We start from the raw sequence: 288358 nt of genomic DNA, 5'->3' as shown, positions 1-288358 counted from the left end.
ATTTGTTAAGTTTTATTTGAAGTTTTATTAATTTACAGTCAATTTGTTTATGTTTTTAATCAAAAGAGTACACAGGCACATATAGGAGGTGGTTCGGCCTGCCTGCCTGCCTCTCTTCCGCGGCCACGTTCGCACCTGGGTGGCCCTGGAGATGGAGCACGCGGTATGCGCCGGCACACTTGAGGCCTTCCGCGACCACGTTCGCACCCGGGTGGCCCTGGAGATGGAGTACGCGGTGTCCGCCGGCACACTCGAGGCCTTCCGCGACCGGTGGGCTTCGCGGGGACTGGAGTGCATTATCACCACTGACAATCACATTTTAATTTAAGTTGTTAAATTTCCTTTAATGTTTTATTAGTTACAGTATTTTTTGTTTATCGTAAGCACAAGAAGAGTACAGAGGCACATAATGAGGACTGGAGCATGGGGAATGCGGAAATAGAATTTGAGGAGATTGCAGAGAGGGCGGGGTGGAGTCGCAGAGGGATATATAGACGAGGATAAAGATTTTTAAATTTAAAGCATTAGGAGATACAGAACCAAAATAAGTCATTAAGGACAGGAGTGAGGGGCAGATCTTAGTGCAGAACAAAATACAGGCTCATTTTTGGACAAGTTGCAGTTTATGGAGGGGGAGGCCAGCAAAGAGAGCTTTGGAGCAAGAGATAAAAACAGAAAATGCTGGAAATACTCAGCTAAGTATTTTGTTTTGTTTTTATTTCAGATTTCCAGCTTCCGCAGTATTTTGTTTTTGTATTGGAGCAAGAGAGTCTGGAGTTGGCAGAAACATGGATGGGGTTTCAGCAACAGAGGTGGGCAATGTTGCAGAGTTGAAAATAAGTGGTCTTGTTGATGGATAGAATGTAGGTCTTTAGCTCCACTTAGTGTAAGATGGAATGTCAGTGGTTTACAGGGTCTCGTTCAACCTGAACGACTGACCAGGGAGGTATTAAGTACCATGAACTGCACATAATTTCCATCCTTATTCATCCGTTAGCTTGTAATTTCGGCCAGACATTGCTGGTCAGTGCATCATTGTCCCATTATATAATGCGGTTAAATATGAACACAACTTTTTAAAGTATGACGAATTGCTTACATGTATTTTTGTGTATTTTATTAATGTTGTGTCTGTTTTGCTACCACAGGTTGCTCGATTAAGGAGAGCAAGCTGTCCCTGGATCCACTGTCAATGATGCTCAGAGTGGCACCAATCAGCCTCAAAAATCTCAACTCAACAAGCTCACACAACACAGTCCGGAGGCTCAGTTCAACTACCGAACTACTACCCCAGCTAACAGTTTAAATTATGTTTATTTATTACAGAGTCCCACAAGTTCTAGTACTGGGCCCCTCCTACACATTCATTCCCGGCCCCGCTCAAAGATGACGCCCGCTTCGGTTCTCTTTCACGTCCGCGTCGCCGACCATTTCCGCTGCGGAGCGGAAGTTGAGAGCGCCGGGTGGAGGTGCGAGCGGAGGAGCGATGGCTGGCGCCGCGGTGGGACTCACACTGATGCACGGTAATGGCCGGCAAATCGCTGTCTGCTGTTTTCATCAGATGGGGAGGAATAGCGACTGTGCCCGGGCTCCTGGTAGCTCGCGCCGGGCGTTTGCTCTGATCCTTAATTCGAGCGGAACATGGAAGTCCTCGGCATTCAGCTCAAGGAGCAGGGAGGCGGCGCGACCCCCGCCCGTCGGTACACAGCGCGGGCACGGTCTGTGTTTGCTACAAAATGCGGTGGGGGGAGTTAGTTGGATTCAATCCTTTTGCAGCCGAGCCCAGCCGGTGCAATACAATAAATCTGCGTTTGCAGCGATCGAGGGGCAGAGTAACCTTTGATTAATCTTTTCACGGACAGTAAGGTCTGTAGGAGATATTAATGAAAACTGTGAATAAAGTTGTGAATTTCATATAGTTGATAAGTAATTGTGGCTTAAGAATATAGGGACGTTAAAATATAGAGAAAAAGCAATCTGAATCAACAGAAGAGTTAAATCTCATTGTGTATGATGTGTGTAATACAACTGAATACAAATTATATGAACAGGGAGTATGCTCATCTGCTCACTACGGTGATTATAGTACTGCAGTTTTCCTTTTCAAAAATCAGTGCAATGTAATATGAACAGGCGATAACGATGTTTACTGATGTGGATTTGTATTTCATTCTTAGGCAGTTCAAAACACAAGATTGAAATTTCATCAGAACAGGAAGGCTGTGAGCCTACATTACAGGACATGGCAACAGTCATTGCTCAAGTCACTGGGGTACCCCAGCAACTGCAGAAACTAATCTTTAAAGGTATACATTCTACTGGTAGAATGGGTAATGTACAAAATAATTTGCCCTAATCCTTATTGTGGCTATATATTGTCCTGTGTACTCAAGAGTTGGACTCAACTGAAACGTAATGATATAAGCTTGTCTGACCATAACTGTCAAAGTATTGTCATGGGTACTTCGACCATTTGAGAATGAAATAACATTTCCGTGCTTAAATATAAAATAGTTTTGTAGTTTATTGGACAAAACACACATTCACAACCCTTCTGTTGGCAAACTGGATGTTGTGGGTTAGCAAAATATTCTTTCATAATCAGGACCAGAATTTGAATGCAGACTCACTGACTGGATGAAATTCTCTTAATGTCTTTCTTGGTTCTGAGGCTCCGACATGGTTTGAGTTCAAGCAGTCTTGATATAGCTTCTAGTGGTTATGTGGTTTAGTATATCGCTACCCATGACAATACTTTGGCAGTTCTGTTCAGACAAGTTAGTAATATGGTAGTGGGGAGAATTGGACCAGTGCGTGAAGACACTGAATGCCAAAAAGTGGAAAATAAGTTCCGTTCAGTTGCACTCTCATCTCTGAAAACAAAAATTCCACAAACTTAAGATTGTCTGTGAATTTCTTGCATTACTGTAACTGTTGTATAACAACACAGTTGAAAGTTTTTACTATTTTATTGGGTATTCTTGAATTCTCATAACATTAACAGATCCATAATGTCTGGGACTGTATAGAGCAGAACACATACTGAGATTAAAAACTTATAACTAATACATTAAATTACAGGATGGATAGGGATGTGCAAGGCCATTGGACACATCCTAGCTTATTTATCCAGGAGGAACTTATAGTCATCCATCACTGCATTCAGTTGATGATTGTGGATTCCTTTGCTTCCACTATGCTACCTTCACACTTTGTGAACAACCTCTTGACTTCAGTAATAAGTTTGTCTTTTGTTAGTTTGTGTTCTCTTGCCTTACTTTCATGGTTTAACATAAAAAATGTACTGGATTTACTTTTTTGATACCATTTAGTATCATAATCTATATGAGGCTTGCTCTTAGTTGCCTCATATCAAGGCTGAAAGGCCCAAGTTTTTTCACTTTCCTCATAACTCAGTTCATCTACTCTAGGGAATAATTTCATGGTTCTTCTGTGCACTGCCAACAGAATTTGAATGTCTGTGATCCAGCAGTAGACACAGTCTTTAATAGTTTAGCTTGGGTACACTCAAGGTGCAGACCGTCCAGAGCACTAGTTTTAACCTTGACTTCATCGAGTTGTAGTGTACTGTTTTAGCTATACAATTCAGCATTCTATTTATTTTGTTGAGTGCTTTGAAATGACTAGTCGTATTAACCGCCATCTATTAATATAGCCTTAAATCTCATTCAACTTCATCTGTGGCTGTTTCAGTATTATTCATGGAGTATGAGATTTTCTGTTCCTATGTGAACTACTTTACAATTATATCTATTAAATTTAACCTCCCACTGCACTGCCCACTTACATCTTTTATCTAATTCCTTTAGTAGGTCCTTGGCTGCCTCTTCTAATGCGATTGTCCCTCCAGTTTGGTTTTGCCAGTGAATTTGACCAATTTGCATTCAGTTTCTGAATTCTAGTTCTTTGTGTAAATTAGAAACTGTTGCAGTCCTAACATAGATCTCTGGGACACCTCACTCCATTCTCGCACCTTTCTATCACTACCCAAACAATTGCCTTTGCTTTGCACCCTTCAGGCATTTTATTTATTCATTCTCGAGTATTACCTTGAATCCCCACCACTTCAATTTTAAATAACAGCTGAATTAATATATTATAATGCATAAGTATTTTTTAAAAACTCCAATTATTCTATATGATAACCTCTCAAACTTAAATGTGGCTACTGGTTTGCCAGGAACAGTATGATTTAGAATTGCTATTAGTTTTGTAATTAAATGGGTTAAAGATGGTTCAGTGAAATCTTCTGACACTGGCTGCCTAGCAGTCACTAAATTATGGTTTGTAATTTTGTATTTAAGAACAATTTTTTCAGAATTTATTAGGAAAAGAAAGCTTGTATCATAAAGGTAACTAATTAATTAATAAATTTGGAATTGTAGGGGGAAGAGGGAACAAGAATACAATTAGAAACTTAAGTGTAAAAATAGTCATAGGGAATTATTTGGATGGACAAAGTGAATTATCCATCCAGTTCTGTACTCGATGGAGGAGGAGACTTTAACCTCATTAACTCAGTTTGAGGTCTACTCTCTGTCTGAAAGCAACAGTACATTCAGGCACTCACAGCTTGTATGCAAGCTCCATCTTGCCGACAGACTCACTCGCTTCTGATTTAACTAGTTGTTTAATTGAAACACTAATATTTAAAGGAGCATCTCTAAATGCTCCTGCTCAACCTGATGTATCATGGTGCACAAGAGGGGCCCAGTGACTCTCCTTCCACCATTTTAATGGAGGAGAGAAGAATTCCAAGTTTACACTTTGTACCTGTCCCCCGCAGCATAGTTGAGGCCAAGAACTAGCTGCGCCTCTAGCCAAGCTGGTCTAGTACAGCTACAACACTGGCATCTATCCGACAATGTGGAAAACTGCCCAGGTATGTCCTGTCCACAAAAAAGTAGGAAAATCCAACCCGGCCAATTACTGCCCATCAGTCTACTCTCAATCATCAGTAAAGTGGTGGAAGGTGCCATCGACAGTGTTATCAAGCGGCACTTACTCACCAATAACCTGCTCACTGATGCCCAGTTTGGGTTCTGCCAGTTTGGGTTCTGCCAAGACCACTCTGCTCCCAACCTCATTACAGTCTTGGTCCAAACATGGACAAAGGAGCTGAATTCCAGGGGTGAGGTGAGAGTGACTGCCGTTGACATCAAGGCAGCATTTGACCGAGTGGTATCAAGAAACCCCAGTAAAACTGAAATCAATGGAAATCGGGGGGGGGGGGAAGAGAGAGTCATACCTAGCATAAAGGAAGATGATTGTGGCATCACAGCTCTAAGACATCGCTGCAGGAGTTCCTCAGGGCAGTGTCCTAGGTCCAACCATCTTCAGCTGCTTCATCAATTACCTTCCCTCTAACATAAGGTCAGAAATGGAGATGTTTGCTGATGTGTTCAGCGCCATTCACAACTCCTCAGAAAATGAAGCAGTCCATGCCTGCAGGCAACAAGACCTGGACAACGCTCAGGCTTGGGCTGATAAGTGGCAGGTAACATTAGTGCCAGACAATGACTATCTCCAACAAGCGAGAGTCTAACCACCTCCCCATGACATTCAAAGGCATTACCATCGCCGAATCCCTCATCAGCATCATCCTGGGGGGGTCACCATTGACCAGAAACTTAACTGGACCAGCCATACCAGACACAGGTGGCTCACCACCACCTTCTCGAGGGCAATTAGGGATGGGCAATAAATGCTGGCCTTGCCAGCGACGCCCACATCCCATAAAACAAATAAAAAATAAGAGATCACTGTGTGGGATGTACTTAGTGCGACCCTGCAACCCGTGGAGCAACACTCCTTTACAGTTCAAAAATATAGGGCCAGATTTTGCGGTGGGTAATGACGGTGAACTATCAGCGTTCGCTGCCTTACCCCTTTGAAACTGACCGCAACTTCAGGATTTAGCGCATGTGCATCTGAACACGGATATCCTGAAATTGTGGTCAGTCATTCCCTGCTCCGACACGAGCTGCGCTGTGGAACCCCTACTGCGCCGTCCGCCCTCTTTCCCCCTGGCCATAGTCGGTAATCAGTGAAACTGACGAAAACTTGGGCTTTTCCATGCTAATGTCGCTGTTAAATACCCCATTAAATGTTAAACCTTGTTGGACTAGGTGTAACTGGGGTTTTAACAGCATATTGACCGCTAAACAAATGTTCTGGCCCTGAAAAATGAATTTTTATATTTGTGGAGTGTAAAACGTCTCCGTTATGATAAAAATAGCAATTTTTAACAAACTTAAAAAAATATTAATGTTTGTTCATGATATTTCAGCTTTTACCTTATCCCCATATGAAAGTCCCAGTCTTTGTTTCACACTCTGTTACATTTTTTAAAAAGTCCAGATAAAAGCTGCTTTTCATTTCCTGTTTGGCTGTCTGTGAAAATTCTTCAGTGTGATTTGCTGCTTAAGACCGCTTGTTGACGTCGCTGCAGCTCTTCGCTGGGAATTCCCATTACACAGCGCTACAATGAATTGCACATTGGGAAAGGGAAACGTCTCACCATAGAGATGGCAAGATCTCTGCGCAGCTTTCTTCGGGGCGAGTGCCTTTGCTTCGCCGCTGACTACAAATTGCAGGCCATACTGTCTGAGGTACTCAACGTGCAAGGATTTTAAGCTGAGATCTATGAAATCTTTTCACACTTGGTTTTTTATTTGTTTGTGGGATTTTGGTAACACTGGCAGGCCAGCATTTATTGTCCATCCCTAATTGGCCTGAGAGCATTAAGAATCACCCATGTAGTGTGGGACTGGAGTCACATGTAGGCCAGACCATGTAGGGACAGCAGGTTCCCTTCTCTGAAACACATTAGTGAACTAACTGGGTTTTTATAATGGCTTTCATTTTCTGGTGCTAGCCCACAAATAGGCAGATTTTTTTGAATTCAGTTTTATAACTTGCCACGGTGGGATTTGAACGTACAACCAGAGTTGCTAGTGCAGTATCATAACCGGCAGGCTACCAAAAACCATTAGACACTTCAGACACTGCATGCGTCTGATCAATAATATTGCTTCCCAAAAAGTGTCAAAGAAACTAACAACATTTTAATGTTTTCTATTTTCTGTGTCATGTAGGTAAATCACTTAAAGAGATGGAACAGCCCTTGTCCGTTCTTGGTGTTAAAAATGGCTGTAAAATAATGATGATTGGTAAAAAGGTAAAATTCTATTTATTTCCATTTCAAAGAAATTTTCCAACTAAATCTTGTAAGGTTTTGCATTTTGAGCTTTCCCAGTAGAATTTATATATTCTCTTTTTAAATGTATAACTGTATTTCTGTTTTATCCTTCCTTCACCTGGGTTTTCCTTGGCCTTGCACCATTTCCTCTACCAGCAAAGCAAACATACCTGCTCCAAGGCTTCTGTCACTCCATGAGGGTATTCTTGGGTGACTTGGCCAGTGATATTTTCCCTTCTACTGTAAGGAAATGCCCAGCCTCTGGTCTGTATTTTGACAAATTAAGTAATGTCCCGTTCAATCCACGTATCTGTTCCTTATATATAATTACTGCAAGAATCACTTAATGGTTGATGCCAACTGGTACAATAGGCATAATACATTTATATAATCAGAAAGATGTCTCTGAATTTTATAATTTTAACATGGTTGATTTTTTTTGGTAATCCATCAGGATGTTAAATAATTGGCATTCTTTCAAATAATATGTTTTGGTCAAAGAACTAATATCACAAAAAAAATTATATTAAAACCATGGAATTTTTATCATAATGGAGACATTTGACATTCCACAAATATAAAATTAGTTTTTCAGGGCCAGAACGGTTGTTCAGCAGTAATTATGACTCAGTACGCCATTTAAAAACCCAGTTACACCTCATTCATCAAGGCTTAACTTTTGGTTTTTTTAAGTGATATTCCAGCGTAAAAAGGGAAGTTTTTGTCAGTTCAATAATTTCAATTGGGCGTTCAACAGTCATTAGAGAAGCAGGGAATGACTGACAGCAACTTCTAGATTTTGGCATTTAACTGCACGTGTGCATACTACAGAAGTTGTTGTCTGTTTCACAGTTGTAATGACAGCAAACACTGACAATTTTGTTGTCCTCAACAGTCGGCACCAATATCCTCGCGGGGAGGTTTGCTATTGCTGTTGGGGAGGGTTTAAACTAAGTTGGCAAGGGTGTGGGCACCAGGATTAGAAAGGAGAAACAATGGGCACAAAGGATTGGGAGAGACAGATGGCACTAAAGTAAGAACATAAGAAATAGGAGCAGGAGTAGGCCATTTGGCCCCTCGAACCTGCTCCGCCATTTAATGAGATCATGGCTGATCTAAGAAATAGATTTTTGAATAATCGATAGATTTTTGAATATTAAGGGATATGGGGATAGTCCAGGAATGTGGAGATGAGGTAGAAGATCAGCCATGATCTTATTGAATGGCAGAGCAGGCTCAAAGGGCCAAATGGCCTACTCCTCCTATTTCTTATGTTCTTGGTCTGACCCCACCTAATACCTTACTAAGAGAGAACACAGGATGGTCTAAGATAAGTTTACAGTGTATGTATGTGAATGCATGAAACATAGTAAACAAGGTTGGTGAGCTGCAGGAGCAAATAGCCACATGGGAATATGATGTAGTGGCAATGACTGAGACCTGGCTCAAAAAAGGGCAGGATTGAGTATTACATATTCCTGGATATAGGGTGTTCAGAAAAGATAGGATTTGGTGTGGCAGTATTGGTTAAGGAGAATGTTACAGTGCTGGAGAGGGAGGATGGCCTGGAGGGGTTAAGGACAGAATCTATACGGCTAGAGTTAAGAAATAATAGAGGTGCCATTAGGTATATTCTATAGGCTACCAACTAGTGGGGAAAATATGGAGGACCAAATTTGCAGAGAAATTAGAGAGATGCAAGAACTATAGAGTAGTGTTAATGGGGGACTTCAATGACCCTAATATAGACAGGGATAGTAATAGTGTAAAAGGAGGGGGAAGAATTTCTGAAGTGTGTTCAGGAGAACTTTCTTGATCAATATGTTTCCGGCCCAACGAGGAAGGAGGCATTGTTGGATCTGGTTCTGGGTAATCAGGTAGGTCAAGTGGAGCAAGTGTCAGTAGGGGAACATTTAGGGAACAGTGATCATAGTATCATAAGGTTTAGATTAGCTATGGAAAAGAACAGGGAGCAATCTAGAGTAACAATACTTAATTGGAGGAAGGCCAATTTCAGTGGGATGAGAATGGATCTGGCCTGGGTAAATTGGAATCAAAGATCAGCAGGCAAAACTGTAATTGAACAATGGGTTGCCTTTAAAGAGGAAATAGTTCAGGTATAGTTGAACTACATTCCCAGTAGGGGGAAAGGTAGGGCAACTAAAGTCAGAGCTCCCTGGATGACGAAGGAGATAGAAGTAAGATGAAGCAGAAAAAGAGTGCGTATGACGGATGTCAGGTCGAGAATGCATCTGAGAATTCGGTTAAATATAGAAAGTTCAGAGGAGAAGTGAAAAAGAAAATAAGATGGGCAAAGAGAGGGTATGAGAATAGAATGGCAGCTAACATAAAAGGTAATCCAAAAGTCTTCTATAGGCATATAAATAGCAAACGGGTAGTAAGAGGAGAGGTGGGCCTACTGGGGACCAAAAAGGAGACCTACGCATGGAGGCAGAGTATGGCTGAGGTACTAAATGAGTACTTTGCACCTGTCTTTACCAAGGAAGAAGATGCTGCCATAGACATAGTGAAGGAGGAGGTAGAAGAGATACTGGATGGGATAAAAATTGATAAAGACGAGGTACTAGAAAGGCTGGCTGTACTTAAAGTAGATAAGTCACCAGGACCAGATGGGATGCATCCTAGGACGTTGAGGAAAGTGAAGGAAGAAATCGAGAAGGTACTGGCCATAATCATCCAATCCTCCTTAGAAACGGGGGTGATGCCAGAGGATTGGAGAATTGCAAATGTTACACCCTTGTTCAAAAAAGGGTGTAAAGATAAACCCAGCAACTACAGGCCAGTCAGTTTAACCTCAGTAGTGGGGAAGCTTTTAGAAACAATAATCAGGGACAAGATTAACACTTGGACAAGTGTGTATTAATTAACGAAAGTCAGCACGGATTTGTAAAAGGCAAATCGTGTTTAACCAACTTGATCGAGTTTTTTGATGAGATAACAGAGGGGTGATGAGGGCAATGTGGTTGACGTGTACATGGATTTCCAAAAGGCGTTCGACAAAGTGCTACATAATAGGCTTGCCAGCAAAATTGGAACCCATGGATTAAAAGGACAGTGGCTGCATGGATTTGAAATTGGCTAAGTGACAGGAAACAGAGTAGTGGTGAATGGTTTTTAGGACTGGAGGAAGGTCTACAGTGGTATTCCCCAGGAGTTGGTTCTAGGACCACTGCTTTTCTTGATATATATTAATGACTTGGATGTGGGTGTACAGGGCACAATTTCAAAATTTGCAGATGGCACAAAACTTGGAAGTATCGTGAACAGTGAGGAGAAGCATAATAGACTTCAAGAGGATGTAGACGGGCTGGTGGAAATGTGGCAGATGAAATTTAACGCAGAAAAATGTAAAGTGATAAATTTTGGTAGAAAGAATGAGGAGAGGAAATAAAAACTAATGGGTACAATCCTAAAAGGGGTGCATGAACAGAGAGACCTGGGGGTATATGTGCACAAATTGTTGAAGGTGGCAGGGCAGGTTGAGAAAGCAGTTTTAAAAAAAAAAAGCTTATGTGATCCTGGGCTTCATGAATAGAGGTATAGAATACAAAAGCATGGAAATGATGATGAACCTGTATAAAACACTGGTTCGGCCTCAACTGGAGTGTTGTGTCCAATTCTGTGCACCGCACTTTAGGAAAGATGTGAAGGCCTTGGAGAGGGTGCAAAAAAGATTTACGAGAATGATTCCAGGGATGAAGGACTTCAGTTACGTGGATAGACTGAAGAAGCTGGGGTTGTTCTCCTTAGAGCAGAGAAGACTGAGAGGAGATTTGATAGAATACGACATAAGAATAAACTTTTTTATTCAGAGAGTGGTTAGGATCTGGAATGCACTGCCTGAAAGGATGGTGCAGGCAGACTCAATCACGGCTTTCAAAAGGGAGTTGGATAAGTACCTGAAAGAAAAAATTTTGCAGAGCTACGGGGAAAGAGCGAGGGAGTGGGACTAGCTGACGTGCTCTTGCAGAGAGCTGGCACGGGCTCAACGGACCGAATGGCTGCCTTCCGTGTTGTAACCATTCTATGATTCTAACTGCAAATTCCAGGCCATAGTAGCAGGCTGGTTCAGTTGGTAGCATTTGCAGTGTTTTGCTTTTTGTTTATTTTGTAGCACTCTTGCCTTTGAGTCAGAAGTTTGTGTGTTGAGACCAGGATTTGAGCACGTTATCTGGACTGACACTTGGAGTGTTACATTGTTGTCATCCTTCAAATGAGATGTTAAGCTGAGGCCCTATTGCCTGTTCTACTAGTTCAATGGAACTTTAAGGATACACTGTTACATTAGAAGAGCAGGGAATTCTCTTGGTAGTGTCCTGGCTAACATTCCTACTTTAACCATTATTACCAAAAAATAGATGTACTGGTTGTTCATTTTATTGCTGTTTTTGGGATCTTGCTGTGTGCAAAGTGGCTGCCACATTTGCCTACATAACAACAGAGAAGTTAAAGATAGTATTAGATTAAAGGAAGAGACTTCTAATGTTGCCAAAAAGAGTAGTAAGCCTGAGAATTGGGAGAATTTTAGAATTCAGCAAAGGATGACCAAGAAATTGATAAAGAAAGAGAAAAGAGAATGAGAGTAAACTAGCAAGAGACATAAAAACAGATTGTAAAAGCTTCTATAGATATGTAAAAAGGAAGAGATTAATGAAAGTAAATGTGAGTCCCTTAGAGGCAGAGACAGGAGAAATTATAATGGGGAATAAGGAAATGGCTGAGAAATTTAACATATTTTGTATCTCTCTTCACGGTAGAAGACACAAAAAACATTCCAGAAATAGTGGAGAACCATAGCGTGAACGAGGAAAGTAAAGAAATTAGTATTAGTAAAGAAATAGTACTGGAGAAACTAATGGGACTAAAAGTTGACAAATCCCTGGACCTGATGGCCTACATCCTCGGGGTTTTAAAAGTGGTGGAGGATTCATTGGTTTTGATCTTCCAGAATTCCCTAGATTCTAGAATGGTCCCCATGGATTGGAAGGTAGCAAACGTGACCCCACTATTCAAGAAAGGAGGGAGAGAGAAAACAGGGAACTATAGGCCAGTTAGCCTGACATCAGTAGTAGGGAAAATGCTAGAATCTGGGGACGTGGTAACAGGACACTTAGGAAATCATATGATTGGGCAGAGTCAACACGGATTTCTGAAAAGGAAATAGTGTTTGACAAATCTGTTTGTTTTTTGAGGTTGTAACTAGCAGGGTATTAAAGGGGGAACCAGTGGATGTAGTGTATTTGGATTTTCAGAAAGCATTTGATAAGGTGCCACACAAGAGATTATTACACAAAATTAGAGCTCATAGGATTGGGGGTAATATAGTAGTATGGATTGAGGATTGGTTAATGGACAGAAAATAGTAGGAATAAACGGGTCATTTTCAGGTTGGCAGGATGTAACGCGCGGGGTACCGCAAGGATCAGTGCTTGGGCCTCAGTTATTTTCAATCTATATTAATGACTTCGATAAGGGGACCAAGTGTAATGTATCTAAGTTTGCTGCTGATAGTTAGGTGGGAAAGTAAGCTGTGAGGAGGACTCAAAAGAGGCTGCAAAGGGATATAGACAGGTTAAGTGAGTGGGCAAGAACATGGCAGATAGAATATAATGTGAAGTTATCCACTTTGGTAGGGAAAAATAGAAAAGTAGAATATTTTTTAAAATAGAGACTGGGAAATGATGGTATTCAGCGGGACCTGGGTGTCCTTGTACACGAATCACAGAAAGTGATTAGGAAAGCAAATGGTATGTTGGCCTTTATTACAAAGGGATTGGAGTATAAGAGTAAAGAAGTCTTACTACAGTTATCTAGGGGCTTGGTGAGACTACAGTTGGAATACTGTGTACAGTCTTGGTCTCCTTACCTAATGAAGGATATACTTGTCTTAAAGGAAGTGCAACGAAGATTCACCAGACTGATTCCTGGGATGAGGGGATTGTCCTATGAGGAGAGATTGAGTAGACTAGACCTATATTCCCTAGAGTTTAGAAGAATGCGAGGTGATCTCATTGAAACATACAAAATTCTTAAGGGGCTTGACAAAGTAGATGCTGGGAGGATGATTCCCCTAGCTAGGAAGTCTACAATTAGGAGTCACAGTCTCAGATTAAGGGGTCAGCCATTTAGGACAGAGATGAGGAAAAATGCCTTCACTGAAAGGGTTGTGAATCTTTGGAAATCTCTACCCCAGAGAGTTGTGGATGCTCAGTCGTTGAGTATATTTAAGACAGAGAGCGATTAGATTTTAGGATAATAAGGGACTTGAGGGATATGGGGTTAGTGCAGGAACATGGAGATGAGGTAGAAGATCAGCCATGATCTTATTGAATGGCGGAGCAGGCTCAAAGGGCTGAATGGCCTACTCCTGCTCCTGTTATGTTATTTCAAAAGTAATTTGTTTTATATGTAGTGCTTTGAGAAGTGTGATAAAGCAAGTTTTTTTCCCTAAGCCTTTATGAACCAATTTATCCTGATTTGGTTGTTTTCTCTCAACTCACAGAACAGTCCTGAGGAGGAAGCTGAATTAAAGAAGTTAAAGGAGATGGAAAAATCCACAGAACAGTTATCACATAAACTGGAAGAAATTAATGCAGAGCTGACAGGCATTCAAAATGTGAGTTCTTTTTTATTTGCCTTTAAAATCCTTTTTCCTTTTGCTATCCCACCCCCAAAGAAAATAGCTACAATGCTATACTGGGATTGATTGTGGTGATATCCAATCACCCTGCAAACACTGTTGCTCCCATATTTTGGCTCGCTGGCAGTCCTAGGTTGAATCCTTTTAAGTTGGGCTAGTGAACCTCAACCTTGATGTTGGTGGCATTGCACTTGGCCTCAATCCCTAGCCTCAGGAGAGGAAAGACCAGCCAGGTATCACCCTTATTGGGTCAATGTATGAGTGTAGATGAGAGTAGGATTGGACTCAGCTGTTATGCCTCCATGGTCAAATAACATGCCAACATTTACTATCAAAACTCATGAAGAATGACCTCTTGGATAAGGTGCCTACCCCAATATAAATGGATGGGGGGGAGGGGGAAATTGCAAGGGGGCTTGGGGTGGTGGTGGTAGGGAGAGGAAACTTCAGCATAAATAAAGTGACTAGTTTTGTTTAAAGTACTAGAGGAAGAAAATAAAATGTGGAGGATATGGTATTTTCATTTGAAGGGATTTGGTGAGGTTGACTATAATTCATTGTTTAAAGTTATGAATTAACTATATAGGTACCATAACGAGTTCAATAAAACCACAATCTTTCTGCATGATTATATTTTAAATGTTTTAGGGGGTCAAGAATTTTGATGAAGTATTACAGATTTGTAAAAGTTCTGAGTAGCTTTTTGTGAAAATTCCAACGGTTTAGACAATAGTGCTCATTCCACTGTTAAGCTTTATACATAATTAACAAAATGGCATTGAAAAAAGCTTCTCTGGATACTTTGCAGATAAGGCCATGTAGTCTAGTGATTGATATTTGCTGTGCAGGATGAGACCCTTGTGTTTCTATTTATTAGGCATGCATGGAAATGGATTGCTAGTAAATGTGCAGTGCACCTTACACAGTTTCCCCGCCCCACCGCCAACTTCTCTTATAGGTTTCCTTGCACACTTTCCCAATGGAGAGGGTAGAGAGGCAATGCCTTACAAAGGCTTTGTAACCATTACCAAAGAGAAGTGGGAGAGCAACCGGGGGTGTGGATGAAATGCCTAATTACTGCCTCCCTCTTGTATCACAGCTGAACAGGAGGTCTCTCCATGGGAATTAACTGCTGTCATACCACACCGTGGCATTGCATGCTCGTGCCCCAATGTGTTCTGCCACTCCACTAGCCTAAATAACATTTTTTGGTAGTTTCCTGAAATGGTGAGTGTTTTTATTTAACTTGCAATATCAGATATGTGAAACATGATGTTCTTGGGTAAAAGAATTTTGAGCTGAGATTTTGTTTCTTTCATCGCCCAGGGGTTCCTAGCCCGGGATCTTCAATCTGCTGCATTAAGCAAATTAGAGAAGAAAGTGAAGAGCACATCTGAACAGTGTATGAAGTTCCTTGAACAGATTGATGCTATGGTGGGTAAGAGAGAAAATGACCGACATCCACAACTGCTTAGAAATGGAATATCCATAGAATAATTGCTGGTTTTTGGGGATTAGTTAAAAAATTGAGTTTTTTTTCTCATTAGTTTCCATTGACAGTTTAAATTTTAATGTTTTCTATTTCTGTAAGAAATTTAGGTCACAACTTTTTGATAACACCTTATTTCAACATCCTGTTTTTTCAAAAAAATGGTCAATCCAGAACTTCCGTATAATTATTTTTGAAGCTCTTGCATGTTGATAGTTAAACTTTCTTAAATGAAATGGGTCAGCTATGAACACACGCCAGCAAATTTTAATCCAAGACGAGATACATTTGTGAAAATTTAAATTATGTAGCTTGATAAAACAGCTAATGTATTTAAACTAGTAGTGCTTTAATCAGCTGTTTATGCACTCCAGTTTTCTGGAATTTATTTTTGCAATATACATCAACTTCCTGTTTCTCCTATGTTCAAAATACAATAAAGTAAAATGAGGATTCCACAAGAATGTAAATGAGTGCAGGTCTAATCCTTGTTAAATGTGTCTAGTTAAGTAGCATTTTTCTATGTTTAAATATGGTTCATATGACTACAATGTCACCATTTTTTTTTATTTCAATGGAGATAACTGGCCAGAAATTGCTGAACGGGGCTTGCAGCCCCGTTTTTGCACTTACCCCGCGCTCCTGCCGATCAGCTCCAGGGACGCCTGCACTTGCTGAAACAGAAAGAAGAATCCCGGGCAGCGTATGACATCACGCCGCCCAGGAGTGCAGCCAGCGTGAAGCCAGGAGCGTGCAGTGCAAGTGAGACACGCCCCTTGAGGTCTCAGTTTCACTGGACACGCCCCCAATGTTTCTGTCAAGCTGCTAAGCATTTTTACATGCAAAGCAGCAGTTTAAATAGGTTTTTGGAAGTTTTTTGAAGATTTTGGTAACTTTTATAAACTTTTTAAAATGTTTACATTATTTTGAGTAATCTGAAGTAGTTTTAAAGAGAATTAAAGCAATTTAAAGACTTTTAAAAGCCCTAAAAGAATTTTTTTTATTCCATTTATTTATTTAGCAATGCCGTCGTCATACATGTCACACGGTTTGAAACCCTACCCTGATCTGGCCCAGCGGCGGGGATCCTACTGCTATGACAAAGGCCCAATCCGATTAGCAACGTGAAATGGCAGCATAGGGCTCCAGTCACGGGGAGGGAAAAGGCGCAGGAAACGTATGGGTGTCACCTTTTGTGCGGAGTGGGCCTTTTGCGCAGCAGTAAGCATCCCCGCCGCTGGGCCAGAAGGAGTAGGGTTTTGAACCCCACTCCAGACAGTCCCGGCAAGTGGAGTTGGAGCTCCAACTTTAAATTCTGGGTGGACATCCAGCGGGATACTTGCGTCCGTGGGTGTTGGTGGCCCCCCCCCCTCAGATGGGTTGTGGGAGCCCGTAAAACCCTCCCGCCATAGGACTAACCGCCCTAATGGCTGGTTCAAAGATGGTTATGGTCACGGAATGAGCATTAATCACGGCCATAAATCCTTCCACCACTTCATACAGTTCCCCAAAGGGAACAGTGTGAGGATACGTACGATGATGACCTCTTGCGCAATGCACCTCCTTGGACCCTCAATCGCAGATGCGAGGGGGCAAGTCGTGCAATTGTTAAATTTTTCATTTTATTGACATGTAAAATGTTGGCCCAGTAATTCCCTTCCAAATGCGCGAGTACGGTCGGGGTACTTGCGCATCTGGCTGGATGAAATGCCGGTTTTCAGCATGCACAGTGCATGTGGGGAAAACCGGCATTTCCTGTCCTCTGAACGAAGGGGTTCAGAGGCAGAACGCGTGCGACTGCACAGGCAGCGCGTGCGCAGTATAATTCGCCGCTTTCATTAATGCTTTCAGTGAGGTCCAGTCATTACAACTTACACATGAAAAAAGCATGGGTACAGTTGCTCCAGAGGCTGCGGAGGAAGATATTTATTATCGTGGAGCTTCTGAAAGTATGTATGTCTGTATATATTCCTTTGCGTGTTATGTATATATTCCTTTACTTATGTGTATGAATGTATTATTTAATTATGACTTTCAGAGAAAGTAACTTATTGGAAAATCATAATTAAAAACATACATTCATACACATTAGTAAAGGAATATTAAACATACATACATATATGTAAAGGAATATATGTGGACATACATACATAACTCATTCTCACATTCCATTCACACAGCCACAATTGCTCCTTCTACCTACTGTTCTGAAAACCCTTTTTTAAAAAAAAAAAAAATTTAAACTTTAAAACTTACTTAAAATTTCTTAAAATAACTTCCCTCCCTTTCCCAAACAAAAATATTGCATTTCAGAAGCTCCACGATAAAATATATCTTCCTCCGCAGCCAATGAACAACTTTACACTTGCTTTTTTCAAGTGTAACTTCTAAGGACTTACCCTCACTGAATCCATCATTGAAATCCACAAAGTTCACTGCGCAAGCGCTGCCTGTGCAGTCGCACGCGCTGTGAATAGACCTCGGGTCTGGAAATGCCGGCGTTCCCCGCATGCGCTGTTCCTGCTGAACGCCGGCATTTCCAACGGCCAGATGCGTGAGTACCCTGACCGTACTCACGCTTCTGGCCGCGAATTTCTGGCCCAACATGACAATTAAAAACATACGGCATGTGAGGGAAGCACAGGAACCACTCAATCCATGTATCAGTTTAATTGTGGAGGTGCATGTGAAAATTTTAATTGTGTAGTACAAACCTGGTTTGGATCTGTGGAGACACAATAAGTTGTGTAGATGGGAGTAGGAAGTTACAAAGGGACATGGACAAAGTGCATGGGCAAAACTAGCAGATGTAGTGCAATGTGTAAGGTCATCTATTTGGGATCCATGGAGGACATTTAATAATATTTTCTTAATGGTGAGAGGCTAGGAGCTGTAGAGGAGCAAAGGGATTTGGGTGTAAATGTACACCGATCACTAAAAGCTAATGTACGAATACAAAAAGTAATCAAAAAGGCTAATGGAACGTTGGCCTTTATCTCGAGGGGGCTGGAATTCCAAAATTAGGAAGTGGTGCTTCAGTTGCACAGAGCCTTGGTTAGACTCCATCTGGAGTACTGTTGTTTTGGGCACCACTCCTCGGATATATTGGCCTTGAGGGTGTACAACGCAGATTCATCTGAATTTTACCGGGGCTTAAAGGGTTAAATTATGAGGGCAGGTTGCATGAACTTGCCTTATATTCCCCCGAGTTTAGAAGGTTGAGGGGAGATCACACAAAAGATTGTGGAAATCTGGACCTTTTTCCCCCCCAAAAGGATGTGGGCTAAATGAAATTTTCAAGACACAGATCAATATATTTTTTAGGTAAAAATATCTAGGGATATGGAGCAAAAGCATGTAAATGGATTTGAGGTACAGATCATCCATGATCTAGTAGAATGATAAAACAGGCTCAAGGGGTTGAATGACTGACTCGTGTCCTATGATTGATGTCTCCATTGCAGAATTGCCCATAATTCATAAAGAACAAGTTATAGCAAAGCATTATCCAGTCAACTTGTGTGTGGGATATAAGTTTTATTATGTGAATCCAGGAAAGTGATTGAGATAATGAAACAATGTTCTAATCCTCAACTCAGTAAATCAATAAATCATGCATTGTACTTCATTTTCAGAGGATTCCTCTACTATTAAATCAGTGTTTTTAATCTGATTATTTTTCACTAAAAATGTAGTGCTTTTTAAAATGTACTATTTTGTGACTTTGATGATGAAAAAATCGTCCTTCTGGATACTTCTTGCAACCAAGACATCTAACAAAGTGATTGCAATGAATCCTGCCATTTAACTTTAGTTGACTGATGTAGAAATGTTAGATTGAGTTTATACACCAATACAGAAGTTACATAATTTGCCTCACCCGTATATTCAGCAGGGTAGATGTTTTTACTTACTAATTGTGATTTCAGATTGATATAATAGTATTTTTTTTGTTTACATTTAAACTAAACAGAGCATGCTTGTTACTCAACAAACTCGAAATTGTGGAATTTTCTTGGAAAATATGAAACTGATGGGTTAAAAACTACTCATCGTATTTGATGAACACATTGAGAAAAGGATCTTCGTTTTTTGAAGCACGTTGGGTAGAGGTCTTCAGTTTTATACTTCCAGATGCAATCAATGCTAGCTTGGCTCCTGGCACAGCTAGTATTGTGTGAAAACCTAGTCTGAAGGAACATGCGTTTGAAAAGTCCTGGAACATAATCTTCAGCAAATATGATGAGAAGACCACCTGCCATACTGGATTATCCCCTCTGTTTCAGGAAATTCCAAACTTAAGTTTGATTTTAAACAGCACTATAGTTCAGATTTGTGCAGTTTGTACCATTTATTCCTTACAAATAACACATTTAAATTTATTTTCAGAGTTTGCCTGACGACTTTAGTGACTGCAGACATAGGAGGAAAGGTCTAGTAAAGAACGTACAGGTGGGTCTCTTTCTTCTTGCATATTGGAGATTTAAGGGATATCTTTCTCCAGCAATAGGTGATTGTTACTCGGTTGTGCTGCACGTTGCTTTGTTCAGAAATTGCTACTCTAAATTCACAATTTCATGTGTAAGTGATACGTATATACAGATTGGAAATATCCAAAGGAGCATTTTCTGTGTTTATTTCCAGCATCCACAGTATTTTACTTTTGTATATACAGACTGTTGTACAGTCATACAGGATGTCCAGTCAATGCAGAGCAGCTATCAACAAAACCAATAAAATGTTGAGCTACATAGTAGAGGGAGTAGTGATTAAACTATGCAGTGCTATGGTCAGCCCATAACCAACCTTGAGTACTGTGTTCAGTTTTGGTCGCTGATAAACAAAGGAGACAATCGGGTGCTGGAGTCCATGTGGAGAAGAGTCGTGAAGCTGATCCTAGTGTCAGGTCCAAGGTACGAGGTAAGACTGGAGAAGTTTGGATTTTTCAGTCCGTAAAAGAGGCACCCGAGTCCGAGCTTCAAATACTGAGACACATCAGGGAGGGGGAGAGTTACCTGGACACTCTATCACGAGGTAGTCACACCAATTAGATTAATTAATGCAGATGTAGTCCGTGGCCAGGGTCAGGATGGTGTGACTAGAAGTGAGGCAGGTACGGGGATCCAGGAGGTAGTGTTGGAGGAGCCGCAGCCCTTGCACTTGTCCAACAGGTTCGAGGCTCTTACTCCCTGTGGGGACAGGAGCAGGGACTGCAGGGAGGATGAGCAACCTGGCCACAGCACCGTGGAGCAGGGGGCCATTCAAGTGGGGGGGGGGGGGGGGGAGTTAAAAGAAATGTTGTAGTGGTAGGGGATAGTATCGTTGGGGGGATAGATAGAGTTCTTTGCAGCCGAGAGCGAGAGTCCCGAAGGCTGTGTTGCCTACCCGGTGCCAGGGTTAAGGACATCTCCTCTGGGCTGGAGAGAAACTTGGAGGGGGAGGATCCAGTTGTCGTGGTCCATGTTGGTACCAACGACATAGATAGGACAAGGAAGGAGGTTCTGCTGAGGGAGTTTGAGCAGCTAGGGGCCAAATTAAAAAGCAGAACCACAAGGGTAATACCTGAGCCACGAGCGAATTTGGCTAGGACAAATAAAATTAGAGCGTTAAATGCGTGGCTCAAAGACTGGTGTGGGAGAAATGGGTTTTGCTTCCTGGGACACTGGCACCAGTACTGGGGCAGGAGGGAGCTGTTCCGTCGGGACGGGCTTCACTTGGCCAGTGCTGGGACTAGAGTCCTGGCGGATCATATAACTAGGGCTGTAGAGAGGGCTTTAAACTAACTAGTGGGGGGGAGGTTCCTAGAGAGCAAATAATAAAAATGACAACAGAGAAGGTCATAGACTTAGGTAGCAGTGGGGAAATTAAAAACCAGAGCGTGTCAGGAAGGGGCAGAAGGTATGGAGTAAAAGGTAAAGTAATAAAAAGGGCAAAAGCAGGAACTAAGTGTCACAAAACATCTTTGAAAGCTCTCTATCTGAATGCACGTAGCATTCGTAACAAAATAGACGAGTTAATGGCACAAATAACTACATATGGGTATGATCTTGTGGCCATTACAGAAACATGGCTGCAGGGTGACAATGCCTGGGAATTAAACATACCAGGTTATTTAACGATCAGGAAGGACAGGCAGGAAGGAAGGGGAGGTGGGGTGGCTATGTTAATAAAGGAAGGAATCACTGTAATACAGAGAAATGATATTGGGTCAAAAGACCTGGATAATGAAACAGTTTGGGTGGAGGTAAGGAATAATAAGGGGAAAAAAACACTAGTGGGCGTAGTCTATAGGCCTCTGAACAGTGGCAACTCTGTTGGACTGAGTATCAATCAGGAAATAGTTGAGGCTTGTAATAAGGGAACATCTATAATTATGAGGGATTTTAACTATCATATTAATTGGACAAATCAAATTGGGCAGGGCTGCCTTGAGGATGAGTTCATTGAGTGTATTAGGGATGGGTTTCTTGAGCAGTATGTAACTGAACCAACCAGGGGGCAAGCAACCTTAGATCTGGTCCTGTGGAACGAGACAGGATTAATTAAAAATGTCCTAGTAAAGGATCCCCTTGGAATGAGTGACCATAACATGGTTGAATTCCATATTCAATTAGAGGGTGAGAAGGTTGGATCTCAAACAAGCGTGCTAAGCTTGAATAAAGGAGACTATGAAGGTATGAGAGCGGAATTGAGTAGAGTGGATTGGGAAAATAGATTAAAGGGTAAGACGATACATGATCAGTGGTGTACATTTAAGGAGTTATTTTACAACTTCCAAAAAATATATATTCCACTGAGAAGAAAAGGGTGTAAAAGAAAAGACAGCCATCCGTGGCTAAGTAAAGAAATTAAGGATAGTATTCGACTAAAAACAAGGGCATATAAGGTAGCCAAATCTAGTGGGAGGATAGAGGATTGGGAAAACTTTAAAAGACAGCAAAAAATAACATAGATTGATTAAGAAAGGGAAGATAATGAAAGTAAATTAGCAAAAAATATAAAAACAGATAGTAAGAGTTTTTATAGTTATATAAAAAGAAAAAGAGTGGCTAAAGTAAATGTTGGTCCCTTAGAGGATGAGACCGGGAAATTAATGGTGGGAAATATGGAGATGGCAAAAACACTGAATATTTTACATCAGTCTTTACAGTAGAAGACACTAAGAATATCCCAACACTGGACAAACAGGGGGCTAAAGGGGGGGAGGAGCTAAACACGATCAAAATCACTAAGGAAGTGGTACTCGGTAAAATAATGGGACTCAAGGCGGATAAATCACCTGGACCTGATGGCTTACATCCTAGGGTCTTGAGGGAAGTAGCGGTAGGGATTGTGGATGCATTGGTAATAATTTTCCAAAACTCCCTGGACTCGGCAAAGGTCCCGGCAGACTGGAAAACTGCAAATGTAACACCCTTATTTAAAAAGGGCAGTAGACAGAAGGCTGGAAACTATAGACCGGTTAGCCTAACATCTGTGGTAGGTAAAATTTTGGAGTCCATTATTAAGGAGACAGTAACAGGACATTTGGATAATCATAATTTAATAGGACAAAGTCAGCATGGTTTTATGAAGGGGAAGTCATGTTTGACAAATTTGCTGGAGTTCTTTGAGGAAGTAACGTATAGGGTGGATAAAGGGGAACCAGTGGACGTAGTGTATTTAGACTTCCAAAAGGCATTTGACAAGGTGCCACACAAGATTATTGCTTAAGATAAAAAATCACGGGATTGGGGGTAATATTCTGGCATGGATAGAGGATTGGCTATCTAACAGAAGGCAGAGAGTTGGGATAAATGGTTCATTCTCAGACTGGCAATCAGTAACTAGTGGTGTTCCGCAGGGGTCAGTGCTGGGTCCCCAACACTTTACAATCTATATTAACGATTTGGAGGAGGGGACCAAGTGTAACATATCAAAGTTTGCAGATGATACTAAGATGGGAGGGAAAGTAGTGAGTGAGGAGGACATAAAAAACCTGCAAGGGGACATAGGCTAAGTAAGTGGGCTGAGATTTGGCAGATGGAATACAATACTGGAAAGTGTGAGGTTATGCACTTTGGCAGGAAAAATCGTAGAGCAAGTTATTATCTTAATGGCAAGAAACTGGAAAGTACTGAAGTACAAAGGGATCTGGGGGTCCTGGTGCACGAAACTCAAAAGGTTAGTATGCAGGTGCAGCAAGTGATTAAGAAGGCCAATGGAATGTTGGCTTTCCTTGCTAGGGGGATAGAATATAAAAATAGGGAGGTATTGCTTCAGTTGTACAAGGTATTGGTGAGACCGCACCTGGAATACTGCGTACAGTTTTGGTGTCCATACTTAAGAAAGGACATACTTGCTCTCGAGTCAGTACAAAGAAGGTTCACTTGGTTAATCCCGGGGATGGACATATGAGGAGAGGTTGAGTAGATTGGGACTCTACTCATTGGAGTTCAAAGAATGAGAGGCGATCTTATTGAAACATATAAGATTGTGAAGGGGTTGGATGCGGGGAAGATGTTCCCGATGATGGGTGAAACTAGAACTAGGGGGCATAGTCTTGGAATAAGGGGCTGCTCTTTCAAAACTGAGATGAGGAGGAACTACTTCACTCGGAGGGTGGCAGGTCCATGGAATATGCTGCCCCAAAAAGCTGTAGAAGCTACATCATTACATAAATTTAAAACAGAAATAGACAGTTTCCTAGAAGTAAAGGGAATTCAGGGTTACGGGGAGCGGGCAGGAATTTGGACATGAGTCTAGGTTCGGATCGGTCATGGCCCTGTGGGTAGCGGAGCGGGCCCAGGGGCCGTGTAGCCTGATCCTGCTCCTATTTCGTGTGTCTAATTCTGTTAGATTCAGGAGATGGTTCTGTGATAGTGGATTGGCGGTTAGGATCAGATCAGCCATGATCTTATTGAATGGTGGAGCAGGCTCGAGGGGCCGATTGGCCTACTCCTGCTCCTATTTCTTATGTTCTTATGAGAGGTGATCTTGGAGGTAGATAAGATAGTTAAGGGAATGGAAAAGGAAAGTCTGGAATATTACTTCAAATTGCAAGAGTAGAAAAAGGGAAAACTGGTCCAAACTTTTAAAAGGTAAATTTAGGACAGATATCAGTAAGTTCTTCAGCGTTTTTAACACATGGAATGCACTTATAGTAGGAGGTGAAAAACTTGGAATAATTTAAACAATTAGATACTGAAATGGTCAGACTATAGTGGTGTTCTGGTTGAATGAACTACGATGGGCCAAATGGCCTTGTGATTTTTGAAAGTCCGACCCAAAGCCATCCTATCTATTTCCAAGTGTAGTTGGCATCTTGTTTGTGATAGCAGAATCTTCAAGTTATCTTGGATTGTAACCTCAGTTTTCATCCTACAGATACTGCTAGCTAAATCTCCTGTAGTCAGTATCATTGAAAAATTTGATAGGACAATGTTCCCTGTAATTTTTTTTTGGGTGCGTGGCCCCTTCACAGGTTCGTGTATGTGCAAACTTTAACATAGGAAAAGCCGGTCCCAGGCTGCGCGCGACCGGCGGAGACTGCGCAGCTTATAGGGAATCTTGCTGATAGGACAAAACTGCCTTGAGTGTTTGAACACTTAATAAACTTTATGGAAATATTTTTAGTAGCATGTAATAAGTTTCATAAATAGCTAATACTAGGTTTATGTCAGTTGTATTTTGAAACAAACATTTACAATTCAGACTATGAACAATGAATGTTTCACTTCAATTCAGTCACCTGGAAGCAGGTGTGTAAATGGTTTAGATGTAAATTCCCAATCAACCCAACATGCATAACCAAATAGTCCAAGTGTTGGGATATTTTGAATTTGATGCTGCATTTACCAATCTGAGACTGGTAGCTGCAGTATTGGGTCTGGCAAGGCAATACCTAGTTTACATTTCCTGGCTGGAATTTTCAACTCGTATAGCACGAGAGAGTTCTGCATAAACGTGTAATCACCGTGGTTAAACTAAATATTTAGAGCGTGCGGGCAGCAGCGTCCATACTGTTGGCTGCGGGCAAGTTTAAAAAGTGCCCATGAGGACCGAGGGACGTTCTAAACCAAATTTGATAGTGCACTGGAAGTACATTTCATGTGATGCCACAATAAGCAGAACCTATTTCTGCCCCTTTGTGTCCCGTCTGAGATTGCGATGGGGGGGCAGGTACTTCTTTTAACCATGACCCTTCTGTCAGGATATTTCATTGAGACAGGACACCAGGCTCACCCAGATATGCCACCAGTTCTGCCCAGTGTATAGCAAATGGTAAGTACGGCTGTAACCAGATGGCAATCTATCTCCAATAGGGATGTGGCAAGTTAGCAATGGAGAAGCCAGCAGCTAAAATTCATTCACTGGTCACTTAGACCAGACTTGGCAGCATCTTCCTCCCTGTGTGCAGTTTTGGTCGCCTTATCTGAGGAAGGATATTCAGCGAAGATTCACCAGGCTGATAACTGGGATGGCAGGAATGACGTATGAGGAGAGATTGGGTCGATTGGGCTTGTACTCGCTGGAGTTTAGAAGAATGAGAGGGGATCTCATTGAAACTTATAAAATTCTGGCAGGACTGGACAGACTAGATGCAGGGAGGATGTTCCCGATGGTCGGGGAATCCAGAACCAGGGGTCACAGTCTAAGGATAGGGGGTAGGCCTTTTAGGACAGAAATGAGGAGTAATTTCTTTACCCAGAGAGTGGTGAACCTGTGGAATTCTCTACCACCGAAGGCAGTAGAGGCCAATTCATTAAATATATTCAAGAAGGAGTTGGATATATTTCTTAAGGCTAAAGGGATCAAGGGGTATGGGGAGAAAGCAGGTACCGGGTACTGAACTTGGATGATCAGCCATGATCGCATTGAATAGCGGAGCAGGCTCGAGGGGCCAAATGGCTTACTCCTGCTCCTATTTTCTATGTCTATGGCAGGCCAGAGACCCACCCTCCTGCACTTCTATTGGCAGACTGAGGCTCGGAATTTCTAGGCTCATGCATTTATCAACTAATTGGGGAAAAAGTGGTTTTACCTGAACTGACATTCCTAGCATCTGGAAAAGAGAGTCAGTAATACTGAAGTTGTCTGACCTCATATTTCTGGTAATCAGGGCACAAACTGATTAGTTTGACATTTTTTGTCTTCATTTAAAAAAAAATAGAAAGCAATATCCTGCAAAACATGTAGAATGATCCAAATGGTCTCCATTAAATGTATATGAAAAGCTTCTACATTTTATAGTGAAGCTTGAAATTTCTCCTTTTTTGGCTGCAGACTTACTTGGCTCAGTGTGATGTCATTGAAACAAATATCTCACAGGAACTAGAGAAACTTCAATCAAAGAACCTCGCTCTTGCTGACTGATTTTACAGAAATAACGGAGGATTATAATAGTAAGGAACCACCCTCTCCAGTTTTTACTATTTAATCTAGAGAACTTTTAAATTATTTACGAACTGGTGTAAATAATGATTTGGAGAGCACAAAACTTTGTAATAAACGTAACCAACTACCTTCTAGGACAGTAATGTGTGTTTATTCTGATAATTCTCTTCAATTGTCACTCCAGAAGGTTCCCCCAGTTACTACAAAGACACTGGGTTGTTTTAAAACACTTAATGATCATAAGTTCAAGTATTATTGGACATAGTTGGCACTGAAGTAAATATACACAACTTTGCTTTTTTGTATTCTAGCAGTATGTTGTACTGCTTGCATGTGGTACTTACTCAAAATGCAATCTGCATTTCCTTAATAAATTACTTAATTCCATTCATTTGATATGTCTAATTTATTTCACATTCTTTGGTGATTTTCATGATTTAACAAAAAATGGTTATTCTACATAATTGAAAACATACAGAATTGTAGAGGTGGTCTCAGCTGCAGGTAGGTGCTTATTCACCCTATAGAGTTGATGCTAGGCCATTGTAACACACATCCTAGCAGCTATCTTGCAGTTGCAGAGGTCTGGGCAAGTCGGCTCCCATTCTATCTTGACTCGGGAGGTATGTAACCCAATGAGAGGGAGAAAATTATTTCAAACCATTGTGGGGGAAAAATAAACTGATAGCATTGGTTGTCTTAACCCTAAGCTGAAGGGCACAAAATACCATGACAAGCATATAGCTAATGAAGGGTTGGTGTAATAAGGGCATAAAGTTCAATCAATGAGAGGCATTAATATTTCAAACAAATTTCAATCACTCACTGAAATACGCAACTGCATTTGTGTATATGGTGTAGCTAATCCGAGGTCCATCCAGGAGTCAAAGCTGCTATATCTTGGTTTCAGTAATCAACCCTTTACCACCTCTTAACTTATATTGTGCCAAATTTATGCTGCCCAAAACTTTAATTTCATGGGTTTTGGGGCATTAAAAGGTGAATCAAATTAATCTGTGGATACAAGAATAATGTACTTCCCTACAACTAAGTGCATTTAGTACTGGATTGATTTTTTTCAGTACCCTTAATGGCATTTATAAAATGAATGTTATGCTTGCAGTGCCATTCAGTCTCCTGCATTTCCATTAGTTTCAGTAATAGTTGTATTAAGAAATGAAAAATGGTAACTATTGCAGTAGGACATTATTGTCTACTGCTGGCAATGTGGGTTTCTCAGACTGGAAGTTAAGTGGCACTTTGTTTTATTTTCTTCACCAAGCAAGTCTGTAGCTGTGTGGAAAGATTTTCTTGTGGAGGTATTCTACCATTTTCTCACGGCTCTGCAGTTTGTCAAACTCGTAAAATGGAATCTGGATAAAACAAATTACAGGTTTTCACATTATGCTTAAGGATGCTTAAGTAATAGTTTAATAAAAACAGACATGCCTGAATTCATGTGCAGACACTAATTGTAATCACAGGCCATCTATGATGGGTTGTAATTACTGCCAACAAAGCATTTTATAGCCAAATATTCAAGTATGTGTCTCCAGATATTTTTCATGTGATGAGGTATTTATAATTCTCAAGTTGTAGCATCCAATTAGTGTGCCCACCTGTACAACATCGTAGCCCAGCAGCCGCAGTTGCCTCTGTTTGATAGTTTCTTTTCCAAGCAGGTTGTGACTGTTTACCGAGAACCTTCTCTGGTCATCAATGCATAGTGCTATTCTGAAAAAGATGACTAGTACACATAACATGGTTTCAATAACAACTTTAATGTGCCTTTAACATAAAACTTTTCCACATCTGGGTTTTAAGGTTTTTAAAGGTGAAGTGAGGTCAAGGGATTTAGGGAGGGAGTTCCACAGAACAGGACTAAGGTGGTTGAAGATGGGGCATAGAGTAGGGTAAAACAAAACCAGAGTCAGAAGTGGGGCATGTAGGAAGGAGTGTAGGGCTGGGGGATATGGCGGAGATCTTTACAAGTACTGCATGTGTGGCGAGCAAAAATCTACAATAAAAAAAAACTTCCAGATCTACAGTTAAAATCCCTGCCTGTATTTTAAGCTTTAATATGTGACTTAGGTGATCTTAGAGTTATGCAGTGACTACCAGCTCACAAAGCTAATGGGCATCACACGATAGTGACTGCATTATCACATCTGACTTGTTATTTTGGGATGAACTATACATTAGTTTAGGCAGACCTTCCTAGAAATTGGTGATGTCCTTAAAGAAAAAACACTACCTGTACAGAATCTTAACATTTCTGTATAAACTAAATATAAAAATAGGCAGTATTTCTAAAGCTGAACACCAAAAAACTGAATTTGTACAAAATACTCAAATGGGATAGAGGAAATATAAAACTTGCTGTTAACATTACTGCTTTAATAATTGATATAGAAGAAAAACAGGAGGAGGCCATTCAGCCCCTTGAGTGTTCTGCCATTCAATTAGATCATGGCTGACCTGTAAAGACATTGGGCCAGAAATTCGTGAACGGGGCTTGCCGCGCGTGCAAGCCCCGTATATGCACTTACCCTGCGCTCCTGCCGATCAGCTCCAGGGACGCCTGGAATTGGTGTTTCAAACAGAAGAATCCCGGGCAGCGTATAACGTCACGCCGCCCAGGAGTGCAGCCAGCGCGAAGCCTGGAGCGTGCAGTGCAAGTGAGACACGCCCCCAATGTTTCTGTCAAGCTGCTAAGCATTTTTACATGCAAAGCAGCAGTTTAAATAGGTTTTTGGAAGTTTTTTGAAGATTTTGGTAACTTTTATAAACTTTTTAAAATGTTTACATTATTTTGAAGAATCTGAAGTAGTTTTAAACAGATTAAAGCAATTTAAAGACTTTTAAAAGCCCTAAAAGAATTTTTTAAATTCCATTTATTTATTTAGCAATGTCGTCATCATGCGTGTCTTCACACTGTTCCCTTTGGGGAACTGTATGAAGCGGTGGAAGGATTTATGGCCATGATTAACGCTCATTCCGTGACCGTAACCATCTTTGAACCAGCCATTAGGGCGGTTAGTCCTATGGCGGGAGGGTTTTACGGGCTCCCACAAGCTATACAAGGAGGGGGGGCCACCCACACCCACGGACGCAAATATCCCACTGGATGTCAACCCAGAATTTAGAGCCCGAGCTCTGACTCCACTTGCCGGGACTGTCTGGAGCGGGGTTCGAAACCCTACCCTGATCTGGCCCAGCGGCGGGGATCCTACCGCTATGCCAAAGGCCCAATCCGATTAGCAACGTGAAATGGCTGGAATGAGCACACTTCACGGCATTAAAAGAACTCACAATTGAACTGATGATGACCTCAGCAATCTCCTCAAGGAGGTGGAGGCGCAGCGCCTGCTCATCATTGGTAATGAGAAGTCAAAGGTGCCGCAAAAAGGGCAGATGATAGCTTGGTCTTTCAAGTGGCAGCATAGGGCTCCAGTCACGGGGAGGGAGAAGGCGCAGGAAACGTATGGGTGTCACCTTTTGTGCGGAGTGGGCCTTTTGCGTAGCAGTAAGCATCCCCGCCGCTGGGCCAGAAGGAGTAGGGTTTCGAACCCCACTCCAGACAGTCCCGGCAAGTGGAGTCGGAGCTCCAACTATAAATTCTGGGTGGACATCCAGCGGGATACTTGCGTCCGTGGGTGTGGGTGGCCCCCCCCCTCAGATGGGTTGTGGGAGCCCGTAAAACCCTCACGCCATAGGACTAACCGCCCTAATGGCTGGTTCAAAGATGGTTACGGTCACGGAATGAGCGTTAATCACGGCCATAAATCCTTCCACCACTTCATACAGTTCCCGAAAGGGAACAGTGTGAGGATACGTACGACGATGACCTCTTGCGCAATGCACCTCCTTGGACCCTCAGTCGCAGATGCGAGGGGGCAAATCGTGCAATTGTTAAATTTTTCATTTTATTGACATGTGAAATGTTGGACCAGTAATTCCCTTCCAAATGCGCGAGTACGGTCGGGGTACTTACGCGTCTGGCCGGAGGAAATGCCGGTTTTCAGCATGCACAGTGCATGTGGGGAAAACCGGCATTTCCTGTCCTCTGAACGAAGGGGTTCAGAGGCAGAACGCGTGCGACTGCACAGGCAGCGCGTGTGCAGTAAAATTCGCCGCTTTCATTCATTACAAGTCATTACAACTTACACATGAAAAAAGCATAGGTACAGTTGCTCCAGAGGCTGCGGAGGAAGATATTTCTTATCGTGGAGCTTCTGAAAGTATGTATGTCTGTATATATTCCTTTGCGTGTTATGTATATATTCCTTTACTTATGTGTATGAATGTATTATTTAATTATGACTTTCAGAGAAAGTAACTTATTGGAAAATCATAATTAAAAACATACATTCATACACATTAGTAAAGGAATATAAAACATACATACATATACGTAAAGGAATATATGTGGACATACATACATAACTCATTCTCACATTCCATTCACACAGCCACAATTGCTCCTTCTACCTACCGTTCTGAAAACCCTTTTTTTTTTTTTAAATTTAAACTTTAAAACTTACTTAAAATTTCTTAGAATAACTTCCCTCCCTTTCCCAAACAAAAATATTGCATTTCAGAAGCTCCACGATAAAATATATCTTCCTCCGCAGCCTTGGAACAACTTTACACCTGCTTTTTTCAAGTGTAACTTGTAAGGACTTACCCTCACTGAATCCATGAATGAAATCTACAAAGTTCACTGCGCAAGCGCAGCCTGTGCAGTCGCACGCGCTGTGCCTAGACCTCGGGTCTGGAAATGCCGGCGTTCCCCGCATGCGCTGTGCATGCTGAACGCCGGCATTTCCAACGGCCAGATGCGTGAGTACCCCGACCGTACTCACGCCTTTGGCCACGAATTTCTGGCCCATTCAGTAATGTGTAAATGCAGAGTACAGAAAAACAAATATATTTTTATAAGCAGTTGCTAAAGTGGACAGTGAATTAGTCTGCAGAATCTTTTTCAAAACCACACAAGTGCCATCTAGTGGTATAACTTGGTTTTACACTGATCTCCAAACTATTTCCACACACAGTGGTACACCAAACCTAGCTACTGTCTACACATCTACCACAGGGATGTAAAGCTTACTCAGAATATGACATTGGGCCATAATTTGCAGATGCTGTTAGAGTTGCCCTTGCCGTTTAGGTTTTTACGTGGCAAGTTGTTGAAAGTGTGAGCTGATAATGGCACAGCAAGGGAAACGGTATCTGGGACGGAGTGAACAGGGCAAGCAACTGTATATCTCCTTAACCAATCAGATTGAAGGATTGTGAAATAAACAGCACAAGGACTGAAGGAAGTGTATATTAAAGTGGGTGACTTCAATGTCAAATCGGGTACAGAAGAAAAGAAAGATTGGATTGAGACAATTTAAAAGAAAAATTTTAACTTGTACATTTTTTAAATCAACACAATACCTGAAGGAATGAGACTTCATATTTGTAATAGTTAAATTTCAGTGCCAGAGGTTGATTAGCAGTAATTAACACATCACATCGTTATAAAAAAGACGTGAGTTTAGTTCGGATCTACTGTGCAAATACAGCAACTTCACGCCTTTCACTGGTGAGGCAGACAGCGAGATGCTTTCTGGAATTCCAGGCTTACTACATCATAGAGCTTTGAAAATAGGTACCACATTGGCTTATTGCCAGTTCAGTATTTGGTGACTCATAAAGACTGCCAGCACTTTGTAGATTTTGGGGACATTTTTCTTATCACCTGGGCTTAGCTCAGGAAAATCAGGATTGCACACATGTAACAGAGCCTACCTAACTTTTCACCCATTTAAATTAATGGGTTGCATTTCAATATGCAATCGTCCCATCCAATTTTCTCTCTGTACTGTGCCCATCCTTTACACCCATGCGTATTGAGGCGAATCTGCCCTTTCATCTCCAATCTCGCTTGGCATCTTTGGGTATATACTGTCTGTCCCTTGGGATTTATTGATTTTCAGCACTATTAGTCTGTTTAAGACCTCCCTTCAAGTGATGTCAGTCATTAAATTTAGTTGCAGACACTCCAATGATTGGTGGCATGATGCTAGTAGTTTCTTTAGTGAATATTTCCAGTAGGTAACCATCTTGTATTTTAAGGCCATCCTCAGTTTTGAACCTGCTTACACCCTTAAAGGATCCCAATTCTTCTTTGACAACCCTCATTATTATCTGGAAGAATTTCTTACTGTTGTATTTGGCTTCTACAGCTCTGCTTATTTCTAGTTCCCCCTTTGCTCCTCTGACTTTTAAAACATTTTTTGTTGAAATTTCTATATTTTCCCCAGTGGTTTCCCTCACCTTTCTCCTTACAGGCTTTGTAGAGTTTGCTTTACTTCCATTGGGTCACTTGCCATTACCAAGTTGAGATCTGACTTGCATTTTGTGGTATGCCCAACAAAATAAGTCTGAAAACACTACATTACATTTACCAGCTCACATTCTAGACGAGCTGGGTATTTCAGTTTATATTAGGTTGGTTGAAATCCACCTTGAGTATGATCTTTCAACCCCTCCCCCTCCCACCACTAGTTTAAATCCTCATCCACTGTCCTTTTTATCCTTCTCTGGAATGGAAGGACATTTGTACCAATCATCATCGACAACCTGACATTTCCGTTTGAAATGCCATTATTGCTGATGACACCATCCTCTACAGAGTTAACTCCACAGCTGAAAGATGAGCAGCAATCAATAATTGCAGACCAATACAGACAGAACTGGACATGAGGACAAACAGTGTATTCTCTTCAACAATGAAAGGAACAAGTCTATAACGCCATTGAGCAAGATCAACTGATACTGTCTACATATCTTTGCTATGGAATGCAAACCCATTTGACTTGCATTCAGCCTGTTAGCTTGGTAACGATAATTGTGATTCAAGCTGATGCAAACAAATAGCAACACTGCCTGGAAAAGCTAGTGGAAAAATGGCAATCTAATAACCTAAATTTTCTAAATCGCATGGATGAAATGCTGCGGTCCTGGTAAACAGATTACACAGAAAGCCCATCTCTTGGACATCAATAGATCAGTGCAATCCAAATACCTGCAGACCAGTGAACTTGGTGAGTATAGCCTACTCAGATACACCTAGATTTTCAGAGGTTATAAGCACAAGAGATGCTAATACTTAAGCCAGTCGCCCAGGTTTATACCAAGACCACAAGAGCTACTCTAGTTGCATTGCAACACTATGGGGTAGAATTTTTGCAGGGGCTCTGCTTATCAGCCATAACTTTGACAGAGACCCTGAAGGAATGGAGTAAATGGCCATTTATGGTGTTTCTGCCAATTTTCCAGTGGAAATTCCAGGCATTTGTCAACCTACAAGTTGTGCATACCAGCAGCAAAACTTCATATGTCCATCTGTCATTATCACTGCTGGCATTTCAGTAATAGAAACTCAAACAGACTAAATAGGTCTTGAAAAGAAAAAGAAAAAGAGACCATAGCAGGGTAAACCTACCTGAGTTCACTTCTCTCCTGCCTGTATTAACTCTGCCAGAGTGTGTAATCAGCTGGAACATTGTCCCTTGTATGCAGAAAATGAAACATAGGACAAAATATGGTTGCTGGAGCACACATTAGGCTATAGGAAATCTACAACATTTCAGTTCCATCCCAGTACAATTTCCATCTCCCATTAATCATCATCAGGGATAATTTTAGGACAGGGCCTGGTCCTTTTTGCAGTTTTCCCCATTTGCACCCTATTGTTATGCCACCTACATCACTCCCTTGCTATGCTGCATTCTGACTGCTAAATAAATAAAAAAAATTCCCTGATGGACAACAGCCTCATCATTCATTCTAATTAACGTTCTCACCTCCTGAATACTTCTTCACGCCGGGAGGCAGGAAGCACATATCCTTCTTCATCCAGTTTTATCTCAGCATCTGATGAAGTGGAATAGATTTATTTTTCCCCCTGAAAAGTAAAACTAAACCAAGCTGTAAGCTTGTTCTTTCGAGCTGGTCAATACAATATTAAGAAGCAATGTAGTGGTGTAATATATTAGAGCTGCATAGCATATGGGAACATGTTGCTGAGCTCCCATATAGTTAGTAATAAAGGACAGCCACTGAGCAGAGGCTAAACACGTTCCTAAAGCAAGGAAAAGGGGGGTGCGGGATGCAGGGAGTGGTAATCACCACATTCTTCGAAATCTCTTTCTAACTGGTTACAGAGCAGTATTGGCAGAGGCCTGGGAGCAGGTCACCTGCCCATCCCCTCAGCTTGTATACAATTATGGGTGCAGCACAAACTAAAAGACAGGATAGAGAGAAAACATCCTGTATTTTTATTTCAAGAACACTGTACTGCTTACCAATAAAAAGTTAACATTACTGAAGGCCATATCTTAATACTGAAAGTAAATTTATTTCACCAGAAAAAAAACATTTTTTCAGACAAAAATGGGGGTAGCTGACCTTCGGTTTCATTATCTTTTTTCTGATATTTGTACACAAGAAAATTATTCAATTTTTTCAGACAAGTAGGAGGGGGTAGCAGACAACTTTTCTCAAATATATTTGTACTAGGGTATGATTTATAAGTGCTGGAAACGCAGAAAGCAGAAGCCTACACAAATGTATCAATAACACACAGTTCTACGCTGAACATCTATGCCCGTATTTTGCGATCCCTACGGGTGAGTACGAGCTGTGTACACACCCGTAGGGACATTGGAAATTCCGGTTTCAGGCATGCGTAGCGCATGCGCTGAAAACTGGCATTTCTGATCTGTCAAGAATCCTCTTGACATCGGACGCCTGCTCTGGAGAAGGGCCTCTGCGGGGGGGAGAGTTCCGTTTTCTGCAGAACCTCCGCCCGCTGAAAACACTTAAAAATCTTACGCCTGGTGAAAGCAGGTGTAAGGCCCGCTTTTACAAGCATAAGAGTTTAAAAAAGTAAAAAAAAAATGTTTTCACTCATTTATAATTTTTAAATACTTTTTAAAAAAGCTAAGTTTATTTTTAGCCCCGTAAAAACTTTAATTATTTTTTTCAAAAAATTAAAACTTTGTTTTAAAATATTTAATTTAATGTAATTTTAACTCATTTTAAAAACGTGATGGTTTTTTAAAATTTATTTAATGTTTTGATGTGTTTTTGGGGTGATCTCCATTCATATATTTGACAGGTCCATCTGTCAAAAGTATGAAGGGAGATCCCCTTCTCCTATTGGCTTGCCTGGCCCACGTGATCCCAGGGACACTTGTGAACTGCCTGCGCCCCTGGGATACGTGGGCTGTGGAGAGGCCCAGTATCCGAAGTTTCCGGACCTCGGGAGCCCTCAGGTAATAGCGTAGATTTTTTCCCGATATGAGGCATCCACACGCAGAAAGCCTCCTATCGGAAATTACAGGCCTAATTAGTTTCCAAAAAATTGGCAAACACTTGCAGTACCTAATGTATAGCCATATGGTGTCAGCACACGGGAGGCAAAGTAATTCCTCGCTCCAAGAAGATCAGTCAGGGCATTCTTAACTTTGCTGTACAGATGTTCATCCACCAGGCTTTCCACCGAGCGTCCTGGTGTGAGAAATGATTTCACCCGATACTTTGGAGGAAGGTTGGGACCCTGTTGAGAAACAGAACTAGTTCACTTCTATACCAAAAAAAATGTCTGAGTCACACAAAGTATTAGTTCATGTCAACCGAGGACAATCCTCTTCCTACTAGATACTCAAATGTTCTCTATCGCTTTAGGTCACAATTTTATCAACAATATAATCTTATACTGATCAAGGTTTTCCACAGTATCTCTAAAACATGTGGAAACTTATACAGAAGGTTTTTATGGTAAGTAACATAGGTTCACAATAAGCTTAAAAATCAAGAATGTGGGGCGCTGCAGGGCTAAGTAACTTCTACACTGGAAAGACGTGTCACTACAGGCTATGAAAAATATTTACAAGATCAGTAGTTGGACTTAAATATGTCACATTTCTTAACAATATGATATAAAAATTCCCATGTAGCAACATTACAGTTTAACTTAATAGCAAAATACTACGGATGCTGGAAATCTGAAATAACAACAGAAAATGCTGGAAATACTCAGCAGGCCAGGCAGCATCCGTGGAGAGAGAAACAGAGTTAACGTTTCAGGTCTGGGACCCTTCATCAGAACTGGAAAAAGCTGGAGATGTAACAGATATTAAGCAGGTGCAGAGACGGGGGGTGGGGGGGGGGGGTGGTTTAGGAGGGGAAGAAGGAATTGAAAGAACATACTGTGAAAATGTTACAATTTAACAATTATCTTGACACTGGGAATTGGAGTACATGAGAACGGTGTTCGAGGATGAATTGTACATGGCAGTAACCACCCTCACTCATCAAATTTTTACCTTCACTGCTTTGTCATCACAATTGAACAACAAAGAATCTCAGAAGATTTGTATTGGCAGTGTACAACCTTACAGAATATCACATTGTGAATGGGACCGCAGAATATTACAACGGAATTCACTACACATGCACAAGGACAGTATTGAAAACCACCACTCTATTGATAGCTCTATGCTGAACACCAACTTTCCATCCATTTTGCTAAATACTTGCAGTACCTAGTTTATAGCCATACAGCGCCAATAAATGGTGGGGTGGAAGGAACAGCCAAGAGATACATAAGTTTATATTTTTGAGCCTTTTTTGTCAGGTTGAGTGGGTAGGGGGGAGGGAAGGGATTCCTGAAGGTAGAAAAATATCAGGTTTGGAGAACAAAACACTTTTGCACTTTGAAGAACTGGGCTGAGGTTTTCTGCTTCTGTGCTTGCCAGCCTGGGATTTTCCATCCCATCATTTTAATGGGTGAAAAATTGCAGGCTGACAGGGGCACTAATAAGTGGAAAACTCAAGCACCAGTGTCAGCATCAAGTACTTCCAGGGCAGGTATGCCACAGCCAGATGAAAAGTAAAACTCCCTCTAAACTGCCCAACCTATCTTAGCTCTAACCCCGGAAGAGCATCCCTACTGTACCATTGTGAATTTTCCATTTCCTACAGTGGTCATCCTGAATGAGACTGCCAAACAGTGCCAATACATGCTGAATCATGGCCAGTTTTGCACAGTAGATGTACTGATTAGAAACTGGGTTCAGATTATCTGGTTTCAGCAAACACATTTATACATCTCACTCTCAACTCAGGACTTGCTCCCTTTTTTCAGTGGTAAGTCACAAAATAATGACGTAGTAATTCTGGCACTTCCCTGACCTCAGACACCACCTCCATACTGCCACTGATAAACGGTCCAACAATCATCTTCATTCTTCTCTTGCTCCTAATATACTTAAAGAATGCTTCATTATTGTCCTTTATATTTTCTGTCGTATTTGACTTATGTTCCTTCTTCATGCCTCTGATCAGTTTCTTGTCATTCCGTTATTTGATTTTGTAGCTCTCCCTATCCTGCTCCGTCCACATTTCTGTACCTAATATCTTCCTTTTTTATCCAAGTTGGTTTTACTCTCCTATTTTATCCATGACTCATTTCTGGGCCTCTATAATGTAAAAAAAAAAAATCTCCTTACATCACTCCCACTTTTTCTCCCCATCCTTCCCTTGAAATGGTTCTTCCAATTTTATTCCCTTCATGCATTATTTCATCTCTTCAAAGTCTGCTCTCCTGAAATACAACTTAAACTGTTCTCTTCTCATTTCAACCTTAAAATTAACAACTTTATGATCATAGACCTCAATGTCCGCTTACTTCAACTTGGCCTATTATTCCCTCTTCATTATTTAGGAGAAAATCTAATACTGCCTCCGCTTTGTGGGTTTCCTCACCTTCTGACCAAGAAATGATTTGTGAAGCACTTCAATAAACTCCCTTACACATGCAGATTGTCCCCATTATAATCCCAGTCTGCGTTAGCAAGATTAAAATCCTCCATCATTACAACTGAGGCCTTAGCATTAATCTTTTTATGAACTCCCGCAACAGTATACCTTCCTTCTCGTTTTGTGGCAACTTGTAACATTGGGAAAGATTGAACAGGTTGGGGTTTTTTTCTTTAGAAAAGAAAAGACTTAGAGGTGGCCTGATATAGGTCTTTAAGATTATGAATGGGTTGGACAGGGTAGATGTGGAGAGAATGTTTCCACTTGTGGGAGAATCTAAAACTAGGAGCCGTAAATACAAGATAGTTACTAATAAATCCAATAGGAAAATAAGGAGAAATTTCTTTATACAGAGAGAGTGGTTAGAATGTGGAACTTGCTACCACAGGAATTGAGGCAAACAGCTTAGATGCTTTCAAAAGATATACTAAAAGACTGAGATGCGGTAGATAGAATGGGAGGAGATTCGTGTGGGTATAAAAACCAGCACAGACTATTTGGGCCGAAAAATAATGGAATCCCTCCTAAAGGAGAAAATAGAAAAACATCTTGGAAACCAAAAATATAATGATGAATAGTCAAACATGGATTTCAAAAGGGAAAGTCTTGCTTGACTAACCTCACTGAATTCTTTGAAGAGGTAACAGAGTGAGTAGACAAGGGTAATGCAATAAATGTAATTTATCTAGATTTCCAAAATGCCTTCGCTAAGGTGCCACATAATAGACTAATGAATAAGTCTATGTGCATGAGCATGTGGAGTCAGGGGACAAGTAGCAGAATGGATAACTAGCTGGCTGCAAGACAGAAAGCAGAGGGTCGGGGTAAAGAGTAGCTATTCAGAGTGGCAGAAGGTGGAAAGTGGGGTCCCACAAGGATCAGTGCTGGGACCAGTGTTGTTCACAATTTAGACTTTGGAATCAAAAACACAATTTCTAAATTTGCGGAAGACACCAGATTAAGGGGGGGGGGGGGAAATAGTCAATACTTGCCTGGATGACTGTAGCTCCAACAACACTCAAGAAGCTCAACACCATCCAAGACAAAGCAGCCCGCTTGATTAGCACCCCATCCATCACCATAAACATTCACTCCCTCCACCACCGGCATACCGTGGCTGCAGCGTGTACCATCTACAAGATGCACTGCAGCAATTCACCAAGGCTTCTTCGGCAGCACCTCCCAAACCCGCGACCTCTACCACCTAGAATGACAAGGGCAGCAGGCGCATGGGAACGGCACCACCAGCTCCAAGTTCCCCTCCAAGTCACACATCATCCTGTCTTGGAAGTATATCGCCGATCCTTCATCGTCACTGGGTCAAAGTCCTGGACCTCCCTCCCTAACAGCACTGTGGGAGTACTTTCACCACACAGACTGCAGCGGTTCAAGAAGGCGGCTCACCACCACCTTCTCAAGGGCAACTAGGGATGGGCAATAAATGCTGGCCTTGTCAGCGACGCCCACATCCCATGAATGAATTTTTTTTTAATACTGAGGAGGGCTGCAACAAATTACAAGACGACATTAATAAACCTGCAGAATGGGCATATAATTGGCAAATTAATTTCAACACAGAGAAGTGTGCATTATTACATTTTGCTAAGAAAAATAAGGAGGTCGCCTATTACTTGGAAAATAAAAATCTAAAATGGGGTAGAGGAGCAAAGGGATCTAGGAGTACAAATGGACAAATCACTAACAGAGATGACGCAGGTTAATAAGGCCATAAAAAAAGCAAACCAAGCACTAGGGTTTATTTCTAGAGGAACAGAATTGAAAAGTAGAGAAGTTATGCTAAACTTGTATCGAACCTTAGTTAGGCCACACTTGGGAGTACTGTGTACAGTTCTGGTCGCCATATTATAAAAAGGATATAGAGGCCATGGAGAGGGTGCAAAAAAGATTCACAAGGATGATACCAGAAATGCAAGGTTATGATGATCAGGAAAGGATGAACAGCCTGGTTTGAAAAGAGATGGCTGAGGGATGACCTAACAGAGGTCTTTAAAATTACGAAAGGTTTTGATAGAGTAGATACAGAGAGACACTCTCTCTGTGCCTACTCTATCAAACCCTTTCATAATTTTAAAGACCTCGATTATCAAAACCTTTCAAAGAGCAAAACTAGAGGCCATCAATATAAGTTAGCCACCAAGAAATCAAATAGGGAATTCAGAAGAAACTTCTGTACCCAGAAAGTGAAAGTGGTGAGAATGTGGAACTTGCTACCACAGGGAGTGGTTGAGGCGAATAGTATAGATGCATTTAAGGGGAGGCTAGATAAACATATGAGGGAAAAGGGAATAGAGGGTTAAGAACATAAGAAATAGGAGCAGGAGTAGGCCATTTGGCCCTTTGAGCCTGCTCCACCATTCAATAAGATCATGGCTGATCTTCTACCTCAACTCACTTTCCTGCACTATCCCCAATTCCCTTGATTCACTTAATATCCAAAAATATATCACTCTCTGTCTTCAATATACTCAACGACTGAGCCTCCACAGCCCTCTGGGGTAGAGAATTCCAAAGATTCACCACCCTCTGAGTGATGAAATTTCTCCTCATCTCAGTTCTAAATGGCCGACCCCTTATTCTGAGACTGTGACCCCTGGTTCTAGACTCCCCAGCCAGGGGAAACATCCTCCCTGCATCTACCCTGTCAAGCCCTGTAAGAATTTTGTATGTTTCAATAAGATCACCTCTCATTCTTCTAAACTCTAGGGAATACAGGCCTAGTCTGCGCAATCTCTCCTCATAGGACAATCCCCCCATCCCAGGAATCAGTCTGGTGAACCTCCGTTGCACTCCCTCTATGGCAAGTATATCCTTCCTCAGGTAAGGAGACCAAAACTGTACACAATACTCCAGGTGTGGTCTCATCAGGGCCCTATATAATTGCAGTAAGACATCTTTACTCTTATACTCAAATCCTCTTGTAATAAAGGCCAACATACCATTTGCTTTCCTAATTGCTTGCTGTACCTGCTTGTTAACTTTCAGTGATTCGTGTACAAGGACACCCAGGTCTCTCCGAACACCAACATTTCCCAATCTCTCACCATTTAAGTGCAGGAAAGTGGAGATGAAAAGATCAGCCACGATCTTATTGAATGGCAGAGCAAGCTCGAAGGGCCAAATGGCCTACTCCCGCTCCTATTTCTTATGTTCTTAAGTTCGTTGACCTCCCCACATTGTTATCAACTTGCACTTCCAGCAATTTGCGGCACAACATTTTTTCAGGCTGAAGGGTGAGGAAATCAGCTCATGCGAGATGCTTTGCTCCAGCAAATTCTGACCCAATGTCATTCCTCAATTCAGGTGAAGACCGTCCCTTCCTCCAGAAGTGATCCGAGTGGGCCAAAAATTTGAACTCTTCAGAATGTATGACTTTAAAATGGAGAGTGAACTGTGTTTGCATGCCCTGATCCAATTAATCTTCTCCCTCTAACCCTGCTTCACCTGAAGACTACACTAGGTCTTGACTCTCCGTGTGCAATACACAAGAAAAATATTTGTTTTGCAATGAGCCAAAGCGAATAGTTAAAAATATCTTACATACCTCATAAATTCGGCACTCCAGTTTCATAGTCATGAACAGCTGAGTCAGCTGGGCAAGGACAAACTTGTCTAAACCAGTTCCTTGTGCTATTAGAATATACAAACAAAAATATGTAAATTAAAATCGCCTATGCCAATTGAAGAATTAGCTATCACCATCAGTACTGCTTTATAAAACACAAATAGCTTTACAGACAGGTACCAGTTTGACACCAAGTTAGCTAATGTGAGAGGGAGGGGCAACTTTCAAAGTTCCCTGCTTCCAACTGGACGTGTCTGCATTGCCTGTGCAAGGACTTCAGGTGGGAACAGAATCTGACCTGTTAGTGATGCCGCTCCCCACCGAGTTTCGGTTTACACATGAAGAGTGGCTACTTAGAAACATAGAAGATAGCAGGAGTAGGCCATTCGGCCCCTCGAGCCTGCTCCGCCATTTAATGAGATCATGGCTGATCATCCAAATTCAGTACCCTGTCCCTGCTTTCTCCCTATATCCCTTGAGCCTTAAGAAATATATCTAACTTCTTGAATATATTTAATGAATTGGCCTCAACTGCCTTCTGTGTTAGAGAATTCCACAGGTTCACCACTCTCTGGGTGAAGAAATTCCTTCTCATCTCTGTCCTAAATGGCTTACCCCTTATCTTTAGACAGTGACCCCTGATTCTGGACTCCCCCGCCATCGGGAACATCCTTCCTTCATCTAGTCTGTCTAGTCCTGTTAGAATTTTATATGTTTCAATGAGATCCCCTCTCATTCTTCTAAACTCCAGCAGATATAAGCCCAATCGACCCAATCTCTCCTCATACTTCATTCCTGCCATCCCAGGTATCAGTCTGGTGAATCTTCGCTGCACTCCCTCCATGGCAAGAACATCCTTCCTCAGATAAGGCGACCAAAACTGCACACAATACTCAAGGCGTGGTCTCACTAAGGCCCTGTACAACTGCAGCAAGACATCCTTGCTCCTGTACTCGAATCCTCTCACTCTGAAGGCCAACATACCATTTGCCTTCTTAATCGCCTGCTGCACCTGCATGCTGACCTTCAGCGACTGGTGCACAAGGACACCCAGGTCTCGTTGCACTTCCCCTTCTCCCAATCTATTGCCGTTCAGATAATAATCTGCCTTCCTGTTTTTGCCACCAAAGTGGATAACCTCGCATTTATCCACATTATACTGCATCTGCCATGCATCTGCCCAATCACCCAACCTGTCCAAATCGTGCTGGAGTTTCTCGGCATCCTCTTCACAGCACACACGCCCACCCAGCTTTGTGTCATCTGCAAATTTGGAGATATTACATCTAGTTCCCTCATCTAGATCATTAATATATATTGTGAATAACTGGGGTCCTAGCACCGATCCCTGCGGTACCCCACTTGTCACTGCCTGCCACTCGGAAAAAGACCCGTTTATTCCAACTCTTTGCTTCCAGTCTGCCAACCATTCTCTATCCAAGTCATTACCTTACCCCCAATCCCATGTGCTTTAACTTTGCACACTAATCTCTTATACGGGACCTTATCGAAAGCCTTCTGAAACTCCAAATATACCACATCCACTGGTTTTCCCTTATCTATTCTACCAGTTACATCCTCAAAAAATTCCAGTAGATTAGTCAAGCATGATTTACCTTTTGTAAATCCATGTTGACTTTGTCCAATCCTGTCACTGTTTTCCAAGTGCTCTGCCATTACATCTTTTATAATGGACTCTAGCATTTTCCCCACTACCGATGTCCGGTTTACCGGTCTGTAAATCCCCATTTTCTCTACCACCTTTTTTGAATAGTGGGGTTACATTAGCTACCCTCCAATCCATGGGAACTGTGCCAGAGTCTATAGAATTTTGGAAGATGACCAGCAATGCATCTACTATTTCTAGGGCCACTTCCTTAAGTACCCTAGGATGTAGATTATCAGGCCCTGGGGATTTATCGGCATTCAATCCCATCAATTTCCCTAACACCATTTCCCCACAAATACTGATTTCTTTCAGTTCCTCCCTCTCATTAGACCCTATGTTCCCCGACATCTCTGGGAGCTTATTTGTGTCCTCCTTTGTGAAGACAGAACCAAAGTATGTATTTAATTGGTCAGCCATTTCTTTGTTTCCCATTATAAATTCCCCTGATTCTGACTGCAAGGGACCTACGCTTGACTTCACCAATCTTTCTCTCTTCACATATCTATAGAAGCTTTTACAGTCAGTTTTTATGTTCCCTGAAAGCTTACTCTCATATTCTATTTTCCCCTCTTAATTAATCCTTTTGTCCTCCTTTGCTGGGTCATAAACTGTTCCCAATCCTCAGGTTTGCTGCTTTTTCTGGCCAATTTATATGTCCTCTCCTTGGATCTTATGCTATCCCTAATTTCCCTTCTTAGCCACGATTGCACCACCTTTTTTGTTTTATTTTTATGCCAGACAGTGATGAACAAATTCTGTAGTTCATCCATGCGATCTTTAAATGTTTGCCATTGCCTATCCACCGTCAACCCTTTAAGTAATGTTCCCAAATCCATCCTAGCCAACTCGCGCCTCATACCATCGTAGTTTCCTTTATTTAAATTCATTCCGGGGGCCTGCTTGTGCCTGCGAGACCATACCCCAGGATAAGTCAGGCCTCAGGAGGGAAGTGTTTTGAATTGGAAGGCAAGTCATCCCAATCCTGCTGTTGCTGGTAGATGCTGGAGACCAGGTCCAAGGCTTGCCTTTTACAGGGCTGTAGACACATTGGATCGCTGGCGCAATCGACATTGGGTGACAGGTGGAAGCACAGATTGGAGACAGGGGTGGGGGTGGGGGGGGGTGGAGAAAGAGTGAGATTGGTGAGAGGCAGAGAAGGTTATTAGGATGGAGAGAAATGTGAGGGCCACATATACACACATTGAGAGAGAGGCAGAGAGACAGAAACTGGTGGGAGAGACAAAGAGACACATTTAGGGACATAGAAAGAGATTGGGCAGAGAGAGACATGGGAGGCACCGAGACTATTAGGTGAGCAGAGGACTCACCCTGAGCAATGCCCTGGGAGATCTACTAGTTATGTTAAAAATACTGAGTGGGTTGAAACATTCTGTTTCATAATACATTGAAAACTCCTATGTCAGGCTCTGTGTAGGAAAAATTCATTTTAAACACATCGGTGGTGTTAAATGCCTGTCACGGTAACGTTAGGTACATAGCTCTTCATTCTTCACTAGGTTTTTTTTGTCTTATAATACTCCTGTGCAGCGCCTTGGGACGTTTTACTACGTTAAAGGCACTATATAAATACAAGTTGTTGTTGTTGGTAGAGTCACACAGCCTTCGTGTGAACGCGACTTGTCTGCTATACGCGGTGGCCGGTGTAAGCAGGAAATTCACATCGGTCACCCATGAAACTGTTCAATGAAATTCTTTAGAGTCATACAGCACAGAAAGAGGCCCTTCGGCCCATCATGTCCACGCCGGCCATCAAGCCCTGTCTATTCTAATCCCATTTTCTAGCACTTGGTCCGTAGCCTTGTATGCTATGGCGTTTCAAGTGCTCATCCAAATGCTTCTTGAATGTTGTGAGGGTTCCTGCCTCTACCACCCTTTCAGGCAGTGAGTTCCAGATTCCAACCACCCTCTGGGTGAAAAAGTTTTTCCTCAAATCCCCTCTAAACCTCTTGCCCCTTACCTTGAAATTATGGCCCCTGGTTATTGACCCCTCTACTAAGGGGAAAAGTTCCTTTCTATCTACCCTATCTATGTCCCTCATAATTTTGTACACCTCAATCAGGTCCCCCCTCAGCCTTCTCTGCTCTAAGGAAAAGAACCTCAGCCTGTTCCGTCTTTCTTCATAGCTGAAGCGCTCCAGCCCAGGTAACATCCTGGTGAATCTCCTCTGCACCCTCTCCAATGCAATCACATCCTTCCTATAGTGTGGTGACCAGAACTGCACACAGTACTCCAGCTGTGGCCTAACCAGCGTTTTGTACAGCTCCATCCCTGCTCTTATATTCTATGCCTCGGTTAATGAAATAAAAACAGAAAATGCTGGAGAAACTCAGCAGGTCAGGCAGCATCTCTGAAGAAAGAAACAGAGTTAACGTTTCAAGTTGATGACCTTTCGTCAGAACTGGAAAAAAGCAGGAAATGGAACAGATTTTTAAACAAGTGAAGAGGCTGGGAAAGGGGGGAGGGGATGAAAGAACAAAAGGGAAGGTCTGTGATAGGATGGAAGGTGGAAGAGATTAAGAGACTTTAAGAGATATTCAAGGCAAAAGGAGATGGTAATGGAACAAAGGATGGCTCTAGATAAAGTGTAAATTGTGCTGGCAGAATGAAAGACAGCTGCCATGTGGGGGAGAAGAAAAAGAGACAGACAAAAAGTGTGGATATATATAAATAGGGGCCGAGGTTGTGATCTGAAATTGTTGAACTCTATTTTGAGGTTGGGGTGGGGGAGGGGAAATGAAGAGACATCAGAGGCATTTGGTAGAGTGATTGAGGTAAGTAACTTACCTCGGTTAATGAAGGCAAGTATCCCATATGCCTTTTTAACCACCTTAGCTACCTGTCCTGCTGCCTTCAGGGGTCTATGTACATGCACACCAAGGTCCCTCTGATCCTCTGTCCTTCCTAGGGTCCTACCATTCATTGTGTATTCCCTTGCCTTGTTAGTCCTCCTAAAATGCATCACCTCACACTTTTCAGGGTTAAATTCCAATTGCCACTGTTCTGCCCATCTAACCAACCCATCTATATCGTCCTGTAGCCTGAGGCTTCCCTCCTCGCTATTTACCACTCCACCAATTCTCGTGTCATCTGCGAACTTACTGATCATACCTCCTACATTCATATCTAAATCATTAATGTACACTACAAACAGCAAAGGACCCAGCACCGATCCCTGCGGTACACCACTGGACACAGGCTTCCAGTCACAAAAACAACCTTCGACCATCACCCTCTGCCTCCTGCCACTAAGTTCTCTGAGTGGGTTCATGGAGACCTGCTACATTCATTCATATTCAGATCAATGTCATATTTTAAAATTGCAACGGTGTTTCAGAATTTGATTTGCTGTTTTAAATGTTGTATCCTGCAGAGTTTATGGGAAACAAAGTGTATAACTGTAACTAAGTACTGAAGCTGTTTGATAAACTGTATAGCGCTGTCTCCTTGTACACCGCACACATAAATAAAAGTATAGTACTGTATATAGTGCACGGATGAAATCTGCCCCCACTGAGGGAATCTTCATTCTTCATCTCTCCACTGCTCTTGCAGCCGTTAAAAATGGGTTTGTTTCAAAAGGTTGCAGCCTCTAAGTAGGATTGAATTTAGCTGTTAGATGAACCACAGTGGTATCAGCATATTCTATATTCCTAAATAACAACAGAAAACGCTGGAAAAACTCAGCAGGCCAGGCAACATCCGTGGAGAGAGAAACAGAGTTAACGTTTCAGGTTGAAGACCCTTCGTCAGAACTGAGAAAAAAGCAGGAAATGAAACGGATGAAAAAGCAAGTTTGGGGGCTGGGAAATGGGGGAGGGGATAAAAGAACAAAAGGGAAGGTCTGTGAGAGGTGAAGAGACATTAAGAGATATTCAAGGCGAGACGAGATGGTAATAGGACAGGTTAAGAAACAAAAGATGGCTCTAGATGAAGTGTGAAATGCGTTGGCAGAATGAGAGACAGCTGCCATGTGGGAGAGAAAACAAAGGAAAAGGCACAAACCAAAAGTGTGGATAAAAAATATATAAAATATGATAGGGGCCGAGGTTATGATCTGAAATTGTTGAACTCGATATTGAGTCCGGAAGGCTGTAAAGTGCCTAATCGGAAGATGAGGTGCTGTTCCTCGAGCTTACACTGAGCTTCCGTGGAACAATGCAAGAGGCCGAGTACAGTGAGGTCTGAGTGGGAATGGAGCGGTGAATTGAAATGACAGGCGACCGGAAGCTCGGGGTCACCCTTACGGACTGAACAGAGGTGTTCCGCAAAGCAGTCACCCAATCTGCGTTTGGTCTCCCCAATGTAGAGGAGACCGCATCGTGAGCAACGAATACAGTATACTAGATTGCAAGAAGTACAAGTAAATCGTTGTTTCACCTGGAAGGGGTGTTTGGGGCCCTGGACAGTGGGAAGGGGGGAGGTATAAGGGCAGGTGTTGCATCTCCTGCGCTTGCACGGGAAGGTGCCGCGTGAAGGGGAAGGGGTGCGGGGGGTGATAGAGGAGTGGACTAGGGTGTCTCGGAGGGAGCGGTCCCTACAGAATGCTGAAAGGGGAGGGGAGGGGAAGATGCGTTTGGTGGTGGGATCACATTGGAGGTGGCGGAAATGGCGGAGGATGATCCGTTGAATGTGGAGGCTGGTGGGGTGAAAGGTGAGGACAAGGGGAACCCTAGTGTGGTTCCGGGAGGGAGGGGTAGGGGTGAGGGTAGAAGTGCGGGAGATAGAATGGACACAGTCAAGGGCCATGTCAACCACAGTTGAGGGGAATCCTCGGTTGAGGAAAAAGGAAGACATGTCGGAAGCACTGGTGTGGAAGGAGGCATCGATTTGCTATCGTATTCTATATTCGATAAGGTCCCGCATAAGAGATTGGCGTGCAAAGTTAAAGCACATGGGATTGGGAGTAAGGTACTGACTTGGATAGAGAACTGGCTGGCAGACAGGAAGCAAAGAGTTGGAATAAACGGGTCTTTTTCCGAATGGCAGGCAGTGACTAGTGGGGTACCGCAGGGATCGGTGCTAGGACCCCAGCTATTCACAATATATATTAATGATCTAGACGAGGGAACTGAACTGGATGTAATATCTCCAAGTTTGCAGATGACACAAAGCTGGGTGGGCGTGTGTGCTGTGAGGAGGATGCAAAGGAACTCCAGTATGATTTGGACAGGTTGGGTGATTGGGCAGATGCATGGCAGATGCAGTATAATGTGGATAAATGTGAGGTTATCCACTTTGGTGGCAAAAACAGGACGACAGATTATTATCTGAACGGCAATAGATTGGGAAAAGGGGAAGTGCAACGAGACCTGGGTGTCCTTGTGCACCAGTCGCTAAAGGTAAGCATGCAGGTGCAGCAGGCGGTTAAGAAGGCAAATGGTATGTTGGCCTTCATAGCGAGAAGATTCGAGTACAGGAGCAAGGATGTCTTGCTGCAGTTGTACAAGGCCTTGGTGAGACCACACCTTGAGTATTGTGTGCAGTTTTGGTCGCCTTATCTGAGGAAGGATGTTCTTGCCATGGAGGGAGTGCAGCGAAGATTCACCAGGCTGATACCTGGGATGGCAGGAATGACATACGAGGAGAGATTGGGTCAATTAGGCTTTTATTCGCTAGAGTTTAGAAGAATGAGAGGGGATCTCATTGAAACTTATAAAATTCTAACAGGACTAGACAGACTAGATGCAGGAAGGATGTTCTGGATGGCGGGGGAGTCCAGATCCAGGGGTCACAGTCTAAGGATAAGGGGTAAGCCATTTAGGACAGAGATGAGGAGGAATTTCTTCACCCAGAGAGTGGTGAACCTGTGGAATTCTCTACCACAGAAGGCAGTTGAGGCCAATTCATTAAGTATATTCAAGAAGGAGTTAGATATATTTCTTAAGGCTAAAGGGATCAAGGGATATGGGGAGAAGGCAGGGACAGGGTACTGAATTTGGATGATCAGCCATGATCTCATTGAATGGCGGAGCAGGCTCGAGGGGCCGAATGGCCTACTCCTGCTCCTATCTACTGTTTCTATGTTGAATCGGACAAGTGTTCAGTCCAGCCATTCTTTATGGGAGTCTGTCGTCGCTTTAAATTGGCTACTGCACAGCTTACAATGCTGCAAGAAAGTGGTCTGTAATGAACAAGCAATTAATCAATTAGGGATTGTTTGATCTAGCTGAACGGGGCTGAAGTACTGGTCTGGTCAGTTTCACCTTTGCTCTTTCACTTTTGTAACCAGCAATCACAGGCCACGCGGGGGCGGGAGGGGGGCAATGGGGGTGAGTGACTGAGCGGGCAGGGCATCCTGAAAGGATTTAATGACAGGTAATCGCACTTTAATGAGGTGCGAACAGCTGCATGACCAGCCCAAAATGGTCAGCGCCCTTAATAGGGTTTAAGCAGTGACTTTGTAATTGACAGCAAATGGTTAGCGCCATTTGCCCGATATAAGCGGCTGTCCAGGATAAGCGGGCCAATGTAAGTGGTGGGCACTGTGCTGTGTTTTGACCAAGAGACTCAGTGTGATGTTCCCATACATGGCAGCACATGAATGTGTGAGCAGTTCTCACAGGATCACAATCTGTGGATGAAAAGTCATACTTTTGTACTGAAAAGCATTTGAGCAAAACATACTAAAAGTAACTTATTTTTAAAAATCAAACGTAAAACACGCTTTTGACTGAAACTAATTTGCACTTGCGCTCCTAAGAGAGGCCCAGCCCGCAAGACTCACCCTCCCAGCTCAATTCCCCCTCTCAAATTCAGGCTTAGTCGCGCCCAGAGAATCTTCAACAACCTCTCCCAAGCGGAGAGAGAAATATAACCCCACAAGTTCCAGAATTTCTTCCACTCCCTGGCTGCTGCAGCTTTCTGAAAACCAGTGAAATATTATTGCGACCCCCCATCCTATTTGCTGACCAGACCTTTTTCTCCATTGACATTCCCATTCCTCACCCTACAGCACTCCACTGTACTCCGAACCCTTGCTTAGGCTGCATCTGCTGATCCCAGAGCAGCACAATACACCCATTCTAGACAATCTGAAGCGATCGAGGTTCATGGGTGATTGAACCGGTTGCCCCCCACCACCTTGTGAAGCTATAAGAACGGAACTATCTCTTCATAAAATATCCAGCAATTTCACCCCTCTCCTCCCCATTGAAAAACTGTATCTTAATTAGTCATAGAGTCATAGAGTTTTACAGCACAGAAAGAGGCCCTTCGGCCCATCGTGTCTGCGCCGCCCATCCATCCCTGTCCAGTCTAATCCCATTTTCCAGCATTTGGTCCATAGCCTTGTATGCAATGGCATTTCAAGTGCTCATCCAAATGCTTCTTGAATGTTGTGAGGGTTCCTGCCTCCACCACCCTTTCAGGCATTGAGTTCCACATTCCAACCACCCTCTGGGTGAAAAAGTTCCTCCTCAAATCCCCTCTAAATCTCCTGCCCCTTACCCTGAATCTATGCCCCCTTGTTATTGACCCCCCCACTAAGGGGAAAAGTTCCTCTTTATCTACCCTATCTATGCCCCTCATTATTTTGTACACCTCAATCAGGTCCCCCCTCAGCCTTCTCTGCTCCAAGGAAAACAACTCCAGCCTGTCCAGCCTCTCTTCATAGCTGAGGCGCTCCATCCCAGGTAACATCCTGGTGAATCTTCTCTGCACCCTCTCCAAAGCAATCACATCCTTCCTATAGTGAGGCGACCAGAACTGCACACAGTACTCCAGCTGTGGCCTCACCAGCGTTTTGTACAGCTCCATCATAACCTCCCTGCTCTTATATTCTATGCCTCGGCTAATGAAGGCAAGTATCCCATATGCCTTTTTAACCACCTTATCTACCTGCTCCGCTGCCTTCAGGGATCTATGTACATGTACACCAAGGTCCCTCTGACCCTCTGTACTTCCTAGGGTCCTACCACTCATTGTGTATTCCCTTGCCTTATTTGTCCGTCCAAAATGCATCACCTCGCACTTTTCAGGGTTAAATTCCATTTGCCACTTTTCCGCCCATCTGACCAACCCGTTTATATCGTCCTGTAGCCGGAGGCTTTCCTCCTCGCAATTTACCACCCCACCAATTTTCGTGTCATCTGCGAACTTACTGATCATACCTTTTACATTTTCATCCAAATCATTTATGTAGATCACAAACAATAAGGGACCCAGCACCGATCCCTGAGGTACCCCACTGGACACAGGCTTCCAGTCACAAAAGCAACCTTCGACCATCACCCTCTGCCTCCTGCCACTCAGCCAGTTTAGGATCCAACGCGCCAAGGCACCCTGGATCCCATGGGCTCTTACCTTCTTGACCAGTCTCCTATGCGGGACTTTGTCAAAAGCTTTACTGAAGTCCATGTACACCACATCCACAGCATTTCCCTCATCCACCCCACTAGTCACCCCCTCGAAAAATTCGATCAGATTTGTTAGACATGATTTACCCTTGACAAAGCCATGCTGACTATCCCCGATTAATCCTTGCCTCTCCAAGTGGAGATTAATTTTGTCCCTCAGAATTTTTTCCAATAATTTCCCCACCACAGATGTTAGACTCACTGGCCTGTAATTCCCTGGTTTATCCCTGCTACCCTTCTTGAATAATGGTACTACGTTAGCTGTTCTCCAGTCCTCTGGTACATCCCCTGTGGCCAGAGAGGTTCTGAAAATTAGTGTCAGGGCCCCTGCAATCTCCTCCCTTGCCTCCCACAGCAGCCTGGGATACATCTCGTCCGGGCCTGGGGATTTATCCACTTTTTGGCCCGCTAAAACCGCTAGCACCTCCTCCCTCTCGATGCTAATATGTTCAAGTATGTCACAGTCCCCTTGCCCGATTTCTATGTCTGCATCGTCTTTCTCCATAGTGAACACAGATGCAAAAAATTCATTTAAAACCCCGCCTACATCCTCTGGCTCTACACACAGATTGCCACTTTGGTCCCTAATGGGCCCTACCCTTTCCCTGGTTATCCTCTTGCCCTTAATATACTTATAAAACATCTTAGGATTTTCCTTTATTTTGCTCGCCAGTGTTATTTCATGGCCCCTCCTCGCCCTCCTAATTTCTTTTTTAAGTATGCCCCTGCACTTTTTATACTCCTCTAGGGCTTCTTCTGTCTTTAGTCTTTTGTAACTGCCAAAAGCCCCCCTCTTATTTCTAATGCATTTCTGTATATCCCTTGTCATCCAAGGTTCCCTTTGCTTGTTGGTCCCACCCTTGACCTTTACAGGAACATGTTGGCGTTGTACTCTCTCTATTTCCCTTCTGAAAGTCTCCCACTGTTTTGATGTGGATTTTCCTATAAGCAGCTGCTCCCAGTCCACTTTGGCCAGATCCTGCCTCATCATATTAAAATCGGCCTTCCCCCAATTTAGAACCCTTATTTCCGGGCCGTCTTTGTCTTTTTCCATGACCACCTTAAATCTCACCGAATTATGGTCACTGTCGCCAAAATGCTCTCCTATTGACACTTCCACCACTTGCCCGGCTACATTCCCCAGAATTAGGTCCAGTACCGCCCCCTCTCTTGTAGGACTTTCTACATGTTGGCTCAAAAAGCTCTCCTGGATGCACTTTAAGAATTCTGCACCCTCTAAGCCTTTCACACTCTGACTGTCCCAATTTATATTGGGGAAGTTGAAATCCCCCACTATTATTACCCTATTATTTTCGCACTTCTCGGAGATTTGCCTACATATCTGTTCCTCTATCTCCCCCTGACTGTTTGGGGGCCTATAGTACACTCCCAGCAAAGTGCTTGCCCCCTTTTTGTTTTTAAGTTCTACCCATATGGCCTCATTAGAGGAACCCGCTAATATATCATCCCTCCTTACAGCAGTAATTGACTCCTTAATTAATATTGCAACACCCCCTCCCCTTTTACACCCCCCTCTGTCTCGCCTGAAGATTCTATACCCCGGAATATTGAGCTGCCAGTCCTGACCCTCCCTCAACCATGTCTCCGTGATAGCAACAATATCGTACTCCCATGTGTTCAACAACAACTTCAGTTCATCCACCTTATTTGCAAGACTCCTTGCATTAAAATAAATGCCTTCCAGCCCTGCCATATTCTCTTTTGCCTTCACATATTTGCTCTGCCTTCCCAGCTGACTTGTTTTTCCCTCTGTATTTGGCCGTAAATCACCCCCTACTATAGCTCCACTCTGTACCCCAACCCCCTGCCAAGTTAGTTTAAACCCTCCCCAGCAGTGCTAGCAAACCTCCCCGCAAGGATATTGGTTCCCCCCTGGTTCAGGTGTAAACCGTCCGACTTGTACAAGTCCCACCTTTCCCAGAAGCAGACCCAGTGATCCAGGAAACTAAAGCCCTCCCCCTTGCACCATCCCTTTAGCCACGCATTCATCTGTTCTATCTTCCTATTCCTATACTTACTAGCACGTGGCACCGGGAGTAATCCAGAGATTACAACCTTTGAGGTCCTGCTCCTTAATCCTTCACCTAGCTCCCTAAATTCTTGCTGCAGGACCTCATCCCTCTTTTTACCTATGTCGTTGGTACCAATGTGGACCACGACCACTGGCTGTTCTCCCTCCCCCTCCAGAATGCCCTGCAGCCGCTCAGTGACATCCTTGACCCTGGCACCAGGGAGGCAACAAACCATCCTGGATTCACGTCTACGGCCACAGAAACGCCTATCTGTTCCCCTTACTATAGAATCCCCTACCACTATTGCTCTCCCACTCTTTTTCCCCCCTTCCTGGGCAGCAGGAGCACCCCCAGTGCCAGGAAGTTGGCCGCTGCTGCCTTCCCCTGGTGAGTCATCCCCCTCAACAGTATCCAAAGCGGTATACTTGTTTGAAAGGGGGATGTCCGCAGGGGTTCCCTGCACTACCTGCCTGCCTTTGTTGCTCCGCCTGATGGTCACCCCCTGTGCTGCCCTACCCTGAGGCGTGCACAACTCGCTAAACGTGTTATCCACGAGCCTTTCAGCATCGCGCATGCTCCAAAATTCATCCACCCGCAGCTCGAGCGCCGCAATGCGGTCTACAAGTAGCTGCAGCTGGATGCATTTCCTGCACACATGGTCATCAGGGACACTGGCAGCATCCCTGACTTCCCACATAGAGCAGGAGGAGCAGAGCACGGGTCTGAACTCTCCTGCCATGACTTACCCCTTTAATTTCTTTAAAAATTTATTCAATACCCCAGTTACAGGTATGCTCTAGGGCGCTTTATTTACCAACTATCCCCACTACACCACAGAAATTTAACACCACAGAATTCAAGCTTGTATTGAAAAAAGAGAAATACTCACCAACCAATCACTTGGCCTCCTCTCTTGAATATTGGAACACACAAGACTCCCCCTTCAATAAACAAACAGTAATATCAGACCCCCACCTCCCCCCCTCCAGAACAGCAACATTAAACCTCCCTCCAGTAGTAACCCCACCTACTGAGCATCATTATTGGAACACCCAGGGTAGGGTGGTGGCATACTTGGAGGCTCAAGAAACAATGCCATGAAATGGAGAAACACCCTGCTGAATCCCTGATCGCAGACACATTGCTGTGGGGTAGGGATAAAAAAAGATAGGGAGTTATCAAAGAAAGCTGTTCTGATCAACTCAAGAGCAGCAATGATAAGTGCTGGTTACCGGCACTATCAGTTTGTGACCCTATCAGGAAAGATTGAACAGCTTGGGCTCTTTTCTCTAGACCTGATTGAGGTCTTTAAGATTATGAAAGGGTTTGATAGGGTAGACATAGAGAAGATGTTTCCACTTCTGGGGGAGACCAGAACTGGGGCCATAAATACAAGATAGTCACTAATAAATTCAATAGGGAATTCAGGAGAAACTTCTTTACCCAGAGAATGATTAGAATATGTAACTTGCTATCACATGGAGTATTTGAGGCGAATAGTATAGATGCATTTAAGGGGAAGCTAGATAAACACATGAGGGAGAAAGAAATAGAAGGTTATGCTGATAGGGTTAGATGAAGAGCGGTGGGAGGAGACTTGTGTGGAGCATAAACACTGGCATAGACCTGTTGGGCTGAATGGCTAGTTTCTGTGCTGTACATTCTATGTATGCAGGGGAGAAAGGGAGGAAGACTGGAGTTCCTAACATAGAAGATAGGAGCAGGAGTAGGCCATTCGGCCCCTCGAGCCTGCTCCATCATTTAATGAGATCATGGCTGATCATCCAAATTCAGTACCCGGTCCCTGCCTTCTCCCCATATCCCTTGATCCCTTTAGCCTTAAGAAAAAGATCCAACTCCTTCTTGAATATATTTAATGAATTGGCCTCTACTGCCTTCTTTGGCAGAGAATTCCACAGGTTCACCACTCTCTGGGTGAAGAAATTCCTCCTCATCTCTGTCCTAAATGGCTTACCCCTTATCCTTAGACTGTGACCCCTGGTTCTGGACTCCCCGACCATCGGGAACATCCTTCCAGCATCTAGCCTGTCTAGTCCTGTTAGAATTTTATAAGTTTCGATGAGATCCCCTCTCATTCTTCTAAACTCCTCTTTTTCTCCCCTCCCTTGCTGAAGGCGTTGACTATTTGCTGGGGGTATAGTTTCACAGATGCCCTCTTGCCAAAATGGTCATTATTTATATGCAAGCTGAGGGAGTGAACTTCAGCCAACTGCAGCACCCAAACTATCGCCCTAACTCAGCACAGACTAAGGACTAATCCATGGGGCCTTACTGGTTTATATGGCTTAGCAATTCACTGAACAAAGTCACTGAGCTATTATCAATAATCGCATATTCCTCTTGTTGTTTTAATCACGCTCAGAAAGACTCAATTAGTTCCTATTCCATCTCTTCCCTCTATACTTTTAAGAGTTTCAACCCACCATGGTCATGTTGCAGATTGGTAGTTCCCATTGTAAAGCATTTAGTCTTCACTATATACCACTACCAGTCCTAGTGTGTTGCACTTAATAAATTGACAATACTGCAGGCCTGCTTTGAGAACAGACAGAAAAATTGAACTAAGATTATTTTTAAATGCCACCTGTAGTTTTGATGTTTATGGCACCATCTGAACCCTACAATTAGATACTGCAACATAATCACTCACAAGCATCGATTGCTCTCTATCAATTTACTTTCTTAAACATCTTTAAAAAGATGACTAATTTTCATCAATCTACTTGTAGGGGAGGAAAGAACAAAAGGGAAGGTCTGTGGTAGGATGGAAGGCAGGAGTGATTACAAGACAAAAGCGGTGATGGTGCAAGGCAAAAGGAGATGGTAATGGGACAAGTTAAGAAACAAAAGATGACTAGATGAGGAGTAAATGGCAATGGCAGAATCATCAACAGCTGCCACGCGAGAGAAAAAAAAAGAAAAAAATAGGGGCAGAGGTTATGGTCTGAAATTCACAGAATCACAGAAACCCCACAGTGCAGATAGAGGCCATTTCGGCCCATCGAGCCTGCACCGACACATATCCCACCCGATCCCTGTATTTAATCCCCCTAACACTAAGGGTCAATTTATCATAGCCAATCAACCTAACCTGCACATCTTTGGACTGTGGGAGGAAACCGGAGCACCCGGAGAAAACCCACGCAAACACAGGGAGAATGTGCAAACTCCACACAGACAGTCACCCGAAGCCGGATTCGAACCCAGGTCCCTGGCGCTGTGAGGCAACAGTGCTAACCGCTATGCCACCGTGCTGCCCAAATTGTTGAACTCGATGTTGAGTCCAGAAGGCTGTAAAGTGCCTAATCGAAAGATGAGGTGCTGTTCCTCGAGCTTACATTGAGCTTCATTGGAACAGCGTAAGAGGCCGAGGGCGGAGAGGTCAGAGTGGGAGTGGAGCGGAGAATTAAAGTGACAGGTGACCGGAAGCTCGGGGTCACGCTTAAAAGAGCACTTTGCTTCCACCTCACAAGAATGGGATATATGGTATGATCAGTATAATTAAACAGGTCAGCTCACCTTCCAGCTCTTGCAGAAAATAGGGACTAAAGATTTTGGCTACAAAATTCACAGGAAAGCGTTCTATTAATATACACGAATGAAGGAGGTTCAGTAGGGTACGTGGTTGAAATTGTGAAAATCGGCTCCTTAATAAGTTTTCAATCTTTCGAAAGAGCTGACCTGCATTTGGAGGCAAATAATTTAGCTTGCCAAAGGGCATAATTTGTAAGGCAATTTCTTTCGTTGTAAAATTGTCTGAATTGTAAACAAAACTCTCAGCGACCGCATCAAACATGGGTGGTGACAAGATCCGTCGCTGGCTGCAATACTGCATCACTTTGCTGATTGCTTCTGGCTGCATGACAAAGGCTTTTTTGGGGACATTTCGCTCCAGAGCATCAGTGAAAAACTTGTCACTGTGTCCAAAGTACATTAGAGCATTCAGTACTGGTATGAGCTCCTGGTCTGAGAAATGAGGAATGTGTCTCACTGAATGTTTACACAGATTAATCACCAAAGGAATTGCTTGGGTTTGCTTGAGGACAACCATTGCATTAAGTATGTCACTTTTGGCTTTACAACCCAGCCTGGAAGCTAAATGAAGGGTATGGATATTCATTTTGTTCAGTAGCTGCTGGTAATTTCCCCCTTCGCCCACACCAGCCACCAGCAAGTTATAAACCATTGCTATCTCTTCAGGTGTCCAGTCATCCATTTTCTGTCCTTGAACTTGCTCCATTATTTGCTTAAGTATTTCACATCCTGGGCCCTCCAAGTCCAGCAAGGCCTTGCCCAGCAAACACAAGTCTTTAATGAACATCTGACCTTTGTTGAGCCGCTCCCGACTTTCTGACAGTAGCCGCACCATGAGAGTGCTCTGTGGGTCCACGTACAATTGCACGCACGCATACAGTGCAGTCACCAGCCCTGCATTGCTCAGCCTGAGAGACTCGTGCTCAAACTGGAAGCACAATGCCTTGAATGTCTCATTCTCCAGCAGTATTGCAGGGCTCCTCAGTCCATTCCCATCTTTTTCAACCTGTGATATTCGAAGCAAGGCGGCAGCTGCCATTGTATCGGTGATGGACACTGAAGAGTTCAGCAGTTTAAAGATCGGTTTGGCAGTTTTACAGTTGTTCAAATGTTTCAAAAAGTTCTGTTCATTGGAGGTTGTGTGCTGCTTGCCGTCCAACTTAAAGCTGTCCCCAGCATCCCCATGGAGGCACACTGTCCCCGAGGTGCAGCAAGGCTGGTCTCTGCCCACACTGTGGTATTCTTTATGAGGGGCCCATGGATGCCAGGCCTTTAGAGGTCCTGTTAACAAAATTCTGTATCCACGATGTAGCCATATTTTGTCAAGGTTTTTGCAGGGGTACAATTGCCGCTTCACAATTTGTAAAAAGTCGTATGTTTGTAACTCAGATGAAATAAAATGAAACGCTCTTCGAAGATTTAATGCCATAGCAGCTTCAGGAATTTTATTTCAGTCACCTGATACAAAAAAAAATTGTTAGGTCAGGAATAGCCACAAGTCTCCGATATTATAGTGCACTAATAATGTTAAGCTACTTTTAAGAAAATTAAAAACCTGATAAATTGCACTCATCATTTACAATAAAATGAAAAATATTCCAAATTTGCCAGCGCAGACACGATGGGCCAAATGGCCTCGTTCTGTGCCATAAATTTCTACGATTCTAAATTTCTATAAATATTTTAAATCTTTCTGTAAAATATTTCTCCCACAACCTAGGATTCCATTAATAAGCAATGACCCAAATTAAATCATTTTCTCACATGACCACAGCTAGTTATGGAACACACTTTACTGGTATTAAATGTTGCCGATTTGGATTGTGACACCCAATGGTACAGAATCAAGAAATTGGCCTTTTCCCCAATTGTCCTATTCTCATCATAGGGTGCTGAGTCTTCCAAGAATACAACTGTGTGCGTGCACGTTATTGCTCCTTTACCCAGGTCGCCATCTCTCTTATGTAACCCCAGAAAAAGACACTAAGGTATTCAGCCACAGAGAACATCACAGCCCAATCTAATCTTTATGCAGCACATGCTTTCCTGCAAATGTTACTCAATAACAACCAGGAACAGTGGGTGATTTCTTCCCTCATTCTGTCTCACGAACATTAAGGCTAATTATAGGAGCTCAATTACTGCCTTGGCTGGGGTCAGCTTAAACTGACCAGCCATCAGTCTGGGGGCCTCACTGGCTCCCCACTGCACTGACCATGGCCCGTATTTTCCGACCAGAGGCCTGCGATCTGGAAAAATCTGCGCCCTTACCCGAGGGCTCCCGGGACGCACACGCTTCCGCTCCTGGGCCTCACTAAACTTGAAGTGCGCAAGGCCCATGTACCCCAGGGGCGCATGTAGTTCGCAGTGTCCCCGGGATCACGTGGGCCATGGGGAGCCAATCACAGAAGGGAATCTCCCTTCATACATTTGACAGGAAGACCAGTCAAATATATGAATGAAGATCAATGAAAAAGTAGTAAAACTTTAAATACTTTTTTTTTTAAATCACATTTTTAAAATGACTTGAAATTACAATAAATTACATATTTTAAACAAAAATTAAATTTTTTGAAAAAAATTAAAGTTTTTTACGGGGCTAAAAATAAACACTTTAAAAAAAAAAGTATTTTTAAATGATAAATCAATGAAAAAAAATTTAAAAAACTTTTTTCAACTCTTATCCTGGTAAAAGCAGGTCTTACGCCTGCTTTTACCAGGCGTAAGAATTGTAAGGGTTTTCTGTGGGCGAAGGGTCTCCAAAAAACAGAACTCTCCACCTGCAGAGGTCCTTCTCCTGGACAGCCAGAGGATCTGTCAAGACCATTCTTGACAGATCGGAAATGCCGGTTTTCAGCGCATGTGCTGCGTATGCCTGAAACCGGCATTTCCGATGTCCCTACAGGTGGGTACACAGCGCGTACCCATCAGTAGGGATCGGAATATCTGGGCCCGTGTGTACAATCACCCAATGGGCATGACAAGCAGCGAGGAAGAAAGAAAACATTCATCCAGCTCCCGCAAAATCAGGCCCCTCATCCCGCAACCCCCCAAAATCAGGCCCCCTCACCCCGCAACCCCCCAAAATCAGGCCCCTCACCCCGCAACCCCCCAAAATCAGGCCCCTCACCCCGCAACCCCCCAAAATCAGGCCCCCGCAACCCCCCAAAATCAGGCCCCCTCACCCCGCAAAATCAGGCCCCTAACCCCGCAACCCCCCAAAATCAGGCCCCCTCACCTCGCAAAATCAGGCCCCTCACCCCGCAACCCCCCAAAATCAGGCCCCCGCAACCCCCCCAAAATCAGGCCCCCTCACCCCGCAAAATCAGGCCCCTCACCCCGCAACCCCCCAAAATCAGGCCCCGCAACCCCCCAAAATCAGGCCCCCTCACCTCGCAAAATCAGGCCCCTCACCCCCCCCCAAAATCAGGCCCCCTCACCCCGCAAAATCAGGCCCCTCACCCTGCAACCCCCCAAAATCAGGCCCCGCAACCCCCCAAAAACAGGACTCCTCACCCGCAATCCCCCTAATTCAGGCCCCCTCACCCAAATAATTGGAGCAGGAGTAGTGATAAAGGCGGAAGTTACAGCGAGTGGCAGGGGAGGGGGCTGCCGGTGCAGGCCGGGGTGACGGGCCACTCGCGGCAGTGAAAAAGGTCGCGACTCCTTATTGACCTTCGCCGAAAACACCCGGCAGAGACCCGCCGCCCACGAGAGCCTTTGAACCGGTTCTCCGTCACTCAGAGCTCCGCCCTCTGGCCCGGCTTCTTTCCTCCGTTTCTCACCGCTTCCTCTGCACGGAGTCCCCAGCAGACGCTGAGTGACTCGCCGCCACCGGCCGACTGAGTGCTTTCCCGGAGTTTCAGCCTCTGCACTCCAAACTCCCGCCGACAGTCAGACAGCTGCTGCAGCGAAAGGCCTTCGTCACTGGCACCAAGCACATAATCGGCTGGGCTTCTCTTAGACTCACACCTTTATTATAGGTTATTGCAGTTCCCATTAACAAGAGTAACATCCTGTAAAACCTATGTCAGTTAAGTCAAAGCATTATATAGATATTTCTAAGTATTGTATTAATATACAACTAGTCAATCTCCTGTGGTGTTGCACATAGGGAATCAAGACTAAACCGGGTCTTTAGATGACGGGAGGTGAGAGGACAGGGAATAAATGAACCAGGGTGACAGAAGTATTTCAGTCGTCACTTTAAGGTTATGCATTCTGTCCTTGTCAGAATGATACAGCACAGAAGGAGGCCATTCGGCCTATCATGCCTGTGCCGACTCTGGTAGAGCTGTCCAATTAATCCCACTATCCTGCTCTTTCCCCATAGCCCTGCAATTTCTTTCCCTTCAAGTATTTATTCAATTCTCTTTTGAATCCTTTAAAGCAGTGCATTCCAGATCACAACAACTTGCTCTGTAAAACAAAAATGTTTCCTCGTGTCACCTCTGGTTCCTTTGCCAATCACCTTAAATCTGTGCCTGCTGGTTACCGACCCTTCTTGTTGTGTATGTACCTTTAAGGGAATAACTGTCTTAGATTGCAGTACCGGCAGTGACCACCCCTGTATAAAAGGCCCTAGGTATGTTCAGTCTGACGCTGCCTCCTGTTCAGTAAAGTACCTGTTAAACTGTTCTCCCGAAGTCCGTGTATTATTGAGGCGCGGACTTTACAGTGGCGACGAGTAAGTTCGAACTCACCTGCAGTGTGGCATCATCTCACGGGGATCTCGCCTGAAAGGAAGGTCCTGGAAGGCCGTAGTCTGAGCAACGGGCGTCGACCGAGGGCAACCGCCCAAAGAATCCATCGGTGATCGGAGAATTGCGGGAGAGACTGTGGTTCCAGCGAATCGTGCTGGTAGCAGGTAGCGCGCTGACCCTTCCGGACTGCGGCGGGCTCAAGCTCGATCGAGCGGCTCTACAAAACGGGCTGCGCAGCGTCGCCGGGAAAAGAAAACAAGAGAGAGAGGGTGGCGCGCACAGGGCGCGGTCAGTGCGCAAGAACAGGACAGCGGAGAGAAACTAAATGGGGGGGGAAGGAAAGCGAGACGCGCCGAAGCTGCGGGTCACCGCCATTACCCCGTAGAACGCTAGGAGCAGCGTGGCAGTAAGGGGAAGAAGCAAAAGCGCGGGAGGTGCCATTTTATCCCGTTGGGGAAGAAGCAAAAGCGCGGGAGGCGCCATTTTATTCCATTGGGGAAGAAGCAAAAGCGCGGGAGGCGCCATTTTAAATCGCCCAAGATGCCGAAAAGTGGCAGTATCACTGCTTTCGACAACGAGGTAGAAGACTGGACCACGTATGTGGAAAGAATTGAACTGTACTGCAAGGCAAATGAGGTGGCCGATGGAAAGAGGATGTCGGTATTATTAAATCTGATGGGCGCGGGAACGTACGGCCTATTGCGGAATTTAATTACCCCAGCTAAACCAATGGAGAAAAGTTTTGAGGAGATTGTTCATATCTTACAGGAACACCTAAGCCCTACACCACTGCTGATAGCAGAAAGATTCAAGTTCCATAAAAGAAATCAGCACAAAGATGAGAGCAATGCTGACTATCTTACGGAACTACACAAGTTATCGAAGCACTGCCAGTTCGGAGCAGGACTGGCAGACACCTTACGGGATAAGTTTGTCTGCGGGCTCCAGAGTGAAGGAACCCAGAAACGACTACTTTCAAAAAAGGACCTGACGCTAGAACAGGCTTTCAGCGTGGCAGTATCCTACGAAGCAGCAGCACGGGGAGCTGCGGAAATACAACAGAAACCACAAGAATACAGCACTAACGAAATGGCGTATGGAGCCGAAAAGTGCTATCGCTGCGACAGAACAACCCATGAGCAGAAGGACTGCTGGTTTAAAGACAAAATATGCAGGCAATGTGGGAAAATGGGACATATAGCAAGAGTCTGCAGGTCAGGAAAGAAGACCAACATGACAAGAACTACTAAGGAACAGTACAGGAAAGTAAAGAAACTGACAGATAGTAGTTCAGAAGATCAGGAGAGTGATAAGGACTCCGGAAGCAGGCGACTAAGTTGTTTAAAGTTACACAACGTGATCGCAAAGGAAGATCACCGAACCATTTGGGTCACCCTCATGATAGCAGGGTCCCCAGTAAAGATGGAATTTGGACACAGGATCAGCCCTAACTGTCATGAATCGACGAGACTGTGAGTGGCTATTTTCACACATACCCTTAAAGGACACGCCCATTGTATTGAAGACATACACGGGGCAAAAGGTCTACCCCAGAGGAAAAATAAGGGTGCCAGTTGAATATAACGGAAAGGAAACACAGAAACTATACATGTATATACTACGAGATGGAGGACCACCATTATTGGGACGTGAATGGATCCGAAAACTACAATTGGATTGGCATTCCATTCTGGCACTAATTGTGACTGACAAAAAAGATGATGACGTCGCACCTGGACGTCTGTCACAAATTCTATCTGACGCGGAAGAGGTGTTCCAACAAGGACTTGGGACTCTAAAAGGAGTAAAGGCAACCATAAAGATTGAGGATAACGCAACCCCAAAATTTTTCACGGCCAGACCGGTGCCATACGCAATACGCCCAGCTGTGGAAGCTGAACTGGAGAGTCTGGAGCGTTCGGGGGTGCTGTCTAAGGTGGACTGGAGCGAGTGGGCCATACCCATCGTTCCTGTAATGAAGAAAGCATTGAGCAGCACGCCTGGGGAGCCAAGGAAGGTTCGCATCTGTGGGGACTTCAAGGTGACGGTGAACCTAGTCCTGCACACAGTACAGTATCCGCTTCCGCGGATAGAAGATATTTTCGCCGCACTATCTGGAGGGAAACGTTTTACAAAGATTGACCTGGCTCAAGCGTATCTACAAATGGAGGTGGAAGAAGCATCTAGGAAATACCTCACGATAAACACTCACAAAGGCCTTTACCAGTACAATCGACTGGTATTCGGGGTAGCATCGGCCCCGGCTATTTGGCAGAGGGCAATGGAACAAGTCCTGCAAGGGATCCCGGGGACCCAGTGTTACTTGGACGACATCCTGGTTATGGGCGAAAATGACAATGAACACCTTGCCAACCTGGAACAGGTGCTCACGAGATTGCAGGAATATGGGCTACGAGCCAACCGTCCCAAATGCGAGTTCTTCAGGAGACAAATCTCGTATTGTGGCCACATGATTGATGAGGAAGGGTTGCATAAGTCGCCGGACAAGATTGAGGCTGTAGTCAAGGCTCCAGCACCGGAAAATGTGTCGCAACTGAGGTCGTTCCTCGGGTTGGTGAACTACTACCATAAGTTCTTGCTGAATTTATCTACAATTCTGCACCCACTGAACGCCCTGCTTCAAACTGGTGTAACATGGAAATGGAGTGATGAGTGTAAGCGTGCCTTTCAGGAATGTAAATGCCTAATCGGTTCAAAAGAAGTATTGGCCCACTACAACCCAACACTACCGATTCGGTTGGCATGTGATGCGTCACCTTACGGCATTGGAGCGGTGCTGTCACACAAATTCCGTGACGGTTCAGAGAGGCCAATAGCCTTTGCATCGCGCTCGCTAACCTCAGCCGAGCGTAACTACGCCCAGATTGACAGGGAGGCCCTCAGCCTGGTGTGGGGGGTGAAGAAGTTCAATCACTATCTGCACGGGCAGAAATTCACCCTACTGACTGATCATCAACCCCTGGTCTCAATTTTTAACCCAAAGAAGGGCGTTCTGGTGATGATGGCGCAACGATTGCAAAGATGGTCACTTTTTCTGGGGGCACATCAGTATGACATAGAGTACAAAGGTACGAAACAACTTGGAAACGCTGATGGGCTGTCGCGCCTACCGTTGCCTACGGCGGAAGAAGCACCTGCAGTGGACCCTGTGGTCGTATGGAATATCTCCATAGTCGAATGTTTGCCTGTTACAAACGCAAGTATTGAGAAGGAAACCCGAAATGACCCGACACTCTCTCGGGTCTATGATTTGACGGTGAAGGGATGGCCAGCATATGGCGACTCACTGTTGCCAGCATTCTCACCAAGGAGAGAACAGCTGTCAGTGTGCCGGGGAACCTTGATGTGTGGATCCCGAGTGGTAATTCCACCCAAGTTGAGAGATAGAGTGCTCAATGAGCTTCACGAGGGTCATCTGGGAGGAGTAAAAATGAAGAGCCTAGCCAGGGCATTTGTGTGGTGGCTGGGAATCGATAAAGAAATCGAGGATATGACCAAGAGATGCACAGGATGCCAGAAGGTCCAAAACGCTCCACCACAGGCCCCGCTACATCCATGGGAGTGGCCCTCATCTCCATGGCAACGGGTACACATTGATTTCGCTGGTCCATTTATGGACTCAATGTTTCTAATCGCTGTGGATGCCCATTCGAAATGGCCAGAAGTCATTAAAATGTCCTCCACCACCACGGAGAAAACTATTGCAGTCCTAAGGACCATCTTCGCCAGGAATGGGTTGCCAGAACAGATTTGTTCCGACAATGGCCCACAGTTTGTGTCTGAGGATTTCCGGAGGTTCCTGAAGAATAATGGGGTGAAACATTACACATCTGCCCCATATCATCCAGCCACAAATGGATTGGCTGAGAGGTTTGTTCAGACCTTTTAAAAGGCCATAAAGGCAATGTATAATGATGACATACCACTGCAACACAAGGTGGATAACTTCTTGTTTGCTTACCGGAATGCGACACATGCAGTAACCAACCAAACTCCAGCCGTACTGTTTTTCAACCGGAGACTAAGATGTCGCTTGGATTTGCTCAAACCAAACATAAGACGAGATGTTGAGGATAAGCAGTTCCAGCACATAAATGAGAAGCCAACCAGGAGCTTCAAGATAGGGCAACCAGTCTTGGCCCGCGACTACCGAACAGAAAAATGGCAGCCAGGAACGATATGCACACAGCAGGGACCACTAATGTACACAGTGGACGTTGGAGAGAGCATCATGAGAGGCCATGCTGACCAGATTCTAGAGTCACAGGAACAAGCCAAACCTGTACCACAAGCATGTGCACCTGGTAATGAGCCCGAAGTACAGATTGCGTCTACCTCAGAAGCAGGGGTATTGGAAGCTGACGAACCAACCAATGACAATGAGCCAGAATTGACTCCACTGCCAGAACAGGATACTCGAGAAAGGCGCTATCCAGTCCGGATCAGGAAGCCTCCTCAAAGACTGAACTTATAAATGACTATTTCAGTTGATGTATATATTACTGAGAAAATTGTAATTGTAATTAGTTATTATTTAGTTGTTAAATGAATGTTATGTACTGTTTATCTAAAAGGGGAGGAATTATTGTGTATGTACCTTTAAGGGAATAACTGTCTTAGACTGCAGTACCGGCAGTGACCACCCCTGTATAAAAGGCCCTAGCAGGCTTCTGTATTTTCAGTCTGACGCTGCCTCCTGTTCAGTAAAGTACCTGTTAAACTGTTCTTCCGAAGTCCGTGTATTATTGAGGCGTGGACTTTACAGTTCTGCCACGAGAAACAGTTTCTCCCTATTTACTCTATCAAAACCATTCATGATTTTGAACACCTCTATCAAATCTCTGAACCTTCTCTGTTCCAAGGAGAACAACTCCAGCTTCTCCAGTCTCTTCACATAACTGAAGTCCCTCATCCCTGTCATCATTCTAGTAAATTTCTTCTGCACCCTCTCCAAGGCCTTGATATCCTTCCTAAAATGTGGTACCCAGAATTGAACACAATACTCCAGCTAAGACATAACCAGTGTTTTATAAAGGTTGAGCATAACTTTCTTGTATTTGTACTGTTTTTTAATTCATTCACGGGGTGTGGGCATCACTGGCAAGGCCAGCGTTTATTGCCCATCTATAATTGCCCTTGAGAAGGTGGTGGTGAGCCAGCTTCTTGAACCGCTGCAGTCCGTGAGCTCTGTCCGTGATCTCACAAAGGCCTTCGACACTGTCAACCGTGAGGGATTATGGAGTGTCCTCCTCAAATTCGGCTGCCCTCAAAAGTTTGTCACCATCCTCCGCCTGCTTCACAACGACATGCAAGCCGTGATCCTGACTAACGGTTCCACCACAGACCCAATTCACGTACGAACCGGGGTCAAGCAAGGCTGTGTCATCGCACCAACGCTCTTCTCGATCTTCCTTGTTGCAATGCTCCATTTCACCCTCAGTAAGCTCCCCACTGGAGTGGAGCTAATTTACAGAACAAACGGGAAACTGTTCAACCTCCGTCGCCTCCAGTCTAGATCCAAGGTTGTCCCATCCTCTGTCGTCGAATTACATAGAAACATAGAAGATAGGAGCAGGAGTAGGCCATTCAGCCCCTCGATCCTGCTCTGCCATTCAATGCGATCATGGCTGATCATCCAAATTCAGTACCCTGTCACTGTTTTCTCCCCATATTCCTTGATCCCCTTAGCCTTAAGAAATATATCTAACTCCTTCTTGAATATATTTAATGAATTGGCCTCAACTGTCTTCTGTGGTAGAGAATTCCACAGGTTCACCACTCTCTGGGTGAAGAAATTCCTCCTCATCTCAGTCCTAAATGGCTTACCCCTTAATGAGACCGCACCTTGAGTACTGTGTGCAGTTTTGGTCGCCTTACCTGAGGAAGGACGTTCTTGCCATGGAAGGAGTGCAGCGAAGATTCACCAGGCTGATACCTGGGATGGCAGGAATGACGTATGAGGAGAGATTGTGTCGATTGGGCTTATACTCACTGGAGTTTAGAAGATTGAGAGGGGATCTCATCAAAACTTAGAACATTCTGTCAGGCCTGGACAGACTAGATGCAGGAAGGATGTTTATGATGGCTGGGGAGTCCAGAACCAGGGGTCATAGTCTAAGGATAAGGGGTAAGCCATTTAGGACTGAAATGAGGAGGAATTTCTTCACCCAGAGAGTGGTGAACCTGTGGAATTCTCTGCCACAGAGGGCGGTGGAGGCCAGTTCATTAAATATATTCAAAAAAGAGTTGGATATATTTCTTAAGGCTAAAGGGATCAAGGGATATGGGGAGAAGGCAGGGACAGGGTACTGAATTTGGATGATCAGCCATGATCTCATTGAATGGCGGAGCACGCTCGAAGGGCCGAATGGACTACTCCTGCTCCTATCTTCTATGTTTCTATGTTTAACCTTAGACTGTGACCCCTGGTTCTGGACTCCCCCGCCATCGAGAACATCCTTCCTGCATCTAGTCTGTCTAGTCCTGTTAGAATTTTATAAGTTTCAATGAGATCCCCTCTCATTCTTCTAAACTCTAGCGAATATAAGCCTAATCGAGCCAATCTCTCTTCATACATTATTCCTGCCATCCCAGGTATCAGTCTGGTGAATCTTCGCTGCACTCCCTCCATGGCAAGAACATCCTTCCTCAGATAAGGCGACCAAAACTGCACACAATACTCAAGGCGTGGTCTCACTAAGGCCCTGTACAACTGCAGCAAGACATCCTTGCTCCTGTACTCGAATCCTCTCGCTATGAAGGCCAGCATACCATTTGCCTTCTTAACCGCCTGCTGCACCTGCATGCTTACCTTCAGCGACTGGTGCACAAGGACACCCAGGTCTCGTTGCACTTCCCCTTTTCCCAATCTATTGCCGTTCAGATAATAATCTGTCTTCCTGTTTTTGCCACCAAAGTGGATAACCTCGCATTTATCCACATTATACTGCATCTGCCATGCATCTGCCCAATCACCCAACCTGTCCAAAATCGTGCTGGAGTTTCTCGGCATCCTCCTCACAGCACACACGCCCACCCAGCTTTGTGTTGTCTGCAAACTTGGAGATATTACATCTAGTTCCCTTGTCTAGATCATTAATATATATTGTGAATAACTGGGGTCCTAGCACTGATCCCTGCGGTACCCCACTAGTCATTACCTTCCACTCGGAAAAGACCCGTTTATTCCAACTCTTTGCTTCCTGCCTGCCAACCAGTTTTCTATCCAAGTCAGTACCTTACCCCCAATCCCATGTGCTTTAACTTTGCACGCTAATCTCTCTTATGCAGGACCTTATCGAAAGCTTTCTGAAAGTCCAAATACACCACATCCACCGGTTCTCCCTTTTCTATTCTACCAGTTACATCGTCAAAAAATTCCAGTAGATTAGTCAAGCATGATTTATCTTTTGTAAATCCATGTTGACTTTGTCCGATCCTGTCACTGTTTTCCAAGTGCTCTGCCATTACATCTTTTATAATGGACTCTAGCATTTTCCCCACTACCGATGTCAGGCTTACCGGTCTATAAATCCCCGTTTTTTCTCTACCACCTTTTTTAAATAGTGGGGTTACATTAGCTACCCTCCAATCCATGGGAACTGTTCCAGAGTCTATAGAATTTTGGAAGATGACCAGCAATGCATCTACTATTTCTAGGGCCACTTCCTTAAGTACCCTAGGATGTAGATTATCAGGCCCTGGGGATTTATCGGCATTCAATCCCGTCAATTTCCCTAACACCATTTCCCTACAAATACTGATTTAATTCAGTTCCTCCCTCTCATTAGATCCTATGTTCCCCAACATTTCTTGGAGTTTATTTGTGTCCTCCTTTGTGAAGACAGAACCAAAGTATGTATTTAATTGGTCAGCCATGTCTTTGTTCCCCATTATAAATTCCCCTGATTTTGACTGCAAGGGACCTATGCTTGACTTTACCAATATTTTTCTCTTCACATATCTATAGAAGATTTTACAGTCAGTATTTATGTTCCCTGCAAGCTTACTCTCATACTCTATTTTCCCCCTCTTAATTAATCCCTTTGTCTTCCTTTGCTGACTCCTAAACTGCTCCCAATCCTCAGGTTTGCTGCTTTTTCTGGCCAATTTATATGTCCTCTCCTTGGATCTTATGCTATCTCTAATTTCCATTGTTAGCCAATGTTGAGTCACCTTTTTTTAAATTTTTATGCCAAACAGGGATGAACAAATTCTGTAGTCCATCCATGCGATCTTTAAATGTTTGCCATTGCCTATTCACCGTCAACCCTTTAAGTAACATTCCCCATTCCATCCTAGCCAACTCGCGCCTCATACCATCATAGTTTCCTTTAATTAAATTCAGTACCCAAGCCTCTGAATCAACTACTTCACTCTCCATCTTAATGAAGAATTCTAGCATATTATGATCGCTCCTCCCCAAGGGGCCTTGCAGAACAAGATTGCTAATTAATCCTTTCTCATTACATAATACCCAGTCTAAGATGGCCTGATCTCTAGTTGGTTCCTCGACATATTGGTCCAGGAATGCATCCCGTATACACTCTAGGAATTCCTCTTCCACAGTATTGTTACTAATTTGGTTAGACCAATCTATATGTAGATTAAAGTTACCCATGATAACTGCTGTGCCCTTATTGCACGCATCTCTAATTTCCCATTTAATGCCATCTCCAACCTCAGCATTACTGTTTGGGGGTCTGTATATAACTCCCACTAATGTTTTCTGCCCCTTGGTATTCCTCAGCTCTACCCATACAGATTCCACATCATCAGAGCTACTATCCTTCCTTACTATTGTGTTAATCTCCTCTTTAACCAGCAATGCTACCCCACCACCTTTTTCTTTTTTGCCTGTCCTTCCTGAATATTGAATATCCCTGGATGTTGAATTCCCAGCCTTGGTCACCCTGGAGCCATGTCTCCATAATCCCAATGATATCGTATCCGTTTACATCTATTTGCGCAGCTAATTCATCCACCTTATTACGAATGCTCCTCGCATTAAGACACAAAGCCTTCAGGCTTGTTTTTTTAACACTCTTAGACCTTTTAGAATTATTGTTTACTGCGGCCATGTTTCATTTACACCCTTGATTTCTCTGACTTCCACTTTTGCTTTTCTCCTTCCTGTCTTTTGCTTATATCCTTGCTTCCCATTCCTCTGTCTCCCTGCACAGGTTCCCAACCCCCTGCCATTTTAGTTTATACCCTCCCCAACAGCACTAGCAAACCCGGTCCTGCCCAGGTGCAAACCGTCCAGTTTGTACTGGTCCCACCTCCCCCAGAACCGGTTCCAATGTCCCAGGAATTTGAATCCCTTTCTCTTGCACCTTTCTTCTAGCCACGTATTCATCTGAAATATCCTTCTATTTCTACTCTGACTAGCACGTGGCACTGGTAGCAATCCTGAGATTACTACCTTTGAGGTCCTTTTTTAAAATTTACCTCCTAACTCCCTATATTCAGCTTTTAGGACCTCATACCATTTTTTACCTATATCGTTGGTACCTATATGCACCACAACAACTGGCTGTTCACCCTCCCCCTGCAGAATGCCCTGCAGCTGCTCCGAGACATCCTTGACCCTTGCACCAGGGAAGCAACATACCATCCTGGAGTCTCGTTTGCGGCCGCAGAATCGCCTATCTATTCCCCTTACAGTAGAATCCCCTATCACTATAGCTCTCCTGCGCTTTTTCCTCCTGTCCCGTGCAGCAGAACCACCCCTGGTGCCAGAAAGTTGGTTGCTGCTGCCTTCCCCCGATAAGCCATCCTCGCCAACAATATCAGTATGCAGACGACGCTTGCGTCTGCACTCACTCGGAGGTCGAACTCCAAACCGTTGTCAACACCTTCACCGAAGCGTACGAGAGCATAGGCCTTACACTAAACATCCGTAAGACAAAAGTCCTCTACCAACCTGCCCCCGCCACACAGTACTGCCCCCCCGATTATCAAAATCCACGACAAGGCCTTGGACAACGTGGACAACTTTCCGTACCTCGGGAGCCTACTGTCAACAAGGGCAGACGTCGACAACGAAGTCCAACACCGCCTTCAGTGTGCCAGTGCAGCCTTCGGTCGCCTGAGGAAGAGCGTGTTTGAAGACCAGGACCTCAAACCCGGCACTAAGCTCATGGTCTGCTGTATGCATCAGAGAGATGGACCATGTACAGCAGGCACCTCAAAGTACTGGAGAGGTACCACCAACGCTGCCCCCGCAAGATCCTGCAAATCCATTGGCAGGATAGGCGCACCAACATCAGTGTTCTTGCTCAGGCCAACATCCCTAGTATCGAAGCTTTGACCACGCTCAATCAGCTCCGATGGCTGGGTCACATTGTCTGCATGCCCGATACGAGACTCCCAAAACAAGAGCTCTATTTGGCGCTCCGGCACGGCAAGAGAGCCCCAGGTGGGCAGAGGAAACACTTCAACGACACCCTCAAAGCCTCCTTGAAAAAGTGTAACATCCCCACTGACACCTGGGAATCCCTGGCCCAAGACCGCACAAAGTGGAGGAGAAGCATCCGGGAAAGCGCCGAACACCTCAAGTCTCTTCGCCGGGAGCAAGCGGAAGTCAAGCGCAGGCAGCGCAAGGAGCACACGTCAACCCAAGCACCCCACCCACCCACCCCTTCAACCACCATCTGCCCCACCTGTGACAGAGACTGTAGGTCCCACATTGGACTCATCAGTCACCTGCGAACTCATTTTTAATGTGGAAGCAAGTCATCCTCGGTTCCGAAGAGAGAAGGTACTTCCACAGTGCTGTTAGACAGGGTGTTCCAGGATTTTGACCCAGCGACGATGAAGTAACAGCGATATATTTCCAAGTCAGGATGGTGTATGACTTGGAGGGGAACTTACAGGTGGTGGTGTTCCCATGCGCCTGCTGCTCTTGTCCTTCTAGGTGGTAGCGGTTGCGGGTTTGGGAGGTGCTGTCGAAGAAGCCTTGGTGAGTTGCTGCATTGCACCTTGTAGATGGTACACACTGCAGCCATGGTACGTCGGTGGTGGAGGGAGTGAATATTTAAGGTGGTGGATGGGTGCCAATCAAGTGGGCTGCTTTGTCCTGGATGTCAAGCTTTGAGTGTTGTTGGAGCTGCACTCATCCAGGCAAGTGGAGAGTGTTCCATCACACTCCCGACATGTGCCTTCTAGATGGCGGAAAGGCTTTGGGGTGTCAGAAAGTGAGTCACTCACTGCAGAATACCTAGCCTCTGACCTGCTTTTGTAGCCATGGTATTTATGTGGCTGGTCCAGTTACGTTTCTGGTCAATGGTGATCCGCAGGATGTTGATGGTGGGGGATTCGGTGATGGTAATGTCGTTGAATGTCAAGGGAAGGTGGCTAGACTCTGTCTTGTTGGAGATGGTCATTAACTGGCACTTGTGTGGCACCAATGATACTTGCCAATCATCAGTGAACATTCCCATTTCTGACCTAATGTTGGAGGGAAGGTCATTGATGAAGCAGCTGAAGAGGGTAGGGCCTAGGACACTGCCCTGAGGAACTCTGGCAGTGATGTCTTGGGGCTGAGATGATTGGCCTCCAACAGCCACAATCCTCTTCCTTTGTGCTAGGTGTTAGATTCGTGATTCTGAGAGTATGATGTTTTTCAATAACCACAGGGATGCTGTAACTGAACAATCAACAGGTATTTACTGGAGTAGGGTAATCTCAAGACTGGGGTACAGAGGCATGCTCAAGGCTTATATACAGGTGTGGTCACTGCCGGTACTACAGTATACAGGAGCTGTAAAAGTAGTTCTCTCTTAAAGGTACATACACTACAATTCCTCCCCTTTTAGATTAGTAGTACCCATAATATTCAAATAACAATTAACACTTTAGCATGTACATTAAACAACAATAGTCCATTTATAGATTCAGTCTTTGGGGCGGCTTCCTGATCCTTTCGGGATAGCGCCTTTCCTGAGGTTCTTGTTCTTGGTGCGGAGGCGATTCTGGCCCCTTTTCATCGGTTAGTTCATCGGGTTCCACTGCTACTGGTTCGGAGGTAGATGCTACCGGTATGTCGGGTTCATCCCCAGGTACGCAAGACATGGGGTTGACTCGTTCCTGTGATGCTAAGATCTGAACAACGTGGCGTCTCACAATGTTCTCCCCGACATCCACTGTGTACATTAATGGCCCCTGCCGTGTGCATATCGTTCCGGGTTGCCATTTCTCTGTTCGGTAGTCACGGGCCAAGACTGGTTGTCCTACATTGAAGCTCCTTGTCGGTTTCTAATTGATGTGCTGGAATTGTTTATCCTCAACATTTCTTCGCACATTTGGTCTAAGCAAGTCCAGATGAGATTGCAACCTTCGGTTAAAGAACATCATGGCCGGGGTCTGGTTGATAACTGCATGTGTCGCGTTTCGGTAGGTTAATAAGAAATTGTCCACCTTATGCTGTAGTGGAATTTCATCGTCGCACATGGCCTTTATCGCCGCCTTAAAGGTTTGTACGAACCTTTCAGCCAATCCATTTGTGGCTGGATGATACGGGGCGGATGTGTAATGCCTTATCCCATTCCTTCTCATAAATTTTCGAAACTCTTCGGACACAAACTGTGGTCCATTATCAGAGCAAATCTGCTCTGGCAAGCCGTTTCTGGCAAATATGGTCCGTAGGACTGCAATCGTTTTCTCTGTAGTGGTTGAGGACATTTTTATCACCTCAGGCCACTTCGAATGAGCATCCACTGCTATTAAGAACATTGAGTCCATGAATGGACCAGCAAAATCAATATGCACCCTGATGCGCCTCAATAACTTCAAGGCTCAAAGTTAACTGGATAAAACTAGGCTTTTATTAGCAAAGAAAGATGCCTGTGTCTTCACCTAGCATTCTGCTGTTCTGCTGCAAGACAAGCCTGGGCTTGTCTTAAGTAGGGCCAGGTATGGGTGGAGCTGACACACCCAATGGGGAGAAAGGAGGCGGTGCACTATATACAATACAAGGCAGAGACACAGGAGCATATAAAAAATATATGTAGTTAAATACAGAGTCTGATGAATGACATATTTCATCACACACCCGTTGCCATGGAGAGGAGGGCCACTCCCATGGGTGTAGAGGGGCATGTGGTGGTGCATTTTGGACCTTCTCGCATCCTGAGCAGCTCTTGGTTAGGTCTTCAATTTGTTGATCGATTCCCGGCCACCACACATAAGCCCTAGCAAGGCTTTTCATTTTCTATCCCCCCAGATGACCTTCATGTAGCTCATTTAGCACTCTCTCCCTTAACTTGGGTGGAATCACCACTCTGGATCCACACATCACTGTCCCCTGGCATACTGACAGCTGTTCTCTTCTGGATGAGAATGCTGGCAACAGTGAGTCGCCATGTGTTGGCCATCCCCTCACCGTCAAATCATATACCCGAGACAGCGTCGGATCATTGCGGGTCTCCTTCTCTATATCCGCGTTCGTTACTGGCAATCGTTCAATTATTGACGAATAAAATATCTCGATAGGGTCCACTGCTGGTGCTTCCTCCACAGTAGGCAGTGGCAGGCGCGATAGCCCATCAGCGTTTCCATGCTGTTTTGTGCCTTTATATTTTATTTCATATTGATTCGCCCCTAGAAACAGGGACCATCTTTGTAACCGTTGTGCAGTCATCACTGGAATGCCCTTCTTAGGATTAAAGATGGAGACAAGTGGTTGGTGGTCAGTCAGCAAGGTGAACTTCTGCCCATGCAGATAGTGGTTGAATTTTTTTACTCCCCATACTAGGCTGAGGGCCTCCCTGTCAATCTGGGCGTAGTTGCACTCGGCTGAGGTTAGTGACCGAGACGCAAAGGCTACTGGCCTCTCCAACCCGTCGGGGAATTTGTGCGACAGCACCGCTCCAATACCATAGGGTGATGCATCACATGCCAAATGAATTGGTAGTGCTGGGTTGAAATGGGCCAACACCTCTTTTGATGTGATCAATTCTTTACACTTCTGGAAAGTTCGTCTACGTTCGTCATTCCACTTCCATGGTACCCCTGTTTGCAGTAGGGTGTTCAGTGGGTGTAATACCGTGGACAAATTTGGTAAGAACTTATGGTAGTAGTTTACCAGCCCGAGGAACGACCTCAGTTGTGACACATTTTCCAGTGCTAGAGCCTTGACTACTGCCTCAATCTTTTCAGGGGACTTATGTAACCCCTCTTCATCGATGACGTGGCCACAATACGAGATCTGCTTCTGGAAAAACTCGCACTTGTGGCGATTAGCTCATAGCCCATATTCCTTTAATCTGGTGAGCACCTTCTCCAAGTTGGCGAGGTGATCACTGTCATTTTCGCCCGTGACCAGGATGTCGTCCAAATAACACTGGGTCCCTGGAATCTCTTGCAGGACTTGATCCATCGCCCTTTGCCAAATAGCCGGAGCCGATGCTACCCCGAACACCAGCCGGTTGTATTGATAAAGACCTTTATGAGTGTTAATCGTAAGGTATTGTTTCAAGGCTTCTTCTACCTCCATTTGCAAGTACGCCTGGGCTAGATCAATTTTGGTGAAGCGTTTACCTCCAGATAGCGAGGCGAAAATATCCTCAATTCGTGGAAGCGGATATTGTACCGTGTGAAGGACTGGGTTCACTGTCACCTTAAAATCCCCACAGATGCGGATCTTCTTTGGTTCCCCAGGCGTATTACTCAACGACCTCTTCATTACAGGAACGATGGGTGTAGCTCACTCGCTCCAGTCTACTTTGGACAGTACTCCTGAACGTTCCAACCCTTCCAGCTCTGCTTCGACAGCTGGTCTGATCGCATAAGGCACTGGTCTGGCCTTAAGAAACTTTGGGCTTGCATTTTCCTCTATTTTAATCGTTGCTGTTATGCCTTTTAGTGTTCCGAGTCCCTCCTGGAACACTTCTTTTGCGTCAGTTAGCATTTTTGACAGTCGTCCAGGTGTGACGTCGTCATCCTTTTTGGCCTCAACCTTCAGTGGCTGTATGGAATGCCAATCTAATTGTATCTTCCGGATCCATTCACGTCCTAGCAGTGGTGGCCCTCCATCTGGCAATACATATATATCCATTTTAGGTATTTCCTGGCCTTTATATATCACTTTCACCCTTATTTTTCCTTTGGGGTAGACTTTTTGCCCCGTGTACGTCTTCAAGACAATCTCTGTAGCTTTCAAGGGTATATGTGAAAATAGCCGCTTGTAGTCCCTTTGGTTTATGACTGTTAGGGCTGATCCTGTGTCCAATTCCATTTTCACTTGGACTCCGTCTATCTTGAGTGTAACCCAGATAGTCTGGTGATCCTCCATTTTGGTTACCTTATGTAGTTTCAGACAACCCAGCTCCTTGCTTCCGGAGTCTGTGTAACTTTTCTGTTCGTCTGAACTACTGTCCATCACCTTGTGTACCTTTTTGTACTTCTCCTGTGGAGATTTCTTACTGTTGGTTTTCTTCCCAGACCTGCAGACTCTTGCTATGTGTCCTGCTTTTCCACACTGTCTGCACACTTGGTCCTTGAACCAACAATCCTTCTGGTCATGTGTTGTTCTGCCGCAGCGATAGCACTTCCCTGTTCCATCGGACATTTCATTGGTGCCATATTCTTGCGGTCTCCGTTGTATCTCTGCTGCGCCCCTTGCGGCTGCTTCATGTGACACTGCCATACTGAAAGCCTTGTCCAGCGTAAGATCCTTTTCTGATAGAAGCCGTTTCTGGGTTCCTTCACTTTGAAGCCCACACACAAACTTGTCCCTTAACGTATCTGCTAGTCCCGCTCCAAACTGGCAGTGTTTCGATAGCTTGCGCAGTTCCGTTAGGTACTCAGCATTGCTTTCGTCTTTGTGTTGGTTCCTTTTATGGAACTTAAATCATTCTGCTATCAGCAGCGGTGTGGGGTTTAAGTGGTCCTGTAGGATTTCTACTATGCTTTCGAAATTCTTGTTCACAGGCTTCTCTGGGGTTATTAGGTTTCGCAGTAACCCATAAGTTTTTGCACCCATGGAATTTAACAAACCCAGTGCTTTCCTAGCATCTGGCACTTCATTCGCCCTGCAGTACACCTCAATACGTTCCACATATGTCGCCCAATCTTCGACTTCATTGTCGAACGTAGAGATACTGCCACTCTTCGGCATCCCTGGCTGTGATTTAACTGTCAAAAATGGCATCTCCCGCGCTTCCCCTTCTTCTCCGCTGGCACAAAATGGCATCTCCTGCGCTTTCCTTCCTTCCCGCGCTCGCCCTTCTTCTCCGTTGCGTCTTCTAAAAATGGCATCTCCCGTGCTCTTCCTTCTTCTCCGCGGCTCAATGGCGTCTCCCTCGCTCTCCCTTCTTCTCCCCGCGGACACTGTTCAGCCCTTGAGCCCTGGCTGTGCTCTGCACGTTCTTTTTTTTTTTGTGCGCCTTTCCCGTTTCCGCCGCTCGGTCCGGAACCCGGCTGTTGCTTTACCCTCTCTCTCTCCATTTTGTTTTTCCTCGACGCCACTCAGTTTTTAACCCCCCGGCTGCGCCCTATGCGCTTCACCCTCTGTCTTACCCCGTCGACGCTGCTCGGCTTTCTCTCCGCCGTCGGTTGGCTCCAGCCGCCGCTGTCCGGGAAGGGTCTGCGCTGTACCTGTCGTCAGTCTATTGCTGATCGTCATGGCTGGGGAACCAAGCTCGGCTCTTCACAGCCTCCCCTGCGATGTTCACTCTCTGCCGGACGACTGGGCGGTTGCTCGTGGTCGACGCCCGTGCTTCTGGCCTCGACTTTCTTCCACCGCCCTCCCGGAGCGAATCCTCGAAGGGAAATGCAGAGTTGCAGGTAGATTCGAATTGACACTCGTCGCCACTGTTAGATCCGTGATTCTGAGAGTATGATGTTTTTCAATAACCACACGGATGCTGTAACTGAACAATCAACAGGTATTTACTGGAGTAGGGTAATCTCAAGACTGGGGTACAGAGGCATGCTCAAGGCTTATATACAGGTGTAGTCACTGCCGGTACTACAGTATACAGGAGCTGTAAAAGTAGTTCTCTCTTAAAGGTACATACACTACACTAGGTATGACTCCAGCCAGTGGGGAGTTTCCCCCCTGATTCCCATTAACTTTTATTAGGGCTCCTTGATGCCACACTCGGTCAAATGCTGCCTTGATGTCAAGGGCAGTCACTCTCACCTCACCTCTGAAATTCAGCTCCTTTGTCCATGTTTGAACCAAGGCTGTAATGAGGTCGGGAGCCGAGTGGTCCTGGCCGAACCCAAACTGGGCATCAGTGAGCAGGTTATTGGTGAGTAAATGCCGCTTGATAGCACTGTCGACAACACCTTCCATCACTTTGCTGATGATTGAGAGTAGATTGAGGGGGCGGCAATTGAATTTGTCCTGCTTTTTGTGGACATACTCTATTCCTCTATTAATAAAGCCAAGGATCCCAGATGTGTTTTTTTAACAACCTTCTCAACTGCCACCTTCAAAGATTTGTGTACATACAACCCCAGGTCTCTCTGTTCTTGCACGCCCTTTAAAATTGTACCACTTAGTTCATTCTCTTCTCATTCTTTCTACCAAAATGTATCACTCAGCACTTCTTTGCGTTAAATTTCATCTGCCATGTACCTGCCCATTTCACCAATCTGTCTATGTCCTTCTGAAGTCTGTTACCATCCTCCTCACTGTTTACGACATTTCTGAGTTTCGTGTCATCTGCAAACTTTGAAATTATGCCCAGTATACCCAAGACCAGGTCATTAATATACATCAAAAGAGCAGTGGTCCTAATACCGACCCCTGGGGAACACCACTATATACTTCTCTCTAGTCTGATAAACAACCATTCACCACTACTCTCTGCTTTCTGTTCCTTAGCCAATTTTGTATCCATGCTGCCACTGTCCCTATAATCCCATGGGCTTTAATTCTGCTAGCAAGTCAATTATGTGGTACTTTATCAAAACGCCTTTGAAAGTCCATATACACATCAACCGCACTACCCTCATCAACCCTCTCCGTTACTTCATCAAAGAACTCGGATCCAGTTAGTCAAACACAATTTGCCTTTAACAAATCCGTGCTAACTTTCATTTATTAGCCTATACTTTTCCAAATGCCAATTAATTTTGTCCCGGATTATTGTCTCTAAAAGTTTCCCCACCACCGACGTTAGGCAGACTGGCCTGCAGTTGCCAGGTTTATCCCTCTCTCCTTTTTTAACAGGGGTGTAACATTTGCAATCCTCCAGTCCTGTGGCACCACCTCCATATCTAAGGAGGATTAGAAGATTTTGGCCAAAGCCTCAGCAATTTCCACTCTTACTTCCCTCAGTAAACTAGGATGCATTCCATCTGGACTGGGTGACTTTTTTACTTTGACCGTTTAAGTATCTCCTCTTTATCTATTTTTATCCTATCCAATATCACTACTGCCTCTTCCTTTTCTGCTACGTTGGCAGCATCCTCTTCTCTAGTGAAGACAGATGCAAAGTACTCATCCTTTTCCTATTTATGTCTTTATAGTAGACTTTTGAGTTCCCTTTTATGTTAGCTGATAATCTATTCTCATACTCTCTCTTTGCCCCTCTTATTCCCTTTTTTAGATTGCCTCTGCACTTTCTATATTCAGTTTGGTTCTCTACTGTATTATGAACCTTACAAATGTCATAAGCCTCCTTTTTCTGCCTCATTTTAGCTTCTATATCTTTATTCATACAGGGAGCTCTAGTTTTGGATGCCCTTCCTTTTCCCCCTCATGGGAATGCTGCTACTCTGTACCCGAACGATTGATTCATTGAAGGCCTCACATTGTTCAATTACTTTTATCCTTACCAATTTTTTATTCCAATCCCTCCTCCAGTTCAGTATTTTTATGCTTGATTGTACCTTGTCCATTTCCATAACTATTCTAAACTGATAGAAACATAGAAACTAGTAGCAGGAGTAGGCCATTCAGCCCTTCGAGCCTGCTCCGCCATTCAACGAGATCATGGCTGATCATCCAAACCCTAGCACCCGGTCCCTACACCGACAGCCATCCCACCCAAGCCCTATCCCCGTAACTCCATAACCCCACATATTTAATCCCCCCTAACACTAAGGGCCAATTTTTTATCATGGCCAATCAACCTAACCCGCACATCTTTGGACTGTGGGAGGAAACCGGAGCACCCGGAGGAAACCCACGCAAACATGGGGAGAATGTGCAAACTCCATACAGACAGTCACCCGAGGCCGGATTTGAACCCAGGTTCCTGGCGCTGTGAGGCAACAGTGCTAACCACTATGCCACCATGCTGCCCATTCTGATATTGTGATCACTGTTCTCCAAATGATCTCCCACTGAAACATGTTCCACTTGCCCCATTTCATTCCCCATTACTAAATCCAGCACTGCTTCATTTTTCGTTGGGCTGGAAACGTACTAATCAAGAAAGTTCTCATGTGCACATTTTAGGAATTCCGCCCTTCTTTGCCCTTTACACTGTTACTATCCCAGTCTATATTATGATAATTGAGTCTCCCATTATTACTGCTCTGTAGTTCCTGCATCTTTCTGTAATTTTCCTGCAAATTTGCTCCTCTATCTCCTCCCGACTATTTGGTGACCTATAGTATACACCCGGTATTGTAATAGCTCCTCTATTGTTCCTTAATTCTAACCAATTAGGCTCTGTCTTTGACCCCTCAACTACATCATCCCTCTCCAGTGCTGTAATAGTTTCTTTGATCAATACTGCTGCCCCTCCTTTTCTCCTTCCCTATTTTTTTTGAACACCTTGTAGCCAGGAATATTAAGTTCCCAATCCTCCCCTTCGAGCCTGATCTCTGTTATTGCCACTATATCATGGTCCCATGTGGCGACTTGTGCCTGCAGCTCACCAACCTTCTTTACCACGCTACATGCATTTCCGTACATGCACTCTAAGCTCATCTTAGTCTACCTCCTATTTCTGAACTATTCTTTACTCTAGTGTTATTTGCCTCTCCTAGTCCTCTGTGCATCTTGTTTCTCCTCTCCAATGCTTCATCCAGGTGCCCATCTCCCTGCCAAATTAGTTTAATTGATTTTATATTACTATTTGTGGCTAAATAGCAAAACGTATAGCAATTTGGGAAGTAGAGTTAGTTGGAGGATAGGAGTTTTTTGCAGTTCAGGCTGAAAATCTGGGAGATGCAAAAGTGAGGCAATATAGCGCCAACCCTGGCAGGGGGTGTAATTGCAATGTGACAAGTTTACATAGGCAGTTTCATTTAAATTTATAGTGGAAAATGTTGACACAAATGTATGACAAAAATATGACATATGGACAGGAACAGACCCACTGTTCCATCCAGCCTGCCCACACAACTGTGATGCCTCAATGTTTATACTCCCACCCCACTCAGAAGCCATGTAATCTCCTGGGAGAGGCGAAAAACCAGATTAAAAAACTCAGGCCAATTAGAGAGAAAAGAAATCTGGAAGAGTGCTCCCTGACCCTCTTCGGTGATCGAGACTAGTTCAGGGGACCACTCTGGCCCTGATTAATGTTATACGGTTCCTACCTTTTGTACGAAGTGATCTCTGCCCCAGTTAGAAACAGATGCTGCTCTTGTTTGAAGAAAATCAGCGTTCACCACACAAGTCTAATCTAATCCTGTCCTTACTCAGTATCTACATACATTTCCAATAGTGATCACTGGGTAGTGATTCAACTAGTAACCCAAGCAGACTTTTCCTTTTCCTAACCCAGGACTGCTGAGGCCAATTACTGTGCTCCTGCCACTGCTGTGGGAGCCGTGCTTATTTTTAAGAGTGACACAAATCAAAATACATCACATTTTGAAACCAATATGAGTAATTGCTACGTCAGATTATTATCATTTGGCAGATCCATTTTTAGTGATAATATAGAATGACTTTCAGTGAAAGAGCAAGAAGAAAGAAGATAAAGTAAATGCTTATAAACAGGGGAAAATAGCAAAATAAAGAGAAATGCTAGCACAGTGTAAATACAAGGGCCCAGAAATTGCGCTGTAATCCCTTTGAAATGCCCCACAAGTTCCGGATTTCCGCCGAAATGTCAACGTATGCGTTACCAGGCCATCCGCAGCGGCTCTGAAAAAGCAATTGCTGGGACAGAGTTGGGCTATTTGAGCAGCAACTGGCCAGCAATTGCCCACGTAAGTCTTACGGTTGATGCAAGCAGGCATTGAGCCTGCTTGCATCAGCGTAAGGAGATATCTGAGCTTTAAATTAAACATTTTTCTTTCCTAACTTATGCACATACACTTTATTAAATGAGTTTATACAAATATTGGCCCAGATTACAGTCTTAATGTTTAAAATGATCAAAACATTTAATTTTTATTGAGGTTGGTGCAATGAAGGAACTTATGAATAAAATTGCAGTTCTGTATATTGTATAATTATTAGATTTAGGGGATTCCCTTCGTAAATGATTGCAATGGAATCCTCCTTTGTCATTGGAGGTCCTAGTTATCTCAGGTATGCTTCCATACCGCCTGCATCCCTGGGATCCATGGGCTATTATGCTGCCCTCCACCTCGAGGCCCAAGACCACAACTCTTCGCAGCATAGGCACCAGCAGGTAATTTTGTAAATGTTTCGCGAGTCGGAGGTGTACTCCGGAGGTACGCCTCCGACCGCAATTTCTAGGCCAAAGACTTCTACCACTTCATGCTTCTTGTGTAAATAGGTTTCTTTTGAGGGGGCGGGGAGGTGAATTTTTTTTAATATTCAATTTACAGGGTTCTTCCCAAGGAAGCCAATCACTGAAAATAATTGCGTATATTTCTGTTTAAAATTATTGCAAAACAGATCCATTTAGTAACTGACATGAAACACACAACATTAGACAACAAATAAATCTGTGCTACTCATGTATTTCAAAATGGCTGGTGCAAGAATGTAGTGTATGTAACCTGTACTACCTTAAGAGGATACCTTAAGGTGAAGGACTACTTTTTAACAGCTCCTGTACATTGTAGTACCGGTAGTGACCACACCGGTATATAAGCCCTGTGGAGTAATATGTATCTCAGTTCCCGCTCTGACCCTCAATCACTAAAGACCTGTTTAGTTACTCTCTGTTGTCTGTGTCGTGTTATTCATAATAACTGCACTTGTAAACACAGACTCAACAGTGGCGACGAGTCTGATCGAACCTAGCAGCAGTTTTGCATCACCTCCCCCAGTACTGAATCTGGGGTACATTGGAAGGAGGCTGCGTCCTGGAACACGGGCGTTGACCAAGGGCATCCGCCTTCAGCATCCTGCAGAGCGGTGCGTCACAAGGGAGGCCATCGAGAACCGGGCTTGGGTTTCTGGCCACAAAGTCCAGCATAAGGGCTGGCTACAGGTAGTGCGCAACCCTTCTAAGGCAGCGGCGGGTAAGCCCGATCGAGCGGCGCGGGGGAAGACGGCCGAGCTTGTCGGAGGGAGAAGGGGAGGAAAGCATAGAGAGTGGAGAACAAGACCGCAGCCGGTGTCAGGGGCCGGACTGCAATCGCGGGGCAGAGACGCGCAGCAGCCAGAAAGGCGCTCCATTGCCACGAGGACCGCAGAAAGCGGCGTGGCAACAACAACAACAACAACAGCAGCTCAAGGAAGCGCACATACAGGGAAAAACAAGTGCAGGAAGGACCGCTGTGAGGCGTGGGCAGCAGCAGCGCGGGAAAAGACGCCATCTTGAGCCAGCAGAGAAGAAGACGAGCGCGGGAGCCGCCATCTTAAATTTAAAAATAAGTAAATAAATAATATCCGAAGGGAAAGAAGAAACTCAGCTAGGATGCCGAAAACAGGCAACATTACTGCATTCGACAACGATGTGGAAGATTGGTCCACTTATGTGGGACGCATCGAAGTTTATTGTAGAGCGAATGAAGTGCCGGATGATAAGAAAGCACTAACCCTATTAAACTTGATGGGTGCGAAGATGTACGGGTTATTGAGGAACCTGGTAACCCCAGATAAACCGGTAGAAAAAGGTTTCATGGATATTGTTGCTATCCTGCAGGAGCACCTAAACCCTACACCGCTGCTGATAGCAGAACGATTTAAATTCTACAAGAGGAATCAGCATAAAGATGAGAGTAACGCTGATTACCTTACGGAATTACGCAAGCTATCAAAGCACTGTCAGTTCGGAGCAGGACTGGCAGATTCCCTATGGGACAAATTCGTCTGCGGTCTCCTGAGTGAAGGAACCCAGAAAAGGCTACTCTCAGAGAAAGAGTTGACACTGGACAAGGCTTTCAGCGTGGCCATATTGTACGAAGCAGCAGCACGGGGAGCTGCGGAAATACAGCAAAAGCCACCTGAATTCAGCCCCAATGAAATGGCATTGGGTGCAGTAAAGTGCTATCGTTGCGGTAGGACAACGCATGACCAGAACCAGTGCTGGTTCAAAGACAAAGAATGCAGGCAATGTGGCAAACTTGGTCACATAGCGAGAGTCTGCCGGTCAGGAAAGAAGACCAACAGCAAAAAGTCACCACAGGAGAAGTACAAAAAAGTACATAAAGTGACCGAGAACAGTTCAGATGAACAGAAGACTGATTCAGACTCCAGCAGCAAGGAACTGGGTTGTCTGAAGATACATAATGTGGGCAACACAGCAGACCACCAAACTATCTGGGTCATGCTCAAGATAGCAGGAGTCCAAGTGAAGATGGAATTGGACACAGGATCGGCCTTAACGGTCATAAATAAGTGAGACTACAAAAGGGTATTCTCGCACATTCCCCTGAGGGATACGAAGATTGTATTGAAAACATACACGGGGCAAAAAGTATACCCCAAAGGAAAAATAAAAGTAAACGTGGTCTACAATGGTAAAGAAAGTCAGAAAATGGACTTATATGTGTTACCTGATGGAGGTCCGCCACTACTAGGACGTGAATGGATCCGGAAAATACAACTGGATTGGCATTCCATATGAGCACTGACTGTGGATGCCAGTAAGGAGGATGACGTCAAACCTGGACGACTGTCCAAAATCTTAGACGATGCTAAGGAGGTGTTCCAACAGGGACTTGGGACACTGAAAGGAATTACTGCAACCATCAAGGTTGAAGAAAATGCAAGCCCAAAATTTTTCAAAGCCAGACCAGTGCCTTATGCGATACGACCTGCTGTGGAAGCAGAGCTGGAAGGGTTAGAACGTTCAGGAGTGCTGTCCAAAGTGAGTGGGCTACACCCATTGTTCCTGTCATGAAGCGATCGTTGAGCAACACGCCTGGTGAACCTAGGAAGGTTCGCATCTGTGGTGATTTCAAAGTCACTGTTAATCCAGTTCTTCACACAGTGCAATATCCGCTTCCGCGGATTGAAGATATCTTCGTTTCGCTATCTGGCAGCAAGCACTTCACCAAGATAGACCTGGCGCAGGCGTACCTGCAGATGGAAGTTAATGAAGTGTCGAGACAGTACCTCACGATCAACACGCATAAGGGCTTATATCAGTATAATAGGCTGGTTTTTGGAGTGGCATCGGCTCCGGCTATTTGGCAACGGGCCATGGAACAGGTCTTGCAGGGAATTCCAGGGACACAGTGTTACTTGGATGACATCCTGGTTACAGGAGATAACGATAGTGATCACCTCGCGAATTTGGAACAGGTGCTCATCAGATTGAAAGAATATGGGCTAAGAGCTAATCGCCAGAAATGCGAGTTTTTTCAGAAGCAAATTTCGTACTGCGGCCACGTTATTGACAAGGAGGGGTTACATAAGTCCCCTGACAAGATTGAGGCAGTAGTCAAGGCTCCAGCACCAGAAAATGTGTCACAGTTGAGGTCGTTCCTCGGGCTGGTTAACTACTACCACAAGTTTTTACCAAATTTATCTACGGTGTTACACCCACTAAACACCCTCTTGCAAACGGGAATACCATGGAAGTGGAGCGATGACTGTAAGCGGGCTTTTCAGAAGAGCAAGGCGTTGATCACGTCTAAGGAAGTGTTGGCTCACTTTAACCCAACGCTACCTATTCGGTTGGCTTGTGATGCATCTCCCTATGGTATCGGGGCGGTGCTCTCACATAGGTTTCCAGATGGCTCGGAAAGGCCAGTCGCTTTTGCATCCAGATCATTGACCTCCGCTGAGCGCAACTATGCTCAGATAGATAGGGAGGCCCTCAGCCTCGTGTGGGGAGTGAAGAAATTTAACCACTACCTGCACGGACAACAGTTTACACTGCTGACAGATCATCAACCATTGGTTTCCATATTCAATCCTAAGAAGGGTGTTCCGGTAATGACGGCGCAGAGGCTTCAGAGATGGTCCCTTTTCCTAGGGGCACATTAATACGATATTGAGTTCAAAGGTACAAAGCAACATGGTAATGCTGATGGGCTGTCGCACCTGCCATTACCGACAGCGGAAGAGGCACCGGCAGTTGATCCTGTCGAGATATTCCACTCGACCATCATCGAATGCTTGCCAGTCACCAATGCGGGTATTGAGAGAGAGACCCGAAATGACCCGACACTGTCTCGGGTCTACGATTTGACGGTGAAGGGATGGCCAGCACATGGCGAACCACTGTTACCAGCATTCTCAGCCAGACGAGAACAGCTGTCCGTATGTCAAGGAACACTGATGTATGGAACAAGGGTGGTTATTCCTCCTAAATTACGGGAGAGAGTCTTAAAAGAATTGCATGAAGGTCATCTGGAGGGAGTCAAGATGAAAAGCCTTGCTAGGGCTTATGTGTGGTGGCCAGGTATAGACAAACAAATAGAGGACCTGACAAAAAGCTGCTCAGGGTGTCAAAAAGTTCAGAATGCACCTTCAATTGCACCGCTGCATCCGTGGGAATGGCCTTCAGCTCCATGGCAACGCATGCATATTGACTTTACAGGTCCATTCATGGATTCCATGTTTTTGATAACAGTAGACGCACACTCTAAATGGCCAGAAGTGATCAAGATGTCGACCACTACCACTGAGAAGACGATTGCAGTCTTGAGAACTATATTTGCGAGGAATGGATTGCCCGAGCAAATTTGTTCAGACAACGGACCACAGTTCGTGTCAGAAGAATTCCAGAAATTCATGAAAAAGAATGGGGTGAAACACTATACATCTGCCCCATACCATCCGGCTACAAATGGGTTGGCCGAGAGATTTGTACAAACATTCAAAAAGGCAATAAAGGCCATGTGTGAAGATCATATTCCACTACAACACAAGGTGGACAATTTCCTAATGGCATATCGAAACGCCACGCATGCAGTGACAAATCAAAGCCCTGCCATCATGTTCTATAACAGAAGGTTGCGGTCCCGGTTGGATTTGTTAAAACCCAATGTGAGACAGGAAGCTGAACACAAGCAATTCTAACACATAAATGAAAAGGCCACTCGGAGTTTTGAAATAGGACAACCAGTGTTGGCCAGGGACTATAGAAATGATAAATGGCAACCTGGAACAATTTGTGCACAGCAGGGGCCTTTGATGTACACGGTAGACACTGGGGAGAACGTAATACGACGTCATGCTGACCAACTTGTGGGATCAAGAACAAGGGTCAACCCCATGCCTCTGGCAGAGACACCAGTTGAAGAATTTATTGAGCCTGTAGCATCTACCTCGGACTCGGTTGTATTAGATGATGTTGAATCCATAGAAGATCAATTGAATGAGTCACCCCAGCAACGGGAACAAGAGATCCCTGAAAGGCGTTATCCGGCACGGATCCGGAAGCCTCCTCAGAGACTGAACCTTTGAATATTCATTGTGTGTAAATTGTATATATATGTATATATATTCATGTACTGTATTAATGGGGTGTCCACTGTTAAGCTAACAGGGGAGGAATTGTAGTGTATGTAACCTGTACTACCTTAAGAGGATACCTTAAGGTGAAGGACTACTTTTTAACAGCTCCTGTACATTGTAGTACCGGTAGTGACCACACCGGTATATAAACCCTGTGGAGTAATATGTATCTCAGTTCCCGCTCTGACCCTCAATCACTAAAGACCTGTTTAGTTACTCTCTGTTGTCTGTGTCGTGTTATTCATAATAACTGCACTTGTAAACACAGACTCAACACAAGAACAGCATAATTAATGGTTTGTTTGCAGCTTTCAGAACTATAGCTTTCCCAAGTCCAGTAAAGACTTATCCAACAAACACAACTGTATCATAAATGTGCTCCAGGGACCCACGCATAATGAAACAGGAGCAAATATATTTTACACAATTCCTCAAACAATTGTAGAACAGTTTTTGACCTTTTGATCTTTCCAGCTCATTACATGCTATAGTATCTTCACCCTACATTGTTCAAAAGTATAACTGTTCTCAGACAGGTTGGAATTCATGCCATCCAAACCAGATATCTTTCATGTAACACAATTCAAAAGGGAACAAGACATTTGAAAAGCAGAGAGATGAACATCCCAATTAAATGTACAAAATCATAAAAATACTTTTGTAGATACTAACTAGTAGAGTAAATATATGAACTACAGCTTTGTTCTGAGCGAGGCATCCTGATGTAAAGCAGTTTTTCATTTAAATAGTTCACAGATCGTTTCTCTTGAAAAACTCCAGAGTTTTTGCTTTCATTATATTACCTGCTGTTGATCATACTTTGAGTGAAGAAGTACTTCCTGCCATCTATCCTAACTGTGTGAAATGTTTCTGTCATCTGAAAAACAGGAGATGTAGTGGCCATTCTGCGTAAGCAATTCAGCATGATCAGGATTAATTGTTTGATCTGGGCTGTGCTAACCCAAGCAACACAGTGAATGACGATGCTGTTGCAGTTAATAACAGACTGAGGCCCAGAAATTTGGGAGCATTCCCTGCACCTGTGTCCCAGGTAAGTGGGTCTGGGGATCGGGGCCAGGGATCATTGGGGGGCCGGGGTTCTGAGGGTAGGGAAATCGGGGGTTGGGGCCAGGAGTGGCGGCGTTGGGGGGAGGAGTGATGAAAATCGGTTCCTTTAATGTTGGGTCGGGAGGAGCACTCCTGAAGGCCCCAATATGGCGGGTGACGTAGTTCCAGTCGGAATGTGCGCACACTTACTGCCCACCATATTGGGACCTTAGTCACCCAAAAAACCGGGTGCTGCACAGACCAATTTCTAGGCCTGGGTCTGTTGCTGTAAACTGTTGTCAAACCAGTTACATGAGAAAAAGCCCAAACTGTAACAATCACTTTGAAATGAGATGTTTTAGGGAGTTTATATTTCCTTGATATTGCTTGTGTTCTGTGGCTGCACTAAAGCCCAGTGCCTGATCAAGAGCCAGGAGAAGATTGAAAGCTATCATCGACCAAACATAATGGCCAGTAATTCGTGGTCAGCGGTGAAGCAAAGGCGTTCGCCACTGGCCCTGACGTAAGCTCCACACAAAGATCTTGCGATCATTGTGTTGAGAATTTTGGGTTATCCGACGTGTAATTGAAATCAATGGAAGTTAATGGGGATTCCCAGCAATGAGCTGCTGTGACATCAACAAGCTGCCTAAGCAGCCAATGAAAACACAGAATTCTCACAGACAGCGAGCCAGGAAGTGGGTAAGCTCCTAAAATTCTAACTTTTTAAAACTGTTAGAGAGAGCAACACAAATATTGGGGCTCTCACATGGGGAAAAGGCAAACCTGAAATAAAGATGAACAATTTAAAAAAAAAATATCAAACTTTTTTTTTAAAGTTTCTTAAAACTTTTCATTTTTATTAAAATGGATAAACTACACAAAATTAAAATTAGTTTTTCTGGGCCATAAACTTTGTTTAGCAGTGACTACGTTGTTAAAACCCCAGTTACACCTAATCCCTTTGGGTCTAACTTTTAATGGGGTATTTAACAGCATAATTACCGCAGAAGAGCCAAAGTTTTCATCAGTTTCCATGATTTGAGAGATTACACTGATTGCCGGCTCTGTGGGTGGGGGGGAGTGAGGGGGAGGGGGCACAGCGCAGCCTGTGGGGAAGCAATGAATGACAGACGGCAACTTCAGGATTTTTGCATTAAGTTGCGCATGCACTAAATCCTGAAGTTGCAGTCAGTTTCAAAGGCAAAATGACGGCGAATGCTGCCAGTTTGCCGTCATCATGACCGCAAATTCCGGGCCATTATCACAATACAGATTTTGTTTTCCACAGACTTTTGTTATACTTGAAGCCATTCTAGTTGATTGTTACACAAAGCCATTCTAGTTGATTGTTACACTCTGGACAGTTCATTCTAGAAAATGTCTGCTCTAACCTACCTTTCCTTCAAAATGGTTGTGAATCAGTGATGCTGTTGAACATTTAGGGGGAAAAATTCGGTTGGTTGCGCCACCCATTAGCGCCTAAAGAGGTCGAGAAGTGGGGCGCTAACCAACTAGCGCCCGGGCGCAGTGATCCCTGCGCCTCTTCCCAAATTGAGCGGACATTTAGCACCAGCGCTAAACCGTTGCGCCCGCTCACCGGCGCACACAGATCATGATGTCATTTCAGTGTGCAACGCCGTTGGGGCGCCCCGGACCGGAAATTCAGTGGCGCCCCCCTCCGTTCCGCCTGGCGCTAACAAGGACAGGTTACCTTGAATGTTTCCCAGTCGCTGTCGGGCTGGGGGGGGCGCTATTTAAAGGGGACTCTTCCTGGATTATTAGTGGTAGCCATTTTTGGACCACACCTTCTGTGAGAGAGAGAGTTGCTCAGAGACAAACGGAGAGCCATTTCTGCAGTGAGCCAGCACTGGCTGAGGAACTTTAGCCTTCTGAACATTACTTTGCAGTTGGTAAGCTTCTCAACCGGCATAACTTCCAGTGCACACTTACTATGGGGGCTGCATTGGATGGGAACGTCGTCCTTCTCAACATAAGAACGTAAGAAATAGGAGCAGGAGTAGGCCATACGGCCCCTCGGGCCTGCTCCGCCATTCAATAGGATCATGGCTGATCTGAATCTAGACTCACGTCCACTTCCCTGCCCTCTCCCTGTAACCCCTAATTCCCTTATCTGCTAGGAAAATGTCTATGTCCATTTTAAATTATTTAATGTTGCAGCTTCCACAGCTCTGTGGGGTAGCAAATTCCATAGATTTACTACCCTCTGAGTGAAGAAGTTTCTCCTCATCTCAGTTTTGAAAGGGCAGCCCCTTATTCTAAGATTATGCCCCCTAGTTCTAGTCTCACCCACCAGTGGAAACATCCTCACCGCATCCACCCGATCAAGGCCCCTCACAATCTTATATGTTTCGATAAGATCGCCTCTCATTCTTCTGAACTCCAATGAGTAGAGTCCCAACCTACTCAACCTTTCCTCATACGTCAACCCCCTCATCTCTGGAATCAACCGAGTCATATTGACAGGGCACAGAGACGCAGGGATAGAGTGGCAGGCATGGCCAGATGGAGGAGGGCCTACAGACGTCGGCACACGAGACCTTACGCTGCCAGGGCTTTCCGCCAACAGTTTTCGTATATCAACATGTCGGAGGAGCAGTGTTTCCGAAGGCTGCGCTTCAGTAAGGAGGTGGTCACTGAGCTCTGCCACCTGCTTCAGCCAGATCTGCAGCCTCAGATAAGGTGCAGGACATCTCTGTCGGTGGCTGTGAAGATCACTGTGGCTCTAAACTTCTATGCCAGCGGCTCCTTTCAGGCCGCTACTGGGGACATTGCCAACATTTCACAGTTCGCGGTGCATTGCTGCATCCGTCAAGTGACTAATGCCCTCTTTAAAAGGAGACGGCAGTACATCTCCTTCCCAATGACCCCGGACAAGCAGCGAGAGCGCGCAGAGGGCTTCGCAAGGATAGCGGGCTTCCCCATGGTGCAGGGTGCCATTGACTGCATGCATGTGGCTTTGCGGGCGCCTCTAGAGAATGCGGAGGATTTCCGCAACTGAAAGGGGTTCCATTCTTTGAATGTGCAGCTGGTCTGTGACCACCGACAGCTGATACTCGCTGTCAATGCCCACTTTCCAGGCAGCAGCCACGACGCCTTCATCCTGCACCAGAATTCTGTGGCAGACCTTTTCGAAGCCCCAGCTCACCCAGGAGGCTGGCTTCTCGGAGACAAGGGCTATCCTCTGTGCCCCTAGCTGATGACCCCGCTCCGTTCGCCCAGCACCCCTGCTGAAGAACATTACAATGAGAGCCATCAAGAGACCAGGAACATCATTGAGCACACAATCGGCGTGCTGAAGCAACGGTTCCGCTGGCTGGACCATTCCGGAGGAGGCCTTCATCACTCACCTGAGCGAGTCTCCCACTTCGTGGTTGTGTGTTGCATGCTGCATAACCTGGCAATCCTCAGGACCCAGCCAATGCCACCAGACATTGAAGCACCAGCAGAGGAGGAGGAGGAGGAGGAGCAGCACCAAGACGGGAGGGAGGCACAAACTGCAAGGGCCGTCCGTCAGAGGCTTATAGCAAGTCACTTCTAGGCCCCTCTGAGGGAATGCTTTCTGCCATTCCAAGAACATGAATGGAACCATTCTGCTACCCCTAAGCCGGTCAAGGCAACAATTAGAGCAAAGGACAGACATGGACATTGTGAATAAATAAACTTCTTTATTTAACAAAATGTGTATCCTTCCCACATGACAAAGCAATGGAAACAAACAGCAAAACAAACAGACTGCCACATAACTGTCTCTCACACCCTGGAGACAATGTCCAAAACATAACTGCCTCTCACACCCTGGAGACAATGTCCAAAACATAACCAACATTCAGACCAGCATCCTCGGCCTTGAATGAAAGCAGCACCTCCTACTTTTTGCCCCTCGATGGTGATCTGCTTCCCTTGCAGAATTGCCCCCTTCCCGCCCTGCAGCTCCTCCGTAGTGGGACCCCAGTGGCTGCAGCAAGGCTGGGGGAGGCCTGCTGACTGTCCGAAACTGAGACCGCAGATGCCCTTGAGGTACGGCCTGGACCAGCTCTGGGCCTCGAGGGCCCGGCTGCTGACTGCTCCAACTCCGCATGGGCGGAAGCAGTCTGTCCTACAGGTGGTGGCAGCTGCAGTGGAGAAGTGCCAGTGGTGGCATCAGGAATGCTGTCATCCTGAGAGCGGACAGCAGCTCCCTGGTCGGCCGACACACTGGCACTCTGATGGGGCAGCACCGCAACATGCGCAGCAATCTGCTGGTGCACAGATTGCTGGCCTGCTGTGGCACGGCGAGGGCCCCGGGGCATCCTGCCCAATCCAGCGAGGGTGGCAGCAGTCGGTGCTCGCGTGGCCTCAATCTGCGTCTGCATGAGACCAGCCACTGACTGCGTGGCAGCACTCAGCACTTGCGTGGCAGGCGCCAGTGCTTCGCTGAAGTCTTGGAGAATCCTTGCCAGTGCTGCGCTGAAGTCCTGCACACTCCTTGCCTGTGCTGTGCCGAAGTCCTGGACACTCCTTGCCAGTGTCTCGATGGAGTCGGGCATCCTTGCCACTGCAGCCATGAGCTCAGTGTGCCTCAGCCCAGCCTGGGCGCTCATTTCTGCGAGGGCATGCACCTCTTCTGCGCTCTGTGCAGCAGCACTCGCGGCCCGACTCGCCCTCCGGGGAGACGCGTGCCCCCGAGCTTCCCTACCCCCCTCGCGTTGCTGCAGGCTGCTGGGTCCTGGAGCTGCATCCTCCTCAGACCATTCCCCCCTGCTCCCCTCCAGGGAAGGCGTCTCCCCAGTCTGGACATGGGCTGGCTCGCCTGAGGGTGGTACGGATGGTCCGGCTTCCTCCTCCTCGTCACCTCCAGAGTCACTCGCACTGGCAGCTTGAGGGCCCACCTCCCGAGCTGGTGATGCAGCATCTGAAAGCAGGGAGGTTCAAGAGTGGCTTTAGCGAAAGGACAGGGTGGCAGCAAGGGATGCATGAGTGCTGCAATGCTCTGAGTTGGCTCGAGAGTGAAAAAGCATGCTGGTGTGGGGAACAAGTGGAAGGAGAGAGGTCAAAAAGGTGATGACCTTACCATTGCTGTCCACAATGGGGTCGGCATCTCCAGAGGCGACGGGGCCAATCATCCGGTTTGCCACAATCCGGTGGACTCGCTCCTCCAGGTCTGTAAGGGTCTGCAGGTGAGGCCGGCCTCCTCCAGTCCGATGCTGTTGCCTTCTATTATTGGCCAGCTTGGTCTGCAAGAGAAAGGATGGGGTGTGATGAAACCTGCAGCCCTGATCTGGGATGACATGCCTCCCATGGTCGATTAGCCCTTACATTATGCTGCCCTGATCTGGGATGACATGCCTCCCATGGTCGATTAGCCCTTACATTATGCACAGAGCTGAATGTGCATGTGTGTTTCCAGAAAGGGCCATGGGTGCTGGATGACAGCTGGCCATTGGGGCTTTGCACACCCTCTGGCCATAAAGTGAGGTCCAGATGGAGGGATGAAGATGATTCTGAAAAAGGCACTCACCCTGACGACCCGAGTGAGGTCGTTGAACTTCTTCCTGCATTGCACAGGAGTCCTGGGAACCATGCTGCTGGAGGTGACTCTGTTGGAAACCTCCCTCCAAGCTCTGCGATAGTCGCTGTGTTGAGGCCTCCTGCCATTCTCTGGGTAGAGTACAGATTGCCTGCGCTCCACCGCGTCAACCAGAGCTTCCAATGCCCCCTCGCTGAAGTGCTGTGCTCTCTCCCTGGCCCTCTCCATATTCATGCAGTTGTCGACGCCACAGGTAGGTTACCGCCGAGTTTGAGGCCTACGAGGCGCAGGGTGCGGCTGGAGATAATAATCGATCCACCCCTTTAAGAGCTGGCCGGCGCCAGCGTGTCTGGCTGCATTCGATAATTGACAGCACCTGCGCTGCGCCCGCCCGCGGAGAAATTCCATCGCGCCGCCGGGTTAGTGCCTTAAGACTGTCGTGCAGCGCCTGATTTAGTGCCGCAATCACCTTCAGGGGCGCAGCTACCCAATATCGCTTGAGGTGGCGATAAATTGCGCCTGGCGCTAAACTTTGCGCACCGCCAATACTAGCGCCCCAAACGGGGCGATACCGAATTTCTCCCCCTTACTGTCTAGGCTCACATATGAAGAATGACCACTTGGATGAGCTACTGGAAATCTATCAGCAGCCGTGGAACTCTACCCTATTATCAGTCACTATCTTCAGGAAAGGAGTGTAGAAAGTTGAAGGGAAAAGTAAACAAAGAGACTAGTATACCTGAAAGGCCAGAATAATCAACCACTAGAGTTTAAATCACAAACCATGAATGTGGTTTTCACTAGTTTTATGAAAAGGAAGGGGAATTTATTTTCAATTCTAACCAGAAGTTCCTGCTTCTCTGGTCTGCTATGATAAGTAAAACCACGTCACACATTCATGTGCTGAGATGATAAAATATATATCTGAAAGCACAAACATTTTAAGAATATCGTGTTCCATTTCTTAGTTTAGATCATAGTTTAGTGTTTACTGGATTTGAATTTTTTTTCATGCAAAAATGACTTTGAAATAATAGGAGTAGATTGTATTAACAACCATGCATTATGTAAGCAGCTCATTTTAGTTTGTTAATCACCACTTAGCTCATTAAGCTACAATTTTACATTTATCTGAATCTTCAAATTCTAACTTGGGTTTGAAAAGCATTCTGCAGGGATTTATCCATTTATTTGGATGTTTTAGTTTAAATTAGTTAAGTAAAAACAGCAATGAAAATAACACAAACCAACATTTAATCCACTTATCTCTTTTAAATAATTAAGGTTTTCAATATTATGAATCAAATAAATACAGGAAATTAAACTAATAATGGATATATATATAAAAGATTATTTTTATAAATGTGAAATACTCCGGTGTCAATTACATTAATTAATTAAACTTGCTGCAGAAAGTTAGGGCTGTTACTCAACAGCTAAGGATTCTTTTAATTATGACATTTATGTTCCTGCAATGCTACTTAACCTCTCTGGTCCAGAAAGGGAACAATTTAAACTGTTGAGTCTCATTCCTGCAAATAATAAATTGTTCTTATAGAGATTTAAATTTAATTTTTTTTTAATGTTTTAATTTTTGTCTTACTTTTCCTTTCTGTCTCTTTTTTTCTCTCTCAGTTCAATTTTTCTTTCCCTCTCTGTATTTCTCTTTCTGTACCTAATTTGACTGTAATTCACCCTATTGCCTTCTGTTCCTCTGTTTTTTTCTCGATCCTTAAATTTAATTAGTTAAGGAGATAGACTGTTGGTCCCATCATTCACCAAGGTCCCAGATGCCCTGTTGACCTCCCTGTGCTGTTATCAGCTCGCACTTCACGGCCAAAAATGTTTCTGAGCTGAAGGGTGAAGGAAAAGGTCTAACTAACGGGACATGCCGTGAGATACCCCACTCCAGCAAATTCTGTGACATTATTGCAATGCCTGCATGTGACATTGCCACCAGGAATATGACTTGAGAGTCTTTTGGCACTGCTTCCTCCTTCAGCAACTAAGACATAAAAACATATGAAAACATTTAATAAAAAAAGGTAATTCGACCCATTTAGTGTGCTCCTTCCACAAATGACATACAATCTACCCAATCATGGACTCTACCTCACATATCTAGTATTGTGTGGGGGAAAATATCAAGCTTCTTCTAATATCTAGTGTCACTTGATACTTGTTAATTTTAAACTTATCTCCACTAGCTCTGTGCACACAACATAAGTCAATTAGCACCAATGCCTCTTGTTAGATCCGTGAAGCGTTTCCCTCCAGATAGCGAGGCGAAAATATCTTCAATCCGCGGAAGTGGATATTGTACGGTGTGAAGGACCGGGTTCACTGTTACCTTAAAGTTCCCACAGATGCGAACCTTCCTTGGTTCCCCAGGCATGCTGCTCAATGATTTTTTCATCACAGGGACGATGGGTGTAGCCCACTCGCTCCAGTCTACCTTGGACAGTACACCTGAACGTTCCAGACTCTCCAGCTCTGCTTCGACGGCCGGGCGGATCGCATAAGGTACCGGTCGTCATCCTTTTTGTCAGCCACAGTCAGTGCCTGTATGGAATGCCAATCTAGCTGTATCTTCCGGATCCATTCACGTCCTAGTAGTGGTGGTCCTCCATCTGGCAATACATATAGGTCAATTTTTGGTGTTTCCTTGCCGTTATATATAACGTTCACCCTTATTTTTCCTTTGGGGTAGACTTTTTGCCCCGTGTACGTCTTCAAGACAATCTTTGTATCTCTCAAGGGTATATGTGAGAATAGCCGCTTGTAGTCCCTTCGGCTTATGACTGTTAGGGCTGATCCTGTGTCCAATTCCATTTTCACTTGGACTCCTGCTATCTTGAGCGTGACCCAGATAGTTTGGTGATCCTCCGTTTTGATCACATTATGTCGTTTCAGACAACCCAGCTCCTTGCTTCCGGATTCTGTATCACTCTTCTGTTCGTCTGAACTACTCTCCGTCACCTTATGTACCTTCTTGTACTTCTCCTGTGGAGATTTCTTGCTGCTGGTTTTCTTTCCCGACCTGCAGACTCTTGCTATGTGTCCTACTTTTCCACACTGTCTGCACACTTTGTCCTTGAACCAGCAATCATTATGGTCGTGTGTTGTTCTGCCGCAGCGATAGCACTTCACTGTTCCGTATGACATTTCATTTGTGCCATATTCTTGCGGTCTCCGTTGTATCTCTGCAGTGCCCCGTGCTGCTGCTTCATGTGATACTGCAATGCTGAAAGCCTTGTCCAGCGTAAGATCCTTTTCTGATAGAAGCCGTTTCTGGGTTCCTTCACTTTGAAGCCCACACACAAACTTGTCCCTTAAAGTATCTGCTAGTCCTGTTCCAAACTGGCAGTGTTTCGATAGCTTGTGCAGTTCCGTTAAATACTCAGCATTACTTTCATCTTTATGCTCGTTCCTTTTGTGAAACTTAAATCTTTCTGCTATCAGCAGCGGTGTGGGATTTAAGTGGTCCTGTAGGATTGACACTATGTTTTCAAAATCCTTTTCTACTGGCTTCTCTGGGGTTACTAGGTTTCGTAGTAAGCCATACGTTTTTGCACCCATTGAATTCAACAATACCAGCGCTTTCTTGTCATCTGGCACTTCATTCGCCTTGCAGTATACTTCTATGCGTTCGACATATGTCGTCCAATCTTCGACTTCATTGTCAAACGCTGTGATACTGCCACTCTTCGGCATTTTTGGGTGTGGTTAGACTGGCTTAAAATGGCATCTCCCGCGCTTTCCTTTCTTCCCCGCTGCGGCTTAAAATGGCGTCTCCCGCGCTGCTGCCAACGCCGCTCTCGGCGGTCCTCGTGGCAAATGGCGATGCCCTGTGGGTTTCGTGCGTTGCCCCTGCGCTGCTGCCAACGCTGCTCTCTGCGGTCCTCGTGGCAATGCCAGCGCCTCGCGTTTTCCTGCGCGCCTCTCTCCCCCGTCGACGCTGCTCGGCCCTTGAACACTGGCTGCGCTCTGCTCTCTCTCGCCTCTCTCCCCCGTTGACGCTGCTCGGCCCTTGAACACCGGCTGCGCTCTGCTCTCTCTCGTCTCTCTCCCCCGTTGACGCCGCTCGGTCCTGAACACCGGCTGCGCCCTGTGCACTCTGCCCTCTCTCTCTCTCCCCCGTCGACGCTGCTCGGCCTTTTTCTGTGCCGCTCGGTCGGGCTCTAGCCCGCAGCTGTCCGGGAAGGGTCTGCGCAGTACCTGTTGCCAGCCCGTTTCGCTGGACCACCGTGACTGGAAAGCCAAGCCTGGCTCTCGACAGCCTCCCCTGCGATGCTCAAATCTCCGCTGGATGACTGGGCGGTTGCCCGTGGTCGACGCCCGTGCTTCTGGACTTGACCTTCTTCCACAGTTCTCCAGGAGCGAATCCCTGGGAGGTGATGCAGAGTTGCAGGTAGGTTCGAATCTGCCTCGTCGCCAATGTTAGATCCGTGTATCTTAATGTTGTGTCCTTCAATAATCAGAGAACAGACTGCAGGGAACGATTCAACAGGTGTTTACTGAATGAGGGTTACTCTAGAACTAACTATACAGATCCCTACTCAGGGTTTATATACAGGTGTGGTCACTGCCGGTACTACAGTATACAGGAGCTGTAAAAAGTAGTTCTCTCCCTTAAGGTATACATACATTACACCTCTCAGCATTTTAAAGACCCAGCTTGTGTCTCCCTCAAACCAATGAAAGCTAATTGAGCTCCAACTGGAACCGTAGGTACCAGAATTATCATTGTCACTCTCTTTTGAGCTTTCTCCAATTTCTCCTTGTCCTTTAGAAAGTAGTGCCTATAATTTCAATATCCCAAATGTGGCTTCATTGTGGTCTTATTTAGACTTATAGGCAAATGCCCTCAAGATGTATCTAAGCACAGCATTTGATTGGTTTGTTGATAAGAAAATCACATTGACTGGAAGCTTTCAGGGAATGATTAATAATCACACAATTATTTTTTCTTCATCATCTTATGTACACATTTCCTGCTCCTTTATGCATTACCTTAGATTTATCCACATTAACATTCATCTGCCATATAAATACACACAGAAGCCAAGAGTTGATGATGTTATCTGGACCTCAATTCTTGATAGTTATAACACATTATAAGGCAGCTATTACTCTTTGGCCCAGAAATTTGGGTCGGAGGCTTCCCGCGGGTGCAAGCCTCCGACCTGCACTTACCTAGCGCGCTCGCCGTTGAGCTGTGGGCCCGCATGGGATTCCGATCCTGGGCCTCCTCCAACTGCTGGCGCGCAGTGCTTGCGTATCCCAGGGGTGCAGTTAGTTTGAAGCGTCCCCTGGGATCACGTGGGCCATGGAGAGCCAATCATAGCAGGGAATCTCTATTCATAAAAGACCTGTCAAACCTATGAATACAATTCAGCCCCAAAACATAACTAAAACCTCAAATACATTTTTTTTAAATCACATTTTTAAAATAACTATAAATTACATAAAATAACTATTTTAAACAATAATTTAAATTTTTGAAAAAATTAATTACAGTTTCTAACAGGGCTAAAAATAAACTTACCTTTCTTTAAAGTATTTAAAAATAATAAACCTGTGGAAAAAATGTTTTTATTTTACTTAATTCACCACTTACCTTGTTAAAAGCACGCCTTGCGACTGCTTTTTACAAGCGTAGCTGCTGGAGACTTACCCTCCCGGAAAAACTTGCAAAAAAAACAGAAGTTCCAGTGCGCTGACTCTCCGGCGCACGCGTTCGACCTGTAAACCCCTTCAAGGGAACAGAAGTTCCAGTTTCCCACGCATGCACAGTGCATGCACGAAACCGGCATTTTCGTTGGGCCTACGCATGAGTACCCAGCGCGTACTCACCTGTGGGGACCCGAAGTTCTGTATTTAACACCTGGTGTCCTGGCCAACATTTATTCCTCAACCAACAATATTTTAATTTTCCCGTGTAAATCACCACAACAACTTGCATTTAAATTGTACCTTTAATGTGGAAAACGTCCCAAGGTACTTCACAGAATGTAATCAGACAAAAATAGGCGCAAAACCAAAGAAGGCGATATTAGGAGGGGTGACCTTGGTTAAAAAAGTGGGTTTTAAGAAGGGTCTTAAAGAAGGAAAGCGAGGTGGAGGCGAATGGGTGTAAGGAGGGACTTATAAAGTATGAGACCTCTGCGGCTGATGGCATGGCTGCTAATGGTTGGGCAAAGGGAGGGGGATACGCAAGAAGCCAGAGTTGGAGGACGTTACAAAGATGGGAGTGGCGAAGCCATGAAGAGATTTAAACATGAATATGTGAATTTTAAATTGGAGGCAAAGTAGGTCAGCAAGTTTTAGCTTTCAGTATTCTACCTGGGAGTCCACTCCAAGTAGTGATCACCCTTTGTATGGAGAAGAATTTCCTGATATCAGTCCTAAATGTATCTTTTACTAGTGTGAATCTGTGGCCTCTTGTTCTACTCTTCCAATTTAAACTAAAATATTTTTCCAGATTTACCTTTTCCATAACATTTACTATCTTTTATATACCTCTAGAAAACATATTTCAGGTGCCTACTGTCAAAGATGGAAATCCCAAGTTTCTCCAGTCTTTCCTCATAACTCAGACCTTTAACACTAGGAATCAGTCTCATGACACTGCTTCCAACACTTGACTGTCTCCTTTGTGTCTTGGTGACCAGAACTGAACCCATGGCATAGTCTGACCAGAGGACTATACAGTTTGATCAATACATCCTCTAACTTGCATTCTAGAATAGAATCATAGAAAGTTACAGCACGGAAGGAGGCCATTTCGGCCCATCGTGTCCACGCCGGCCAACAAAGAGCTATCCAGCCTAATCCCAGTTCCCAGCTTTTGGTCCGTAGCCCTGCAGGTTAGAGCATCCCAAGTGCACATCCAAATACTTTTTAAATGTGGTTAAGGTTCCTGCCTCTACCACCCTTTCAGGCAGTGAGTTCCAGACCCCCACAACCCTCTGGGTGAAGAAATTTCCCCTCAAATCTCCTCTAAGCCTTCCACCAATTACTTTAAATCTGTGCCCCCTGGTGTTTGACCCCCTCTGCTATGGGAAATAGGTCCTTTCTATCCACTTTATCTAGGCCCCTCATAATTTTATACACCTCAATAAGGTCTCCCCTCAGCCTCCTCTGTTCCAAGGAAAACAGGCCCAGCCTATCCAGTCTTTCCTCATAGCTAAGATTCTCTACTCCCAGCAACATCCTTGTAAATCTCCTCTGTACCCTCTCTAGTGCAATCACATCTTTCCTGTAATGTGGTGACCAGAACTGCACGCAGTACTCTAGCTGAGGCCTAACTAGTGTTTTATACAGTTGAAGCATAACCCCCTGCTCTTGTATTCTATGCCACAGCTAATAAAGACAAGCATTCTGTATGCCTTCTTAACCACCTTATCTACCTGGCCTGCTACCTTCAGGGATCTGTGGACATGCACTCCAAGGTCACTTTGTTCCTCTACACTACTCAGTGTCCTACCATTCAATGTGTATTCCCTTTCCTTGTTAGCCCTTCCCAAATGCATTACCTCACACTTCTCCGGATCGAATTCCATTTGCCACTGTTCTGACCAATTTATTGATATCTTCCTGCAGTCTACAGCTTCCTTCTTCAGTATCAACCACACAGCTGATTTTAGTATCATCTGCAAACTTCTTAATCATACCCCCTATATTCAAGTCTAGATCATTGATATATACCACAAAAAGCAAGGGACCTAGTACTGAGCCCTGCAGAACCCCACTGGAAACAGCTTTCCAGTCACAAAAACACCCATCAACCATTACCCTCTGCTTCCTGTCTCCGAGCCAGTTTTGAATTCAACTTGACACTTTGCCTTGGATCCCATAGGCTTTTAACTTCGTGACCAGTCTGCCATGTGGAACCTTATCAAAAGCCTTGCTAAAGTCCATATACACTACATCAAATGCACTACATTCATCTTTGCTCCTTGTTACCTCCTCAAAAAATTCAATCAAATTTGTCCGACACAACCTTCCCTTAACAAATCAGTGCTAATTATCCTTGATTAATCCGTGTCTTTCTAAATGAAGATTTATCCTGTCCTTCAGAATTCTTTCCAATTATTTTCCCACCACCGAGGTTAGGCTGACTGGCCTGTAATTACTCGGTCTATCCTTTTCTCCCTTTTTAAACAAGGGTACCACATTAGCAGTCCTCCGGCACCACACCTGAAGCCAGAGAGGATTGGAAAATGATGGTCAGGGCCTCTGCTATTTCCTCTTTTGCTTCGCTTAACAGCCTGGGATACATTTCATCCAGGCCTGGGGATTTCTCCACTTTTAAAGCTGCTAAACCCCTTAATACTTTCTCTCTCACTATGTTTATTTAATCTATTGGCCCAGAAATTCGGATCCCAACACGTGAGCACGGTGGCATAGTGGTTAGCACTGTTGCCTCACAGTGCCAGGGACCCGGGTTCGAATCCGGCCTCGGGTGACTGTCTGTGTGGAGTTTGCACATTCTCCCCGTGTTTGCGTGGGTTTTCTCCGGGTGCTCCGGTTTCCTCCCACAGTCCAAAGATGTGCGGGTTAGGTTGATTGGCTATGATAAATTGACCCTTAGTGTTAGGGGGATTAAATACGTGGGGTTACGGGGATAGGGTGGGATATGTGTTGGTGTAGGGGTTACGGGGATCGGGTGGGATATGTGTCGGTGCAGGCTCGATGGGCTGAAATGGCCTCTATCTGCACTGTGGGGTTTCTGTTTCTGTGATTCTGTGAGTATGCACGGGGTACTCACGCGTAGGCCCAACAAAAGTACCGGTTTTGCGCATGCGCGGGAAACTGGCACTTCCGTTCCCCTGAAAGACGGGGTTGACAGGTGGAACGTGTGCGCCGGAGAGGCAGCGCGTGCGCATCGAACTTACATTTTTTTTGCAGGTTTCTCCGGGAGGGTAAGTCTCCAGCAGTTACACTTTTAAAAAGCAGGCGCAAGGCCTGCTTTTAACAAGGCAAGTGGTGAATTAATTAAAAATTAAAACATTTTTTCCACAGGTTTATTATTTTTAAATACTTTAAAGAAAGGTAAGTTTATTTTTAGCCCCGTTAGAAAATGTAATTAATTTTTTCAAAAATTTAAATTGTTTAAAATAGTTATTTCATGTAATTTATAGTTATTTAAAAAATGTGATATTTTTTAACAATTTATTTGAAGTTTTAGTGATGTTTTGGGGCTTATAGTATTTATAGGTTTGACAGCTCTTCCTGTCAAACTTATGAATGAAGCATTCCCTGCTACCATTGGCTCTCCATGGCCCACGTGATCCCAGGGGACGCATTGAACTAACTGCGCCCCTGGGATTCGCAAACACTGCACGCCGGCAGTTGGAGGAGGCCCAGGATCGGAATCGCACGCGGGCCCACAGCTCAACGGCCGGCGTGCTAGGTAAGTGCAGGTTGGGGGCTTGCACCCGCGGGAAACCCCCGACCCGAATTTCTGGGCCAATATTTCACACTCCTCCCCCGATAGCAATGTCTGCTTTGCCCCTCTACTTTGTGAAAACAGACGCAAAGTATTCATTAAGAACCCTACCGACGTCTTCCACCTCAACACACAGATTACCCTCATGGTCTCTAATAGGCCCTACCCTATCTTTAGTTATCCTCTTACTCTTAATATATTTATAAAACATCTTTGAGTTTTCCTTGATTTTACTTGCCAAGAATTTTTCATGCTCTCTCTTTGCTTTCCTAATATCCTTTTTAATTGCACCCCTGCACTTTCTGTACTCCTGTAAAGATTCTGCAGTATTTAGCCCTCGGTATCTGTCATACGCCTCCTTTTTTTTCTTTATCCTACCCTGTTCTACTGTTCTGGCATTCTGGCGGCTTTGTTGATTGCTGCTGTACATTTGCTGAACATATTGAGCATTGAGTCTACTAAGACTTTTTCAAAGTTCTTTTTCAACTTCATCCGTAGCTATTCATGGAGTATGTGTGTTGCCCATTTTTCCTTCCTATGTTCACTACTTTACACGTCTGTATAAAATTTCATCTGCCATGATCTGTCCACTTACATGTTTTGTTCAACTCATTCTGTAATTTCTGAGCGGCCTCCTCCAATTACACTGCCTCATCTAGTTTAATATTATATGCAAATTTGATCAATTTATTTTGGGCTTTTGAGTCCAACTTATTGATGTCAATTAGAAACAGTAGTAGTCGTCCCAACACCGATCCCTGGGGCACTGCACCCAGTACTCCCCTTGCCAACAAGTATGTGTTGCAGGCAATTTTTTACTCATGCCCAAGATTTATCCCCACAGCTTTTAGTTTAACTAATAGCCTTTCAGATGGAACTTTGTTAAATGTCTTTTTGGAAGTCTTGGTATGACATGTCACTGGGTTTACACCACAGCCCATTGATTCCACAAAGTCAAGGAGGTTGGTCAGACAGGATCTACCTCTTCTGAATCCATGCTGACTGCTCTTTAAAATTATTGTTCTGCAAATAATCTTCAAGTTTACACCTGAAAAACACTTCTGTGACCGGTGGGCGCCGCGGGGACTGGAGTGCATCATCACCCCGGCCAATGAAATTTTAATTTAATTTGTTAAGTTTCATTTAAAGTTTTATTAATTTACAGTTGATTTGTTTATCCACCCCATATAAAAAGAGTACACGAGATTGACGTGAATCTGAAACCTGTTTAAAAACATGTTTATTTTTTCAGTGACATAACTTAAAATTGACGTATCCACCAAAATAATAATTCTTGTATTTATATTGCACCTTTCAGAGTGAGATGTCCCAAAGAGCTTTACGTAATTAATGATATGTAAGCAAAATGAATGACTTATTCCTCCTAAATTAGTGATCTTGACAAATCAGATTAAACTCCAGCGGCCTAGATAGGCCTGCTTTTCCGCGGATGTTCAGAGTGCGGTTGGAGCAGGGCTGAGGAAAGCAGATACCCGCGTGCTGGTAACAGGTGATAGCACCAAGATTCACGTCATTACTCCCTGCCGGCTGTGTGGATGACGCAACAACGTCGATCTTCTTCGTCCCGCCTCTTTCATTGCACTTCATTCATTGGCTAACCGTTCTTGCATTCAAGTGATGATTGGGTAGATATGCTGTCAATCAGGCACGGGGCGGAGGCTTCCGCCGGGTGCCAATGTTGCGAGTGAGCAGAACCTTTAAAGTAGCCAAACCGAGCGGCGTTGTTCTTCTACGAGCCGGTGTGCAAGTGGTATCGGCCCGCAGAGCACTGCGCTTCTCAGCCGAAGGGTATTTGTTACTGTATTGCGATTTTTATCCTAAGTGTATTTCTTATTGCGGCTCTTAGAAAAGGGCGTTTATTACTGTCAGTCCACCTGCGTAAGTAACGCACGTTGTTTCTTCCCCCCCCACCCCCCCGGGACTGTTTTTTGTAGTGCAAAGGTAAGCCTCAGGATACCTCATGATTTGACAGCATTCACTTGTGTAATAAATAATTTAGTCATTTAAATCCGATGCACTATTCCTTCAGTTTGCATCATCTTGATTTTCAACAAATTACATGATAAAGGTGACATAATGCTCCTGTGTCCCCAAAATCACTTATTTAAAAAGGGATGTATTTATGATACTAAAAGTGAACAATCTTTGGAGTTTATTTTGGAATGGGGCGGGAGAGATTGAGAGCCAAAAAAAGCTGTAGGTTATTTTTTTGTGGTTGTACAAGTGACCAGACAATACGTTTAAATGTAATTCATGCCCTTGTATATTTGTAAACAAATGGGGAAAACATAAGTTCGTCAAACGCTCCTAGGTTTAATAAAAAGTAGCTGGGTGGATTAAATAGCATTGACAAGAATTTCCAGTACTGTAGCCAACCAACAACAATTGGCCAGCATACACGATGATTGTAGAATATCCCAATAATCAACTGTAAATTATTTATTGACAAACTGCAGTATTGTATCACTGTTGAGCATTTCAGTGTGAATGTCTTTATGCACCCATGGTGACAGTGAATATGCTGTTTGTTGGTATCTGAATTGATTGTAATGTTGGTGTAAACATGTTTCAAAGTACTGCAGGATTCCTTATATGCATCAGGAGCAACACTCCTGCGACTGTGCTGTGTCTGGTAGCTATTTAAAATGTGTACAAATAGCAGCTGTACATTGCTACTTGTAGTGTATGTACTTTGCAGAAGGAACTATATTCTGCAGCCCCTGTATACTGCAGTACCAGTAGTGACCACCCCTGTATATAAGCCTGTGTAGTAACTTTGCATAGTAGTTCCAGTTTTGTCTCCACTCAGTAAACACCTGTTGTAACCAGCTCCTGCAGTCCGTGTCTCAATTACACACGGACATAATACTGGCGACGAGCAGATCGGAACTTACCTACAGTCTGCACCACCTCATGGGGATCCATCCCTGAAGCGAAGTTGTCAGAGGTCGAGGCCAGAAGGAAGAAAGAAAAAATTAATAAAACACACAGAAGAAACGGGCGTCGACTGTGGGCAACCGCCTCTGATTCATCGGAGTTGAAGATTTGCAGGAGAGGCTGTCGAGAGCGGGGCTTGGTTATCTTGTCGATGGTGTTCCAGCTAATCGGGCTGGTGTCAGGTAGTACACTGATCCTTCCTGGGCTGCGGCGGGCTAGAGCTCGATCGGGTGGCTTTTCAACGGGGCCGAGCAGCGTTGTCGGGAAGAGGAGAGAGAGAGAGAGAGAGCGGGTGGAGCACACAGGGCGCGGCCGGTGCTACGAAGCCGGGCAGCGTACAGACCCAACAAGAGGGAGGAAAGCGTCCCGCAGGGTTGCTCCGACGACGGGGAAATAAAAGAAATTAGAAGCGCAGAAAGCCGCAAGGAGCTGCAGTTTGCCACGGGAACCGCGGAGAGCGGCGTTGGCAGCAGCGCGAGGGGGGAAGTGCGCGAAGACCATAGGGCGTCACCAAGGCATAAAACGCCAGCAACAGCGCTAGCAGCAGCGGGGAAGACGGAAAGCGCGGGCGGCGCCATTTTGTTAAATCAGGGAAGAAGGCAAAGCGCAGGAGGCGCCATCTTAGATTTCCAAGATGCCGAAGACTGGCAATATCACTGCCTTCAATAATGCAATGGAAGACTGGACCACGTATGTGGAAAGAGTCGAAGTATATTGCAAGGCAAACGAAGTAGCCGATGAGAAAAAGGCATCGGTACTACTAAACTTAATGGGCGCAAGAACGTATGGCCTATTGCGGAACCTGATTACTCCAGCCAAACCGATGGCGAAGAGTTTTGATGAAATTGTTGATATCCTACAGGAACACCTAAATCCTACACCGCTGCTGATGGCAGAAAGATTTAAATTCCACAGGAGAAATCCGCATAAAGATGAGAGCAATGCTGATTACCTTACGGAACTACGCAAGCTATCAAAGCACTGCCAGTTCGGAGCAGGACTGGCAGATACCCTACGGGACAAATTTGTCTGTGGACTCCTGAGTGAAGGAACCTAGAAGAGGTTACTCTCAGAGAAAGAGCTGACGCTAGATAAGGCTTTCAGCGTGGCAGTATCGTACGAAGCAGCAGCAAGGGGAGCTGCGGAAATACAGCAAAAGCCACAGGAATACGGCACCCACGAAATGACACGGGGATTTGAAAAATGTTATCGCTGCGGCAGAACAACCCATGACCAGAAGGACTGCTGGTCCAAGGACAAAATATGCAGGCAATGCGGAAAGATGGGACACATTGCACGAGTTTGCAGGTCTGGGAAGAAGACTAACGACAACAAAAAGGCTACTAAGGAACAGTGCAGGAAAGTACAAAAGATGACGGACAGTAGTTCCGAAGACCAGATGAGCGATAGTGAATCCGGGAACAAGAGACTAAGCTGTCTCAAACTTCACAACGTAATCGCAAAAGAGGGTCACCGAACCATTTGGGTCACCCTCACGATAGCAGGGTCCCAAGTCAAAATGGAATCGGATACAGGATCAGCCCTGACCATCATGAATCGACGAGACTACGAGCAGCTATTCTCACACATACCCTTGAAAGAGACATCCATTGTCTTGAAGACGTATACGGGGCAAAAAGTATACCCCAGAGGGAAAATAAGGGTGCCTGTCGAATACAACGGCAAGGAAATACAGAAATTGTATCTGTACATACTGCAAGATGATGGACCACCGTTATTGGGACGTGAATGGATCAGAAAGATAAGTTTAGACTGGCACTCCATTCAGGCACTGCCTGTGGCTGGTAAAAAGGATGACGACGTCACACCTGGACGATTGTCAAAAATCTTAGCTAACGCCAAAGAGGTATTTCAACAAGAACTGGGAACTCTTAAAGGCGTAACCGCCTCGATAAAAATAGAAGAGAATGCAATTCCCAAGTTTTTCAAAGCAAGACCGGTACCATATGCAATTCGCCCAGCCGTCGAGGCAGAGCTGGAGAGTCTGGAGCATGCAGGCGTGTTATCTAAGGTAGACTGGAGCGAGTGGGCGACACCCATCATTCCTGTCATGAAGAAAACGTTAAACAATAAGTCTGAGGAGCCAAGGAAGGTTCGCATCTGTGGGGACTTCAAGGTGACGGTGAACCCAGTCCTTCACACAGTACAATATCCTCTCCCGAGGATAGAAGATATTTTCGCCTCACTATCTGGAGGGAAGCGTTTTACAAAAATTGACCTAGCACAAGCATATTTGCAGATGGAGGTTGAAGAATCCTCTAGGAAGCATCTCACGATAAACACTCACAAAGGTCTTTACCAGTATAATCGACTGGTATTCGGAGTAGCATCCGCTCCGGCGATATGGCAAAGAGCGATGGAACAAGTCCTGCAAGGGATTCCGGGGACTCAGTGTTACTTGGACGACATCCTAGTGACAGGTGAAGATGACAGTGAACACCTTGCCAACCTAGAGCAGGTGCTCACTAGACTAAGAGAACATGGGCTACGAGCCAATCGCCCCAAGTGCGAGTTTTTTAAGAAACAGATATCGTATTGTGGCCACGTGTTTGATGAGGAGGGGTTACATAAGTCCCCAGACAAAATTGAAGCGGTAGTTAAGGCCCCAGCACCTGAAAATGTGTTGCAACTGAGGTCATTCCTCGGATTGGTGAATTACTGCCATAAGTTTTTGCCGAATTTGTCCACAATTCTGCACCCACTGAACGCCCCACTACAAACTGGAGTAGCATGGAAATGGAGCGATGAATGTAAGCGGGCCTTTCAGAAGAGTAAAGACCTAATCACTTCAAGAGAAGTATTGGCTCACTACAACCCATCACTACTGACAAGGCTGGCGTGTGATGCGTCTCCCTACGACATTGGAGCGGTACTGTCACATAAATTCCTTGATGGTTCAGAGAGGCCGATAGCTTTTGCGTCACACTCGTTAACTTCAGCCGAGCGTAACTACGCCCAGATTGACAGAGGCCCTCAGCCTGGTGTGGGGGGTGAAGAAGTTCAATCACTACCTGCACGGTCAGAAATTTACTCTACTAACTGATCATCAAACTCTTGTCTCCATTTTCAACCCTCAGAAGGGCGTCCCGATAATGACAGCACATCGGCTACAGAGGTGGTCCCTTTTCCTAGGGGCACACCAATATGACATCGAGTACAAAGGAACTAAACAGCATGGGAATGCTGATGGATTGTCGCGCCTACCGTTGCCGACGGTGGAAGAAGCACCTTCAGTGGATCCAGTGGAGATATTCCACTCGACCATAGTCGAATGTCTCCCTGTGACGAATGCAAACATAGAAAAGGAAACACGAAATGACCCGACACTCTCCAGGGTCTATGATTTAACGGTGAAGGGATGGCCAGCACATGGCGAACCACTGTTGCCAGTATTCTCGCCGAGAAGAGAACAGCTGTCAGCGTGCAGAGGAACCTTGATGTGTGGATCCAGAGTAGTAATTCCACCCAAATTGAAGGATAGAGTGCTCAATGAGCTTCATGAGGGTCATCTGGGAGGGGTAAAAATGAAGAACTTAGCCAGAGCGTTTGTGTGGTGGCCGGGAATCGATAGAGAAATCGAAGAGATGACCAATAGCTGTACAGGATGCCAGAAGGCCCAAAACGCCCCACCACAAGCCCCTCTACATCCATGGGAGTGGCCCTCATCTCCATGGCAAAGGGTGCACATTGATTTTGCTGGTCCATTTATGGACTCGATGTTTTTAATTGCGGTGGATGCACATTCAAAGTGGCCAGAGGTAATAAAAATGTCCTCAACCACCACAGAAAAAACTATCACAGTCTTACGAACCATATTCGCCAGGAATGGGCTTCCTGAACAGATTTGCTCCGACTGGACCACAGTTTGTGTCTGAAGAGTTCCGGAGGTTCTTAAAGAACAATGGTGTTAAGCATTACACATCCGCCCCATATCATCCAGCCACCAATGGATTGGCTGAGAGGTTCGTTCAAACATTCAAGAAGGCTATCAAGGCAATGTGTAGTCAAGACATACCCCTACAACACAAGGTGGATAACTTCTTGTTTGCCTACCGGAATGCGACACATGCGGTTACCAACCAAACTCCAGCCATGATGTTCTTCAATCGAAGACTACGATGCCGCTTGGATTTGGTTAAGCCAAACATCAGAAGAGATGTGGAGAACAGGCAGTTTCAGAATATGAATGAAAGGCTGACCAGGAGTTTTAAGATAGGTCAACCAGTTTTGGCCCGTGACTACCGCACAGAGAAATGGCAGCCAGGAACGATCTGTACACGGCAAGGACCTCTAATGTATACCGTGGACGTTGGAGAGAGCATTGTAAGACGCCATGCTGACCAGATTCTAGAGTCACTGGAAAACGTCAATCCCACACCACGATCCGATACACCTGGTGATAAAACCGAAGTACCAATTGCATCTACCTCAGAATCGGTGATATTGGAAGCAGACGAACCAAACAACGACGTTGATCCCGATCAACTTTGCCAGAAGAACCTGATACCCCAAAGAGGCGTTATCCAGACAGAATCAGGAAGCCTCCTCAAAGACTGAACTTATAATTGCTTAACTTCAGCTAATGTATCTAGCAACTGTAATTGTAAATATGTTATTTAATTATTAATCGAATGTTATGTACTGTTTAGCTAAAAGGGGAGGAATTGTAGTGTATGTACTTTGCAGAAGGAACTATATTCTGCAGCCCCTGTATACTGCAGTACCAGTAGTGACCACCCCTGTATATAAGCCTGTGTAGTAACTTTTGCATAGTAGTTCCAGTTTGTCTCCACTCAGTAAAGACCTGTTATAACCAACTCCTGCAGTCCGTGTCTCAATTACACACGGACATAATACTCCTGACTTGCAACCTGACCCAGTTTCCTTAGTGAGTGTTACAGTAATAGATTTTATTGGCCCTGCTATGACTTTTTCTCCAAGTGGTCTGTATGGCGATGTGTATATTATCGGTATGAGAACATATTTAATCATAAGTTAAAAGCAATAACAAATTGTCCTATTTTTATATAGGATTGTCAGCATTTGCTCAGTTGGTAGCATTCTTGCCTCTAAGTCAGAAGGCTGTGGGGTCAAGTCCCACTCCAGAGATTTGAGCATGTAATCTAGGCTGACACTCCAGTGCAGTACTGAGGGAGTGCAGCAGTGTTGGCGATGCCATCTTTCGGATGAGATAATAAACTGAGGCCCCTTCCGCGATGGACATAAAGGTCTCAATTTTAATAGCCCTGAGGATGGGTCTGTTGGTAAAATCGGGAAAAATGGCTTCAGACACCCAACCTGTCTCCATCCCGCCACCCCCCCCCCCCGATTTTCTTGAGTGTCTGTTTAACTGCTCCCAAACTGACCCGTCTCCAACCAGTGGGACAGGTAGTTAAGGCAGTTAACAGCCTGTTAACTACCTTGCTAATCCTATTTTCATCGTGGTTTCCCATTTTCCTGCTTCTGGCTCCTGTTTCCCAACTAGTCAGAAACAGGCCAGGTTCAAGGAGATGAGTTGCTGGAGGACATGATTTGTATGCATTGGTGCAGTGCTTTAAAAGTGCCCCATAAACATGACTGACATTCAAATGCAACAACTTTTCTGTTGTAGGTATGGGATAACATTTTGCACATCTACCGATTGTTCAAGCTGACTCCCATCTGCAGTGTGTCATGAATGGAATTATTTCAGGCCAGACTCTGCATTTGCAAGCTTGTTACCTCAAATGAAATCTATAGCAAGGGGATGGGAAACATTTATGCCCTCTCATCTGGTCCTCATAATTGGGGGAGTAGCAGCTGCATGGCTCACCACATATCTTCCTGGGAAGAGGAGGAGGATGAGGGGAGCCTTGCATGTCCTGTTGTGACCAATGCAGCATCCCTCCAGTTCACTGCTGCCTGTCAAGCAGGGTATGCACACCGCCATGCCACATTCGCATAGGCTTACTCTTTCACCATAGGTGGCCACCATATGGCCCTGTAATTGCAGGCAACACTTGTCCAATGTCATACTTCATCTCTGCTAGACCCTCTTATTTCCTATCACTTTTAACATTAGCATTACAAATGTAAGTCATCCTGAGCCATCAATGCGCTTTTGCCATTACCCAAAACACACAAGCCACACAATCAACTGTTTGACATAATTTATCTTTAACACATGACAAAATACCAACAACAGTCAGAAAAAGAAGAAACCTCACCCAAGTGAGCCCCCTTGTGACTATAGGTGCTTAACCTTTCTCTTACGCGTGCTTTCCCTGTGGCTTCAGCAGATGTAGAGGCACCTTACTGACTAGGATGCTGCGCCTGCTTAGACGCCTTTGGCGGGCGTCCTCTGGGTTTGGGAGCCTGGGAGGGCTCTTCAACAGTCTGCTCTTCCTGTGGCTGTGAAGGGGCTGAAACGGTCACCTCAGTTGTCTCTGCAAAGTGGGTCTCTGACTGAGGGCTCTGTAGTAGCATGGTCGAGTGAGCGCTTTGAGAGGAGCCCAAACTTCCTTCTGTCCTGCCAACAACATCCCTCTCATGGGTCAGCCGCAGCTCAGTGCTGGCAAGTGGCAGGAGAGCACCTTGCTGCACTTCTGGGGGGCCATGAGGACCCATATCTGCAATGGCAGTCCTCCAAAGGACGTCCATGAAGCTCTGGGGTCTCTGCTCAATTGCTGCCCATTGCTCCTCCAGAAATGTCATTCTATTCTGAAGAGTCACCATGTTTTCCTGACTCTGGCGACTTATTTCCTCCATGGCCGTGGCCATCCTTTCCATTGAGGTAGCCATCCTTTCAATGGAGGTTGCCATCCTACCCATAGTGGTGCGTTCATGTGCCATTGCCTCCACCACGGTAGTGCTGATGTTAGAGATGGACTCCTCCATTCTCTCCACACTCGCACTAGCCCTGGAGGCAAACCTTTCCGGAGACACCTGCACTTGTTCCTGTATTTCACGAACCGCTCTTTTTCTGGATGGCCCCCAGAGGAGCAGTGTCTGCATGCAGCTCAGCAGAGCTAGGAGATTGATGTGACCTCCAAGGAGGACTCTCCACTGCTGTCGCTGTCTCCACCATCTGCTGATGCTCACTTGTGCGCTGTGATAGATCAGGTGGCAACACTACTCTAACTTGCGATGGCCCCACTGAGGTGTGCGTTGCTGCGCTGGTGCTGGGTGCGCTGAGTCCTGGTAACGCTGCTTCCTCAGAGGCTTCAGGTTACTCTGAGGAGATGTCTGGGTCTTCGTCCTGGATCGTGGGGAGGTGGGTGCTCGATGGTCCTGTGGGAGAGTAAAGGCGTGAATTAGACATCTGATATTGATGTAGCAGACACATCCTTTTGAGCAGATGATACGATTCTCTATGACCATCATATTCCATTGCTTTCTGAGAGGGATGGAACTCTATTATGTCACCAGCTTCCTCTAATGTGCCCATCTCTCCATTGCCCACGTCCAGGTCCTCGCCACCTCCAACAATCTCGTTTGCTGCCTCCTCAGCACTAGTCAATGTTGTAAGGGAAGCTGTGTTTCCTCCAGTCATTGCTCTCTCCCTCTTATTGTGGGCTATCTTTTCCTGCAAGGAGGGACACAAGCAGTGTTTCAGCCACAGTGATGGAGTGATTGTGATTAATCTCTACCATAGAATCTTTGAGCGAGACGAAGATGGGGTAAGGTGCCAAGAAGAAGGTAGCTCCCTGTGCATTGTTAGTTGTTGTCACTGCATGACGGTGAGAGTGAGTCTAAAGGTTGCATAGGCATGATGCTGAAGTGATTCAGTGCAGAGACAGAGATGGATAGGAAAGGGTGCAAGGGAAGTAAGATTAAGGTGGGATATGAAGGAGGAGGCTTACAAAGCAGAGTGCAGGTGATGAGAAGAGAATGGAAGCAGAGTGAAGGCAAGTGAGATGGGATACTTACTTTTGATGTTCTCACAAGATCATTAAACCTTTTGCAGCACTGGATCCATGAGCGTGCATAAATGGACCTTGCGCTCACCTCCTGAGCAATGCGCAGCCAGGCTGCCTTGGTCTGCTGAGGAGGCTTCCTCCGGCCATCAGGAGGGAAGAGAACCTCTCTGCGGCCTCTCACAGCATCGACAAGAACTTGGAAAGACTCATCATTAAACTGAGGAGCTGCCTTGCCTCTGGAAGAAGTCATAGCTTTGAAAAGAAGTGCAGGAAACCACAATGGAAAGGCTCAGGCTGGAAGGCAGCTTTAAAAGCAGCTGCTATTATGACATCATCAGAGGCGGCCAGCCGACCCGACCCCACTCATTGGACCAGCCAGCGCGCCTCCATGAAATTAACAAGCTCGTTGAATAAAAATCGCAACTCTGCAACTGTTACCGCTGGAAGTGGCTCCCAAACCCGTCCACCATGCAACCCAACTCCAACCCGCCTCAGGAATTAAAATCGAGCCCAAAAGATCCCATGGCACTACTTTGCAAAAGAGCTGGGGAGTTCTCCCCAGTGTCCTGGCCAATATTTATTTATCCCTCAACCAACAACAACTTGCATTTATAGAGCGCATGTCCCTAGGCGCTTCACAGGAGCGTTCTCAAACAAGATTTGACACTGAGCCACATAAGAGGATATTCGGACAGGCAACCAAAAGCTTTGTTAAAGTGGTAGGTGGTAGGTTTTAAGGAGCGTCCTGAAGGAAGAGAGAGCCGGAGAGGCTTGGGGAAGGAATTCCAGAGCTAAGGGCCCAAACAGCTGAAGGCACGGCTGCCAAATGTGGAGCGATTAACATCGGGGATGAGCAAGAGGCCAGAATTGGAGGAGCGCAGAGATCTCGGAGGGTTGTTGGGTTGGAGGAGGTTACAGAGATAGGGAGGGACGAAACCTTGATGTGATTTGAAAACAAGGATGAGAATTTTAGAATCGAGGCATTGTCGGACCAGGAGCCAATGTAGCTCACTGAAACAGATTATCAGGTAATTTATCTCCGTTTATGGGACCTTGCTGTGTGCAAATTAGCTGTCGCGTTTCCTACATGACAACAGTGACTACACTTCTAAAGTATTTAATTGACAGTAAAGTGCTTTGGGACATCCTGAGGTAATGAAAGTAACTATATAAATGCAAGTCTTTCTTTGTATTTATATTGTGCTAATCTCACCTGTTGAATGAAGTACTGTAACTAGAGGCATTGCACATGGTGACTGACTAATATTATTGACTTGTGCAGCTGGTGCAGGAGGATGCCTTTAGAAGCCAAACGTCGATTTTTGTTGCTTTATGCCTCACAGCTTGGACAAGCGAAAGCGATTGCTGAAGAAATTGATGAGGCAGCAGATGGAAACGGATTTGTAGCTGATATATATTGTGTGAGCCAGCTGGAACAGGTAACTGGAAAATAACCCTTTGACACCAGACGATGCATGTGATGAATAGTATATGTATTGTATGAGGGGAATATATTCTAATACCTGTTGCTTTGATGTCACACTCGCAGACAGCTGTCTATTTGTTACTGAACTCGCAGGTAGATATTTGTCTGTGAGTGCAACATGAAAACCAATGAAGTACTTTTGAAGTGCAGTCAGTATATTGTAATGTGGGGAAATACAGCAATCAATTTGTGCACCTCAATGTCCCACAAATAGCAATGAGATAAGCGACCAGATAATCTGTTTGTGATGTTGGTTGAGGGGTTAATATTGGTCAGGACACTGGGAGAACTCCCCCGCTCTTTCAGTAGTGCCATGGGATATTTTGTCTACCTGAGAGGGTAGATGGGGCCTTGGTTTAATGTCTCCTCCAAAAGATAGCACCTCTGACAGTGCAACACTCCCTCAATACCATACTGAAGCACTCCCTCAATACCATACTGAAGCACTCCCTCAATACCATACTGAAGCATCAGCCTAGATTACTTGCTCAAATTTCAGAGTGGGGCTTGTACCCATTACCTTCAGATTCGGGCGCCACCACTGAGCCAAGACTGATGCTGGATTTCATACCCCAATGTTAGACATACATCTCATGCACCAAACGTGCTTATTGTTCAGATGCAAATAGAAATTTTAAAGAGATTAACTTAGTGGCCAGTTATTTAAGGAGATCTATTTAACTCTTGCTTTACAGTTCTCCACATATAAAAACATGTCCCATGTAGAATTTAAGAACAAAACCTGTTGATGCTGGGGGAGGGGGGAAATAGAGAAAGTGTTTGTGGTTGTGTTTTTAGCTTTACTAAATATGGATGCTGTCATCTTTGGGTTAGATCATAAAACCTATTAGCAAAACAGACATTCCCTTGTAATACAAAAATTTGAGATTCTGTTAATTGAACCTTAGGATATAGTACAATCTGATGCATTAGATTAAATCCAACCCCCCCCCCCTCCAATCTTCCAGTGGGAGCTGTCTTGAAAGGAGCATGGGTTGGATATAAAGTTACAATACTGAGCACTAATTCTCTGACCTGAACTCCCTTTGAGTGTGGCTCCCCACTGGGAGTGCAGGTGCATTGAATTTGCACAATGTTTAAAAAAAGCCTTTGATCATTCATCATCACTGTTATTGAGTATGACCCATGTGTTAAAGAGAATAAATCATGTTTAAATATCTGTTACATAGACATTCTACCAGAGTGTCAGTTTGGGAGATTTTCTAGTGTTTATGGTTTGTATTTAGTTAATTTGCTTAATTGTTGAATCAGGTTGAAAAGCTCTTGGCACAAGAAGTGGTTTGTTAATATTTCAAGAAATGACACTCCGTTCTCTCTCATATTCTTTCAGTTCAACCTGGCGACAGAACAGGCTCCAGTTGTTATAATTGCCTCCACTACTGGTACTGGAGAACTACCAGACACAGCAAGGAAATTTGCAAAGGAAATTAATAGCAATTTGCCAGCTCACCACTATTCACACATAAAATATGCAGTCTTGGGTAATAAATGTTTTGGGTTCTACACATTACTAGCAGAAATGGTACCTATAATTTATTGCACTCATTTTGAATAATTTATTCTCTCTAGCTCTTGGAGATTCCAATTACTGTTTTTTTGCCAATGGTGGGAAGATAATTGATAAGCGTCTTCAACAGCTTGGTGCAGACCACTTCTATGCAACTGGATATGCAGATGATAGTGTTGGGTAAGGCTGGCAAAGGGAACTTTTACTAACTGCTGACCATTTTTATCTGTATCTTGCATTATTTTGATACCACATCATGTGTTGAATTTTGGGGAAAAGGAATCAAGGAATATTTCATGAATGAACAGAAGTCATCTGCAAACGATGTAAATTATTCCCTTCCCCCTACTTGCCAAAAATAATTTTTTTAGGTGCTTATTTACATCAGTCAGTAAACTGTAATCGGTATGTTTGCCAGAGTGCATTTTTAAACAAAAGATTTTGAAATTTATCTCATTATTATCATATTGGACATTTTTGAACTAAAATAAATAAAGCTTGTAGGATAATGTAAAACTTGTAAATTACATCAAAATTGATAATCCTTCTGGACATGAACTACACGCAGTTGACTGACCATTTTTTAAAGATTTCAATAAAATGGGTATAGGTTTGATTTCTCCCACTCTGCCAAATTGTTTTTAATCTCAGTTAAATTGCTGTGACGATTTCCCCAGAGTAGGAGGAAATCAGGGATAATTGTTCTTTCAGGGCTGCTCTTGTACAGCTACTTAGTACTAACGCGGCAGCACTGGAGCAGGGCTGGAGGCAGGTCACTCAGCAGCGCAAAGCATGTGAGCTGTGAAGAATAGAGAAAATGGGAGAAAGAAACTGCAAAGAAACATACTGTTAGAATTTTGGGATTTTATAGAACTGTTATGATTCTGGCCTCTTGCAGCACCATTTCTCATCAATGGTTTCAGAGCATTTCCTGTGAGCAGAACATGCACCCCCCCCCCCCCCCCCCCCCACAGGAAATGTCTGCCTTTTGGACAATAGGTGACTAGGTCAAACAGTTAACCTAATTTTGAGCAAATTTTGTACTGGAATTCACAGGCTGTTACTACATCCTCAGTCACACATATTCACACCTCTGCAGGCTTATCATATATAGTATTTATTTAAAAAATAATAATGAATATAGAGAAGCACTGCAGTTAGGCTAATACTGTAGGGCACTATTTATAGTGATAAACTGCAGCAAACGGTGCTCCAGTCACTCAGTTAATTACATTTTTCAAATGACTGATTTTATAGTAAATCTGTGGTCTCAACGGCACAAATCCACAGAAACACTCTTCATCATAAAGCCTTTCCCGTGTATTCGTAGATGAAGATCACAAACTGAAGTCACATCACAGTTTTTAGACTGCATTTTCATTTGATGTCAGGATTTATAGACTGAAAGAAGTCATGTCGAAGATACAAGACTAAGGAGGACCATTTGACATATGCCAATGACACAGTACCTTCAAATATTACTCTAGACAAATTAAGCACAAAAAATATTACAAGCATCACTGGATGTGCATCTTGGCACACAATCAGAAAATGTTGGAAACACTCAGTACATCAGGTAGCATCTGTCGTGAAAGCAAAGTATGGTTAATGTTTCAGGTCTTATGACCCTTTGTCAGAACAGGATAAGGGTTTTAAGGAAAACCAAGGAGTTGTCCTGGCCAACAATCTTACCTGAGCCAAAGCCACCAAAAACAGATAAATTGGTCATTTATCTCATTTCCCAATGGGGAGTTTTGTTGTGCATAAAATGACTGCTGTGTTTGCCTAAATAACACCAGTCATAGGGCTCCAAAAAGTAATTCATTGTGTGAAGCACTTTGCACCAGAGAATCACCTGCAACGGCTTCTCTTCCCGCTCCCGCATTGTTACCTCTGGTATTCCCGAAGGATCTATCTTTGACGCCTCCTATTTTTCATCTACATGCCGCCCCTTGGCGACATCATCCGAAAACACAGCGTCAGTTTCCACATGTACGCTGACGACACCCAGCTCTACCTCACTACCTCTTCTCTCGACCCCTCCACAGTGTCTAAATTGTCAGACTGCTTGTCCGACATCCAGTTCTGGATGAGCAAAAATTTTCTCCACTTAAATATTGGGAAAACCAAAGCCATTGTTTTCGGTCCCCGCCACAAACTCCGTTCTCTAGCCACTGACTCCATCCCTCCCCCTAACACCTGTCTGAGGCTAAACCATGCTGTTCGCAACCTTTGGTGTCATATTTGACCCTGAAATGAGCTTCCGACCACATAGCCACAGCATAACAAAGACCGCCTACTTCCATCTCCGTAATATCGCCAGTCTCCGCCCTTGCCTCAGCTCATCCGCTGCTGAAACCCTCATCCATTCCTTTGTTACCTCTAGACTTGGCTATTCTAATGCACTCTTGGCTGGCCTTCCACATTCCACTCTACGTAAACTTGAGGTCATCCAAAACTCGGCTGCCCGTGTCTTAACTCGCACCCAGTCCCGTTTGCCCATCACCCCTGTGCTCGCTGACCTACATTGGCTCCTGGTTAAGTAGCACCTCGATTACAAAATTCTCATCCTTGTTTTCAAATCCCTCCATGACCTCGCCCTTTCCTATCTCTGTAATCTCCTCCAGCCCCACAACCCCCAGAGATATCTGCACTCCTCTAATTCTGCCCTCGTGAGCATTCCTGATTATAATCGCTCAACCTTTGGTGGCCGCACCTTCTGTTGCCTAGGTCATAAGCTCTGGAATTCCCTGCCTAAACCTCTCCGCCTCACTATCTCTCTTTTCTTCTTTAAGACTCTCCTTAAAACCCTAATTTCTCTTTGTGGCTCGGTGTCAAATTTTTTGTCTTAGAATACACCTGTGCAGCGCCTTGGGATGTTTTACTACGTTAAAGGTGCTATATAAATACAAGTTGATGTTGTTGAAACATTTCTAGATGGCATGATAAGGTGCTATATAAATACAAGTCTTTCTTTGATAGAAATGTGAAGCAAATACCATAAGTGGAAAATATATAAATATGTATCCAACAGGAAAGACCGTAGAGGGTGCTTACTTTTGCACTTTGCAATAGCTTCTTTGATTGGAATGTGAAAAGCCTCAGTTGATTCATTAAACAGTCACAACATAATCACGAAACTTCACCTCCTCAAAAAATGTTCTATATTGGCACAATGCATGATCTGAAGCCAAGTATGAAACAGAGTCTTTAGTCTGATCATATACTAGAAATCTTCAGTCCAGCTTAAATTCAACATTTGACCGATTTTAGGTGTCAAACTTTAACACCTCTGCAGCTTCTTCCAGCTATCAGACCACTTTGATTGTTTATAATTGACAATAGAGGCACCAGTACCTCAGTATACAATGCTGCATATCCCAACACATAACTAGTTTCCAAGATTGTCAAAAAAAATAAATAAACTTTAGTTCATATCACAGGACATTGCTGTTAATTCAGTCAAGGGAATTAACTAATTTGATCTTTTGATCACAATGCACAAACTGATCGTGATGAAAATGAAACCAGTGATTCTAATCTTGTGACCTACAGCCTAAAAAAAACCCGAATTAAACTTTTGGTTATTCTTGTGGAGTATTTATAGCAACAGAAAATTTGTAGCATTAACTTTCCTGCTAGTAATTCAGCTCTAGAAAGCAATGTACATGGCAGTAATTTTATAGGTCCATGCTGTTGGTGGGGAGTCTCACCCACTGACTGTACATCAAAAATTCAGGGAAGCACTGCCTGTGATATTCTGACCGTTGTACAACAACTTGTATTTAAATAGTGCCTTTAACATAGTAAAACATCCCAAGGCGCTTCACAGGAGCATTATAAAACAAAATTTGACACTGAGCCATGTATAAGGAGATAATAGGGCAGATAAACAAAAGCTTGGTCAAAAGTAGGTTTTAAGGAGCGTCTTAAAGGAGGACAGAGAGGTGGAGAGATTTAGGGAGGAATTCCAAAGCTTAGGGCCTAGGCAGCTGAAGGCACGGCCACCAATGGTTGAGCGATTATGATCAGGGATGCTCAAGAGGGCAGAATTAGAGGAGCGCAGATATCTCGGAGGGTTGTGGGGCTGGAGGAGATTACAGAGACAGGGAGGAGTGAGACCATGGAGGGATTTGAATACCAAGATGAGAATTTTAAAATTGAAGCATTGCTTAACCAGGAGCCAATGTAGGTCAACGAGCACAGGGGTGATTGGTGAACGGGACTTGCTGTGAGTTAGGATACAGTCAGCAGTTTCTTGGATGACCTCACGTTTACATAGGGTAGAATGTGGGAGGCCAGCCAGGAGTGTGTTGGAATAGTCAAGTCTAGAGGTAACAAAGGCATGAATGAGGGTTTCAGCAGCAGATGAGCTGAGGCACGGGTGGAGTCGGGCGATGTTACGGAGGTGGAAGTAGGCAGTCTTAGTGATGGCGTGGATATGTGGCCGGAAGCTCATTTCAGGGTCAAATAAGACACCAAGGTTGCGAACAGTGGTTCAGCCTCAGACAGATGCTAGGGTGAGGGATGGAGTGGCAGGCAACGGAGTTTGTGGCGGGGACTGAAGACAATGGCTTCAGTCTCCCCGATATTTAGCTGTAGGAAATTTCTGCTCATCCAGTAATGGATGTCAGACAAGCAGTCTGACAAGTTAGAAAAACGTGGGCAGCATTTGCCTAAATTTCTAATATGTACTGCTGATCGGTAAGCTTCCTACCTGGCAGCATGGACATATAAAGTTACTATGTGTGAAGAAAAAGCAGCATAAAAAGGTTTAAATACAGAAAATTTATTTCCAATTTAAGTATTTGCATTTTTGCATTAGTAATAGACTTAAAATTGCAAGCAGATTGTGTTAACTGAGCCAAGTGATAACATTTGCAGTATGGTTATGTTTATTTTCAGTGTTTTGGTTGGTATTATCTGTAATGATTTAAGCTTCCCCCCCGCCCCCCCCCCAAGATTGGTTACTTTTTAAAATATATTACAGCAGCTCAGTCCTAGTCAGTCCCTATTTGTTCGCAAGGAAAATTACTATCTCCTTTGACTGGGTGGTTTTGTAAGTTTCAATATAAATTTCATAGTTTTTTTTCAAACAACTTCATTCATTTTATTTGCTTTTAGATTAGAATTAGTAGCTGAACCTTGGATTGAAGGTCTTTGGGATGCCTTGGAGGGTGTGTGTCTGAAGAAAGAAGAAGCAATGGATGGTGATGTAGAGAAAATGTTAGATACAAATGATGGTTCAAAAGCCAACAAACTTGATTTCCAAAATCCTGATGTGTTGGTGGAATTTGAATTATTGAGGTTAGAAGCAAATGTACCAACAGTGGCTGAAGATTCAGTTATTTCATCTGAGAGTACGGAACAGAATCTGATAGTAGCAGAGCCAAAGGAACGTTGTCTAGTGCCAACCTGGGTGCAATCTGAAAAACCACTGTCAGAAACTGCTCTGAATATCCCATCTCTGCCAGTAGAGTATTTAAAGGTGGAGTTTCAGAAAAGCACACAGGTAAGGACACCCAACTCTAAATACATTCCTTCCTCTTAGCATCCTACACGTGCATTGGAGAAACTGTACAGGGGCTGCTGTTGAATGCATATACAAAGAGCACTAAAAACGACAATTCAGCTCGTCAAACCTGCTCCTTCCGAATATGTACCAAAAGGTACAAACTTTCCATAACCCATAGAACTCCTTGACGAAGGTGTAAACAGAATAGCCGAAAAGTAAGGGAAAATGAACACTGGAACTTGAAAAGAGGGAAAGCAGATGTTATAAAACCATGTAGGAATAATTAATATCAACACGTTCAGTCAACATGAAAGTGAAGGGAGTGCAAAGATACAACCACACAGGGAAGTAATGACAGAATAAAAAATAGGGTAATGGATGCCAGATGTACACAAACAGCAGGAGTCTTCAAAATAAAATCAGGATCTAGAGTTATGGAAGGAAAGTAAGTATAATGTTATTGGTGTGATGGAGATTTGACTAAATAATAAAGCAGATTGGAGAGGTGAATTTAGAGGGATATAATTTGCTCCCCAGGGATAGAAAAAAGAAACTAGGGTGAAGGAACATTTCATTTGAAGGAGAATACAAAGGAGAGAGAAATCTGGGTAGGGTGTAAACGTGAATGTACATACAGCAGCTAAAGGGAACAGTAGCATAGTGTTGATGTTTCTGGACGAGTAATCCAGAGACGGGAGTTCAAATCTCACCATCTGGGGAATTTAAATTCAGTTAATTAAATAAACCTGGAATAAAAAGCTAGTGTCAGTGATGGTGATCATGAAACTATTGGTAGTCGTAAAAACCCACCACTACTGTCCTTTAGGGAAGGAAATCTGCCCTCCTTACCTGGTCTGGCCTATATGTGATACCAGACCCACAGCAATGTGGTTGACTCTTAACAGCTCTCTGAAATGGCCTAGCAAGCCACACAGTTGTAACAAACCGCTCCGAAAAACAATAATAAGAATAAAACTGGACGGACCACCCGGCATCGCCCTTGGCACCGGCGATGGACACGGCAACGGCACACCCAGCCCGGTTGACCCAGTCCTCCTCACGAACATCTTGGGACTTGTGCCAACAGCCTGATATAGTCATACTCACAGAATCATACCTTTCAGACAACGTCCCAGACTCCTCCATCACCATCCCTGGGTATGTCCAGACCACCAGAGGTGGCGGCACAATGGTAGACAGCCAGGAGGGAGTAGCCCTGGGAGTCCTCAACATTGACTCCGGACCCCTGAAGTCTCATGGCTTCAGCAAGGAAACCTCCTGCTGATTACCACCCTCCCTCAGCTGATGAAGTTGAACACCACTTGGGAGAGGCACGGAGGGTAGCAAGGGCACAGACTTCAATGTCCATCACCAAGAGTGGCTCGGTGCTGGCCGAGTCCTGAAGGACATAGCTACCAGACTGGGCCTGCGGCAGGTGGTGAGAGAACCAACACGAGGGCAAAACATACTTGACCTCGTCCTCGCCAATCTACCTGTCGCAGATGCATCTGTCCATGACCACTGCACAGTCTTTGTGGAGACGAAGTCCCGCCTTCACACTGAGGACACCCTCCATCCTGTTGTGTGGCACTACCACCGTGCTAAATGGGATAGATACAGAACAGATCTAGCCACTTAAAACTGAGCATCCATGAGGCGCTGTGGGCCATCAGCAGCAGCAGAATTGTATTCCACCACAATCTGTAACCTCATAGCCCGGCATATCCCTCACTCTACCATTACCATCAAGCCAGGGGACCAACCCTGGTTCCATGAGGCATGCAGAAGAGCATGCCAGGAGCAGCAGCAGGCGTACCTAAAAATGAGGTGCCAACCTGGGGAAGCTGCAACACAGGACTACATAAGAACATAAGAAATAGGAACTGGAGTCGGTCATTTGGCCTTTCGAGCCTGCTCTGCCATTCAGTGAGATCATGGCTAATCTTTGATCTCAACTCCAACTTCCTGCACTATCCCCAAAATGCATATGTTATGACGTGCCTGCTAAACAGTGGAAGCAGCTCGCTATAGACGGGGCTCAGTGATCCCACAACCAACCAGTGGAAGCAGCTCTGCAGTCCTGCCACATCCAGTCGTGAATGGTGGTGGACAATTAAACAACTAACTGGAGGAGGAGGCTCATCCCATCCTCAATGATGGTGGAGCCCAGCACGTGAGTGCAAAAGACGAGGCTAAAGCGTTTGCAACCATCTTCAGCCAGAAGTGCCGAGTGGGTGATCCATATCGGCCTCCTCCTGAGGTCCCCACCATCACAGAAGCCAGTCTTTAGCCATTTCAATTCACTCCACATGATATCAAGAAACGGCTGAGCGCACTGGATACAGCAAAGGCTATGGGCCCAGACAACATCCCGGATGTTGTGCTGAAGACTTGTGCTCCAGAACTAGCTGTGCCTCTAGCCAAGCTGTTCCAGTACAGCCACAACACTGGCATCTACTCGACAATGTGGAAAACTGCCCAGGTATGTCCTGTCCACAAAAAGCAGGACAAATCCAATCCGGCCAATTACTGTCCTAACAGTCTACTCAATCATCAGCAAAGTGATGGAAGGTGTCGACAGTGCTATCAAGTGGCACTTACTCACCAATAACCTGCTCACCGATGTCCGCCAGGACCACTCTGCTCCCGACCTCATTACAGCCTTGGTCCAAACATGGACAAAAGAGCTGAATTCCAGCGGTGAGGTGAGAGTGACTGCCCTTGACATCAAGGCAGCATTTGACTGAGTGTGGCATCAAGGAGCCCTAGTAAAACTGAAGTCAATGGGAAGTGGAGGTGGGAAGTTCTCTACTGGCTGGAGTCATACCTAGCACAAAGGAAGATGGTTGTGGTTGGAGGTCAATCATCTCAGCCCCAGGACATCGTTGCAGGAGTTCTTCAGGGCAATGTCCTATGCCCAAACATCTTCAGCAGCTTCATCAATGACCTTCCCTCTGGCATAAGGTCAGAAGTGAGGACGTTGGCTGATTGCACAGTGTTCAGTTCTATTCGCAACTCCTCAGATAATGAAACAGTCCATGCCTGCATGCAGCAAGACCTGGATGACATTCAGGCTTGGGCTGATAAGTGGCAAGTAACGTTTGTGCCACACAATTACCAGGCAATAACTATCTCCAACAAGCGAGCGTCTAACCACTGCCCTTAGACATTCAACGGCATTACCATCACCAAATCCCCCACCATCACATCCTGGGGGTCACCATTGACCAGAAACTTAACTGGACCAGCCACATGAATACTGTGGCAGCAAGAGCAGGTCAGAGGCTAGGCATTCTGTGGCAAGTGTCCCCAAAGCCTTTCCACCATCTACAAGGCACAAGTCAGGAGTGTGATGGAATACTCTCCACTTGCCCGGGTGAGTGCAGCTCCAACAACACTTAAGAAGCTCGACACCATCCAGGACAAAGCAGCCCGCTTGATTGGCACCCTATCCACCAGCTTAAACATTCACTCCCTCCACCAGCACACCATGGCTGCAGTGTGTACCATGTACAAGATGCACTGCAGCAACTCGCCAAGGCTTCTTCGGCAGCACCTCCCAAACCTGCGACCTCTATCACCTAGAAGGACAAGGGTAGCAGGCGCATGGGAACACCATCATCTGCGAGTACCCCTCCAATTAACACACCATTCTGACTTGGAAATATATTGTTGTTTCTTCATCGTCGCTGAGTCAAAATCCTGGAACTCCCTACCTAACAGCACTGTGGGAGTACCTTCACCACACGGACTGCAGCGGTTCAAGAAAGCGACTCACCACCACCTTCTCGAGGGCAATAAATGCTGGCCTTGCCAGCGACATCCACATCCCAGAACGAATTAAAAAAAAAAAAAAAAATTGTCCCAGAGACTTGGAACTTTATATTCAAATAGTGATCAAACTTGTTAAATGGACAACTTCAAATTACCGTGGCTAAATTGGGAGGTAAAAGTTGAGAAAATATATTTCTGGGCATAATCTTGAACTGCTATATGTCTCAAATTGTTAAAGAACCCACACAGGAGGGCCAATACTGGACCTGATACTGTGGAACAACCAAGATATGGTAGATAGTGGGAATGGTAGCATAGTGGTTGTATTACTGGACTAGTAATCCAGAGGCCTGGACTAATGATCTGGAGATGTGAGTTCAAATTCCCACCACGACAGCTGGGGAATTTTAAATTCAGTGAATTAAATAAAAATCTGGAATAAAAAGCTAGTATCGGTAGTGGTGACAATGAAACTATTGGATTGTTGTAAAAACCTGTCCTTTAGCCTACATGTGACTCCAGACCCACAGCAATGTGGTTGACTCTTAACTGCCCTCTGAAATGGCTGAGCAAGCCACCTCTGAAATGGCCGAGCAAGCCAATCAGTTGTAACAAACCACTACAAGAAACAATAGAATATAATCGGATGGACCAATAAATAAATAATAAAGATGGGATCAGCATTGCGAGAGGGATAATGTGGTTGAATTTAAGTTTAGGCTTACATCGAAGAAGGGGAGGAATACCACTTTACGAGGACAGGTTATGAGGGGGTGAGAAGGCAATTAAGAGGACTAGACTGGAACATGGCAGTAGAAGTATACAGAATAAATGGAATACTTTCAAGAATACACTACAGAGAAGACAAATTAATCATATTGCACTAGGAGGTGGGGGAGTGTAACAAAGGGAGAAAGCCTGATGTAGGAACAAGTTAAATAAAACGAGGAAAAGAGAACTTTCATTAAAGTATAAATCTTCAGGTAGATCAGTGGACAGAGATGAATATAAGAATTAGGATAAAAAATTGATCAGAGAGCTAAGATAGAAAACCAGGTTACAATTGCAAGGAATCAAAAGCATAGTATGAATGGTCTTTATAAAAATATTCATAGCAAACAGGTGATCAGGAAATGTTCAGGACTGCTGCAAGCTCCTGAGAGTGACAAAATATCAAATGACGAACGAGTGGCAGATATCCTAAACAGCGTGTTTGTGTTAGTATTTACATAAGAACATAAGACACAGGAGTAGGTTTTTGGCCCCTTGAGCCTGCTCCGCCATTCAATAAGATCATGGCTGATCTGATCTTGGCCTCAACTCCCCATAACCCTTGACTCCCTTACATTTCAAAAATCTGTCTATCTCCACCTTAAATATATTCAATGACCCAGCCTCCACAGCTCTCTGGGGAAGAGAATTCCAAAGATTCACGACCCTCTGAGAGAAGAAATTCCTCCTCATTTCCGATTTAAATGGGTGCCCCCTTATTCTGAAATATGCCCCCTAGTTCTAGATTACCCCACGATGGGAAACATCCTCTCTGCATCTACCTTGTCAAGCTCCTTCAGAACCTTATATGTTTCAATAAGATCCCCTCTCATTCTTTTAAACTCCAATGAATATAGGCTCAACCTGCTCAACCTTTCTTCATAAGACAACCCCTTCATCTCCAGAACCAACCTCGTGAACCTTCTCTGAACTGCCTCCAATGCAAGTATATCCTTCCTTAAATAAGGAGACCAAAACTGTACGCAGTACTCCAGGTGTGGTCTCACCAACAGTACAGTTGTAACAGGACTTCCCTACTTTTATACTCCATTCCCTTTGCAATAAAGGCCAACACTCCATTTGCCTTCCTAATTACTTGCTGTACCTGCATGCTAACTTTTTGTGATTCATGTACAAGAACCCCCAGATCCCTCTGTACCTCAGCATTTTGTAATCTCTCCCCATTTAAATAATAATTTGCTTTTTTATTTTTCCTACCAGAGTGGATAACCTCGCATTTTCCCACATTAAACTTCATCTGCCAGATTTTTGCCCACTCACTTAGCCTATCTATATCCCTTTGGAGATTCTTTGTGTCCTCCACACAATTTGCTTTCCCATCTATCTTTGTATCATCAGCAAATTTGGCTACATTACACTCAGTCCCTTCATCCAAGTCATTAATATAGATTGTAAATAGTTGAGGCCCCAGCACTGATCCCTGTGGCACCCCAACCTGAAAATGACCCATTTATCCCAACTCTCTGTTTTCTGTTAGTTAGCCAATCCTCTATCGATGTTAATATATCACCCCCAACCCCGTGAGCTCTTATCCTTGTAGTAACCTTTTATGTGGCATCTTATCGAATGCCTTCTAGAAATCCAAATACACAACATCTACTGGTTCCCCTTTATCCGCCCTGCTCGTTACATCCTCAAAGAACTCCAGCAAATTTGTCAAACATGATTTCCCTTTCATAAAACAATGCTGATTCTACTTGACTATTATGATTTTCTAAATGTCCTGCTACCACTTCCTTAATGATGGACTCCTTTTCCCAATGACAGATGTTAGGCTAACTGGTTGATAGTTGCCTGCTTTCTGTCTCCCTCCTTTCTTAAATAGGGGCATTACATTTGCGGTTTTCCAGTCCGCTGGGACCTCCCCAGAATCCACGGAATTTTGGTAGATTACAACCAGTGCATCCACTATCTCTGCAGCCACCTTTTTTAAGACTCTAGGATGCAGGCCATCAGGTTCAGGGGACTTGTCCACCTTTAGTCCCATTAGTTTGCCAAGTACTTTCTAGTGATAGTGATTGTTTTAAGTTCCCACCCCCCACCCCAATAGCCCCTTGATTATCCATTATTGGGATGCTTTTAGTGTCTTCTACCGTGAAGACCGATACAAAATATTTGTTCAGTATCTCCGCCATTTCCCTGTTTCCCATTATTAATTCCCTAGGCTCATCCTCTAAGGGACCAACATTTACTTTAGCTACTCTCTTTTTATATACCTGTAGAAGCTCTTACTGTCTTTTTATATTTCTTGCTAGCTTACTCTCATAAGCTTTCTTCTCTCTCTTTATCATTTTTTTAGTCGTCCTTTGCTGGTTTAAAAAAATTTCCCAATCCTCTGGCCTTCCACTATTCTTCGCAACATTGCATGCTTTTGTTTTCAATTTGATACCTTCCTTTACTTCCTTAGTTAGCCACGGATGGTTCATCCTTCTCTTAGAGGAAACCATCTTCTCAATACAGAGGTGGAATTTCCAGAAAAGGATGATAGAGTCCTGAATGGGTGGAGCATCTAGAGCACGTGAAAATTTGGCTCAATCAGAGGAAGTTATAAATTTAGCTGCTTGATCTGGCCATTCACCGCCAGATCTGGCTGGCCCACATAAAGCGCGAGCGGGTCCTGCTCTCGTCTGCCAAAACTGCTCACTATTCCAGGATCATTGTGGAATGCAAAGATAACCCCCGGCTTCTTTTCTCTACTGCAAACTGTCTTCTTAAACCCATCTCTCCTGTCTCCTTCACCCTCACCTCCAACAACAAGTGCGGGGAGCTCATGGTCTTTTTTGTCACTAAGATTGAAACCATTCGATCAGCTGCCTCTGCCACTTCCCTTCCTTCCCCTAGCCCACTGGGCCAAACTTCCTCTGAGTTCCCCCCTGACCTAGCCCTAAACTAGCATCTTTCTCCAGTTTCTCTCCTATTATCCCTCATGCCCGCTCCAAGCTCACCTTGTCCATGAAACCCACTTCCTGATTCCTTGAACCAATTCCCACTAAACTGCTGACCACCCAACTTCCTCTTCAGGCTCCCATGTTAGCTCATATTGTTAACAGTTCGCTCTCCTTGGGTACTGTCCGCCTCTCTTCAAATCTGCTGTCATCGCTCCTTTCCTCAAAAAACAACCCTTGAACCCTCCAACCTTGCAAACTACCGCCCTATCTCCAACTCCCTTTCCTCTCAAGTCCTTGAACGTGTTGTCGCCTCCCAAATCCATGCCCATCTTTCCCGGAACTCCATGTTTGAATCCTTCCAATTGGGTTTCTGCCCTTGCCACAGTACCGAAATGGCTCTTAGCAAGTCACAAATGACATCCTATGTGACTGTGACAGAGGTAAGCTATCCCTCCTTGTCCTTCTTGGTCTGTCTGCAGCCTTTGACAGGATTGACCACTCCATCCTTCTCCAACACCTCTCCACCGTCGTCCAGCTGGGTGGGACTGCACTCGCCTGGTTCCATTCTTATCTATCTAATTGTAGCCAGAGAATCACCTGCAATGGCTTCTCTTCCCGTTCCCGCATCATTACCTCTGGTGTCCCCCAAGGATCCATCCTTGGCCCCCTCCTATTTCTCATTGATGCTGCCACTCGCCGACACCATCCGAAAGCACAGCATCAGTTTCCACATGTACACTGATGACACCCAGCAGTACCTCACCACCACTTCTCTCGACCCCTCCACTGTCTCTAAATTGTCAGACTGCTTGTCCGACATCCAGTTCTGGATGAGCAGAAATTTCCTCCAACTAAATATTGGGAAGACCGAAGCCATTGTCTTCGGTTCCCGCCACAAACTCCATTCCCTAGCCACCGACTCTATCCCTCACCCTAGCATCTGTCTGAGGCTGAACCACACTGTTCGCAACCTGAAATGAGTATCCGACCACATATCCGTGCCATAATTAAGACTGCCTATTTCCACCTCCATAACTCCGCCCCTGCCTCAGCTCATCTGCTGAAACTCTCATCCATGCCTTTGTTACCTCTAGACTTGGCTATTCCAATGCACTCCTGGCTGGCCTCCCACATTCTAACCTACATAAACTTGAGGTCATCCAAAACTCTGCCCATGTCCTAACTCACACCAAGTCCTGTCCACCCATTACCCCTGTGCTCACTGACCTACTTTGGCTCCCGTTTAAGCAACGCTTCGATTTTTAAATTCTCATCCTTGTTTTCAAATCCCTTTATGGCCTCACCCCTCACTATCTCTGTAATCTCCTCCAGCCCCGCAACCCCCCAAAATATCCGCGGTAGTCTAATTCTGGCTTCCTGAGCTCCCTGATTTTAATCGCTCAACCATTGGTGGCTGTGCCTTCAGCTGCCATGGCCCTAAGCTCCGGAAATCCCTCCCTAAACCTGTCTGCCTCTTTACTTCTCTTTCCTCCTTTAAGACGCTCCTTAAAATCTACCTCTTTGACCAAGCTTTTGGTCATTAGCCCTAATTTCTCCTTATGTGGCTCGGTGTCATTTTTTAAATAACGCTCCTGTGAAGCGCCTTGGGACGTTTATCTATGTTAAAGGCGCTATACAAATAGAAGTTGTTGCTGCTGCTTGGCTGTTTAGCTGTCTGCCTTTGAGGATAGAAAATTGAAGAGTGCTCTGATCAAGGTTTAAAATGTTAAAAACATTCGCTAGAGTAGATACAGAGTAACTATTTCCCCTGGTGGGGGATGAAGAATGAGGGGACATCATTTTAAAATTCGAGCTTGGCCATTTAGGAGGGAAATCAGTGAACACTTTTTCTACCCAAAGGGTAGTATAAATCTGGAATTCTCTCCCCCAAAAGTCGGTAGATCCTGGGTTAATTGGAGCTTTCAAGATGGAGATTGGTAGATTTTTGTTGGGTAAAGGTTGCAAAGGAAATGGAGTTGAGGTACAGATCAGCCATGATCTGATTGAAAAGCAGAGCAAGGTTGAGGGGCTTACTGTGTCTGTACCTGTGCCGTTATACATAAACACAATTAGTGCTCAGAACCCCGAGATTGCAAACATGCTGCTGCTTTATTCAAAAGGAAAGTTCTGGAGAAAGTACAGAACAAAAGAGAACAAACCCAACCAAGAGAACAAACCCAACCATTTATCTGCTGTGACAGCGCCGCCGCAGGTGGGAGGAGAACACATAATACATAACAGGGCTGAATGGCCTACTCCTGTTGCTAAGAGACCTGTGCTAGGGCCATTATTATTTTATATTGTATGGAAATGATAGTGAGGTGGGAACAGCAACAAAGCTGTCTTCAGCTTGCTGATGATGCAAAGTTGTCAGAAATGCAAATAACAGGAAACTACTGGGACCAAATACAGACATGCCTGGACATATTGGGGGATGGGGCCCACAAATGGTGGATGTTCAATATAGGCAAATGTAAGGTGAAAAGATTATCGAAAGGGAATGCATTTGGGATACAAGATGAATGGTAGTAGACTTCAGAACAGAATACTGGAGAGGGGTCGAAGGGTACTGATGAAAGCAGTGGCTCAGCATTTAAAAGTCAAGCAGGATTTTGAGATTGCTAGCATAAAGGGCGGAGGTTAATGAGCTTATACAGAGCTCTAGTTTATTATCTGCTGTTGCAGTCACTGCACCACAGTGTGGGCCATCCTGGCTTTGGAGAAGGAACAGAGAAGGGCAACTAAACACATTCCAGGTATTTGGTACTTGAGCTATGAGGAGAAACTAAGGTAACTGGAAATGTTTGCATTAGAGAAACCAAGGCATAGGGCAGGAGTTCTCAACCAGGAGTCCGCGGCTCACTAGGGGTCTGCGAAAAGGTTTCAAGTGGTCTGCCAAAAATAATTACAGGATTATAAATCCTCATTTGTAAATGGAAAGTCCTATCTACGAGTCCCAGAATCAGTTACACTGTGACTTTGTCTCTCACCAGCTACAGGAAGTGTCTTTTTAAAAAAAACTTAACCAAACTGCTATATTTCCTTCAGTGATCTTTGTCCTATCACCAGAAATATCCTCAGCAAAGTTGTTCCGATTGTTTTCGATATATTACTCAAACCTTTCCCTTTCCCTCCACCATACATTTACTGTTTCATTTTAGTTTATCAAAACCCACCCACCTCTGCTTTTTGAAGTGGATAAGGGTTGGATTAGTTGTATCCCCTCTAAAACTTGCTTTTAACATGTGCCTGTTTTTATCAATCATTTTCTTTGGGAGGGAAACGTGCACTTTTCCCTCCCTCCTTCCTTCATTCATTCAGTTCTCTGCTGACCATTTCCAAAATTTTAATCTGTGTTCAGCGATCTTTGATCACAACTTTCATCGTTTGTTGCTGCTGACATCTTTTTTGTTTCAAGAATCTGAATGTTGTCTCAGAATTTATCTTCATGAGGGAAAAAAAACACGCCCGTCTTTTATCTGTCGTTTAGTTTTTATTTCCCCAAAGTCCAGCTCCTGTTTTTTAAAATATTTTTTTCAATCCAATCACTTGTTCTTTTCCCAGATTAAACAATCTCCCCTTTCATTTTCTTTCTCTCATTGGGTTTTCTCTTTCACTGCCATCTGAGTAATTAACACGAGCAGCTTTCGCTTAGTTTGTGTTTGCATTGAGGCGTGGGGGTGTGTGGTGTGTGGGTTTAAAGATTTTGTGGGTTTAAAGATTTTAAGGGGTATGCAGACTGAACCAAAATAAGTTGTTTGACATAATAATCACAACCTCTCTAATCAGAAGAGGAAAGGTGATCTTGGGGCATGAACTAAAGCTCATGAGGGAATTAGAAGAGACCGTTGAGATTGAATTACTTCATTGAGAGAATGGTGAATATGCGGAAAAGACAGTGGGACAGTGCAGGTGTATATTGGAACGTAGAAACTGCTAGACAAAAAAGGACCAAGGTACATCCTGGTAGACACATGATACAACGATAATGGAGTTGTTGGCTAATCATAGCAATATATTGTCGACAGATTCAAGACAGATGGATACCTTTTCGACAAAGAAGTGATTGAGGGGTAGAAGACAGGGACTATAGTATGGTATTTTTCTCAAATTTTGAGACGAAAAAGATGGATGAAGGGGATCTTTTTAAGTTCCATGCATTTATATGTTTCTAGGTAACAGGTAACATTTCCAAGTTGATAAAGCCATGTGAAATTTGTTTCTAAACTCAAAAAAGATATCAAAGTAACAATATAGTCTACACTCAATACTGATCAGCTGCATTGCCCCAGTATAATTTCCATGTTCCAGGCACACAGGATCTTGGGTAAAGGGCGCATTATTCTCCATCAACATTCTGGGGGGTCACCATTGACCAGAGACTTAACTTGTCTAGCCACATAAATACCGTGGCTGCAAGAGCGGTCAGAGGCTGGGTATTCTGCGCCGAGAGACTGACTGACCTGACTCCCCAAAGCCTTTCCACCATCTACAAAGCACAAGTAAGGAGTGTGATGGAATACTCTCCACTTGCCTGGATAAGTGCAGCTCCAACAACACTCAAGAAGCTCGACACCATCCATGACAAAGCAGCCCGCTTGATTGGCACCCCATCTACCACCTTAAACATTCACTCCCTCCACCACCGGCATACCGTGGCTGCAGTGTGTACCATCTACAAGATGCACTGCAGCAACACGCCAAGGCGTCATCAACAGCACCCCGAAAACCTGCAAACTCTACCACCTAGAAGGACAAAGACAGCAGGCGCATGGGAACACCACCACCTCCAAGTTCCTTTCCAACTCACACACCATCCTGACTTGGAAGTATAGTGCCGTTCCTTCATCGTCGCTGGGTCAAAATCCTGGAACTCCCTCCGTAACAGCACTGTGGGAGTACCTTCACCACACGGACTGCAGCGGTTCAAGAAGGCGGCTCACCACCACCTTCTCAAAGGCAATTAAGGATGGGCAATAAATGCTGGTCTTGCCAGCGACGTCCACATCCCATGAATTAATAAAAAATGTACTGGTCTCATACTGGTACCTGCACCGTGTGATGTAGTATGGCACACCCATCTTACACAGCCAACTCCCATGTTGTTCTTGTACAATTAGGCTTCACTTACTGGTGACTATATGTCAATTCATTTTTACTATTTGAGAGAACCAACTAGAGCGCTGTGAAGCCCAGGCAATGCAAGACTACCTCCATCTCTTGCCCTGTTGATTCGACTCTCAAATTACACTATTCATGCAAGATAGTTCTAGATGCATATTAACACAAAGTTAGTAATGTAATCAGTCTAATAATTTTTGATCACTCTTTTCTGTACTTATCTTTATGACTTTCAGCTAACTAAATATTCAGTTAGTTCTTTACAAAGGAGTTAATTGACTTAACATTAATTGTTTTTATCGGTGTTTGTTCTACAGATCCATTACTCTGATTGGGAAGAGGATATTAATCTCTCTAGTTCTGCTTTTGCTTTGGTTATTTATTCTGTACACCTACCCTCTAGCTCAGATCATTGTTTAATACAAAAAATGGACATGTTTACATTATCAGTATTTTCAAGACCTGGATTCTATCCAAAAGCTCAATTCTATAAGCTGTCGGTTTAATGGTATAATAATACTCAGTAGTTAGATGTTCTTGTACCATAGCAAATTCTTTGATGTTTCATGGTCATAAGAAAGCTACATTCCCTGAACCATGGAGATCTAGCAACCACAAGGCTGACCTTCACGCTTGAGATTTGTTCTTGAATTCTGTTTCATGAGGGGCTTAGAATACAGGGTGATGCTATTCCCTGCGCGGCAAGAAGAAAATTGTGCGCTGTAGGACTATCTTGCTACTGAGTCCTGTAACGTGCCAAACTTAACTTCTACCACGTTGTCAATATCTCCTGGTAGCCCTACGTTTGAGATTGTGGCAAGGATGGGCATCATCCTGAATAGTAATTGGTAGGAGTAGGAGTAGTTGGAGGAAGGGTGAAGAAGAGGAGTGGAAAGCTAAGCAAAAATGTGCCTGTAATTATATGCATTTAGAGCTGTAAGTGTTCTGAAGTTGGTAGATATATGTGCTCTTTCTAAATCCTTTTCCCCCCACTGTTTAATCCTCAGGTTTCTTCACAAGAATGTTTCTCCCTGGCACCAAACTTCACTGTGTTTCAGGTACCAGTGGCTAAAGCAATTTCTCTAACCCGAGAGGACGCAGTGAAAACCGCACTACTCTTAGAACTTGATATTTCAGTAAGTCCTTCTGCTGGTATAATTTTGGAGTTTCCGCCAGAGTTAAAACTTTGCGTATGTGGTGCGGGCTATTGGACCATAAAATGTCGTGCTGCAGAAGGGTAGGATGCAGCCTATTCATCAGGTGGTGACTTTTACCAACATCACTAATACAGATTGGGGGTTATTTTGGTGAAAGGGTGAAAACAGGCACTAAATGGGTGCTGTGCTAATAAGACACGCCTGGTTTTAGCATGTAATTTTGGTCCTAATTGCTGATTACCATAATTTGAACTTGCCTGGAAGTGCTAAAACAGACACCTGCAGGTTTTGCACTCAAGCGCTGATGAGCAATTTTCATGGAGCAGTATATGTGGGCTCCACGCTCCCACTTCCACTGAAGGTGTGTGCGCTGGGTGACGCACAGCGGCAGGTTTCAGGGTGGCTCAGGGTCCGAGGGTGAGGACACACAGGTTCTCAGATGCAGCACTAGAGGTCCTGGTGGAGAAGGTACAGAGGAGGAGGAATGTCCTGTACTTGCAGGGGGAAGGAGTCTCCCTCCCCATCCTGTCCCTAGTGCGCGCTTCAACCCTTTTACCAAGATGGCATCTTGCGCTAAATGTGGGCTAAACCGGCGTTTCGGCTCAAGACCCCATCTTGACCACCTCAGAGGCTCTTTAGTACCTAAAGGAGCTGTTGAAAATCGCCTCATTATCTGGCCATTTAGCTCCTCGCTGTTTGTGGGACCTTGCTGTGTGCAGATTGACTGTCGCATTTCCTACATTATAACAGTGACTGCACTTAAAAATAAAAGTACTTAATTGGCTATAAAGCACTTTGGCACATCCTTAGGTCATGAAAGGTGCTAGATAAATGCAAAATTCTTTCTTTTCTTCTGTCATCAGCTACGCAGTCCTGCAGAAAGGCAGAGAAAATTAGATCTTGGGTCACGATGCAGTTACTCACCTCCTAGAAGCCAATTAGAAAATGACATTAGCAAAGGTCTTGGAGCTGGTTCCCTTCCCAACCCTCTCTTTGGGGCTTGGTGCACGTGGTGAACAGACCTAGAGAAGGGGAGAAATTAGGGGAAAAAGTAGAGTTGTGATTTGTAGGCACAGTATACTGAATTTAATGGCATAGTGCCATAATTTTTGATTATGAAGAATAGGGTAGATGGACTCTGCTTTTCCTTTTTAAAAATAACTTTTATTAGGATGTATTGGATTTGTAAAATTGCCACTCTATTGTTATTGTGTTAGCTTTGCCCACTGTTGGCTCTGGTCAGAGGCTATGGGTTTGAGCCTCACATACTTACTCTGAAATTGAGATTCCCAGTGCGAATCTTGCTTGACAGGCATGCAGATCAGAGAATCCGGTGTGGAAGTCAGCATGCCCAATTCATGGCATTGCTGATTTTCCACTCTACATTGGGAGCAGAGTCTCAGTTTTGGGACTAATAAGCTAATGGTTGAATACAGTTTTAGGGAGTGTTGCACTGTTTGAGGTGCTGCCTTTCAATGAGACTTTAAACCAAGGTTCCTTCTGCCTGCTCAGCTGGATGTTAAAGATTCCATGGAGTTATTTGAAGAAGAGCAGGGAGTTCTCACCGTTTCATGGCCAACATTCTTCCATAACGAATACAATAATAAAATAGATGAACTGGTCATTAACCTCATTTGTGGAATTGTGCAGTTGACAAAGTGTCTGCACGTTTGCATGCATAAAACCATGACCATATTTCAAAGTAATGCATTGTATGCAAAATGTTTTAAGACATTTGAGAGATGATAAGCCACTTTATAAATGCAAGTCTTTCTTTCACTTCCTTAAAAAAACTGATACATTTCTACCTTTTTTTCAGAAATGTATCGTCCATTTTTCATATCACTCCTATCCTGATAGTGGCATCCTAAGCTGGGTTATAGTTCAGTGGGCAATAGGGGTCATATATAATTTTCCCAGTTAGCTCAGAGTGCCCATTCATCACTTATGAGCCTGGAAAATGAATGTTAGTGGGAGCCATTAGGGTTGAGTGCAGCTCTGCTCTCAAATTTACTTGCAAGTGTTTCCAGGGGGTTTTGATGCACAGGGATTGGGCGTGGGAGCACTGGTTGAGGTCGTTTTTTTCTCTTTCCCCACCATGGATGTGCTGAGGCCAACTGTTGAGCCTCACTGCTATTCCAGCTAAGACTGGCTAACTTAGTACGGACCAGGGATCATGGCTCCATACTATTTACTCACAAATGTGAATGTATTTTATTTTTGTTTTTTGTACCTGCCAATTTTCTGCCCTGATCTCCAGGGTCGGGCCGGCAGCAGCCCGCAGTGTATTTGTGGGGCCGGAGGAGCACTCCTGCTCCTCCTGACCCTACAAAAATAATTTATAACTTGCCTATTGCAGAATGAAACTGATTGGAGTATACACAGCACACGCTCTAACCAGTTTAATCCTAAAATGGCAATCGGGGTTTTGTGTTTGTCATAGGACCCCAATTTGCATATTAAAAGGGGCCTACCAGCTGAAACAGCGATTAAAGGGGTGGGAAGTCTACAAACCCCACTTTGAGGCAGTTACCAATTTTGGCGTGTTAAAATCAACCCCATTGAGTGCAGCATTTCTTTTTTGTGCAGTGTTTATTATAATTGACAACTGAAGTTGATTGTTTAGAAATAGCCAACTACAAATTTAAAAAAATATATATTTGTTCTCCGAATGTGGGCGACGCTGACAGGGCCACATTTATTGCCCATCCCTAGTTGCCTTGACAGCATGAAGAATCAAACATGAAATGTGGGACTGGACTCATATGTAGACCAGACCAGTAGGGGTGGTAAGTTCCCTTTCCAAAGGACAGAAGTAATCCTGTGGGCTTTTTATGACAATCCGGCAGCTTTCATGGTTATTTTACCGGTGCTAGCCCACAAATCACCAGATTTAATTCATTCAAATTCGCAACTTTCCATGGTGGGAATTGAACTCGCAACCTCTAGATTGCTGGACCCGTAACATAATAACTAGGCTACCATACCCTGAAATAGATTACAAATAGAATACCTGCTCATATTGTTACAGCTGCAAATACAGGAAACTCTTTTTTATCCGGCACCGACTGGACTGGCGTGTTGCCGGTTTATCAAAATTTCCGGATGACAGAGAGGGTTATCTACCGAGGCTATTTTTAACAAAGAAAAATAAAAAAATCAAGAAATGTGCAGTATACCGTAATTGGGTACTCACCTACAGAATGTTGTGTTAACTGGATGGTGGAAGATGCTTGATTAAGTACAGTACTGCCAGTTGAGGGTAATCCATAACTCTTTAATTACTTAACAGTAAAACAAAACTTATAAACGACTGTACAGTACAGTATAAAGTACTGTGGTTGACTGTACACTTATTCCAAGTCAACTGGTTCATCAGGAATAGCCATGTCAGCTGGGTCATCAGGATCATGCACTTCAACAGATTCTTCAGGCACTTCCACTGCTTCAACTCTTTTGGAAGCTTTCCTAAACATGTCCCGGATGTCTGCTTGCTTAGTGGACTCTTGCCTTTTTTGTAGAAAGTTGGAATGCAGAATATGGAGGTGCATAACTTCTTGGGCAGAATAGCAAGGATGCCTTTCAGCGAATTTGAGGAATAAAGCAAATCCTTCTGCAGCTTTAGCCCAAGAAATCATCATCTCTTCAGAAATCTCATCCTCTTCACTTTTCATCTCCCTTTCCTTTTCTTTGGATTCAAAACATTCTCCATTATTTCATCATCACTTAGCATATGCACAACAGCAACTTCTCTATCTGCATCAACCCACTGCTCAATATCACTTTCACTGAGGTGATGTAGAGGGTTTGCTGGGTGTACATTTTTCACCATGCCAGCCATTTCCATTACTGTAGTCCTCTTGGGACGAACATTGAACCCATGAAATTCCTCCTCTGAAGAAGAACCGTCAGCCAACATTACAGAAGGCCACAATTTGCGCCAGGCTTGTCTCAAAGTGTGACCTTTCACCAAGTTCCAGGAACATGCAGCATTAAAGATGGCATCTTTAAGATTGTATTCCTTCTGAAATGCGTGAATATTGTCATCTTGGCTTATCAGTTTACGTAAGAAGTCTTTCTTGTAATGACACTTCAGATTTTGGATAATGCCCTGGTCCATGGGTTGTATGAGAGAAGTTACATTTGGTGGCAAATAAATGGTGAAAATATTTCCTGAAACCAACTCGGATTCATGAGGATGGGCTCTACAATTATCAAGCAATAAAATGCATTTGCTATCTTCAGGTTTCCCTATTCTACGGAAATGTTCCCTCACAGATGGAACAAAAATATGATGGAACCAATTCGAAAAGATTTCCTTATCCATCCAAGCATTTCTTTCAGCTTTGTACTCAACAGGTAAGTGCCTCACATTTTTAAATGCACGGGGATTTTTATACTTCCAAATGATGAGAAGTTTAACCCGGTGTGATCCAGCAGCGTTCGCACATGTTAGCACGGTTACACGATCTTTATTTTTCTTGTAACCTGAAGCATTAGCCTCACTAACCCCAGCAAGCGTTGATTCTGGCAAAAACCTCCAAAATAAGTCAGTTTCATTGGCATTGCTGGCGACAAATCATGTTGCTGCACAATCCGATTGAAATAATCGCAGTATTCTTCTGCGGCGTCGTGATCAGCTGATTTCTTCTCACTGGAAATATCGAGTCGTCATATCCCGTGCCGTACCTTGAAGCACGTTAGCCATCCCCGGAGAAAGCACACTCGCCAGTGAGCTCCATCTTTGCGTAGAAATCCTTCGCTTTTTCGATTCGCATGGGTCCGGAAATCGGAACACCCTCTGAACGCTTAAGAGAAAACCACTCATAAAGCACGGTATCCAGCTCTTCAAGCTTAGGCTTACGAAGCGTACGCCGTTTCTCTACACCCTTGGATGTCTCCGAGCTTGAATAAAACTTGAGCAGCTTATCCTTCTGCGATTTGATGTCATAGATTGTTGACAAACCGATTTTGAATTCATTCATAATGTTGATACGCTTCTCTCCCCTTTCTAGTCGTTGGCATATGTCGATTTTCTGTTTTAAAGTTAGCACCACTCTCTTCCTTTTGCTTGGACCAACTTTGGGGATTTCCATAATGCAGTGCAATGACTACCAGCAGCGTGGGAGATGCACAGTACCCCTGTAAAATGGCGGATCAGAAGAGACTACCGGCAGTGCGGGAGAGTCAGACTCCTGTTACAGGGGTATTGAGGTGTTCCGACTTCCGACAGCGCCAAGAAGCCGAGTAGTGGCAGTTTGGAGAACTACCCCCACTGACTAACTCAGCCACCGCGGGAGACTCGGACTTGGACTCGGCAACATTGCCGGTTACTGAGGTGGTGTTTTTGGAGCGAGAATTTTGCTGGTTAATAGAGAATTCCGGATATTTAGGTGCCGTTTAAACGAGAGTTTCCTGTACTATACTTTCAGAAGTGATTAAGTACATACAATAGATAAATTGTCTGGGGTTTTAACAAATCAAGACAGCTCAAGTAGAAAGGAATCTGTGAGGCTGAGAGCTTCGTGGATAGCACGTTTCGGGAGGTGGTCACCCTGCTGCTAAGGAGTGCGCAGGCAGAGAGGGACTGGGTGACTGCCGGACAGAAGAGGAGGACCAGGCAGGTAGTGCAGGAGTCCCCTGAGTGCATCTCGCTCTCCAACCAGTATTTGGTTTTGAGTACTGGTGAGGGCGATGGTTCCTCTGGGAGTACATCCAGGGCCAAGTCCACGGCACCATGGGTGGCTCAGCTGTACAAGGCGGGGGGGGGGGGAATATGATAGGGGATTCAATAGTTAGGGGAGCAGACAGGCGTTTCTACGGCCGCAGACGTGACTTTAGGATGGTATGTTGCCTCCCTGGTGCCAGGGTTAAGGATGTCACTGAGCGGCTGCAGAACATTCTGAGGGGGGAGGGTGAACAGCCAGAGGACGTGGTCCATATTGATACCGACGACATAGGTAGAAAGAGGGATGAGGTCCTGCAGGCAGATTTCAGGGAGCTAGGAAAGAGATTAAAAAGCAGGACCTCTAAGGTAATACTCTCCGGATTACTCCCGGTGCTATGCGCGAGTGAGTATAGAAATTGGACGATAGAGCAGATGAATGTGTGGCTGGAGAGAGAGTGTGCCAGAGGGAGGGCTTCAGATTCCTGGGACATTGGGGTCGGTTCTGGAGGAGGTGGGACCTGTACAGGCCGGACGGGTTGCACCTCAACAGGGCCAGAACCAATATCTTCGTGGGGAGGTTTGCTAGTGCTGTTGGGGAGGGTTTAAACTAATTTAGCAGGGGGATGGGCACCAGGGTGTAACATGAGAAAGGGGAAATAAAGTGCTCAAAGGATTGGGAGAGGCAGAGAGCACTAAAGTAAGTAATAGTAAGGTATTCGGCGGGATCAAACCAAGCGAGAATACAGGATGGTCTAAGATTGGTTTACAGTGTATGTATGCGAACGCACAAAGCACAGTAAACAAGGTAAGTGAGCTGCAGGCACAAATAGCCACATGGGAATATGATGTTGTGGCAATAACTGAGACCTGGCTCAAAAAAGGGCAGGATTGGGTATTAAATATTCCTGGTTATAAGGTGTTCAGGAAAGATAGGGAAGGAAAGATAGGAGGTGGTGTGGCAGTATTGGTTAAGGAAAATGTTACAGTGCTGGAGAGAGAGGATGTCCTGGAGGGGTCAAGGATAGAATCTAAATGGCTAGAGTTAAGAAATAATAGAGGTGCCATTACACTACTAGGTATATTCTTAAGGCTACCAACTAATGGGAAAGATATAGAGGAGCAAATTTGCAGAGAAATTACAGAGAGGTGCAAGAAACATAGAAAAATAGGAGCAGGAGTAGGTCATTCTGCCCTTCGAGCCTGCTCCGCCATTCAACATGATCATGGCTGATCCTCTATCTCAATACCATATTCCTGCTCTCTCCCATACCCCTTGATGCCTTTTGTGTCTAGAAATCTATCTATCTCCTTCTTAAATATATTCAGTGACTTGGCCTCCACAGCCTTCTGTGATAGAGAATTCCACAGGTTCACCACCCTCTGTGAAGAAATTTCTCCTCATCTCAGTCCTAAATGTCCTACCCCATATCCTGAGACTGACCCCTCGTTCTAGAACCCCCAGCCAGGGGAAACCTCCACCCTGCATCCAGTCTGTCTAGCCCTGTCAGAATTTTATACGTTTCAATGAGATCCCCTCTCATTCTTCTAAACTCTAGTGAATACAGGCCTAGTTGACCCAATCTCTCCTCATACGACAGTCCTACCACCCCAGGAATCAGTCTGGTGAACCTTCGCTGCACTCCTTCTATGGCAAGTATATCCTTTCTTAAGTAAGGAGACCAAAACTGCGCACCGTACTCCAGGTGTGGTCTCACCAAGGCCCTGTATAACTGTAGTAAGATATCCTTGCTCCTGTACTCAAATCCTCTTGCAATGAAGGCCAACATACCATTTGCCTTCCTAACTGCTTGCTGCACCTGCATGTTTGCTTTCAGTGACTGGTGTACAAGGACACCCAGGTCCCTTTGTACATCAACATTTCCCAATCTAGCACCATTTAAATAATACTCTACCTTTCTATTTTTCCTACTGAAGTGGATAACTTCACATTTAGCCATGTTATACTGCATCTGCCATGTATTTGCCCACTCACTCAGCTTGTCTAAAACGCCTTGAAGCCTCTTTGCATCCTCCTCACAACTCGCAATCCCACCTAGTTTTGCGTCGTCAGCAAACTTGGAAATATTACATTTGGTTCCCTCATCCAAATCATTGATATTTATTGTGAATAGCTAGGGCCCAAACACTGATCCCTGCGGTACCCCACTAGTCACCGCCTGACACCCTGAAAAAGACCCATTTATTTCTACTCTGTTTCCTGTCTGTTAACCAATTTTCAATCCATGTCAGTATATTACCCCCAATCCCATGTGTTTTAATTTTGCACACTAACCTCTTATGTGGGACTTTATCAAAGACCTTCTGAAAATCCATATACACCACATCCACTGGTTCTCCCTTATCTATTCTACCAGTTACATCCTCAAAAAACTCCAGTAGGTTTGTCAAACACAGTTTCCCTTTCATAAATCCACGTTGACTTTGTCTAATCCCGTTGATATTTTCTAAGTGTCCTGTTATCACATCCTTTATAATAGACTCTAGCATTTTCCCTACTGCTGATGTTAGGTTAACCGGTCTATAGTTCCCTGTTTTCTCTCTCCCTCCTTTTTTAAATAGTGGGGGATACATTTGCCACCCTCCAGCCTGCAGGAATTGTTCCATAATCTATAGAATTTTGGAAGATGACAACCAATGCATCCACTATTTCCATGGCTCTTTTAGTACTCTGGGATGCAGATTATCAGGCCCTGGGGATTTATCGGCTTTCAGTCCCATTAATTTCTCCAGCACAATTTTTTTTACTAATACTAATTTCCTTTAATTCCTCCTTCTCACTAGACCCTTGGTTCGCTAGCATTTCTGGGAAGTTATTTGTGTCCTCTTCCGTGAAGACAGAACCAAAGTATTTGTTTAATTTCCTTGTTCCCCATTATAAATTCTCCCGTTTCTGACTGTAAGGGACCTACATTTGTCTTCACTAATCTTTTTCTTTTTACATACTTGTAGGAGCTTTTACAGTCCGCTTTTATGTTCCTTGCAAGTTTACTCTCGTACTCTCTTTTTCCCCTCTTAATCAATCTCTCGGTCCTTTTTTGCTGAACTATAGAGTAGTAATAATGGGGAACTTCAACTATCCTAATATAGACTGGGATCGTAATAGTGTAAAGGGCAGAGAGGGGGAAGAATTTCTGAAGTGTGTTCAGGAGAACTTTCTTGATCAGTATGTTTCCAGCCCAACAAAGGAGGATACATTGCTGGATCTGGTTCTGGGGAATGAGGTAGGTCAAGTGGAGGAAGTGTCAGTAGGTGAACATTTAGGGAACAGTGATCAAAGTATCATAAGGTTTAAATTAGCTATGGAAAAGGATAGGGAGCAATCTAGAGTAAAACTGTTTAACTGGGGGAAGGCCAATTTCAGTGGGATGAGAACGGATCTGGCCCGGGTAAACTGGAATCAAAGATTGGCAGGCAAAACTTTAATGGAACAATGGGCTGCCTTTAAAGAGGAAATAGTTCAGGTACATTCCCACTAGGGGGAAAGGGAGGGCAGCTAAAGTCAGGGCACCCTGGATGACGAAACCGATAGAGAATATGATGAAGCAGAAAAAGAGCGTGTATGCAAATATATCTGAGAATCAGGCTATATATACAAAGGTCAGAGGAGAAGTGAAAAGGAAAATAAGAGGGGCAGAGAGAGGGTATGAGAATAGAATGGCAGCCAACATAAAAGGTAATCCAAAAGTCTTTTATAGGCATATAAATAATGAAAGGGTAGTAAGAGGAGGGGTGGGGCCGATTATGAACCAAAAAGGAGATCTATGCCTGGAGGCAGAGGTACTAAACGAGTACTTTGCATCTGTCTTCACCAAGGAAGAGGATGCTGCCATAGACACATAGTGAAGGAGGAGGTAGTGGAGACACTTGATAGGAACAAAATGATAAAGAGGTATTAGAAAGGCTGGCTGTACTTAAAGTAGATAAATCACCAGGAGCAAATGGGATGCATCCTAGGATGCTGAGGGAATTGAGGGAGGAAATTGTGGAAGTACTGGCCATAATATTGCAATCCTCCATAGATACGGGGGTGGTGCCAGAGGACTGGAGAATTGCAAATGTTACACCATTGCTCAAAAAAAAGGGTGTAAAGATAAACCCAGCAACTACAGGCCAGTCAGTTTAACCTCGGTAGTGGGGAAGCTTTTAGAAACAGTAATCAGGGACAAAATTAACAGTCACTTGGATAGGTGTGGATTAATTAAGGAAAGCCAGCATGGATTTGTTAAAGGCAAATCGTGTTTAACCAACTTGATCGAGTTTTTTGATGAGGTAACAGAGAGGGTTGATGAGGGTAATGTGGTTGCCGTAGTGTACATGGATTTCCAAAAGGCGTTTGGCAAAGTGCCACATACAGGAAACTTTGTTATATCCGGCACCAACGGGACCGAGCTGTTGCCGATCTATCAAAACTGCCGGACATACCAGCGTTAATGTTGAAGCATACGGAGATTTGCAGCTCTGTATCTGGCAACAAACACTGTTGCTTAGCAACAGCTTCTAAACAGTCGGCCGTACCTTAGAAGCGTCTCTGTAGCTTAGCAACAGCTTCAGAGAGACTTTGCAGAGCCTGACTGTTGAGAAAAAAAAAAGCCATGAGAAGAAAAAAAAAAGCCACGAGAAGAAAAAAAACCTAACAAAACGGCTCCTGATTTCTGCCGGTAGATCGAGGTTTCCGGACATACAACCTCTGGATAAACCAAAGTTTCCTGTAATAGGTTTGCCAGCAAAGTTGAAGCCATAAAAGGGACAGTGGCAGTATGGATACGAAATTGGCTAAGTGACAGAGAACAGAGAGTAGTGGTGAATGGTTGTTTTTCGTACTGGAGGAAGGTCTACAGTGGTGTTCTCTAGGGGTCGGTTCTAGGACCACTGCTTTTCTTGATGCATATTAATGACTTGGATGTGGGTGTTCAGGGCACAATTTCAAAATTTGCAGATGACACAAAACTTGGAAGTATAGTGAACAGTGAGGAGGTGAGTGATAGACTTCAGGAAGACATAGACAGGCTGGTGAAATGGGCGGACACATAGCAGATGAAATTTAACGCAGAGAAGTAGCACAGAGTCCAGTTCGATGGAGTACTGCTTCTACAGAGTACTAAACTTGGAATTTGGTGAGTGAGGGAATTTTGTGCATTGAGGGAAGTGGTGCTGTTCTGGTATTTTAAAATACAAGGAGCGGTCCGAGAGTGGGAGTGTGAGACAGCGCTACCTGAGAGCTGAGGTCTAGAGACATTCATTAAAATTAATAGTTTAAACAAGATACCAATTAGCTTCTGAAAGAGGGAATAGACAATTTTTAGATCATGAATGGGCAGCTGATACCTGTTGCTTGCAATTCCTGCGCCATGTGGGAACTTCAGGACACTTCATGTATCTTGGGGGACCATGTGTGTAGGAAGTATTTCCAGCTGCTTGAGCTCGAGCTCAGGGTTTCCGAGCTTGAGGGGCAGCTGGAGTCACTGCGGAGCATCAGGGAGGCTGAGAGTTACTGAACTGTACGTTCCAGGAGGTGGCCACCCCACAGGCAGAGAGAGTTCAGGATAGTAAATGGGTGGCCATCCGGAAGAGCAGGAAGTGCAGGTGTCTTCGGGGTGTGTGTCACTCTCAAACCGGTACACAGCATTGGAGACTGCTGGGAATGATGACACCTTGAAGGAGTGCAGTCCAGATCATGGCACCAATGGGTAAGGGACTGCACAGGGGGGAACAGCAAAGCGTAGAAATGCAGTTGTTATAGGAGACTCCATAATTAGGGGGACAGACTGGCGTTTCTGTAACCATGAGTCTCGCATGGTGTGTTGCCTCCCTGGTGCCAGGGTAAAGGACATCACGGAGAGGGTGCAGAATATTCTGCAGGGGGAAGGGAGTGAGCTAGAAGTTGTGGTGCACGTCAGTACCAATGACATAGAGAGGGCAGGTATTGAGGTCCTACAGCCAGACTTTCAGGAGCTAGGGAGGAAGTTAAAAAGTAGGACCTCAAAGGTAGTAATCTCTGGATTACTCCCAGTGCCACACGCTAACAAGAGTGGAAATAGGATCAATGCATGGCTTGAGGCATGGTGCAGCAGGGAGGGCTTCAGATTCTTGGGCCATTAGGACCAGTTCTGGGGCAGGAGGCACCTATTCAAAAGGGACGGGTTGCACATCAACAGGACTGGGACCAATGTCGTCGCGGGGAGGTTCACTAGTGTGGTTGGGGAGGGTGGGCACCAGCATATAGCAGTAGAAAAGAGGAGTAAGCTGCATAAAGGAGGCAGAGTGTTGAATATTACTAGAGAAGGAAGTAGTACCATATTAGATAGGAGCACACTAAGCAGGACTACGAGGAATACATGTATGTAAATGCAAAAGTGTGGTGAATAAGGTTAGTGAGCTACAAGCATAATTAGCCATGTGGGAATATGATGTAGTGGCAATGGAAATGTGGCTTAAAAATGGTGAGGACTGGGTGCTTAATATTTACGGATACAAGGGCCGCAATTTCACTGACCGGGGCGGCCAGGGGCGGTGTCACGGTCCCAGCCCACTGTTTACTGCAGCCCACACTCTCCAAGTGATTTTACGTTAATAGGGCTTGCTAAGCCCGCCCTGCGAGGTTCCTGGCCAATTATTGGAAGCAGGTCTGATGACGTCATTTGATGATGCCTCATCAGCCGGTTTCCTTAAAGGGGCCATGTCCACATTGATTTTGACAGTTCTGCTGTCATGTTCTACAGTATTGAGGTGCTGCAAACACTGACGAGCACTGCACAAAGGTGCATGGCTGCACCCAAGCTCTCGCATGACTCCCTTCATATGCTTATGGAGGGAGTCACAACACGCAGGGAGATTCTCTTCCCTTCCCATGGGTGGAAGAGACCTCCCCAGGAGACCAATGCAACCTGGTTGCACATTGAACAGGAGGGCACAAGCAGGGATGTCATCAGGAGGACCAGGCTGCAGTGGCGCAAGCTTTTCAATGATCTCAGTAGATCACGAAATGTTACTGCGAAGCCACACTCAACCTCATCCTGCTGTGCCTCTCATCACATCCCCATCATTCTGCCTTCCCTACCCTACTCCTGCACATCCTTACACCAACTTACCTTGCACCTCCACCCATTCCTCTCTATCTACATTATCACTTCCCCACCTCAGTAGCCACCCCTCACACTCACCCTCATCCTAGTGCAATCATACCACTTGGGTGTTTTATGCACTGTTCATGTAAATTTTCTGTTAATGTGTTGTCAAACATTGAAATCTTTATTTTCAACACTTTACCTTATCGGACAGATATGTGCTCACCTTTGGAAGTGTCTTTAGTGAGTTCCAGTGAATGTTGAGGCATAACTTCTAGGCCCCCCCCCCCAACCAATTGTGATGAGTGTGAAAGGAATGGCTTGGACATCGTAGGGATGCTTTATGGGGATTCTCTGCCTTGAAAGTCCAGTTTTAGGCACCATATACTGTTGAAAAGAGAAAGATCTACAGTAATCTAAGCCGTGGTCTTTCGCATGATATTAACAGACTCTGCCATTACCAGCTTTATCCTCTTCTCTCCTTTGGCCAGTTGTTGGATTGATTGAAGGCCCTGTCCAAGTAATTGAGCTCTGTCACATTTTTCTATTGTTTGGTTCCAACCCACATTGTGCGTTTTCTACATACCTGTCACTCTTACTTTTAAACTCTGCACAAAAACCATTAAAGAAGCACTGCACTTGATGTGATACTGGATTGGTGACAGGCTGATGGATTCCACATTTTTTAGGAAATGATTTACGTTTGCAGTGGCAGGATCATTTAAACAATACTATTAAAAGAACAAATTGACATCAGAAAAGTAATATGACAGGCAGTATATTTTAATATATCAACAGATGTTCCAATATCCCAGGCACCAAAATACTGTTGGCAGACACCTGGTGACATGAATCAGTCATTCATGAAAGAAAGACTTATGAAATAATACTGAGCGGCCTACGGGTGGCGCTGTCCAGGGAGAGTATAAATACTCGGGCACAGGCCCAGCTTGCGCAGGACATTCTTAACAGGAACTAGTGAAGGACACAACTAGACCTCCATGTTGTAAAACATTTGATTAAAGCTTTATTTAATGCTTAGACCGAGTGCCTAGTAGTTTTCTTACATCACCTGGCATGTCTGCCTAATGGCAAAACTATTTTTTGTCTTTAGTCCACCAAGTCTATCCTTTCCATGCTCTTAGACCAATTGGTGTGTATCCAGAATATAGCACTCCTTTGTCTCCAACTCATGCAGAAAGAAATCTCCAACTCATGCAGAAAGAAATCTATCAAAAGAACTCCTCTAGGAAATGGGATTAGCCCAACCATCCTCCTCATCTATCACTGGCTTGTTATCACCAACAATCTCCCAAGGGACAGCATTGAAATTGTGTTGCAAAAAGATTCTATTAAGGACAGAAGGTGAAATACGAGGCAGAGTGCAATGAAACAACAGTGGAAGCAGAAAGTTTCCCAAACATGAGTAAGTAACATATATTATATTCCTATCATAGAATGGTTACAGCATCGAAGAAGGCCATTCAGCCCATCGAGCCCATGCCGACTCTCAGCTAGTCTCACTCCCCCGCCCTTTCCCCGTAGCTCTGCAAATGCTTTTCCTTCAGATACTTCTCCAACTCCCTTTTGAAAGAAAGCATTGAGTCTGCCTCCACCACCCTTTCAGGCAGTGCATTCCAGATCTTAACCCCTCGCTGAGTAAAAAAGTTTATTCTTGCGTTGCCTTTGATTCTTTTGTCAATCACCTTAAATCTGTGCCCTCTGGTTCTCGACCCTACTGCCAATGGGAACAGTTTCTTTCTATCTACTCTGTCCAGACCCCTCAAGATTTTGAACACCTCTATCAAATCTCCTCTCAATCTTCTCGGCTCCAAGGATAACAACCCCAGCTTCTCCAGTCTATCAACGTAACTCATTCCTGGAATCATTCTTGTAAATCTTTTCTGCACCTTCTCTAAGGCCTTCACATCCTTCCTAAAGTGTAGTGCCCAGAATTGGACACAGTACTCCAGTTGGGGCCAAACCAGTGTTTTATACAGGTTCATCATAATTTCCACACTTTTGTACTATATACCTCTATTTATGAAGCCCAGGATCTCTGAAGCCTTTTTAACTGATTTCTCAACCTGGCCTGCCACCTTCAACGATTTGTGCACACATACCCCCAGGTCTCTCTGTTCATGCACCCCCTTTAGGATTGTACCATTTAGTTTATATGTCCTCTCCTCATTCTTTCTACCAAAATGTATCACTTCACACTTAGTCATAGAGTCATTACGGCACAGAAGGAGGCCATTCGGCCCATCAAGTCTATTCCAGGTCTCTGTAGAGCAATCCAATCAGTCCCATTCCCCCGCTCTATCCCCGCAGCCCTGCAAGTTTATTTCCCTCAAATGCCTATCCAATTTCCTTTTGAAATCATTGATTGTCTCCGCTTCCACCACCCTCATCGGCAGCGAGTTCCAGGTCATTACCACTCGCTGCGTAAAAAAGTTCTTCCTCACATCCTCCCCTGTATCTCTTGCCCAAAACCTTAAATCTGTGTCCCCTAGTCCTTGTACCATCAACTAATGGGAACAGCCTTTCTCTGTCTACCTTAGCCAAACCCATCATAATCTTGTACACCTCTATCAAATCTCCCCTCAACCTCCTTTACTCCAAGGAGAATAACCCCACCTTCTCCAACCTAAACTTGTAGCTAAGATCCCTCATCCCTGGAACCATTTTGGTAAATCTCCTCTGCACCTTCTCAAGAACCTTCACATCCTTCCTAAAATGTGGTGACCAGAACTGGATGCAATACTCTAGTTGTGGCCTAACCAGAGCTTTATAAAGGTTCAGCACAACTTCCTTGCCTTTGTACTCAATACCTCTATTTATTAAGCCCAAAATCCCATATGCTTTGCTAACCACTCTCTCAATATGTCCTGCCACCTTCAAAGATCTATGCACATGAACCCCCCACTGTACCATTAAGTCTATATTGCCTCTCCTTATCCCTTCTGCCAAAATGCATCACCTCACACTTCTCTGTATTAAATTTCATCTGCCATTTGTCTGCCCATTCTGCTAGCCTATCTATGTCCTGTTGTAGTTGATTAGTATCCTCCTCACTGTTTGCCACACCTCCATGTTTGGTATCATCGGGAAATTTTACTCTGTATTCCAATATATATATCAAAAAAAGCAATGGTACTAGCACTGACCCTTGGGGAACACCACTGTCCACCATCCTCCAGTCTGAAAAACAACCATTTACCACTACTCGCTGTTTTCGGTCCTTAAGCCAATTTCTTATCCAAGCTGACACTGACTCTCCTATTCCATGAGCCTCAATTTCGTTAACCAGCCTTTTATGTGGTACTTTGTCAAATGCTTTCTTAAAATCCAGAGACAACGTCCACTGCATTCCCTTCATCAACCTTCTCTGTTACTTCATCAAAAAATTCAATTCGATTAGTCAAACACGATCTGCCTTTTACAAATCCATGCTGGCTCTCCTTAATTTACTTAAACCTCTCCAAGTGCCTGTTAATTTTTTCCCTGATTATTGTTTCTAAAACCTTACCCACCACTGATGTTAAACTGATCGGCCTGTAGTTACTAGGATTGTCCTTACACCATTTCTTGAACAAGGGTGTCACATTTGCCACTTTCCAATCCTCTGCACTTCCCCTGTATCTAGGGAAGATTGGAAGATTATGGCAAGCCCTTCCGCTATCTCCACCCCCACTTCCCTTAACAACCTGGGATGCAAGCCATCTGGACCAGGCGACTTATCCACTCTAAGCATATCCAGCCTTTTTAGTACATCCTGCCTGCCAATTTTAACCCCACAAATTACCTCTACCATCTCCGCTTCTACCGATATTTTGTCAGTATTCTCTTCTTTAGTAAACACCAATACAAAGTACTCATTAGGTATTCTGGCCTTGCCCTGCGCCCCTAAGCATATATATCCTTCTTTGTCCCTAATAGGCCCCAACCCGCCTCCTTCCACCTGCTTACTATTTACATGCCGGTAGAAGATTTTTGGGTTCCCTTTTATGTTGACTGCCACTCTATTCTCATTCTCTCTTTGCCAGTCTTATTTTCCTCTTCACTTCCCCTCTCAACTTTTTGTATTTGGCCTGGTTCTCACTTGAAAAATTCACCTGACATGTATCATACATCCTCTCTTTTTGTTTTATCATATTCTCTATCTCCCTCGTCATCCAAGGAGCCCTGGCTTTGGTTCCCCTACCTTTCCCTCTTGTTGGAATGTACCTAGCCTGACCTGAAACAACATCTCCTTAAAGATCACCCATTGTTCCATTACAGTTTTTCCTGTCAATCTTTGGTTCCATTTTACCCTGGCTAGACCCCCTCTCATCCCATTGAAGTTAGCCCTCTTCCAATTTAGAAGTTATATTTTAGATTGTTCCATGCTCTTCTCCATTACTAATCTAAACCTTATGATACAATGATCACTCTTAACCAAGTGTTCTCCCACAGACACTTAGTCCACTTGGCCCATCTCATTCCCCAGCACCAGATCCAGCAATGCCTCCTTCCTAGTTGGACTGAGAACATACTGGTCAAGGAAGTTCTCCTGAATACATTTCAGAAATTCCTCCCCCTCCTTTCCCTTTACTCTAACATTATCCCAATCAATATTTGGGTAACTAAAGTCCCCCAATATCACCACCCTATAGTTCTTGCATATCTCTGCGATTTCCCTGCAGATTTGCTCCTCTATCTCTCTCCCTCACTACAGGAAACTTTCGATTTACCGGCACCTAAATAACCAGAAATCTCGGTTAACCGGCAAAATTCAGGAGTAGGTTCAGGTAAGTTTTACTTCATATTGTACTTGCCTTCCTCGATCTGTTGCTGTGCAAGGGTGTGGCTGCAGCTGTTGCTAAGCTACAGAGATGCTTGGAACTTGTGGCCATTGTTCTGCACTTGTTGCTAAGCAACAGGGTTTGTTGCTTTATACGGAGCTGTCAGCTCTCTGTATCTTTTACTATAGCTTTTGGTTATCCGGAATTTTTGATTAACCGGCACCACGTTGGTCCCGTCGGTGCCGGATAAAAAAAAGTTTCCTGTATTTGGAGGCCTATAGAATACCCCCAATAACGTGATCATACCCTTTTTGCTTCTCAACTCTAACCAAATGGATTCTGGCCTTGCCCCCTCAAGGACATCCTCTCTTTCCAACACTACAATGTCTTAACCAGTACTGCCACCCCACCTCCCTTTTTTCCTTCCCTATCTTTTCTGAACACCCTGGCTGCGATTTTGCCGGTGCTCAGAGGGCAGGTTTGGAGGCGGGACTGCTGTCAAAATCAAAATGATTGGCAGCGGGTTGGGAGCCCGCTCCGAACCTGCCTCCATGTAAGTTTCCAAAGTGTCAAGTCTGTTCTGAAATCACAGACCTGACACCAAGCAGCGGGGGAGGCATTTAAGATAGTTAAATGCTTGTTAAATGCTTGTTAACTACTATTTTGCCAGCCTATTTCTATTTTCCCACTTTTTTAACGAGGTTCACATCGTTCGGAGATCACGGCAGGTAAGTGTGTCGGGTTCTCTGTCTCCCCATTGCTGTGAATAGGTGACCACTGCAAAAGTGGTATGAACGCTACCATTTCACAGCTGTTCACTTTCCAATGTCGGAAGGTTGAGCCTGCAGGACTTGAAGACACTTTTTTGAGCTGTATGCAGTTTGGAAGAGTTTGGAGTAAACTCTCAATCCACTGTCACCTCCTTGGAGCAAGCTCTCTCACCATTGACAGATCGCTTCTGTCATCTCAACTTCAGCTGACATCTATTCCAACAACATTGGTGCCCTTGAAAAAATCTCACCTTGGTCCTCAGAATCCCTCTACGATCAGCCTCAACACCAGGCACACCAACATCAATACCAACCTTCTCCGCAATCACCTGATGCTGCACAGGCCACGGCATCAGCACCCGACAGCATTGCTGCCCAGGAGGCCAGCGATGGCATCACCATGGCCAGGTTTACTTCACTTGACGCTGTACACCCTGGCTGCCACATGATGCGCTAGGTTGACACCACCCCACACCAGCACCAATGAAGGCAAAAAACAATTCAGAGACAGTACCATTAGTGGGTCTTGTGGCAGGGCATACTTTAAAGGAATATTCTGAATCACATGAAAATATATTTTCAGCATGTTTTTGGACAGCTGCCAAATTTTGTCATGACAAATGAGCCAAAATAGATGCAATACATGAAAGTGAGCTATTTCTCCTCTCCTCCCCCGCCCCTTCCCCACTTCCTGGATTCTAGTTATTGGAAAATGTTTGTTTAGAAAACAGTCTAAACACTTTTTGCAATTTCATAAATTAAATATAGAATATTGGTGTTCAGCAGTGTTCTTTTATGGTATTTAGACTAGTTATGTTCTACAAATTGGATTTCCATGTTCACATCAGTGCAGGAAACCTCATGTTCCATGGAGTATTTGATCATCTCTATGTGAACTTAACCTTTATAACCTCCCACCTTGATAGTAAAAAATGACCAGGTATTTCAAAGCATTCTTTTGAATTCGTCCAGTCTTACGCCCCTATTTTCTACCTTTACCTTTTTTGGTTTACCTATAACCATACAAGAAAAATACGTAAATGCAAAGAACTACAAAGAAACATCAATGATAATTGTTCTTTCCTCCCCTGCCCCTGCACTTGCTTAAAAACCTGTTCTATCTCCAGCTTTTTCCAGTTCTGACGAAGGGTCATCAACCTGAAATGTTAACTCTGTTTCTCTCTCCACAGATGCTGCCTGACCACCTGAGTATTTCCAGCATTTTCTGTTTTTATATCAATGATAACAGTAATGTGTAGTTAAATAAAATGTACAGCTATTTTATTTCTGTAGTGCTACCTACATTTTAATACATTGACATTTTTTTGTGTTTTTTTAAAATCATATTTTGTTGCTTGTCATAAAACCTAATGCAATGATACACAGGGTGCAGTGCTTGTAGTGAGCATACTTGGTGTAACCTAGGGTAGACCTAGCAAATGTATACAATATATTTACAGTTGCCCAGGAATAAACCTTTGATTATATTTCAATATACTTAACTTAATTAGTTGAAAATGTGATGTACGGATCGTCACAAATTAGGGTTATAAAGTGCACTAGCACCTGGCCTGAGACTTCCAACTGGCAAAACCATTCATGATCTCCACAGCACTTATTGTGGGAGAGATTTCATGGCTATTTTGTTTGTAACTTACTGTGATCAAGAGGCTAATTTCCTGGTTAAGGAGCTAAAACTGATGATTACTGCTGTGTTGTTGATTAGTTCAAAAGAATTCACTAAACCAGACAATAACTGGGTAGTGTGGAAATGCAAAGATGAAATTTCCAAACTGTAAATTGTTCACATTTGCTGAGAGACTGGTCTGTTAGGGACCCAAATTGTGGACAGATAGGATTGTAACATCATTGTGTTCACATGTGATGCTTTACCCTTTGATCACTTGCAGACTACAAATCTCTTCTATATATTGCATGTTATACACCTGATTTAGTAATTGAGTCATTTTTACACCAGTAGTAGACATGCAAGATACAACTGATTGCAGACTACTTTTTTTTTAAATTGTGCAGGCTAATACTATTGCAGATACCATAAATATTTAATCTGTGATTAATGGTGTTACTTAAAACTTTTAACAAACTCCCACCCCCCCATTGTAAAAAAAAAATTGAGTAATCCATGGATCATTACAAAAGTAATAAAATAAATGTATTGTTATTTTGCAGAAAACATCAATGACCTATGAGCCTGGAGATGCTTTCAGCATTATATGCCCTAATCGTAGAAGTGAAGTGGAAGATCTGATTCAGAGGCTTGGGCTTAGAGACAAGAGAGACCATGTTGTTGAAATAGGTTTTAGACCAAACAACAAGAAAAAAGGTATCTGAATATAAAGAAATACTTTGAGATAAGGATCTATAATGTCTTGTGTAGTTTCACTTTTAAAAATCATAACCCTGTCTGTTTTTTAAATGATGATACTCACCTGCTAGCGCATTATGCCTTTTAGAAAAGGGTCATACAAACCAGAAGGTGCCAGGTTTCATTCCTTGTCTATGCTGAATTATCTAATATCAGGCAGTGGGGCCCTGAAAATGCTTCTCTCCAAATCAGAGACTGGCACATTCAGTTGGTTTGCTAATGTTGGAGTTGTCTGTGTCCTGTCCAACTGATTGGCCAGTAAGATGTGGCAATGATGGAAATGAATTTGATGAAACATAGCATGGGATTGAAATTGTGTTTTTAAAGTACGACACGACAGGATGAATAGTATGATGACATACATTGTTGTGGGAGGATTTGTACCTGGTAAAATTAATTTTTAAGTAGGTATTGATTTTTGGTACTCTTTGTACATCTATTTTCTATAGTTGAAATTTTTCAATTAACATTTGCATTATTGCATCTTTTAAAGATGGCTGCAGCACTTCAACTTCCAAATACAAATATAACCACATTTAACAAAACATGCATTTATATAGTGCCTTTAACACCAAAAACATCCCAAGGCAGTTTAGAAAAAGTGGGGAGAGAATAGAAATAGATAAAAGAAGAAAGGTTAGGAGCAGTGACTAAAAGAAGAAAGGTTTACGGAACTAATTCCGGAAAGTAAAGTTGAAGGGGCTGAAGCCTCTGCTGCCAAAAATGAAGAGGGGCAGGGATGCACTAAAGGCACTGTTTTTAAAAAGCTTATTTAGCAGACACTATGGCCTCGATTTTAACTGACCCGTGGAGTCGGGATTGGAGGCGTGCGGGGGGTTAAAGTCCCGAATTCGGGGGTCCCAACACCACCCAGCCCCAAACCCGCCTCCATATAAGTTTCAAAGGAGGCGGGTACCCGCCCCGCACTGGGACCCGCTGACCCAAGGCGGGAAGGGATTAGTGACAATTAACTGCCTGTTAACAGGTAGTTAACAGGTAGTTTTTAGCCTAATCCCTATTTTAAAGCTTGAAGTGTGGGATTTCCGATGGCTCCAAACCACGCCAAGTTAGAGGAGTCGGGTTGAAGGACTTGGAGGGGTCGAGTGATGGGTGCATGAATGCAAAGGTAAGTGTGTTTGGTGTGTCTAAAGTGTGTAAAGAAGTTTAATTTATCTGTACTTACCTTTTTAGCCTTCTTTCCTCTAGGTTTCGGGAGTCCATCTTCTAACCGGCACAGAAAGCAGAACGGCTGCGAACTGTCAAAAGTGACAGCCTGCAGCTTTCTGTGCCGGAGAGATTTCTAACTGAGTCTGTGTAGAAGGACTCAGGTTAGAAGTAAGACTGTCAGTGTTTGACAGCTTCAAACAGCTGTGAAACACTGATATTTCATCTGTCAAAATGTCTTCACAGAATCACAGAATCTACAGTGCAGATAGAGGCCATTTCGGCCCATCGAGCCTGCACCGACACATATCCCACCCTATCCCCGTAACCCCACGTATTTAATCCCCTAACACTAAGGGTCAATTTATCATGGCCAAATCAACCTAACCTGCACATCTTTGGACTGTGGGAGGAAACCGGAGCACCCGGAGGAAACCCACGCAGACACAGGGAGAATGTGCAAACTCCACACAGACAGTCGCCCGAGGCCAGATTTGAACCCGGGTCCCTGGTGCTGTGAGGCAACAGTACTAACCACTATGCCACCGTTTCTCTTGACAGATGAAATTTCAGTCTGTGACGTCACCTGTTGCCGGGTGGCCCTTAATTGGCCTGCTGAGCCTGCTGGGCGGGCTCAACAAGGTCAATCAAGTTAAAATTGCGTGGATTGGCCGCATCTCGATGGAGGCGGGACTGCAACCCCGAAAGTTGTAGTCCCGCCTCCTTCTTGACTTCTGAGTGAAAATCACCCCCTATGAATTAAGACATGTTCTATAGTTAAACACATTTAATAAAAAAAAACTCCTTTATCAATTTAAAATTACAGAAAATGAACAAGATTATTACAGCAAATTATTTGTACTTTACATATTACAATGTGGATCTGTTACTTTGATAAAGCCCCAATAAATACGATTAAGGTTGAAGTACTGATTTAACGCATTGTTTGTGTACTATAAATAGCTCTTCTTCATTGCAAGTTCTCCACATATTGGACCTAACTTGCGCAGAACTAAAACCCTTGTAATAAATAAGACAGTGGTTTCCACAGTAGCGATATCAGGTTCATAGAAGTCTCATTACAGGATTTGGGTTTAAAATTTTTTTAAATGGCATTTCTTAAAAAGAAAATTGAGTGATGCCTAGTTGGTGGAAATCACATTTTATTATTATTGTTTAAAAATGGGTTACTATTTTTAGTACAAAAGTACAAATCAGACAAAAATGAGATGAGGGCTCGGGGAAATTGCAGTTAAAATAGTAGTTCAAAAACAAACGAAAGGGAAAAGAGTAGAGTAGCAGTCAGAAATTGTGCTTTAGGCACTTCAGGTAAGGGGAAAACTGAAAGATGTAAAGCGATTAAACCAGGAGAGAGAAATAAGAAACATGTGAGTAAAACATTAGAGCTGAAGGACAAGCTAGGGTGTGTGGCCCAAATAAGCATTCTTTATACAAGCACACGGAGTATAAAGAATAAATTGAATGAACTGCAGGCACAAATTCAAATTGGAAGGTATGACACGGTAGCCATTACTGAGACATGGCTGCAAGATGGTCAGGACTGGGAACTAAACATTCCAGGTTATAAGGTCTACAGGAAAGATGGGGAAAATGGCAGAGGGGGAGGAGTAGCCTTATTGATTAAGGATGAAATCACTTCAGTGATAATAAGAGAGGATATAAAGAGAGATAAGCAGCCAATGGAGGCCTTATGGGTTGAATTAAGAAATAGGAAAGGATCTAACACTGTAGTGGGAATTGTGTATAGGTCCCCTGGTAGCAGCTGTGAAATGCTAGATTGTATAAATGCAGAGATTAGACAAGCATGTAGTAAAGGCAGAGTGTTTTAATGGGGGATTTTAACTTTCATATAGATTGGGAAAAGCAGACAAGCACCTGTCAGAAAGGTAGTGAATTTCTTGAATGTGTCTGGGATAGTTTTCTACAACAGTACGTCCTAGAGGCAACAAGGAGGCAAGCCATGTTAGATTTAGTAATGAGTAATGAGCCAGATTTAGTTAACGGCCTAACTGTGCGTGAACATTTATCCAATAGCGATTATAACATGATCAAGTTCAACGTAGTGTTTGAAAGGGAGAAATGTGAAACAGCTACTAAGATTCTAGATTTAGGTAAGGCCGACTTCAATGGGATGAGGCAGAGACTGTCTACCGTAAACTGGGCATATCTGTTAATGGGTAAAACGATAGAAGATCAGTGGGAGATGTTTAAAAAAGAATTTAAAGTGATACAGAGCCAGTTTATACCCCTGAGGGGCAAGAGCACTACTTGCCAAAAAAAACAGCCATGGACAACTAAAGAAGTAAGGGACAGCATAAAAGTAAAGGAAAGAGCATACAAAAATGCAAAAAATAGCACAGATCCTGGCGAATGGGAAAGATACAAAGAACAGCAAAGGGTCACAAAACAGATAGTAAGAGCTACAAATAGGGAGTATGAAAAGAAACTTGCAAAGGATATCAGAATCATAGAATGTTTAAAGCACAGGAGGCCATTCGGCCCATCGAGCCCGTGCCGGCTCTCTGCAAGAGCATTTCAGCTAGTCCCACTCCTCCGTCCTTTCCCTGTAGTCTTGCAAATTCTTTTCCTTCAGGTACTTATCCAATTCCCTTTTGAAAGCCACGATTGAATCTGCCTCCACCACCCTTTCAGGCAGTGTATTCCAGATCCTAACCGCGCGCTGCGTAAAAAAGTTTTTCCTCATATCGCCTTTGGTTCTTAAATCTGTATCCTCTGGTTCTCGAGCCTTCTGCCAATCTGAACAGTTTCTCTCTCTCTACTCTGTCTAGACCCCTCATGATTTTGAACACCTCTATCAAATCTCCTCTCAACCTTCTCTGCTCCAAGGAGAACAACCCCAGCTTCTCTAGTCTATCCACGTAACTGAAGTCCCTCATCCCTGGAACCATTCTTGTAAATCTTTTCTGCACCCTCTCTAAGGCCTTCACATCCTTCCTAAAGTGTGGTGCCCAGAATTGGACAAATACTCCAGTTGAGGCCGAACCAGTGTTTTATAAAGGTTCAACATAACTTCCTTGCTTTTGTACTCTATGCCTCTATTTAACTGGCAGGGTAGATAAAGGGGAACCAGTGGATGTAGTATATTTGGATTTCCAAAAGGCATTCGATAAGGTGCCACATAAAAGGTTATTACACAAGATTAGGGCTCATGGGGTTGGGGGTAATATAGTAGCATGGATAGAGGATTGGTTAATGGACAGAAAACAGAGAGTAGGGATAAACGGATCTTTTTCAGGTTGGCAGGCTGTAACTAGTGGGGTGCTGCAAGGATCAGTGTTGGGGCCTCAGCTATTTACAATCTATATTGACCTAGATGAAGGGACCGAGTGTAATGTATCCAGGTTTGCTGACGATACAAAGGTAGGTGGAACAGTAAGCTGTGAGGAGAACACACAGAGTCTGCAAAGGGATATAGATAGACTAAGTGAGTGGGCAGTAAGGCGGCAGATGGAGTATAATGTAGGGAAATGTGAGGTTATTCACATTGGTAGGAAGAATAGAAAAACAGAATATTTAAATGGTGAGAAACTTTCAAATGTTGGTGTTCAGAGAGATTTGGGTGTTCTCGTGCAAGAAACACAGAAAGCTAGCATGCAGGTACAGCAAGCAATAAGGAAGGCAAATGGCATGTTAGCCTTTATTGCAAGGGGGTTGGAGTATAAGAGTAAGGAAGTCTTGCTACAATTGTACAGGGCCTTGGTGAGAAGAATGAGAGGTGATCTCATTGAAACATACAAGATTCTGAAGGGGATTGACAGGGTAGATGCTGAGAGGTTGTTTCCCCTGGCTGGAGTGTCTAGAACTAGGGGGCATAGTCTCAGGATAAGGGGTCGGCCATTTAAGACTGAGATGAGGAATTTCTTCACTCAGAGGGTTGTGAATCTTTGGAATTCTCTGCCACAGAGGGCTGTGGATGCTGAGTCTTTGAGTATATTCAAGACTGAGATAGATAGATTTTTGGACTCTAGGGGAATCAAAGGATATGGAGATCGGGCTGGAAAGTGGAGTTGAGGTCGATGATCGACCGTGATCTTATTGACTGGCGGATCAGGCTCGAGGGGCCATATGGCCTACTCCTGCTCTTATTTCTTATGTTCTTATGAAGCCCAGGATCCTGTATGCTTTTTTAACTGCTTTCTGAACCTTCCCTGCCACCTTCAATGATTTGTGTACATATACCCCCAGGTCTCTCTGTTCATGCACCCCCTTTAGAATTGTACCCTTTAGCTTATATTGCCTCTCCTTGTTCTTCAAACCAAAATGTATCACTTCGCACATAAAATTTCATCTGCCACGTGTCCACCCATCCCACTACCCATACGTTCACTTAAAGTCTATCGCTATCCTCTTCAATGTTCACTATATTTCCAAGTTTTGTGTCATCTGCAAATTTTGTAATTGTGCCCTGTACACCCAAGTCTAAGTCATTAATATATATCAAGAAAAGCAGTGGTCCTAGTACCGACCCCTGGGGAACCCCACTGTGCACCTTCCTCCAGTCTGATAAACAACCATTCACTACTACCCTCTGTTTCCTGTCACTTAGCCAATTTCGTATCCATGCAGCCACTGTCCCTTTTATTCCATGGGCTTCAACTTTGCTGGCAAAATCAATATGAAGAATTTTTACAGTTATATTAGGGAAAAAAAGGGTGGTCAGCAGCAATGTTGGCCCCTTAAAAACTGAGAGTGGTGATATTGTCAATGGTATTGGGGAAATGGCAGACATGTTGAATAATTACTTTGCACCAGTATTTACAGTAGAAGAAGAGGATAGCATGCCGGAAATCCCAAAGAAACTAATATTGAATCGGGGATAGGGACTCAATAAAATTAACGTAGGTAAAATAACAGTAATGAAGAAAATAATGGCAGTAAACCAACAAATCCCCAGGGCCAGATGGTTTCCATCCCAGGGTTTTAAAGGAAGTAGGTGAACACATTGTAGTTGCCCTAACTATACCTTTCCAAAGTTCTCTAGATTCAGGAACCGTCCCTTTTAGATTGGAAAATTGCACATGTCACTCCGCTTTTTAAGAATGGTGAGAGAGAGAAACCAGGGAATTATAGACCAGTTATCTTAACATCTGTTGTCGGAAAATTGCTCGCGATTATAATTAAGGATAGGGTGACTGAACACTTCAAATTTTCAGTTGATCAGAGAGAGCCAGCATGGATTTGTGAAAGTTAGGTCATCCCTGACAAACCTGATTGAATTTTTTGAAGAGGTGTCTAAAGTAGTGGACAGGGGAATGTCTATGAATGTTATTTATGTGGACTGCCAGAAGGCATTTGATAAAGTCCCACATAAGAGACTGTTAACTAAGGTAGAACAGGGAGGGAAGAAAAACTGGAATTGGAAAACAAAAACATAGAAAGTAAATTGGAAGGACAGAGGAATCAAGGGCTAGATAGTAGTCAACAAGGAGGTTTGCCTGTACTAAATGGTATATACTTCAATGCAAGGAGTATAGCGAACAAGGCAGATGAGCTGAGGGCACAGGTAGATGCTTGGGACTATGATATTATAGCTATTACAGAGACGTGGCTGAAAGAGGGGCAGGTATGGCAGCTCAACATTCCTGGTTACAGGATTTTCAGACGGGATGGAGAGGGAGGTAAAAAGGAAGGGGGGGTCGCAGTATTGATTAAAGAAACTGTTACAGCTGTGAGGAGGGATGATATGTTGGAGGGATCATCAAACAAGGCCATATGGGTCGAATGGAAAAACAAAAAAGGGGCGATCACACTGCTGGGCGTGTACTACAGGCCCCCAAACAGTGAGTGGGAGATAGAAGAACAAAATGTAGACAAATTTCTGAGAAGTGCAAAAACTATAGGACAGTAATAGTAGGGGATTTCAACTACCCCAATATTAACTGGGATAAAATTAGTGTGGCGGGTATAGAAGGTGCGGAATTCCTAAAATGCATCCAGGAGAATTTTTTAGCCTGTATGTAGCAAGCCCAACAAGGGAGAAGGTGGTTCTGGACTTAGTTTTAGGGAATGAAGCTGGGCAGGTAGAAGGCGTATCAGTGGGGGAGCATTTTGGTGCTAGTGACCATAATTCTGTTAGATTTAAAGTAGTTATGGAAAAGGACAAGGATAGACCAGGAATAAAAATTCTAAATTGGGGGAAAAGCAAATTTTGCTAAGCTTAGAGGGGATTTAGCCATAGTGGACTGGAAACAGCTACTTGAAGGTAAATCAGTGTCAGAGCAGTGGGAGGCATTCAAGGAGGAGATCCGGAGGGTTCAGACCAAATATGTGCCCTTAAAAAAAAAAAAAGATGGGACTAACAAATCTAGAGCCCCCTGGATGTCTAGAGACATACAGGGTAGGATAAAGAGAAAAAGGGAGGCGTATGACAGATACCGAGGGCTAAATACGCCAGAATCTTTAGAGGAGTACAGAAAGTGCAGGGGTGTAAAAAAGGATATTAGGAAAGCAAAGAGAGAGCATGAAAAGTTCTTGGCAAGTAAAATCAAGGAAAACCCAAAGATGTTTTATAAATATAATGGCCCAGAAAATCAGGTCAGAGGCTTCCCGCGGGTGCAAGCCCCCGACCTGCACTTACCTAGCGCGCCAGCCATTGAGCTGTGGGCCCGCGTGGAATTCCGATCCTGGGCCTGCTCCAACTGCCGGCGCGCAGTGCTTGCAAATCCCAGGGGCGCAGTTAGTTTGATGCGTCCCCTGGGATCACGTGGGCCATGGAGAGCCAAAGGTAGCAGGGAATGCTTCATTCATAAGTTTGACAGGAAGAGCTGTCAAAACTTAGAAATACTACGGGCCCCATAATATCACTAAATCTTCAAATAAATTTTTTTTAAATCACTTTTTAAATAAACTATAAATTACATGAAATAACTATTTTAAACAATATAAATTTTTGAATTTTTTTTTAAAATTTTCTAACGGGGCTAAAAATAAACTTACCTTTCTTTAAAGTATTTAAAAATAATAAACCTTTGGAAAAAATGTTTTAATTTTAATTAATTCACCACTTACCTTGTAAAAAGCAGGCCTTATGCCTGCTTTTTATATGTGTAACTTCTGGAGACTTACTCTCCCGGAGAAACCTGCAAAAAAAACATAAGTTCGATGCGCACGCGCAGCCTCTCCCGCGCAGCCTCTCCCGCGCACGCGTTCGAACTCTGAACCCCTTCCTTTAAGGGAATGGAAGTGCCGGTTTCCCACGCATGCGCAGTGCATGCAGGAAACCGGCACTTCCATTGGGCCTACAGGTGAGTACCCCGTGCATACTCACCCGTGGAGACCCGAAGTTCTGGATTAAGAGTAAGAGGATAACTAAAGAAAGGATAGGGCCTAATAGAGATCATGAGGGTAATCTGTGTGTGGAGGCGGGAGACGTCGGTAGGGTTCTTAATGAGTACTTTGCGTCTGTTTTCACAAAGGAGGGGCGAAGCAGACATTGCTATTGGGGGAGGAGTGTGAAATATTAGATGAAATAAACATAGTGAGAGAGGAAGTATTAAGGGGTTTAGCAGCTTTAAAAGTGGATAAATTCCCAGGCCCGGATGAAATGTATCTCAGGTTGTTAAGCGAAGCAAAAGAGGAAGTTGCAGAGGCCCTGACCATTATTTTTCAATCCTCTCTGGCTTCAGGTGTGGTGTCGGAGGACTGGAAGACTGCTAATGTGGTACCCTTGTTTAAAAAGGGAGAAAAGGATAGACTGAGTAATTACAGGCCAGTCAGCCTAACCATGGTGGTGGGAAAATTATTATAAAGAATTCTGAAGGACAGGATAAATCTTCATTTAGAAAGACACGGATTAATCAAGGATAGTCAGCACGGATTTGTTAAGGGAAGGTCGCGTCTGACAAACTTGATTGAATTTTTTGAAGAGGTAACAAGGAGGGTGGATCAGGGTAGTGCATTTGATGTAGTGTATATGGACTTTAGCAAGGCTTTTGATAAGGTTCCACATGGCAGACTGGTCACGAAGTTAAAAGCCCATGGGATCCAGGGTAAAGTGTCAAGTTGGATTCAAAACTGGCTCGGAGACAGGAAGCAGAGGGTAATGGTTGATGGGTGTTTTTGTGACTGGAAGGCTGTTTCCAGTGGGGTTCTGCAGGGCTCAGTACTAGGTCCCTTGCTTTTAGTGGTATATATCAATGATCTAGACTTGAATATAGGGGGTATGATTAAGAAGTTTGCAGATGATACTAAAATCGTCTGTGTGGTTGATACTGAAGAAGGAAGCTGTAGACTGCAGGAAGATATCAATAAATTGATCAGGTGGGCAGAACAGTGGCAAATGGAATTCACTCCGGAGAAGTGTGAGGTAATGCATTTGGGGAGGGCTAACAAGGAAAGGGAATACACATTAAATGGTAGGACACTGAGTAGTGTAGAGGAACAAAGGGACCTTGGAGTGCATGTCCACAGATCCCTGAAGGTAGCAGGCCAGGTAGATAAGGTGGTTAAGAAGGCATATAGAATGCTTGTCTTTATTAGCTGTGGCATAGAATACAAGAGCAGGGGGTTATACTTCAACTGTATAAAACACTAGTTAGGCCTCAGCTAGAGTACTACGTGCAGTTCTGGTCACTACATTACAGGAAAGATGTGATTGCACTAGAGAAGGTACAGAGGAGATTTACAAGGATGTTGCTGGGAGTAGAGAATCTTAGCTATGAGGAAAGACTGGATAGGCTGGGTCTGTTTTCCTTGGAACAGAAGAGGCCGAGGGGAGACCTTATTGAAGTGTATAAAATTATGAGCGGCATAGATAAAGTGGATAGAAAGGACCTATTTCCCTTAGCAGAAGGGTCAAAAACCAGGGGACACAGATTTAAAGTAATTGGGGGAAGGCTTAGAGGGGATTTGAGGGGAAATTTCTTCACCCAGAGGGTTGTGGGGGTCTGGAACTCACTGCCTGAAAGGGTGGTAGAGGCAGGAACCCTAACCACATTTAAAAAGTACTTGGATGTGCACTTGGGATACTCTAACCTGCAGGGCTACGGACTTAGAGCTGGGGAGTGGGATTAGGCTGGATAGCTCTTTGTTGGCCGGCGCAGACACAATGGGCTGAAATGGCCTCCTTCCGTGCTGTAACTTTCTATGATTCTATGAGAAGCCCACGGAATTGAGGACAAATTATTGACCTGGTTAGGAAATTGGCTGAGCGGCAGGAGACAGAGAGTAGAGATAATGGGTAGGTACTCAAATTGGCAGGATGTGATTAGTGGTGTCCCGCAGGGAACTGTGTTGGGGCTTCAACTATTCACAATATTTATTAACGACTTAGATGATGATATAGAAAGCCACATATCCACATTTGCCGATGACACAAAGACAGGCGGCATTGTAGGCAGTGCAGATGAAAGCATAACGTTACAAAGGGATATTGATGAGATTGTGAATGGACAAAACTGTGGCAAATGGATTTCAGTGTAAGCAAATGTGAGGTCATCCACGTTGGACCTAAAAAGGATAGAACAGGGTACTTTCTAAATGGTGAAAAGCTAAAAACAGTGGATGTCCAAAGAAACTTGGGGGTCCAGGTGCATAGATCATTAAAATGTCATGAACAGGTACAGAAAATAATCAAAAAGGCTAATGGAATGCTGGCCTTTATATCTAGAGGACTAGAATACAAGGGGGTAGAAGTTATGCTGCAGCTGTACAAAACCCTGGTTAGACCATATCTGGAGTACAGTGAGCAGTTCTGGGCAACACACCTTAGGAAGGATATACTGGCCTTGGAGGGAGTGCAGTGTAGGTTTACCAGAATGATACCTGGACCTCAAGGGTTAAGTTACGAGGAGAGATTACACAAATTAAGGTTGTATTCCCTAGAATTTAGAAGGTTAAGGGGTGATTTGATCAAAGTTTTCAGGATATTTAGGGGAACAGATAGGGTAGATAGAGAGAAACTATTTCTGCTGGTTGGGGATTCTAGGACTCGGGGGCATAGTCTAAAAATTAGAGCCAGACCTTTCAGGAGTGAAACTGGGAAACACTTCTACACACAAAAGGCCGTAGAAGTTTGGAACTCTTCCGCAAATGGCAATTGATGCTAGATCAATTGTTAATTTTAAATCAGAGATTGATAGCTTTTTATTAACTATAGGTATGAAGGGACATGGGCCAAAGGGTATATGGAGTTAGATCACAGATCAGCCATGATCACATTGAATGGTGGAACAGGTTCGAGGGGCTGAATGGCCTACTCCTGTTCCTATGAAATTTAGATTTAAAAAAAAATATACCAACAGCTTTCCAGGTCATCAATGCATCAACTTGCAACAAGCTTAGTTTCGTTTTTAACACAGCATTCCTCTAGATGTAATTACTTGTTCTCACTTGTGTAAACAAATGAGTGATCAAGCCACTGATCAGCCAGTTTGGTGGACAAAATCAACATTTCCTGATAATTTACCTTGTCTAGAATAGTAAATCATGAGGACACAGCCTGGGTTAGAAAGGAGGGTAAATTCAAAACTAATCTGTGGAAATAGTATTTCAGTGAGCGAGTGGTCAATCTATGGAACAGACTCCCTAGGGAGGTGGTGGAGGCAGATAATATTGATTCATTCAAATGCAAATTAGATTTATTTCAGAAAATAATATTTTGCGATACAATATGTAAGTAGTTTATGACATGATATGTGGCAAGTGTAGCAAGCTTGGGAGGAGCAGGTTACTTTGGATCTATGATTCTCAAAGCTTTCCACCACTGGGGCTTTCCTCGCCTTGTGTGGGTCTGTTGTAGATTAATTGATGGAGATTGCTGTGGTTCAGTGGGTAGCACTCGCGTTTGAGTCAGAAGGTTGTGGGTTTAAGTCCCACTCCAGGGACTTGAGCACAAAAATCTAGGCCGACACTCCAGTGCAGTGCTGAGGGAGTGCTGCACTGTCAGAGGTGCCGTCTTTCAGATGAGACTTTAAACTGAGCTCTCTCAAGTGGACGTAAAAGTTCCCATGGCACTATTTCAAAGAAGATCAGTGGCGTTATCCCGTGTGTCCTGGCCAATATTTATCCCTCAATCAACATCACTAAAACAGATTATCTGGTCATTATTACATTGCTGTTTGTGGGTGCTTGCTGTGCAAATTGGCTGCAGCATTTCCTACATTACAACAGTGACTACACTTCAAAAGTACTTCATTGGCTGTAAAGTGCTTTGAGACGTCCGATGGTTGTGAAAGGCACGATATAAATGCATCTTTTTTTTTTCTTTATGATTAGTCAACAACTTCATTATTGTTGTATCATGTGACTACCAGGATGGTAGCAGGCGAACTAGATGGACCGTGGTCTTTTATCGTCTAGCAATTCCCATGTTCCTATTTATTTTGAATTATTACTTTACTGCACTATATGACTAATGAGATATGGTCTTGCTGCCTTTAACAGGATAGCTGATTCCTTTACTGGCTGTGACCTACTGTTTAGATTTTAATCAAATGCTTTCCAAGTATGATGTGAGATTGTTGCGCAGGTTGTTGGATGATGCAGGTCTGAATATTTGGGCACGTGCATTATACAATTGTAAGAATTCACGTGTGCAGATTTGAGTGTTAGCCGATTTGGTTAAATAAGTTAATAACCTTCAAGAAATGTTCTGAAGTTACCTTTTATTAATTACATTTCAGAAATGTGAACAGGAATTTGCTGCTATAATTTCAGAAGTTATATTTTGTTTCCATAGTGGAAATGAAAATACATAAGTTGCTTAAGTTTTTAAGTTATCTTGAATTGTATATGTATGAATTCAGTTTGCAAGGCTTACCAAAATATATATATTTTTTGTTAAGGCGCTCACCTGCCCGAGTACATACCAAGGAGAAGTACCCTGCAATTCATTCTGACTTGGTGTCTGGAAATACGAGCCGTTCCTAAAAAGGTACATAGACAGATGTTCTGAGATTGTACCTAATGAATTAATTAAATTAATTAAAGAGCCAGAGCCATTTGCAATACCACAGTGTGAGGAGGCTGATTTTAACATTATCAATAATGGTCATCATTAGACCATAGTCCACCAACTATTTCATCTTTGCAATGTATGTGAGAACAAGAAAGTTGTTTTAATGAGTGGCTTCAGTAAACTGAATATAAACTGGGAAAATCCAAATGGTTTAGTCAAGAGTTTGTATTTGTAAAAGACCCAGAAATGTACAGGAAATGGAACTTGTTCCACCACTGGGGACAGCAACCACAAAGTGATCCAATTTAACATCATCTGGGATTCAGATAAACCAATGACCAGTTGTATAAATTACCAGGAGCTAAATTCAAAGAAATGAGAGAACAGAAGCAAATAGATAGGAGGATGTCCGTTAATACGTCAATAAAGGACAAATGGAATGCCTTTAAAGCAATAATGCTGAGCATGCATGACAATAACGTACCTATCGGCAAGCTCAAACTAAACAAGCTTGACCCTAACTGGAGTAAAACAAATTAAGTGAAATAAAGAGGAAACTGAGCAAATCCTGAAAGGAGAAAGAGGAAGTTCACTGGGCTGAATATAGGGACATGCAGAAACTCATCAGAAGAGGAAATTAAATAAGCAAAGAGAGGGACTGAGGGAAAAAAAGCATAGCTGCAGAGGTAAAATATAACAAAAAATGCCGTACTATAATCTTGAGGGGGCTGTCTGAGAAGAGGTGCAAACATTAAAAGATGCAAGTGTACTTGAAACTAGGGATAAGCATGAAATAGTAAATATGCTGAGTGATTACTTCCTCAAAGTATCCACAAGGGAAGATATTAACAGTGTGCTCTCCCTAAAAAAGAAAACCTAGGCAAAATTCCTGTTGTCAATAAGACGGAGATGGATGTTCTAGACAAGTTGAAACAGCTTAAAACAAATAACCCTCCAGGGAGACTGGGCTGAATATTTCTGAGCCGTGGACAATCACTATGATGGAGTGGTACCAGTTAATTAGAAACTGGCTAACATGCTGACCATATATAAAAAGGGTGACAAAACAAACAGGCAACTCTTCCACATATGGTGTTAAATCGCTAAGGACAAAGTTGAAAGGGACCTATGAGTATTAGTAGACTCAATGCTCAACATTGCCAATGCAGAGCAGGAATCAACAAAACCAACAGAATGTTGAACTACATAGCCAAAACATAGAGGGGGAGAAATTCAGTTGTTAACGCCAGCTGTTAGCGCCTTAAGAGGGCGATAAGTGGGGCGCGAGGCGGCTAGCGCCCGGGCGTGGCGAGACCTGCGCCTCTTGCAAAATTGAGCGGACATTTAGCAGCGGCGCAAAACCGCAGCGCCCGCTCAGCTGCGCGCGCAGATCCTGACGTCATTTCATGGTGCAACGCCCTTGCGGCGCCCCGAACCGGAAATTCAGTGGCGCCCCCCTCCTTTCCGCCTGGCGCTCCCAGCGACTGGTTGACTGGAACGGTTCCCAGTCGCTGTGGGGCTGGGGGGGCGCTATTTAAAGGGGGCTCTTCCTGGCTTCTTTGTGGTAGCCATTTTTGGACCACTCCTGTGTGTGAGAGAGAGAGAGAGAGAGAGAGAGAGAGCTTTCTGCATTGAGTTAGCGCTCGCAGAGGTACTTTTGGCTTCTGACCAGAACTTTGTAGTTGGTTTGCTTTTTCACTGGCATAACTGTGAGTGGCCACATACTATGGGGGCTGCAATGGGTGGGAATGTTGGGCTTCTCCATTACATTGAGAGGGCACAGACGCCGAGAGAAGAGTGCCAACAGGCGTCGGCACACGAGACCTTACCGTCCCAGGGTTTTCCGCCAACAGTTCTCATACCTCAACATGTCTGAGGAGCAGTGTTTTCGGAGGCTGCGATTCAGCAGGGAGGTGGTCACTGAGCTCTGCCATCTACTTCAGCCAGATCTGCAGCCTCAACTGAGGAGCAGAACGTCTGTCGGTGGCAGTGAAGTCACAGTGGCTCTCAACTCCTATGCCACCGGCTCCTTTCAATCCGCTACTGGGGACATTGCCAATATCTCCCAGTTCGCGGTGCATTGCTGCATCCGTTAAGTCACGAATGCCCTCTTTAAAAGGAGACGTCAGTACATTTCCTTCCCCATGACCCCGGACAAGCAGCAAGAGCGCGCAATGGGATTTGCAAGAATAGCGGGCTTCCCCATGGTCCAGGGCGCCATTGACTGCATGCATGTGGCTTTGCAGGCGCCGCAAGAGAATGCCGAGGATTACCGCAACCGGAAGGGATTCCATTTGTTGAACGTCCAGTTGGTCTGTGACCACAGACAGCTGATAGTCACTGTCAATGCCCGCTTTCCAGGCAGCAGCCACGACGCCTTCATCCTGCGCCAGACTTCTGTGGCAGACCTTTTCGAGGCCCCGGCTCACCCAGGAGGCTGGCTTCTCGGGGACAAGGGCTATCCTCTGTGCACCTGGCTGATGACCCCGCTCCGTGCGCCCAGCACCCCTGCTGAAGAACGATACAATGAGAGCCATCAAGCGACCAGGAACATCATTAAGCACACAATCGGCGTGCTGAAGCAACGGTTCCGCTGTCTGGACCATTCTGGAGGAGGCCTTCAGTACTCACCTGAGCAAGTCTCCCATTTCGTTGTTGTGTGCTGCATGCTGCATAACCTGGCAATCCTCAGGACTCAGCCACTGCCACCAGACATTGGAGCACCAGCAGAGGAGGAGAAGGAGCACCAAGATGGGAGGGAGGCACAAAGTGCAAGGGCCGTCTGTCAGCTGCTTATAGCAAGTCGGTTCTAGGCCCCCTCTGAGGGAATGGCTTCTGCCATTCAAAGAACATGAATGGAACCGTGCTGCAACCCCTAAGCCGGTCAAGGCAACAAATACTTCAAAGAGCAAACATGCATATTCTGAATAAAGACACTTCTTTATTTAACAAACTGTGTGCCCTTCCCACATGACAAAGTAATAGCGAGAAACCCCCAAAAAAGCAGTCAGTCACATAACTGGCTCTCACGACCTGGAGACAATGAACAAAACAGTAACCAAAAAATGACCATGATCCTCGGCCTTCAATAAAACATTTAACAGCATTTTGCCACACCTCCTACTTTTTGCCCTTCGAGGGTGATCTGCTTCGCTCGCTCCCTGGCCCTCTCCATGGTCCTAGGCGTAAGAATGTGGCAGTAGGTCTGTCCAGGCTGAGAATCAGGGCTCCGATGCGCAGGGTGTGGCTGCATTCCAAGATCGAACCTCCCCTTTAAGAGCTGACTGGCGCCAGCGTGTCTGCGTGCAATCGCTAACTGGCTGCACCTGCGCTGCGCCCGCCCTTGGTGGTAGCGCCTTGCTTCTCAGGCTTAGCGCCTTAAGACAGTCGTGCAGCGCCTGTTTTAACGCTCCAAGCATCTCCTGGGGCGAAGCAGGTCAATTTACCAGAAGGTGGCGATAATTTGCGCCGGGCGCAAAATTTCGCGCCCGGTTGATACTTATGCCCCAAACGGGGCAATACTGAATTTCTCCCCCAGAATATAAATCACAGAAGTCATGACCAAATCTTGTAGGTCTCTGCTCAAACTGCACCTTAACTACTGTGTCCAATTCTGTTTGCCGAGTAACATAGGAGATATGCTAATCCTGGAGGCAATGCAGAGGAAAAACCATAAGGTTGATTCCTAGGGGTTGATTTTCCTGGAGCCGTCAGGCGGGGTTTCAGGCATGTGGGGGGGGGGGTGGAAATCCCAATTTCGGGGGTCCCGACACCATCCCGCCCAAATCCCGCCTTCACGTAAGTTTCAGGGGAGGCGGGTACCCGCCCCGCACTGGGACACGCCGACCCGAGGCGAGAAGGGATTAGTGCCAATTAACTGCCTGTTAACAGGTAGTTAACAGGCAGATTTTAGCCTAATCCTTATTTTGAGGGGTGTCGTGTGGGATTCCCGACAGCTCCAAACCACGCCAGGTTAGAGCAGGCAGGCCGTCGGGTTGAAGGACTTGGAGGGGTCGCGATGTCGGTGTTCAGGTGAGTGATGGGTGCATGAGTGCAAAGGTAAGTGTGTTTGGTGTGTCTAAAGTGTGTAAAGAAGTTTAAATTACCTGTACTTACCTTAACAGCCTTTATTCCTCTAGGTTTCGGGAGTCCATCACTCAGCCGACACTGAAATCAAAATGGCTGCGAGCTGTCAAAAGTGACAGCCTTCAGCTTTCATTGCCGGTGAGACTTCTAACTGAGTCTGTGTAGAAGGACTCAAGTTAGAAGTCAGACTGTCAGTGTTTGACAGCTTCAAACAGCTGTGAAACACTGATATTTCATCTGTCAAGACCTCTTGACAGATGAAATTTCAGTCTGTGACGTCACCTGTTGCCGGGTGGCCCTTAATTGGCCTGCTGACAAGGTCAATCAAGGGAAAATCGCGTGGATTGGCCGAATGTCGATGTAGGTGGGACTAAACCCGAAAGTTGTAGTCCCGCCTCCTTCCCGACAGCTTCATGAAAATCGACCCCTTAGTGTCGGGTCTGAGTGATGAGGAAAGACTAAAACAAAAGAACAACCTGCATTTATATAGCACCTTTAACCTAGAAAAACATCTTGCGGTATTTCACAGAGGTATAATCAGACAAAAATGGACGCCAAGTCAGGAAGGAGATATTGGGGTGAGCAAAAGCTTGCTCAAAGAGGTGGATTTTAAGGATGGTCATAAAGGAGGAGAAGGAAGTGGAGAGATAGAGGGGTTTAGGGAGGGAATTCCAGAGCATGGGTCCTAGGCAGCTCAGACACTACTGCCAATGGTGAGGCAAAGGCAGGGAGGGTTGTACAAGAGGCCAGAGTCTTCACTTCTGTGAGGATAGTCCACTTGGCATTTTCTGTGTGTGATTTTTTTTTAAATTGTATATTTTAGGCATGTTTGCGAGCATTAGCTGAATACACCTCTGACCCTTGTGAGAAACGGCGACTGCAAGAACTGAGCAGCAGGCAGGGTGCTGCAGACTACAACCGCTACTTCAGAGACGGCAACATTTGCCTGCTTGATATTCTTGGTGCTCTTCCATCTTGCCATCCATCACTTAGTCTACTTATAGGTCAGTCATTTTATTATTTTTTCCCACTATATGAAGATCCCAAACAACATGAAATACAAAATCTTAGTGTGAACTGTTCAGCATTGTCCAGGGCAGTTGGATTAAAGTGAACTTTGACATCAGCTTTCTAAGTTGTTTCTCAGTTTTGTCCTGGTTAAATCGCTAATGATAAGAGTGATCACTGTTGAGGGCATTGTTTAATTTTATAATTGCTCTGCTGTAGTTTTCCTGTACCATCATAAAAAAGGAGGAGCTGTTTATTTCTGTACAACTCTAAATTGGCTTTATAATCTCATTTCAGATATTTAGCCTGGAACCATGTATTTAGTTTTTAAAGGTTTAAAAGAAGTTCAGTATGAAAGGGGTCTCAATTTTTATTTTTTAAAAAGCTAGCAGATCTCTTGTAGCATTGTTCAAGGTGAGTCAGAGGGCAAGTTGTTTTGTAACAAGTAGGGTGTTTTTGCCATGTAGGGGAGAGTTTCAGAGCTACTGATTCACAGTGACTGAATGTCAAATTCCATTTTTAATAAACATTCTGGAATTTCTACTGGTACTTTGGGGATTGAAAGCTATGATTGAGTCCATTATTCATTGAAAACCCCAGATGAGTGGTATTTTTATATATTATATTCCTTTACCTGCATATTCTTTTATTAACCCTTACCATTTTTGGAGCAGAAATGCATAGCAAGATGCATTAATTGAGGTTAGCTTTCTGGTACTTAACAGTACTGGGTAAGGTGGACTGAGTGTTCCTACATTTTGGTAGCACCGGGGGATGGTTCTGGGCTTTGGAAGAACTGGTTAGGGATCCTGGAGTTTAACAGTGCTGTATTGGGGCTGTTAGAGTTTGATAGCTTGGCTGGGTGTGGAGGGGGTGGGGGGAATCCTTTGGTTTGCATCATTACCCTGGAGTTTGGCAGAGCTAGTGAGGTGGAAAGTGGGTTATGGTTCACTGGTGGATTCCTGGTGTCCCTCAGCAGGGAGGGGAGGGGGAGGATGAGGGCGAGAGCAGGGGCCTGACGTCCCAGGTCCGGTGTGCAACTTTGTAAAAATCTCTGCAAATATTAAATTTGGTGTTTTGTGATTTGGTTCCTGGGTGTGTACATCTGTCTGTCTCTGTGTTTCCATGCCTCAAGGGTGTCAATAAAGAATATTTACATTTTCTAACAATCTGAGGCCTTGGCTGGGATATTCCTTACCTCGGCGGATCCGGGGCTGGCGATGACGGTGGGGGGTCGCGGCCTCGCTGCTGGCTCCATCCCGCTGCCTAAAATGAATTTATGTTGCTGGGGCTTGTTAAGCCCACCCAGCGTGTTTCCTGGGCCAATTAGAGGAAGCGGGTCTGGTGACGTCATTCATGACACGTCATTAGCCAGTTTCCTTAAAGGGGCCATGGCCAACTTTCTTTTGAAATTTGTGCTGTCAGTGTTCTACAGCATTGAAGTGCTGCAAACACCGACAATCACTGCACAGAGGCAGAGGGCTGCACCCAGGTTCAATCACAGAATCACAGAAACCCCACAGTGCAGATAGAGGCCATTTCGGCCCATCGAGCCTGCACCGACACATATCCCACCCAATCCCCGTAACCCCTACACCAACACATATCCCACCCTATCCCCGTAACCCCACGTATTTAATCCCCCTAACACTAAGGGTCAATTTATCATAGCCAATCATCCTAACCCGCACATCTTTGGACTGTGGGAGGAAACCGGAGCACCCGGAGGAAACCCACGCAAACACGGGGAGAATGTGCAAACTCCACACAGACTCTCCCATGACTCCCTCTATATGCTTATGGAGGGAGTCAGAGTACGCAGGGAGGTCCTCTTCCCTTCCGATTGCGGAAGACACCTCACTCGGAGACCAAAACAGCCTGGTTGCAAATTGCACAGGAGGGCACAAGCAGGGGTGTCGTCAGGAGGACCTGGGTACAGTGGTGTAAACGTTTCAATGATCTCATTAGATCACGAAATGTTAGTACAAAGCCAGACTCAACCTCACCCTGCTGTGACTCTCATCACATCCCCATCACTCTGCCTTCCCTACCCTACCCCTGCACATCCTTACTCACAGCAACTTACCTTGCACCTTCATCCATCCCTCTCTATCTACATTATTGCATCCCCATCTCACTAGCCCCCCCCTAAAACTCACCTTCATCCTAGTGCAATCATACCAACTAACAACACACAAGGGTAGCCACTTGGGTGTTTTATCCAATGTTTATGTAAAGTTTCTATTAATGTGCTGCCAAACTTTGAAATCTTTATTTTCAACACTTTCCAGTCTTGGACAGATTTGTGTGCACTTTTGGAAGTGGATTAGTGAGTTGCCGTGAATGGTGAGACATAGCGGTACCCCTGCAATGGTGATGAGTGTGAAAGGAATGGCTTGGTCATTGTAGGGTTGCTTTATGGTGTTGGTGTGGGGTGGTGCCAACCTGGTGCATCATGTGGCAGCCAGGGTGGACAGTGTCAAGTTAAGTAAATCTGGCCATGGTGAGGCCATCCCTGGCCTCCCAGGTAGCAATGTGCTCGGGTGCTGATGCCCTCTGTCCTGTGCAGCATCAGATGATTGCGGAGAAGGTTGGTGATGGTGTTGTTGCTGCTGATGTGCCTGGTGATGCTGGTGTTGGGGCTCATTGTGGTCGGATTCTGAGGACCAAGGTAAGACAGTATAAACAGCACCCATGCTGATGGAATAGATGGCAGGTGAAGTACAGATGACAAGCGATCTGTCAATGGTGAGAGAGGTAATGAGGTTAGACTGGATGGAGACTTGTGGAAAGACTTGCAGCCTGCTGATTCTGTTGAGGAAATGCAGCGAGGAACAACTTGTGGCTGAGGAAAGTGATCTCTGTCAGGTGGGAGCTTTCACTGTGCATTTGAAGCTGTCAAGTAATCAGCTGGAGCAATAGCCACTGAACTTCTGCCTCAGGTTGACCGACGTGGTCACCGAACAGCATGGTTCCTGTGGCCATGAAGTTAAAGTTAAAAAGTAAGGTAAAAAAAGCCAGTTAAGGGTCTGGTAAGTACATCATAATTAGTTTAAATGGGTCGCCTGCCGCTGCCTGTCGGGTCTGCTCAGCGCTGACAGACTTGACACTGGAAAAGGTGCGTTGCGGCAGGTTGACAGCGGGTTCCAGATCCGCTGTCAAAAAAAAACCATTTTCCCACCTGACCTGCTGACACCCTGGAAAATTCCAGCCCTTGTTTCCAAAATTTAACTTGTTTACTTTTAAAAAAAATCTAGGATTAATGTCTGTATGTGTGTGTGTGTCTCTCTCAGCCTCATACAATAGAATATTTCGGCCTGAAATTCTTGGGTTGGGGAGGGCAGAAATTGGGAGTTGCTTTCTGTGGAGGGAGGGGGTGGAATTTTGGGCATAACCCAGATCTACTAGGTTTATGTCCCATTTGGGCTTCATCAAAAAAATACAATCTGGATGGGGCATGTGTGTCTTCTGCTCATCCTCCCTATCTCTGTAGTCAGCTTTGAAAGCATTTCTGGCGTTGTTCCTGGGCTATCTGCTCAGTATGCTACCTGATGATTGTAGCAGGACCTGAACCTGTTGAGAGCAGGCATAGCTCCTGTACTGGACTTTTAAGTAGTCCACAATATTTTTTTAAATTCGTTTATGGGATGTGGGCATCGCTGGCAAGGCCAGTACTTGTTGCCCTTGAGAAGGTGGCAGTGTGCCGCCACCTTGAGCCGCTGCAGTCCGTGTGGTGAAGGTACTCCACAGTGCTGTTAGGGAGGGAGTTCCAGGATTTTGACCCAGTGACGATGAAGGATCAGCGATATATTTCCAAGTCAGGATGGTGTGTGACTTGGAGGGGAACTTGGAGGAGGTGGTGTTCCCATGCGCCTGCTGCCTGAGTCCTTCTAGGTGGTAGAGTTTGCGGGTTTGGGAGGCGCTACCGAAGAAACCTTGGCGAGTTGCTGCAGTGCATCTTGTAGATGGTACACGCTGCAGCCACGGTACACGGTGGTGGAGGGAGTGAATGTTTAAGGTGGTGGATGGGGTGCCATTCAAGCGGGCTGCTTTGTCCTGGATGGTGTCAAGCTTCTTGAGTGTTGTTGGAGCTGCACTCAACCAGGCAAGTGGAGAGTATTCCATCACACTCCTTACTTGTGCCTTGTAGATGGTGGAAAGGCTTTGGGGAGTCAGGAGATGAGACACTCTCTGCAGAATACCCAGCCTCTGACCTGCTCTTGTTGCTACAGTATTTATGTGGCTGGTCTAGTTAAGTCTCTGGTCAATGGTGAGCCCCAGGATATTGATGGTGGGGGATTCAGCGATGGTAATGCTGTTGAATGTCAAGGGGCGGTGGTTAGATGCTCGCTTGTTGGAGATGGTCATTGCCTGGCACTTGTGTGGCGGGAATGTTACCTGCCACTTATCAGCCCAAGCCTGAACGTCGTCCAGGTCTTGTTGCATGCGGGCATGGGCTGCTTCATTATCTGAGGAGTTGCGAATGGCACTGAACACTGTGCAGTCATCAGCGAACATCCCCACGTCTGACCTTATGATGGAGGGAAGGTCATTGATGAAGCAGCTGAAGATGGTTGGGCCTAGGACACTGCCCCGAGGAACACTTGCAGCGATTACCTTTATTGCAGTCAAAGAAGGTAACGGTCTAAGAGGGATCAATTACCTTTTAAATTTGGCCCCTTTGCTCCATGAGGAGATGCTTGACTTCATTTTTCTTTGTCTCTTCTCAGGTCTTGGCATCCCTCTGGAGGAGAGGCAGGGTACTTACTGCTCCGACATCTGCCATCTCATCGGGGGGTTCACCTCCACAGGCATCTGCCACCTGCCTAGGTACAAATGACCCTGCCCCTGGGGTTTGCAGAGAGACAGTGCTGGAGCATAATGCACTTTTCAGTGGTGGTGTGGGGCTACAGGAATTTTGGCTACTCTATATATAATTCGAGCATCAACTAAAACGCCAACAATGTATAATCAGTACAATCTTCATTTTTTTTTTGTCCATCGTTCTTTCTTTCTCTCCCTCCTTCTCACTCACAGCCGGTCTGTTTTAAAAAAAATCACTCAATATAAGCTTTATCTGAACAAAGCTCTTGAAATTGCCCTCCAACTTCTCTTCAAATACTTTTGATATTGTTAAAGACTGAAGAGAAGCATTCTGTTATTTGGTTAGTATAAATGCTACTTTAGAAATCATGCACACTGTACCTGAACAGCCTGCAGGACCTGCCTTCAACTCTGGGCAAACAATATCAAGTTCAAGTCAGGATTTTGGTAGAGATGAGACCTTCAAAGTAAAATATTTTAATGAAGGCAGTAAAAGACACAAAAAATCAGTAGAAACATTTAATAATTTTGTTGTGAAATATGGTTTTAAAATGTTGTGCAAAACCTTAATTTGGACCTAGAAATATCAATTACTGAGGAAAAAAATGGCAAACTTTTTTTCAAACATTATTTTGAGTGAATCAATTTGTTCAAACCACAATGGCAAAATGTTTACCGTTTTCCCCATTATAAAATATCTTCATACATGTTTAATAGCAATGTTAAGTTATACATGTTGACACAAAAGGGACAATTTTAACCCTACTCGCCCAGCAGAAACTGATTTGGGCGGGCAGTTCAATTCGGCCGGGAGACTTGCTTGCTGACATCCCACACCAATTCCGCTGTCTTCAATTTTAACTTGCTCTTTTGAGCAGGTGGCAAGGACGTCTGTCAGTTAAAATATGCAGATTGGGGTCCAATGTCCTCTTCGGACCCTGACTGCAATATTAACTGTGACCTGAGTGGGGGAGCCAGTCTGGCTTTCCCACGTGGTGAAGATCATGAGAAGAGGACCTTCAACTAAAAAATAGATTATCTGATCATTCATTTGCTGTTTGTGGGACCTTGTAGCGTGCGAACTGGCTGTTGCATTTACCCACATAATAGGTTACTGCACTTCAAAAGTGATCTATTGGTTGTAAAGTGCTTTGGAACATCCTGAGGATGTGATGACACTATATAAATGCAGGTTTGTTGTTTTCTTCGTTATTTGGATATTGTGTTCATACATTGCTCATTTGTGGTTTCTGCCTATGTGTAATAACGTATCCATATTCAATTCCATCTTTCACTGATTTGCTTGTATATTTGATTTAACTTATTTTGTAGAGCCTTGGCTACCTTTTCAATTTTTACTGCTTCTAAAATTAATACAACCATAGATTAATGGTTATAGTTTTTTTAATGACATTTTTTTCTTAACACAATGAAGCACATTTTATTTTGGATGTTATTTGTTTCACCTCCGACCGACCCATTCAGGATTGTATTGAGTTTTCTAATTATGTATTTCAAGTTCCAATGGCATTGTTTGTGAGTTGAAGGAATAGGACTGCACAGGTGTATATGAGTGCCAAGAGGTAAAAATGCACAATTAGGCCTAATATGAAAAAGAAAAAGCACATCAAAAGAACAGAAAAACAGATCAGGATATGAATCAAGATGCTACAAAGAGTACTAAAGTGTAAAAAAAAATCAACATTTTCAGGTTTTTCCCCCTCCAGATCCTCCCCCCGCCCCCAACCAAGAAAATAAATTTTGCACTACCAGCGCTCAGTTACCCCATCAACATTTCTAAATCCACCATTGCTAAAATTACACTTGTGTGCTTTAGTTTTTTTTCTGTATAATGCAGCTGATGGAATGTTGGGTATAGTCATGACAAGTTCATGTCCCATTGCATTCCCATTGTAACTAATTATTTTTGTATGTCATATATGACTCTCCAGCATTGGTGGTACCTCTATTGGTTTTCAGTTTACATGTGATCCCAAAACAACAATACAAATCCTAATCCAATGGATTTGGTCTTTATTTATCAGTTGAACAGTGCTTTTGAGTTGTCAGCTTTTGTGTCCACTTTGAAGTAATCATTGGAAAGAAAAAGACTTACATTTATATAGGACATCTCAAAGCGCTTTACAGCCAATGAAGTACTTTTTTTGAGTGTAGTCACTGTTGTAATGTAGGAAACGTGGCAGTTTGCGCACAGCAAGGTCCCACAAACAGCAATGTGATAATGACCAGATAATCTGTTTTTGTTATGTTGATTGAGGGATAAATATTGGCCAGGACACCGGGGATAACTCCCCTGCTCTTCAAAATAGTGCCATGGGATCTTTTACATCCATCTGAGAGCAGATGGGGCCTCGGTTTAGCGTCTCATCTGAAAGACAGCATCTCCAACAGTGCAGCACTCCCTCAGCACTGCACTGGAGCATCAGCCTAGCTTTATGTGCTCAAGTTCCTGGACTGGGACTTGAACCAAGTCACAGCTGATACTGAGTATACTAACTGCCCACTTACTGTTCTAATACTAGGAGAATTTCTTGCTATGAAGTTTAGCATCTGACTTTTAAATAATTTTAATGCAAACTTCTTTGCATTAACATTTATTACAGATTTAGATAGCTGGAGCAGTTATAAGTACATTTGCACATCCAGACTAATCATCTGTCCCTTTCAAGGTCGAGCTGTCAGTGCTGCTGAGTGGGTCTTTATGTACTCTGCTGCAGCTAAGTAATCTTATGTGTTATGTGTTCCATTACTGTTATCTTTTCCAATATTGATTGCGTTTCTGTGCTAGTGCTGGTACTTGTGATGTGTGTTGCTGATTGCTGATACAAAGGAGACATGCAGTTTGTTATCGCAGCCTTAGGTGTTCAGAATGGAAACAAGTTTGTCTCAAACCTGCTTTTGCATTACAGCTCTAAATTTGATTTTTGTTGTGAATTTGCTGCTCTTCAGTGAGTCTAAGATTTGTGGGGTGAAGTAATCTGATCACCTGTTGAAGTTAAAAGCTCCCAGCTCATATGGTTGGTGCAGTTTTGGGCTGTATAATTGGAGGCTAGTATCAACTATTTGTGGATTTTTTAATGGTTTTAACCAAAGCGCAATATCTGTGCAGTGACGGCGCAAGCGGTTCAGTATTTTTTTTGCCAGTGTCGATATTGGCATGCTTGGAAATTCTCTACTACTTCGACCTGTGTACCTGTAAACATTTGCTAAATGTTCTGTTCTTTTGACTCCTTGTCCTTTGACTCTTGAATCAGCCTAAAGAATGATTTGCATTTATATAGCACCTTATCGCATCTTGGAGATGACGATGTTAATCTATACAAGAGTTTTTAACGTTAAAAAAAAAGTCCCAAAGTGCTTTACAGATAGGAAAATGGATGACAAGCCAGGAAGTGAGAGATTAGGTGACATGACTGAAATCTTAGCAGATAATGTGAGTATTGAGAGAGTTTTTAAGAGGGGAGAGAGATGCAGAGGTTTAGAATAGGACTGAAATGGCGAAATGCTCTGCCACCAATGTTGAGGCAAAGGGAGATAGCGATGGACAAAAAGCTAGAGGCAGAGGACATGAGTGTTGTGGGGTGGAGGATATAAGGCTGTAGTGGAATGTAGAGGTAAAGTGGGTGTGGTAAACCACTTTTATCGTTACACTATAGTTATCACTGTTGTATTGTTATCACCGTTATCACTGTTGTATCACGATACGAGGTCGCCTCTTGTCGCGCTGTTATACCTGGGCTGACCACCTCCGACTCCGCCCATGGCTCCACCTACCTGCCCAGGTATAAAGGTAGTCGACTGGCTGGTATTCCTCCTTGTTGGACCCGATCACCCACGAGGGTGGGCTCTGTTATTTAGTCAATAAAAACCTTTAGTTACGTTCCTAACTCGTCGCTTTTTATTGGACGAATTGATAGGTATATCAATTTTATTGACTAAATTTTAAAGATGTCTACTACTGGCCAGCCAGAAGCCCGCCCAGAAGCACAGCCACACCAGCCGGCTTGGCTGCAAGCCCTCAAACCACCGTACCTGGATCTAAACCCACAGGCAGCAAACGCAGCCCTCAACTTCAAACACTGGCTGGACTGCTTCGAATCCTACCTGGAAGAATCCGGCGCCCCGCAGAGATCCAAACTAAGACTTCTGAACGCCCAAGCGAGCCCGAGAGTATACGCACTCATACAGGACACGACTACGTACGAGGCCGCTATCAACCTACTGAAACAGCAGTACCGCAGCCCGGTAAATTACATGTACACCAGGCACCTCCTAAGATCCCGCCCGCAACAGCCAGGAGAGTCTGTAGCTGAATTTTTACGGGCGCTAAGAGCACTCGGCAGGAACTGTGACTTTAAAGCGGTGACGGCTGTTGAAAATACGGAAGATAATATCCGCGATGCCTTTGTGAAAGGCCTACGGTCCGACTACTCACGGCAAAGACTGCTTGAAGCTAAAGACCTCGACCTGGACAAAGCTGAAGCCCTCGCTCTCTCCCTGGAGGTGGCCCATCAGGACCAGGAGGCGTTTTCCAGGTACTGCTCGCGACCCTGGGACTCGGGCCCGACCCCTACCGCAATACCCTTCGCAGCGCCGCCCCCGGGACCTACCTCAGCGTCGGCGTCCCGGACCCGACCGGGCCCGCCACCCCCGGTACCGGCTCCGACATCGGGCACCCGCGATCGGGCCGCCGGCTGCTTCTTTTGCGGCCAGGAGAAGCACCCGAGGTCGCGCTGCCCAGCCAGGAACTCTACCTGCACAACCTGCAGGAAGAAAGGCCACTTCTCTAAGGCCTGCAGGAGCGGATCTTCAGAGGCCAGCAGTGCCTCATGCGAACTGTGGGGGCGGCCATCTTCTTTCACGGCAACTGAGGCCAGTATCCCCACACGTGAGTCATGGGGGCGGCCATCTTTGATCAAGGCAACCGACCCCAATAGTGCCTCATGTGAGTTATGGGGGCAGCCATCTTCTCCGCCATTTTGTCCTACCTCGTGGGAGACGCCATTTTACCCACCACGCCCGACTGCCACCGGGCCCCCGGACTCGACGACCGCCTCGCCCGCAGACGACAACGACTCGCTTACCTACACGCTAGCCTCCGTCACTCTGGATCAAGCCCGCCCACACCACCTGTCCAAGTCGATGATGGACATCAAAGTAAACGGCCACGCCACGACCTGCCTGTTCGACAGCGGAAGCACGGAGAGCTTCATCCACCCAGACACGGTGAGCCACTACTCCCTCCCTGTTCTGCCAACGCGCAACCGAATCTCGATGGCATCGAGGTCCCACGCCACGGACATTAGCGGCTACTGTGCTGTGACCTTGTCGGTTAAGGGTACAGAGTATAAAAACTTTAAACTCCTCGTCCTCCCCCAGCTCTGCGCTGCCGTCCTACTAGGGCTGGACTTCCAATCCCACCTCCAAAGTGTAACCCTAGCATACGGTGGACCCCTCCCCCCACTCACAGTCGACAACCAGCGAAGGTTAAACCGCCCACCGCGTAACACCTGCAGCCTATCCACCCTCAAGGTGCCGCCACCTTCCCTGTTCGCTAACCTCACCCCCGACTGCAAACCCGTCGCTACCAAGAGCAGGCGGTACAGCGCTGGGGACAGAGCTTTCATTAGCTCTGAGGTGCAGCGTCTCCTGAAGGAGGGCATCATCGAGGGGAGCAACAGCCCCTGGCGTGCCCAGGTCGTGGTCGTTAAGACCGGCGATAAAAATCGCCTGGTCATCGACTACAGCCAGACCATAAACAGATACACCCAGCTGGACGCATACCCCCTTCCCCGCATATCTGACATGGTCAATCAGATTGCACAATACCGCGTATTCTCGACCATCGACCTTAAGTCGGCCTACCACCAACTCCCTATCCACCCCGAGGACCGCCAGTACACCGCCTTCGAGGCGAATGGGCGCCTATACCACTTCCTTAGGGTCCCCTTCGGTGTCACCAACGGGGTCTCGGTCTTCCAAAGGGAGATGGACCGGATGGTTGACCAGAACGGACTGCAGGCCACATTCCCCTACCTAGATAATGTCACCATCTGCGGCCGCGACCGGCAGGACCACGACGTGAATCTGGAGAAATTCCTCCGTACAGCCCAACGGCTGAACCTCACCTACAATAAGGAGAAATGTGTGTTTAACACCTCGCGCCTTGCCATCCTTGGCTGTGTAGTAGAGAACGGACTCATCGGCCCCGACCCCGAAAGAATGCGCCCCCTCATGGAGCTACCCCTCCCCCACTGCCCTAAGGCACTTAAGAGAACCCTGGGGCTCTTCGCCTACTATGCCCAATGGGTGCCCAATTATGCGGACAAAGCCAGACCCCTCATGAAGTCCACATCCTTCCCCCTTACGGAGGAAGCGTGCGCAGCCTTCTCCCTCATTAAGGGAGACATTGCCAAGGCCACTATGCACGCAGTGGATGAGTCCATCCCCTTCCAAGTCGAGAGCGATGCATCCGACTTCGCCCTAGCCGCCACCCTTAACCAGGAGGGGAGACCGGTGGCCTTCTTCTCAAGGACCCTACAGGGCCCTGAGATCCGACACTCTTCGGTCGAGAAGGAGGCCCAGGCGATTGTGGAGGCGGTACGACGCTGGAGGCACTACCTGGCAGGCAAACGATTTACCCTCCTTACCGACCAACGTTCGGTCGCTTTTATGTTTAATAACAAGCTGAGGGGCAAAATCAAGAATGACAAGATCTTGAGGTGGAGAATCGAGCTCTCCACCTACGATTATGATATCTTGTACCGGCCAGGTAAGCTGAACGAACCCCCCGATGCTCTGTCACGAATTACATGCGCCAGCGCGCAAAGTGATAGACTTCAGACCCTCCACAACGACCTCTGCCACCCCGGGGTCACCAGACTTTACCACTTCATTAAGGCCCGCAACCTGCCCTACTCCATCGAGGAGGTCAGGACCATAACCAGGAACTGCCAGACCTGCGCCGAGTGCAAACCGCACTTCTTTAGGCCGGACAGAGCAAGCCTGATCAAGGCCACCCGCCCCTTCGAGCGCCTGAGCATCGACTTTAAGGGGCCCCTCCCGTCCTCTGACCGTAATGTGTACTTCCTCAACATTGTTGATGAGTACTCCCGTTTCCCCTTTGCCTTCCCCTGCCCAGACATGACCAGTACCACGGTCATTAAATGCCTGAACGACCTCTTCGCCTTGTTCGGGTTCCCAAACTATATACATAGTGACCGGGGCTCCTCTTTCATGAGCGAGGAACTCCGTCAGTTCCTACTAGCGAGAGGTATTGCAGCAAGTAGGACCACCAGCTACAACCCCCAAGGGAACGGCCAGGTGGAAAGAGAGAACGCGACGGTATGGAAGGCCGTCCTCTTAGCCTTAAAGTCTAAGGGCCTCCCAACCTCCCGCTGGCAGGAAGTCCTCCCGACAGCGCTGCACTCCATCCGGTCACTACTTTGCACTGCCGTTAACGCCACCCCCCATGAACGAATGTTTGTTTTCCCCAGGAAGTCGACTACGGGAACCACTCTACCAACCTGGCTGACCTCTCCGGGGCCCGTCTTGCTGCGAAAGCACGTGAGGGCCCATAAAACAGACCCCCTGGTCGAAAGGGTGAACCTCCTGCACGCCAACCCCCAGTACGCCTACGTGGCTTACCCAGACGGGCGGGAGGACACAGTCTCCTTACGAGACCTCGCACCCTCGGGCACTCCGGAGACACCACCTTTACCCCCCCCCCACCACCCCCCCAATTCCAGCCCAGGTAGACGGCATGCCGGAACCCCACGAGCCTTCGCCGACCATGCAGACACCAGCACTAACACCGGATAATGCAGCACCGCCGCTGCGACGATCGGAGAGGCTTACGAGGCCTCCGGACAGACTGACATACCAGAACTGGTAGTACACTTCACCCCGCCGGACTCAAATCTAAACAAGGGGTGAATGTGGTAAACCACTTTTATCGTTACACTATAGTTATCACTGTTGTATTGTTATCACCGTTATCACTGTTGTATCACGATACGAGGTCGCCTCTTGTCGCGCTGTTATACCTGGGCTGACCACCTCCGACTCCGCCCATGGCTCCACCTACCTGCCCAGGTATAAAGGTAGTCGACTGGCTGGTATTCCTCCTTGTTGGACCCGATCACCCACGAGGGTGGGCTCTGTTATTTAGTCAATAAAAACCTTTAGTTACGTTCCTAACTCGTCGCTTTTTATTGGACGAATTGATAGGTATATCAGTGGGGCAAGGCAATGGAGGGATTTAAAGATGAGAATGAAGATTTTAAATTTGAAGCATTATTGGATGAGGAGCTAGTGTAGGTCAGTAAGGACAGGGATGATGGGCAAGTTGGAATGTATGGAAGGTGGAGGATGGAAGGCCAGCAAGGAGAACACTGGATTGGTTAGTCTGGAGTTAATAAAGGCATGTATAAGGGTTTCAGTTCCAAAGGGGCTTAGGCAGGTGCACTAGTTGACAATGCTGTAGACCAGGAAATAAGCAGTCTTTTTGATGGAAAGAATATGGGAGTCTGAAACTCGGCTCAGGATTGAACAGGGCACCAAAGTTGCAAATGGTCTGGTTCAGCCTAAGACATTGTCCAGGAAGGGACTGGAATTGGTGATAAGGGAGCAGAGATATTTTAAATGCTTTACATACAGCAATTTGAAATAATCCTTTGTAACTGTTATTATGCTACTATCAGTGGGCAATAAATGAATAATAATAAAAAAACTAGGAGAGCTCTCACCAGAACAGGCATATTGGGTCTTGTTTTAGCATCTCATCTGAGAAATGACATCTCTGACACTGAAGCACTCCCTTGATATTGCACTGATGTGCCATTCTAAATAATGTGCTCATGTCTTGGATTGGTGCTTGAACCCACAACCATCTGATTCAGAGGTGAGCGTCCTGTCCTTGAACCAAGGCCTACACTGTAAATCTATGTGGTTATGTTCCCCCCCAAAATGTGGTTATGTTCCCCCCAAAAGTAATTAAAAGACTTCATTAACAACAACAACAACTTGTATTTATATAGCGCCTTTAACATCCCAAGGCGCTGCACAGGAGTATTTTAAGACAAAAAATTTGACACCGAGCCACAAGAATAAATTAGGGTAGGTGACCAAAAGCTTGGTCAAAGAGGTAGGTTTTAAGGAGTGTCTTAAAGGAGGAAAGCGAGATAGTGAGGCAGAGAGGTTTAGGCAGGGAATTCCAGAGCTTAGGGCCTAGGCAACAGAAGGCACGGCCACCAATGGTTGAGTGATTATAATCAGGGATGCTCAAGAGGGCAGATTTAGAGGAGTGCAGATATCTCTGGGGGTTGTGGGGCTGAAGGAGGTTACAGAGGTGGGAAGTGGTGAGGCCATGGAGGGATTTGAAAACAAGGATGAGAATTTTGAAATTGAGGTGCTGCTTAACCGAGAGCCAATGTAGGTCAGCGAGTACAGGGGTGATGGGCGAACGGGACTTGGTGCAAGTTAGGGCACGGGCAGCCGAGTTTTGGATTACCTCAAGTTTACGTTGTGTGGAATGTGGGAGGCCAGCCAGGAGTGTGTTGGAATAGTCAAGTCTAGAGGTAACAAAGGCATGGATGAGGGTTTCAGCAGCGGATGAGCTGAGGCAAGGGCGGAGATGGGTGATGTTACGGAGGTGGAGGTAGGCAGCCTTTGTTATGGAGTCAGTGGCTAGGCAACGGAGTTTGTGGCAGGGACCAAAAATCAATGGCTTCAGTCTTCCCAATATTTAATTGGAGAAAATTTCTGCTCATCCAGAACTGGATGTCGGACAAGCAGTCTGACAATTTAGAGACCGTGGAGGGGTCGAGAGAAGAGATAGTGAGGTAGAGCTGGGTGTCGTCAGCATACATGTGGAAACTGACGCTGTGTTTTCAGATGATGTCGCCATGGGGCAACCTGTAGATGAGAAATAGGAGGGGGCTAAGGATAGATCCTTGGGGGACACCAGAGGCAACGATGTGGGAGTGGGAAGAGAAGCCGTTGCAGGTGATTTTCTGGCTACGATTAGATATATAAGAATGGAACCAGGCGAGTGCAGTCCCCGCCCAGCTGGACGACAGTGGAGAGGTGTTAGAGGAGGATGGAGTGGTCAACTGTATCAAAGGCTGCAGACAAGTCGAGAAGGACGAGGAGGAATAGTTTACCTTTGTCACAGTCACAAAAGCTGTTTGTGACTATGATGAGAGCCGTTTCAGTACTGTGGCAAGGGCGGAAACCTGATTGGAGGGATTCAAACATGGAATTGCGGGAAAGATGGGCATGGATCTGGGAGGCGACAACATGTTCAAGGACTTTGGAGAGGAAAGGAAGGTTGGAGATGGGGCAGTAGTTTGCAAGGACGGAGGGATCGAAGGTGGTTTTTTGAGGACAGGGCTGATGACGGCAGATTTGAGGGAGAGGGGGACAGTACCTGAAGAGAGAGAACCGTTAACAATATCAGCTAACATGGGAGCCAGAAAAGGAAGTTGGGTGGTCAGCAATTTGGTGGGAATAGGGTCGAGGGAGCAGGAGATGGGTCTCGTGGACAAGATGAGTGCAGAGAGGTCATGAGGGGAGATTGGAGGAAACTGGCGAAAGATGTGAGTTCAGGGCTAGGGCAGGGGGGAACCTTAGAGGAAGTTTGGCTCAGTGGGCTAGGGGAAGGAAGGGAAGTGGCAGAGGCAGCTGAATGGATGGTCTCAATCTTAGAGACAAAGAATTCCATGAGCTCCTCACCAGAAATTTGATTTAGTTAAAACAGTAACTATGTAAAATACATTTTTCTAAATCTGCAAGCAAAAATTATAGAAACACTCCATACTCGGAATGAACACTTAAGAATCATGCACAATACTTAGAGCACTGGAGGCAATTTAATAACCCAAACATTGAGCATTAATAGATAGAACTTGAGAGTCTCCTGGGATGAGTTTACCAGTCTCTGCTAGCTTTTCGGGGGCAGGATAGGAAAACTGGCTGCGGAGCGGTCACTGGTGGTTCTTAAAGTCTTGAGGCGCCCCATCTAATGTGACAATAAAGATGGATGAGGAGGATAAAAGGGAAAAGATTCAATTCACATTGACAGAATTCAGGATTTTTTTTTTTAAAGCTATGATTTGTAAGTTTACAATTTGCAAGTTTGCAAGTGTGGCGGAGCCACTAAGGGACTCCAATCAATTGTATATAATTCCCTTTAATATGTTGGCTACAGCCTGAGTCTGTATCTTTGTTTTCACTGTTTACATGTACAGAGCGCGATCACTTTAATAGCGCGGGTAAATGCGATGACGTCACGCCGTTCATCACGTGATCCCCCACCGGCGGGAAAAACGTGATGATGTCATGACGTCAGCCACGGGACCACCCAAGCAGTCCTCGTGGAGCCTCCGAACTGACTAGACCTATATTCAATGTTCTCCTGTAGTTATCCGTTAAACTCTGTTAGTTTTCATTAAACCTCGTTTATTTGATCGCCTGAGTGGACCTCAGTCTTTTGGATAGGAACTAGACATTCCTACACAAGTCTGTGTAATTCATTTTCTTCAGTTTAAAATTTTTTTTTGGTCTTCCTGTCTCTTTTCCCAAAGACATAAAATCATTATTCCATAAATAGGGGAGTTCCAAAATGATAATTCTGCACATGTGATCCTGGACAGTGAGTGCTTTCAGGCTATTTGTACGTGCCTGACACCCACACTCGTATATATTTTCCAAGCTATTCAGCTATAGAGGGCATCACAGTATGGCCTGATGCTGTTCTATACTCGCTCAATATCCACACAGATACACTTTTCAGGTTGTTGGATAGTGATGAGAAGTGGCAGCCTTGTAAGTTTGCTTTTTTTTCTTTCTAAGCCTGGGGATGCTGAGTGCAATTGCCCCATCATTCCAATTGAGATCAGCTAATTCAGCAGAAACCTGGGATCAAACTTAGAACCTTCTTGGTCTGCATGACTCAGCACCAAAGCATGCAGTTAGTATACTTTTTTTTTAGAGATTACTGCTAACAGCAAAGTTACTTTTTTTGCATTAATGTTGGGGGATCAGTGTTTAATAATGAATGTTAATTGCTGAATAATTCTTGGTTACGAGCAGATTTTGTTTGTTATCAGGTTTTTTTGTGGAAAAACCTAATCGCAGAAGAAGCTACTGGCCTAGAAATTGAGTTGGCGCCGCGCCAGGGCTTTAGCGCCGGAAATTTAGCGCCGGCGCTAAGTCCCCCTGCGCGCGCCAAAAATTCAGTAGCGCCGCGCCCAGACGGCTGCCGGCGCTACTGGCGGGCGTGAGCGCCTCCCAATGGGCGCTGACTGCCACATTGCGGCGCTAATCCGGCGCTGCGGGACCCGATGCGGTGCGGCAGGCTGGGGAAGTGCAGGCCTCCTTCAGTTAAGGAGGAGCTGCCTGCACCCGCCCGCTGTCCGTTCAAATATTGAAAAAAATGAGCCCGGCACCTCGGACAAGTGCCGGGCTTGCAGGCCAGACGCATCTGTTCCGCGGGGGGGGGGGTGGAGGAGTCCGGGGAGGGAGGTGCGGGCAGGCGGCCGGCGGGAAAGCGGCCGGCCGCCGCGCGACCTTAATGCGCCGGCGCTAACTCGGGGAAGACTCGGTTGAAAAAATCTTAGTTGCGGCTGCCACTGGCGAGGCGGCCGCAACTCAATTTCGGCGCTGGGGCCCGTCACCACGGCAACCGGGACGCTGCGCACACCGATGACGTCATCGGTGCCGGCGCAGCGCAACCGGTCTACCGCCGATTCTAGGGCCCCAGGGAATTTCTAAACTGGCCATAACTCCAGCGCTAGGCCCTCTAGCGCCTCAAATGCGGCGCTAAGGCTACTCAATTTCTAGGCCACTGTGTTTAAACATCATGAACTATGGGGCCCATGATATGATGGCCATGCTTGCTGAGCTGACGTACATTGGGTGCCAGCTCCCTTATAACCAGGCAGAGAGGCTTAAGACCTACTCTTAGCCCAATGCTCCTTGTGCTTAAAGCATTCGTGAAGGAACAAGCATTTATTTAATTGAGGACTGCTGCTCATAATGCAGTTGGAGTACCACAGAAGTGCTCAATTTGCTCAGCATCAATTACAACTGGGAGCTGCAATGTAGAGCCATGCGAATTTCATTCTAAAATTTTCACTTGAGTAGGCCTGTCCTTCCAACTTACCGTCTACTAAACTCTTAACCCTGAAGGGCAGTTTTGCCCAGAAGCCATCCTTCTCCTCTACCTCCAAAAAGTCCTTTCTTTCTGAGGTGCCAGCAGCTATTTACTGGCTACTGTTGCAGGAAGTCCTGTCCCCGTGAACTTGGTCCTCATTGTGATCAGTGCACTGGCGGCAAAATTTACATATTGAAATTAGCTGACTGTGCGTTAAGAGGCAAAGTCCGCTAATTTGCGCGCAGGCACTCAGGAGAGCCTGAGGTGGCACTTTGGTGGAAAAAACAGGAAGGCAGATTATTATTTGAATGGCAGTAGATTGGGGGAAGTGCAAAGAGACCTGGGTGTTCTTGTACACCAGTCGCTGAAGGTAAGCATGCAGGTGCAGCAGGCGGTTAAGAAGGCAAATGGTATGTTGGCCTTCGTAGCAAGAGGGTTCGAGTACAAGAACAAGGATGTCTTGCTGCAGTTGTACAGGGCCTTGGTGAGACCGCACCTTGAGTATTGTGTGCAGTTTTGGTCACCATACCTGAGGAAGGACGTTCTTGCCATGGAGGGAGTGCAGCGAAGATCCACCAGGCTGATACCTGGGATGGCAGGAATGACGTACGAGGAGAGATTGTGTCGATTGGGCTTATACTCACTGGAGTTCAGAAGATTGAGAGGGGATCTCATAGAAACCTCTAAAATTCTGTCAGGTCTGGACAGACTAGATGCAGAAAGGATGTTTCTGATGGCCGGGGAGTCCAGAACCAGGGGTAAGGATAAGGGGTAAGCCATTTAGGACTGAAATGAGGAGAAATTTCTTCACCCAGAGAGTGGTGAACCTGTGGAATTCTCTGCCACAGAGGGCGGTGGAGGCCAGTTCATTAAATATATTCAAGAAAGAGTTGGATATATTTCTTGAGGCTAAAGGGATCAAGGGATATGGGGAGAAGGCAGGGACAGGGTACTCAATTTGGATGATCAGCCATGATCTCATTGAATGGCGGAGCAGGCTCGAAGGGCCGAATGGCCTACTCCTGCTCCTATCTTCTAGGTTTCTATGAGGAGCGGCAGCCCCTGTCACACTGAGGTGGCCACATTATTGGTGCCTGTATGTGTTCAAGAGTAAAACTGAATGACAACTAACAAAATAGGAAAGCATTTCACGTCTAATTTAATGAGAATTTAATGAGTCATGTGATTTTATCTTCAGATGTTTCTGGCAAATTCTGTAGTTCTTGGTTTTTTTGATTTCTAAAGCAGTGCTTGAGTCCAGCAGTAAATTGCTATTCAAAGCTGCTGTGTCACTCTGATTACAGAGTGCTGTGGTACTGTGAACTCCAGAGCTGCTGTGTCGCTCTGATTACAGAGTGCTGTGGTACTGTGAACTCGAGCTGCTGTGTCGCTCTGATTACAGAGTGCTGTGGCACTGTGAACTCGAGCTGTTGTGTCGCTCTGACTACAGAGTGCTGTGGTACTGTGAACTCCAGAGCTGCTGTGTCGCTCTGATTACAGAGTGCTGTGGCACTGTGAACTCGAGCTGCTGTGTCGCTCTGATTACAGAGTGCTGTGGTACTGTGAACTCGAGCTGTTGTGTCGCTCTGACTACAGAGTGCTGTGGTACTGTGAACTCCAGAGCTGCTGTGTCGCTCTGACTACAGAGTGCTGTGGTACTGTGAACTCCAGAGCTGCTGTGTCGCTCTGACTACAGAGTGCTGTGGTACTGTGAACTCCAGAGCTGCTGTGTCGCTCTGACTACAGAGTGCTGTGGTACTGTGAACTCCAGAGCTGTTGTGTCGCTCTGATTACAGAGTGCTGTGGTACTGTGAACTCCAGAGCTGCTGTGTCGCTCTGATTACAGAGTGCTGTGGTACTGTGAACTCCAGAGCTGGTGTGTCGCTCTGATTACAGAGTGCTGTGGTACTGTGAACTCCAGAGCTGCTGTGTCGCTCTGACTACAGAGTGCTGTGGTACTGTGAACTCCAGAGCTGCTGTGTCGCTCTGACTACAGAGTGCTGTGGTACTGTGAACTCCAGAGCTGCTGTGTCGCTCTGATTACAGAGTGCTGTGGTACTGTGAACTCGAGCTGCTGTGTCGCTCTGATTACAGAGTGCTGTGGTACTGTGAACTCGAGCTGCTGTGTTGCTCTGATTACAGAGTGCTGTGGTACTGTGAACTCCAGAGCTGCTGTGTCGCTCTGATTACAGAGTGCTGTGGTACTGTGAACTCGAGCTGTTGTGTCGCTCTGATTACAGAGTGCTGTGATACTGTGAACTCCAGAGCTGCTGTGTCGCTCTGATTACAGAGTGCTGTGGTACTGTGAACTCCAGAGCTGCTGTGTCGCTCTGATTACAGAGTGCTGTGGTACTGTGAACTCGAGCTGCTGTGTCGCTCTGATTACAGAGTGCTGTGGTACTGTGAACTCGAGCTGCTGTGTCGCTCTGATTACAGAGTGCTGTGGTACTGTGAACTCCAGAGCTGCTGTGTCGCTCTGATTACAGAGTGCTGTGGTACTGTGAACTCGAGCTGCTGTGTCGCTCTGACTACAGAGTGCTGTGGTACTGTGAACTCGAGCTGCTGTGTCGCTCTGATTACAGAGTGCTGTGGTACTGTGAACTCGAGCTGTTGTGTCGCTCTGATTACAGAGTGCTGTGGTACTGTGAACTCCAGAGCTGCTGTGTCGCTCTGACTACAGAGTGCTGTGGTACTGAGAACTCGAGCTGCTGTGTCGCTCTGATTACAGAGTGCTGTGGTACTGTGAACTCCAGAGCTGCTGTGTCGCTCTGATTACAGAGTGCTGTGGTACTGTGAACTCGAGCTGCTGTGTCGCTCTGATTACAGAGTGCTGTGGTACTGTGAACTCGAGCTGTTGTGTCGCTCTGATTACAGAGTGCTGTGATACTGTGAACTCCAGAGCTGCTGTGTCGCTCTGACTACAGAGTGCTGTGGTACTGTGAACTCCAGAGCTGCTGTGTCGCTCTGATTACAGAGTGCTGTGGTACTGTGAACTCGAGCTGCTGTGTCGCTCTGACTACAGAGTGCTGTGGTACCGTGAACTCGAGCTGCTGTGTCGCTCTGATTACAGAGTGCTGTGGTACTGTGAACTCGAGCTGCTGTGTCGCTCTGACTACAGAGTGCTGTGGTACTGTGAACTCGAGCTGCTGTGTCGCTCTGATTACAGAGTGCTGTGGTACTGTGAACTCGAGCTGCTGTGTCGCTCTGATTACAGAGTGCTGTGGTACTGTGAACTCCAGAGCTGCTGTGTCGCTCTGACTACAGAGTGCTGTGGTACTGTGAACTCCAGAGCTGCTGTGTCGCTCTGACTACAGAGTGCTGTGGTACTGTGAACTCCAGAGCTGCTGTGTCGCTCTGACTACAGAGTGCTGTGGTACTGTGAACTCCAGAGCTGCTGTGTCGCTCTGACTACAGAGTGCTGTGGTACTGTGAACTCGAGCTGCTGTGTCGCTCTGATTACAGAGTGCTGTGGTACTGTGAACTCGAGCTGCTGTGTCGCTCTGACTACAGAGTGCTGTGGTACTGTGAACTCCAGAGCTGCTGTGTCGCTCTGACTACAGAGTGCTGTGGTACTGTGAACTCGAGCTGTTGTGTCGCTCTGACTACAGAGTGCTGTGGTACTGTGAACTCGAGCTGTTGTGTCGCTCTGATTACAGAGTGCTGTGGTACTGTGAACTCGAGCTGCTGTGTCGCTCTGACTACAGAGTGCTGTGGTACTGTGAACTCCAGAGCTGCTGTGTCGCTCTGACTACAGAGTGCTGTGGTACTGAGAACTCGAGCTGCTGTGTCGCTCTGACTACAGAGTGCTGTGGTACTGTGAACTCCAGAGCTGCTGTGTCGCTCTGACTACAGAGTGCTGTGGTACTGAGAACTCGAGCTGCTGTGTCGCTCTGACTACAGAGTGCTGTGGTACTGTGCTCGAGCTGCTGTGTCGCTCTGACTACAGAGTGCTGTGGTACTGTGAACTTGAGCTGCTGTGTCGCTCTGACTACAGAGTGCTGTGGTACTGTGCTCGAGCTGCTGTGTCGCTCTGACTACAGAGTGCTGTGGTACTGTGAACTCCTGCTTTATAATCAATTTTAAAATGCAGCTGAAAGTAAAATAAAATAATTTATTTCAAAAAGCTTTTGGGGAACTTTCTTGCTATGTAAATGAATTTGCTACAAAACATCCACTATTCCTCAAGGATCTGCTTGAATGATCAAAACCAGAATACCAAGCACTGTACTTTTGAACTTTTAAGACCTCGAGCTTTTTCATGCTTTAGTTACCGGACTATTTAGAACCCTTCTTCCAATACCCTTGAGCGATCAATTTCAGGACATGAAGCATGTGCTGCCTTCTCTGCACTGTTGTGTGATTACTTGTTTAAAAAAAATCTTTGCTTTAGTTCAAAAGGGGGCAGCAGAGACAACCAAGTTATATTTTTAAAAAGCAGAAAATGCTGGGAACACTCAGCAGGTCAGGCAGCATCACAGAATCATAGAATGGTTACAGCACAGAAGAAGGCCATTCGGTCTGTTGAGCCCGTGCCGGCTTTCTGCAAGAGCACCTCAGCTAGTCCCTTTCCCCGTAGCCCTGCAAATGTTTTTTTTCAGGTACTTATCTAACTCTCTTTTGAAAGCCGTGATTGAGCCTGCCTCCACCACCCTTTCAGGCAGTGCATTCCAGATCCTAACCACTCGCTGAATAAAAAGGTTTTTCCTCATGTCGTCTTTGGTTCTTTTGCCAATCACCTTAAATATGTGTCCTCTGGTTCTCGACACTTCTGCCAATGGAAACAGTTTCTCTCTCTCTACTCTGTCCAGATCCCTCATGATTTTGAACACCTCTATCAAATCTCCTCTCAGTCTTCTCTGCTCTAAGGAGAACAACCCCAGCTTCTCCAGTCTGTCCACATAACTGGAATCATTCTCGTAAAACTTTTCAGGACCCTCGCTTAGGCCTTCACATCCTTCCTAAAGTGCGGTGCCCAGAATTAGACACAGTACTCCAGTTGAGGTCGAACCAGTGTTTTATACAGGTTCATCATAGTTTCCACACTTTTGTACTCTATACCCCTATTTTGAAGCCCAGGATCCCGTAAGCTTTCTTAACTGCTTTCTCAACCTACCCTGCCACCTTCAACGATTTGTGCACATATACCCCCAGGTCTCTCTCTTCATGCATCCCCTTTAGGATTATACCCTTTAGTTTATATTTCCTCTCCTCATTCTTCCTACCAAAATGTATCACTTCGCACTTTCCTGCATTAAATTTCATCTGCCACGTGTCCGCCCATTCCACCAGCCTGTCTATGTCCTCTTGAAGTCTATCACCATCCTCCTCACTGTTCACTATACTATACATCAGTGGAGAGAGAAAGATAGGGTTAACGTTTCAGGTCAATCCCATGTTCTGATGAAAGATCATCAATCTGAAACTTTAGCCCTACCTTCTTCCCTCCACAGATGCTGCCTGACCTGCAGAGTATTTCCACATTTTTCTGCTTTATATTTCAGATTTCCAACATCTGCAGTATTTTCCTCTTGTTTTTAAAAAGCAGCCTCTATCTAATATGTAAGCATCAATGACGACCTGACAAAATTAGTTAGATATTAACTACCATAGCAAGTTTGAACTAAAATTTGGTGTGCACTCATTAGCATCAGTCATGGTGTGGAGATGCCGGTGTTGGACTGGGGTGGACAAATGTACGAAGTCACACAACACCAGGTTATAGTCCAACAGTTTTATTTGAAATCACAAGCTTTCCAAGTCAGAAGGTTGTGGGTTTAAGTCCCACTCCAGAGACTTGAGCACAAAAATCTAGGCTGACACTCCATTGCAGTACTGAGGGAGTGCTAGACTGTTGGAGGTGCCGTCTTTCGGATGAGACATTAAACCAAGGCCCCGTCTACTCTCTCAGGAGGACGTAAATGATCTCGTGGCACTATTTCGAAGAAGAGCAGGGGAATTATCCCCAGTGTCCTGGCCAATATTTATTCCTCAATCAACATCACTAAAAACAGATTATCTGGTCATTATCACATTGCTGTTTGCGGGAACTTGCTGTTTGCAAATTGGCTGCCGTGTTTCCTACATTACAACAGTGACTACATTTCAGAAGTACTTCATTGGCTGTAAAGTGCTTTGGGATGTCTGCCGGCCGTAAAAGGCGCTATATAAATGCAAATCTTTTTCTTTTAAATGTTAACTTCCCTTTTAAGTTGGACATAAGTGTCAATCAAATTGTTCGGACTGGCTATAGTTACAGGTCTGCCAGATCCCATAGTATCCACATATCTCAGCTGTAGTGTGTCAAAGCATTTTTGATTGCTCTACTGATCTTTTTTAATTGTGTTCCATGTTAATCAACCCAGCAATTTGTTTTAAATTTTTTTCATTCCTTTTCCTATTTTTCCAAAGCTGGTTCTCCAGTCACTCATTGTATGAGCTTAAATAGTGTTGGCATATTTTTGCGTGTACTTGATTGTGCTGCACTCCACAATTTATCATTCCCTAACACCAACACTTACGCATTTTCCAATAGGAGACACTGGAGAATGATTAGGAGCAGGAATCCTGGTTGATTGCACCCTCCCCCATTTCTACTATTCTTTACCCCATAATCATTGAGATTTGAATAACTTAATACAGAACAGGGAATGAACTCGAGACCTTTCTGCTCTGTATCGGCCTTGGCATAGTGGTAGCACTCTCAGCCTCTGAGTGGTTCAAGCTCCACTCCAGGACTTCGGCACATAATTCAATCTGACACTTGCAGCACTGAGGGAGTGCTGCACTATCTGAGGTGCCGTCTTTCGGACAAGATGTAAAACCGAGCTCCCATCAGCCTTCTCGGATGAACGTGAAAGATCCCATGGCAGTATTTGAAGAAGAGCAGGGGAGTTATCCTGGTGTCCTGGTCAACATTTATTTCTCAACCAACATTACTAAAACAGATGATCTGATAATTTATCTCACTACTGTTTGTGGGAACTTGCTGTGTGCAAATTGGCTTGATGTTTCCCTACACCAAAGGACTGGAGGATTGCAAATGTTACACCCCTGTTTAAAAAAGGGGAGAGGGATAAACCTGGCAACTACAGGCCAGTCAGCCTAATGTCAGTGGTGGAGAAACTTTTAGAGACAATAATCTGGGACAAGATTAATCAGCATTTAGAAAAGTATGGGCTATTAAATGAAAGTTAGCATGGATTTGTTAAAGGCAAATCATGTTTGACTAACTTTGAAGTAACGGAGAGGATTGATGGGTTGTGTGGTTGATGTTTATATGGACTTTCAAAAGGCGTTTGACAAAGTACCACATAAGAGACTTGTTAGCAAAATTAAAACCCATGGGATTAAACGTGCAGTGGCAGCGTGGATACATAATTGCCTCAGGGACAGAAAGCAGAGAGTAGTGGTGAATGGTTGTTTTTCAGACTGGAGGGAAGTATATAGTGGTGTTCCCCAGGGGTGGTAATTAGGACTACTGCTCTTTTGATATATAATAATGACCTGGTCTTGGGTATACAGGACATAATTTCAAAGTTTGCAGATGATACGAAACTCAGAAATGTAGTAAGCAATGATGCAGATAGTAACAGACTTCAGGAGGACACAGACAGACTGGTGAAATGGGCAGACACATGGCAGATGAAATTTAATGCAGAGAAGTGTGAAGTGATACATTTTGGTAGGAAGAATGAGGCGAGGCAATATGAACAAAATGGTACAATTTTACAGCAGGTGCAAGAACAGAGACCTGGGGTGAATGTACACAAATCTTTGAAGGTGGCAGGACAAGTTGAGAAGGCTGTTAAAAAGGCTTACGGGATCCTTGGCTTTATTAATAGAGGAACAGAGTTCAAAAGTAGGGAAATTATGCTAAACCTTTATAAAACACTGGTTAGGCCTCCGCTAGAGTATTGTTCAATTCTGGGGACTGCATGTTAGAAAGGATGTCATGGCCTTAGAGCGGGTGCAGAGAGAGATTTACTAGAATGGTACCAGGGATGAGGGACTTCAGTTATGTGGCGATCTGGAGAAGCTGGGGTTGTTCTCCTTGGAGTAGAGAAGGTTAGGACGAGATTTGATAGGGATGTCAAAATCATAAATAGTTTTGATAGAGTAAATAAAGAGAAATTGTTTCCAGTGGCAGAAGAGTTGGTAACCAGAGGACACAGATTTAAGACGATTGGCAAAAGAACCAGAGGTGACATGAGGAAACATTTTTTTACACAGCGAGTTGTTGTGATCTGGAATGCACGACCTGAAAGGGTGGTGGAAGCAGATTCAGTAGTAATATTTAAAAGATAATTAGATAAATACTTGAAAGGAAAAAAATTACAGGGCTATGGGGAAACTCAAGGGAGTGGGATTAATTGGATAGCTCTACCAAAGAGCTGGCGCATGCAAAGTGGGCCGAATGGCCTCCTGTGCTGTATCATTCTATGATTACAGAGACTAAACTTCAGAACTACTTCATTGACTGTGAAGTGCTTTAGGACATCCTGGGGTCACAAAGAATACTATTTAAATGCAAGTTCTTTCCTTCGTTCTTTCACAGACTACACCAGTTGTTGCATTTACCCAATGAGACCCAACTCTACATCACCATCACCTCTCTTGACCCCTCCACTACCTCTGTACTGTCAGACTGCTTGTCCAACATCTAGTTTTGAATATGCCGCAATTTGATTCAGCTGAACAGTGGGAAGACTGAGCTACTGTTCAGCTCCTGCCACAAAGCCTTCCAACTCCATCCTGCTACATGACCACTGCCTTAGGCTGAACCAGACTGTTTGAAACTTTGACATTCTGGTTCAGCCCTGAGTTGAGCTTCCAACTTCCCTCTATCACAAATACAGCCTACTTCCACCTCCCATAGCATCGCATTCCTGTGCTTATCTGCCGCTGGAGCCTTTGCCACCTCCAGACTGTTCCAATGCTCTCCTGCTCGGCCTCCCCCTCTGTAAACTTCAACTCACCCAAAACTCTGCTGCTTGTATTTTATCCCGCACCAAGTCCCGCTCGCTTATCATCCCTGTCCTTGCTGACTTATATTGGCTCCCAGTTCCCCAACATCTTACATTTAAAATTCTCAGCCTCATGTTTAAATCCAACCATCACAGTGCCGTCTCTACTTCTGTAAACTCCTCCAGCTCTCTACCCCTCTCCCTTTGTCCCACCACTAGTGGCCCTGCCTTCAGCCGCCTAGGACCCACATTTTGGAAATCTCTCCCATACCGCCTTTGCCTCAATCCATACCTTGTAAATACAATAAATCTTACTGTCTGGTTGAGTCTTTAAGTTTTTTGTGTTGATTATTTGGTTCCTTGGGTTTCTGCAAAATAGACGATACTCCCTTTGTCAGGTGACATCCAAGCCAGATAGAGTCTAGCGTTCCCCAGTTCTACCTCATTTATATCCATCAACCTAGCCCCAGATGAATTCAGCCCCCACCCCAAACTTACAAGTATAGCTTCCTGTTTCCACAACATTTTTCTATGGGGCATTCCAAGTAGTAACATTGCCCAATTAGTGCTGAATTATCAGTAGTGTTCCTGAACTGTGGTATACCCTGCCAACTGGGCTCCTGCCCAAACTCAACTGTCATATTACACACAGAGAGAAAACAGACTCTCACCCCATTTTCCTTGGCTGTATTTAAACACTAGTTCTAGCAGTGAAGGATCATGTTTTACATACTGCATGACCCTGTAACTTGGATTCTATAATGTGCAAACTGCTAAAATCTTCTGATGCACCTCAAAAATTGTTCATGGTGAAATTGAAGTTTGTGCCACTCCAGTAGTTTCCATAATGTGAAGAATTACTAGCTGAAAGCTTTTACTTTTGAGGTTAGAAACTCCCTCTTAACCCTTCGCTATGTATTTGCTGGATATTGTAAATCCTGTGCTCCCAGTCAAAAGGGGTGTAGGTAGGACACAAATATAACACTGTAGAGCCAACCTGTTCTCCTTCTGGATGTGGCTCCCCACTGGGAGAGTGGAATCAGAGTATTTCCCTACTGAGTTTCTTTCTATGGCAAGTATTCTCACTGATTTCAGAGTCCATCCAGACTTCATTGTTGTTGAATCTTAAATTTTCATCAGGCTGTTTGAATGTCTTTGGGATCTTCAGCTGCACTGGAATTTATGCATGATTGTCCAAGAATCAGTTGCAGTATTGTGGGGGTTAAAATCAGTAATTAATACTGAGTTCAAGAAAAATCCCCGATGTAATGGGCCGGAATTTGTGGTTGGTAATAACAGTGAACGAACAGCGCTCGCCATTATTACCCCTTTAAAACTGGCCGCAACTTCAGGATGTAGCGCATGCGCATCTAAACATGGAAATCTTGAAGTTACGGACAGTCATTCACTGCTCCCACAGTGGCGCACCCCACCCCTCCCCTAATAGCCAGTAATCAGTGGAATCAGTAAAACTGACGAAAACTTGGGCTTTTTTGCGCTAATATCGCTGTTAAATACCCCATTAAATGTTAGGCCTTGTTGGATTAGGTGTAACTGGTGTTTTAACAGCGTATTGACTGTGAAACAAACATTATGGCCCTGAAAAACTAATTTTAATTTTATGGAGTGTCACATTTCTCCATTTATGATGATAATTACAATTTTTAAGAAACTTAAAAGAAAAAGTTAAAAAAAAATCTGTTCATGATATTTCAGGTTCTACCTTATCCCCATGTGAGAGCCCCAATCTTTGTTTTACTCTCTAACATTTTTAAAGTCGGGATAAAAGCAGCTTCTAATTTCCTGGTTCCCTGTCTGAGAATTCTGCAATGTGATTGGCTGCTTAGACAGCTTGTTGATGTCACAGCAGACCGCACTAGGGAATTCCCACTACACTGCGCTGAAATCACTTGAACATTGAAAAAGTCAAACTTCTCGCCACAGAGATCTCTGTAGGCAGCTTTCTTCGGGGCCCACGGCGAATGCCCTTGCTATTCTGGGCCATTGTATTTATGTTGGTACTTTATTTCTGAAAATACCTGCAGGGTATTTGGCTCGCAATTTCTAAAACATGCACTTAATTTTGGCAGAGTGTTTTGTACTTTTCATTTGGATTTATTTATGGAAGTATTAATATTTATAAATGGCACATACAACAACAACTTGCATTTATAAAGTGCCTTTAATGTAGTAGAACGTCCCAAGGCACTTCACAAGAGCATTATCAAAGAGGATTTGACACTGAGGAGATATTAGGACCGGTAACCAAAAGCTTGGTCAAAGAGGTAGGTTTTAAGGAGCATCGTAAAGGAGGAGAGAGAGATAAAGAGGGAATTCCAGAGCTTGGGGCCTAGGCAGCTGAAGGCACGACCACCAATGGTGGAGCGATGAAAATCGGGAATACGCAAGAGGCCAGAATTGGAGGAGAGCAGAGATCTCACAGGGTTGTAGGGCTTGAGGAGGTTAATGAGATGGGGAGGAGGGCGGCCATATTCTCCCTTCTTCAACTCCCCCAAAGTGTATGGTTCTGTAAGCAATTCTCACCTGTTTATAAAAAAAAAGCCTGAAAATATAAGTAAATTTGCAAAGTTGAAATCTATTTTCGACTGACTTGGAAAAGTATGGTCCAAGTGCAACTTCCCCCATACTGTTTTTTCTTTAAATTAAAAAAATAAGTGTTGGATGTTTTGAGCAACTTGTCTTTGCTTCCCTCAGTGCTGAACAGTGATTTTGTTTTCAGATACATGTTGAAAATACATCACGTTCTAGTTTCAAATATTGCAGTAACAATGAGGCACCATTGTATGAGATGACAGGAGTGAGTAGAGTTTGATCTATTAAACAGTAAATAAAGAATAATACAACATTTTGAAATGTACAGATCATCAGATATAAATTGTTAGTGGCGAGTGCATTGAACATCATGAGCATCTGGGGCAGGAAAGAGAACTTTACGGGATGGTTTCCTGGACCAATATGTCGAGGAACCAACCAGAGATCAGGCCATCTTAGACTGGGTATTATGTAACGAGAAAGGATTAATTAACAATCTTGTTGTACGAGGCCCCTTGGGTCGGAGCGATCATAATATGATAGAATTCTTCATTAAGATGGAGAATGAAGTAGTTGACTCAGAGACTAGGGTCCTGAATTTAAACAAAGGAAACTACGATGGTCTGAGGCGCGAGTTGGGTAGGGTTGATTGGGGAATGTCACTCAAAGGGTTGACGGTGGATAGGCAATGGCAAACATTCAAAGACCGCATGGATGAACTACAGAATTTGTTCATCCCTGTTTGGCATAAAAATAAAACAAAAAAGGTGACTCAACCGTGGCTAACAAGGGAAATTAGGGACAGCATAAGATCCGAGGAGAGGACATATAAATTGGCCAGAAAAAGCAGTAAACCTGAGGATTGGGAGCAGTTTAGGATTCAACAAAGGAGGACAAAGGGATTAATTAAGAAGGGGAAAATAGAATATGAGAGTAAGCTTGCAGGGAACATAAAAACTGACTGTAAAAGCTTTTATAGATATGTGAAGAGAAAAAGATTGGTGAAGTCAAGCGTAGGTCCCTTGCAGTCAGAATCAGGGGAATTCACAATGGGGAACAAAGAAATGGCAGACCAATTATTATAAATACATATTTTGGTTCTGTCTTCACAAAGGAGGACACAGATAACCTCCCAGAGATGTCGGGGAACATAGGGTCTGATGAAAGGGAGGAGCTGAAAGAAATCAGTATTTGTAGGGAAATGGTGTTAAGGAAATTGATGGGATTGAAGGCCGATAAATCCCCAGGGCCTGATAATCCACATCCTAGGGTACTTAAGGAAGTGGCCCTAGAAATAGTAGATGCATTGCTGATCATCTTCCGACATTCGATGGAATCTGGAACAGTACCCATGGATTGGAGGGTAGCTAATGTTACCCCACTATTCAAAAAAGGTGGTAGAGAGAAAACGGGGAATTACAGACCGGTAAGCCTGACATCGGTAGTAGGGAAAATGCTAGAGTCCATCATAAAAGATGCAATAGCAGAGCACTTGGAAAACAGTGACAGGATCGGACAAAGCCAACACGGATTTACAAAGGGTAAATCATGCTTGACTAATCTACTGGAATTTTTTGAGGATGTAACTGGTAAAATAGATAAGGGAGAACCAGTGGATGTGGTGTATTTGGACTTTCAGAAGGCTTTCGATAAGGTCCCGCATAAGAGATTAGCGTGTAAAGTTAAAGCACATGGGATTGGGGGCAAGGTATTGACTTGGATAGAGAACTGGTTGGCAGACAGAAAGCAAAGAGTTGGAATAAACGGGTCTTTTTCCAAGTGGCAGGTAGGGACTAGTGGGGTACCGCAGGGATCGGTCCTTGGACCCCAACGATTCACAATATATATTAATGATCTAGACAAGGGAACTAGATGTAATATCTCCAAATTTGCAGACGACACAAAGCTGGGTGGGCGTGTGTGCTGTGAGGAGGATGCCGAGAAACTCCAGGATGATTTGGACAGGTTGGGTGATTGGGCAGAAGCATGGCAGATGCAATATAACGTGGATAAATGTGAGGTTATCCACTTTGGTAGCAAAAACAGGAAGGCAGATTATGATCTGAATGGCAATAGATTGGGAGAAGGGGAAGTGCAACGAGACCTGGGTGTCCTTGTGCACCAGTCGCTGAAGGTAAGCATGCAGGTGCAGCAGGCGGTTAAGAAGGCAAATGGTATGTTGGCCTTCGTAGCGAGAGGGTTTGAGTACAGGAACAAGGATGTCTTGCTGCAGTTGTACAGGGCCTTGGTGAGACGACGCCTTGAGTATTGTGTGCAGTTTTGGTCGCCTTATCTGAGGAAGGATGTTCTTGCCATGGAGGGAGTGCAGCGAAGATTCACCAGACTGATACCTGGGATGGCAGGAATGATGTATGAGGAGAGATTGGGTTGATTGGGCTTATACTCGCTGGAGTTTAGAAGAATGAGAGGGGATCTCATTGAAACTTATAAAATTCTAACAGGACTAGACGGACTAGATGCAGGAAGGATGTTCCCGATGGCGGGGGAGTCCAGAACCAGGGGTCACAGTCTAAGGATAAGGGATAAGCCATTTAGGACAGAGATGAGGAGGAATTTCTTCACCCAGAGAGTGGTGAACCTGTGGAATTCTCTACCACAGAAGGCAGTTGAGGCCAATTCACTAAATATATTCAAGAAGGAGTTAGATATATTTCTTAAGGCTAGAGGGATCAAGGGATATGGAGAGAAGGCAGGGACAGGGTACTGAGTTTGGATGATCAGCCATGATCTCATTGCATGGCGGAGCAGGCTCGAGGGGCCAAATGGCCTACTCCTGCTCCTATCTTCTATGTTTCTATTTTTTCCCACTCTTAGCTTGGATTTTCTAAAATCTCTTTTCTCTTTCAGAACATTTACCAAAGCTACAAGTTAGATCCTATTCAGCAGCAAGGTAATATTTTCTACTGTTATTATTTAAGGAAATGAATATTGGTATTGGGTATCAAAATCTTTAATACAGTCAATATCTGGATAAAACCAGGACCCTGAAATCCACACATTTTTGCCAAATTCAGTACATTACTGAGTTAAACAGTTAACTATTGGGAAGACTGAAGCCATCGTCTTTGGCTCCCGCTGTAAACTCTCTGACCTTGCTACTGATTCCAGTCCTCTCCCCGACCACTGTCTCTGGTTGACCCCGACTGTTTGTAACCTCTGCGTCCTATTTGACCCAGAGCTTCCAATCCCATATCTTATCATAAAGACCACCCACTTTCACCTTCGTAACATCACCGATCTCTGCACTGCACTGCCACAGCCTATCTGCTGCCAAAACATTCATCTATAACTTTGGCACCTCCAGGCTCAACTATTCCAATGTTCCTGTAGCTGATCTCCCATCCTTCACCCTTCTTAAACTTCAGCTCTTCCAGAACTCTGCTGTCTATATCCTATCCCTCACCAAGTCTCACTTACCCATCACCCCTGTGCTACTTTGGCTCCCGGTCCCCCGGCATGTCAAATTTTAAATTCTCTTCCTCTTATTCAAATTCCTTCAAGGCCTTGTACCTTCCTATCTCTCTAACCTACTCCAGCCCTATAACCCTCCGAGTACTTTGCATTCCTCCAACCTTGGCCTCTTGTGCATCTCAAAATCCCTTTGCTCCACCAATGGCGGACATGCCTTCAGTTGTCTAGGCCCTAAACCTCTGAAATTTTTTCCCTAAACCTCTCTGCCTCTCCACCTCTATCTCCTGTTGTCGGGAATTTGCTAGAGTCTATAATTAAGGATAGGGTGACTGAGCACCTCTCAAATTTTCAGTTGATCAGAGAGAGCCAGCATGGATTTGTAAAGGGTAGGTCATGCCTGACAAACCTGATTGAATTTTTTGAAGAGGTGTCTAAAGTAGTGGACAGGGGAATGTCTATGAATGGTATTTATGTGAACTTCCAGAAGGCATTTGATAAAGTCCCACATAAGAGACTGTTAACTAAGGTAGAAGCCCACGGAATTGAGGGCAAATTATTGACCTGGTTAGGAAATTGGTTGAGCAGCAGGAGACAGAGAGTAGCGATAATGGGTAGGTACTCAAATTGGTAGGATGTGACTAGTGGTAACCTGCAGGGATCTGTGTTGGGGCCTCAACTATTCACAATATTTATTAACATGATGGCATAGAAAGTCATGTATCCAAATTTGCCGATGACACAATGATAGGCAACATTTAGGCAGTGTAGATGAAAGCATAATCTATCAATATCGTTTTGTAAGTTTAAGTGAATGGGCAAAACTGTGGCAAATGGATTTCACGGTAAGCAAATGTGAGGTCATCCACTTTGACCGAAAAAGGATAGATCAGGGTATTTATAAATGGTAAAAAGCTGAAAACAGTGGAGGTCCAAAGAGACTTGGGGGTCCAGGTACATAGATCATTAAAATGTCATGAACAGGTACAGAAAATAATGGCCCAGAAATTTCATTCGCAGGCGGAGGGCTGCGAGCTGGAAAAATCTGCGCTTGGACCGGAGGGCTCCCGGGAGGCGCAGAGTTCCATTGCTGGGCCTCTCCAAACTGCCGGTGCGCAGGGCCCATGTATCCCAGAGGCGCAGGTAGTTCGCAGCGTCCCTGGGATCACGTGGGCCATGGGGAGCCAATCAGAGCAGGGAATCTCCATTCGTAGATTTGACAGGAAGACCTGTCAAATATATGAATAGAGATCACCCCCAAAACATAGTAAAACTTCAAATAAATTTTAAAAAATCATCACATTTTTTTAATGACTATAAATTACATAAATTAACTATTTTAAACAAAAATTTAAATTTTTGAAAAACATAATTAAAGTTTTTAAAGGGGCTAAAAATAAACTTACCTTTCTTTAAAGTATTTTTAAATGATAAATCAGTGGAAATTTTTTAAAAACTTTTTTCAACTCTTATCCTGGTAAAAGCAGGCCTTACGCCTGCTTTTACAGGCGCAAGAATTGTAAGTGTTTTCTGCGGGTGGAGGATCTCCAAAAAACGGAACTATCCGCCCACAGAGGCCCTGCTCCAGCGCAGCCGGAGGATCTGTCAAGAGCTTTCTTGACAGATCGGAAATGCCATTTCCAGCGCATGCACAGTGCATGCCTGAAACCGGCATTTCCGATGTCCCTACAGGTGAGTACACAGTGCGTACTCACCCTTAGGGACCGGAATATCCGGCTCAATCAAAAATGCTAATGGAATGCTAGCCTTTATATCTAGAGGACTAGAATACAAGGGGGTAGAAGCCATGCTGCAGCTATACAAAGCCCTGGTTAGACCACACCTGGAGTACTGTGAGCAGTTCTGGGCATCACACCTTTAGGAAGGATATATTGGCCTTGGAGGGAGTGCAGCATAAAAAAAAATCCCGGTGGACATTGTGCAAACCACGCACTTCAAATGCAAAGCATGGGAGCCGGTGTCAAAAACATGTTTTGTTATCTGCTTTAAACTTGCTGGATGGTCTGCAGAAAATGATAGCCAAAAGAAGGGGGTGATGTCTGTCGGAAATAAAATTACAGGAAATTGAATTTGTAAAGAACCAAGCCCCTACACGAGCAACTGTGAGTGATGAGGACATTATTGAACCGGTGACAGAGTAGGGGAGACGATGAGGAAACTTCTATTGATGAGGATGTGGAAGGCACAGAAGCAGTTGTTACTTCACTGGATGAGTTTAGAAAGGCAATCGCAACTGTGCCAAACTTCCCAGCCATTACCTGGAACTGAGGAACCTTTTGGACCAGTTAACAAGGTAGAAATAGCATGCTTTGAGAAAAGCACGAATAATATGAAGCAATCTACGTTATATAGAATTTTTAACAGAATAAAATGATGTTCAATTCAAATTGGTATTTTCTCAATTTTCCTGATGCAGCAAATCACCAAACCCTACTGACCATCCTGATATAAAAATCTTTTCTGCCGGGCCCGAGGGAGTTCATTATAGTGAAGTTCAACTGTAAATGGATGTTGTCTCTGACTCGAGGGAATAAATGCCTAAATGGAAAATGAATAATTAGGAAACCGAGGCAAGGTGATAAGTATAATGTGATAGTGGGCAGAAGCAGATGCTGAGAAGGTAATGGTATTTAAAAAAAATATATAATTTTAATTTCTTTGCAGCTCATCTAACTGTTATCCTGGAAAACTTCATTTTGTTTTCAATATTGTTGAGTTCCCATCCTCCCCTGAGCAGCCTATTGCCCGAAGAGGAGTATGCACAGGTTGGCTGGTAGAGCAGGTTGCACCAATGCTTCAAAGCTATGAAAGCAAAGCTACAATTGGCGATTGCTTGTCAAATGATTTTGCACTGCCACAGGTATGTACCATGTGATAAAACTTTAGAAGTGAAGCCATGCTCCAATTGCATTATATTCAGACTCATTTTAGCAGTATTGCACTTGTCGAGTAGATTTTTGTTTAGAACCTTGAAAAATAGTTGCAGTCTTTCTTCTCCCCTCCCCAGCCCTACCTTCAGTTTGCAGTGTTGCATGCAACCAACAGAGCACTGCTTTAGATGGGCATACATACTGAGATTGGGTTTGAGGTGGAACTGTAAGCAAAATCAGGATGAAAGTGGGGAGCCATGATTTAAGAACACACATTCCACAAATATTGTTCTAATGACAAGTGACCTCAAAGAAAGAAAGAAAGACTTGCATTTATATAGTGCCTTTCACAACCACCGGATGTCTCAAAGCGCTTTACTTTTGAAATGGAGTCACTGTTATAATGTGTGAAATGGGGCAGCCAATTTGTGCACAGCAAGGTCCCACAAACAGCAATATGATAATGACCAGATAATCTGTTTTTGTCATGTTGGTTGAGGGATAAGTATTGGCCAGGACACCGGGGATAACTCCCCTACTCTTCTTTGAAATAGTGCCATGGGATCTATTACGTCCACCTGAGAGAGCAGATGGGGCCTCGGTTTAACATCTCATCCGAAAGACATAGAAACATAGAAGATAGGAGCGGGAGTAGGCCATTCGGCCCCTCGAGCCTGCTCCACCATTCAATGAGATTATGGCTGATCATCCAAATTCAGTACCCTGTCCCTGCCTTCTCCCTATATCCCTTGATCCCTTTAGCCTTAAGAAATATATCCAACTCCTTCTTGAATATATTTAATGAACTGGCCTCCACCATCCTCTGTGGCAGAGAATTCCACAGGTTCATCACTCTCTGGGTGAAGAAATTCTTCCTCATCTCAGTCCTAAATGGCTTACCCCTTATCCTTAGACTGTGACCCCTGGTTCTGGACTCCCCGGCCATCGGGAACATCCTTCCTGCATCTAGTCTGTCCAGGCCTGACAGAATTTTATAAGTTTCGATGAGATCCCCTCTCAATCTTCTAAACTCCAGTGAGTATAAGCCCAATCGACACAATCTCGCCTCATACGTCATTCCTGCCATCCCAGGTATCAGCCTGGTGAATCTTCGCTGCACTCCTTCCATGGCAAGAACATCCTTCCTCAGATAAGGCGACCAAAACTGCACACAATACTCAAGGTGCGGTCTCACCAAGGCCCTGGACAACTGCAGCAAGACATCCTTGTTACTGTACTCAAACCCTCTCGCTACGAAGGCCAACATACCATTTGCCTTCTTAACCGCCTGCTGCACCTGCATGCTTACCTTCAGCGACTGGTGCACAAGAACACCCAGGTCTCTTTGCACTTCCCCTTCTCCCAATCTATTGCCATTCAAATAATAATCTGCCTTCCTGTTTTTGCCACCAAAGTGGATAACCTCACATTTATCCACATTATAGTGCATTTACCATGTTTCTGCCCAATCACCCAACCTGTCCAAATCGTACTGGAGTTTCACGACATCCTCCTCACAGCATACCCTCCCACCCAGCTTTGTGTCGTCTGCAAATTTGGAGATATTACATCCAATTCCCTTGTCCAGATCATTAATATATATTGTGAACAGCTGGGGTCCTAGGACCGATCCCTGTGGTACCCCACTAGTCACTGCCTGCCACTCAGAAAACGACCCGTTTATTCCAACTCTTTGCTTTCTATCTGCCAACCAGTTCTCTATCCAAGTCAATACCTTGCCTCCAATCCCATGTGCCTTAATTTTGCATGCTAATCTCTTATGCGGGACCTTATCGAAAGCCTTCTGAAAGTCCAAATACACCACATCCACTGGTTCTCCCTTATCTATTTTACCAGTTACATCCTCAAAAAATTCCAGTAGATTAGTCAAGCACGATTTACCTTTTGTAAATCCATGTTGACTTTGTCCGATCCTGTCACTGCTTTCCAAGTGCTCTGCTATTACATCTTTTATAATGGACTCTAGCATTTTCCCCACTACCGATGTCAGGCTTACCGGTCTATAATTCCCCGCTTTTTCTCTACCACCTTTTTTGAATAGTGGGGTAACATTAGCTACCCTCCAATCCATGGGTACTGTTCCAGAGTCTATCGAGTTCTGGAAGATGACCAGCAATGCATCTACTATCTCCAGGGCCACTTCCTTAAGTACCCTAGGATGTAGATTATCAGGCCCTGGGGATTTATCGGCCTTCAATCCCGTCAACTTCCCCAACACCATTTCCCTACAAATACGGATTTCTTTCAGTTCCTCCCTCTCATTAGTCCCTATGTTCCCCGACACCTCTGGGAGGTTATTTGTGTCCTCCTTTGTGAAGACAGAACCAAAATATGTATTTAATTGGTTTGCCATTTCTTTGTTCCCCATTATAAATTCCCCTGATTCTGACTGTAAGGGACCTACGCTTGACTTCACCAATCTTTTTCTCTTCACATATCTATAAAAGCTTTTACAGTCAGTTTTTATGTTCCCTGCAAGCTTACTTTCATAATCTATTTTCCTCCTCTTAATTAATCCCTTTGTCCTCCTTTGCTGAATCCTAAACTGCTCCCAATCCTCAGGTTTGCTGCTTTTTTTGGCCAATTTATATGTCCTCTCTTTGGATCTTATGTTATCCCTAATTTTCCTTGTTAGCCACGGTTGAGTCACCTTTTTTGATTTATTTTATGCGAAACTGGAATAAACAAATTCTGTAGTTCATCCATGCGATCTTTGAATGTTTGCCATTGCCTATCCACCGTCAACCCTTTGAGTGACATCACCCAATCAATCCTACCCAACTCACGTCTCATACCATCATAGTTCCCTTTATTTAAATTCAGGACCTTAGTCTCTGAGTCAACTACTTCACTCTCCATCTTAATGAAGAATTCTATCATATTATGATCGCTCCGACCCAAGGGGCCTCGCACAACAAGATTGCTAATTAATCCTTTCTCATTGCATAATACCCAGTCTAAGATGGCCTGATCCCTAGTTGGTTCCTCGACATATTGGTCCAGGAAACCATCCTTTATACACTCCAGGAATTCCTCCTCCACAGTATTGTTACTAATTTGATTAGCCGAATCTATATGTAGATTAAAGTCACCCATGATGACTGCTGTGCCCTTATTGCACGCTTCTCTAATTTCCCTTTTAATGCCATCCCCAACCTCTGCATTACTGTTTAGGGGTCTATATACCACTCCCACTAACGTTTTCTGCCCTTTGGTATTTCTCAGTTCTACCCATACAGATTCCACATCATCAGAGCTAATATCTTTCCTTACAATTGTGTTAATCCCCTCTTTAACCAGCAATGCTACCCCACCTCCTTTTCCTTTTTGCCTATCTTTCCTGAATATTGAATACCCTTGGATGTTGAGTTCTCAGCCTTGGTCCCCCTGGAGCCATGTTTACGTAATCCCAATCATATCATATTCATTTACCTCTATTTGCGCTGCTAATTCATCCACCTTATTACGAATGCTCCTTGCATTAAGGCACAAAGCCTTCAGTAGTCCCTCAGCACTATACTGGAGTGTCAGCCTAGCTTTATGTGCTCAAGTCTCTGGAGTGGGACTTGAACCCACAACCTTCTGACTCAGAGGCAAGCATGCTACTCACTGAGCCACAACTGACACTCAGTCACTGGTATACATGTAGCTGTCAGCCTATATCATTTAGTGAGTAATCCTTAAATCCTGTGCAATAAATGCATATTGCTAATTGTTATATACCTCAGATTAGTCAAATGGCTCTATAGCAAAATATGCTGCAGTGCATTTATTACAGAACATGAAGTAACTCAAACTGATGTGTTCTTTCAACAATTGTATTGCACATTTTAATTTTTTTGCTGACATTCTGGGTGATGTGCTGTAATAGGGATTTGAACCTAGGCTTACCTAATGCTGATGGAGCCATGACACTCTGCAAAGCCAACACTTTCAGGAAAATATGACAAGGGGGAAAGATGCAGTTTATGAAAAGTTTTGGGAAAAAAATTCTCGTAAAATGTTTTACATATAATTCTGGAATGGCTTGCCTTGATCCTAACTTTTGAATAAACTTTCTTTTGCAGATTTCTATTTTCATTCGACAAAACACATATTTCCATCTACCCGCTGATACTGCAGTTCCTATTATCATGGTGGGTCCTGGAACTGGCATTGCTCCCTTCATAGGTTTCCTACAGCACCGGTATGTGACCTGTTTTTAATATCAGTACTAGCTGTGAAAACGTTTTTAAAAATGAGTGTATGTTTAACTGTTGTGGTTTTCATCAAGTTTGAGAGATTGATAGTTAAAGGTGAAGGAACGACCAGGGAGTATTTTTTGCTTAAAGTACTGTCCCTTTTCTAGAAGAATAGTCTATCTGCTGTGGCATTGCACACGGGGAGCAGTATTTGAATCAAGCAGATTTAGAGGACGTGAGGTTAATTGGACTAAGGTGGAGTGGGGGGCGGGAAAAGATTGGGTGGGGTGAGGAGCGGGAGAGAGGAGCACAGGAGAAGAGATGGGGAAAGGAGTGGGAGGGGGTATGGGGACAAGGGGAGCAAAGGCAGAAAAACTACCTCAGTGGAGGAAGGGGGATGGCTGCAAAGACATCTCTGTGGGGTGAGGAAGGAAAGCAGTCAGCAGGGAGGAGAGGGTGAGCAAATAATCTTTTACTTATATTTTCAGTGTCAGTGCATTTACCATTTGATACCCTAAATCAACTTTACAACTTGCTAATCTCCATTAGGGATGAGATTCCAGCTGGCCATTCTTCCATCCTGTAGTTGCCCCAGCAGGGAGGCAACAAACATTATCAGCAGCAGGAAAGGGTGGGGTTGGGGTGGGTCACTGCCGGTAAAGATAATGGGAGAAAGAGAAGGGAAGCAAACAAGGAAAACATAAAAGGAAACAAGAAAAAAAGCAAAAGTACTTCATATACCAAATGGCAATGCTCACCATTATCATAGAAACATTGAATAATACAGCACAGAAAGGGGACATCCAGCCCATTGTGCCTGTGCCGGCTCTTTGAAAGACCTATCCAATTACTCACCTGCTCACAGCCCTGAAAATTTTTCACCTTCAAGTATATATCCAATTCCCTTTTGAAAGTTATTACTGTATTTGCTTCCACAACCCCTTTAGGTAGTGCATTCCAGATCGTAACTCACTTTTTAAAAAAACAAAAACAAATTCTCCTCATCTCCCCTCTGGGGAGAACTTTTCCAGAACCCCAATGACCTTTTGTAATTAGAAGAGTTTGCCTGTTTGGAAAGCACGGCAGTTTGAATGTAGCTCACAGTTTGTTGGAGCTTATTTTTCTTGTGTAGATGGATGCATTAGAGTCTGTGATGACTCGGATTTAGAATGGTAGAAATTGCATTTGGAAATGAGATTGAGATAAATGCAGGTAGAGGTTTATAAGTATTAATGGTATACCAGTGACCCATCTCCCTCCTCTGTGGCATTGCCTGTGGTGACATTATCAGGGTACAATAGTGGAAGTTTCAAGTTGCTGTACTGACTCGCATAGTGTGGGGATTGGAAGATCAGTAGATTTGCAGGGCACTGTTCCTAACTTCTATTTTACTGTGAAGTCCAATATTTTGTATATTTCATTTAGTGGGAGGAAGGGGGATAAAGCTTTGCAATATTGTACAAAAACTGTAATAACTAATTCATGACACAGCCATTCCACTTAACGACTAGCTGCTGATGGGTCACCTTCAACTTCAGGCATTGTGCAATATTGGCATTCAGATTTTATTCAGTGTAGTATTTCTCCACTAATAGATCTGACTTTGGGTATCAAGAAAGTCTTTTGATATCTATAAGCAGTTTGAGACCTGGTTGAAGAGGCACTCATTCAGTTTAAGAAGAAACAGAAGTCATGAGCACTAGTGTTAATCTGGGTGCTAAATCTAAGCATTCTCTCAAAATCAGTATGACTTGCCAGGGTTCCTTTCGGAGTAAAGGCTCTTTTATCCGACTGGTTTATGTGCCCATGCTCTGTTATTGGCTTCCATGGATTTTGAAAGAAGATGATAGCTTAGAAGACGTAACCTCTCGGCCCCATGCTTTCTGATCTCAGCTGCTGCATTGGCTGTGCCTCCCTTGGAGCCAGTGAGGTTACAATTGAATGTGAAAGGGAAAATAATTCTATTTCCTCCTTTTGTAGAAAGTTTTCTGAGAGCAGGAAGAATAACAATTTTTGATTTCTTGTTTTGATTATATAAAAACTGCTTAGCTTTAACCTATAGGACTTTGTAGTAGTGTAGAATGTTTGTTCTTATTTGAAATGGTTGTGTATCAAATCATTCAAAACCTATTTCAGAAGATTTCTAAAAATAATATTGCAACTTATTACCGTGGAACAAAAGTTGTTAGGTTCTGACCATTATTATTAGGTCACCAGAAATACATTATCTTTGTATAGTGTTCTGTGTGATCTATTATTTCAAGACAGGTGTTATCAAGTTATCACTGCTGGTGAAGAAAATGTTATTAGATTCTGAAATTCTTAGCAACTACCTGCATTAATGATAACAGATGGTTTTCCCCTATCTTCACAAGATTTATTTCTTCTATGCAATTTCTTTTAACCAAAGGGGTCAGCAAGTCCAGAGCACAAACTTTGCCATCAGTATGTCTGATAATGCTGGTCTGTGCTCAGCCAACAGAAAGATATTCTTATATTGGTGCAAAAATTACAGTTTAATTCTTCTCTTTCTCCCTTTTCTGCCTCCAAGGAGTATGAGTCACAATAATAAAACAATCATGCTGGTATTGTCAAGCTCAAATGTATCTCATCCCAACAGTGGCATGTGCCTTCAATTGATGAGCCCTACACCTTGATTAGATTACTTTAATAATTTGATATTTCAGAAGTGTTCAGCAAAGTCCAACCTGTTATTTTTTTGGCCTTATTTTTTTTAATTTATTTAGTTATTTTTCTCTCCTTTTGAGGCTCCACACCATTCCATCGCCACGAGTGGGGTAACTGGCCTTCATATATATTTATCTTCCAAGTGGAAATAACAAGTCTGATTTTAGTGTCCAGTGAGTCCCGTCTGCTCTCATTTTTGAATGCAGGCAGGTGTTCTGAACGACAAAATTAGGCAGAATCAGTTCTGTTTGATTTCCACTTAATTTCAACCTCGCTTAACTTCCCGTTTGGGACTGCGGCAGGAGTGGAAAGCACTCACCTAAAGCAGATGAGAGCTTTAATGTCTTACTCAAAAAGGGACTTGGAAGACCTTTGCTCCATTCTGCAACTGGTAGGAGAGGTGGTCATCAAGTCCCAGGAAGCCTACAAGAAAGACATTCAAGTAGACATTTCAGTGGGAGGGCATTTAAAAGGTCCACATAGGTTGAAGTAAGTGTTTTTTGATGATTTCTGGCCTCTTTTTAGCAATTTTCATTTTGTTTTTTCTGCTGGCTGTTCACTATGTATGTGCCAGTTGTGTTTTTTTTGCCTGCAGCCCCCTTGACTGGTACCAGTGGGCTTCTCAATGGGATCTCTCTGAGCTGACTTGTTTGGAAAAGGAAGGAGGACATATAAAGGGATGTCAAATAGGTCAGGCTGGCTGAGAAGTGCTCCATGTGCCCCTGCTGGCGCACAACACCTGCAAAAAGAAGTAAAATTACCTCTCTTTGGCAGATGGAGATGTTTCTTCCCAAAGGAAGACACGACAGCAGACACTTGGTGGCTTCACCACTATATTTGAAAGTTTGAGCATCTGTTGTGCCGGATGGTCAGAAGCAGCCCATTCACAACATGTCATGCTTTACATGAAAGAAGATATGCCAGGGTGATTTGAGAACCAGCATTGCTCAAGTAGTTGCAGCTGCCAAAATGTCACCAACCATTTCTTCAAGGCTTGGCACACCTACTTGCCAAACAGTGCGGGGTCCTATTGTGGGACCTAGGGCCAGCAGAAAGGCCATTGCAGAGCTGTGCCATGAACTGCAAGGACACCTGCAGAAATCCTGAGCGTAGAGCTAGCATGGTAATAGTCAAGTGGGGCCTGAAATGTGATTGCGTATCCTTGCTAGGAATGCAGCGCTGACATATGTGGATGGTGCTATGCTGGTGCAAAGGGAAATCCTTCTTGGAAGTATCTCATTGCAGCACAGCCTCGACAGCAGCAGCAGCTATGAAGCGGGGCTGGGTGTTGAGATGCTCCATTATTTGTCTGCAGACTCATGTCTGCACCTAGGGTTTCCTTTCCCTTAGTTTTTATTTGGTGCTTCTTAATCCCCTACTCCATCAGCCATGACAAATGCTGTGGGTTGGTTGAGATGCCTTTTATGGCTCTCCAAAAACATTGGCCCAGAAATTCAGGTCAGGGGCTTCCCGCGGGTGCAAGCCCTCGACCTGCATTTACCTTGCGTGCCGGCCGTTGAGCTGTGGGCCCCCGTGGAATTCCGATCCAGGGCCTGGTCCAGCTGCCGGCGCGCAGTGCTTGCGTATCCCAGGGGCGCAGTTAGTTCGATGCGTCCTCTGGGATCACGTGGGCCATGGGCAGCCAATCGGAGCAGGGAATGCTCCATTCATAAGTCTGACAGGAAGTGCTGTCAAACTTAGAAATACTGCGGGCCCCTTCTTCTTACAAAACACCACTAAATCTTCAAATACATTTTTTTTTTAAATCACATTTTTTAAATAAACTATTAATTACATGAAATAACTATTTTAAACAATATAATTTTTTGAAAAAATAATTTTATTTTCTAACGGGGCTAAAAATAAACTTACCTTGCTTTAAAGTATTTAAAAATAATAAACCTGTGGAAAAAATGTTTTAATTTTAATTAATTCACCACTTACCTTTTAAAAAGCAGGCCTTATGCCTGCTTTTTACATTTCTAACTTCTGGAGAGTTACCCTCCTGGGAAAACCTGTTTTAAAAAAAAAACCAAAAAAAAAACCCGAAGTTCGATGCGCACGCGCACACGCAGCCTCGCACACGCGTTCGACCTCTGAACCCCTGCTTTCAGGGGAACGGAAGTGTCGGTTTCCTGCGCATGGCGCAGTGCATGCAGAAAACCGGCACTTCCATTGGGCCTACGGGTGAGTACCCCATGCGTACTCACCCGTGGAGACCCGAATTTCTGGGCCATTCTTAATTTTTGAGCCTCCATTATGACACCCATTCCATTAAATTTGACTTACATGCACTTTTCCTCTCCCACCACTAGAGTCCACCCTAGACCAATCTTAGTCTGTACATGGAGTTGTGAATAACAACTACTTTGTATTTATATAGCGGCTTTAATGTAGAGAAACATCGCAAAGAAAAAATGAATGCCAAGCCAAAGAAGGAGATATTAGCAAGGGTGGTGAAAGAGATGGGTTTTAAGAAGGGTCTTGGAGGAGGAGGAGGCGGAGGGGGAGAAGTAGAGGGGTTTAGGAAGAGAATTCCAGAGTGGGGCCTAGGTGCCTGAAGGCGTGACCACTAATGGTGGGGTGAAAGCAAGAAGGGATGCAGAAGAGGCCAGAGTCAGAAGAACAGAGAGTTTGAGGGAGGAGGTCACTGAGGTATGGAAGGGCAAGGCCTGAAGAGATTTAAACATGATTTTTTATTTGAGGTCTCGAGGAACTAGGGAGCCAATGTCGGTCAGTGAGGGAAGGGGTGATAATCAAGCGGGACTTGGTGTGGGATAGGATAGGGGCAGCAAAGTTTTTAATGAGCTGTTTTATGGAGGATTGGAGCCAGGAGAGTACTGGAATAGTTGAGTCTAGAGGTGACAATGGCAGGAATAAGGATTTCAGCAGCACATGGGCTTTGTGATGGGAGAGGATTATGGGATCAGAAGCTCAGCTCAGGGTCAGTTAGAACACCAAGGTTTTGGACAGCCTGAGATGGTGGTTGGGGAGGGGGATGAAGTCGCTGGCGAAGTATGGAGTTTGTGACCCATGCCAAAGACCGCTTCGGTCTTCCCAGTTTTAGTTGGAGGAAATTGTGGTTCATCCAAGACTGGATATCAGATAACCAGTTTGACAGAACCGAGACACTGAAGAAGCCCGGAGAGGCGGTGGTGAAGTATAGTTGCCTTATATGATGAGGGGCTTGGAGGACTGGGAGCTGTGTCCACCTCCTTTTGAGCTCTGGAACCAGTTTCAATATGAGGGGAACTGGACAGCCCCACTTCTCTAGTATTCCCTCAAACCACATCTTGTGGTGAAAATGAGATAGGGCAGCACTATATTATTGAAGATCATCAAACAGTAAAAAACATGGGGCCAGGGGGCTTAGAGTGCATTTATATTATAAGGTTACTGTTGATATAAGGTGGTTTCCAATGCTAAACCTGTGTTATGTAAATCTGGAATTCAGGCCTGACCTGATACCAGAGTGAAGCGGAGTGAGAACGCTTCCTCTGGGAGTCTGCCCTGCTTTACTTCACTTTGGTGTCAGATTGGGCCTTATTTCCAGATTTAGGCTGTATTTGCACTATATCTATATTGTCAGTGTAAAATGAAACTGTTTGGCACTGAAGCTACAGTTGTAGGATAAATGCACCCTTAAGGGAAATTGTTGGGAGGAATTTGAGACGTGGCAGGAAGGCCATCAGAGGCATAGAGTGAGTGGTAAAGGGGAATTGTCGGTAGATGCGTTGAGCAAATGAGAGGACAATATGATTTATCAACACCATTGTTTAGTATTTTTATCAGTGATTTAAAACCGATGGTTAAGAATCTGCTTTCTTTTGCTTTGGAAATACCATAGTCCCTGGATGATGCTGTAATATTTTTTTTAATTCATTGCTGGGATGTGGGCGTCGCTGGCTAGGCCTGCATTTAGTGCCCATCCCTAATTGCCCTTGAGAAGATGGTGGTGAGCCGCCTTCTTGAACCGCTGCAGTCCATATGGTGTAGGTACACCCACAGTGCTGTTAGGAAGGGAGTTCCAGGATTTTGGCCCAGTGACCGTGAAGGAACGGCGATACAGGTCCAAGTCAGGATGGTGTGTGGCTTGGAGGGAAACTTGTAGGTGGTGATGTTCCCATGCGTCTGCTGCCCTTGTCCTTCTAAGTGGTAGAGGTCGCGGGTTTGGAAGGTGCTGTTGAAGGAGCTTTGGCGAGTTGCTGCAGTGCATCTTGTAGATGGTACACACTGCAGCCACAGTGCGCCGGTGGTGGAGGGAGTGAATGTTGAAGGTGGTGGATGGAGTGCCAATCAAGCGGGCTGCTTTATCCTGAATGGTGTCGAGCTTCTTGAGTGTTGTTGGAGCTGCACTCATCCAGGCAAGTGGAGAGTATTCCATCACACTCCTGACTTGTGCCATGTAGATGGTGGAAAGGCTTTGGGGAGTCAGGAGGTGAGACACTCGCCGCAGAATTCCGAGCCTCTGGCCTGCTCTTGTAGCCACAGTATTTATATGGCTGGTCCAGTTCAGTTTCTGATCAATGGTAACCCCCAGGATGTTGATAGTGGGGGATTCAACGATGGTAATGCCATTGAATGTCAAGGGGAGATGGTTAGAGTCTCGCTTGTTGGAGATGGTCATTGCCTGGCACTTATGTGGTGTGAATGTTACTTGCCACTTGTCAGCCCAAGTCTGAATGTTGTCCAGGTCTTGCTGCATATGGACACGGACTGCGTCAGTATCTGATGAGTCTCGAATGGTGCTGAACAGTGTGCAATCATCAACGAACATCCCCACTTCTGACCTTATGATGGAGGGAAGGTCATTGATGAAACAGCTGAAGATGGTTGGGCCTAGGACACTGCCCTGAGGAACTCCTGCAGTGATGTCACGTGATTGAGATGAATGACCTCCAACAACCACAGCCAACTTCCTTTGTGCTAGGTATGATTCCAACCAATGGAGAGTTTTCCCCTTGATTCCCATTGACTTCAGTTTTGCTAGGGCTCCTTGATGCCACACTCGATCAAATGCTGCCTTGATGTCAAGGGCAGTCACTCTCACCTCACCTCTTGAGTTCAGCTCTTTTGTCCATGTTTGGACCAAGGCTGTAATGAGGTCAGGAGCTGAGTGGCCCTGGCGGAACCCAAACTGGGCGTCAGCAGGTTATTGCTGAGTAAGTGCCGCTTGATAGCACTGTCAACGACACCTTCCATCACTTTGCTGATGATTGAGAGTAGACTGATGGGACGGTAATTGGCCGGGTCGGATTTGTCCTGCTTTTTGTAGACAGGACATACTTGGGCAATTTTCCACATTGCCGGGTAGATGCCAGTGTTGTAGCTGTACTGGAACAGCTTGGCTAGGGGCGCAGCTAGTTCTGGAGCACAAGTCTTCAGTACTATTGCCGGAATGTTGTCAGGGCCCATAGCCTTTGCAGTATCCAGTGTCTTCAGCCGTTTCTTGACATCACGTGGAGTGAATTGAATGGGCTGAAGACTGGTATCTGTGATGCTGGGGACCTCAGGAGGAGGCCGAGATGGATCATCCACTCGGCACTTCTGGCTGAAGATAGTTGCAAATGCTTCAGCCTTGTCTTTTGCACTCACGTGCTGGGCTCCACCATCATTGAGGATGGGGATATTTTTGGAGCCTCCTCCTCCTGTTAACTGTTTAATTGTCCACCACCACTCACGACTGGATGTGGCAGGACTGCAGAGCTTTGATTTGATCCGATGGTTGTGAGATCGCTTAGCTCTGTCTATCGCATGTTGCTTCCGTTGTTTGGCATGCAAGTAGTCCTGTGTTGTAGCCTCACCAGGTTGACACCTCATTTTTCGGTATGCCTGGTGCTGTTCCCGGCATGCTCTCCTGCACTCTTCGTTAAACCAGGGTTGATCTCCCGGCTTGATGGTAATGGTAGAGTGAGGGATATGCCGGGCCATGAGGTTACAGATTGTGGTTGAATACAATTCTGCTGCTGCTGATAGCCCACAGCGCCTCATGGATGCCCAGTTTTGAGTTGCCAGATCTGTTCGAAATCTGTCCCATTTAGCACGGTGGTAGTGCCACACAACACGGTGGAGGGTATCCTCAACATGAAGACGGGACTTCGTCTCCACAAGGACTGTGCGGTGGTCACTTCCACCAATGCTGTCATGGACAGATGCATCTGCAACAGGTAGATTGGTGAGGACGAGATCAAGTAGGTTTTTCCCTCTTGTTGGTTCCCTCACCACCTGTCGCAGACCCAGTCTGGCAGCTATGTCCTTTAGGACTCGGCCAGCTCGGTCAGTTGTGGTGCTATCGAGCCACTCTTGGTGATGGACATTGAAGTCCCCCACCCAGAGGACATTTTGTGCCCTTGCTACTCTCAGTGCTTCTTCCAATTGGTGTTCAACATGAAGGAGTGCTGATTCATCAGCTGAGGGAGGGCGGTAGGTGGTAATTAGCAGGAGGTTTCCTTGCCCATGTTTGACTTGATGCCATGAGACCTCATGGGGTCCTGAGTCAATGTTGAGGACTCCCAGGGCTACTCCCTCCCGACTGTATACCACGGTGCCACCACCTCTGGTGGGTCTGTCCTGCCGGTGGGACAGGACATACCCAGGGATGGTGATGGTGGTGTCTGGGACATTGGTTGTAAGGTATGATTCGGTAATTATGACTATGTCAGGCTGTTGCTTGACTAGTCTGTGGGACAGCTCTCCCAATTTTGGCACAAGCCCTCAGATGTTGGTAAGGAGGACTTTGCAGGGTCGACAGGGCTGGGTTTGCCATTGTCGTTGTCGTTTCCGGTGCCGAGGTCGATGCCGGGTGGTCCGTCCGGTTTTATTCTTATTGTTTTTTTTCGTAGCGGTTGTTTACAACTGAGTGGCTTGCTAGGCCATTTCAGAAGGCATTAAGAGTCAACCACATTGCTGTGGGTCTGGAGTCACATGTAGGCCAGACCAGGTAAGGACGGCAGATTATCTTCCCTAAAGGACATTAGTGAACCAGATGGGTTTTTGCAACAATCGACAATGGTATCATGGTCGCCATTACTAAGACTAACATTTAATTCCAGAATTAAATTGAATTGAATTTAAATTCCACCAGCTGCCGTGGTGGGATTTGAACCCATATCCTCAGAGCATTTGACTGAGCCTCTGGCTTACTAGTCTAGTGACATAACCACTACGCCACTGCATTTAAAAGCTTGGATTTAATTCATGCCAAAAAAATAAAAATAGATAATGGTGTAGGAACTGGGGTTCCTAGCTGAAGAATTGAGATCGACTCAGAAAATCAAAAACAATAAAATTTAATGAACAAACGAAGCTGTACAGGAAACTGTAGGATACAATGCAAATAGGTCTGGTCTGCTTGAAAGCCTCTCTGGAAACTGCTAGCAGGTTCCGAGCTCGACTGCTAGCAGGTTCCGAGCTCGACTGCTAGCAGGTTCCGAGCTCGACTGCTAGCAGGTTCCGAGCTCGACTGCTAGAAGGTTCCGAGCTCTGACGTCATGACGTCATCACGTTCTTCCCGCCGTTGAGAGATCAGGTGACGGACGGCATGATGTCATCACGCGGAGTACAGGAAAGAAGCCCTAGTACAGTTAACAGATACATTAAAGGTGCAGCCCCCAGCTGTACTACATTGCTGTAAAAGGAATTATATACAATTGTCCGTAATCCTCTGGTGGTTCCGCCACAATGGTGTCTTTTTTGAAAAAAACTTCCGAGCTCTTGCATTTGACAATTTTTTTTCTTAGCACTAAATGTTGATATCATCTTAGTAAATACCTATTCCATGGCTTTAAATCAGCTTCTATAAGTGTAGGTACCAACTACATTGGTGTCACCAGGTGTAGGGGTGAAAATTCCTTCTTGGAAGTGTACCCTTTATAGTTTTGGTTGAATGCTCCAAGTGCAAGCCAGTATTTGTATGGTACGGCAAAGTTTTGTACAGATGCATTTCTTTAAAAAATCTCTTTAAAAAAAAAAATAGACATTGTACTTGACTGCAATTGTTTGCAGTTTCCAAGATCCCCGCAGCATTGCAAAGACTGACCATAACAAACACTGACCAACATGGCATGCGGTCATCAACGCCCATAATTAAAATTCTTCTTATTTTGTCAATGTTTATGGTTGTGTTTTCAGTTTTATTTTTGAAAAATTCTTCTGTGAATTTTTTGAGATTCATTTTGGACCTTTGAAAACTGGATAAAAATGAGGAGGGGAGGGATTGAAACACTTTTCAGAGAAAATGTCTTATGGGAGGAGAAAAGTTGCAGTGTGGTAAGTCATCAGTATTATTTCTCCATGTCTTCTCTGTGTGTATGGGTGTGCAGAAGTATTACATTAGGACTCCATACTGATTCTTGTTTTGTTTTAATTGAAACAATGAAAATCCATTCAAAGCCCAACTATATATTGGTATTCCAGAGGACAAAAGAAAGGTGATGGCCACATTTGATGATTTCTGGAATCCCTTGCATAACGAATGGGAGGCCACCATTGCCTAAGTATGAAGTCTGAGGTTTTTAATGTGATGACTCCTTCTGGAATGCCATGCACCTATTCAACCCATTCTACAATCAGACATTTAATGCAAACTACCAATGATATCAGTGTGATATTTCTACTCCTCTATAAAGCCAAACTATGAATATTTATATTTTATGTTTTCTCTTTGCTACTTATCTTTTCTACTGTACTAAACATGAAAGTTAGTATCTGGTAAAACTTGATCTCTTTTCATGAAACAACACAAATATAAACTAGGGCTCTCAAAAAAAACCATGTGCTATTACAAGTAGTCTAACTGGCCCTTATCAGTATACTCTCCCAAATGTTCTGCAATGTATCAAGCCATGCACACATTTGAAGATTATTCTGAAGGTTTAGGTTCGACTACGTTCTACAGCAAACTCAGTGGCACGCAGAGGGCTTGGAGGACACAATGGTTTAAATTTAGCAAAATATTAAGCTGCAGCTGCCAGAAATCTACAGGTAATTGAGAAAATGGTCACACCTGAGGTCGGCGTTCTCATGTCAGCAATAAATTCATTAGAGTTTTCTCTCTTCAGAAAGCATGGAATACTTACTGATATCATTGGTAGTTGGTATTAAAGGTCTGATTGTAGAAGGGGTTGAATAGGTGCAAAACATTCCAGAAGGAATCATTGCATGAAAAAACCTCAGGATTCATATTTGGGCAATGGTGGCCTCCGTTGTTACGCAAAGGCTTCCAGAAATCTTCAAATGTGGTTGTCACCTTTCTTTTGTCCTCTTCAGGTAGAATTACAATGAAGAGTTGGGCTTTTACAACATATTCCTGATTCTGTGCAGTTTTGTAGAAACCTTTGAATGTCGAGCCAGAATATTTCAAGTTGGAAGAAATCTTTTGTGTTGCTTCCGTGCAGTTACTAGGTGCTGCAGGTGTTCAAACTGGGGTCTTCACTATGGTTCTTATTATCGGCTTCTGCCTGACATCGGCCAGCTGTTTTAGACTATCTAATTTTGAACTGCAGTTTATCCAGGCTTTGGCAACTCGGAGGCTCAGCCAGTAATGTGTAACTTGCGGAGGCATTCTGTGTTCAAGGTGTGCATGGCTTTAGACATCACAAAAAAATATATATTTAAGTGTACCCAAACACTATTCCAAAGCTGATCAGAAAGGACTTCACATCTTTCTGTGTTTCAATGAAAGGTGCTGTATTTATGGGGACAGGGATGAAGTGAACTTGGCATATAATTAGGAGGAGATTCTGCTTGACATTGGGTTTAATTTCTCATGCATATTTTACCATGTATGAGGCTAAATCTCTGTTGAATGTTGCCACTTTCTTACACATCAAATCATATTGTGCTATAACTGTCAATGCAAATGCTCACTGACGCAATGCTCACAGATTACATGAACAAAATCTTTGTATTAATCAGCGCTGGCTTTCTGCCACAAATGAATAGAATCAGAACAAGACCAACACAAGGGATCATTCAAAACATGCTGGGACTCTTCAAACACAATGGGGGTAACTTTCATCTTTGACAGGGGCAAAAAGCTGGTGGTATCAGATCAGTCGCCCATTATACATCCCGCCCGATTTTCCTTTCTGTTGAATTCGATAATCGGGTGTTGTGTATAACGGATGGCCGATCTGATACTGCTAGTTTTATGCTTCTGCTGAAGTTGAAAGTTATCCCCAATGCTTGACGAGAAATTGTTTTCCATGCTCTTCTTAATCTTTTTAACCAAAATGCTACTTCTATCATCCTGGTACTTACTTACAAGCACTGAGGACCTTTCTCTGCAGGGCAGTGCTTGTGTGCAAATACACCAATAGAACGTTCACCTACATATAAAGGTTTCTCAGCAAAGCACAGTGCACACATGAGTTCATAATATTGGAGCACAGGATTCTCACTGCACTCAAGAAAAGTTAGCTGAAATACTCTGCTTGTTCTGAGATGCAGCTCAGCTTACTGGCAAGGCGTTGCCCCATTCAATCTGCTCTGCAGTTAAGTTGAATGGAACAAAGTTTGCACGCAAGTACCTTGACCCTCCTCTTCCTCTATGAAGTTTGATTTTTTTTTTAGTTTGTAAAATCCTCTTTGTTCTTTGCCACATGCTGCACCATAGTCTTCAGTGTTCCTCTCACTGCATCCCAATTCTAGTTTAAGTAATCCAAATGCGGATTGACAGAGTTTTTTGTAAATCCAGAAACTGCATTTGCATTTCAAATCCAGGTTAAATAAGTTGGGGGAAAAAACAGGTTTTAATTGTAGGATAATGAAATTCAAAATAGGGTGAAACTTGAAAGAAAACATGGGCTGGGGGAATGTTGGATCATGCACAAAACATTTCAATTTTTGTTGTACAGTACTTTGCAAATTATAGAATTCAGTTTCATTTTCAAGAACAAAATAATTGTGTCTGGTCTAAATCACTTGTAGTGTTGGTTTTGGCACATCATATGTAGAGAACATCCGATAAATTGCCTGCATAAGACACAAAAGCATTCCTTTCTTTGTCCTCATTAGTTAAGCATGGAATATAATGATGTGAGGGGCATAGCCAAAAAGAATCATAACAGCAAGGAACAGAGCTTGGATTTCCTGAGCTTGATGGTATAAAGGATCATTTGAAACCGTCATGGATGACTTATTTGCACCCATGGGGGATATTCAACCTATGCAAATATTTTGTGGTTTTAATCAGGAAAGATTGATTTTAGAAGGGAAGTTTGAATATATCTTGAGGCATGGTCAGCTAACATTTTGTGTGTGCTGTATAGATAGCAGAATATTTCAGGTTACCACTATGAGACTTCAATATTTCAGTTTCTGGGAGAGAAGTTAAATCATTAGTGAAATAGGCTTCTAAACTTTTCTGTAAACTAACTTGTCCTGAATGTTGTGGCACAGTGTATATATTTTATTGTATTAATTTTTTTTCAACTCTTTTCTTCCTCCCAAAAAAAGAAACCAGCTAATTTTCCCCCTTTTTCCTTCAGGAAGTGTCTTCGTCAGGCACTCACTGGCAGAATAAAGCTTGTTGGAAACTAGGGGTGTTTATGGCTACACAAATAATACTGTGTTTAAATGATAAGTTTTGTTTTCCTGGAAAGCTTGTATTAGAATTTCAGACAGACTTTTTAATCAGTTAGATTAGGCCGTCGTTGTCGTACGTGTCTTCATACTGTTCCCTTTGGGGAACTGTATGAAGTGGTGGAAGGATTTCTGGCCGCGATTAACGCTCCTTCTGTGACCGTAACCATCTTCGTACCAGCCATTAGGGTGGTTAGTCCTATGGCGGGAGGGTTTTACGGGCTCCCACAACCCATACGAGGGGGGGGGCCACCCACACCCACGGACGCAAGTATCCCGCTGGATGTCAACCCAGAATTTAGAGCCGGAGCTCCGACTCCACTTGCCGGGACTGTCTGGAGCGGGGTTCGAAACCCTACGCCTTCTGGCCCAGCGGCGGGGATGCTACTGCTATGCCAAAGGCCCACTCCCGTTAGATTAGGTGAAGCATAAACATTCCATACGGGGGCCCATAGGATGACTCTGCCAGGCTAGTTATCTGTTGGTTGTAAGTTAGGACTTTGACTTTGTTAATGTACCTTTAATTTGGCCAGTGAAGGCCCAGCCTATGTTTCTTCCATTATTACTAATAACCATATTATAATCTCTACAGATAGAATTTGGAGTTTGTTTAGCAGAACTGCTTGCAAAGATAATTAAAAGTTAATTAGGAAAAGACATAGAATGAAAGGAATTTGAGAAGGCTAAGGTATCCATCTTAGAATGGGCCATTTGTTAGATGAAGGTGAGATAGCTACTAGCTAACGTGCGACAGCTCTAGCTGGGGCCATGATTAAGAGGGACAGGGTACTTGCTGGGTTAAGGAGGATAGAGTCAAGAGAGGTAAGATGAATTCCAATGGAGGAACCTTCAACATGTAAAAACAAGAAAGATAAATTGGATGAAATAATGAGACCCCCTTTTGGAGAGGGCTTTCATCCAAGAATTGAGACAAAGAACTCGACGCCCCATTGGGTGAGGAGGCTTTAGAGGAACCTCCTATAGGTTAAATGGTATTGTCAATAACTTGGCCTCAGGCCCACCCCTAAAAAGAGAATAAAAGTGACGCCCCAAGGGCTTGCCCACACGGACGGTGGAGGGGAGAGTCGAACAGGGTTGGGCTGGTTGAACGCTCTTTTGCAAGTGATCCCATGCTCACCATCAGAGGTTCTATATATATATATATAGAGAGAGAGAGAGGTCGAAAGGCAGAGAACTGTTCTCGTATGCCGACCGTCTGTCCGATCGGGTCCGGTACCAGCTGCTTGTCACGGTCGTATGTTTTTGCTGTATTACTAGGATGTTATATTCCGTCCTAAACTCCGATTATACCCACCATATTGGTTTGCACTCGATTCTGTTTACCAGAGATACGTGAATCTCTACAACTGCTATGGGGACTTGTTTTTTTTTAAAAGCCCTACTTATCTTTAGCATTATTATTATTTTATATCCTTCTTGACATCTAATCTTCCTTTCAAATTATCTATGTTTTGAAATCTAGGAGGTAACTTTCCTCTGTTTCTCTTTCCACTCCTCCTCCAGGCTGAGCATGCCTTGGGCGGTATGCTGTAGAAATACCTCCTGCCCGAACAGACTTGAAACCACCTGTAGGCCCAGCTGCCAGGTCATTACCATATCCTGGACGTAGGGTTGCCAACTCTGGTTGGACATATTCCTGGCGGTTTCATCACACGTCTCCAACTGCCCCATTCAGTCAAACAGCCATTTTTCTCAGCTCCAATTATTTTTATAACTGATAACGAGCAAATGTGTTCAAAGAAAATGAAAAAAATAATGCCCAATTTGATTTTTCTCCTGGGTTGCTCGCATCAGCGTCCAGGAAATGAATCTTTAATTCTTGGAGACTCCAGTACAATCCTGGAGGGTTAGAAAGAAAGAAAGTCTTGCATTTATATGACGCCTTTCACAACCACCGGATGTCTCAAAGCGCTTTTCAGCCAATGAAGTACTTTTTTAAAGTGTAGTCACTGTTGTAATGTAGGAAACGCGGCAGCCAATTTGCTCACAGCAAGCTCCCACAAACAGCAATGTGATGATGACCAGATTATCTACTTTAGTGATGTTGATTGAGGGATACATATTGGCCAGGACATTGGGGATAATTCCCCTGCTCTTCTTCGAAATAGTGCCATGGAATCTTTTACGTCCACCTGAGAGAGCAGACAGGATCTCGGTTTAACGTCTCATCTGAAAAATGGCACCTCCGACAGTGCAGCACTCCCTCAGGACTGCACTGGAGTGTCAGCCTTGATAGCAACCCTATCTGGATGTTTACCCAGAACAGAAACACCCCTGGTTTGGGTGTACATCCACAATCAGAAGAGGAAAGTGTAATGACCATAAGCTCTGGGGCCTTTTGCTGAAGTTCAAAGGGGCCTACAGTGCTGTTGATCCATCTTGCTGGGCCGAGAAAAAAATACTCAACTGTTTGGAGGTGGGAGGAGGTTACTAGTAACCCCTTCTCAGTTCCGCCAATCTGAGGGGCTGGGTGCGATCTTGGAGGCCCACCTTCAATGGGCAGGCTGGATGCTGGATATCAGCAGGGGGAAAACTCGGGAAAATTACAGCCCTCCAGCCTCATTAGCATGCAAACCTTCGCTTGGAGAAATCCCTGGAAATGCACATAAAACAGAAAGGGAACAGAGACCTGGGGTAAGGGGTTTCTTCCCTTTTTCTCTGCTTTGTACCCAAGCAATACATACACCTTGGGGGCAAAGCGGAAGAAAATGCCCACTGCTGACAGGTAGATCGTATGCCACAAAATATTAAGTTTTTCTTGTGAATGGAGGCAGAGAGGGAAAACTTTATATCCATGTGGCTTACCATCTTGCAACCATACAAATGCCACAAATTGACCTCTGTTGAGATTGTTTCCTGCTGTCTATTTCATCAGTGAATTTTTACAAGTCAAACTTTCTGAACACTTGTCTGAAGGGTATATATTCAAAGAAGTTATTAATGAACAAACATCATTCTCCCCCCACCTTTTCTAAGTTCTTATGGAACAAAGTGAGGGGGGGTGGTAAAATTGGTCTTCACCAGTAACATTGACTTTGGTAAAGAAAATTGGGCATGGTGTAAAACAGGGTGCCAATTTGCCATGAGTCTGTTTCGTGCTACTGACGAAGACCAATTTCACCCCAAAGTGTACCAAAAATTAATGTGTCCAGGACCAGAAAACTGAAGGAGTTTATTGAGGAAGTGACATAGGGAATAACTATGATTTTTCCAAATTCGTTAGCGATAGGAGCTGTACCAAGGACTGGAGGTGGCAAATGTTACACCTCTGTTCAAAAAGAGATAAAATGGGCAACTATCAACTGGTGAGCCTTGCATCCAGAATAGGAAAATGCTTAGTGACCCTGGCTACTTGAAGGGGAAAAAATTGCAGGGCTATAGGGAAAAGGATGGGGAATGGGATTGATTGGATAGCTCTTTCAAAGAGGTGCCATAGGCACGAGGGGCCACATGGTCGCCTTCTATGCTGTATCATTCTATGATTCTAGAGCAGAAAACGCCGGCCCATCTTCTATCTTATATATATAAATCGGTACATCTGTCCTTCTGTCCTTCTGTCTGTCTGTCATCGCGTGTGCGTCTGGCGGGCTATGCGCTCGAAAGTTACAGGGCGTACCTACGCGCGCGTTACCTCCAAAGAAAGCTTACGCTTCCGAGACGGTTTTAAGCGTATTTACGTTTCGGCCGGGCTAAAATCGCGCCCGCGGTATCCGGAAAACCTTCAACATTCCGCTCATTAGCATCTCATTATCCGCTCATTAGCGACAGAGTGACCTCGAGGTCGACCAATCGTACGGCGGCTTGCTGCCGCGTGCGGCCGGGCCCTCCTACGGTCGAGTGACGGGACGATTGACCAATCCTATGCTTTGGTGACCTGACGGTCGACCAATCGGTGCGTGTGTGGGCGGGCCTTATCGTTCTGAACCGAGGTGAGTCGCCGCCATCTTGATTCCAAACTTTTCCTTTCTTTTTCCCGCTTTCTGCGCGTTTCTTTTCAAATCTACAGTTCCAGCAAAAAAAAAGTTGCTTTTAAAACACAAATTGTTTTTTTAAAAAGTTAATTAATTTGTAAATCTTTTTTCTAACCTCTATAATTCTCCTACCTTTCACCGTTTTTCCAGACCCGGGGCCGAGGCTTCTCCAACTGCCAGCAGTACAACTCTAGACCCAGGCTCCCGGCCTAGACAGAGACAAACACTGGCAGAGGGCAGAGGGTGTGCTGCCTCAGCTCCATTCCCGGGGTCAGTAGGTGGGGAGGCTTCATAAGCAACTGGGGTAGGTCGCAAGCCCCGAATAATAATCTGAAGATCCTGTGTTTGCAGCTGAGGAAATTTCTTCTGCTGACAGCCCCAAGTTAACGGCAGCCATCTTTGTCAAGGAGGGTGAAAAGTTTCAGTGCGACGCCATTTTGATTCAGTGTGTAACAGAGTGCATGCGCGGCCATCTCAGTACAGGAACATAGAGTGGGTGGGGCTTCAGTGCTCCAAATCTGTGTCTGTGACAGACAATCGACTGTGTAGCTGTGCAAGGTCTGTAGCTATAGCAACAGCTTTAGCTACAGAGCTTCAGGGCCACACCTGAGTGTTTAGAAGCTGTTGCTAAACAACAGTGTTTGTTGTTAAATACAGAGATAAGAATCTCCGTATCTCTCAACATTAACTCTGGAAAGTACTTGAGGCAAGGCATCAGCTCGGTCCCGTGGGTGCCGGATAGCACAAAGTTTCCTGTACTTTAAGTTTATCTCCCCCCTCCCTTTCCACCCCCCCCACACCCCCTTCCCCCCAACCCCCCTCACCCCCCACACCCCCAGCGCCCCCCTGCCCCTCCACACCACTTCCCCCCCCACAACCCCTTCCCCCCCTCCCTTCCCCCCCACCCCCCCTTCACCACCCACCCCCCCTTCCACACCCCTCCCCACCCCCCCCCTTCCCCCCTCCTCCCCCCTTCCCCTCCCTCCCCCACCCCCCTTCCCCTCCCCCACACCCCTTCCCCCCCTCATCCCCCCACTCCCCTCCCCCCCTCCTCCCCCTTCCCTTCCCCTTCCCCCCTCCGCTTCCCCCCTTCCCCCCTCCCTCCCCTCCCCTCCCCTTCCCCCTCCTCTCCCTTCCCCCCTCCACTCCACTCCCCTCCCCTCGCCCCTCCCCCCTCCCCTCCCTCTCTTCCCCCCAGTCGCTCTCTCTCTTCCCCCCAGTCGCTCTCTCTCTCTCTTCCAACAACAACATGCCCTCGAAAAAGCCTCGGCACCGCCGGGCACTTCAGCTAGTAATCTATCTATCTATCTATCTATCTATCTATCTATCTATATATATATAAAGCGGTTCTTCTGTCTGTCTGTCTGTCTGTCATGCCGTCTGTCTGTATTGAATTAACTCGACAGTTATAGAGCGTACCTACACGTGTGTTACGTCGAAAGAAAGCTGACGATTCCAGAACCGTCCTAAGCGTATTTACGTTTCGGCCGGACAAAAATTGCGCCCGCGGTATCCAAAAAACGTTCAACATTCCGCTCATTATCCGCTCATTAGCATCAAGTGACGTTGAGGTCGACCAATCGTACGGCGGGTTCCTGGCGCGTGCGGCCGGGTCCTCCTACGGTCGAGTGACTGGACGATTGACCAATCCTACGCTTTGGTGACCTGACGGTCAACCAATCGGTGCGTGTGTGGGCGGGCCTTATCGTTCTGAACCGAGGTGAGTCGCCGCCATCTTGATTCCAAACTTTTCCTTTCTTTTTCCCGCTTTCTGCGTGTTTCTTTTCAAATCTACAGTTCCAGCAAAAAAAAAAGTTGCTTTTAAAACACAAATTGTTTTTTTAAAAAGTTAATTAATTTGTAAATCTTTTGTCTAACCTCTATAATTCTCCTACCTTTCACCGTTTTTCCAGGCCCGGGGCCTAGGCTTCTCCAACTGCCAGCAGTACAACTCTAGACCCAGGCTCCCGGCCTAGACAGAGACAAACACTGGCAGAGGGCAGAGGGTGTGCTGCCTCAGCTCCATTCCCGGGGTCAGTAGGTGGGGAGGCTTCATAAGCAACTGGGGTAGGTCGCAAGCCCCGAATAATAATCTGAAGATCCTGTGTTTGCAGCTGAGGAAATTTCTTCTGCTGACAGCCCCAAGTTAACGGCAGCCATCTTTGTCAAGGAGGGTGAAAAGTTTCAGTGCGACGCCATTTTGATTCAGTGTGTAACAGAGTGCATGCGCGGCCATCTTAGTACAGGAACATAGAGTGGGTGGGGCTTCTGTGCTCCAAATCTATGTCTGTGACAGACAATCGACTGTGTAGCTGTGCAAGGTCTGTAGCTATAGCAACAGCTTTAGCTACAGAGCTTCAGGGCCACACCTGAGTGTTTAGAAGCTGTTGCTAAGCAACAGTGTTTGTTGTTAAATACAGAGATAAGAATCTCCGTATCTCTCAACATTAACTCTGGAAAGTACTTGAGGCAAGGCATCAGCTCGGTCCCGTGGGTGCCGGATAGCACAAAGTTTCCTGTACTTTAAGTTTATCTCCCCCCTCCCTTTCCACCCCCCCCACACCCCCTTCCCCCCAAACCCCCCTCCCCCCCAGCGCCCCCCTCCCCCCCACACCACTTCCCCCCCACACCCCCTTCCCCCCCTCCCTTCCCCCCCACCCCCCCTTCACCACCCAACCCCCCTTCCACACCCCTCCCCACCCCCCCTTCCCCCCTCCCGTTCACCCCCTTCCCCCCTCCTCCCCCACCCCCCTTCCCCTCCCCCACACCCCTTCCCCCACTCCCCTCCCCCCCTCCTCCCCCCTTCCCTCCCCCTCTTCCCCCTTCCCCTTCCCCCCTCCGCTTCCCCCTCCCTCCCCTCCCCTCCCCCTTCCCCCTCCTCTCCCTTCCCCCCTCCACTCCCCTCCCCCCTGCCCCTCCCCCCTCCTCCCCTCCCCCCCTCCTCCCCTCCTCTCCCCCCTTTTCTCCCCCCCTTCCCCCCTCCCCTTCCCCTTCTCCCCTTCCCCGCTTCCCCCCTCCCTCCCCTTCCTCCCTCCCTCCCTTCCCCCTCCTCCCTCCCCTCCCCTTCCCCCCCACCCTCCCCCTCCTCCCTCCCCCTCCATCCCCCTTCCCCCCCTGCTTCCCCCTTCGCCCTCCTCCCTCCCTGTCATCGCCCCCCCTTCCCCTTCCCCCACTCCTCCCCCTTCCCCTTCCCCCACTCCTCCCCCCATTCCCCCACTCCCTCTCCCCCCTCCCCTCCCCCCTCCCCCTCCCCCCCAGTCGCTCTCTCTCTTCCCCCGTCGCTCTCTCTCTCTCTTCCCCCCAGTCGCTCTCTCTCTCTCTTCCCCCCAGTCGCTCTCTCTCTCTCTTCCCCCTCAGTCGCTCTCTCTCTTCCCCCTCAGTCGCTCTCTCTCTCTCTCTTCCCCCCCCAGTCGCTCGCTCTCTCTCTTCCCCCCCAGTCGCTCTCTCTCTCTTCCCCCCCAGTCGTTCTCTCTCTCTCTCTCTCTTCCCCCCCCCAGTCGTTCTCTCTCTCTCTTCCCCCCCAGTCGTTCTCTCTCTCTCTCTCTCTTCTCCCAGTCGCTCTGTCTCCCTTCCCCACTCCCCCCTCCCCCTCCTCCCCCCCACTCCTCCCCCCTTCCCCTTCCCCACTCCTCCCCCCTTCCCACTCTTCCCCCTTCCCCTTCCCCCACTCCTTCCCCCACTCCCTCTCCCCCTCCCCTCCTCCCCCCTCCACTCCCCCCCTCCCCCCCAGTCACTCTCTCTCTTCCCCCCAGTTGCTCTCTCTCTCTTCCCCGTCGCTCTCTCTCTCTCTTCCCCCCAGTCGCTCTCTCTCTCTCTTCCCCCCCAGTCGCGCTCTCTCTCTCTTCCCCCCCAGTCGCTCTCACTCTCTCTTCCCCCCCCAGTCGCTCTCTCTCTCTCTTCCCCCCCAGTCGCGCTCTCTCTCTTCCCCCCCAAGTCGCTCTCTCTCTCTCTCCCCCCCAGTCGCTCTCTCTCTTCCCCCCCAGTCGCTCTCTCTCTCTCTTCCCCCCCAGTCGCTCTCTCTCTCTCTTCCCCCCCAGTCGCTCTCTCTCCCCCCCCAGTCGCTCTCTCTCTCTCTTCCCCCCAGTCGCTCTCTCTCTTCCCCCCCAGTCGCTCTCTCTCTCTCTTCCCCCCAGTCGCTCTCTCTCTCTCTTCCCCCCCCAGTCGCTCTCTCTCTCTCTTCCCCCCCCAGTCGCTCTCTCTCTCTCTCTTCCCCCCCAGTCGCTCTCTCTCTCTCTTCCCCCCCAGTCGCTCTCTCTCTCTCTTCCCCCTCAGTCGCTCTCTCTCTCTTCCCCCCCAGTCGCTCTCTCTCTCTCTTCCCCCCCAGTCGCTCTCTCTCTCTTCCCCCCCAGTCACGCTCTCTCTCTCTTCCCCCCAGTCGCTCTCTCTTCCCCCCCAGTCGCTCTCTCTCTTCCCCCCCAGTCGCTCTCTCTCTTCCCCCCAGTCGCTCTCTCTCTTCCCCCCCGTCGCTCTCTCTCTTCCCCCCCAGTCGCTGTCTCTCTTCCCCCCAGTCGCTCTCTCTCTTCCCCCCAGTCGCTCTCTCTCTTCCCCCCAGTCGCTCTCTCTCTTCCCCCCAGTCGCGCTCTCTCTTCCCCCCCAGTCGCTCTCTCTCTTCCCCCCAGTCGCTCTCTCTCTTCCCCCCAGTCGCTCTCTCTCTTCCCCCCCAGTCGCTCTCTCTCTTCCCCCCCAGTCGCTCTCTCTCTTCCCCCCCGTCGCTCTCTCTCTTCCCCCCCCAGTCGCTCTCTCTCTTCCCCCCCCCCCCCCAGTCGCTCTCTCTCTTCCCCCCCAGTCGCTCTCTCTCTCTCTTTCAACAACAACATGCCCTCGAAAAAGCCTCGGCACCGCCGGGCACTCCAGCTAGTTAGCAATAAAATAAATGGATACTTAGAAGGGCATGGAGCGATCGGAGATAGTCAATATGAATTTGTAAAGGGATGGGCATGTTTAACTAATCTAATAAAAACTTTTGAGAGAATAAAAAATGTTTAGATTGGGGAATGCAGAAGATTTCGTTTATATGGCTTTCTGAAAAGCATTTGATAAGCTGCTGAATAAGAAATTGGTTGAGCTTTGGGGATGAGAAACAAACATGAGAATATGCTTTAAATAGTACATTTCCCAATGCAGAAAGTAACAGAGATGTGCAAAAATCATAAATCCACAAAAGGGACAGGTTGAAAATGCGTTTAAAAAGGGCAATGTGGTTTATATTAAAAGGGATTGAATACCAAAGCAAAGAAGTCATAATAATAACTCTGAACAAAACAATGTTTAGGTCACATCTGGAATGCTATGTGATGTTTGGAACTCTTTGCTACTGGCGGGATATAATAGCACTAGAGAAAATATAATACAAATTTACCAGGATGAGGAGTCTGAGTTACAAGGAAAGGCTAGAGAAACTAGGGCTGTATTCTTATGAACTGAGAAGATCGAAGGGGATTTGATAAAAGGAATAGACATGGCAAATAAGGACAGAAGATACTGGAAACACGCAGCAGGTCAGGTAGCATCTGTGGAGAGAGAAACACTGCCATAGACATGGTAAACATCGATTGGTTATTGCCGTAAATATGTAAATCAATGAGCGCCCATGATCACAAGGTAAGCATTAGCTACATAAAGGGGAAGACTAGAAGAAACTTTTTTTCGCTCAGTTATTGGAATGTTGCATGCTTTACTACAGGTAATAATTAATGCTAAGTCAACTACAGCATTCAAAAACTACTGGATAATGTTTAAAGTATGAGGTGAAAGCAGGAAAATGAGATTAGATTGTGGAGAAAGTCTGAAAAAAGGACTGTAAATCAGTTTGTTTAAGTGGTCTAAATTCAGCCCATGTAACAAGAGCTGAATGGCCTCCTCGGTGCTAAACATTTCTGTTTCTGTCTGTCTCATCAAATATAGTAGCCTGGGGATTTTATTCAGGACTCTGCTTTCTCTTGTTGGCTTTCCACATGGTAAAACCTTCCATTTTTAGCTTGGTTTTGCCATCTGTAAATTTAAGAAAATATTGAATGAGTGAATCTTGGGTTTTAAAAAAAACCAAAGGTAAATGTTCGTGTTTCTGGTACAGGTAGACTACCCTTTATCCGAACTTCCGAAAACCAAAACCCTCTAAAAACCGAAGGTTTTTTCGGTCAGCGTAAGTCGTGCGCACGACATGACCAGAGTGGCGCACGACTTAGCTGAGCAGGGCAGAGTGTCACTGAGTTCCCTCCTGGGTAGGAGATTGCAGGCCTAGCCGGATAAGGGATAGTGTAGCATTTTTCCGCACGTCTGAAAACCAAAATCGTTCAGCGTAAGTCGTGCGCACGACCCCGACCCCCGCCGACCCCGACCCCCCCGCTGACCCCGACCCCCCGCCGACCCCCACCCTTTCGGATAAGGGATAGTGTATCCTTTATCCGCACTCCCGAAAACCGAATTACTCTGAAAACCGAAGTGTTTTCGCTCACCTTCCGAAATCCGAAATTTTCCGAAAACCGAAACACGGCTGGTCCCGAGGTTTTCGGATAAAGGATAGTCTACCTGTAGTAACCTTTGTTACCACAAATTTGGCAGCCGGAGTTGCTGTGAATTTGAACACCTTACTGAGAAGAATGAGTATATATTGATAAATGGAGTATTGCGCTACTCCATGCCAAAGATCCCCAGCCTGATTTATGGCATTGTTCAGGAGCAATGTGGGCGTTGCACTAAATTTCCCTGAAAGAGCTGCCTTAATATCAACCTCCGAGGAGAACCCGATCCTGTACATGTATTTTTACTCATCCTTTGTCATCTCCATGAGTGTGATTGCTGAATTGGAGGACAATCTTGTACTGCATTTGTCTCCCTAGACATTAGACTAAGATTTAGATTATACAAATGAATTTCCTTTACAAAGTTAAGATCGTTGACAGACAGGAGACCTCCATTTTATTTCCTCCACTACAGATTGTCCATATTGAAGATCTCAAAAGAAAAGATACCCCTGCAAACTCTGACAAAAAATTCAAAATGACAAATACTCATCAGTCAGCACCTGAAAAAAAAGTAGTGAATGTTTTGGTAGAGTGCCTTTCTCAGAGCTGACCCAGTAGGCGGGCAGTTCTGACAAGTGGTGTCTACCTAAAATATTAGCCTGTCTTATCTCTTTTCAAATGCTGACAGATCTGTTGTGTATTTCCTTCTGAACTCGAGGGAATACAAGTTCAGCTTATACAACCTGTCCTCATAATTTAACCTTTAAAGCCCTGGTATTCTGCTGAATCTGCACTCTACCCCTTCCAATCCCAATATATCCTTCCTGAGATGTGGTGCCCAAAAATGAATGCGGTGCTCTAGATGGTGTCCAACTAAGGCTCTGTACAACAACAACAACAACTTGTATTTATATAGCACCTTTAACATAGTAAAACGTCCCAAGGCACTTCACAGGAGTATTATAAGACAAAAAATTTGACACCGAGCCCCACAAGAAAAAATTAGGGCAGTTAGGTAGGTTTTAAGGAGCGTCTTAAAAGAGGAAAGAGAGGCGGAGAGGTTTCGGGAGGGAATTTCAGAGCTTAGGGCCTAGGCAACAGAAGGCACAGCCACCAAAGGTTGAGTGATTATAATCAGGGATGCTCAAGAGGGCAGAATTAGAGGAGTGCAGATATCTCAGTTGCTTAACTGGCTCCTGATGTACGTCAATATAAATGTGACAACAGGTGGTTCTGTGTGGTGGAAGAATACCCAACAGGAGCTGGGTTGACACTAACTAAACTTATGCCATTGTTATGACTGGCATTTTCACACTATATTCACATTCATAATGTAATGCTTGGTTGAATCTGATTTTGTCAGTTTCCTCCCTTAACCTCCTCTCTTGAATGCAATGGCTCCGAATTCGAGGTTGGCGGCATCACTAGAAAATCTGCACTTACCTCGTGCGAACCCTCCCTTCAAGAACTTGCTTTCAAACGCTGCAGAGTTGTGTGCAGTGTAGTGCCCCACAGAGCCCAGGAGCGCACCATTGATCGTATGCAAACTTGGGATCATGTGGGGCAGTGCGCCTTTCACTTCCTGACTCTTAGCCAATTGCCAATCCAATACCCCCAAAGTGAAATTCTGGGTAAACGGGTAATGCGACCAGTGTGGTGTTCATTGAGCAATCTTTTTATGTTGGAAATCCATTGAAATCCTAATTTTTGTGATGCCTATGTAGCCTAAATTCCCTGTGTCTGCCTCATGTGCAATTTGGCTGCCACTCTGACCCCAAGCCCATCACTTCTATCTCCCCTTTTCCTTCTCTTGGGCCTTTCTCTCCTGTCTCCTCCCCTTCCTGTCACCCAGTCATGCCACTTTTCATTTCTCCCTTCTTTGCTACTTTGTCCTCCCCCCTGAAATCTCTATCCCAACAAATCAATACTACTCTGCTTTCTTAGTCTCCTGATGCTATCCCAGGTCTCACTTTCTGCCTGGATAACCCGCAGCTAAGGGGCAATTTTACCCTACCTGCCTGAAGGAAAAAAGAAAATGGCCAGATGGGCAGTTTAAATCACCCGGGGAACTCGCCCGCCAATGTCCCACTCTCTCTCTGCAGCCTACGATTTTAACCAGTTCTTCTAAGCAAGCGAGAAGGACTCCCGCTGGAAACCGGCAGGGTACTTCTTTAAATATGTAGCTCAGATTGCAATGGTATCATCAGGGCCCAGCTGCTATTTTAACCAAGGGCCTGAGCTGGGAAGTGGTTGTGGCTTTCCCACCAGGTCAACCTAACAGGAAGAAGAACTGCAGTCAGAAGAGGCCCAAAGAGGTGAGATCTTATTATATGTTTGTACTTGTGGGGCCAGGAAAAGCAGCAGTGCTCTTCTGGACCCACAAGGAAAGTTTCGGCCTCCTCTCCCCTGGACTCCCTCGATCATGAGGCCCTTTCAAAGCTTGAGTGCTGGGGACTGTTCCTTCATTCCCTGGCAGCGGCCTCCTGCCGCCCAACATTGGCCTCCCACCTAATGGACAGCTGCTGCTTCCTACCAGTTTCGGATGGGAAACTGACTGGGGGCAGACAGATGAGGCCTGGGAGCCTTGGCCTCATGCTGCCAGGGTCAGGATTCTTTGCTTTCTGCACCAGGGCTCTACCCTCTGTGCCTCCCTTGGCATCCTCCAAAGGGTCCATCAGAGCAACTGTTATTGCCTCCTTATGAGCAGTAACCCCAACTGCCCCATCCTCCTCTTGCCGAATTTCCCACCCACTGGGGGCTAATCTCATAAACCTCTCTCCTGTCCGGCTTACCCCAATGCTCACTTGAACTGTGCCAGTGCATCAATTGGCCCTCTCCCATTGCCCAACTCAGTGGGAATGCCCTTGCTTGGTTCCACATTTACCTATCTAATCATAGCCAGAGCATCTCAGCAATGGTTTCTCTTCCTGCACATGCATCTTCACTTTGGAGTCCCCCAAGAATCTATCTTTGGCTCCCTCTTCTTCCTCCATCTACATGCTGCCCTGTGGCGACATCATCCGAAGATCTGGGGTCAGGTCCCACATGAATGCTGATGACATCGGGCTCTTCCCATCACTTCCATTTCCCTCAGTCTCTGGTTGAACCAGACTGTTCACAACCTCAAGAGTTTTACTCACCCCCGAGCTCAGCTTCTGACCTTATATCTTCTCCAACACAGACCACCCACTTTCACCTCCGTAATATGGCTTGACTCCACCCCTGCCTCAGCGCATCTGCTGCTGAAATCATCATCCATGCCTTATCCACCTCCAGACTCGATTATTCCAACTATGGCCTCTTGTGCACCCCAAAATCCCTTTGCTCCACTATTGGCAACCATGCTTTCAACCATCTAGGCCCTATATCTCTGGAGTTCCCTCCCAAAACACCTCTACCTCCTTCTTTTGTTTTAAGACCCTCTTTAAAATCCACCTCAAACCAAGCATTTAGTCATCCCTCCTAATATGTCCTTTGAATCTGCGTCAATTTTTGTCTGATTATACATCTGTGAAGCACTGTTGGATGTTTTCTATAATAAAGGTGTTGGCCCAGAAATTCGGGTCAGGGGCTTCCCGCGGGTGCAAGCCCCCGACCTGCACTTACCTTGCGCGCTGGCCTTTGAGCTGTGGGCCCGCGTGGAATTCCGATCCGGGGCCTGGTCCAGCTGCCGGCGCGCTGTGCTTGCGTATCCCAGGGGCGCAGTTAGTTCGAAGCGTCCCCTGGGATCACGTGGGCCATGGAGAGCCAATGGTAGCAGGGAATGCTCCATTCATAAGATTGACAGGAAGAGCTGTCAAAACTTATAAATACTACGGCCCCAAAATAAGAACATAAGAAATAGGAGCAGGAGTAGGCCAATCGGCCCCTCGAGCCTGCTCCGCCATTCAATAAGATCATGGCTGATCTGATCCTAATCGCCAATCTACTATCACAGAACCATCTCCTGAATCTAACAGAATTAGACACACGAAATAGGAGCAGGATCAGGCTACATGGCCCCTGGGCCCGCTCCGCTACCCACAGGGCCATGACCGATCCGAACCGACTCATGTCCAAATTCCTGGCTGCTCCCCGTAACCCTTAATTCCCTTTACTTCTAGGAAACTGTCTATTTCTGTTTTAAATTTATGTAATGATGTAGCTTCTACAGCTTTTTGGGGCAGCATATTCCATGGACCTACCACCCTCTGAGTGAAGTAGTTCCTCCTCATCTCAGTTTTGAAAGAGCAGCCCCTTATTCTAAGACTATGCCCCCTAGTTCTAGTTTCACCCATCATCGGGAACATCCTCCCCGCATCCACCCGATCCAACCCCTTTACAATCTTACATGTTTCAATAAGATCGCCTCTCATTCTTCTGAACTCCAATGAGTAGAGTCCCAATCTACTCAACCTCTCCTCATATGTCCATCCCCTCATCCTCGGGATTAACCGAGTGAACCTTCTTTGTACTGACTCGAAAGCAAGTATGTCTTTTCTTAAGTATGGACACCAAAACTGTATGCAGTATTCTAGGTGCGATCTCACCAATACCTTGTACAACTGAATCAATACCTCCCTATTTTTATATTCTATCCCCCTAGCAATGAAAGCCAACATTCCATTGGCCTTCTTAATCACTTGCTGCACCTGCATACTAACCTTTTGAGTTTTGTGCACCAGGACCCCCAGATCCCTTTGTACTTCAGTACTTTCCAGTTTCTTGCCATTAAGATAATAACTCGCTCTACGATTTTTCCTGCCAAAGTGCATAACCTCACACTTTCCAGTATTGTATTCCATCTGCCAAATCTCTGCCCACTTACTTAGCCTGTCTATGTCCCCTTGCAGGTTTTTTATGTCCTCCTCACTCACTACTTTCCCTCCCATCTTAGTATCATCTACAAGTTTTGATATGTTACACTCGGTCCCCTCCTCCAAATCGTTAATATAGATTGTAAAGAGTTGGGGACCCAGCACTGACCCCTGCGGAACACCACTAGTTACTGATTGCCAGTCTGAGAATGAACCATTCATCCCAACTCTTTGCCTTCTGTTAGATAGCCAATCCTCTATCCATGCCAGAATATTACCCCCAATCCCGTGATTTTTTATCTTAAGCAATAATCTTTTGTGTGCCACCTTGTCAAATGCCTTTTGGAAGTCTAAATACACCACGTCCGCTGGTTCCCCTTTATCCACCCTATATGTTACTTCCTCAAAGAACTCCAGCAAATTTGTCAAACATGACTTCCCCTTCATAAAACCATGCTGACTTTGTCCTATTAAATTATGATTATCCAAATGCCCTGTTACTGTCTCCTTAATAATGGACTCCAAAATTTTACCTATCACAGATGTTAGGCTAACCGGTCTATAGTTTCCAGCCTTCTGTCTACTGCCCTTTTTAAATAAGGGTGTTACATTAGCAGTTTTCCAGTCTGCCGGGACCTTTGCTGAGTCCAGGGAGTTTTGGAAAATTATTACCAATGCATCCACAATCCCTACCGCCACTTCCCTCAAGACCCTAGGATGTAAGCCATCAGGTCCAGGTGATTTATCTGCCTTGAGTCCCATTATTTTACCGAGTACCACTTCCTTAGTGATTTTGATCGTGTTTAGCTCCTCCCCCCCTATAGCCCCCTGTTTGTCCAGTGTTGGGATATTCTTAGTGTCCTCTACTGTAAAGACTGATGCAAAATATTCATTCAGTGTTTTTGCCATCTCCATATTTCCCACCATTAATTTCCCGGTCTCACCCTCTAAGGGACCAACATTTACTTTAGCCACCCTTTTCCTTTTTATATAACTATAAAAACTCTTACTATCTGTTTTTATATTTTTTGCTAATTTACTTTCATAATCTATCTTCTCTTTCTTAATCAATCTTTTTGTTATTTTTTGCTGTCTTTTAAAGTTTTCCCAATCCTCTATCCTCCCACTAGATTTGGCTACCTTATATGCCCTTGTTTTTAGTCGAATACTATCCTTAATTTCTTTACTTAGCCACGGATGGCTGTCTTTTCTTTTACACCCTTTTCTTCTCAGTGGAATATATATTTTTTGGAAGTTGTAAAATAACTCCTTAAATGTACACCACTGATCATGTATCGTCTTACCCTTTAATCTATTTTCCCAATCCACTCTACTCAATTCCGCTCTCATACCTTCATAGTCTCCTTTATTCAAGCTTAGCACGCTTGTTTGAGATCCAACCTTCTCACCCTCTAATTGAATATGGAATTCAACCATGTTATGGTCACTCATTCCAAGGGGATCCTTTACTAGGACATTTTTAATTAATCCTGTCTCGTTCCACAGGACCAGATCTAAGGTTGCTTGCCCCCTGGTCGGTTCAGTTACATACTGCTCAAGAAACTATCCCTAATACACTCAATGAACTCATCCTCAAGGCAGCCCTGCCCAATTTGATTTGTCCAATTAATATGATAGTTAAAATCCCCCATAATTATAGATGTTCCCTTATTACAAGCCTCAACTATTTCCTGATTGATACTCCGTCCAACAGAGTTGCAACTGTTCGGAGGCCTATAGACTACGCCCATTAGTGTGTTTTTCCCCTTATTATTCCTTATCTCCACCCAAACTGTTTCATTATCCAGATCTTTTGACCCAATATCATTTCTCTGTATTACAGTGATTCCTTCCTTTATTAACATAGCCACCCCACCTCCCCTTCCTTCCTGCCTGTCCTTCCTGATCGTTAAATAACCTGGTATGTTTAATTCCCAGGCATTGTCACCCTGCAGCCATGTTTCTGTAATGGCCACAAGATCATACCCATATGTAGTTATTTGTGCCATTAACTCGTCTATTTTGTTACAAATGCTACGTGCATTCAGATAGAGAACTTTCAAATATGTTTTGTGACACTTAGTTCCTGCTTTTGCCCTTTTTATTACTTTACCTTTTACTCCATACCTTCTGCCCCTTCCTGACACGCTCTGGTTTTTAATTTCCCCACTGCTACCTAAGTCTATGACCTTCTCTGTTGTCATTTTTATTATTTGCTCTCTCGGAACCTCCCCCCCACTAGTTAGTTTAAAGCCCTCTCTACAGCCCTAGTTATATGATTCACCAGGACTCTAGTCCCAGCACTGGCCAAGTGAAGCCCGTCCCAACGGAACAGCTCCCTCCTGCCCCAGTACTGGTGCCAGTGTCCCAGGAAGCAAAACCCATTTCTCCCACACCAGTCTTTGAGCCACGCATTTAACTCTCTAATTTTATTTGTCCCAGCCAAATTCGCTCGTGGCTCAGGTAATAATCCAGAGATTATTACCCTTGAGGTTCTGTTTTTTAATTTGACCCCTAGCTGCTCATACTCCTTTAACAGAACCGGCTTCCTAGTCCTATCTACGTTGTTTGTACCAACATGGACCACGACAACTGGATCCACCCCCTCCCACTGCAAGTTTCTTTCCAGCCCAGAGGAGATGTCCTTAACCCTGGCACCGGGTAGGCAACACAGCCTTCGGGACTCTCGCTCTCGGCTGCAGAGAAGTCTATCTATCCCCCTAATAATACTATCCCCTACCACTACAACATTTCTATTTACTCCCCCCTCTTGAATGGCCCCCTGTTCCACGGTGCTGTGGCCAGGTTGCTCATCCTCCCTGCAGTCCCTGCTCCTGTCCCCACAAGGAGTAAGAACCTCGAACCTGTTGGACAAGAGCAAGGGCTGCGGCTCCTCCAACACTACCTCCTGGATCCCCGTACCTGCCTCACTCGTAGTCACACCGTCCTGTCCCTGACCATGGGCTACATCTGAATTAATTAACTTCATAGGTGTGACCACCTCCTGAAACACAGAGTCCAGGTACTTCTCCCCCTCCCTGATGTGTCGCAGTGTCTGAAGCTCAGACTCCAGCTCATCAACACGGAGCTGGAGTTCCTGTAGCAGCAGACACTTGTCACAGATGTAATCACCGTGAGCCTCAATGGGGTCCACCGGCTCCCACATCTCGCAACAGTAACACATCACCTGCTCCATTCTATGTAATTAATAAATTTTTTTATTGATAGTTATGGACACCCTCTGCCCGATTATAGATGCTAGTATCCCCTTTAATTCATTGGATTTAAATTAAATCAATCCCTCTAATTACACCAGTTAAATGGTTTACCAACAGTCACTCTGCACCAGAAAGGCCTTATTAACTGCAACCCACAGAGTTAAACTTTGAAAAGAACACCTAACACCCCACTTACCCTAACTCACACTTACCCAAACTCACAGCACTCTCTGCTGACTCGCACTCAGTGCTTGCTCGCACTAGCACTGGTCTTTTTATACTGTTTGTTTGTTTACAGCCAAATGAGTCACCCCTGCTGGTTGGTTAGAGAACTGGTTTCCATTGCCTGCTGTGCCAATTTACTCCTACCTTGTTACCTTGTTTTACTCTTCTTAAACCAACAGAATCCCAAATATTTAACTTTTCCCCTTTACTTAAACTGCTTAAGTAATCTTATCAAGAATGATTTAAAGAGAAATAACAATTAAAGAACTCTCACACTTACCCAAACTCACAGCACTCTCTGCTGGCTCACACTCAAATAGTACAAAATCTTCAAATAATTTTTTTTTTAAATCACATTTTTTAAATGAACTATAAATTACATGAAATAACTATTTTAAACAATTTAAATTTTTGAAAAAAATAATTTTATTTTCTATCGGGGCTAAAAATAAACTTACCTTGCTTTAAAGTATTTAAAAATAATAAACCTGTGGAAAAAATGTTTTCATTTTAATTAATTCACCACTTACCTTGTAAAAAGCAGGCCTTACGGCTGCTTTTTACATGTCTAACTTCTGGAGACTTACCCTCTCGGGAAAACCTGTAAAAAAAAACTAAGTTCGATGCGCACAAGCAGCCTCTCCCACGCACGCGTTCGACCTCTGAACCCCTTCGTTCAAGGGAACGGAAGTGCCGGTTTCCCGCGCATGCGCAGTGCATGCAGGAACCGGCACTTCCATTGGGCTTACGGGTGAGTACCCCATGCGTACTCACCCGTGGAGACCCGAATTTCTGGGCCGTTATATAAAAGCAAGTTGTTAATGTTGTTGCTCTTTTCTCGCTCTGTAGCTGTTCTTCCTAAGAAGTCTTGCACATCTCTGTCCCCATTCATCCCAGCATTTTAAGCAATAACATTTCCCTCTCTGTAGCTGCTCACATGTTTTAAATGCCTACAGGCAGAAATTGGACAGGCAAGAAAATTAGTACTGTTGTATCGAAGAATTAGGCAGACAAGTTTTCATTTAAATAAAACATGAGTACCTGATTGTTATCGACTCATCTGTTAATATTAAGGTTTTACAAAAATCACGGTTTTATTACATGCTGGTGGAGCTTTGAGAGGATGTGGAGCTTTTTGAGGATGTGGGTGGTGGGACTGTGGGAGTTATTGTGGTTAAGGACACAGGCTATGGCAATTGGAATCATTTGAAGGTTGTGGAAGGTTGCATATGGAAGTAATCTCTTAAATCTGAATTTTTGGATGTTGAGGTATAAATTTAGTTCAGTATATTTGGTTATTTATTATAGAATGAAGTTAAAAGTAATGTACTGACAGTTCTCCTGATGGATCAGTGAGTTTACTGAGTGTAGCTGAGTCATACAGACCAGATCACCCCTTGACTTAGCAATATTTGTCCTACATTTGGTCTTCGCATGTGTGGTTAGGGAGGGGCGAAGCGACCAGGTTTCCTACTCCTGTTAACTACACAGCTACTCCCTCAGCGTGTGAGTATATTGCTGTCAACTGAGGACAGCATTGGGTTCAACTGTGATGCTGTCCACAGACAAGCAGCCTGCTGACACTCAGACACACCTGAATAATGGTCATTTGGGTGAGGCACTGCAAGACAGTCGTAGAACATCTTTATGTGGGGAGAAGAAAATATTTGTGAGAAAAGAATGTCTGTTTATTTCTTGCAACATTTTCAAGAATCTACAACAGCAACTTGTATTTATATAGCGCCTTTAAAGTAGTAAAACGTCCCACGGCGCTTCACAGGAGCGTTATAAAACAAAATTTGACACCGAGCCATAGAAGGAGATATTTGGGCAGATGAGAGGTAGGTTTTAAGGAGTGTTTTATAGGAGGAAAGAGAGAGATAGAGAGGCGGAGAGGTTTAGGGAAGGAATTCCAGAGCTTAGGGCCCAGACAACAGAAGGTTTTTAAACTATTTTCAGTTCTGCTGGCTTTCCATTTCAGACAAAAACAAAGAGAAGAGAATCCTGACTCTGTTTTTGGGGAAACTTGGCTTTTCTACGGCTGCCGACATCGTGATCGAGACTATCTCTTTCGGTAATTGCAGTTTTATGATTCTTTCTTTATTTACGCAGTTTCTTAATCCTCTGTAACTGAGGATCCATTTACACAGTAACTTAGGGCATTGTGCAGATTCAATAAATTCTTCTTTCCCCACATCTATCTACAAACCTCAATTTGAACCCTTCAAATAACGATTTATTCACTTGTACTTTGAAAATACTCCTTTTTCATCTATTACTGGAAATAAAATGCTAAGTATTATTCAGTCCAGTTAGAAAACTTTGTAGTGCTCAGACTGTATTTTTTACTTACAGTATTTTTTTCAGCATCAAATGGAAAAGCACAATGTAAAAGCTTTCTGATTTTAGGGTTAAATTTGATCAAGCCTGATAATTATCCCACAAAAGATTAATTCCAAAATTGGGGGTCAAACCTGCTGAAACAGAAATGTTCACATTGAAGCACGGCAATTCTGGTGTGATGCACCTAGCCACTTTGCCCATTTGGCACAGGGAGCACTTCACCTTGTCTCTGTGCCAATGGGCAGCATAGACATAGAGCACACCTTCACCCACCTGCGGCAGACTGCTGAACGAAGTTTCACTGGGTGGAGGTGCTGAGGATTTAGCTAATGATGCATGTCAACTTCCTTCTACTGTATACTTTGTGACGAGAATTGTAAGTCTTTATTATTTACTTAAGGTTTTTTACCTTTCAAAATTGATTTACTGATTAAGCCTCAAGTTTTCTGACTATAAACATTTCATTCCATTTTTGTCCCGAAAAAATATATATCAGTGGCTATTGATTTCACCTAATTTGGTTTGACTCAAATTAGGGAAAAAAAATAAAACAGGAAAATTAGCAATTTGTTACTTTCAGTAAATATTGGTGAGGTAGTTCTAATAGCCTCAAGAATCCAAAAATGCAGCCCTGGTGTGGTGCAGAGCCACGCGCATCACTGCTCCTGAGGCGCTGGCATGCTTGCTCCTGAAATGAGCTGACCTTACCCCTTAAAGTAAGGCCAGCAGAGCACTGCCTTTTTTTGCAGTTGATGAGGCATAAAGACTCCATTGAAGAATAGGCAGTTGGAGGCCTACAGGAAGATGGGTCACAAATTCCAGCCCTTCCCCATAACACACCTCCACTGAGGTGACAATTCCAAACGGGTGCTTAGTGTCTGGGGCAGCTCTCCGTTGCATTATTGAGGCCCCCAAATTGAATTAACTTCTGGGGACTTAATAAAGCTTGAGCACAGTTTATGCACAGGCTCACAGCATGCTATATGCTGCCTAGCTGCACTGAGTATTGAGTAGGTTTGGGGTCTCCATATCTGGTAATATGGGGAACTGGTGCCCAATCCGCATCAGCCTAGTCGCAGTGAACATTGTCTTAACAATTGTTCAATTAAACATTAGTGAACTATTTGTACTTCCATATATACTCACTATAGTTCTTGAAGTTTTTTTTTGGAAAAGAAAGAATCTTTTTCCTTAGCTCAAATAGTTGTAGTTCACACACATGGTAGTTTTTATGATAGGACAGAAGTCTTAAAATTCATCTAAAATGTAAAACAAAACTGCTAATGTTGGAAATTTGAAACTAAAGCAGAAATGCTGGAAACAGGTCAGGTCAGGCAGAATCTGTGGAGAGAACAGACAATTTAACATTTCAGGTGTAGACCTTTTGTCAAATCTGGAAGGTACTACAAATGGATAGAATTTAAAAATGAACAGAACAAAGGGAAGGGAAATATAAACTTTAAATACACAAGAGGAACTGGAATGAGATATAAAATACTTAAATGGAAAATGGGAAATGGAAATTTTTTATCTTGTTTCTTTGCTCTACAGAAATGAATTAAAATGTTTTCAAAGTAATGGCACCTTAACCCAACTGAAAGTCTGTTTCTCAAGAGATCTACACAAGGACACAACAGAAGGAAAACCAAAATATGTTCAACATCTACTCCAGCTCTTGGCTCAAGATGTAACAAAAATTTTGCAGAGTGAAAATGGTTATTTGTATGTATGTGGGTGAGTAGAAATGGATAGGTTCAAAGTTATGATCCATGTGGCTGTATAATTGTATGTTACAGAATTGCACAGAATAAAGCATATAATTCAACCATAATTCTCTCATGAGATAAATATATATGACAATAGCATCTGGGCAGTACTGCATTCTCTACTCTATAAAGGCACACAAGGCATTTATCAACTGGTGAATAGGTATACTGTTGAGTACATTCTTCCTGAGGTGTATAATAGTGTTGATGCAGAATATCTGAATTGAATATAATGTGCTTTGCTCTATCTGTGGTAGGAACATTTTGGAATCTTTAATTTAAGCTTAAATTACTAATTTAGATGAAGAGAAAAATAATTAGAATCGGCCAACATGGAGGGATTTCGGGATTCAGGTTCACAAGACAATAAAAACAGCACCTTAAGTGGATAAGCCCATTTTAAAAAAAAAGCTAACGGAACATTGGGTTTTATGGCAAGATGAATAGAATATAACAGTTGAAATGTAATAGTTCATCTATATAAAACCTTAGTAAGACCACAGTTAGAGTACGGTGTGGAGTTTTGGTCTCCACACTGTAGGAAAGATGTTAAGGCAATAGAGAAAATACAGCAGAGACTCACTGGGATGCTGCCTGGTATGAGGGAATCTAAATATGAAGAAAGACTTGACAATTTGGGGCTGTTTTCATTAGAACAGAGGAGATTACGGGATGTTTTGATAGATTGTTAAAAATGATGGAGTGGACAGAGTAGATAGATATAGACTGTTTCTAGATGTTGAGGAGTCTAGAACAAAGAGACATAGATATACTATCAAATGTAAGAGATTTAGGACAAAGCATGAGGAACCTTTATACACAGAATGTTGTGAGGGTATGGAATATATTACGGGAATTAGTGATTGAAGCAGAGACCATGTCAACTTGTAAGCATTGGTTAGATAAATGCCACATCCAGGAATGTTTATTTTAATTTTAAAAATGTATTTCCATGCCATGGCTTCATATCTTTACCATTATCTAAATATTAATAGCAGAGTGTCTGGTTGCTTGGACCATTATTAATTTATGACCAGGACTGTAAGTTCTGCACTGCAATTTTTTTTGTGGAGTCCCTGAAGCTCTCTAAAGTTAGGGGTAGGGTGGTGGGGCTGGAGTCAGATGTATTTCATAGAAGTATACTATGTAGACCATGTGAAATACATTTCAGTCCCCTGACTTTGCTCCGTTCCAGGGACTCCACAAACAAAGTGGACTCCATGCAAAACCTGCTGCCCTGTTTATGATCTGAGAATAGAATGGCAGTTAACATAAAAGGGAACCCAAAAATCTTCTACTGGCATGTAAATAGTAAGAGGCGGGGTGGGGCCTGACGTAAGAAAACTACTAGGCACTTGGTCTGAGTATTAAACAAGGTTTTAATCAACTGTTTTTCAACATGGAGATCTGGTTGTGTCCTTCACTAGTTCCTGTTAAAGAATGTCCTGAGCAAGCTGGGCCCATGCCCAAGTATTTATACTCTCCCTGGACAACGCCACCAGCAGGCCGCCCAGTATTACTTCATAAGTCATTTCCACATGAATGACAAGATTCATGTCAGGGCCTATTGGTGACAAAGAAGGTGATATATGCTTAGAGGCACAGGGCAAGGCTAGAATACTTAATGAGTACTTTGTATCGGTATTTAATAAGGAAGAGGATGCTGACAAAATATCTGTATAAGCGGAAATGGTAGAGTTAATGGATGGGGTGACAATTGAAAGGCAGGATGTACTGGAAAGGCTGGATATGCTTAGAGTGGATGAATCGCCTGGTCCAGATGGCTTGCATCCCAGGTTGCTAAGGGAAGTGGGGGTGGAGATAGCGGAAGGGCTTGCCATAATCTTCCAATCTTCCCTAGATACGGGGGAGGTGCCAGAGGATTGGAAAGTGGCAAATGTGACACCCTTGTTCAAGAAAGGGTGTAAGGACAATCCTAGTAACTACAGACCGGTCAGTTTAACATCAGTGGTGGGTAAGGTTTTAGAAACAATAATCAAGGAAAAAATTAACAGGCGCTTGGAGAGGTTTAAGTTAATTAAGGAGAGCCAGCACGGATTTGTAAAAGGCAGATAGTATTTGACTAATCTAATTGAATTTTTTGATGAAGTAACAGAGAATGTTGATGAAGGGAATGCTGTGGATGTTGTCTACATGGATTTTAAGAAAGTGTTTGACAAAGTACCACATAGAAGGCTGGTTAACAAAATTGAGGCTCATGGAATAGGTGGGTCAGTGTCAGCTTGGATAAGAAATTGGCTTAAGGACCGAAAACAGCGAGTCGTGGTAAATGGTTGTTTTTCAGACTGGAGAATGGTAGACAGTGGTGTTCCCCAAGAGTCAGTGCTAGGACCACTGCTTTTTTTGATATATATATTGGAATACAGAGTAAAATTTCAAAATTTGACGATGATACCAAACTTGGAGGTGTAGCAAACGGTGAGGAGAATACCAATCGACTGCAACAGGACATAGATAGGCTAGCAGAATGGGCAGACAAATGGCAGATGGAATTTAATATGGAGAAGTGTGAGGTGATGCATTTTGGCAGAAGGGATAGGGAGAGGCAATATAAACTTAATGCCACAGTTCTAAAGAGTGTGCAGGTACAAAGGGACCTGAGGGTTCATGTGCATAGATCTTTGAAGATGGAAAGACATATTGAGAGAGTGGTTAGCAATGCATATGGGATCTTGGGCTTCATAAATAGAGGTATTGAGTACAAAAGCAGGGAAGTTATGCTGAACCTTTATAAAACTCTGGTTAGGCCACAACTAGAGTATTGCGTCCAGTTCTGGTCACCACACATTAGGAAGGATGTGAAGGTCCTTGAGAGGGTGCAGAGGAGATTTACCAGAATGGTTCCAGGGATGAGTGATTTTAGCTACAAGACTAGGGTCCTGAATTTAAATAAAGGAAACTGTGATAGTATGAGGCGCGAGTTGGCTAGGATGGATTGGGGATCGTTACTTAAAGGGTTGACGGTGGATAGGCAATGGCAAACATTTAAAGATCACATGGATGAACTACAGTATTTGTTCATCCCTGTTTGGCATGAAAATAAAACAAAAAAGGTGACTCAACCGTGGCTAACAAGGGAAATTAGGGATAGCATAAGATCCAAGGAGAGGACATAAATTGGCTAGAAAAAGCAGCAAACCGGAGGATTGGGAGCAGTTTAGGATTCAGCAAAGGAGGACAAAAGGATTAATTAAGAGGGAGAAAATAGAGTATGAGAGTAAGCTTTCAGGGAACATAAAAACTGACTGTAAAAGCTTCTATAGATATGTGAAGAGAAAAAGATTGGTGAAGTCAAGCGTAGGTCCCTTGTAGTCAGAATCAGGGGAATTTATAATGGGGAACAAAGAAATGGCTGACCAATTAAATACATACTTTGGTTCTGTCTTCACAAAGGAGGACACAAATAACCTCCCAGAGATGTCGGGGAACATAGGGTCTAATGAGAGGGAGGAACTGAATGAAATCAGTATTTGTAGGGAAATGGTGTTAGGGAAATTGCCGGGATTGAAGGCTGATAAATCCCCAGGGCCTGATAATCTACACCCTAGGGTACTTAAGGAAGTGGCCCGAGAAATAGTAGATGCATTGCTGGTCATCTTCCAAAATTCTGTAGACGCTGGAACAGTTCCCATGGATTGGAGGGTAGCTAATGTAACCCCACTATTTAAAAAAGGTGGTAGTGTGGCAAAGCCACCAAGGGACTCCTGTATGACTATATAACTGCCTTTAACAGAGTGCTACAGAATCTATGTTTGTTTACTGTTTGTAAATAACCCGTTCTCGGTAAGTTCCAGAACCAGCGCGATGACGTCATCACGTTGGTCACGTGACGTCCCGAACGGCGGGAAACGTGATGACGTCATGACGTCAGGCTGGGAGCTTCCCAGGTTAGACCTCGTGAAGCCAGCCTTAAGAAAAGACCTGTTGATTGTTTCTCCAGCATTCCATTGTTTGTTCTTTAGTTTACATTAAACTTCATTTAATTATCGGACTGACTCGACCTCAGTGTTTCAGCTAGGGATCTGACGATTCCTACAGTGGTGATCCCGAAGCTTCGCGGACGATTTTCGCGGAGGAAGCGCGACGCAGCACGATGGATGTTAATGCAGTGACCTTGAAGCTCCCTCAATTTTGGGAACAACAGGCGGCCTCCTGGTTCGTCCAAGCGGAGGCTCAGTTCCAACTTCGGAACATCGTGCTGGATCAGACCTGTTATCTTTACGTGGTCTCCGTACTGGATAGCTCGACGGCTTCGAGGATCATCAGCCTGCTGGAAAACCCGCCCGTGGATAACAAGTATGATACGCTTAAGGCGCGACTAACGCAGGTTTTCGGCCTCACGAAAGTGGAGCGCACACGACGTTTACTCACACTGCCCGGGTTAGGCGATGCCAAGCCGTCTGAGTTGATGAGCCAGATGCTCACGCTCCTTGGTTCTGAGCCACAGTGTTTTCTGTTCCGGGAACTGTTCCTGAGCCAGCTCCCCGAGCAGGTGCAAGCAGCCCTCGCCAGATCGAAGGCTACGGACGGTGTAGCGCTCGCGGCCGAGGCCGACACTATTTATGCGGTGATGCAGCAGTATTGCGCCACCTCGAAGCATCCCGGCCCGAAGAACCCCGCCTTGGCGCCGCCACCATCCGGTCTCTGTTACTATCACGCCCGTTTCGGCCCAAAAGCCAGATGCTGCCGTCCTCCCTGTAGTTTTGTGCCTAATGCAATGAGAAAGCAACAGCACCAACTGCGTGAACGGAAGAACGACCCCGAGGTTGGTTTCGCATCTACGATGGCGGTTGGAGATTCCGGGAAGTTACTTTATATCACCGACTCCATTTCGGGCCGGCAGTTTTTGTGTGACACGGGCGCCCAGTGCAGCATCCTCCCCGCTTCGTTCCTCGACGTCAGGGCCGGGAGGCGCGGTTCTCCACTCCAGGCCGTCAACGGCAGTGCTATTCGTACGTTCGGGAAGCAGCGGATCCAGGTGTGTTTCGTCGGGCAACATTTCCTATGGGAGTTTATCACCGCCCAAATCGCACAGGCAGTCCTCGGCGCTGACTTCTTCTGTGCCAATGGCCTATTGGTTGATTTACAAAATCGCTGTCTGATTCACGCCGCCACGTTTGCCTCCATCCCGTGCTTTCGGGGCTTAGGCGCGACTCACACGGTTTCCTGCACCGTGCCGGCGCCCGACGACTTCGCCCGCCTTCTCGGGGAATTTCCGGACCTAACTCGGCCCACCTTCTCGGCAACGAGCACTAAACATGGTGTGGAGCACCACATCGCGATGACCGGCCCTCCGGTCTATGCCCGGGCTCAGCGGCTGGAACCCAGTAAACTCGAGGCCGCGAAGGCAGAGTTCGCCACCATGGAGCAGCTGGGGATTGTTCGCCGGTCGGGTAGTCCCTGGTCTTCGCCACTTCATATCGTCACTAAGCCCGGCGGTGGTTGGTGGCCCTGCGGCGATTATCGGCGCCTCAATGAGGTCACGACGCCCAACCGGTACCCAATACCGTACATCCAAGATTTCTCCGCACATTTGGCGGGCAATTCGTTTTTTTCCAAAATTGACCTCGCCCGGGGGTTACCATCAAGTGCCCGTCCACCCCCAGGACATCCAGAAGACGGCGGTCATTACCCCGTTTGGACTTTTGGAATTCCTCCGAATGCCGTTCGCGCTCAAGAATGCGGCGCAGGCGTTCCAGCGCCTTATAGATTCAGTGCTGCGGGATCTTAAGTTCCTGTTTGTGTATCTCGATGACATCCTGGTCGCCAGTACTTCGGAAGAGGAACATCTCAGCCACCTGCACCTCCTTTTTCGCCGCCTCCATCAGCATGGCCTCATAATTAACCCGGCCAAATGCCAATTCGGGCTGCGACAGATCGACTTTTTGGGCCACCGCATCACTGCGGAAGGAGCAGTGCCACTTCGGTCGAAGGTGGAGGCAATTGAAGCTTTTCCATGCCCGCAATCCGTTAAAGCGCTCCAGGAGTTCTTCGGTATGGTACCATCGGTTTGTTCCCCGGGCCGCGCAGCTTATGCGGCCACTCTACGAGGCACTCGGAGGGAAACCGGGGAAGGGACCTGTGGTCTGGACACCAGAGATGGATTGCGCTTTTGTGGACACGAAAGATGCTCTCGCAAACGCAATGATGTTGGCGCACCCGCTGCCTGGCGCCACCATCGCGCTTACGACTGACGCTTCAGGCTATGCCGTAGGCACCGTGCAGGAGCAATAGGTCGACGGGACGTGGCAACCGCTGGCGTTTTTTAGTCGCCAATTGCGTCGTAACGAACGCAGCTACAGCACGTTCGACAGGGAGTTGTTGGCGTTGTTTCTGGCCATCCGCCATTTTCATTTTCTGTTGGAGGGACGCCAATTCACCACGTTTGTGGATCACAAGCCCCTGACGTTTGCCATGGCCAAGACAGCTGAGCCGTGGTCGGCTCGACAGCAACGACAGCTCACCTTTATTTCTGAGTTCACCACCAACATCCGGCACGTGGCCAGCAAGGACAACGTGGTCGCCGATTGCCTCTCGCGTGCGACGGTCCAGGCTGTCCAGCTGGGACTCGATTATTCACTCATGGCTGCTGACCAAGCGGCTGATCCGGAAACGCAAGCTTTCCGTACCGACTCCTGCCTTCAGCCAGCGGATGTGCTTTTCCACTCAGCCGGCACCTCCTTGCTCTGCGACGTCTCCTTGGGGGACCCCCGCCCGATCGTTCCGCTATCCTGGCGTAGGAACGTTTTCGATGCCATCCACGGGCTTGCGCACCCTGGCGTGAGGGCTTCACAAAAACTACTGGCGTCCAAGTTCGTCTGGAGAGGGATGCACAAGGATGTCCGCGACTGGGCCAACACCTGCGTCGTGTGCCAGCGGGCTAAGGTGCAGTGGCATGTCAAAGCTCCCGTAGCCGTTTTCGAAGTACCGGAGCGGCGTTTCGATCACGTCCATGTCGACCTCGTTGGCCCACTACCGCCGTCACAGGGTTTCACACATCTCTTGACTATTGTCGACCATACCACCAGGTGGCCGGAGGCCATTCCTTTGACGTCCACCACCTCCACGGATGTCGCCCGGGCTTTTCTTTCCTCCTGGGTTGCACGTTTCGGCGTTCCGTCTGATACTTCGTCGGACCGCGGGCCGCAATTCTCGTCTGCACTGTGGAACGTCGTAGCCTTGGGTTTGGGCACCAAGCTCCATCAGACCACGGCTTACCATCTGCAGGCAAATGGACTATGTGAGTGCTTTCATCGGTCCTTGAAGGCGTCGCTGCGGGCCAGCCTCCAGGGGGCCGCATGGATAGACAGGCTGCCTTGGGTGATGCTCGGGTTACGCACAGCGCCCAAAGCGGACCTGCAGGCATCGGCCGCCAAGCTGGTTTATGGACAGCCACTCCGGGTGCCAGGCGAGTTTCTTCCGTCACCAACGCGACCTTGGTCGGCAGCCGAACAACTGGAGGCCCACCGGGACGCAGCTCAATCTTTTAGGCCAATTCCAACATCACATCACGGTTTGCCCGCGTCACACGTTCCGCCGGAGCTTATGCAGGCTAAATTTGTTTTTATCAGGCACGACGCCCACCGTAGTCCTCTCACACCTCCATATACAGGCCCTTTCCAGGTACTGCATGCGGGTGCCAAGAGTTTTTTAGTGGACGTCGGGGGCAAGCCTGACCACATTTCCGTGGACCCCCTCAAGGCCGCACACCTGGACCTCGAGCGACCGGTGGAGGCAGCACAGCCACTGAGTCGTGGGCGGCCGCCCGCTGCCACCACACCTGACCGGACTGTTCCGCAGGCCAGCTCATCGTCTGCCCAGCCCATTCCTCTCCGGGAATATCAGAGTCGTTCGAACAGGCTTGTCCGACCTCCTCTGCGATTGACTTTTGTGGTTAAAGACACTTCTGGGGGGGTGCATGTGGCAAAGCCACCAAGGGACTCCTGTATGACTATATAACTGCCTTTAACAGAGTGCTACAGCACCTATGTTTGTAAATAACCCGTTCTCGGTAAGTTCCAGAACCAGCGCGATGACATCATCACGTTGGTCACATGATGTCCCGAACGGCGGGAAACGTGATGACGTCATGACGTCAGGCTGGGAGGTTCCCAGGTTAGACCTCGTGAAGCCAGCCTTAAGAAAAGACCTGTTGATTGTTTCTCCTGCATTCCATTGTTTGTTCTTTAGTTTACATTAAACTTCGTTTAATTATCGGACTGACTCGACCTCAGTGTTTCAGCTTGGGATCTGATGATTCCTACAGTAGAGAGAAAACAGGGAATTATATCGGTAGTGGGGAAAATGCTAAGAGGCCATTATAATAGATGCAATAGCAGAGCACTTGGAAAACAGTGACAGGATCGGACAAAGTCAACATGGATTTACAAAAGGTAAATCATGCTTGACTAATCTGGAATTTTTTGAGGATGTAACTGGTGGAATAGATAAGGGAGAACCAGTGGATATGGTGTATTTAGACTTTCAGAAGGCTTTCGATAAGGTCCCGCATAAGAGATTAGTGTGCAAAGTTAAAGCACATGGGATAGGGGGTAAGGTACCTAACTTGGATAGAGAACTGGTTGGCAGACAGGAAACAAAGAGTTGGAATAAACGGGTCTTTTTCCAAGTGGCAGGCAGTGACTAGTGGGGTACCGCTGGGATCAGTGCTAGGACCCCAGTTATTCACAATATATATTAATGATCTAGACGAGGGAACTAGATGTAATATCTCCAAGTTTGCAGATGACACAAAGCTGGGTGGGCGTGTGTGCTGTGAGGAGGATGCAGAGAAACTCCAATATGATTTGGACAGGTTGGCTGATTGGGCAGATGCATGGCAGATGCAGTATAATGTGGATAAATGTGAGGTTATCCACTTTGGTGACAAAAACAGGAAGGCAGATTATTATCTGAACAGCAATAGATTGGGAGAAGGGGAAGTGCAACGAGACCTGGGTGTACTTGTGCACCAGTTGCATGCAGGTGCAGCAGGCGGTTAAGAAGGCAAATGGTATGTTGGCCTTCATAGCGAGAGGATTCGAGTACAGAAGCAAGGATGTCTTGCTGCAGTTGTACAGGGCCTTGGTGAGACCACACCTTGAGTATTGTGTGCAGTTTTGGTCGCCTTAGGAAGGATGTTCTTGCCATGGAGGGAGTGCAGCGAAGATTCACCAGGCTGATACCTGTGATGGCAGGAATGACGTATGAAGAGAGATTGGGTCGATTGGGCTTGTATTCGCTAGAGGTTAGAAGAATGAGAGGGGATCTCATTGAAAGTTATAAAATTCTAACAGGACTAGATGCAGGAAGGATGTTCCCGATGGCGGGGGAGTCCAGAACCAGGGGTCACAGTCTAAGGATAAGCGGTAAGCCATTTAGGACTGCGATGAGGAGGAATTTCCTCACCCAGAGAGTGGTGAACCAGTGGAATTCTCTACCACAGAAGGCAGTTGAGGCCAATTCATTAAATATATTCAAGAAGGAGTTAGATATATTTCTTAAGGCTAAAGGGATCAAGGGATATGGAGAGAAAGCAGGGGCAGGATACTGAATTTGGATGATCAGCCATGATCTCATTAAATGGTGGAACAGGCTAGAGGGGCCGAATGGCCTACTCCTGCTCCTATCTTCTATGTTTCTATGAGAAGGTGGAGTTGTTCTCCTTGGAGCAAAGGAGGTTGAGGGGAGATTTGACAGAGGTGTACAAGATTATGACGGGTTTGGATAAGGTAGACAGAGAAAGGCTGTTCCCATTAGCTGATGGTACAAGGACTAGGGGACACAAATTTAAGGTTTTGGGCAAGAGATACAGGGGGGATGTGAGGAAGAAATTTTTACGCAGCGAGTGGTAATGACCTGGAGCTCACTGCCAATGAGGGTGGTGGAAGCGGAGACACTCAATGATTTCAAAAGGAAATTGGATAGTCATTTGAGGGAAATAAATTTGCAGGGATAGAGCGGGGGAATGTGACTGACTGGATTGCTCCACAGAGAGCTGGCACGGACTCGATGGGCCAAATGGCCTCCTTCTGTGCCCTAATGACTCTATAAAATTGTAACCAAATGTCCTTTTAGCAGATTTTGCTAAGTTTAGTGTGGGAAATATTTTGTATCACATATTTTAAAGTTCCTATTTTGGGGTGGGGGGGATGGTGGGGAGGCCTAAAATTAGAAAAATTGGAATTAAAAATAAACACTTTGCAAAGGGTTGGGCAGGATTCTGTTGAATATCATCACCTACTATGTAATACTGTTTCCAGAACCTTTAATTTGAGAGATTGTCGCCAAACCACTGAGTTCAAGCAGATGGTGGTATAAAAGCCAAGCTTTAAACTTAGAAGCTTATCTACAGTAATAACTGTTTGTCTAGTTTAGAGTGTATTTTCCAGAGTCCAGGCTTGCAGTGTAATTTGGGAGGAACAATCAAGTCTCCTATAATTCTTGTGGTGTGAGAGACCTGGTCAAAAGATGGCCCCACCAAATGTGAAACAGTAGTGCTGGACAGGGCTGAATAACCACAATGCAAGTGTGCTGCACTTGCGATTTGAAATTTGAATTCCAATTAACATTGGCATTTGCATGGCAATTTGCTGGCTGGTGTGGAGGAGGGAAGAGAAACAATTTCAGGGGAAGAGAATATCATGATCTTCACACACAAATTTAGACTGCTCATTGAAGAACGGGGAAGACCAAATTGTATCTGTGGAAGTGACAATGTCCCATGTTCTAGGCCAATAAAGGACAGTATGAATACAGAGGAATTGTAATAAAGGTTGTGGTGGCCCATGAACACTGTATTGACACATATATAAGGGGAGAATTCCCACTTTGATGCTCCAGGCACATGTCAGGAATGCACATGAAGAAATGTGTTTTGGTCCTCCCCTTCCATGATCTACAGTCCATCAGTTTTAATGGATAGGAACTCACTGAGCTTTTCAATAAAGCCATGCTGCCATTTTATGTACCTTTAAAATTGTACTTTATGCAATATATTTTGGAGCAGAAATTCCAATCCCTACAGGTGTGTACGCGGTATGTACCCACCAGTAGGGACATTGGAAATGCCGGTTTTAGGCATGCACTGCGCATGCGCTGGAAACCGGCATTTCCAATCTGTCAAGAAAGCTCTTGACGATCCCCCGGCTGCCCTAGAGCAGGGCCTCTGCGGGTGGAGAGTTCCATTTTTTGGAGACCCTTCGCCGCAGAAAACACTTACAATTCTTGCGCCTGGTAAAAGCAGGCGCAAGGCCTGCTTTTACCAGGATAAGAGTTGAAAAAAGTTTTAAAAAAATTCCACTGATTTATCATTTAAAAATACTTTAAAGAAAGGTAAGTTTATTTTTAGCCCCGTTAAAAAGTTTAATTATTTTTTCAAAAATTTAAATTTTTGTTTAAAATAGTTAATCTATGTAGTTTCAAGTCATTTTAAAATTGTGATTTAAAAAAAATGTATTTAAAGTTTTGGGGGTGATCTCCATTCATATATTTGCCAGGTCTTCCTGTCAAATGTATGAATGGAGATTCCCTTCTCTGATTGGCTCCCCTTGACCCACGTGATCCCAGGGACGCTGCGAACTACCTGCACCTCTGGGATACGTGGGCCCTGCGCACCGGCAGTTTGGAGAGGCCCAGGAATGGAACTCTGTGCCTCCCGGGAGCCCTCGGGTAAGGGCGCAGAATTTTCCAGATCGCAGCCCTCCGCCCGCGGGAGGCCTGCGAACGGAATTCCTGGGCCTTTAAGTTTTTCCATTTCTTCAGGATTTTTACCTGTGCCAGAACTGATGGGTAGACCAGTTTCTCATAACTTATGGACCTAATTTGAAGGCATAAAAAAGCATCAGAAAGTAGGACAGAAGGGTCTGGTGGGGAATGAGTGATGGTTTCAACCAGGCTGCTTTCGGAAGCTGACTTGGGAGATGGGAGTATATTTTATTAAATCAAGTTTGGTATAAACTAGAAAGGGATGTACAGTATTACATAGGATATACGGCACAGAAACAGGCCATTTGGCCCAACCAGTCCATGCCGGTGTTTATGCTCCACACGAGCCTCCTCCCGTCTTTCCTCATCTAAATCTATCAGCATAACCCTCTATTCCCTTCTCCCTCATATACATATCTAGCCTCCCCTTAAATGCATTATGCTATTTGCTTCAACCACTCCCTGTGGTAGCGAGTTACACATTCTCACCACTCTTTGGATAAAGAAGTTTCTTCTGAATTCCCTATTGGATTTCTTGATGACTATCTTATATTGATGGCCTCTAGTTATGCTCTTCCCCACAAGTGGAAACATTCACTCTGTATCCACTCGAGCAAAATTTTCCATAATTTTAAAGACCTCTAGCTATTGGGTCACCCCTCAGCCTTCTGCACTTTTTTTTAAATAGCATTATTTGTTTGGGTTGATATTTATTTTGGTAATAAAGATATTGTTTGAAGTTGGTTTTTTTTGCCTTGATTTTCTGTTGGGCTATTTGTGTTTTTTGGACAGTACCCAGGTAAACTTAGCATATCCGCTACTTTCCATTACTAATTGAAAATGTTAAATTTTAAATTAATGTTTTCTCTTGCAGCATTCAGAAATTTAGTGCTAATAATAATAAATGCTGTCGGAGGGAGCGAGGGAAGGGAAAGATGGAGGGCTGGCCAGCCCAGGCGAGATGGGAAAACTAAAGTGTTTATTTTTTCTTAAAAGTAAATCTTTGAAAACCCTGATTGCAAATGCATGACAGTTTCAAAAAGTAGCAATATGGACTGCTTCTGTTGAAAATATATATGGGGAACAAAGCAGTATTTCCATCTCCCCAGATGAACTGCCTGCTGTTAGCATTGTTTATAAATCTGCTTTCAGTTCTGTAAACTTGTCTCCAGTTTATAGCATTGAAATGAAAGTAATAGTGATTGTGCTGTAGTTGGCTTTCAAAATAGTGATTGCTCTGTATCATGTGATGGTAATCACAACATTGTCACATTTAATATTCTATGATGAGCTCCAACACTTACCTAGAGTTGGATTGAAATCATTGGCCCAGAAATTCCAGAACGGGGCTTGCAGCGCGTGCAAGCCCCGTATTTGCACTTACCCCGCGCTCGTGCCGATCAGCTTCTGGGACGCCTGAACTTGCAGAAATAGAAAGCACATTCCCGGGCAGCGTATGACGTCACGCCGCCCAGGAGTGCAGCCAGCGCGAAGCCAGGAGCGTGCAGTGTAAGTGAGACACGCCCCTTGAGGTCTCAGTTTCACTGGACACGCCCCCAATGTTTCTGTCAAGCTGCTAAGGATTTTTACATGCAAAGCAGCAGTTTAAATAGGTTTTTGGAAGTTTTTTGAAGATTTTGGTAACTTTTATAAACTTTTTAAAATGTTTACATTATTTTGAGTAATCTGAAGTAGTTTTAAAGAGAATTAAAGCAATTTAAAGACTTTTAAAAGCCCTAAAAGAATTTTTTTAATTCCATTTATTTATTTAGCAATGTCGTCGTCATACGTGTCTTCACACTGTTCCCTTTGGGGAACTGTATGAAGTGGTGGAAGGATTTATGGCCATGATTAACGCTCATTCCGTGACCGTAACCATCTTTGAACCAGCCATTAGGGCGGTTAGTCCTATGGCGGGAGGGTTTTACGGGCTCCCACAAGCTATACAAGGAGGGGGGGCCACCCACACCCACGGACGCAAATATCCCACTGGATGTCAACCCAGAATTTAGAGCCGGAGCTCCGACTCCACTTGCCGGGACTGTCTGGAGCGGGGTTCGAAACCCTACCCTGATCTGGCCCAGCGGTGGGGATCCTACCGCTATGACAAAGGCCCAATCCAAGTAGCAACGTGAAATGGCAGCATAGGGCTCCAGTCACGGGGAGGGAAAAGGCGCAGGAAACGTATGGGTGTCACCTTTTGTGCGGAGTGGGCCTTTTGCGCAGCAGTAAGCATCCCCGCCGCTGGGCCAGAAGGAGTAGGGTTTTGAACCCCACTCCAGACAGTCCCGGCAAGTGGAGTCGGAGCTCCAACTTTAAATTCTGGGTGGACATCCAGCGGGATACTTGCGTCCGTGGGTGTTGGTGGCCCCCCCCCCCTCAGATGGGTTGTGGGAGCCCGTAAAACCCTCCCGCCATAGGACTAACCACCCTAATGGCTGGTTCAAAGATGGTTACGGTCACGGAATGAGCGTTAATCACGGCCATAAATCCTTCCACCACTTCATACAGTTCCCCAAAGGGAACAGTGTGAGGATATGTACGATGATGACCTCTTGCGCAATGCACCTCCTTGGACCCTCAGTCGCAGATGCGAGGGGGCAAGTCGTGCAATTGTTAAATTTTTTATTTTATTGACATGTAAAATGTTGGCCCAGTAATTCCCTTCCAAATGCGCTAGTACGGTCGGGGTACTTACGCATCTGGCCGGATGAAATGCCGGTTTTCAGCATGCACAGTGCATGTGGGGAAAACCGGCATTTCCTGTCCTCTGAACGAAGGGGTTCAGAGGCAGAACGCGTGCGACTGCACAGGCAGCGCGTGCGCAGTATAATTCGTCGCTTTCATTAATGCTTTCAGTGAGGTCCAGTCATTACAACTTACACATGAAAAAAGCATGGGTACAGTTGCTCCAGAGGCTGCGGAGGAAGATATTTATTATCGTGGAGCTTCTGAAAGTATGTATGTCTGTATATATTCCTTTGCGTGTTATGTATATATTCCTTTACTTATGTGTATGAATGTATTATTTAATTATGACTTTCAGAGAAAGTAACTTATTGGAAAATCATAATTAAAAATATACATTCATACACATTAGTAAAGGAATATAAAACATACATACATATACGTAAAGGAATATATGTGGACATACATACATAACTCATTCTCACATTCCATTCACACAGCCACAATTGCTCCTTCTACCTACCGTTCTGAAAACCCGTTGAAAAAAAAAATTGAAGTTTAAAACTTACTTAAAATTTCTTACAATAACTTCCCTCCCTTTCCCAAACCTAAATATTGCATTTCATAAGCTCCTCCATAAAATATATCTCCTTCCCCAGCCAATGAACAACTTTACACTTGCTTTTTTCACGTGTAAGTTCTAGGGACTTACCCTCACTGATTCCATCAGTGAAATCTACAAAGTTCACTGCGCAAGCGCTGCCTGTGCAGTCGCACACGCTGTGAATAGACCTCAGGTCTGGAAATGCCGGCGTTCCCCGCATGCGCTGTTCCTGCTGAACGCCGGCATTTCCAACGGCCAGATGCGTGAGTAACCCGACCGTACTCACGCTTCTGGCCTGGAATTTCTGGCCCCTTAACTCTTTCTGTCCCCAACTTGTTCTCCACTCCCCTCCCCCAAAAAAGATTCTTAATTGTTCAAACTGTATGCATTATCCATGCCCAGTGAGTATTGCCTATCTGCAGTTTGAGTTTTGTAACATCCAGAAGAATTGTATCTGAGACTAGAGTATTTTACTGATTTTATTTTTGTTCTTTAAACAGAGATGGAAAGAATATGGCTAAAGATGTGGCCAATACGCTGACTGAGATTATATCAGAAAAGCTGGGAGTGGATACTCTAGAAGCCATGAAAATTATAGCCAACCTACGGGAAGAGAAACGCTACCTACAGGATGTCTGGAGTTAACTGTGTCTGGAGAGAAGGAAACAGAACCGACTTAAAAAAAAAGTATTTTCTCCACAGAAACTAGATACATTTTAAAAAGGTGCAAAACGATGATAATTATTGGAATGAGTGTTAGAAAGACACTGTCTTCATGGACAAAGTGCTTGGCAATTTTTCTTTTGAAGAACAGTCAGCACAGCTCCTTTCAAAAACATCATGTGAATAATGTGGTGATGCCCCTCCTCTTGATGAACATCACTCCGACAATGTTTAGAAACAAATAATGAAAGATTGTCAAACAACTTTTCACATGATGCTCTTTCAAATGGGCAAAGATGTTTTTAGCACTGCCATTAGAAGTTGCTGCAATATGACTATTTTTCTGCTCTTTGATAAAACCCAATATGCCATCCAGCAGCATTTTATCTGCCTTAATATAATCTCTTACTGCCATGTTTGACTAAGGCAGTGTAAATACATTTATTTATGCAATTTTTAAATTATGCCTTTTAAAGCACCTTTATGGTAAGGTTGAGTTAGTTATATGAGACATAGAAATATAATTGAAGACTCCATAGAACTTTGATTAAGTGATATGTTATTGCTGAGATCTGCACAAACGCCAGCATTTTCAGTACATCTACGTCTTGTTATGCAAATAGCGCGAAGTTTAGAAATTCTCAGGATTAGTCATGAAACGTTGCGTTTTGTCACATTACTTGCCTTACTAACATTTTGTTCACTATGCTGTCCTTATTCTCTACCTTTGGTACCAGGTTATTTTTATTCATCATAAAAAAGGCAATAGTGTTGCACGAAATACATCTCTATGGCATTAGGCTCAATATTAACTTTTGTGATCACTGAAATTGTAGCCTTTGTGGACCTTCAGCAAAGGAAATGCATAATCTTTACATATTTTGTTTCATTATCTTTGTAACAGCAGAGCACGTATATGAGATCTTGTATAGGAACAGGAGTAGGCCATTCAGACCCTTGAGCCTGTTCCGCCATTCAATGAGATCATGGCTGATCTGCGATCAAACTCCATATACCCTTTGGCCCATATCCCTTCATACCTTTGGTTAACAAAAAGCTATCAATCTCCGATTTACAATTAACCATTGATCTAGCATCAACTGCCGTTTGTGGAAGAGAGTTCCAAACTTCTACCACCCTTTGTGTGTAGAAGTATTTCCTAATTTCACTCCTGAAAGGTCTGGCTCTAATTTTTAGACTATACCCCCAGTCCTAGAATCCCCAACCAGTGGAAATAGTTTCTCTCTATCTACCCTATCTGTTCCCCTTAATATCCTGAAAACTTCGATCAGATCACCCCTTAACCTTCTGAATTCTAGGGAATACAACTTTAATTTGTGTAATCGCTCCTCGTAACTTAACCCTTGAAGTCCAGGTATCATTCTGGTAAACCTACACTGCACTCCCTCCAAGGCAAATATATTCTTCCTAAGGTGTGTTGCCCAGAACTGCTCACAGTACTCCAGGTGTGGTCTAACCAGGGTTTTGTATAGCTGCAGCATAACTTCTGTCCCCTTGTACTCTAGTCCTCTAGATATAAAGGCCAGCATTCCATTAGCCTTTTTGACTATTTTCTGTACCTGTTCACGACATTTTAATGATCCACGTACCTGAACTCTTTGGACATCCACTGATTTTAGTTTTTTACCATTTAGAAAGTACCCTGTTCTGTCCTTTTTAGGTCAAAGTGGATGACCTCACATTTGCTTACATTGAAATCCATTTGCCACAGTTTTGCCCATTCACTTAATCTATCGATATCCCTTTGTAATTTTATGCTTTCATCGACACTGCCTACAATGCCGCCTATCTTTGTGTCATCGGCAAATTTGGATATCTGACTTTCTATGCCATCATCTAAGTCGTTAATAAATATTGCGAATAGTTGAGGCCACAAAACAGATCCCTGTGGGACACCACTAGTCACATCCTGCCAATTTGAGTACCTGCCCATTATACCTACTCTCTGTCTCCTGCCGCTCAGCCAATTTCCTAACCAGGTCAATAATTTTCCCTCAATTCCTTGGGCTTAATACTTAGATAACAGTCTCTTATGTGGGACTTTAATTAAATGCCTTCTGGAAGTCTATATAAATAACATCCATAGACATTCCCTTGTCCACTACTTTAGTCACCTCTTCAAAACATTCAATCAGGTTTGTCAGGCATGACCTACCTTTCAAAAATCCATGCTGGTTTTCTCTGATCAACTGAAAATTTTCAAGGTGTTCAGTCACCCTATCCTTAATTATAGCCTCTAGCAATTTCCCAACAACAGGTGATAGGCTAACTGGTCTATAATTCCCTGGTTTCCCCCTCTCGCCATTCTTAAATAGCGGAGTGACATGCGCAATCTAAAGGGATTTTTCCTGAATCTAGAGAACTTTGGAAGATTATAGTTAGGGCATCTGCATTGTGCTCACCTACTTCCTTTAAAACCCTGGGATGGAAACCATCTGGTCCTGGGGATTTGTCACTCTTTAGTGCCATTATTTTCTTCATTACTGTTAATCTACTTATGTTAATTTTATTCAGTCCCTGTCCCCGATTCAATGTTAGTTTCTTTGGAATTTCCGGCACACTGTCAGTATTTACAGTAGAACAGGATAGAGTAATTATTCAACATGTCTGTCATTTCCCCATTGTTATTGACAAGATCACCACTTTCAGTTTTTAAGGGGCCAACATTGCTCCTGACTACCCTCTTTTTTCCTAATGTAACTGTAAAAATTATTCATATTGATTTTGATATCCCTTGCAAGTTTCTTTTCATACTCCCTTTTTGTAGCTTTTACTATCTGTTTTATGATCCTTTGCTGTTCTTTGTATCTTTCCCATGCTATTTTTTGCATTTTTGTAAGCCCTTTCCTTTACTTTTATGCTGTCCCTCACCTCTAGTTGTCCATGGCTATTTTTTTTGGCAAGTAGAGCTCTTGCCCCTCAGGGGTATAAAGTGGTTCTGTAATGTTAAATTCTTTTTTAATCATTTCCCACTGATCTTCTGTCATTTTACCCATTAACAGGTTCGCCAAGTTTACTGTGGACAGTCTCTGCCTCATCCCGTTGAAGTCGACCGTACCTAAATCTAGAATCTTAGTAGCTGTTTTGTGTTTCTCCCTTTCAAACGCTACGTTGAACTTGATCATGTTATAATCGCTATTGGATAAATGTTCACACACAGTTAGGCTGTTAACTAAATCTGGCTCATTACTAAATCTAATATGGCTTGCCTCCTTGTTGCCTCTAGGACATACTGTTGTAGTAAACTATCCTGGACACACTCAAGAAATTCACTACCTTTCTGACAGGTGCTAGTCTGCTTTTCCCAATCTATATGAAAGTTAAAATCCTCCATTAAAACCACTCTGCCTTTGCTACACGCTTGTCTAATCTCTGCATTTATATAATCTAGTATTTCAGAGCTGCTACCAGGGGGCCGATGCACAACTCCCACTACAGTCTTAGATCCTTTCCTATTTCTTAATTCAACCCATAAGGTCTCCACTGGCTGTTTACCTCTCTCTAAATTCTCTCTCATCATTGAAGTGATTTCATCCTTGATCACCACGGCTATTCCTCCCCCTCTGCCATTTTCCCTCTCTGTCCTGTAGACCTTTTCACCTGGTATATTTAGTTCCCAGTCCTGACCGTCTTGTAACCATGTCTCAGTAATGGCTACCATGTCATACCCTCCAATTCGAATTCATGCCTGCAATTCATTCAATTTATTCCTTATACTCCGTGCGTTTGTATAAAGAACGTTTATTTGGGCCACACACCTTAGCCTGTCCTTCAGTTTTACTCGCGTGTTTCGTATTTCTCTCTCCTGGTTTAATCGCTTTACATCTTTTAGTTTATATTCATTCTTGGATTCAATACATCATTTTAACATTGGTAGAGGGATAAAACGTGAAGATCATAATGGTCCTTTGAATTTTAATACGAGCACTATTATGAAATTCTATTTTTTCCTCCCCCCCACCCCCCCCACCCTGTTAACTATTTCAGTTTTAGGTTTGTGTTCCTGTGTGTTTGTCTCAAACAGCTAAACGTATTTTTTGTTTAGAGAGTGTGTGTGCGTGTTGATGTTTGTGATCATTAAAAAAATTTTTATCTCTGTAAAAACATTCATAATCTTTTAGCATGTTTCAAGTCTGCATATGCCTGAAAATTCTACACATGGATGTTTTACATGTGACCTCTGTTCTGTTGAGAATAGTTACCATTGGATGCAGTTACACTTCAGTCATCAAAGAACTTGAATAATATGGGTATGACCAGCTGAGGAGAAATTTATTTGCACGCAAAACATTTTGGGGAAAACTTTTACTGATTGGAAATTGAACAGCAATACTTGGACTACACAATTCAAGATTAAAACTAATACCATGGCCCGGATTTTGCGGTCAGCGGCAAAGGAACAGTGCTCGCCGTTCACTGCGTTGACAGCTGCCCACAGAGTTTTCGGGGGCTTTTGAGTGGCAACTTGCTGTCATCGGGCGTCTAATCCAGCGTGGCGCCCTCTACAGGAGATCTGTGGCATGTGTGAGCAAAGAAAGCAACAGCGTGGCTCTTCAACCAGTTAGATTGAAGAATCCTTACTGAGACAGGCAGTCTAAACCAAGAAGTACAAATCTGATTTAAATCATGTCGAGAGAGCAAAGTAAAGAGAGGGAAAGAAGGATGGGATTAAGGGACAGAAAGCAAAAGTGGAAAAAAAGATAATTTAAAAAATCTCCAACACTAATTAAATTCTGAAGGAATGAAACTCCATGGCAGAGAGGTTGTTTGGCAGTAAATATGACTTATCACGCTGTTAAAAATTCACTTACACCTGAATGCACCAGCCCTAACTTTTTCTGCTGTGTTTAGTGGGTAACTAGTGGGTATGTACCGCAATTTCACGCCCTTACACGAATCTATTGGCAAGGTACCAGTATAGCGTAGCCTGTGGAGGAACAGGGTAACTCGGACAGCAACTTACAGATTGCCGCGTTTAACCGCATATTCAGACTCCGCAAGTTTTATAATGACGATGAGCACTGTTAGCCTCACCATTATTCTCGACAGCAAAATCTGGACCATTGTGTTTGCAACATTCGCAATGGCGCGGGCTGCCTCAGGGTAAACCAATCTTGCAGCGGAGATCTCGAGCCGGTTTTAGGCTCCTCATTTGCATATGAACGAACCTCGTGCTTCAGGCCTGGGTAAAAGACACCTTTTATTTGTCCTTACCCAATATGACAGGCGACACACTTCCATTTGGAAATGCGTATGTGCTTTCTGCCCGCCATTTTAGGGACTTGAGAGGCGGCTGCGCAGCATAATTTCTAGGCCCGAGTCCAGAAGCAGAGGATGGTGTTTCTCTGCAGCCTGATAACCAGGAATACAATAGACCATCACTAGGTGCAGATAGATTTTGTTGAATGCAGAAGTAATGGCGTTGAGCAGGATGAACTTCCTGAATTAATTTGATTCTTCTACTAGCTTTTCCAGACATCTTTGCCTCTTGTTTACCCCAGCATAGTGGCAATATCCATCTTTAGTATAATAAAGTACATCATCCACAAAACACGCTTCAAAATTATTTAAAAATTGAGGGTATTTTTGAAATTTGAACACATTTTCTATTCTCTCAAAATTGGATTATTTATAGTGTAATATGTTAAACAGTCACAGAATTGTAAAAGACAGATATTCTCAAATAAAACCTCATTCATTCAATGTTATTAGCTACTTATTACTCAGTGGATAATTGCCTTTTGTCAATGTTCCTCACTTCTTCCTCCTATATGAATAACCAAAATGAATGTGTGCATAGTGGCGTTTCAAAGATGACCTCTGGATTGTTGAATTAAAGGGGTGCTCTTGAATGAAATTAATCTGTCCTTTTTCTCCACAGCACTGCCTGCAGTAGTAGGGCTGGCAACCAGACTCTTCAAACTGAGTACAAAAGCAAAATACTGCGGCTGCTGGAAGTCTGAAATAAAAAATAGAAAATGCTGGAAATACTCAGTGTGATAAAAATAATAACTTCCGGGAAGTTATGTCATCACTTCCTGTGAACTATGAACTATGAACTGTGTACATACCTCACTTCCTGTCATGTGTCACTTCCTGTTGGACTGGTATAAATACTGGTCTGTTCAGTATTGTAAGAGGCTTCTACCAGAGGCATGGTAAAGACCTCTCTTGTATATAGTGTGTTTATAAGTTACTTAAAGCTTACTTTAAAGTTACTTGATGGTAAGCCTCCTTTTTCTTACATCACTCAGCAGGTCAGGCAGCTGCTGTAGAGCGAGAAACGAGAGTTAACGTTTCAGGTGGATGTCCTTTCGTCAGAACTGGCAAAGGGTCATCGACCTGAAACTTTAACTCTGTTTCTCTCTCTACAGATGTTGCCTGACTTGCTGAGTATTGCTAGCATTTTCTGTTTTTCTTCAAACTGAGTGCTTGGAATAAAGTCAACAATAAATTACAGGAAACTCTCTTTTAACCAGCACCTAAATATCCAGAAATCTCTCTTAACCGGCAAAATTCAGGAGTAGGTTCAGGTAAGTTTTACTATAAGTGGCCGTAGGTTCAGGTAAGTTTTACTATAAGTGGCCGTGTAACCGGGGTTCCTGGATCTGTGGCCTTGTAACCGGGGTTCCTGCACCTGTGGCCGTGTACGGGGCTCTCATACCTTGGTAAGTATACCTCTCTGTAATGCAGACTTTTTGATCAACCGGCACCACGCTGGTCCCGTCAGTGCCGGATAAAAAAGAGTTTCCTGTATGTGATGAGGTGTTAATTTTTCACTCTTCCAGGAATGTGTGTGCAGCAGGTCTGCTTTGCATGTTTAATTCCTTCACCAGACAGTATGAAGAGGAAACTGCATATTATATGCCAATTGTCCAGTATCTGGCAAGCTATTGCCCGGAATTTGCGGTGGGTAATAACAGCAAACGATATCTAATGTGTTTGCTGTTATTGCCCCTTGAAAACTGACTGCAACTTCAGGATGTAGCACATGTGCATCCTAACGTGGAAATTCTTAAGTTGCGGTCAGTCATTCACTGCTCTGACACTGGCTGCGCTGTTGAACACAGCTCCCAAAGATGAAAGACCATTGTCTAATCCTATATGCCACCGAATTACATTGTCCCATCTCCTAACATCAGGTTTGCTTTAGGTGACAATTGCAGAGGATGTAAAACAGGCTTATTGCATGGCCTGCTTCCAGACCACAACCAAGCTTTTCCACCACTTTATCAATGGCTTTAAATCTTTCTATGTGGGGGACACCTAGAAATAATAGCAAACTCCTGTGGATTTGCGGAAAGATGACTTGATTTACATCCTGCAACCTGATGCCCTCTAGTAATGAGCTTTTTATCTCTCCCAGATGCCCAACTCCCTTCTTTATCTCATTATGGTCTCAGATGATGTATTTGAGACATGCTTTCACTTGCTGTCTCCCTCTGCCTCATCTCTCACACCCTGTCACGCAGTTATGCTTGCACTTTACCTCGCCTCTAGTAGTTATGACTTTACAGACCGCCTGATAACCTCTTGGAAAAACTTTTCTCTACCTCTAGCTAAAATTGCAGCAAAAAAGCTTGGAATATATCTTTTAAAAATACTTTGACAAATAGTTTTGCTTCTACAAATTATCCAGTACAAAATATATTAGGAACCCTAGGATAAATATAATAAAACCTACTCCACATACTCCAGAATGAACCCTGAGAATTCATTAGTTCTACAGACTGCTGTTGTGGCTGTTTTAAAATGGGACAGGAAACCACAGATAAGAACCTCCCCTACTTCTGCTTTATTATCCACCAATCCCCTTTTTTTCCCTTCTGTGATTAAATTGGTTTATTTTCCTTGTAAGAATGTGTGGCATGAGAGCACATTAATCTCTCTAGGAATTAGTTTACCCTATGGCAATAGTATATTCAAAAGGAATTAAAACAACCAAAATATCAGTAATTAATTGATAAAATACATATTCAGCACTCTGCAGTGTCACAATGTGATATGCAAATGAATTAGCTACTGTTTGTTTAACGTGCTCACATCTGTTCATTTAATGGATCACTTCTAAATAGTTCTTTATGAAATAATTTTCTCATTAGAACCTATAGGGAATTAATTGGTGTCTTGGCCGTCATGTCTGTTATGGGATGTACTAACTGATTTATAGTTTTTGTTTAAAGTTCTTATTGAATTGATTCTGGTTACCAGAATGCTATTTTGCTGTTCTAATGTTAACTGGAAGAAAATAAGACTGATGCAAATGGAAATAGAGGATAATTATGTCCAGGAGACATTTTATTCAAACCTAGGTTTATATTGGTCAAACAAGTGAATAGCACAGTATGTAGAAACTGTTGGCCAATTGACACTGCGTTAGGGTTGCCAATCCTCCAGGATTGGCCTGGAGTCTCCAGGAATTGAAGATTAATGTCCAGGACACTGCTGCGAGCAACCCTGGAGAGAAATTATTGGGGTATTAAATTTTTTTTTCGTTTTCTTTGAGCACTTCTGTTTATTAGTTATAAAAATTTTGGAGATGGGGGAAAAAGGCTGTTTGACTGATGGTCAACAATTATCCAGTTGGGTAATGAAGAGTCTTATTGCTTTCCAATTGATGTGGGAAGGCAGGGTACTGTTAGGAAGAATGTTTTGGGCTACCAATGGTGGAGTGTGGGGGCGGGGCAGTTGGAGGCAGGAGGTCATATGATGAAACCTCCTGGAATACATTCAACCAGAGTTGGCAACTCTGCACCGAGTATGGACATGACTCCCATTGTTGTAAATACAGGGTTAATTCTGAGAGAAATTGACATCCCTAGAATCTGGCAAGCATTTCAAAGCTAAGCTGTTCAATTTGGAAGATGGATTGTATGGCCTTGAAGCAGGGATTCAAGCCCAGCTTAACTGTACTTGTTGTCAGGCGGGTACGCCCCACCCCAACTGATTATATTAGCATGAACTAAGAAATGAACAAGAAGGATTGCGCCTTTAAACTTCTCAGTGATTGCATCTGAGATTTATTTGAAAAATAACCCCAGATCCTATTCTGGATCTAAAAGTCCACAAAATGAAATTGAGTGCATGTGTTTTATGAATCTCGGGCTAGATATAGTAGTCCTGAAACTCCTGCAGCATAAAAATTGTAGATTATGCGGGAGGAGGGGAAAGGAATTTGGGGCAGGCCCTGATTTTGCTGGATTTCTGCGCCTGATCTAAAATTCTCATGGGGGTAGGGGAGGGTGTTGGAAGCCACTTCTTGTGTCCAAGTCCTCTATGTCCTGACGTCCTTGCAAAAGGCAGGACTGACTGAGTAGCATCAGTTGTTCACAATCTCCAGTACCTGATTTTTTCCCCCCCAGTTCCATGTGCAGCACATTGATTTGAAATTAATGGAAAGCTACTGCCAAAGTCATTTAATTTTTTAAGATCATTTGCTGGTCAGTTGGAATGGCTCCCCCTCCCGTAATAGAGCAACAGGTCCGAAAATCCCCCTCCCCCAGGGATGGACACTCGGGAAGCATCTTAAATGTGCAGATGCCCATCCCCTTCATGAATAAGACCCTGCTGTGAGATTTAGAACTGGGTCAATGCCAGACCAGACAGGCAGACAAGCCTCCCAGCCACACTTACAGTGGTGCAGTGGCCTGTCAGAAACGTCAAAGACTCAATTTTGTGCCACAAGATAGAAATGGATGAGGGTGACCATTTGGCCTCTCCTAGCTTGTTCATACAGAAAAACCCTATGGTCCATTATCACAGCATTCAACTGTTTCTTAAATTATTTATGGTTTTTGCTTCCTCTGACTTACCTGGAAGTCTTTTCCATATGTTGCTTACCCCAGAAAATGCACAAAACATCTTGTTGCAACTTGATATTTTTAGGATTTAAATTATATTTGGGATTTTTGACCTGACAACATCTGTTTTACACTAAATTCATGCACAAGCTGAGGTATAATTTTCTGGCATTTATTTTTGTTTGTTTTTATATTTAAATCTATTATGCCAAGAAACAAAAGATAAATAGACCGAAGTGTTCAGAAGCTCAAGCAATTAGTGAGTCTCAGTATGTGTTTGAGTCCAGTGGTGATCCACCCCTCAGATTCACTCCCTCAGTAGTGTGAGTTCCATCAGTTCATGGATGGGTAACTGAATGGCGCATCACGTGAGAGCTCAGATTGTTTGAAAGGTGTTTCTTGATTATATGGATCAAAAATAGAGATGCTAAATTCCATTCCTGATATTGTCCTGTCCTTTCAATTGAAAGAGATGACACCATAGTTAATAACCTGCAAAGAGAAAAAAGAAACAAAAAGAATATCTGAAAATAAATGAAACCGGACCTGGCTCAGTAAAAGGTTTTGATTGTTAACATGTTACACTGTGAATGTTTGCATTTATTTTTTTTAAATCACATCGTCTTAACTGACATAAAATGATACAAGAGACTGAATAAAGGAAAAATATTAAACAAATGCTGTGCTTTGTCAAATCCTGGAATGAGTGCATCTGTACTGATGAGATGTTGGAGAGCTGCCCCATACTTTCTTGCAGATAAGAATGGTGCAGAGCGAATTTAACTCTGTTTTCCGGTCATGTTATGCACCACTGATTGTTGGCTGAAGGCGAGATAGTCTGTTTATAACAGTGATTGGAAAAATACCAACAGTTCAAAGTTTTAGCCTCCAGCTTATATTTTCAGCCTTTCTGGTTTGTAAGATTAAATGTGTGTGGCAGGACCAAAGACCTTGCAAGGGCTCAAAAATGATTTACAGTTGCTTTGTCCTAACACGCATTGTTATTTTTTTCTGCCAGGAAAAATCTGTTTTGGCTAAATTCCTGATTAAATAGAAATGTAACTTGACAGGATTACTTTAAATAGAAGTGCCTGGTTTAAGATGACATGGAAGCATAACTGTACACTGTAGAACGTTACCCAGGTAATATTATACATCACTGTATGCTCCTAACACACAACTGAGCTTGTGGATACTGAAGTCTTTTTAATCCGCAGAGCACTTACAAAACATATCTTCTAATGGATACAGTAGTGTAGGATGCCTACATCCCCACGATGGATATAGCTTGCATTTGAATATGTTTTATTTAAGTAAAATGTTAAATATTACAATACTGAATTAGGGAACAGGAAGGAATTGTAAGACATTTTTTATTTCATCGTACTCTTGGAATAAATGTCTACAATCCTACTCTTTCTATAGTAAACATATCTTCTAATGGATACAGTAGTGTAGGACGCCCACATCCTACTCTTTCTATAGTCGACATCTGGAGGCAGAAATACTTTCTCAGCAAGTTAGACATCAGTTAGGTGCTCATTTATGCTGCAGACTTGTATAAGAACTAAAGCTGGGATTTTAACACCAGGAGGGAGTTGTGTGGGCAGGAACTGAGGAGGGCGGGAAACAGGCATGCCCTCTGTAGTGTGAGGCCAGGGAAATGTTAAACATTGGACCTTATTTGCATAGGGCCCATCAATCTCCCACCCCGTGGAAAGCGCTGACTGGCCAATGGGCAGAGCAGGAGATTAGGTGCAGGAAGCTGCTCTGCTGCTGGGGACCAAATGAACAATCGGGATCAGGGAAGACCCAAGATTTTCCTACGGGGCCTGGAGGAGCACTCCTGCTCCTGGCCCGCAGGGAAGCAAAAATAATATACTTAATTTTCTGGGCCTTGCCTGGCTCCGGATCTGCTTGCCGACAGGTTTTACTGGCGGGTTCTGCATCAGGCTGGAATGCCGCGATTTTATGTTAAAATGGTGTTGGAGTTCTAATTGCATAATATGACCTCATTTTTAATACATTTACGTGGCCCCTATTTGCCTGTGGCCTCAGTCGCCTCTGAAAAGTGCACGGGTTAAAATAGTGGAGAGTGTCAGGAATGCATCGGTAAGTATTCTACCATGCAGTGCAGTTATCCCCAGTGTCCTGGCCAATATTTATCCCTCAACATCACTAAAACAGATTATCTGGTCATTATTGTTTTGGGAGCTTGCTGTACTCAAATTGGCTGCTACGTTTCCTACATTACAACAGTGACTACACTTCAAAAGTACTTAATTGCTGTAAAGCGCTTTGGGACGTCCGGTGGTCGTGAAAAGTGCTACATAAATGTAAGTCTTTAAGTCTTTCTTTTATTCCATTGACCCCAATTATTAAAAGTTTTTGTGTTTTTTAGCTGAGTGGGATCCACCTTCCATGCTGTTTCTTTGAAAAAGCTGAGAGTGACTTATGTTCAGGTCTCTGCTCCTGTCTCCTTGAACTGACCATTACAAAATGAACCTCCACTCTGTATCTCCCCAGATAGCCTGGCTGAGATCAGGAGCATGCCATGTGAGGGAAAACTCATCTTGCTAGTAAACCAACACACTGTGCCTCTTTCAAGCTATGCTTCGTTCACATGGATCTTTGTAGAGCGTTTGCTTATTTTGAATTGAGAAATTGTGGATAAGGCATTCTGAAGTTTTTGTTACCCTTCCGTGCCTCTTCACGCTATTCCAGACTGTGAGGCCAGAGATTTGCAGTTCCACCCTATAACCAGCCACAAGGACAGTAGAGGAGTATCCTGAATGCCTCTTTTCCGATAGTTAACAACATAGGAAATTTCAGAGATAAATCTGCATCATATCTGTCTGTAGCTGTGGAAAACTAACGCATTCTATCACCACACCGCCTCCATCTTGTGGCAAAGGAGGTTTCTTTCATATAAAGGATCTTTGATGTGTTGTGTATGTACCTTTAAGAGAGAACTGCTTTTATACTGTAGTACCGGCAGTGACCACACCTGTATATAAAGCCGTAGCAGGCTTCTGTACTTTCAGTTCCAGCATACCCTCTGTTCAGTAAACACCTGTTATTATCGTTCTCCTGCAGTCCGTGTGTTATTGATACGCGGACACTACACTGGCGACGAGCAGGTTCGAACTCACCTGCAGTACTGCATCACCTCACGGGGATCCATCCCTGAAAAGAAGCTTCTTGGAGGTCGAAGTCAGAGCAACGGGCGTCGACCGCGGGCAACCGCCCAGTGATCCATCGGAGTTCAGAGAATCGCAGGGGAGGCTGTGGAGAGCTGGGCTTGGCTCCCCAGTCAAGGTGTTCCAGCAAATCGTGCTGGTAGCAGGTAGTGTGCTGACCCTTCCGGACTGCGGCGGGCTTGAGCTCGATCGAGCGACTCTGCAAAGGGGCCGTGCAGCGTCGTTGGGAAGGAAAAGAGAGAGAGAGGGTGGAGCGCACAGGGCGCGGTCGGCGCTCAAGAGCGGGCAGCGTTAGATAAAATAAAACGGGAAGGAAAAGAGAGATGCGCCAAAGCCGCGGGGCGCCGCCATTACTCTTTAGAACGCTAGGAGCAGCGTTGGCAGCAAGGGGAAGAAGGAAAAGCGCGGGAGGCGCCATTTTAATCCATTGGGGAAGAAGGAAAAGCGCGGCAGGCGCCATTTTAAACCACCCAAGATGCCGAAGAGTGGCAGTATCACTGCTTTCGACAATGAAATAGAAGACTGGACCACGTATGTGGAAAGAATTGAAGTGTACTGCAAGGCAAATGAGGTGGCCGATGGAAAGAAGGCGTCGGTATTATTAAATTTGATGGGTGCGAGAACGTACGGCCTATTACGGAATTTAATTACCCCAGCTAAACCAATGGAGAAAAGCTTTGAAGAGATTGTCAATATCTTACAGGAACATCTAAACCCTACACCGCTGCTGATAGCAGAAAGATTCAAGTTCCATAAAAGAAACCAGCACAAAGATGACAGCAATGCTGACTATCTTACGGAACTACGCAAGTTATCGAAGCACTGCCAGTTCGGAGCAACACTGGCAGATACCTTAAGGGATAAGTTTGTCTGCGGGCTCCAGAGTGAAGGAACCCAGAAACGACTACTTTCGGAAAAGGACCTGACGCTAGAACAGGCTTTCAGTGTGGCAGTATCCTACGAAGCAGCAGCATGGGGAGCTGCGGAAATACAACAGAAACCACAAGAATATAGTGCTAACGAAATGGCATATGGAGCAGAAAAGTGCTATCGCTGCGGCAGAACAACCCATGATCAGAAAGACTGCTGGTTTAAGGACAAAGTATGCAGGCAATGTGGGAAAGTGGGACACATAGCAAGAGTCTACAGGTCGGGAAAGAAAACCAACACTACAAGAACTACTAAGGAAAAGTACAAGAAAGTAAAAAAAATGACAGACAGTAGTTCAGAAGATCAGGAGAGTGATAATGACTCCAGGAGCAGGAGACTAAGTTGTCCAAAGTTACACAACGTGACCGCAAAGGAGGATCACCGAACCATTTGGGTCACCCTCATGATAGCAGGGTCCCAAGTAAAGATTGAATTGGACACAGGATCAGCCCCAACTGTCATGAATCGACGAGACTATGAGCGGCTATTCTCACACATACCCTTGAAGGACACGTCCATTGTATTGAAGACATACATGGGGCAAAAAGTCTACCCCAGTGGAAAAATAAGGGTGCCCATTAAATACAACGGCAAGGAAACACAGAAACTGTATCTATATATACTACAAGATGGAGGACCACCATTATTGGGACGTGAATGGATCCGAAAAATACAATTGGATTGGCATTCCATTCAGGCGCTAACTGTGGCTGACAAAAAGGATGACGACGTCACACCTGGACGACTGTCAAAAATTCTAACTGACGTGAAAGAGGTGTTCCAACAAGGACTTGGGACTCTAAAAGGAGTAACGGCAATGATAAAAATTGAAGATAACGCAAACCCAAAATTTTTTAGGGCCAGACCGGTACCCTACGCAATCCGCCCAGCCATTGAAGCAGAGCTGGAGAGTCTGGAGCATTTGGGTGTGCTGTCCAAGGTGGACTGGAGCGAGTGGGCCACACCCATCGTTCCTGTAATGAAGAAATCATTGAGCAGCACGCCTGGGGAGCCGAAGAAGGTTCGCATCTGTGGGGACTTTAAGGTAACTGTGAACCCAGTCCTGCACACAGTACAATATCCACTTCCACGGATAGAAGATATTTTTGCCTCACTATCTGGAGGGAAACGCTTTACGAAGATTGATCTGGCCCAAGCGTATCTACAAATGGAGGTGGAAGAAGCATCTAGAAAATACCTCACGATAAACACTCACAAAGGTCTTTACCAGTACAACTGACTGGTATTCGGGGTAGCATCAGCCCCGGCTATTTGGCAGAGAGCGATGGAACAAGTCCTGCAAGGGATCCCGGGGACCCAGTGTTATTTGGACGACATCCTGGTTACGGGAGAAAATGACAGCGAACACCTTGCCAACCTGGAGCAGGTGCTCACTAGATTACAAGAATATGGGCTACGAGCCAACCGCCCCAAATGCGAGTTTTTCAGGAGACAAATCTCGTATTGTGCCCACATGATTGATGAGGAGGGGTTACATAAGTCCCCAGACAAGATTGAGGCAGTAGTCAAGACTCCAGCACCAGAAAATGTGTCGCAATTGAGGTCGTTCCTACTACCATAAGTTCTTGCCAAATTTATCTACAATTCTGCACCCACTGAATGCCCTGCTGCAAACTGGAGTAACATGGAAATGGAGTGATGAGTGTAAGCGTGCCTTTCAGAAATGTAAATGCCTAATCACTTCAATAGAAGTATTGGCACACTACAATCCAACACTACCGATTCGGTTGGCATGTGATGCGTCTCCCTACGGCATTGGAGCGGTGCTGTCACACAAATTCCTTGACGGTTCAGAGAGGCCAATAGCCTTTGCGTCGCGCTCGTTAACCTCAGCCGAGCGTAACTACGCCCAGATTGACAGGGAGGCCCTCAGCCTGGTGTGGGGGGTGAAGAAGTTCAATCACTATCTGCACGGGCAGAAATTCACCCTACTGACTGATCATCAGCCTCTGGTCTCCATCTTTAACCCAAAGAAGGGCATTCCGGTGATGACGGCGCAACGGCTGCAAAGATGGTCCCTTTTTCTAGGGGCACATCAATACAACATAGAGTACAAGGGTACGAAACCGCATGGAAATGCTGATGGGCTGTCGCACCTACCGTTGCCTATGGTGGAGGAAGCATCTGCAGTGGACCCTGTTCAGATATTCCATTCGACCATAGTCGAATGTCTACCTGTTACAAACTCAAGTATAGAGAAGGAAACCCGAAATGACCTGACACACTCTCGGGTCTATGATTTGACGGTGAAGGGATGGCCAGCACATGGCGACTCACTGTTGCCAGCATTCTCGCCAAGGAGAGAACAGCTGTCAGTGTGCCGGGGGACCTTGATGTGTGGATCCCGAGTGGTAATTCCACCCAAGTTGAGAGATAGAGTGCTCAATGAGCTTCATGAGGGTCATCTGGGAGGGGTAAAAATGAAGAGCCTAGCCAGGGCGTTCGTGTGGTGACCGGGAATCGATAAAGAAATCGAGGATATGACCAAGAGATGTACAGGATGCCAGAAAGTCCAAAACGCTCCACCACAGGCCCTGCTACACCCATGGGAGTGGCCCTCATCTCCATGGCAACGGGGACACATTGATTTTGCTGGTCCATTTATGGACTCAATGTTTCTAATCGCCGTGGATGCACATTCGAAATGGCCAGAGGTCATCAAAATGTCCTCCACCACCACGGAGAAAACTATTGCAGTCCTACGGACCATCTTCGCCAGGAATGGCTTGCCAGAACAGATTTGCTCCGACAATGGACCACAGTTTGTGTCAGAGGATTTCCGGAGATTTTTGAGGAATAATGGGGTAAAACATTACACATCTGCCCCATATCATCCAGCCACAAATGGATTGGCTGAGAGGTTTGTTCAGACCTTTAAAAAAGCAATAAAGGCGATGTATAACGACGACATACCACTACAACACAAGGTGGATAATTTCTTGTTTGCTTACCGGAATGCGACACATGCAGTCACCAATCAAGCTCCAGCCATAATGTTCTTTAACCGAAGGTTAAGATGTCGCCTGGATTTGCTCAAACCAAACATAAGACGAGATGTTGAGGATAAGCAATTCCAGCACATCAATGAGAAGCCAACCAGGAGCTTCAAGATAGGGCAACCAGTCTTGGCCCGCGACTACCGAACAGAAAAATGGCAGCCAGGAACGATATGCACACAGCAGGGACCACTAATGTACACAGTGGACGTTGGAGAGAGCATCGTGAGACGCCATGCTGACCAGATTCTAGAGTCACAGGAACAAGTCAAACCCATACCACGAGCATGCACACCTGGTGATGAACCCGAAGTACAGATTGCGTCTACCTGAGAATCAGTGGTATTGGAAGCTGACGAACCAACCAATGACAATGAGCCAGAATCGACTCCGCCGCAAGAACAGGATACTCGAGAAAGGCGCTATCCAGCCAGGATCAGGAAGCCTCCTCAAAGACTGAATTTATAAATGATTACTTCAGTTGATGTATATAGTACAGAGAAAATTGTAATTGTAATTAGTTATTATTTAATTGTTAAATGAATGTTATGTACTGTTTATCTAAAAGGGGAGGAATTGTTGTGTATGTACCTTTAAGAGAGAACTGCTTTTATACTGTAGTACCGGCAGTGACCACACCTGTATATAAAGCCGTAGCAGGCTTCTGTACTTTCAGTTCCAGCATACCCTCTGTTCAGTAAACAGCTGTTATTATCGTTCTCCTGCATTCCGTGTGTTATTGATACACGGACACTACAGATAGTTGTCTTCTTTTAAGTCCGATACCAAGGCCCTGATATTTACTGGGCGGGTTGCGAAAGTGGGTCGGAGTTTTGACTCCATCACATGCGCCTTTTTGCTAACCGGTTCCCCGCCCGGATGTCAGCCTGATTGACAGGCTTGGTTCACTGTCGGGCGGGGACGTTCCAGAGGAGGCTGCAGGAACAGGAGCAGGTAAGGAACCTGCTACTGCATTGGTGGGAGCGTTGTGGGGGGTGGTGGTGGATAGTCCCCGATCCGGGGGGTCCGATGGCAGGGATGAAGGTAAGCTTGGGGGGCTGGGGCGAAGCACTCCTGCTCCTCCTGGCCCACAGGCAGTGCTCTAAAGGCACTTACCTTTTCCATGTAGCTGTCCTCGTCTCCCTTGAGCTGTCGGGAAACCCGGCCGGGCAGGGTTAAACCTGGAAGACAGGGTAAATGTGAGGCTCCCAGTCTTATAA

The 288358-nt window shown here is 44.8% G+C and overlaps 3 protein-coding genes across 11 annotated transcripts; 2 read left to right on the top strand and 1 right to left on the bottom strand.

Annotated features, from left to right (window-relative positions):
* Positions 1 to 1163: 1163 nt before the first annotated feature.
* On the top strand, positions 1164 to 27135 carry bag1 (BCL2 associated athanogene 1). Of its 3 annotated transcripts, XR_015078425.1 has the most exons (8): positions 1164 to 1523; positions 2178 to 2306; positions 7119 to 7201; positions 13746 to 13859; positions 15210 to 15317; positions 19762 to 19824; positions 20017 to 20292; positions 26638 to 26726. XR_015078425.1 is itself a non-coding variant. In XM_085988254.1 (7 exons), exons 1-7 carry the CDS (start codon positions 1487 to 1489, stop codon positions 26725 to 26727), a joined length of 624 nt encoding a protein of 207 aa, XP_085844380.1. In that variant the 5' UTR covers positions 1170 to 1486; the 3' UTR covers positions 26728 to 27135. The 3 variants fall into 3 exon arrangements, 2 of the variants coding, with proteins under 2 accessions (XP_085844381.1, XP_085844380.1); XM_085988254.1 differs by lacking the exon at positions 20017 to 20292 and having other exon boundaries at positions 1170 to 1523; positions 26638 to 27135; XM_085988255.1 differs by lacking the exons at positions 19762 to 19824; positions 20017 to 20292; positions 26638 to 26726 and adding an exon at positions 19346 to 19755.
* fastkd3 (FAST kinase domains 3) lies at positions 27136 to 61744 on the bottom strand. Of its 6 annotated transcripts, none has more exons than XM_085988252.1 (7): positions 61629 to 61744; positions 57829 to 59301; positions 42191 to 42276; positions 36190 to 36364; positions 34608 to 34677; positions 28368 to 28482; positions 27136 to 28121 (listed from the first exon to the last, which is right to left on the bottom strand). In XM_085988252.1, the coding sequence occupies exons 2-7, from the start codon at positions 59270 to 59272 to the stop codon at positions 28023 to 28025; spliced, it is 1989 nt and encodes a 662-aa protein (XP_085844378.1). In that variant the 5' UTR covers positions 59273 to 59301; positions 61629 to 61744; the 3' UTR covers positions 27136 to 28022. The 6 variants fall into 6 exon arrangements, 5 of the variants coding, with proteins under 5 accessions (XP_085844378.1, XP_085844376.1, XP_085844375.1 ...); XM_085988250.1 differs by lacking the exon at positions 61629 to 61744 and adding an exon at positions 61360 to 61621; XM_085988249.1 differs by lacking the exon at positions 61629 to 61744 and adding an exon at positions 61390 to 61621.
* A 45277-nt stretch (positions 61745 to 107021) lies between these two features.
* On the top strand, positions 107022 to 280955 carry mtrr (5-methyltetrahydrofolate-homocysteine methyltransferase reductase). Of its 2 annotated transcripts, XM_085988248.1 has the most exons (16): positions 107022 to 107156; positions 117507 to 117663; positions 119062 to 119212; positions 119301 to 119418; positions 124363 to 124750; positions 138336 to 138464; positions 158983 to 159136; positions 172168 to 172256; positions 177190 to 177370; positions 209760 to 209802; positions 213006 to 213201; positions 217300 to 217418; positions 252361 to 252453; positions 254274 to 254456; positions 270008 to 270194; positions 273194 to 280955. In XM_085988248.1, the coding sequence occupies exons 1-15, from the start codon at positions 107044 to 107046 to the stop codon at positions 270150 to 270152; spliced, it is 2259 nt and encodes a 752-aa protein (XP_085844374.1). In that variant the 5' UTR covers positions 107022 to 107043; the 3' UTR covers positions 270153 to 270194; positions 273194 to 280955. The 2 variants fall into 2 exon arrangements, with proteins under 2 accessions (XP_085844374.1, XP_085844372.1); XM_085988246.1 differs by having other exon boundaries at positions 270008 to 280953.
* Positions 280956 to 288358: the final 7403 nt, after the last annotated feature.

Source organism: Somniosus microcephalus, chromosome 5 (assembly GCF_052327205.1).
Source record: "Somniosus microcephalus isolate GS21.2 chromosome 5, FLI_Smic_1.0, whole genome shotgun sequence".
Classification (NCBI taxonomy): Eukaryota; Metazoa; Chordata; class Chondrichthyes; order Squaliformes; family Somniosidae; genus Somniosus; species Somniosus microcephalus.
Note: the sequence above shows the minus strand (reverse complement) of the source record. Positions and strands in the feature narration are given on the sequence as shown.

What these genes read in the sequence shown, in the direction of transcription:
- bag1 (XM_085988254.1), top strand. Translation starts at nt 1,487, where the DNA reads ATGGCTGGCGCCGCGGTGGGACTCACACTGATGCACG. An exon ending in GGGACTCACACTGATGCACG is followed by an intron (nt 1,524 to 2,177) that starts GTAATGGCCGGC and finishes TTTCATTCTTAG; the next exon opens with GCAGTTCAAAACACAAGATT. An exon ending in TTGAACAGATTGATGCTATG is followed by an intron (nt 15,318 to 19,761) that starts GTGGGTAAGAGA and finishes ATTTATTTTCAG; the next exon opens with AGTTTGCCTGACGACTTTAG.
- fastkd3 (XM_085988252.1), bottom strand. Translation starts at nt 59,272, where the DNA reads ATGGCATTAAATCTTCGAAGAGCGTTTCATTTTATTTCATCTGAGTTA. An exon ending in TTTTCTGCAAGAGCTGGAAG is followed by an intron (nt 42,277 to 57,828) that starts GTGAGCTGACCT and finishes ATATTCTAATAG; the next exon opens with CACAAGGAACTGGTTTAGAC. An exon ending in TGGGCTACGATGTTGTACAG is followed by an intron (nt 28,122 to 28,367) that starts GTGGGCACACTA and finishes TGTTTTATCCAG; the next exon opens with ATTCCATTTTACGAGTTTGA.
- mtrr (XM_085988248.1), top strand. Translation starts at nt 107,044, where the DNA reads ATGTTGCGAGTGAGCAGAACCTTTAAAGTAGCCAAACCGAGCGGCGTT. An exon ending in CATAAAATATGCAGTCTTGG is followed by an intron (nt 119,213 to 119,300) that starts GTAATAAATGTT and finishes TATTCTCTCTAG; the next exon opens with CTCTTGGAGATTCCAATTAC. An exon ending in ATCACTTAGTCTACTTATAG is followed by an intron (nt 177,371 to 209,759) that starts GTCAGTCATTTT and finishes TTTCTCTTTCAG; the next exon opens with AACATTTACCAAAGCTACAA.